This window comes from Asterias rubens, chromosome 1, assembly GCF_902459465.1.
Source record: "Asterias rubens chromosome 1, eAstRub1.3, whole genome shotgun sequence".
Classification (NCBI taxonomy): domain Eukaryota; kingdom Metazoa; phylum Echinodermata; class Asteroidea; order Forcipulatida; family Asteriidae; genus Asterias; species Asterias rubens.
In genome coordinates, this window is record NC_047062.1 from 25,178,993 (window position 1) to 25,400,351 (window position 221,359).

General features: G+C 40.0%; 7 protein-coding genes across 11 annotated transcripts in view; 4 read left to right on the plus strand and 3 right to left on the minus strand.

The window, feature by feature from the left end:
• LOC117289789 (protein transport protein Sec23A-like) overlaps positions 1-28,167 on the minus strand; it is a 30,045-nt gene extending 1,878 nt beyond the window's left edge. Inside the window, exons 1-12 of the mRNA XM_033771044.1 lie at positions 27,925-28,167; positions 26,450-26,705; positions 25,916-25,973; positions 25,288-25,374; positions 24,729-24,965; positions 23,933-24,015; positions 20,288-20,432; positions 19,356-19,514; positions 17,770-17,885; positions 17,208-17,331; positions 16,693-16,863; positions 48-190 (exon numbers count right to left, since the gene is read on the minus strand). Of these exons, the coding sequence (XP_033626935.1) occupies positions 48-190; positions 16,693-16,863; positions 17,208-17,331; positions 17,770-17,885; positions 19,356-19,514; positions 20,288-20,432; positions 23,933-24,015; positions 24,729-24,965; positions 25,288-25,374; positions 25,916-25,973; positions 26,450-26,673 (1,547 nt within the window). The 5' untranslated portion in view covers positions 26,674-26,705; positions 27,925-28,167. The remainder of the gene's footprint in view (positions 1-47; positions 191-16,692; positions 16,864-17,207; positions 17,332-17,769; positions 17,886-19,355; positions 19,515-20,287; positions 20,433-23,932; positions 24,016-24,728; positions 24,966-25,287; positions 25,375-25,915; positions 25,974-26,449; positions 26,706-27,924) is intronic.
• Positions 28,168-30,143: 1,976 nt separating this feature from the next.
• Positions 30,144-97,663, minus strand: LOC117291804 (baculoviral IAP repeat-containing protein 6-like). Of its 4 annotated transcripts, none has more exons than XM_033773729.1 (62): positions 97,363-97,663; positions 94,217-94,398; positions 92,740-92,889; positions 91,965-92,215; positions 90,489-90,534; positions 90,039-90,121; positions 88,577-88,700; positions 87,373-87,635; positions 86,192-86,298; positions 85,779-85,892; positions 83,695-85,323; positions 82,659-82,887; positions 81,810-81,964; positions 80,404-80,784; positions 79,639-79,807; positions 78,652-78,822; positions 77,556-77,684; positions 76,332-76,586; positions 75,413-75,747; positions 73,828-73,985; positions 73,159-73,431; positions 72,248-72,359; positions 71,326-71,540; positions 70,336-70,683; positions 69,587-69,823; positions 68,666-68,847; positions 67,737-67,870; positions 66,909-67,076; positions 66,430-66,590; positions 65,541-65,645; positions 64,871-65,083; positions 64,173-64,356; positions 63,037-63,189; positions 61,201-61,435; positions 60,613-60,742; positions 59,858-60,085; positions 57,750-58,106; positions 57,184-57,320; positions 55,823-56,730; positions 55,127-55,345; positions 54,384-54,584; positions 52,965-53,259; positions 51,498-51,745; positions 50,708-50,813; positions 50,070-50,288; positions 49,144-49,316; positions 47,504-48,430; positions 46,777-46,941; positions 45,998-46,384; positions 45,329-45,660; positions 44,151-44,388; positions 42,760-42,974; positions 41,643-41,825; positions 40,514-40,697; positions 39,414-39,597; positions 37,844-38,007; positions 37,157-37,267; positions 36,600-36,817; positions 35,836-35,997; positions 35,057-35,323; positions 34,034-34,168; positions 30,144-33,480 (listed from the first exon to the last, which is right to left on the minus strand). In XM_033773729.1, exons 1-62 carry the CDS (start codon positions 97,544-97,546, stop codon positions 33,094-33,096), a joined length of 15,315 nt encoding a protein of 5,104 aa, XP_033629620.1. In that variant the 5' UTR covers positions 97,547-97,663; the 3' UTR covers positions 30,144-33,093. The 4 variants fall into 4 exon arrangements, with proteins under 4 accessions (XP_033629620.1, XP_033629637.1, XP_033629629.1 ...); XM_033773746.1 differs by having other exon boundaries at positions 82,659-82,884; positions 86,192-86,301; XM_033773738.1 differs by having other exon boundaries at positions 73,159-73,428; positions 86,192-86,301.
• A 3,172-nt stretch (positions 97,664-100,835) lies between these two features.
• Positions 100,836-110,024, plus strand: LOC117289017 (heat shock protein 83-like). The gene is made up of 13 exons (XM_033769922.1): positions 100,836-100,971; positions 102,599-102,751; positions 102,853-103,062; positions 103,531-103,690; positions 104,019-104,152; positions 104,593-104,775; positions 105,341-105,478; positions 106,043-106,208; positions 106,554-106,744; positions 107,049-107,196; positions 107,581-107,849; positions 108,221-108,554; positions 108,857-110,024. Exons 2-13 carry the CDS (start codon positions 102,599-102,601, stop codon positions 108,961-108,963), a joined length of 2,193 nt encoding a protein of 730 aa, XP_033625813.1. The 5' UTR covers positions 100,836-100,971; the 3' UTR covers positions 108,964-110,024.
• A 940-nt stretch (positions 110,025-110,964) lies between these two features.
• LOC117289654 (zinc finger protein 91-like) lies at positions 110,965-121,976 on the plus strand. The gene is made up of 5 exons (XM_033770876.1): positions 110,965-111,046; positions 113,592-113,746; positions 115,535-115,696; positions 116,818-116,964; positions 117,995-121,976. The coding sequence occupies exons 2-5, from the start codon at positions 113,641-113,643 to the stop codon at positions 121,597-121,599; spliced, it is 4,020 nt and encodes a 1,339-aa protein (XP_033626767.1). The 5' UTR covers positions 110,965-111,046; positions 113,592-113,640; the 3' UTR covers positions 121,600-121,976.
• Positions 121,977-128,586: 6,610 nt separating this feature from the next.
• LOC117289907 (testis-specific serine/threonine-protein kinase 1-like) lies at positions 128,587-132,446 on the plus strand. Its single transcript, XM_033771144.1, has 4 exons — positions 128,587-128,748; positions 129,254-129,406; positions 130,397-130,691; positions 131,926-132,446. The coding sequence occupies exons 1-4, from the start codon at positions 128,587-128,589 to the stop codon at positions 132,444-132,446; spliced, it is 1,131 nt and encodes a 376-aa protein (XP_033627035.1).
• A 1,097-nt stretch (positions 132,447-133,543) lies between these two features.
• Positions 133,544-163,069, plus strand: LOC117289663 (RNA-binding protein 25-like). Of its 2 annotated transcripts, XM_033770889.1 has the most exons (20): positions 133,544-133,662; positions 135,290-135,424; positions 136,833-136,885; positions 138,927-138,992; positions 140,771-140,821; positions 142,232-142,411; positions 143,115-143,264; positions 143,973-144,032; positions 144,786-144,891; positions 145,827-145,915; positions 147,566-147,652; positions 153,938-154,179; positions 154,918-155,140; positions 155,394-155,557; positions 156,252-156,402; positions 156,917-157,045; positions 158,402-158,555; positions 159,485-159,768; positions 160,330-160,476; positions 162,001-163,069. In XM_033770889.1, the coding sequence occupies exons 2-20, from the start codon at positions 135,325-135,327 to the stop codon at positions 162,091-162,093; spliced, it is 2,529 nt and encodes an 842-aa protein (XP_033626780.1). In that variant the 5' UTR covers positions 133,544-133,662; positions 135,290-135,324; the 3' UTR covers positions 162,094-163,069. The 2 variants fall into 2 exon arrangements, with proteins under 2 accessions (XP_033626780.1, XP_033626788.1); XM_033770897.1 differs by lacking the exon at positions 140,771-140,821.
• A 20,889-nt stretch (positions 163,070-183,958) lies between these two features.
• LOC117306997 (DNA-directed RNA polymerase I subunit RPA12-like) lies at positions 183,959-189,720 on the minus strand (the record flags this gene model as incomplete). Its single annotated transcript, XM_033791617.1, has 4 exons — positions 189,590-189,720; positions 188,508-188,611; positions 186,436-186,542; positions 183,959-183,974 (listed from the first exon to the last, which is right to left on the minus strand). Coding segments are annotated over exons 1-4 (267 nt in total), but the record flags the coding sequence as incomplete, so codon positions are not given.
• Positions 189,721-221,359: the final 31,639 nt, after the last annotated feature.

Genomic DNA, 221,359 nt, shown 5'->3' on the forward strand with positions numbered 1-221,359 from the left:
GCAAGACGTTTCTCGCTTCCCTTTCACGCACAGCGCGGCTAACTCACCAACAGCGCCCGCATCGACTCGCCGGACTAAGCCCATTCACCGCCCCCATTGGTTGGCTTTGTTTCTCGCGGGGCGGTGAGTGGGCCAAGTCAGGTGAGTGTGTGGCGCGGTCGATACGGGCACTGTTGGTGAGCTGGCCGCGCTGTGCGTGAAAGGAAAACAAGAAACCTCTTGCACCAAGACTAGGCAACCAACTGCAGTGTAGGTTACAATACAAGACCACTTCAGATGTTCAGTAGCAAAAGAGTAAATTTCCAAACAATCCCCAATTGAGAACATGTTTGGCAAAGGAGTTTGATCAGTCATTAGGTGCTCCTGCTGCTCACACTCTGGAAGCAGTAAAAAATATCTGAGTTCAGATCGGGAACAACAGTCAAGAACACAGTGTGTGCGTAAAAACTGGATCAGAAACTGCTATTCAGTACATGCATCACGTTTAGTCTATCCTCAGTATTGAGTGGACGGATGCCTACTACTATCACGCATGATATTAAGAACTTGGGAAAAAAACTTGGCAAATTTGATTGCCTACAATCTACAAATGCTGACCTATATATAGTGTACGCTTTGATAGGCTTTTTAGGTCGTTTCAATAACAATTCCACTAATTTTTCTGAGAAAAACTAAACTGGAAATCAATTTTAACCAGATCGCTTTGGGATTACAAAATCCCGTTCCCACTAACAGTGAGTGATTATTTTACTGCCTAAATGCAATTTGCTTTTTGTAGTAAATATGTTTTGTCCATGAAATGTCCTCGTATGAATACCCATTTTAAGATGTCTTCGCCTTGACATTTGCAGTTTTCAACAGCTTATACTTCTTTTACGGTTGTATTTCTGAATCACTTTCAGGGATCCTGGCCTGATAAACAGGGAGACAATGAAGGCGATTGCCTCCATGCCCCCTGGGGAAATTTACAATTTCTTCACAGGGTGCCCAATTGCCCTTTCAAAATACAGGCCTGAGACGTTGGAAAGCTGTTACATAAGGGCCAATCATCAACCCATGCAAAGATTAATAGTCATTATATCGGAAGAATTGAAAGGCTTAACAATGTTGCAGCATACATTAATAAAGCCATTTAAAAGAACTGCATGCTTCCATTTCGGAAAGGTGCAGGGGCACCAAGGCATTTTCTCCTCGGTAAAGGGCACCTTATTATCAGGCAATTGTAAATTTCTACTGGAGCACTTCAAGGGCACCAAGGCAATGACCAGGCGGCATGCAGTGATCGCCTTTGTTGTCCCTTAAGTATCAAGCCTGCATTATAAGGCACAAATCCATCCGTAGATTTAGCATGTTTGCATCGTCTTTTGACCAGTGCACAAGAACTCAATAAAACTGTTGTCAGTGTACGGGCAACCCTGCAAAATGGCGCATTGACAAGACCATCAACAAGCATGCAGCATGCACAGAAACTTACATGTAAATACCCGTTTATCAGATCACCGCTGCAAGTTGCATCAAGAGTTTTGGCCTAAATAGTGTGCAGGCCTGAGACTTCATGACGGCAACGAAGGAAATTGCCTCCACACCCCCTGGTCATTGCCTTGGTGCCCTTGAACATGACATGTCATAAGCTGCCCTTTATGCCTCTATGGTGCCCTTGCCCCTTCCAAAAATGAAGCATGCAGGCCTGATTGTGTGCTCCAAAATGAACCGGTTGAGAATGAAGAATACCATGCCTGATTTATTTTAACTAAAAAGGGTCAGTTTAACCATGGTTTAACAGAGCCACTGCAATCTGGTACATCAATTCTTTTCCATCGACCCACTAATGGCAAAGACGAGGGATATTGGTACAAAAATGTCACTCAAATGCGCTCGATTGACCATTAGAAGAGTGCATTATTAACAAACCATTACATTAGAGCAATATGATGAGCACTAGGGCGAAGTGCAGGTTCTATAAAAAGATTGCTTGTACAATTTGTTACCGGTAGAAAACGGCATCACAAGCTCCTTAATTGTTCCATTTGATTTCAAGCAACCTTCACTAAATTCAACCCCGTAGGAGACTTCGGTCATGAAGGTATACCCACAACCTCTATATCTGTGCAATTTGTTCTGGAGAATTGTAGGTCGAAACGTGCAAACTGTGGCCAAAACGCGGGGAGAAATATATATTTTATTTTGTTGATTTATTTATTTGTTTCTTTTACTTTAGATCAAATTCACAAAAATTGTCAACTTAAAACAATTTAGAAAGGCCCAGATTGCACAGAGGGCTTTTAAAAAACACCAGGAAAAGAAAAAAAAAAGGTTAAACGACCCGTTTCAATTCAGAGTGCTTTGGCCAAACTTCCAAATTCAGTCAATATTTTGTTAGAATCTTTTGAGAGATACATGTAACAACTTTTAGATGCCAAGTCAATGAAAACAGAATGATTTTTCTTTCAACCTTGGCCATAAAATTCCATCATCAATTTCAAACAAATAAAATGAATATAAAAAGAAGTATTTTTTAGTGATTTGTGCACGGAAGTATCGCTTAGTATTTCTATATTTTTGATTAAATTAAATCTGGGACAACTTCCAATTTGGATTTTATTAGAAACAGCACAAAAAAGAATAATGATAAAACATGTCTGGAACTTCTTTGTGTCTCAATTTGTAGAAAAAAGGTCCATGAAATCCCATCATCAATTTTGACATATAGTAACTTGTGCAGAAAGTATCGCTTAGTATTTCTATATTTTTGATTAAATTAAATCTGGGACAACTTCCAATTTGGATATTATTAGAAACCGCACAAAAAAGAATAATGATAAAACATGTCTGGAACTTCTTTGTGTCTCAATTTGTAGAAAAAAGGTCCATGAAATCCCATCATCAATTCTGACATATAGTAACTTGTGCAGAAAGTATCGCTTAGTATTTCTCTATTTTTGATTAAATTAAATCTGGGACAACTTCCAATTTGGATTTTATTAGAAACCGCACAAAAAAGAATAATGATAAAACATGTCTGGAACTTCTTTGTGTCTCAATTTGTAGAAAAAAGGTCCATGAAATCCCATCATCAATTTTGACATATAGTAACTTGTGCAGAAAATATCGCTTAGTATTTCTCTATTTTTGATTAAATTAAATCTGGGACAACTTCCAATTTGGATATTATTAGAAACTGCACAAAAAAGAATAATGATAAAACATGTCTGGGAGTTATTTGTGTCTCAATTTGTAAAAAAAGGTCCATGAAATCACATCGTCAATTTTGACATGTAGAAACTTGTGCAGAAAGTATCGCTTCAGAATTCTCTATTTTGATAAAATTATGTCTGGGACAACTTCCATTACTTGATAATATTAGAAATCGCACATAAATAAATAGTAGTATTTTAAGTAACTTCTGCAAAAAGTACCACTTAGTATTTCTCTATTTTTGATAAAAACTATATCTGGAACAACTTCCATTACTGGATAAGATTATAAACCGCGCAAAAAAAAAAAAATTATCAAAACATGACTGGGTCTTATTTGTGTCTCAGTTTGTAAGAAAAGGTCTCATAGAATCATTGCTTTCAAAACAACTGGTTAATGTGGAGGCCAGAGACTGTGCCAGCTCTTGTTTTTCATTTCAACAAAATGTAATTTATCGATCTAGTTCATCCTGCGAAGGGAAATTAAAGAACATTTCTGTAAAGGCCACCCATAGAGCTATATATATTGACTAGAGCGCAAACATCCCATACACGCACTAAGGTTCTGAAGCCGTGTGGGCGCATCCATGTTTATGTACAAACCAATACAAAAGCTTGAAATTTTGTACGGCAATTGTACGGCTATTTGCATGATAGTGCGTTTGTTCTTTTTTATGTGTCATCGAAGCAAAAAATGCACCAAATGTGAACGCACAATCTGCTGATCAGCGTCACAAACTGCGAGCGTCATGTGCGTCATGTTAAAAAGGCGCGTATATTTTGTTTAGAATATAGAATTAGCTGTTGCAAACAACTTACCAACCAAATGGACCGAGAGTATAAATGCAAAAAATAGTTAATGGCCTGACGTTTCGACCCTAGCAGAGTCTTTCTCGATATATTTTGTTTAGTACGTCAATCAGGTCGTAGTTACGGTTTTCGCTGCAATGTGTGTTCTCTTACAATTAAAATCAATCCGAATTCCACAACACACCAAACATGTCTGCGCCTAGGGTGGCTTCAAAACGCAGAGCAAGTTAGCGCTCTAGTCAATATATTTAGCTCTATGAGACCACCTCATAAGAAATGACGTCACAGGGTCGCGCTTTTATTTCTGGCAAACAAAAGAATGATGGATTTATTCTGATTGGAAAACGGTGAAGTGCCCTCGGAATTTAATTACAATTGGTATTATTAGTAACAAGATGATGGATTGGTTATGAAAGAAGTATAACAAAGACGGAGGAATAAAACTCTTATTTATAGAATGTAATGGTCACCAACGCTTATTTCTGTGAATGATAAACTTATCTTGTTAAGAAACAGGTAATAATACCAGGGTGGCAACTGCACGCCTGTATGCTTCGTTTTTGAAGAGGCAAGGGCACCAAGGCATTTTCTCCTAGTTATAGGGCAACCTATCTAGGAAACTGTAAATTTCTACTGGAGCATTTCAAGGGCACCAAGGCAACGATCAAGGGCCATGGATGCAATCACCTTCTTTGCCTCCAAGAAGTATCAGGCCTGCAACTGGATTTCATTAGGATTTGTGACTGTATAAAACTGGAGATAGAAAACAAAACCACCAAAGAACGTCAGTGTTTGTGACCTATTATACAACATTGAGGTTCTTGCTACATCCACATGAATTACATGTGATATTTCATGCTTCAAATTTATCTAGCAAACCTTTATTGATGGTAACCAACTCCTGTATAATTTGGCAACAATTGGTTAGGGATATTTTGAGTTTCAAAAATTACATAATTTAAAAAATTGTTGTTAATTTAAATTTATGTTTTTGGCGTTTGGTAACATTTCTTTTTCATTCACTTATATTTAAAAGTTTTCTAAAGATATAAGATAGATAAACAAGTCCATCGTTTACATAATTCAGTTTTGATAAATAATAAACTTTGACTGATTGTCCAAAATATGATGATGTCATCATGTCTGTTTACATTGACCTCATTGTTTGATTATTCTACTTCTGATTTTTGATTTGTTCCATTATTTTCTCTTGTACAAAAAGACGGAAATAAATGTTTTCTTGCATTGAATTATTCAGGTACAGTCTTGGTTTTTTAAACTCTCTCAAGTTTCAAGGTTCAATGGGCCAGACTTTTGACCGCGTGAGGGCACTCTCAATAGACCTTATGCATTGATGTCATCCTGCCGCCATCTTGAAGATAAAACTGTGACGAAACAATCCAAAACGCACTGATTTGTACGCACGGCGCACAGGATTGGCCAATGAACAACCTCCTTTTGACTTCTAGGTGAGGGCACCCTACTAAAAAGACGCCATGTGCATAAGGCCTATAGTATTTTCATCACTTCTGGGGTATACGCGATTCCTCCTGCACAGTTCCGTCACTTTTGTTGTGCCATAGTTTTAAGTTGCTTAAAAGGTAATGGAGCTTTTGTTCGTGATGGATTAGATGTCTGTGTTGGTAGTGTGTTCCAGTCTTTAATAACACCAGCAAACATGTAAGACAGGAAAGAACAGTTTTTCCCGATGATTGTACCGTCTGTTCACGTACTTAAGACCACCCCCCAAAAGGTACTTGAAAACATCCAAAAGTGTTTCAGGTACTTGAATAAAACATTACCACAGTATGTGTGTATGTTAACTGATGACACGAAACGCAATCCATTTTGTAAATCCGGAATTGTGAAATCAGCCTGTGGCGTACAAACACTCCAACCAGTGAGCTGTACTCAGCATTAATCGAACCATCTCACTGCAGCAGACCAGCTTGGGTTTTAACACAGCAACTAAGAAATGCCGCTAGCGTAAACAAAATGCTTAGTGGGTCCCTCAGGATTGTCAGCACAGTAAGTAGTTTGAGTTTATCAGAAGTGAGGAGAGTGCCAGCTTTATTATGTGTGCAGTCGGAAGGAAGTGGAAATATGGATTATTATGGGGGTACCGATAGGACGTGTGCAACATGATTACTTTTTATTGTATTCGTCTTCAGACTTTAAAAGCAGTGGACACTGTTGGTAATTACTCAAAATAATTATTAGCATAAAACCTTACTTGGTGGCGAGTAATGGGGAGAGGTTGATGGTATAAAACATTGTGAGAAATGGCTCCCTCTGAAGTGCCATAGTTTTTGAGAAAGAAGTAATTTTCCGCGAACTTGATTTCAAGACCTCAAGTTTAGAACTTGAGGTCTCGAAATCAACTGTCTAAACGCACACAACTTCGTGTGACAAGGGTATTTATTCTTTCATTATTATCTTGCAAGTTCGATGACCGATTGAGCTCAAATTTTCACAGGTTTGTAATTTTATGCATATGTTAAGATACACCAACTGTGAAGGCTAGTCTTTGACAATTACCAATAGTGTACACTGCCTTTAAGATCAAACACTTATAGAGCTAACCTATATCCCTAACATTTCTTTGGTGGTTGGATTGAACTATGTATTCTTTTTGATTCCATTAAAGTCTGCTCCGAGATGGTGCACAGTGTCTTAGCCAGGAATTTGGAAAGTGGGAGTGCAAACTGAAAAAGTGGGAGTGCAACCTAAAATCACTACAAAAAATAGAAACGTGTGCGTAGCACACAACACGAACGTGCAGCGCCAAGTCTGTCTCTCCCCCACCCCCCTCTCTTAAGGGCCCTGGAAGCTCTGGCTACTGTATGTGCTCTCTGGTGGTTTCTGATGCATTTCTGGTACCTATTTCTGTTACATGTAAACTATTTTGATTTAATTTTTTTTTTTTTCAACTCGAAAATGAGAGGCTTTAAAGCACAGATATTGTAAAGGTGATCGATGTCCACTATTAAACTCTATAAAATGTTTCTGGGTCAATATTAGGCCAGTTCAAAGCAGTTACTTGGACCATGGAGCTGTGCTTGGACCCATTTAGCCTGAAATGATTCAAAAGCGATCAAATAATGCAGAACAAGTTTGCTGTCAACAAAATATTTTTTGGCATGTGTTACTCTTGATACAAATTTTTGCTTAAAGACTAAACAAAAAAATGAAGAAGAAATTAAGAGTTATCATTTACTAATGTTAATTTTCTTTCCATTCTTGTCCATTCGATTTCAAAACTATAGGCCTAAGGTCAAGAAGCTGATAACAGTTTTTGTATTTATTTTAAACAAATCATTTAGTTAATGTAAAATAATGATTCACACAAGTATTTGCAACCATCAAAATGCCAAGAGTGATTTACATGTACCATAATTGATTGCTTAATTTAAACTGACTGATCATGGTAATTAATATTTTCCTTAGTATGTGTTTAGGTTTCATAACGTTTAAGTCTTACAGGTTCCAGTCTGCGGAGAATAAAGAACAAACAGTTACGAAAGACAGTGCCATTTAAATAGTTCCACTGGGCAAAAAAAACGTACCATGCATTGAAAAATAAATTTGGGAGGTCTACAGCAAAACCAACTTGAGATTTGAAAAGAAACATGAACCAGTTTTTGAACCTTTCGAGCGGAAAACAAACATTGTTTTGTCAACTGCATTAACACACAAGAGATGCAAACATTGAAATCCAAAAAAGTCTCGATGTTTCAACCAAACTCTACAACGAACAAACGATGTGCCCTTGAATTTCTAGAAGGAAAAAAGATCGTCATGTTTGCCGCCGTCGAGTTGGGAAAAACTGCGGAACCAATCTACAAAGCAACTGCAGAATGTATGCGGTAAAAGGTGCACTGCGCCGCGTGTCACTCAGTTACCGATACTGACGTCATAGTAGAAAAATCCAGAGCGCGATGGTTTGTAGGATCGTGGAGATGAGATTGGTACCTTAATAATCTGAACGAAAACGCGTGTGAATTCGCCTCTATCATACCACAAAGGCATGGAGTTCATGCTGCCTGCTGATGACGACGACTGACTGTTAAAACGAAGTCTGCGTGTCTCGCTTGCGTTGTGTAATTTGCACGTGCGTTGTGTAATATGTGGTTTGTGCGTTGTGTTTTGTGTAGTCGCAATGTGGTTAGCGTTTTCGAGGCAACTTGGAGTGATTGAAATTTTGATTCAAAAAGAAGAAGGAAATCTGGTAAAACCAAATCTAATTTCACTCACTGCTGTTTTTAAACTGTTCATCAACAACAAAATAATAAAAGAAGTTCAGTAATTTTCACTGAAATTATTAAACAGCACGGCTTCACCCAAGCCGTGCATCAAATTTTTGCCCGTGTTTTCAGCCCAACTGGCCGTGCTAACACGGCGTGCACGGCTCGCTAGCTAACACGTTGATGGTGCAATAAACCGGTAGTTGACTAATGTGTGGGACTGACTACTAAGAAGCGCCCCTTTAACCTCTTCAATTTCAGAATTCCCGACAAAACACAATTTATATTTCTGTCCTTACAAATTGTGCCACTTATTTGATTAAATTTGACAGGTCTTTTGCACAAGTATTTATTGATAACTAGAAGGTCAGAATTAATGTATTCTTGAGTTAATTCACTGCTTCTATAAATGTTACGCTCACATAGTTACCTGTTCATGTTTGTTGTGTGGTCATTTAGCCATCGAGAAAGACTGTTAGGGTCGAAACGTCAAGCCCTTCACTATTTTTTAATTGTGTTTTTACACTTGTCCGAATTGTGTAATATGCACCATACTTTCCCCAAGTCCTATGGGAGAATAAACAAAATTCACACAGGCATACAAATCTAGAGCAGATGTCTTACAACTAGTCCACAAAGCGTACTCGTTGACAAGAAAATCAGTTCAAATTACTGTACGGTAGCAGCGGGTGTAATATAACAAAAAAATTCTTGGAAAACAAATTGAGTAACTTCCAGTGTTCGTGCAGACTGTCGGCACAAGAATCCTGAGCTTTCTACAATTAATCAGTAACAGATTCGACGAGTTGCCAAGGAGAAGTAGGCAACTTCAAGATTTCTAAGTGTAGATAAACGCAGAGACATGTTTTGTGATTCTCGGCCCGAGGAGACTGATTGCCTGGTGTTTTACGATTGATAGGTAGGTGCCTCAACAAGGCACCTTCGTTAACTAACAGCTTAGTTCGGTAAACGAATCCAAATCGCGGAATAATGAAAAGAGGAAATGAACCAGAGTCTGATTACGGTATGTTTCACGGAAGTGGCGATTTGTTGTGGACTTTCTGCGTCCACGTTAAGGCAGACAAACAACTGATTATGTGCCTTTTAAAGGAAAATATATCAATGGGTTTTAAAGGCAGTGGACACTATTGGTAATTACTCAAAATCATTATTAGAATCCAAATCGCGGAATAATGAAAAGAGGAAATGAACCAGAGTCTGATTACGGTATGTTTCACGGAAGTGGCGATTTGTTGTGGACTTTCTGCGTCCACGTTAAGGCAGACAAACAACTGATTATGTGCCTTTTAAAGGAAAATATATCAATGGGTTTTAAAGGCAGTGGACACTATTGGTAATTACTCAAAATCATTATTAGAATAAAACCTTACTTAGTAACTAGTAATGGAGAGAGGTTGATAGTATAAAACATTGTAAGAAACGGCTCCCTCTGAAGTGAAGTAGTTTTCAAGAAAGAAGTAATTTTCCGCGAATTTGATTTCGAGACCTCAGAATTAGAAGTTGAGGTCTCGAAATCAAGCATCTAAAAGCACACAACTTTGTGTGATAATGGTGTTTTTTCTTTCATAGTTATCTCACAACTGCGATGACCAATTGATCTCAAATTTCCACAGGTTTGTTATTTTAGGCATATGTTGAGGTACACCTAGTTAGAAGACTGGTCTTTGACAATTACCAATAGTGTTCAGTGTCTTTAAGGCAGTGCATTTCAAAGGGAAATATGTCATTGGGTTTCTTTGGGAGAAGTATGAATTCAAATCCTTTAGTCTTCAAGAAACAGCCCAAGCCTGATTATGGTACATTTCGTTTCACGGAAGTGGCAATTTGTTGTGGACTATTTGTACAACCACGTTAAAGGAACACGTTGCCTTGGATCGGTCGAGTTGGTCTTTGAAAAGCGTTTAAAACCGTTTTTTTTTAAAATGCATATGGGTAAAAAGATGTTGTAAAAGTAGAATACAATGATCCACACAAACATGCCTCAAAATTGCACGGTTCTCCTTTTACCTCGTCAAATTTTTGACTCCCATAAATGGCCGACCGTGTTAGTTCGCACAGTAAAAGGAAAACCACGCAATTTCGAGGCAAACTTGTGTGGATCATTGTATTCTACTTTTAAAACATCTCTCCAACCATATGCATTTTATAAAAAACGGTTACAAACGCTTTTTATAGACCAACTCGTCCGATCCAAGGCAACGTGTTCCTTTAAGGCAGTCAAATCACTGATGATGTGCCTTTTAAAGGGAAATTATATCATTGGCTTTGGGACAAGTACATGAATTTTAATCCTTTAATCTCCAAGACGTGACCCAGAGTCTGGATATGGTTGTAGACTTTATGCATCCTCCTTTAGGCCGTCAATTTACTAATGTTTTGCCTTAAAGGGAAGTTAACCATTGGGTTGGGAGAGGTACATCAATTACAATAATTTAGTCTTCAAGAAATACGTTTCTGAAGAGATGATACATCATTGGTGTTTGGTTGAGTATGTTTATTCTAGTCCTCTTGTTTGAAGACATGTTCATGCATATTTACTTAAATGAATGGTGCCTCATCGGCAGAGTTGAGGGGCAAGAATTGTGAGCCAATACGTGCAAATTGCGACTCATTTATGCAAACAAATCAAAGATCAAAACAAATTTAGGGAGGGGGAGGCTTGAGATCAAGTTCACAAAACGCACCAAGATAACACCATTTATAATGCCCCCAAATTGAACAGTGGGGCTTTGAAAACCAAAGACAAATGGATTATAAAAACCTCGCTTCAACTCAACATGCTACGCCAAACATGTGGGTCCAAAATACCTCCCAGTTTTACAAATAGATGGGGAACACCATGATTGGGTTTTGGACGAGTACATTTCAAACCTCAAAGTCTGTCTTCAAGAAATATGTAACTATGGAAATGGTACAATATTTACTTATTTATTGGTAAAGAGGGCAATTCAACCTGTTTCAAGGACTGCACATTATCAAAGTGTTGGTAAATCAATGAGATTTAGAAGAGTACATTCACACTTAATCATATTACGTAGGTTAAAATATCTACATGGATGGACTGGTACATTAATCACACATGCTCACACTGCGTTGACGGCAGCTTCAGGGGAAAGCTTGATGATCATTTCTTTGATGAACACTTTTCAAAACAGGTGTGTAGTACCACAAGTCTTTGTAAAAAAGATCAACACATACTTCGTTGACTAGAATACTCGTTTGGCTTTGTTGATGGCTACTTAATTTGTAATTTAAAGCAAGAAATTGTAAACTTCACCCCACTCAATAAATAAGTCAATCTGGACATCAGGAACACTTCATGGTCGCACTTAATTAATTTCCAAAATGTTCTCAACAGTACCAGTAACCACTCAAGTCTCTGTGCCAGACAGAAAGGTAAGCCCAAACACACAGAGACCAAACCATCTCTTTTCAGAGCCAACACTTCCTTCAAAAGAGAATATTACATGAAGTTCTGGAAGTCTACTATTATCTGTAGTTTATTCTTATCCTTCACACCATGCAAAGCTTCAAACAATAACATCACTTTTAAACAAACAAATATAAACACAACTCTTGCTTCTCTTTCTGTTTCAGTTCATAATCATATTCAACTCATATTTTTCTTAGCAGTTCTCCTTCCCTCCTAAACTCAATCATCAGTCATTCGTATCCTTTAATTAAAACCGACTATCTGCATTTATCTGAGCAGGATTCAGGCTACTCATCTCCATCGATCAGCCGGACATAAAATGCCAAGCTCTAATCCTTAAAAAAGCAAAAACCTCCGCATGAAATATAATTTCCATTAGGATAGGTGAGGATTAATAGCTTATTACTCGTTCAGTAGCCCCAGGGTTCATTCAATGTTAGATGGATGGGTGGGTAATACTCCTTAGGAATTGGGGCGAGAGGAATCCTTTTACCCTGTCACATCTTATCAAGACATAATTAAAAACAGGACTCTGGACTTCACCAGCCTTAAAGGCTGTGGACACTACTGGTTATTGTCAAAGACTAGCCTTCACAGTTGGTGTATCTCAACATATGCATCAAATATAGTACCACCAACCTCTCCCCATTACTCGTCACCAAGAAAGGTTTTATGCCAATAATTATTTTGAGTAATTACCAATAGTGTCCACTGCCTTTAAAGGCACTAAACACTATTGTTTATTACTGAAAATAATTGTTAGCATGAAAACAACGTACTTGGTAACAAGCAGTGGAGACCTGTTGATAATATAAAACAGTGTACGAAACAGCTCCCTCTAAAGTAACAAAGTTTTTTTTGAAAAAAAGGTAATTTCTTACTCAAACATTAAAAGGATTTAGGCCTTAAGCCTTTTAGTAGGCATCTGAAAGCATACAAATTTGGGCAACAAGGGTGCTTTTTCTTTTAATATTCTCTTGCAACTTTGATGACCAAATGAGTCCAAATTTTCACAGTTGGTATTTAAGACATATGTTAAGATACACTAAAGGGAGAATACTAATCTTTGACAATTACCAAAGGTGTCCAATGCCTTTAAGGAGAGACGGAAATGCTGGCAATGGGGATCCAAATGAAACGAGTCAACAAAACATGGTTGCCAATTAAGTCCCTTTTCATACTGAAGAGCTTCGTTACAAAATGTCGAGGCCACTTGCCTTGATTAATTCAGACCTAACACGATTCTTTTCCTACATACTCAGGGTCAAAGCAGTGGGGAAAGGGTTTTGGAAACGTGTCAAAACAAACGTGGGGAAGTTGGAAGAGTGTAAAGTTTACCACATGAAGCGAGAATTACAGAAACGTTAATTTGACTTTAATGGACATTTTTTAACTACTGATCAATCAGGTTTAAGCTTTGTTGAAGCCATTGAATGATGGTAACGCGATGGTACTGCATACAATTACCTTTCCTTTTAGTCATATTTTATCGAGATCAAAATTACAACAACAGGGCACGGCATTAACATATACTGATTACTAGGCCTGGGGGACTAGTGAAATTTACTACTCAACTAATCGTGCCTCAAAGTATCAAGACTTTGACACTAGTCGGGACAAATTTTTTATTTCCGAAATACATTCTGGCATATGCAGGCCCAATATACACACTGGAAGGATGAAGGATTGTATCACTTATGTCTGATTGTGTTTCAGAAGTAAATTATGTTGTTGTGAATAGTCGTGAACGACACAATTGGTTCACCAAGAAAAGCATTGCGATTATTTAGTAGACGGGCAGCACGATTAACCGAGTAGTTGAAAAACGGTAGTCGCATCTTGACTAAGCAATCAAAAGTCGCGACTACGACACTAGTCGCACAAGTCGCCAAGGCTTAAGGCCGAGTCACACTGCAGCGATAACGAAAACGATAACGATCTTGACACAAAGAGAACGTATTCTATTGGTTGAATTGCTCCACGCAGAATACGCACCCGCTCATTCAACCAATAGAATGTGTTCTCTTTGCTTCGTGATTGTTATCGTTTTCGTTATCGCTGCAGTGGTACTCGGCCTTTAACATAGCTTTCTTGTCAGTCATATTGGGACAAACATTACAACAACAGGGCTTGGCATTATTACACACTGCAGTGCACTGATCACATGACTCATCAATGGCCTCCCTACAAAGGAACCTGCTGATTAATCTCATCAGGTACTCAAGTTATACTGGTATATTTGGTTGTGCATGACTGGGCACACCAATAGTACAAAGGTCAAAGGTAATATTTGTTAGCGCCACTCAAATTCCATTTGGTTTTTGCTTTTTATGTGTTGCTGAGAATCTATATAATCATAAAACGCAGACAACTTAATGGGATCATATGGGCGTGTGGACAACGCAAAATCGCCCGAAATAGGCAGTAGTGTAGTTTCATATGACCTTTGTTATATTGGTGGGCCAACATGATCCCAATGATTTTTCAATTGAAATCTGTTTAGGAACACTCAACTTAACCAAATACAAGAAAACATTGATGGGATCTTGTTGGCATAGATACTTACAGTGATGAAAAAGTGAATGTTGTGCCAATTTAGGCCAAAATGTGTGGAATGACAATACTTTACCAAAATAATTTTCAAAAAATCTTTTGACATGCAAGTTGCAGAGATCCCAAGCTTCTTTTTTCATTTGTCATTAGATGAAAACTGTTCCAATACCCAGTTGCCATAAAAACAATTTTTTTTTTGTTGGAGCGCGAAGTTACGGAGGTGCGAAAACGCAATATATTGGTAAAATTTGAACTTTGACCTCTATTATCTCTCTGCGCCAACGAGATCCCACGCACTTTGCACTTAAATTTGTTTTAGGGAAGCAAGCTCTTTCATTTGAACTTGTTCAATTCATGGGATCCTTAAGGCGCGTTGAGTTATGAGGCATTGAAAATGGCACGAGGGCACTGTTCGTCAAAGGTTCAGGTGCGCGTAACATGACGCACCAACGAGATCCCAAATTTGTTTTTTTTACTTTTGTTATAAGCCCAACTGGAGGTTTCAAATTTTTTTTTACTTTTTTGGGATGACCTTGGCGCACGTTTTTGTGTTTACAGGGAATGTACTATTCGTTTCTTGAGGGCTTTTTGGCCCAAACTTTGATAACTGGTAACTCCAAAACCGAAATCGTCAGCAAACTAAAATTTTGGATTTATTCGTTTGGTATGATGGTGTATCACTCTAATTTTTTGGAAGAAGATCTGCGAACCCATGAATCACACCCTCCTAATTTGGTACATTCTTACCGGCAGGGACTCTTAACGTGTACTTAAGGAATAGTATGGCAACTCGGCACCGAAAATGAGGAGTCATCCGCTCGCAACAAATTTTAAAACATCTATAAAACAGGTAAGAATGACACAACGGTGACGTCAAGTATTGGAATAACTAAGTTAAGTTATAAGCTACAATTTGGAGTGTAATGTGTAACAATGGGACATTATTTAGTACAAGATTATTTCATAACCAAATTTGTGTACAAACCTTATGGGAATAGGGCCATAAAGGAAAATAATAATAAGAATAATAAAAATTTAAAAAAACTCTCTACGATTACAATAGGCGTTTCGGCTGTTAGGCCGAAACCCCTAAAAATGATATTATACAAGTATTATACAAACTTTCAGAAAGATAGGTTTTTACAGCACTTGATGGATTCTGAGACCCAATTATGTAGCACTAATAAGGGTTTACAAGGTGCTACGGCGCATGAAGCAGCCACAACCAGGAACACCGGGGCCAACCCCTTCTCTTATCTATAAGTGTGCTGGGTTCTTTTACATGTGTTACACAACACATGGGACCAACGGCTTTACGTCCCATCCAAAGGACGAAGCAATGGTAAAGTGTCTTTCTTAAGGACACATGAGTCATGGCTGGGGAATCGAACCCACACTCTGCTGATTAGAAACACCAGAGTTTGAATTCAATGTTCTTAACCACTCGGCCATGACACTTCCACAATGTACATGACGAAGAATAAAAGTGAAAGTTATGTAGTAAATTCCATGCTTGATTTCATAATTCTGGAGGGCGACCTAAATCACTGTACCAGCCAAGAACCCCATGGAGAGAAGACAAAGAAGCAAGATTCAGTTTTAGGAGGGAAAACCCCAGAGACATCTTCCAGGGAAAACCCACACACTTGGGTAGGGACTTAAAACCCAATCCACAAAGTGCCCCCGGCGAAATTTAAAACCAGTGTCCCAGAGGTAGAAGGCGAGGACAGACACCACTATGCAAACCCGACCACTTGACCATGTTTATTATAAACTTTGGTCTGCATGTGTTTAGATAAATGTTATGTAATAATTTCCAGGGTTCATTTCAACTACTAATTCTGGTTGTGAGGCAAGCAGTCTCTGAAAAGCGAAGTTAATCACTGTACAAGCCAAGAATCATGGAGGGAAAACCCACACTATTGGGTGGGGACTGAAAACCCAATCCACAAAGTGCCCCCGGCGAAAATTAAAACCAGCGTCTGAGAGGTGGAAGGCGAGGAAAGATACCACTATGCAAACCCAACCACCATATCAAATATAATGTGTGATACATAAGACACTGATACAATTTAAAAAAAGTTAAAAACAAGCTCTTTCCATTTATAGTTGACTTTATGGTTATAGTTGACTTTGCTCATTTCCAGCTTTCCCGGGACCCCGCAACATGACACGCTATGGCGATCGCGCCCTTCCAGTCATAGCTCCTACACTTTGAAACAAGCTACCCACCCACATGCAAGCACTCCTTCATTAGACATTTTCAAATCTCTTCTTAAAGCCCATCTGTTCTGTCAATCTGGTTATAGCGCTTAGAAACCTCCGTATTTAAAGCTCTATAAATGTTGTAATTATTATTGTTATTTATAAAATAAAATAAAAAAATTAAAAAAAAATTACGATTTCAGAAGAAAGCAAACTCAGGAGGGTGACTTACCTGATTGACGACTTCGAAGAACAGCGCCACCGATGACTGGGGTGACAAGCCGCAGAATCTCCACTGTGTGGTACCTCCCATGCCGATCTCAGTGTCCGATACGCAAGGTCCCTTCACGTTGGTGGATATGCAGGGCCCGATGGCGCCAGATACCTTCAGCTCACGCGATGTCTAAAAAAAAACGGAGGGAAAAAAAAAAGTTCATTAAAATAAAAGTGCTTAAGAAAATTAGACAGCCTGACATGTACATGTACCATGAACAATGAAGGCTAGATCATTTGACCACAGGTATCAGCAATTTGACATTTGATCATTTGTAAAAAATAAATCTACCATTCAAAACTAAAGTGGATGATATTAATTGGTCAGAGAGTGAGAGGGTTAACTGTGTAGATACATACATTCCTCGCATAGTTAATCTGTTGTTCAAAATCGCAGTGGGCGATTTTAATTGGACAAAAAGTGTGAGGGTTAGGGGGCACTACGTGACTTTCAACGAGAGATTTCCACCATACCTTGACTTCCATGACAGCACCGAATGCCATCTGAAACTCCCCCTTCTGATCTCGAGCAAAGACTCGCTGGAATGTCTGCTTGAACAACGACGTGTTGAAGGAATCAGCCATGACCATGTGACCACTGGAAAAACAAGAGTAATTTCACAAATAAACAAACAGTCACTATACGACCACTGGGAAAAAAAACAATAGTATTTTAACAAATAAACAAATAAACAAATAGTCAGCCACTGCTATCAAGTGTGGTATCAAATAGTAAGGCTCTAAATAATCAATGCTGTTAGGATTAGAGGGAGGCATCCACATCAGCCTTGTTCCCATAAGCAACATGTGCTATCAATCCCACGTTTTCGCAAAGGTCTCGAAAATTTTACAATAAAAACTTGTTTCACCAAAACACACCCCAAGATTCTTACCAAGTAAAGTTACCCAGTGAAGCTACAGCATGTCTGGTTATTGCCAAGTTTTTGCGAAGCTCTCAGAAATGTTTACAGTCAATAAGTTTATCAGAAACTTGTTTCTTTTCGAGGTCGCCCAAACACACTCCTTGAATTCTTACCCAGTGTAGTTACAGCATGGCTTCATCTCATGCAGCCCAGTCTGATCCAGTGCACATGAGTACACATCGATTGTGTGACCGTTATTACTCGCTCTTGTAGCTAGTCCTTCATAGTGCTAGTGGTGTACAAATAGAAAGGTGTCATGTCATTGATTGAAGGTACCGTATAGACCTTATAATTTGATGTTATCAAGCCGCCATCTTAGAGGAACATTGATGATGATGCAGAGATTTGGTACACCCTGCCTTCACTGCACTGCCTTAATCGAAACTGCAGTTTAACTGCTAATCTTAGATAACTTAAGTTGGGCAATTCCTTACATCCTTAAGTTGTATTGACCACAGCTATCACAAATCTGTCTGCATGAAAAAGTGCTGAAAATTAGTAACTGTCAAACCAATCCACCAAGTTCTAAAAGTTGTGATCAATAATGACATAAGTAACCTTGGAGTTGCCCTTGTACTGAGGTCCCCAACTCAACTCTGAATGTCAATTGCTAACCGGAACCCTTCTTACTGTCCAACATTCAAAATCATCCACAGTCAAGCCTGATACCTCACAGAAGCATTAGAGGTAATTGCGTTCGTGCCCCTGGTCATTGCCCCAGGAGCCTTTTGCAATGTACAGCCGGATCGTTAACTTTCAAGCCGGCCTCAGGTCGTTTTCTTGCGCCCGCAACAAACCGTCAGCAACGCGCGGACAAAATATGCTCATGTCACAACAACTGAGAAATCGTGCGCCTGCAATTAGTTCCCGAACCGTCGGGATAAGGTCTTACAAGTTGAAATTGTTCTACTCTTGCTGTTAATTTTTTTCGAGCGACGACTGTTTCAGATTGTCTTAAAACCATCGAAGTTACGCTCAGGTCGTAAATAACCGCTGACTGAAAAGTTCCCGATGGTCTTAGCTCAGGCGCAGTGTGATCCTGAAAAGTCAGTCGCCGACTGTTTTTTTTTACGCAAGGTCGACCTGAGGCCAGCTTAAGATGATGGTTTAAAATCATTCCGATTGTAAGGGTATTATTCCTCATCCCCAGAGCAAATTTAACTGATCTATTATATCGTTGCGGTACCTGCTGCTCAAACATACGATTCCAACTGACTCTAGCTGCCGGGAAATCTCGGTAGTCTAGTTGGTAAAACACTGCTCTAGAATTGCAAGGGTCGTGGGTTCGAATCCCACCCGAGTAACATGCCTACTGATATTTTTTTCACAGGACTCTGGAAAGTACTGAGTATACAGTGCCAACACACATCGGTGTATGGGTAAAACACCAAAATTTATATTCTTTATCCCCGATGCAAATTTAACATCTATTATATCGTTGCGGTACTTGCTGCTAAAACAAATCATTCCAACTGCCTCTAGCTGCCGGGCAACCTCGGTAGTCTAATTGGTAAGACACTGCTCTAGAATTGCAAGGGTCGTAGGTTCGAATCCCACATGAGTAAAACCCCTGTGATTTTGTTCACAGAAATCAGGAAAGTATACACATCAGTGTAAGGGTAAAACCAAACATTTATGTATTCCTTATCCCCCCCCCCAGGTAAATTTAACATCTATTAAATTCTGATTGTATATTTACCTTCATTGCTTTCCTCATGTACTTGGCGTTGTCTTTCTCGATGTCATGATGAGACCTGATGGGTAACTTCAACTCATCTCCAACGACCATACCGGGACCCTGTGTGCCTGGACCCCCGATGAACAACATGATACGTCCGCCGGTGTTAGGGAAGGAACACTGAAATTAAGGAAACCAGAAAGGATAAGTTTGAAACATCTACAGCTTCTTTCATGTTTTTAATAAATAATAAGAATAGTGGCTTCAACAATCAGTATTTTCCTGCAATGTATGCAGGGGCTCTGTTTAAAGTATGAGTGGCTTTAGGTCCATCCGAATGCCAAAGGGCCATGACAAACCAGTAATGGTTAAGCAAGACTGCATATTGGAACACGCTGCCTTGGATCTGAAAAAAATTTGACTCCCATAAATGGCCGACCGTGATAGTCGACGAGGTAAAATGAAAACAGTGCAATTTCGAGGCGTGTTTGTGTGGATCATTGTATACTACTTTTAAAACATCTTTCCAACCATATGCATTTTATAACAAATGGTTACAAATGCTTTTTAAAGACCAACGTGTTCCTTTAAGGATACAAGTGTCACAACCAAGATTCCAAAACCACACTCTGCTGATCAGAAACACCACAGCTTGAGTCTGGTGATTTTTTACGCTCGGCCACAACACACCACGCTTTTCTCTCACTAGAGTGTCTCTTTATACAAAATATATGAAGCTTTACCCGAAAGCTTTACCCAAAGGATATAAACCCTACCCAAATGTTAGGAATATTATTTCAGAATTAAAACTCTACTTTAGGTTTTTACTCAACAGCAATGTTCAACGAAAGCAGTGCTTACACAGTATTTCCCAAACCCAATGTTTTCTGAGAGGATAAACAAGCACCATTCTTGACGAGAAATAAATTTGAGAAATTCAAGGATTTCATTACCTCGAGTAGGCCAACAGCGATGGAAAGTGCGACTCCTGTGGAGCGTAGAGGGCGCTTTCCGGAACTGACTGGCCATGGATCCCGTTGGAGCTCCCCGAGGAGGTCAGTCAGGTTCATGTCGCATTTATGGACGGGTTGCAGAAACCTGTAACCGAGGTATGACACAGTGTTAGTCTTTGCTCAAGATGTTTGTGGAAATTTAACGCAAATATTTATCTTCATTCAAAGGATAGATAGAATTCACAAAATTGTACCTCACATCTCATTTTACATTTAACTAATAAAACAAGATAAAATTACAAGAATTAAAAACAGAATGAATGCCAAAGTCATTTACGAATGGTACGAAGCAAAAGAAATTTAACTTGAATGACCATACTGTGAAAATACTGACAAATTGAGAAAACAAAATTTTTAAATACACCTGAACCAAGAAATCTTTGGATAAAAATGGATAAAAAAGCTTGTTAAAAATAAAATAAATAAAAGCTTCAGCTTGGGCCTTCTGCTTGGGCATCCTCTGCCCTGCCTTAAGCCCCTAACCAAAATCACATAGGCCAGAAGTATGGTTTCATAAATATACACAGTAATAGTCTAGGATCATTCCATTGCGCACGTGTGGAGGAGAGAAAACATGATGCAGTGACCTTGGGTACCAGGGAAAACTGTAATGGGTGTACCACGGAAAACTGTGATGGGGGGGGGGGGGTATCAGGAAAAACTGTGATAGGGGGTATCATGGAAAACTGTGATGGGGGCACCAGGGAAAACTGTGATGGGGGCACCAGGGAAAACTGTGATGGGGGGGGGGGGAGGGGGGTATCAGGGAAAACTGTGATGGGGGAACAAAGGAAAACTGTGATGCAGGTACCAAGGGTCAATTTCAATGAGACATTAGGTAAAGAGATTTTCTAAAAAACATAGCAAGTCATGCTTAACATCCAACACAACATATGATAATGCAACACACAGTTGCTTTGGCTTTGACGGAAACGGGTGGTTTTTACTGTGAAATACCGCTGTACCGAAGCCCATCAAATTGATACAAACCACAGTTTTTTTAAACGGATTTTAGGAATGGGTCTTGAAGAATGGGATCAAGCAGTATGCCATAAAAATAGAGCCAAATAGGCTTTAAAAAAAAATGAGAACCCGTCACCAAAATGGCGTCGCTACTCACGATCCAGTGATATCAATGGTCATCAAGGGGGGTTGTGTACTATGGCAGAAAGGTGACGCAAGAAAAATTAATAGTCAGGCATCTATGTGAACCAACGGAACTGAAGTTTTCTTCAAAAGTCTTCCACACTCACAGTTTCAAGTCAGTATATGCACCACTCTAAAGACAATTGTGCAATGGAATGACTTAACGCCCAATCTGATGGCTAGGCTTACACTCAGCTATTGCACTCGACTAACTTTACAAAAATTGCATGTGGTGCTGAGCCAAGCCTGATGGGTACATCACAGAGGCAATTTCCCCCTTGCCCCTGGCCTTGGTGCCCCTTGAACTTTCAATTGAAAATGCAATATGCCTTGCCCTTGCAACAAAGTACATTGTTACGGGCCTGCTGATCCATTCCTTTTGTGAAGAGACATTTACATTAAAATAAAAAAAAACAATACACAATAATGATCCGCATGCAAATCAAGTTTTCATTGAAATCACAACAAGCACAGTTATAAAGAGAGCAATTGAAAAATGAAAGGACATTTTTACAGGCAAATATGAACATCACTTTACAAAACATCTTCAATATTAAAAGCATATAATGTGCAAATCAGGTTTACATTGAAATCACAGCAAGAGATGAATAATAAAGAGGCCTGCTGAAAATGTACATGACAAGAAAACAATTCAGAAATGAAAAGGCAAGTTCACAGGCAAATATTGAACATGGTGAACAACACATTCCAAATCACTTCAATACGAAAAGATGTGCAAATCAGCTATACATTTAAATCACATTTAAAACAACAAGAGACGAGTAATCGCATTTTGCTGAAAATACACAAACAATTTAAAAATGAAAAGGCATTCTCAAAGGCAAACATGAAAATCAAATTTGTCAAATCACTTCTGTATAAAAAATACTTAAAGACACTGGACACTATTGGTAATTGTCGAAGACCAGTCTTCTCACTTGGTGTATCTCAACATATGCATCAAATAACAAACCTGTGAAAATTTTAGCTCAATCGGTCGTCGAAGTTGCGAGATATTAATGAAAGAAAAAAACACCCTTGTCGCACCATGGTCACAAGATGTTGTGTGCTTTCAGATGCTTGATTTTGAGACCTCAAATTCTAAATCCGAGGTTACGAATTTCGTGGAAAATTACTTCTTTCTCGAAAACTACGTCACTTCACGTTTATCACAGTGATTTATACTATCAATCTCTACCAATTACTCGTCACCAAGTAAGTTTTTATGCTAATAATTATTTTGAGTAATTACCAATAGTGTCCAATGCCTTTAAGCAATACATGTACATCAGGCCTGTTAAAAACATGCACCAAAAAACAACTTTCAAATGCAATTTTTAAATTCACACAGGCAAATATAAATGGTGAATTTCAAATCACTTCAATATGGCACTCTGATCAATAAGTATAAAGCCGTGTTCGCACTGGATTAATATTTTGGGTAACTTAACCATGACGCTGGGTAACACATTCCGACGGGTTAACTTTCCCACCGTCCGCACTTGGATTGATTTGACTCGGGTAAACTTACCAAGACCGTGGGTAAACTAACCGAGCTGGCTCCCTGCGTAACCTTTGACCGCACGCTTTGGTTTTCGGCTCGATCTTTCGCAAATATTGTTAATCTAAACGATTTGATATCAAATTCACCGCTCCTCTTTTGTTTTTTTACAACTTGGAAAGACGAATGACTTGCTAGGCAAAAGAGCATGCACAACGCCGCCACGCCTGCCAATGAGGCCTGCTCCGACACAAAGGGCCCATTACGCGGCTAGGAATACCTTCTACACTATTTTCCGTTGTGTTTGTGTTGTGCATAGAGACATATAGGGACCAATACTCGGCTAGCTTTAGTACACGCGTTCTAGCGGTTGTTGACTGCATTTGCCTATTTCTGCTGTATAAATCACCGCAAGTTTTTTTGAAACTTTTGATCGCAACTTCTGAATGGGTAATTTCTCGAACTTATAAATCCGTGTACGGGAAAATTATTCCGCGTTTTTCAGCTTACGAGTTGCATTCCTGATTTGTGCTACAATGAATAGTTCGATTATCACGAAAATCTTATTCTTCCATGACAAAACATGTCAGCTTCCTCGGGTCAGTAAGATTTAACCGAGACGTGGCGTCCGCACTGGACTTTCTGGCTCGGTTAAACTGACTCGGTCAATCTTCCTGGGCACTCAGTCAATCTTCCTGGGCACCTTTGGTTCGGTTAAACTAACCGCGAGGCGTGGGTAACTTACCTGTCAGGAAAACTACCCAGGCTGTTCGCACTGGACTTAAAATGGGTAAGTTACCCATTGGCTCGGTTAGTTTGCCCAAATTAATCCAGTGCGAACACGGCTTAAGAAGCAAATATAAAGTTGAAGCACATCAATGTTAGGGTAAGATAAAAATTAGTGTACTTGGAAGTGTTGTAGGATATTATAAACTAACCTGTTCATTGGCTGCTGTGGTTGCTGTTGCTGTTGACCCCTCATCTGGGGCTGTGCTGTGGATCGACCGATTCCCAACATGTCCTAAAAAAAATTGTATTCAAAAAAACAACATGATACTTGTTCTGCTTATTCAGCATTCCACCATTGATGGAAGTCCCATATGCCAGTTCAACTAAACGTTCTCCGTTAACAGTGGTCCCCTGATTAAATAACCAGTCGGAATGATCTCCAAGAGGTCCAGCTGGCTAAGTTAGTGTAGAAAAGCACCACTGAAACCTCTTCAAATACAAATCATGCACTAGTGAAAAAGCCTGCAACACTCTCGACTAGTGTCACCCCTTTATTTATTGTATTAAATCAAGCCCCGTACTTTGGTGCATTTTACCGGTAGTAACCAAAAACTGTTTCAGTTAGTAACCCAAAACTGTTTCAGTTAGTAACCAAAAACTGTTTCAGTTAGTAACCAAAAACTGTTTCAGTTAGTAACCAAAAACTGTTTCAGTTAGTAACCAAAAACTGTTTCAGTTAGTAACCAAAAACTGTTTCAGTTAGTAGCCAAAAACTGTTTCAGTTAGTAACCAAAAACTGTTTCAGTTAGTAACCAAAAACTGTTTCAGTTAGTAACCAAAAACTGTTTCAGTTAGTAACCCAAAAACTGTTTCAGTTAGTAACCAAAAACTGTTTCAGTTAGTAACCCAAAACTGTTTCAGTTAAATTGAGCTTTGGTTAATCACTGGCCGATGCCTGAAACAGTTTCGAACACCAAAGCGCATCTCTAAATGCTGCTCTCATACCTGGATCTGTTTAGCATTGAGATCTTTGGTGCCGCGGAACACGTAGCTCTTTGAGCACCCTTCGCATCCCAGCTCGTGCACTTGAACCATACGGCCGAACGTGATCAGTCCGATGAGGGCATTCGGGGGCAGGAGGCTGAGGGACATCTGGAGAGATTCCTTGAGGGCTTGCAGATCCTCATCGTCCATACAGGTGTCGATGACTAGGAGGAAGATCAGGGGGCAAGTTGGGGCACGCTACAAGGGGAGCAAATGAGGCGGAAAAAAAGACGGTTTATCGACATGTTTTGGTTTTGCTCCCATCCAACAATGAGTGAGGGGACGAAGGTGAGAATGTTAACAGTCACGTTGTGAATGGGTGGCCCAAGCATTTTGGGCGGGATTGAAGTCCTTATGTTGACATCTCCCTATTTTGAAGGTCTAATAAACAGATACAATGATGATGAACACGAATTATACACCAACTAAACAGTTCCAAGTTTTATAGGAAGATATCTTGATTCAGTAAGAAGTCTACAAAAAGTCTACATCAAAGAAAAACTTTGGGGGGAATACTTACATTGAGAGTGTATTCAATGGTCGAGAAGGCAGGGATCAGCTCGGCTGGTTGATGCTGCTCAGAGATGCCTTTGTACTGAGGTGGGAACTGAAATGCAACCAAACTACGTTTTCATTCAACAAGTCTTTGATAACCTTTAAAATCCTTTCAAAATACTGTTTATAGGAAGAATCTATCAGTCACAGCACCAATGCACAATGCTCCACAGCCAAATATAAGTCTTTGGAGAAAATTATAGTCGACTTTGAACCATATAAACTGCTGTTTCAGGGACTGCTATTCCTTTTTTGTTTCATATTTCCTTCATTTGCATCTTGCAATTGGGCGGGGGGGGGGGGACGGACTTTGTACCACAATCATGGAGATATAGAATTTCTTTCAACAGAAAAGGGGAAAACAATTCCGTAAATCAGGGAGATATTAAATTTGTTCTACAGTAAGGTTGGTTTATTTTCAGGGAACTGTAGGCAGCTCTGCTACTCTCAATATGCCCAATAAGGAGTAAACAATTTTACCAAAGGAGTGTTCCCTGGAGTAGTAATTAAAGTGTGAAAAAGGTCTAGATACAGTTTTAGTTAGAGTTGAGTGAAGATAAAATTATTATTGTTAGACTCAGAATCCAACTAACCTGATTTCTCTGAAAACAGAAGTTACAAGTCCATAGTTTGGCATTGTAGTCCACTTGGCTGTGGGATAACAAACAATTTAATGAAAATAATTAAAATTTAACTAAAAATACTGATTACATTCTCACTGCTGCAGGGGGCTCCACAAAATCAACCCTGATACTTCACAGAGGCAACAAAAGTGATTGCCTCCATGCCCCGTGGTCAGCGCCTTGGTGCCCTTGAAATAACCGAACAGAAAGTTCCTCATCAGAGGGTGCCTTTTTACCAAGGAGAAAAGGCCTAAGCGCCCTTGCCCTTTCAAAAAACGAAGCACACAGGCCTGCAAAAATACACTTACACTTACAAAAACATATTACTTGAATATTCATTAAACACGAATCATTCGTAGAATACATTAAGTAAAATACATGCAGTGTAAAACAAAATGATATTCAACCATACATGTAGCTTAGTAAAAACCAAGCTGACTAAGTAAAACCAAGAATTGAGGATACAAATTTTACAACTCCAATATACTCTTTTACATGACTCACCAGAATGGATTGAGTACAGCTCTACACGTCGATCTTGTGCACAGGACCGGCTCATACTGCACAGGGGGCAGGTCTGGTCTCTCCTTCAGTGGTGTGTACATTGCGGCAAGGGGAACAACCATCCGTGTGGCTTCCAAGCGACTAGACGGCCACACATTCCAGCTAAATCGAACGCCATCTCGATCCTCATTCTGCTGTATGTACTCTTGGTACGTCTGCGCCATCCTCTGTTATGTCTTTAATGAAGAACAAAAGACTACTGTACATCACAATTGTTGTCTTACTCCTAAAATCATTACAAAATTCAGTTGCATTGAAAAAAACAAACACAGGATGTTTTCTCATTGTGTCCTGTGGTCTTCTAATGTGCATTGATAGACTTGAAAATAACACCAGAATTAAGTCCCGTCCGAAGGACCAGCAAAAGTTTTGGTGTCTTGCTTTTAGGACAAAAGTGTCATGACTGGGACTTGAACCCACACTCTGCTGATCAGATACAGCAGAGCTTGAGTTCAGTGCTCTTAACCACTCGACCACGACACTCTCAAGTTTCACTTTTTCACCCAAGACCATTTAAATCTGAACAATAATTCATTCATGCATGAAACAACTGTCTTTTTCCCCCCATAAATGATTCAACAAGAAAACAGAGAAAAGGGATGATAAGTTTACGCATTACCATGAATTCTTGAAAAATGAGTTCTTCATGTCACTGAATTTCTTTTTTGTTGTGGGGGGGGGGGGCAAGATTTCTGTATTTCTGACTTTTTATTAAAATTAAAGCCATTATACACTTTCGGTATCGGTAAACAGTATTGTTCAAGTCCCACACTTCGTGTATCACAACTTATATATAAAATAACAAACCTGTGAAAATTCGGGAGTCGGGAGAAATTAATGGGAAAACCCACTCTTGTTTTCGCGCGTTTCGCCGTGTCATGACATGTAAATCCGTAATTCTCGCTAATGAGAATTTATATTGTTTTAATGCTTTCTCAAAAAGTAAAGCATTTCATGGAACAATATTTCAGAGAAGTCTTTCACATTACCTTGTAAATTATTTGGGAAAGGTTTCCGTATGGCGCCACCACTTTTTCATTCGAAATAAAATAATATAGTATCTAATTTACCTAGATATATCCCTTTTTGTAAAAATGAGTGAAAAAGTGGTGGCGCCATACGGAAAGTTATCCATTATTTGTAAATCTGTGAACTTTTTTTTTTTTCTGTACCGAAAGTGTATAATGGCTTTATTAAACAAACTAAAATAGTATGTTACTTAAACAATATTGAGATATTGTTTCTGGTAATAATGAGTAAACATGTGGCAGTCGGATAACACATCCCCCCTACACACTACAGTACTTTCCCGATAACTTCACACAAGAACATAGTTGCCCAGTTTACGGACATTACATTTTTCTATTTCATGTCACAATTTATTCAAATAGTCAACCAAAACACATTGAACTTACGTTTTGTCCAAGTTCTAATAACTCTAAAAGCCTCCTTTTCCACTCTTTACATCAAACCACTTCAATTGTGAAAATACAGTGCATAAATTGGTTTATTTGGGGTGGTTTTCAGAAGACTACCGCCGGCCAGATGACGACACAGAGTGCTACCATCCACACAATATGATGTAATGTACACAGTACACGAGTGTACGAGAGTATGACATAGATAAAGTGTACAAGGTATGTGTGTATGTACATACGTAGCGCAATGCCACGTCGAGTAAAAGAGTTCAGACACACGCCCTCTATAGTACAAACATGTCATAGGTTCCCCTTTCATGAAAACAAAACCCAATGGGCGTGTACCCCACTAAATAAACCACGATAGAATACAGCGCAAAATGCTACTGATTTTTTGGTGAACTTTTATCATCTGCTCAATTTGATAATATGGGGAGTCCCAGGGTTCGTCAAGTAATTTTCTCTCTAAATAAAAACACTGGCTGAGTTGTGAGACAGTCCCAGCACCATAGCCCACTGCGCTAGAATAGAAGTGTTGGTCTTTTTATGGTATTCAACATTTAAACAGCAACATCAATATTTTGTAGTTCCTCCAAATATTCTAGGTACATCGATAAAATAAATATGTAATGTTTAAAAAAAATAAAGAAAATAAATAATTAATTTAAAAAAATTACCACCACCCCCCCCCCCCCCTTATAAAACCCCCACAAATAAATAAAAAGATAAACAACAATTCACAACTTAATTTGTACAATGTTTTATTGTTTTTTTCTGTAACAAAAGCACATTTAAGACTCCTGTTTACAATTTACATATTTTAAATTGATAACACTGTATACATATCAACGTCAGCACAATAATAAATGTTACACTAACCTTTTTTTTATAAGTTAGAATTTTTTAAAGCAACTGAACTGAAATATCTTAAATGATACTTGGCATTTAAACATTTTTAAGACCAACAAAATTGGCATAAAAATTAAACTAGTGTTTTAAAAAGGAAAGAAGTAGTTACAGTTTATGTTAACTCTTAAAGTGTTTCACATTGAAGTTGGAAAATGTTCCACATGCCATTAAACAATTAAACACTAAGTTGAAAAATACTACCAGAATCGTTAGGATTTAGTAAAGACGTTATAATTTCGCGCTATTTCTGTATATCCTAATTTGTTGATACTATTTTCCAAACACAAGCCTTATTATACACAAAGGGAAAAAACAAAAACAAAAACATAAAAATCAACTGAATGGCCAGCATGGGTTACTCGCTGATGAAAGAATTATACCAATTTGTTTTACTGTACATCACAATATTGCTCAAAATATTAAAATAAACTTCCATTTAGTACTAAATCTAAGCCCCCTGAATAAACCGATCCTTACGCTTTCCAATCACCGTTAAATGCACATTAAGTTTTTTCAAGTGTATTTTACATATATAAGATTTACACTAATCCATTTTATTAATAACATCAAGTGCTCAACTGGTTTTCCTTCCCCATCATTCACACAACAAAGTTAACTTTGACTTCACACCATTTCTATAAACATCTAAGTAGGTTATAAATCATGGAATAGCAACTACCGATGGATAACTAAAGATTTAGACACTCTATCTGGACTGCATGGGTAACACTTGGCGTAAAAACCAGACACTACCTGCTAAACCTCAAAACTGGGTTTAGTTAAACAGATGAGAATAGGAGCTGTCAAATAGCACATTATCAGGAGTTACAAGGTATGTATTTTTAAAGAGATTTTCCCAAAATCACATCACATAGCAGGGTCCTATTTCATAGAGTTGCTTAAGCACAGAAATAAGCTCAGCAAACATTTTTTATACCAGCCAAAATAATATATCACAGGTACAATTTGTGACTGGTATCCTGCTCATTATTGCTAAGCAGGGATTTTTTAAGCAGTATTTTCTACCTAATCAGCTCTATGAAACTGGGCCCTGTTATGGTTGGTGTTTCAGTCATCTTCACCAAAAGTGCCTGATTTGGGCGAAGTTGTCACACAAAATTCCTTGAGGAATACCAAAAGTTTCCCTCTCGCCAAAGCATCAGCATAAGCCTTTTTGAGGTATGGCGGACACAATGCTACAACACTGTAAAGTTGTGGTGAATTTGTGCGTATTGACCATAGAAATAGAACGTATGTTATTCAGTGAAGTGCACATTTTAGGCGACGTGGCATTTACACGTAAACCTAATGACCACACCAACATGGTGAGCGTGGCATCGGTCGCGGCGTGTGACGCGCGCGTATCACGTCCGCCATACCTAAAAAAGGCTTATAGACCCCAAAGTGTTTCTCGAGAAGCAGCCTGGCATAGTCCTATGGGACTGTATCATTTTCGGAGCATAAAGTTCCATAAAGTATTTGAATATAACTCTCTGGTTCATACAGTATTATAATATCAAAGCCACTGGTACACATCTTAAACATTCTTACAAACAATCTTAGTGCATAGGGTCAAAGACTCCCATTGTCAGCATTGAGATACACATTGGATAGCAATGACTCTGTATGTCTTGCTGTACTAAAACAATTCTCTCACAAAAGAAATGTTCATAACATTTTGTTCACACTGTTAAAGCTACTACTTCAAAATTCACATCTCATCACACAATCTGTCAGAATCAGAACAGAACCCGGTTGCATTCATTGTTAGTACACGAGTCTCATACAAATACTACCCAGGTAAAATAGAATCTATAATTAAACAACGGTTGTATCCGAATTGAAAGCTACAGATAAGGGAGTTGCTAAGGTGTTCTATAGGACCCCTTGCATTGGCCACAATCTTTGATGAATCTTGCACGCGTGAAAGACTATCTTTGGTTGAGAGTCGTGCGCAGCGCTTACACTATGCACTGTTCCATGGTTCTACATCAGAGATGGTGGTCAATGACGTCATGTGCAACCCATCTTAACATCAGCGTGAGTGGCCTGTGTATCATCGCGCTTGTTTCAAGTAGCCACGTGGGTCGACAGAGTGAGCGAGTGAGTGAATGATATGGCAATCTTCCTCTCGTACTTGATGCCGTTTAGCGGAACGTTCTGGTTGTCCAATGGATTGCAGGCGTGTGCCCAGAGGAACGCTCTTTTGCACCTTCCAACATGCCGACTCTTTTTAGACACTCCCTAAGCAATCCTCACTTTACACACCTCTAGCTCAGTAGCTTACAGCTAACCCGGTTAGTGGGGATTAGTGACTGTAAACTCAGAATTATTTGGTAAGCAGAGCTAGAAATTAGGTCTAAGCGTTTCATATACAGCAAGCTAAAAATGCAAAATGGTAATACACTCCAGCAACACACATCCTACAATTCATAACTTCTGCATCTTTTTGCAATTTAGCATGTTATAATACTGCAGAAAGAAAAATCCTGCTTGAATGTGTCAAATTCAATACCGCATAGCCCAATCAAACAAGCTAGATATGACCTCAGGAGTACAAATCTAAATTAAAAATCACTATTGATTTTGGTCTACCATTGATTTTTTGGTCTATCATCTCAACAGTCATTGCTTTTTACTAGTAGAGCTTCTTCCATTTTTTATGGCCACAGATCTTTTTTCTTACGCGGCACCGTTTCCTTGGAATAGTCTTCCTGTGTATATTCGCCTAGCTAAGCCCCTGTTGAAAACTCATTTGTTTAAAGCTGCTTTTTTGTAATTTGCTTATTTGTATCTTGTATCTTTCTCTCATTGTTTATTTTATGGTTCTCTTTATGCGCTTAGAGGCTTTTTGCATTAGCCGCTTGCTTCATCAGTACAACCCTTTCCTAAACTACTTTTTACAAAAATAATTCTACCTTCAATCAGAGAAGGCAACTAAAATATTTGACTTAGTGCAAGAGCTGAACGAAAACACCTGTATATATATCAAATTAAAAAAAAACCTTAAAGTCTTCTAGAATGTCTTTGCTTTTCTATGTATATCGCTTGAAGATAGACATTGGCATACTTTACTTGACTGGTATTCCCTTTATTTGCACCTCAAACAATTTGTACAATCTTAATTCACAACTTCCCTTTTTCACATACAGCATCTTCGAGTTAGATTTGAAATATCTGGTACAATGCCTTGATTGATCACAAGGTGAACACTCAATTTGAAATCCTCAGACTACCAACCTTCCATTGTTGCTTTGGTTTGAGGTAAACTTTTTCTTGTTGACATAAGGGATGACAAACACCCATACATAAATCTCAATGAAATGTGCGGCATAAGGACATAGCTGTGGGGCATAGCTGTGCTTAATTTTAGTCTGGGGAATTCAAATTCAGCATTCTCTTGTGGCAGAAGAAGGCAATGCACCAGACATCAAAGTCACAAATGACTAATCAAATCAATCCCTTTCACTTACTAAATTTACAAACACTTCTTAAACTAACAACTTTTCAAGCAGATGTCAAAGTGTATACATTTGTTTGTTATTATATTCTGCATATTTAATAAATTCTCAGTAGATGTTCATTCAGATCTTTGCAAAATTGTACAGGGAGAGTGCATTCTTCGAAAACACTTAAGATCCATCTTCAACAACAAACCTTCAATCAGTCTATTTACCCCCCTGACAGTTTTTTGCGACTGCCTTTGATTAAAGATTTTACCTACGGTGATGGCGATGTTCTTTTATAATGTATTAAGCAAGCTGCAGAATGTCTTGTTTAGATTATAGAAAACACAGTCAACTGATTTTCTCTCGCATTCCATTTAACATGATGGTAAAACTGAAGATCTTCTTGTGGAGCGTGGATCGTGGATCGATGCTCGTACTAGAGACTTAGTCATCAGGTTGGATTCCGTCTCACCCATTATCCTTACTGGACAGCACTTGGTGACAAAGATCAAAGGATGTAATCTCTGCCTCTCATACGAGGGCATGAATGAGTAGAGTCTACTCTACCCTCAGTCCTGCCTCATCTCGGAGAGCTACCCCAAGAGTTGTCAGTTCCAGTCTCTCTCAATCCTGTCGCTGGATCATCACAACACCTAGCCGCATTGATTGTCTCATTGCCACTTAATAACATGTGGATACAACCAAGCACACTGCTCCACCATCCAGCCTCGTCTCCACCAGCTTCCTTAGAACCAACGATGACAAAGTAAAGATGTTTTTTTTCTCGCCATCTGTAACAGATTCTCCATCAGTACATTCCCGCCTCATCTCCGCCAGACAGATCCCCTAGAATCGACGACGATGACGCAGACGAGGTACTCTCTCCCTCGATCACGATCGTATCAATCAAACTGTCACTTCCCATGAGGTCTGCCTTGACCAGAGCCTTAGAGATGCTCTCGTTCACAGACGCCTTGGCTATACTCTCCAAGTCCTTGTCTTCTTCTTCGTCCTTAGGCGAGGACGACCCCTTCCTGGATACCTTAGGCGTGCTCTGGCTCGCCCCTTGGGAGGACGTGGATGGCTTGGTATCGTCCTGGAACTCTGGAAGCGACTCCCAGTCGGGGAACTCTTCTAGGACGCATGCGGGTGGCTTCAACTTACCAAGTTCCTCACGAAGCTGTGCCGTGTGTCGCTGCAAAAGACAAAATAGAGTCATTTTATATCTGCAATACATGAAACTACAGTAAAGATTTGCAAGTCTCTTTTTTTTTTATAGTAAACACAAAATAATAACAGTGGCTTCTTACACTCAGTGACGCTCAAGGTGCTTCAACATGTATTCAGTATTTTCCTGAAAGGTATGTGGGACTATGTTTGAATTATGAGACATACTCCTTTTACATAGCACCATGTAATGGTTTACAAGGTGCTGTGGCGCAATATGCTGCTAATAAAACCAGGAACACCGGGGCGAACCCCTTCTCTTGTTTTCGAAAAGTGCACTGGGTTCTTTTACGTTACACAACACACGGGACCAACAGCTTTACGCCCCATACGGAGGACGAAGCATCATGGTTAAATATCTTGCTTATAACACACAAGTGTCACGACCGGGACTCGAACCCACACTATGCTGATCAGAAACACTAGAGCTTGAATCTGGTGCTCTCAACCACTAGGCCGTGACATGCCATCCACTATCCTCGGCCCCACCTCCCGGACCCTTATGGGTCTCCTCTCCTTACCTTGAGTGCGACCCAATGGTGAGCAACGGTGCGTCCTACCCTCTTGTCATTACAGAGTAACTCTAGCTGGTTGATCCAATCCTCGCATTGACTCATGATCTCAGCTCGCTTCAGTAAGAAATGGGCGTGGATAACCTGCAACGAATAACGAGAAGGAAAGATTAGTCACAAGGGAGACATTTATTGGATTCCATTTTATAGTAAGGTTTGCGGTAACAAATGATAATCTGTAATTGAGTCGGGTGGTTCTTAAAAGAACTGTAGGACAACCTCAACTTAATTACAGATTATCATTACATGGCGTTACCGCAACCCTCACTTTATTGTACTTCCACCATGCAAAGTTTCAAATCCTACTGATTCCATTTTAATAACATTCATGTTCAAGTTACGTATACAGAGAAAAACTTAAATGTGAAGAGGTGGGGGTAAAACAACAAATGCTTTAAACCACTTGACACTTTATCTTGGTGTCAGTTCGTGGACAAGAAAATTGTCACCATTACGGGAAAGCTCCATTCAAGATAGAGGCCAGAATAACACAATCTTTTTGTCTATACCAACTCACACCTGCTATCTACATGTAATTGCTATTCCAATGGACCCTCATCTTTTAGAAAGATCATAGGCAAGCGAGTAGTGCTGCTGACTGCCCGAGGCACATTAACTGCCCATCCATTAAGTTTAATGACTTATTTAATGACAACGGTAAACACACTGACCCAAAAGGATGTATAGTTTTCAAACTTTGGTGACCAAACTCAGAAATTCTTCAATTGTTTTTTTCCCATAATAACTTCCGGTGCAAAAGTTGCACCATGTAATTATAACAATTAAAAAAGTAAAGTGCTTAAACCACTGAAAATATGAAAATGTAGGACTCGATGAACATTGTTAATACACGTAGATAACTGAACCCCCCCCCCCCCTCCAAAAAAAAAACAAAACACACAAATGGTTTGTACACTGCGTGTCAGTTTGTGGTGACGAAACCTCCATCATAGTCTAATTGCCCACAGTTACCTCTTTGAAGCTTGGAGACGGGTTCCTCAACACCTCCAACATTCCCCACTTGACAGTCGCCTGCATGATGTTAGCATCATACTCCTTGGAGCTCTGGGTACCAGACGGGGTGCCACGTGACCTCTCATAGCCCGGCTCATTAAAGTACGGCTCCGAGACTAAGATGAGTGACTGAATAGAGACTAGCACTTGCAGAAAGCTAGATGTCTGGGCGTTCCACTTCTCTTCCGGTCTGCCGTGCCATGTGTTTAGGACACTTAAACAAACCTAAAACCAAATCAAAATCATGCACGAACTGGTTATAAGTACATGTAAGCAAAGTTCTCTCTAAATAGCTTCATATTTAAAACAGTGAGGAGCTAAGCTAAATATTATAAAATAAACAGCACGAAAACCGTGTTCCCATATTTCGCGACGTTTGTATAGCATTTTACAGCATGGTCACGGTAGGTTTACAGCTCGGAGCTGTTCCCATTTGACTTTTTAGTTCCCTGTTAAGTTTATCTGACTGCATGTGTCTTTCTTGGAATATTTCTCTAAGGTTTTTCCTCCCACATCTAAAACTGAAACTTACTTCCTTGTCTTCTTTCCGTGGGAGTATTGGCTTGTATAGAGACTCAAGCCCGGTTCATACTTCATGCGAATGCGATACAAATTTTGACGTCACAAAATCACAACAGGCTTTAATCTCTACAAGCCAAAACTCCCAAGGAGAGAAGACAAAGAAGCATCCTTTTCTTCACAAACAGAATAAATAAATGAAACGAAATGAAACCTACCTTGCCGTCATTATAAAGATTGGGGTTGAACCTAACGCTGTGCTGTCCTGTAGTCTCCAGATTGACTAACATCGGCGAGCTTGGATAGTCACCAGGGAAGTACACATCAAACTCAAAGCAACCATTACCGTATGGGGTACCGGACGGCCCCGTTATGAGAACCTTCAGAGGAAAGAAAAATAACAAAACTTGAATACCCTTTGCATTCCAGTCTATTTTTTGCTTTGTTTTCTTGTTACCTGTTTTTCTTGTCTCCTTGTTTGTAGTTTGTCTGTCTAGGCTGTCTTCTACAAGCCTTGGTTTATTGTTGTTCATTACCTGCTTGTCCATTTTCTCCATGTTTGTAGTTTGTCCAGGCTGTCTTCTACAAGCCTCAGCTTCATCTGACAGCCTCATACTCTCTTTATTTTGGTCTACACTCTTTGACCCTCCATCTACTGTGCTTACTATGTAATATTTTGTAAATATGTTATATTTTGAGAAAAGTAGTATGAAATAAATGTTGACTTGAATTGAATTGAAGGATTCTTATGAAGATTCATCATTCTTGTTCCTTACTCAGTACTTCCTTAAACCTGCTACATGAATATTGGGGGTCTCCACCCCACAAGCTTGCTTTTACATGTAGGAGCAATAATTCAATACTCAATAATTACATTGCATATAATGTACCAAAGTGTTTATCATTTGGGGAGCCAACTGATTGAGTGGAAATAAACTGGACTGAACTGAAACAGGAAGAATGAACGAGTGAATCCTCTCACCTTCATGACATCCAATCTCTCGTCGTCACATCGTACAAACACACTGGAACACGCCGAGAGTGGTAGCGACGTGGACAGAGTTACCGCCTCCTGAGCCAAGCGTCTTGCTCTGGAGGCGTTACTCACATTACCGTAGGACTTGATGTTGGATGCATAGTGGTGAGACACCTTGAGGAAGATCTTACCATCTTCGTCATCTCCGACCATTGGGAACGTGTCTGTAAAGTCAAGACAAGAGTCATAAGAGCGAGCAATGAGCACAAGCGCAGAAAGTTTTGGCTGAGGGGATTTAAGCACTTGACTTAAGCTCTGGTGTTTCTGATCAGCAGAGTGTGGGTTTGAGTCAGGGTCATGTCCTGAAGCAAAACACTTAACCATGATTGCTCCATCCTTTGGATGGGGGTCCTTTGGATGGGACGTAAAGCCGTTGGTCTTGCTATCGTGATCCAGAAATAAACTAGTTCAGGTTTATCTTTGAATATCTTCTCAATCTTGTGAGTACGTTCCAGTTATCCCGAATTCTATTATAAAGTAACCTTGGCTCGTGGCTCACTTACCAAATTGAAGTTTCTTCATGAGATTGCAGTATCGCTCCTCAAAGCTTAGCTTGGATGCCTCTCCAGCGTTCCTTCCAGACAGTCCATGTCTATCACCAAGGTTACTCACACCTGAAAACACAAACTGGAATATCTCAGCCTCAAAATCTGACTAATCACAGACTTGTGCTCAACAAAACCAACATAATCAGACACGATATTTGTTCCTCGGAAAAAAAGTAGGAACACTTTATTGAGTGAAAGGGCTGACCAACATTTTCATGTGCTTAAGTACACGTGAATACTCACGCGCGCTTGGCAGACAGCAAATATAGCAACTGGCACGTGATGTTGAATGGACCAGTGAGAATTTGACTCTCAATCATGAATATGTATGAGGTATAGTATTACTATCACGTTCCCACTTCTCCTCATTGAACCCAAGTCTCGATCCTCCTGGGGTGACAAGTCTTTTTTATTAGCTGCTCCACCCATCTGGAACTCTCTACCACTTTATCTTAGATCTTGTATTTAAACCACAAAATTCAAATCTCTTCTCAAAACTTATCTTAAGTCACAGGTTTTCAAGACTAATTTTGTTGTGTCTGTTTTCTTCCGTTTTGTTTTGGGTTTTACTGCGCCTGAACACCCAGCAGGGTGGATATGTGCGCATTACAAGTCTTTACTAGTGTTACTATACTATCTTACCCATGGTTTCAGCAATGAGCTTGCTCGTTCCTTGTCTGACTATGTCCACAGTATGTTGTATTTGTGGCACCAGTAGAGTCAATCCCTCAGCCTCTAGATCTTCCTCTGTGGTGGGTCCTGCTGAATGCCTGGTATGGTGAGCCGGCTTAGCATCCTTGTTTAGTCTGTACAACAAGATAGCAAGGAGAAAGTCAAGTTTAGTAATAGATGACAATTTTTTAGCAGCGGAGATAAAGATTTTAATTTGATTCTGACCATTTCACTGATGTGTATTAAAGGGCAGCTGAAAAACTTGATAGAAGTAAAGCAGCTTTCGAAAGTATAAAGCATTTTCAGAATTATTTCACTTTAACAAGGTGATGGAAAAAGATATAAGTTTTTATTCCCCCAAATTTGAATCTAAGGAGCGTTACTGTCAGACACGTCTTTAGATTGTATATTCCAATTACAGAATTTTTTTCCTGCGTAGACATAACCAATCCAGATTTCTGCGATATCTCAAAAAAAACTACCACCTTTTGAAATTAAATTTGTATACGTTAGTTTTATTGTCTAAATTTACATTTATATAGGATTAAAACAACTAAATGGTTCCAAACCCAAAGGTATACGTTCCCTATAGGCACTGCAGACTCGGTACTTACTTTGCGCTCAGTTTGAGTACTTTTTTGTGTGCTATCCTGGGCGACTTAAAGGCAGTGGACACTATTGGTAATTACTCAAAATAATTATTAGCATAAAACTTTACTTGGTAATGATTAATAGGGAGAGGTTGATGGTATAAAACATTGAGAGAAACTGCTCCCTCTGAAGTGACATAGTTTTCGAGAGAGAAGTATTTTTCCACAAATTTGATTTCGAGACCTCAAGTTTAGAATTTGAGGTCTCGAAATCACCCATCTAATAAAAGCACACAACTTCGTGTGACAAGGTTTTTTCTTCTTTCATTATTATCTCTCAACTTCGACGACCGATTGAGCTCAAATTTTCACAGGTTTGTTATTTCATGCATATGTTGATATACACCAAGTGAGAAGACTGGTCTTTGACAATTACCAATAGTGTCCACTGTCTTTAAGTCGTCATGGGGGCTGAAGCACGGTTAAAGTGCATTGTTACCTTAAGTCATAATTGGGGCTGAAAGGGTTAAAGGATTCGGGTACTTTTTCAAAATGTCCACAGATTTACATTAAACTTACAGGGTTTGAAGATAAAGATGGTGGAAGGCTTCCCTTCAAATATTACTTACTGAGGTTGTGTAGTTTTTGAGAAATGAGTAAAACAAGTCGCAAAATTATTTTAGCATATAAAATCCCATTAACCAGTTATGATGTTATACCAAAACCATGGCATAACTGGTTAATACGTTTTTACATGCTAAAACTGAGACAAAAATTATTTGGTTTACTAATTTCTCAAAAACTACAGCACCCCAGTAAGTAAAATTTGAAGGGAAGCTTTCTATTATCACAATCTTCAAACTGTGTTAGTTTAATAAAAATCTGTGGACATTGTGTTTTGTGTTAGGAAAAAGTACATAGACCCTTTAATCAAAAGGATAAAGTCTTACTTGAGTTTGGAGGTGTAGGTATCTACGCACGACTTCATATTCTCCAGGAGGGCTACCAGGGACATGTCTGACTGGTCCCCTTCCTGGGGTAGTAGTAGAGGGGCTAGGAGGGGGTTCTGGGAGAGCGCTCGTAGTACCTCCAGCACAGCGCAGTAAAGGGGAACGTGTCTGGCCATGTCTAGCACTACAATCAAGAAGATGGGGTAAAACAAATTTGAGAGGATTGTGTTGAATAAATAACAAAGTATTGCAAACTTTAAGTGATGCAAAATGTAGAAAATAGAATGAGCTGTTGCAAACAACTTTAATAACCAACCAAAAGGACCGATGGTATAAATGCACAAAAATAGTTAATGGTTTGACGTTTTGAGTCAATCTCGAATGCTAAATGACGACACAACAAACATGATCAGGTACCTAAGTGCAACAAACGCAGTAAAAACATAAGATGTAAAAACTGCATTGGGATAAAGAAAATTATTTATAAGCACTGCATGCTCTGTACTTTTCCAGAGTACTGTGAAATGAAATACCCAGGCATACTACAGTTTTGTACGAAAACCAACTTGTTATCAAGATGATAATGGTAGTAATAACAGTAATAATAACAACCATTATATAGTGCTTCACACTGAACCCCTTCCCTGAGCGATAAGTGCACTGGGTTCTTTTACAAGCGGGACCTACGGCTTTACGTCCCATCTAGGGCAAGGCTGTGGTTAAGTGTCTTGCTTAAGGACACAAGTGTCATGACTAGAACTCAAATCTACACTCTGCTGATCACAAACACGAGTGCCCAATTTCATGGTGCTCTGCTTATCGAAAGCAAAGCATCGGCACTTGCGGAGGCAGGGAATTCTGCGCTTACGTCAAGAGGATTTCACGGGTTAGCAGGGAACTTCTGCTTGTGCGCGTGTGTACTCCTAGTTACTAGGCAATCTTTGCATACACAGCTAGTGCAGAAATTCCGCAATTGCACGTGGAGAATGATGATCCTAAGTGGTGAATTCGGCAGTTAGCAGAGTCATGAACTTGAGCAACGAGCTTGAGTTTTGTTACTCTTCTCCACTCAGTCACGACACGCCACATTCTCTTTTTACCTGAATCATTCCTGAGATAAGATGAGATAGCAGGGATGAGGCAGGAGTTGCTCAACAGCTCCCTGAAGACCTCTGGGAAGATGCTCTGAAGATGCTCAGTGCTGACATCGCCAGACGCGTCCTTGACTGCAGTAAGCGGGTCGCCAGATCGCTGTGGATTGGGACTGATGTAGCTCGACAGGACCTTAGAAAAGAAAGGAGAAAGTACAAACTTTGTCATGCCTTGAATACATCGAACCAGTACAAACCAGAATGAATGGATTGTTGGCGCATGCTTATGGAATGGTCTTTTGCACATAGAACGGGCTCAACTTTTGAGGTGCCCCTTAAGCCTGCCGCTGCGTGTTTGCTTAAAGACACTAGACACTATTGGTAATTGTCTTCTCACTTGGTGTATCTCAACATATACATTTAATAACAAACCTGTGAAAATTTGAGCTCGATTGGTCGTCGAAGTTGCAAGATAATAATGAAAGAAAAAAACACCCTTGTCACACGAAGTTGTGTGCTTTCAGATGCTTGATTTCGAGACCTCACATTCTAAATCTGAGGTCTCGAAATCAAATTCGTGGAAAATTACTTCTTTCATGAAAACTACGTTACTTCATTTCTCACAATGTTTTATACTATCAACCTCTCCCCATTACTCATTACCAAATAAGTACTGGTCAAAGGCAGGAAACTACCTCAATCTTTGAACCAGTGATTGTTTATTGATATAAAAGGGCCTTGTCATACATGGACAGTTTTTTATTGCCAATTCTAAGGCAACCAATTTACCAGCCTTCAAAAGTAACACTAAGGTAGAACGAGAGAGGTAGAACATGAATGGATAACGTTATCAGGGCCCAATTTTATAGAGCTGCTAAGCACACAAATTTGCTAAGCATGAAATTTCTTCCTTGATAAAAACAGGATTACCAACCAAATTTCCATTTGTTGCATATTGCTTGTTACTGGTATTCAGCTGTTGTTTGCTTACATTGAAAATCAAGTGGAGATTTTGGTTGGTAAACCTTATTTTTTTTATCAAAAGGCAAAAGTTTCATGCTCAGCAAATTTGTGTGCTAAGCAGCTCTATGAAACTGGGCCCTGATCTGTTTACCGTATCCAACGCTGTAATAATTACCAGCAGTAAGCAGGTGGCATGTTCCTCCTCGGCTTTCTGTTTATTGAGAGCCTGCTCCACGTTCCATCCTGAGGTGGTTGAACCAGTCCCGAAGCCCGTACCCTTGGCCCAATAAGACTGATTCTTCTGCTCTGTGGTTGGGGCTGCGGGGCCTGACCGTTGGCTACTTGGCGTTGAATTACCCTGTACGTCAAAAGTAATAAGAAAATTAAAAGGAATGTTACAGAGATGGTAAGGAAACAAAAACAAGAAGATCACAGATTTACATAAGACTTACACGGTCTAATGATGATGACAGTAGAAAACATCCCTTGAAATATTTCTCTCTGAAGTTTCATATTTGATGAGAAATAAATGGAGTTTATGGAGTTTATTGCTCAGTGAGCGTTTTATTAATTTTTGTTTTGGCATCGATGCAATTGCAAAACTTGTAATCGGTTTTTCACTGTTCTCTCGCGACCCAGATGGTCAATCAATCTCGAACTTCTACAGGTTTGTCAGTGTATGTATATGGTGGATTACATTAAGTGCTTACACTGCTAGCAACTTTGTTGCTAGCAAAACCAATTATGTCATGTTCATTAAAGTGAATACAATGTCTTTTTGAAGAGTTTTGATACCTTTTGCAGATTAAGTTTTGTGGCCATGACATGAATCCCTACTCACAGTGAATGGAAGATGTATGTAATATAATTTACCTGTAGAAAGTTCTGCTTCAAGTTTTTGAGAAAAAAAAATTGAAAATCACAGAGCGATGTTTTCAGGAGAGTCGCCTAAATACCAGTACCGGTAAATAGGTTGTACATGCAAAAATAATGTTCATCTCCTGAGACAACAATTATTTTTGTGACATTGTTTTAATAATTTCTTTAAAATTACAGCACCTCATCAAGTAATATTTCAAGGGAAGCGTTCTGCCATCATTATCTTCAAATCAAGTAAGTTTAATACAACTCTGTGGACATTGTGTTTTGTGTCATACAAAAAGTACCCAAACACTTTAATACATTGGTGTGAGGGTTAAAAAGACAAATTATATTCTTTATCCCCGATGCAAAATATTAACATCTTTTAAATATTATCACTGGGTTTTTTTCTTCTTCTTATTTCTACCTACCTCTGGTGCAGCTGGCTTGTTTGTAACTCTTGGCCCGTGATGGCTCAATATGGCCAAGAATGCAAGCAAGAGATGAACCGCGCCGATCTCTAGGGTCCGTCTCCTCAGTAGCACCCCATCGTCGGTCGTCAGGGGTGTGCTGTCAAACAGGGTGACCAGAACGGTGAAGGGGAGGGTCGGGAGCGAGGGAGCCACCGGTGACGACAGGATATGACCTAGTAGAAAGACAAACAAGAGGTGTTAACGTGATTTGGGGTTGAGCAAAGACAAATTGACTAGATTGGGATTTGAACCTCCTGACTAGTGTGCAGGCGCTCTACCAACTGAGAGCAAGTTCTAGTGTGCACCATGGTTAACTAAAGGTTCTCCAGAAGACAATGCATACTGATCGAAACGTCTTGTTGAAACCACAACCACCCCAACTCATTAGAGATAGTCATTACATGGTGTTACCATAAACCTTTCCATAACTAAAGGTTGACTACTTTTGACTCGAACCCAGGTTGGTCGACCATATGTTGACTACTATGGGCGTCCATTTGGAACCAGCGTCGGGACCAGGGTTTCTTCAGTGGTCCTGACAGCCTGTTCTATGCTGCTATGTGTAAAGTGCAGAAGGGAACCAGAGACAGAGGCAGAAGGCAATGGAAGTGTTGAATACCCTGGTATCGATGGTTGACTAAGCTTCCAAACGAGACGTTCGAGTGAGTGCACCACTGCGCATGTATGTTACTAGTCAGTGGTCAATCAAGGGGCGACTAAATGTGTGCATTACACAACACACGTGACTTAGGGCTTACGAGTATTAATATCAATTATACAAGAAAGTGAACAGAAAGTTAATAATGCAGGCATAGTATTTGGTCCTTGGAAAAAAGTAGGAGTAGGAGTACAAGGGCTGACTTACGGTACATGGTGAAGGCTCTAATAGACATATCATAATTTGTAAAGTTTTTTCCATGGTAAAAAATAGTGGACACTATTGGTAATTACTCAAAATAATGTTCAGCATAAAAACTTACTTGGTAACACCAAGCAATGGAGAGCTGTTGATAGTATAAAACATTGTGAGAAACGGCTCCCTCTGAAGTAACGTAGTTTTCGAGAAAGAGGTAATTTTCCACGAATTTGATTTCGAGACCTCAGCATTAGATTTTGAGGTCCCGAAAGCAAGCATCTGAAAGCACACAACTTCGTGTGACAAGGGTGTTTTTTCTTCCATTATTATCTCGCAACTTCGACGCCCAACTGAGTTAAAATTTTCACAGGTTTGTTATTTTGTGCATACGTTGAGATACACAAAGTGAGAAGACTGGTCTTTGACAATAACCAAAAGTGTCCAGTGTCTTTAAGTAAGAAGAATATCATGCCTGATAATGGCAGAAGCTTACCTCCATCTCCGTCATCCGTAACACCCAACACCAATCGGAGAAGAAACTGTGCCTTCTTGTGCTCTCTCAGTAGGACCTCAGCGTACCCGGGTAGCCTCAAGAAGAGACCGAAGGCAGCCAGGGAGTGCGGAGGGATGACGGCAGTGCTGTTGACAGGACCGTGGGACGCCGCTGGTGCAACCGCGTTGGTGAGTCCACTCGGAGCTGTGGTCTCCAACCCGGAGTGCTGGAATGCAGGCTGCACATGAGGTGTGGGGGAAATAATGAGAAGTTTATTAGAATATACCGGCTAAAAGAGGTTTGCGGATAATCACCATTTTAATATCTCTTTTGAGTAGCGTTAGTTCTGAAAAGAACTAGTGAACGACACAACGTTTCGATCAGTATGCTCTGATCATCTTCAGGAGAAGCGGTGAGTTGTTAACCACTGGTTCTTTTCAGAACCAACGCTACTCAAAAGACATGTTCACATGGTGTTTACCGCAAACCTCTCTTAGTTATACTTCCACCATGCAAAGTTTCAAATCCTCAGCATTTACAGGGTCAAAACATTACGGGAAAGCTCCATTAAAGGACTTCTGAGTTTGACAACAAAAATTGGAAAAGTATACATTCTTTTCACAGAGCGGGTGTGTTTACATTGAGTTACTTGGGTCATTAAACCTATTGGATGAGCAGCAGTAAATCTGCCTACGGCAGTCGGCAGCACTACTGGTTTGTGCATAAACCATCTTAAATGGTAGCTAGAGCTACGGCTATGGCTGAATCACCGCATCATCATGTATTGAAGTATAGGTTGTCAATAGCAACAGTCTTAGCCACAGCCACCAATTCGGATACAGCCTTAAGCCCGGTTCATACTTCCTGCGAATGCGAATGCGATACGAATGTTGACGTCACAAATTTGCAACGAAACTCGCAACGAAATTCGCAGTGGGTTGAGTTGTGCTCAACTCTCTTGAAACTATCGCAGCGAAAGGGGAGTTGTGACGTCAAATTCGCATCGCATTCCCATTCGCAGGAAGTATGAACTGAGCTTTGCGTCTACAGCTACGGCTACGACTATTGCTAGGGGTGTTGCTAAGGATGCCCTATACAATACTTCAACGTATGATGATGCGGAAATCTAGCCATAGCCATAGCTGTAGCCGCTACTTCGGACATGGCCATAGACTTACATCTTCATCCTCTATGCCTTGAGAGGCAACTCCCCACTGCTCCGTACTAGACTGCCACGAGAAGACCCCGCCCTCTCCGTTCTTCTCCGAGTGTCCGTTTCCCGCCCCGACCACGTGCCGCGGGATGTCGTGATACACTATCGGGAGGTGCTCGGCAATCAGCGCCAGACCCCCTAGGCTTGCAAAGACGTGCAGGAAGGATGGCATGGGTGTGGAGTCCAGTAGCAGTGACTTGTCAGGTGTGGTGCCATTTTCCGACATGCTGGGGAGTCCAGTCGATGTTGAAGTTGATGCGGATGATGTCGTTGCACATGCTCCGTTTGTTGTCGCTGCTGTAAGAAATTACATAAAAAGTTTCTCTTTCAGAGCCAATATCGTATGAAGATATATTTTATGTACTCAAAAAGTGCCATCAAATGTACATGTATGACCCATATCCTAGATGTTGTTGAACGATTTTGTACATGTACAACCTTTTTCTCTAGATTTTACGCAGATTCTTGCTGGGTAAAGAGAAACAATTATAGTAAAGTATCTCGCTCAAGAGTCACGACCGGAACCAAAACCCACACTCAAATGACTTAACAACCAGAACTTGAACTTGATGATCTAAACCACTCGGCCATGACACCCTAAAAGAAAGACAAAAACCATCAAATATTTCAGTACCTTCTTTGGCCTCTCTGCTCTTCGAGCTGTCGGTCTTTGACGAGGCGCCAATCTCTTGTGTTCCCAGGTTCAATTTCATCTCTAAGAAGGGCGACCCAAGAGGGAGCCCTTTGCTCTGCAAGACAGCGACGAGCTGACCTAGGGTCAACGCGTCCGGTAGACTGACCTCTGGTAGGAGGTCATGACCTAGGGTCACCACAGACACCTGCATTGGATCTTTGGTATTCGTTGCGGGACCCTGCTGGGTGGACGTGGATTGAGACTTTGTCGACGGAGTTTGGCTTGAGATGGGGAGGAGCTTGAAGGAGGATGAGAAAGCGGAGAACGCTGAGGAGTTGGGCTCCTTGTCCATGTGGGATGCGGTCATCGGCTTCTTAGGCTTAGTTTCTAAAAGGATTACATGGAAACAAATATATATTTGTGATTACATTCATTTCATTTATTCTAGGTGTGAAGCCATAGACTCTTGCAAACTAAGACACTACACTAGCTACATGATGTAAGAACCCAATGGAGAGAGGACAAGGAAGGAAGTTTCAAATTCGGACAATGGAGAAAAACCCCAAAGAATTATTTCAGACTAGGTCACACTAAACAACAAAAGGGCCTCTATGGGAAAACTGCACATCCCTGTGCCAAAGACCACCATATCTGGTGTCTTTACTTCGCCTAGACGATTATATTCCACCTCCGGAATGTTTCTCAACAGAAAACACCAAGGATGGTACGGTGAAAATGCTGGCATCAAGTGCTTTCACCTTCCACATAACGAAACTTACCAAGGTGTGAGTAGTTGATGTAGTGTTCCGACTCCAGAAGTTCCTTCTTCCCTGGGAGGTAGTCCACAAGAACAAACGGCTGGTCCTTGCTGGCTTTCTCTGCCTTGGACTGCTTGACCTTCACGTCCTTAGGGAAAGGCACTGACTTCATTAAGGACAGAGAATCTACCACAAATTAAATGAGAAGATAGAATTAATAAGAGAGGTTTGTGCAAACACCATATGAATATCTCTTTTGAGTAGTGTTGGTTCTGAGAAGAACCGGTGGTTAAAGACTCAACGATTCGATCAGTATGCTCTGATCGTCTTCAGGAGAATGCTGAACAGTGTTGCTGGTCGCTGCTTAAGTTCTTGACTCAGTGGTGCATTAAGGCAGGAACTTGATAAGATAGAATTAGCTGCTGCAAACTGTTAACCAACCAAAAGGAACTATGGTAGTGCCAAAAAAATAGCTTATGGCCTGGACCCAATCTCATAGAGCTGCTTAAGCATAAAAGGTACCAAAGCACAACAACATTAGGCTTACCAGAATAGGGTTACCAGCCAAAATACTATGTCACATGTACAATTTGTGACTAGTAATCCTGCTCATTTCTGCTCAGCAGAAAACTGTTAAGCAGTTTTGAATGTGTTATGATCCATCAAGGTATTCCAAGAAGGGAAAATGGGATGGCAAGATCTTACACCCTACAATGTAGAAACAAGGTTGGCATGATGTTTGACTTACCACAGACTTCCGAGACCAGTGAACCTACAGATGTAGTCATCTTTGTTTCCATCACTCTGTATTTATGGCCGACCCCAAACTGGGGATGGCATGAGCCCCTCCCGGCTGCCGTGCCACGCCCCTTGTGCAGGCAACACGCCCCTTGGATGTACACCAGCGCCTTCTCGTCCTCCAGCATGAGCTGCAAGATCAGGCGTCGGGTGAAGCCCGAGATGGCCAGTCGCATCCCAGCCTGGTTGCTGCAGCTGCACGCCACTTCGCACACCACCTGGGCCAGGAGTCTCTGGTTGTTCGGATGACACGAGATGACCTGTGTGAAGAAGGCGATCGTTGACGATTCGATGGCCGCACGCTGCTGCGACGTCATCACTGAGACTTTCTTGGCATTGGGGGCCGGCACGTTCAGCTGCACTATATTGGAGCTGACGCTGCACAGCAACATCAGCAGCGACGACCAGAAGGTGCTGCCTTCCGGACCGCCAAGCCAGTTCTTCATCACTAGCTCACTGCTTAGCTTGGTGAAAAGATCCAGGACGGGGGCTATCTTATCCGACGTGATGTGGATCAAAGACACCGTACTGCCGTCCCAGCTTTCGGTGCGATAAGTCCGTGGGGACGAAAGCCCCTGGCCCTCGATCAGTTTATAGGAGTCAGTCTGCCATGCGGGACTGTCGTCCATTCCACCTTGCCTGTTGCGGTAGATCTCATAGTTACAGAAATCCATGAGCGCGTTGGCCAGCATGGTCGGAAAGTTTGATTCTAGGAGTATCTGGATTGCGGCTGGCGACTGGGAGGCTGATGCCAATGTCGCTAGGTGAAGCTGGTCTAACATGTTGATGTGTACGGGTCGGCTTGGCGATTGCTGACTCGCTCCTTTGGTATCGTCTGTTAGACTAGTCCCATGCTCCTGGGCATCTTTGCTGTCGTCTGAAGAAGAAAATGAAAATGAAAATAAGATTCGTCTGGAACCTCAGTATTAAAAGCAGGAAATTATGTGAAGTTAATGAATTTAAATTGTTACTTGTTGCAAAACTATTGTAACTGTCTACCAACTGCACCCATGTGGGTATCCTGTATGACACATCTGGCTCTGCCCTGCGCCACACACACAAAAAGAAATGACACAGCGATCCAAGTGGCAGAAACTTGCTTAGATTTTTTGTCATGGGACTTAAACATTTTGTTCAACTTATGAGTGCAAATTCATAACTAGGGTTTCTAAATGCATTAAAGCACTGGAAACTATTGGTAATAACTCATGTTAATTGTTAGTATAAAAAGTAGTAGAGCTGTTGATAGTATTAATCACTGTGAGAAACGGTGCCCTCTGAAGTAACGTAGTTTTTGAGAAAGAGGTAATTTCTCACTCAAATATCAAAATACTTGAAGCCTTTTTTTAGGCATCTGAAAGCCCACATATTTGTGCAGAAAGGGTGTTTTTTCTTTCATTACTTTCTTCAATGATCAATCGAGTCAAAATTTTCACAGGTTTGTTATTCTATGCATGTTGGTGAGAAGACTGGTCTTTGACAATTACCAAAGGTGTCCAGTGCCTTTAAGTAGGAGGAGCCTCATGGATTGATCTACAGTTTTTGACAAATTCTGTGATTCCAGAATGACCTTTGACCCTGAGCACTGACCTGTGAGTAGTTCATCCATCTCCATCTCCTCTTCCTTGTTGATGATGCCCATCCAGGACAGCATGGTGATGTAGAGTGCTGGGTGGACGTGGCATATGGCACACAGGACGTACCCTGCAGCCTGCTTGAGTGGGGAGCTCAACGGCATGACGACAGACCACTCATACAACGAGCTGCAAGCCCAAAATAATAATAATAATGTAAGGGAATTTAGGATGTATATTGAAATGAGGTAGAGTGTCATGGACGGGTGGTTAAGAGGGTGGGTTCGAATCCCGGTCATGACATATGTGTCCTTGAGCAAGATGTTTTACTGTAATTGCTTCTCTTCACCCAGGGGTATAAATGGGTACCTGCGAGGGTACAGGTTGATACTGTGTTTAAAAAGGACTTCTGAGCGCCCCGGCAACCCGGGCTGTATACTCCCCAGGGAGCTGAGAAAGATTCAAGGAATGTTACTGACCCAATGACCAGGGCACTAATGTAAAGCGCATTGGTACAGTTATTGTAAAATGCGCTTACTACTATTATTATTAAATGACGGCAATTCTACCTTTTGATAACCCCTTGAGTTATAGATTTCACAGAGCTTTTAGGAACAGTTTCTTCAGCAATAGATAAGTAGATCAAAGCAGGTTTGTATAAATGTGTACTAAATAACATGCACTAAATAAAAGTACACTTCAGGTGGGCATATGTAATCGCTCTAATTATTAAGCCTGGCCACTCAACCGTCTTTCTGGATGGTTGTATAGGGGAAAATAAAACACAGGTTCGGTTTTCTTCTTCAAATTCATAAGTGGAAGTTATTGAACATTTTGCATAATGGTGTGTATAATAACTAGAGTTTAAAAAAAAAAGATTTAAAAAAAGAGATATATAAAAAAAAAAGGTTTTGGCTGTGAACATAGAGAAGTAGATCTCACCTGAATAAGTCTTTAGTAATCAGACTTCCTACGTTGTACGGCGCTCTTAATTCATGACTAGCCCAGATGACCGACGCAACGCACATGATGTGGGAAGGGGCGGGGCTTAGCAGGCTGACCTCAGTGGGGGAGAAGGTCAGGGGGCTCCGATGGAAACTGCTGTTCTTGTGGAGATGGACTCTGGCGGTGTCTCCCAACCAGTCGAGTAAAGCTTGGACCCTGGACGGGGGTTGGGGTGGGGGGAGATACTTGTTATTATTACATAAGGAGGGAATAATAAAACAACAATCGCAGGACCTCAAAATCCCGACCTGCAAAGCCCGAATGCGTAGCAAATTGTGACGTCACATGGCTGTTTTGGCAGCAAATGTTTTGCCGGAGTTGAACGCAGTTCAAATGTTGCAAATTATTCGTTGGGAGTTTGTAACGTCAAAATTTGATCGCATTTGCATTCGCAGGCAGTGTGTACAGGGCTTACGGCTGTGTTTTAATGCTTCATATGAAGTGTGTACCAGACAACAAAGTGGTCCACACAAGGCAGGGTTTTGAAACACAATGTGGACTTCGACACATCCACACAGTGTTTTGTTTTTTACAGTGTTAAACAAAAAATCAGGTTTTTCATAAGTGTACATTACCTTTCCTTGGTCCCCTGGTCCGAAGTGGTTCCCAGTTGATATATGATGTCTACCGTGGACTCAGTCGAGGCATCCACATTTCGGCCCATCAGCGGTGCGCCAGAATCTAGAAGTGTATGAAAACATTTTGTTTACTGAAAATTGAAATGAATTTTCTGAGCCTTATTAATTTGGATTTAGGTCAACCCAATTTTTTAAAGAGGATAGGTCACAGGGCATTCATTAAAGAGGGGCTCTACAGTCAAATTCAGTTTTGTGATGCACTCATTTTTCAATAAATGGTGTCCTTATTAAAGTATGACTTGAAGTTCTGGTGGTTAAGTCATCGGGGTGTTGGTTTGAGTCCTGGTCGTGACACTTGGGACATGACACTTGAACAAGATTGCTTCTCTTCACCCAGGGGTATAAATGAGTACCTGCGAGAGTAGAGGTTGATATTGTATTTGAAATTAAGCCTTCAGAGGCGCCATGGCAGCTCTGGCTGTATACTCCCCAGGGAGATGAGAAAGATAAGGGAATGTTATTGACCAAATGGCCAGGGCACTAAGACTTTATACTCTCCAACAACAACAAAATGTTGCTCACACAAGTTTAAAAAGCATCCCAAATATCAATAAACTAAAAAGTAAAGGCAGTGATACGATATTGAAAAATGCGCTTTATAAGAACTAGTTTATTACACACTAGTATAAAAAAAAAAAAACTGAAGTTAAAGCCAGAACATAACCACACTATGAATGTTTGGCAAAAAAAACAATAATCTCAAACCAATATATAAAAAAAAACCTACCGTTTTCACCACCGTAGATATTCCTGAGTATGATATCAAAGAGGGTGAGCCCCACGTCAGTAGAGCACAGCCCAAGCTTGAGGAGTACTGCCTCGATGTTGACAGCAAGCTCCTGGCAATGTGGGGACAGTAGCAAGGAGGTACAGGTGGTCAGGAGAGAGGGCATGCTGGAAGCCGTTGTGGCTATGGGAGCTGCCATCAACGGGTCCTGGATCAGGCAGTGGTGTAGGAAACGCAGCCATCTCATGCTGGAACAGTGGGGGGGAAAAAGACTTTAAAGGCACTGGACCCCCTTTTAACAATAACTGAAAATAATTGTTAGCATAAACACTAGCCCATTGAAGAACTCTTCCGCTCTGTGCTGTACACAGGTACAGAGTTCTAAATATTAGGGTCCATTTCTGGGGCGGAAAATTTTCAAAGCTTCGCAACTCAAATCTTACCTGCGAGAAGCCACTAATTTCAACAGATTCACATTCCATGGCAGAATACATTTTTCTGCGGTGGGTTTTGGCCGTCACATATTCCTCACAAATCCGTCTTTTTCGTGAAATAATGCAGCTCCCAGTGTTAAGAAATTTCAGTTTTGATCTTATTCTCACAGTAACGTGCAAGACGCATGACTAAACAAATTTATGCACTTCTTGGTCACTGTTTCTTGACTGCACAATGTTAACATGCAAACGCAACGCAATATATGCGTGTCGTGCGTCTTGCGTACGCAGGGCAGACAAATGTGAGAATACGATCAAAACGGGAAATTCTTAACGTTGGGAGCTGCATTATGTCACAAAAATTACGGATATTTGAGGAATATATGACGACCAAACCCACCACAGAAAAATGTGTCTTACCATGGAATGTGAATCTGTAGAAATTAGTGGCTTCTTGCAGGTAAGATTTTAGTTATGAAGCTTTGAAAAATTTTCACCCCAGAAATGTACCGTGATATCCAGAACATCACTGTAGTATAATATGAAAGTGTAAGGCCGCCAGGGCTAGCATAAAAAACTTTGTAACGAGCGATGGAGAGCTGTTGATTGTGAGAAACAGTTCCCGCTGAAGTAACAAAGTTATTGAGAAAGAGGTAATTTCTCACCATAATATTAAAAGACTTTAGGCCTAAAACCTTTTGTTAGACATCTGAAAGTCAACAAAATTTACGCAACAAGGGTGTTCTTTCATTATTCTCTTGCAACTGAATTCGGTGACCAATTCAGTCAAAATTTTCACAGATTGGTTATTTGTTGGGATAAACCAAGGGAGAGGTTTTCGGTAACACCATGTGAATATCTCTTTTTGAGTAGTGTTGTTTCTGAAAAGAACCAGTGGTTAATGACTTATTGCTTCAATCAGTATGCTCTGAACGTCTTCAGGACAATGGTATAGTATAGTGGAGTATGACTATTGGTAAAGTATGGTATAGTATGACTATTTGAATTGTTAAAGATCATGTAAGTCTAGTACCTTGTTTTTGTGGCGTGATCCTCAGCTGGTGCCAGTAAACTCTGCTGCGACGTCCCCGATCCGTTCCAGCCTCCTCCGCTGAATGCAGCCAGACCGAGCAGCATGACCTGAGACAGGCCGATGGTGCTCGAGTCAAGCGGCCGGTGGAGACGCAGACAGACCGAGGTGACCACCTCCGGTCTCGGCAGCTGGAGCTTGATGTAGGTCAGACCAGTTGTGGATATCGGGGGACTGACGGGGGTCGGGGATGAGCCGAGGGCGTTGCTGATCTCGAAGGATACTGAGGATGGGCAGGCTGCATGAAAAAAAAAACATGAAAATAGTCATCACCAAATGATATCATATCGCAGACTGGCATGGTTTATCTTTCATTCAAATCAAAGTGGATAATACTCAGTGTTCACACAGTAGGAGGGTTGACTGTGTACTATGTTGATCACATGTTAAGATAGGCATGACAAAATGTTACCAATCCTGAAAAGATTTATGCAGTTGGCAGTATTTGACACTGAAGAAATTGATGTGTCAAAATTCGGTTAATAGTCAACTGACTGCTTTAAAGGGTTTTTTGTAGGACACGAAACACAATGTCCACAGACTTACATTAAACTTACACGGTTTGAAGATAATGATGGTAGAAGGAGTCCCTTAAAATTTTACTTACTGAAGTGCTTTTTTTTTTTTTGAGAAAGGAATAATTAATATCCCCAGACAAAAATAGCATGGTACATGTACAACTTATTTACCAGAACTGGTATTATGCAACTCTCCTGAAAACAATGCTCTATGGTTCTCAAAAACATGACTACTAAGTAGGATTTGAAACTTTGCATGGTGGAAATACAATATGGAAAGGTTTGCGGTAACACCATGTAATGACTATCTCTAATGAGTTGGGGTGGTTCTGAAAAGAACCATTGGTTTCAACTCGACGTTTCGATCAGTATGCTCTGATCGTCTTCTGGAGACCACTAATAAAGCTGAAACTTCTACAAGTAACTTATACATGTACCACATACACGTACATCTTCATTAACCACGAGAAGTGATTTATGTCATGGCCAAAAGTTTTTCAACAAAAGGTACCAAACCATTTAAAACCACAATGGATGCTATCAAATGTTCTCATAGTAGGAAGATTGACTGTGTCAAGACAATTTTAACTACTCACTAGCTAAGGATGTAAGGTGTGGCTGGATGTGAACCTCCTTCAGCAGACTGGCATGGTTTATATACAGTGATTGGTATTGAATGGTCAGACAGTAGGAGGGTTGGCTGTGTACTGTACGAATGCAGCAACAACATGATATCATGTTGTCGGCTGGCATAGTTTATCTAACACTCGAAACCACAGTGAATGGCATTGAATGGTCTAATAGTAGGAGGGTTGGCTGTTTCAAGATAATCTTAACTACTCACTAGCTAGGGATGTAAGGTGTGGCTGGATGTGAACCTCCTTCAGCAGGATAGCACTGGGCAAGCTGATGGTCAGATTACACCAGGTCTCCTCCGGGTAGAAATGATAGGACCAGGCTGCTGAGCGGGCCCTACGATGGGGTGCTGTGGGCTGGAGTAGAACCTCGGCCGGCTGGGCTGTGGGACTGCTGGAACTTATCACACCTGTGAAAAAATCCAAAAGCCATGGTTAGAAAAAACATGAAGATCCTGATGACAACAATGATGAAAGCATGCAAAAGGGGTTTTGGTCAAGAATGTTTTTAAGTCCTTGTGCTTGACTGGAGGGACAACTTCAAAGTGCACAGAGCTTAGGCTGTAAGGTGTCATGGCCGAGTGGTTTAGTGCATAAAATTCAAGTTCTGGTGGTTGAGTCACCAAAGTGTGGGTTTGAATCCCGCAAGATGCTTTACTACAATTGCTTCTCTTCACCCAGGGATATAAATGTGAGGATAGAGTTTGATAATGTGTATGAAAAAGCCTCTTGAGCGCCACTGCAGCTTAGGTCTGTGAGTTCTTCATTGGTCTAAACTTTTAAACCGACTTGCTCTAGTCATCGTCAGGAGACTGAAAAGTGTGAGACATATTGGACTATATATATATATAGGGGTTCAGAGGTTTCAGTGTTGAGTCAGTCACTGCTCTGATTGGTTCTCTTTGCCAAAGGCCTTATCTTCTATTAAGAGATTGAATCATGGCGGGCTTACCGAACGGCGCAAAGTTTGTCAGTCCCTCCGAGTTCTCCACTTCAGCCGTCGAGGCCGAGGATGAGGAGGAACTGTTGGTCTTGCTCCATCGTGTTGAAGATGTAGAGTTCCTTAGGGAGGTGCCTAGATGCTGCATGATGGAGGAAATGCTACTGGGTGAACTGTCTATAAAGCAACGATTGCTGGCAACCAGATTACGGCAGACAAGCTGTACACCACCTGTAAGGTTGATACAATCCAAAACAAGTCTTAAGCATCATAATATTTTCTACGTTTTTAGTCATTATCTATAAACAGTAATATATGTGATGCGATCAAGCATATGAAAATGCTCTTAATTGCTCGCTACCAAGTAAGTTTTATGCTAAAAATTGTCTTGAGCAGTTACCAATAGTGTCCAGTGCCTATAAATGAAAATGTGTATCAATCTGAAAGAAAAAATCAATATCTTTTTGCCAAACGAAGGCTTTAAAGACCAATCACAACTCCATTTACAAGGAGCTCCAGAATATGTAAAAGCGATTTGATAAAATCCATAAAAATAGCACTAATGACCGCTCAGTCCTGAGCAGACGGGTTGTTTTGCTAGTGTAAAGTGTAATCAAATAGGCTAGTCATCCTTACTCGCAGCCAAGAAGATGACTTGCGAAGACAACACCAACAACATTGTCGTTGTCCTAGAATACTACTACTCACCCATCTCATGGAACGACTGCAGTCCGCCGTCCGAGTAAAGAACCTTCATGATAAACCACAACAGTGGCTCGGACAGGACACACGAGGGCCCGTTCAGGCCTCCACCATTACCGAGACCTCCCCCCAAGTAGGTCAACAGAGGGCGCAGCATCAGATCCACGGAGGTGACCTTGGCGGCGATGGTGCAGAGCACCTGGAAGATGTTGTCGCCGACCGACACAGGATCCATTGTAGAGGTATTGAGATTGAGGAAGGATGCCATCTTGTTGCTGTTACAGTGACTTAAGGATGAGAGTAAGAGAGGGATGGAGTCCCCCATGGTTAGGACAGCGTCTGCTATACATGGTGGCGGGGGCTCTACAACCGGGGGCGTCGCGGACCCAGAGGAGCGTTCTTTATCGTCGTCGCTGAGTGAGCTCGACCTTGGTTGTTGGGAGGACGTCGACGCCGAGCTTATCTTACTGGAGTCTGTCTCGAGGGGTGTATCAACAGGCTGTTGAGGAGACGGCATACCTAATGTCCGCCCCGGGAGGCCTTGCTGGAACCTCGCCGCGGCGTCCCGGTCAAGGGGGATCTTGACCAGCTGGTTGACCAGCTGCATCAGGTGACACATCAGGAGGTCGCGATTGGCCTCGCTGGTGTTGGAGCGCACCTCGCCCGGCCGCAGCATGCTGGCGAAGACGCCGCTGAAGCAGGAGTGGGCATTGATGCTGCTGCTGGAGGCCGTCGTGCTGGTGCCGCGCCGGCTGAGGCTGATGTGGTTGTGGACCAGGAGACTGATGGCGTCTATGGTGTAGGTGATGTTGCTGACGTCGGCGTGGTTGTACGTCTGCTCGATGACAAACTCCATCATCCTGACCTGAGCATCCAGGGGACCTGTGCCAGTATGGAATGCTCCTCTATACATACTGCAAACAAACAAGACAATATCAAACAACATTGTCATTTCCTTCTTTCAAAGTCTGTCTTCTACCCATAATCCATTTGCCGTTTATTGACATCTGAACCACCCTCTACCTGAAATCTATCTGCCGGCAAGCAAAATTTTCCAATTCTCCAGCTAAGATTTGAGTACATACAAAAAGCCTGGTTCACACTTCCTGAGAATACGAATGCCTTACAAATTTTCATGTCACAAATTTGCAGAGAATAATTCGCAACAGTTGAACTGTGTTTAAATCCTGTGAAACATGCGCTGCAAATTCACAATGACTAGAATAAGAATTGTCGTCTAGTTACTTGATCACAATTTTTTTATTTTGTGCAACACATAATCCTATGTGCAGCCAAATTTGCTTTGCATTCGAAAGAAGTATGAACCGGGTTTAACACGGTTTAATAAAATTTCCAGTCACACTTACTGTGGCTCAGCCAGAATCTGTACCACTCTGAGTAGAAGGCTGTTCAAGTCAGGTGCATTGGTGGCTGGAGCGGAGGCTAGTCTCAGCTTTAGTCTGACTAGGAATTCATACATTGCCTGAGTGACAGTTGGGCCAACCTAGAGAAGAACAAAAAACAGTCAATGTCAATTTTAATAAAAGGTAAGTTACAAAATGTAACAGCGTTGGTGTGTTCTACTGGAAATCATGAAGTAAGGCAGGTTACCGTGTTCCAGTGGTTAGCCTGCAGGACTTGCAATCAAAATGTTGTGGGTTCGAATCCTACCAAGCTAACCGCTGAATTCACAATGACTAGAATAAGTATTGTCGTCTAGTTACTGAATAACTGAATAACAATTTCTTGATTTGTGCAACTCGTAATCACAGCGATAATTCAATCTTAGTATGAGAGAGATTGGCTGTTGCAAGCTTGGCGTTTATATCCCCTTGTAGGAGTTTGCCGAGTTCCCTTGAAGAGAAGATCATTAAGATAGACGGACATACAGGTTAAAACTATCCACAAGGAAACTTTTTTCTCTCAAATTTACCTGTTGATAGTGCAGACTTCCTACTGGCCCATGCATGGTGCTACCGGACAAGAAATGAACCAGAACGGCGATCAGCGACCCATGGCTCAGGATGACCCCGGCGGCGCTCTGCGACTTCCCGTCGACCTCCGTCTTGCTGTTGACCAGCGCCAGCAGGCAGTGGAACGCAAGACACCACGTGTGGACGGGCAGGTTGACGTTCCAGGCGAGGGCGTGCAGGAGGCAGCCGATGGAGTCCGCGCTGAGGGTGACTACGGGTACCAGACTGGTGTCGAAGGCGCCGTCCTGTTTGGACTCGTTCTCCTGGCCGACCTCGTTCAGAGTTAGCCAGAGTTTCAACAAAGCATCCAAGTGTACCTACCAAAAAATAATCAATGGTTAGTTACATTTTGGTCGTATTGTACTCTCTCCAAATAAAGTGGACTAGGGTTCAAATCCCAACAGAATCTGGAATAGGGTTCAAATCGAATAGGGTTCAAATCCCAACAGAACCTGGAATAGGGTTCAAATCCCAACAGAACCTGGAATAGGGTTCAAATCCCAACAGAACCTGGAATAGGGTTCAAATCCCAACAGAACCTGGAATAGGGTTCAAATCCCAACAGAACCTGGAATAGGGTTCAAATCCCAACAGAACCTGGAATAGGGTTCAAATCCCAACAGAACCTGGAATAGGGTTCAAATCCCAACAGAACCTGGAATAGGGTTCAAATCCCAACAGAACCTGGAATAGGGTTCAAATCCCAACAGAACCTGGAATAGGGTTCAAATCCCAACAGAACCTGGAACAACATTATTGGTGATTTCAGTCAGACTGCATTCAAATAAAGTGGAATAGGGTTCAAATCCCAACAGAACCTGGAACAACATTTTTGGTGATTTCAGTCAGACTGCATTCAAATAAAGTGGAATAGGGTTCAAATCCCAACAGAACCTGGAACAACATTATTGGTGATTTCAGTCAGACTGCATTCAAATAAAGTGGAATAGGGTTCAAATCCCAACAGAACCTGGAACAACATTATTGGTGATTTCAGTCAGACTGCATTCAAATAAAGTGGAATAGGGTTCAAATCCCAACAGAACCTGGAACAACATTATTGGTGATTTCAGTCAGACTGCATTCAAATAAAGTGGAATAGGGTTCAAATCCCAACAGAACCTGGAACAACATTATTGGTGATTTCAGTCAGACTGCATTCAAATAAAGTGGCATAGGGTTCAAATCCCAACAGAACCTGGAACAACATTATTGGTGATTTCAGTCAGACTGCATTCAAATAAAGAGGAATAGGGCTCAAATCCCAACAGAACCTGGAACAACATTATTGGTGATTTCAGTCAGACTGCATTCAAATAAAGTGGAATAGGGTTCAAATCCCAACAGAACCTGGAACAACATTATTGGTGATTTCAGTCAGACTGCATTCATACCCCCTTTTCGTTACCATTGGCTACTAAAGTAAACCAAAATTACACAAACAAAACAATCAGGTCTGAGCATAAAGACCTTTTTTGTACAAAAAGAAATAGATCTGATCTTTTCGGTGGTGATATATAAAATTAAGATTGCTTTCATGCAATCCTTTCAACATTTTCAAAATGGAGTGTAAAGATTGCATATGCCAAAACACCTATAGAGTACTGTATGCTTACTTATCTTCCAGTGCGCGCTTATCCTCCAATCAGATGCTTGAACCGGAGTGTGACAGTAAGCCATAACCTACTCCCAGTTCTAATATAGTTCTCTCCGTTTTGTGAGTGTCAATGCGTCACACTCTGCATACGGTCAGTGCCAAAATTACATTCTAAACTATGCCCGTGCATGCTGTTTTCGTCTTTATGAGGTTGACTTAAGGAGGCTGGAAGATAAACGTGTTATCACACGGGCCCGTGGAATACGGAAAAATATAGCGCGTCTGCGTCCCATATCAAACTCGGCATTTGGCCTCATTGGATATTGGACGCAGAAGCGCTATATTTTTTCCGTATTTCACTCACGCTAGTGTGATAACTTATAATGTACAGATGGGTGCTTCTACTATTAATAGGCAAATTAGATCAAAGATAGTGGACCTAGCTGTGTATTAACGGATCTCTCTGGTTACCTGATTAGTCGGGAGTCTGGTAAACAGCTGATCAAAGCAGCTACTAAGCATCTTGCTGGATGTCATTGAGCCACGCCGAGGCAGGGCACTAGACGCCTCCATGGTGGGGCCCATCTCAGGTGTGAATGTCTCCTCTGATTTGGAGGGTGCAGCTTGTGGGGTGAGAGGGAGGGGTACTGTACCCATGAGGGTCTGGCTGACATGGTTGGCCTCCATTAGAGATGTGACCTGCAAAGGGAATCGTGAAATGACAGTTAGATATCCCTTAGTATGAGGTCTAGTGTACTGGGCCTAATTTCATAAAGTTGTTAAGCAGAAAATGCTGCAAAGCAATTTTCTTTGCTGAGCAAAACCTAGGTAAAATTTACAACAATGCAAACTTTATGGAATTTTGGCTTGTAACCTTTTTTTGCTAAGTAAGATTTGGCTGTGCTTAGCAAGTTTTTATGCTTACAGGCTTTATGAAATTGGGCCCTGGACTCAAGGTCTGGGACCCATTTCATTGAGCTGCTTAAGCAGAAAATATCGCAAAATAATTTCCCTATGCAGAAATTAGCAGGATACCAGTCATTAAGTGTACCTGTGGCATGGAAGTTTGGCTGGTAACCTTATTTTAGTAAGCATAATTTTGTTGTGCTAATAGTAACTTTTGTGTGATTCAGCAAGTCTATGAAAATTGGCTCTGGTGTTGTTGAAATGTGTAGATTCAGGTTCTGGTCATGATCTTGAGCAAGACACTTAGCCTTTGACCTTACCTTCAAATACCACTCTACTTGCATTTCCAGACCTTGCTCTAGCCTGGCGTCCATTGCCATGGACACGTTCGGCATACAGGTTAGGGCTACTTTGGATGGATCTCCATTGTTGTTTCCAGCTTTGGTGAACCTGTTGGGAGTAACAAAAGTTATAACTGCTTAGAAGTTTGAAAGAAGAACAAGTTTGTATGAAACTTTATATCATTCATTTCATTTGTGTGTTAGATTTGAATTTTGTCTGGTACAAGTTACCACTTAAATTTGAATTTCTCAGACTATCTGAACAGTTGCTATGTCACATGATTAGGGGCAAGCTTTTGCGTAGTTACGTAAGAGACGACCTCTTTCGACCTGTTAGTTTTACATCACGGTCGCTGTAAGTTGACAAAGATGTCTTATGTGCATCCCCATTGGATTTTATTTCTACAGACAAGGTACTCCTACAAAAACACGTCTAATTGGAACACAGCTTAAGAGACAATTGCCGATTCAAACATACAGTGTAAATCTAGGCAGTAAAACTGCCGACAGGAGCCTCCTATTGAAGACGAAACCCAAAGACTTTTCTGAATTCAACATATTGTTTACCTGCCGCCTTTCCGAAGCATACCGCTACCGGTGCTGCCAAACGGAATCATGGACTGGATGCCGCCAAACTTACAGGCTACCTTATTGAAATCTTGTAGCTTCTCATGCCATATGTCGATATCGTCGTACTTGGTTGAGCCGTAGATCACATCCATGAACTGGAGGTCATAAGGGTCAGAGGCCGTCCCCGAAGAAAAGTCTGAGAGCTCAGGGTCACCCAATGGGTTCATGGGCTCTACAAAGGACAAACAACAAAGTACAAATGAAATGTAGCACTTATTATAATGCCTAACATTAACAAAAGGAGGGCAACATAAGAAAAGAAAAAAAACCCAGACCAACGACAGGCAATAGAGAAACAAAAGGAGGAGCAAATTAGGATGGTTCTGGAAATAAAAATGTATTGAGGAGGCATTTAAACACAGCCAACGACGCAGCTTCTCTCAGACTTGGTGGTAGTGCGAAGGCTGTGTCCCGGCTTTCCTTTTGGATCTAGGAATGGAGAGCCGGGTCAAGTCTGATGAGGAGCGGAGTCGATGGCTGTGTGCATCAGAAATACCATATTGTAAGTGAACCAAATTAACAAGATACGAGGGAGCTTGAGCATGGAGAATTTTGTAAATCAGAGTGAACATTTTGAAACAGATTCTTTCCTTAACAGGTAGCCAATGTAGATCTGTCAGCAGGCTACCAGAAGGCTGGTCCCGTCCACATCCAAAGACTAGCCGAGCAGCTTTATTTTGCAAGCGTTGTAGGCGTTTTAGATCAACTATGCGTGCTCCATACAACATGAAATTAGCATAGTCAAGGCGGGAAAGGACCAGACTTCTGACAGCATGGTTTGTTCTCGAGAGGTGTCACCTTGGATGGAAATTCGAGTCACACGGTCCCTGAGGTATGTGCAGAACCAAGAATTAACACTACCTATAATTCCAAATTGACTGCAAAGTCTCTGCAGGAGGATGTCATGATCGACGGTGTCGAAAGCGGCCGACATGTCAAGTAAAACCATGAGAACAGCTTTGTTGTTGTCAAGAGACAAGAGAATATCATGGCTTTTCAAATACATCTACATTTGGTTCCTTCTGGTTGATTTGATTGAGTTGAATAAAAACATGGCTGCTCTAAAGAATTATTGCACTCATCGGCACTCTAGGGTGTTAAATATCCTCTCTGGGATTGTTTAGTTACATATAAGTAGGATTTGAAACTTTGCATGGTGGAAATTCGCCTCCACAGTACTTAAGCAGCATGCAGCATCAGAGCCCAGCTTTCTGCAGAAGACAATCAGAGCATACTGATCGAAATGTAGAGTGGAAACCAACGGTTCTTTTCAGAACCACCCCAACGTATTAGAGATCGTCATTACATGGTGTTACCGCAAACCTTTCCATATAGTTACATATAACTTAATAACTTGTACCCAAAAGGGGGGAGGAATGAACAACAACAGTTAAACTGGCACTATTATTACCATGCATTTGTCGCTGAAAATAACTTTTCTTTCCTTTTTTTTAATTTGAAACTAAAAATTCAAGATGCAATGACATACAAATGCAAGAATTTCCGCATGTTAGTTTGATTGTATACAGCTACGTTTATATAGAATTAAAACAATCGAGTGGTTCCAAAAAAAAACAAAGGTGTACTTTGCCAGAATATAAAAGAGGAAATCACATGAGTGTTTGAAAATTTGCATGCCTGTAGACACTGTTGATTTTGTTGGATGCTTTTCTGTGCATTGTCTTCTTTGTTTGTTCTTTGTTGCTTACGGAATAAAACATAAAATAAAAAAATGTGTTACGTTGGAAAAACCAAAATGATAGAAATGGCTACCTTCAAATCCGTCATCTGTAGGTCCACTAGCTCCGGCCACAGCCTCCAGGTCCTCCTGGGTGGCATCTGTGTCGAGCTCCTCCTCGATATCTGGCTCTTCTTGCCCCCCTACGGCTCCCAGAGACTCCAGCGTGAAAGGAAACAGCTTCTCTCCTAATGGTGTAAGAAGAAAAAACTAAGTGGTCAAGTCTTAGAATTCTAGTCGTACATACAGTCAATAAGGAGAAAAAATGTGTCTTTTCAAATATGGTTGTCTGATTTTTTTATAAGACCGGAAACAACTAAAATTTCTTTCTATTGGGGAAGGAATTATCGAGTAAATGGGTTTTAACAGGACGCCTTAAGGGCAGAATTCCGCAATAAGCAGAGCCATAAAATAGTACTCTGCTTCATAAGAACAACCTGGGGAGCTAGGTAATCGATCAAGGCTTTCGCTAAGTGGATCAAGGAGACTTCTCGTTATTCACTTCACTGCCACCGAGTTAGTTATTTATTGGTCTCAACGTTTCGACTTGCTTGATCTGGTCATAATCAGGAGACTGAAATTTGTTAAAGCCATTATACACTTTCGGTACAGAAAAAAAAAAAAAAATCCACAGATTTACAAATAACTCACAGGGTTTACAGAAGGTAATGGTGAAAGACTTCTCTTGAAATATTATTCCATGAAATGCTTTACTTTTTGAGAAAACATTAAAACAATACCAATTCTCGATATCAAGAATTACGGGTTTAATTTAAACACATGTCATGACATGGTGAAACGTGCGGAAACAAGGATGGGTTTTCCCGTTATTTTCTCCTGACTCTGATGACCTATTGAGCCTAAATTTTCACAGGTTTGTTATTTTATATATAAGTTGTGATACACGAAGTGTGGGCCATGGACAATACTGTTTACCGAAAGTGTCTAATGGCTTTAAGATGCCTTTCAGATGAATGAACAAATGTGAACACAGTTCTTGCATAACAATGGGAAAACTCTAAATCAGCCCACATAGGGTTCGAACTTGAGGGAGAGTCCACAATACCACAGGACATGAATGACTAGACTTAAGAAAACCGTCATGTACACAGTTTAAGATTTGAACTGTCAAAACTTGAAGAAAAAAAAAAATTTCAAGCCCCGCTGTTACCTTCCAATGTATCTTGTAAGAAGTACGTGATCACCATGATGGCCCAGGGACCGCCCCACGATGACGTGCCCCTGTTGTACTCGGTGCCCACACACGGAGTGAGGAGTTGTATCAGCTGCTCGCTGGTCGCAATCTCTGAGAGTGAGATGGCTGGTCGCGTTGAGTTGGCAACTCTCGCCAAAACCTGTAGATAGAAAATTTATGCAAGAATTTAAAGAACAAAGCAAAGCTCAACTAAAGCAGACTTCCTGCGAAAGCAAATACCATATGAATTTTGCAGTCACATGCTGTTTATGCTGTGAATGTCTTGCATAAGTTGAGCACATTTCAGCTGACGCGAATCATTCGTTGCGAGTTTGCGACGTCAAAATTTGTATGGCATTCACAGGAAGTATGAACCGGGCTTCAGACAGACTTTTAAATTCACAAATGTTATTTCCATTTTTTTCTGTTTAAAGAGAAGGCCAAAACAAAATTTAATTGAGTTGTGTGAGTTTTTGAGTTTGGCTTGTCGTGGTTGGGCAGATTATGTCAACTGCAATTTGTGTAGTTCAAACATTGGTGTTACCCATTCCCAGGGTTACGGGTATGTTCCATTTTGGAATAAAACAAGAAATCAAATCAAATCAATAATTATGATAACAGCTAGAGCAGCGAAGCTGCCATGGCACTGCTGATCACCCAAAAGGATTTCTAACCTTGCAGGCGAAGAGGAATAGGTCTGCATGGCAAGTAGAGTCCATGACCAGGAGTAGCTGCATCAGTCCCTGCACCACCGGGATGCACTTATCCCTGGGTAGGTTCACCTCGGGAAGGCGGATATCAGGCACCTCGGGAGCGTCTGTCAGCGTGCCTCGCGAGCGAATGTTGCGCTCGGTGTAACGCCGGATGTGAAGAATGTCACGTAGATGCTGAGGACAAGGAAAGTAAAGAAACGAAAGTTGAAACTTTGTGGGGATGCAATCTAGTAGGGTTTGAGTAGGAGTACATGTAGGAGTTGATACTCTGCATGGTGGAGATACAATCTAGTAGTTTTCCATAACACCATGTACATGAGATTCACAAAACACAATGAATACACAATAGGAGGGGGGTACACCACGCCCCATAATGAGCACCAAATGTTACAAAATACTCAAAAAATACTTTGCTATTGCCATGTTGGAAAGATTCTCTATTGCCGCACTAAAGCCAGGTTCATACTTCCTGCAAATGCAAAGTTGACTTGGGCTCAACTCCTGCAAAACATTCGCTGCGAAAACAGCCCTTTGTCGTCAAAATTTGTATCACATTCGCTTCGCAGGAAGTATGAACCAGGCTTTTGGACCACTAAAACTCTCGAGATTGACCCGGCATTTCATGTCTTACCTTGGATACATGCAGCTGTAATTTCTTCTTTAGATGTGCCTCGACTGCCGAGTCTGAATCCTTGCCTCCTTCAGCCATCTTGACTTGAATTGCTTTCTTCATACTCTGTAAAGACACAAAGCACCAGGCTAGTGAAAATCTGCGCATCAGTGCAAAAATGTTCTATCTCCATTTGGCACAAATTTCAAATCTCGCACAACTTGTTTGGTTTTACATTTTTTTGTATATTAATACTGTAATATTGTATGTTTTTAGTGGTTCAACTGGACATCAGTGGAAAACAGCTTTCATGCTCTGTGAACAAAATGTTGTATTTTTGTATATAGTTCTGGCAATGCAACCAAGGCATGCCTCATATGTGAACTTAATCACTGCAGCTCACAAGCCTGAGGAAACCTGTAAACAAGTGTGCTTGATTTGTGAACCAAAAGCACTGGGGTTAAAGCCATTGGACCCTTTCAGTAAACAGTATTGTCCAAGGCCCACACTTCGTGTATCACAATTTATATATAAAATAACAAACCTGTGAAACTTTAGGCTCAATCGGTCATCGGAGTCGGGAGAAAATAACGGGAAAACCCACTCTTGTATCCGCAGGTTTCGCCGTGTCATGACATGTGTTTAAAATAATTCCATAATTCTCGATATCGAGAATTGATATTGTTTTACTGTTTTCTCAAAAAGTAAAGCATTTCATGGAATAATATTTCAAGAGAAGTCTTCACCACTACCTTCTGTAAACCCTGTAAGTGATTTGTCATTCTGTGAACTTTTTTTTTCTCTTCTGTACGGAAAGGGTCCAATTACTTTAACCCCCTACTCTTCCATGACAAGTGTTCTGGCAATCTTTCATAAAAAAAAAAATAATACAAGAATAAAAAATTGCTACCTGGAGTTTAGCAAGTTGCTCCTTGTGCAGCAGCAGCTGTCGTTTCAACTTGTTGTGAATGCGGATCTGTGTGCTGGCCCGGTTACCATGGGCGATAGGATTGTTTGCTACCTGAGGGGTGCTTGCCATGAAGTTCCAATGAGCGCTGGCCGAGGACGAACCTGAAATCAATGACGATGTTTTTTTAAAATCAACTCATGTTGGGGATCAGGTTGGGTCAGGGGAGGTTCTTTTCCTGCCTTTCACCCTTTGTGGACCCCGGTTCGAATCCCACCTGACTGACTGAGTTTCCCCATTTGGGGTTTTCCTCCAACATCTAAAACTTAGCATTTCCTCTTGTTTCCTGACCATCTTGTTATTGGTGCTAATTGTGCTATTGGAAGTGCAATAAATACGTGTTGACAATTTAAAGTGGCAATAGACTGTGTAAGTCTCGCGCTTATCGTAAAAAACTCCCTTCATGAAGGGAGTGTACTTACTTCGCTCTCTTTCCTTTGTCGAAGCCTTGGGGGTGGCACTGGTGGCAGCAGCTGCAGCCCCTGCCACATCCTCCTGATCGTCACTGGAGTTACTCGCTGCCGTGGTATGGTCCAGGGTACGAGACAGGAACAATAGCACCCATCCAATCAAGGCCATATCGAGGGAACCTTCAAGATAAAAACCATAAAAACTAATCATCCATTGGCAAGTTGGACAATCACTTTAAACTTACAGAATATACCAAGTTTATTCTAACAATATGTCAGAAGTGTGGAACTAGCCGATATACAAACAGTTCAATCTCTTATTTGGTTACAAACTATCAACAAAAAACTTCCCTAAAAAGTATTTGCCTTGAACTAGCCCATAAAATATTTTTACCTGACCTGAATGTTTCCTCTTTAAAAATTTTTTTTTTTAAAGTTTTAGGAGGAATTGGATTTGAAAAAGTTAAATTATATGCAAATAAATATTTATTACAATCTCGTTTTTTTACTCTTACACTAATGTGTATTGAGCACTGAAAACTCAGCACTTTCCCGAGGTCTGTGGGAAAAAAAAGATCCACAGGCAAATCTTGCATTGCTTACCACTAATGACTAAGACCACCAAGCTAGCGCAGCGATAAGAGACAAATCAAATCCTATGTTTTAGCAGCGGGTACTACAACGTTGCTTTTTTAGCTACAAGGTCTTGTAGATTTTCACCCATAAGTCGAGCCAAGGAGTGTTTATTACAAGGGTACCCAACCTTCCCACCCCCCCACAAAAAAAACAAAAACAACAACAACATCAAAAACAACAACAGCAAACCTAAATTAAACTTACCCCCTGCATGGACTGCGTCATTGATGAGAGGGGCCAGCAGTTTGGCTAGTAGGATAATGAGACTTTCCAGAACACTGGCGGAATTGTTGGATGCCAGTGACTTCTGGCCCAAGTAAGCCAGCAAGATGAACACTCTGAGAAGAAAATAAAGATAAAGAATCAGGAAATTTGCATCAGGGCCCACTTTCATAAAGACTGTAAGCACAAAAATTTGCTTAGCATGAAATTTATTCCTTGATAAAAACAGGAATACCAACCCAATTTTCATTTGATGCATATTGCTTTATACTGGTATTCAAATGTTGTTTGCTAAATCCTGAAAATCAGTTGGAAATTTGGTTAGTAATCTTGTTTTTATCAAGGAAGAAATTTCATGCTAAGCAAATTTTTGTGCCTACAGGCTTTATGAAATTGGGCCCAGATAATGTTTTTTTAATTTGTTATCAACACTACAGTATAGCTAGGGATCACACCCAAGTTTACGAAACAACCTGGGAAGGAGCAGGAGAGAGACCACCTAAAATGGATGTGACTTCTTATTTCAAAGGCACTGGACACCATCGGTAATTAATCAAAATAATTGTTTGCATAACAACTTTCTTGGTAACGAGCAATGGAGAGCTAATGATAGTATACAACATTGTGAGAAATGTCTCCCTCTGAAGTAACGTAGTTTTTGAGAAAGAGGTAATTTCTCACTCAAATAATAAAAGACTTCATGCATCTGAAAGCACACAAATTTGTGCAACAATGATGGTTTTTCTTTCATTATTCTCTTGCAACTTCGACGACCAATTGAGTCCAAACATTCACAGGTTTGTTATTTTATGCATATGTTGGCATACACCAAGTGAGAATACTGGTCTTTGAAAATTGCCAAAGTGCCTTTAAATATCAAGGAATAAACCAACAAAACAAATAAACATTACCTGTCTTGAGGAAACACAGCCGTCTGCTCTGAGGAGAAGAACTCCTGCAGTGAAGATGCCAAGAATCCACCCCACCATGGCTGGTTGCTGCATACTCTGACCAACAGTGTGCCTGTACGTAGTCTTAGCGATGGCGTTCCCATCACGCACAGATTCTTAAAGAGTGCCTTGCATGCTTTCTCCTGCAAAGATAAAAGTAGGTGTCATTTAGTATAGCTAGCTCTTTCAGCGCCCACTCTTTTTTGATTTGCTGATTTGTGTTGCCTTGGTAAAGTCATTAGTATTTCTTGAGTGATAATGCCTTCTTGAGATGACATTTATTTCGTTGGTCGTACATGTACGATTTTATGACACTTTTAGAGTACATACATGTGTCTACGATAATGGCGCTTTCTGAATACATAAAATAAATCATACATGTGTGACTTTGGCACTGAAAAAGTTAACAGGTCCTATGAAGTGGTATTTTTCTACATCACATTTTGGGGTGCTTAAAGGTATTGTAGTCCACTGGCGAGTTAGACAAAATTGCTCCTTTTCACAATAAATGAGGGGTACAGGTTGGGTCAGGGTATGGGACTAAGTTTAATGGATTTTGTTTCATTGTGTGTGGTCAACCGATCGCCGAACACATAGATTTTATCGCAAAAGAAGTTCGACAAAACCAAAATATTAATAAGTTCAGAAATTAGGGGATAAGATCAAAAAACGCACTTCTGCAAACTTCCACGCTTTTTTTTCTTGACACTTTGAAAATTGTGTGCATTAATACATGCTGGCTAGTGAAGAAAACTTGTGTGCAACCCAAAATTTGTGTTGACTCGTCCAGCGGGCGAAAGAAAAGAAAAAAGTTAAGGGAAACCCCTGAATAAACACTATGCGATCTTCTTAGTGTAAAATTATAATCTCACGGGCATTTACCTTTAATACATTCTGCAGACTCGGGGGCAGCATCCCTGTGGTGTTGGTCAAACTCAACAGTGTATCCAGTAAATATTCACAGAGCAGACGTAGCTGATCGGTCGGAGCCTCTTTGATGTCCGACGAGGCGGCTTCGTTGGAGTTCACCTTCTGTCGTTCCGCGGTCTCGCTGCCCTGCTGGAGGCGGAAGATGGTACGCTGGACTGCATTCAGTTGGGTTTGTAGCTGGACACATTCCTGATTTGGTAAAAACACAAAATGATAGCCGCTAAAATAGAGAATTAAAATTGCTCCAATATGGACCCAATATGGACCCCTGCTGCAACTAACACTAGCACCTTTGGTATGTTATTTTCATAGTGTAAGATGGACATTTGTAAAATAATGAGGACCCAACATGGACCACTGCGGCAACTAACAAAGACTTTGCTCGAGTTGATATGTCAGGCCATTAACTATTGGTTGCACTGGTTAGTAAAACAGTCCGCAACAGCTAAAGCCTGGTTCATACTCCCAGCGTATGCAAAGCGCATTTGACGTCACAATACTATTTTAGCAAGAGAGTTGAGCACAGTTCAACTGCTGCAAATTAATTGCAGTGAATTTGTGACATCAATATTCCTATCGCATTCACATTTGCAGGAAGTATGAGCTTAGTTCTATTTTCCTATTTTAAAGGAGATACATTTTGAGTGAATAATGGGAGATCGTGTTTTCATTGACTCGATGAAACAAAATATCTGACGTACCTCATATGCATGCCGGACCTCCTGACTACTGTCACTTCTGTCTTCTTTAAACTGTGAGGAGAACGAGCTCCCCTGGGGGAACCAGGAGCCCACAGACTGCAGCAGTTGCTGCAGCCTGCTGCAGGCCAGGCTGTAGCGGCACTGTATGTCTTCCTGCACGGCCAGCGCCATGTTCAGGTACTGCTTCTGCTGCAGCGCCTGGAGCCGGGATGCTGCTGCGATGTCGTCGCTGTCTGGCATCCGCTGCTGGCTGTTCTCAAACGGATAGATGTAGGTGTGACCATAGAAGACGCCCAGTGGAATCTTGGAGCGGACAGTGTTGCCACCGTAGCGACCGACAACAGTGAGCTACAAAATAAAAAAAGTAATGTCTCAGTGGTAAAGATACAGCTAGATTTCAACTGACATATTATCAGGATAATCATTCTAGTGCAAGAGGCTCGAGCACACATTCATGTTTATAAAACATGGTTCACATAACCCTTAGTGATTGGGTTAGTCTAGTTACTGAATCCCAACTTCTAGATTTGTGCAATTCATAATCATAAACATTAAACTAATGTTTGTATGAAAGAGATTGGCTGTTGCCAGCTTGGTGTTTATATCCCCATGTGGGAGTTTGCCAAGATCCCTTGACAGGGAGATGGTCATCTAACACCCGTTTCAAACAGGTGCGCCAGAGTCGCGCTGAACCAAATAGATTAGAGCGACTCTAGGTCCATCCAAAGAAATTCGTTTTCAGACAGGCAAACTTAACAACAGATTTACATTGGCTCGGCTCATGACAAGATTGACGTCTGAAACCAAGGCGCTCCAGAGAAGTTCCAAACGACTGCAACAGTCGATCTTTCAACTTTGATTGGCTATGTTTTAGATGGTGAACTTTTCATGTACTTCCGTCAGAATTTGGTTCGGCGTGACTCTGTACGCCTGTCTGAAACAGGTGTACACCAACAAACAAACAATCAAACAGACTGAGGCTAGGCTTACTTTCAGAAAGCGACAAGTTGCAGGAGGCAGAAGGTCATTCATGACCAGGTCCCGAGAGCCGATGTCCAGGGCAACGGCCAGCCTCCGGCCGTCCACTTCCTCACTCTTTGTCCACACATCAACGGAAAGCGAGGCCAGGTCGCCGCAAGCTGGTATGAAGATGTCGGTCAGCAGCACTGGGTGACCAAAATCCAGCACTGCAAATCTCCTGGCACCTATGACGGATATTAAAAAATATTCAATTCAATATACATTTATTTCCCCAAAACATTTCCACAATATTATAGTAATACATACAGGTATATATGTTAAGATACACTAAAGTGAGAATACTGGTCTTAACCAATCTTGTCCAGTGCCTTTAACTATTTAAATGATTTAGTGGATGGAAATTTGCATGGGCAATACAGAATATTGATTTTGGTTTTACCCATACACCGATGTGTGTTAGCACTGTATACTCAGTACTTACCCAAGCTCTGTGAAAAAAATCACAGGCATATTACTCGGGTGGGATTCGACCCACGACCCTTGCAATAGACCGATCCATTAAGCTCCGCCCCATTGCGTATTGACCAATCACAACGCAATGAAGGCCCGACACTAAGGTCCGACATGCGTGCGCGTATCTTGGCGCGCGTCAGTGTTGTGCAGAAAGGCATTGGAGAGCCCCCACGTGTTCTTGCTCACACTTGCGTCGTGGGCGGAGTCTACTGGATCGGTCTATTCTAGAGCAGTGTCTTACCAACTAGACCACAGAGATTGCCCAGTAACTAGAGGCTACAGAGCTTGGGAAAGTACTAAGTATACAGTGCTAACACACATCGGTGTACATGTGTATGGGTAAAACCAAAATTATAATTATTTAAATGATTGTTTGAATGTTTGTTTACCAACTGAAGGAAAGAAAGAGAGGCTTTACCTGAGTGCATTCTGTCCACGATCAGCACATGAGATGGCGGGGGGTTGAGCAAGTTACGCACCAGCAGTGGATTACTGGGTGTCACTTCTGGGTTCAGTTTGGAGTTGTCCCCCTGGAATAAGAATGGCAAAACATTAATTTGATAAAGCTGCCTATAGCACAAACTAGCTTGTTCCTTACAAGTACATGTACTAGAACAAGGTTACCAACCAAAATAACGTCTCACGTGTACCATCTGTGACTGGTATCCTGCTTAATTTAGCTCAAGCTCGTAAGTAAAATTAGTGCTTTGTCGCAGAAAATAATCGCTTGGTGTAATCTGGCAGTGAAACGCACTCATATGCATAAAATATTTGGGTAGGTTTATCATTTTGGCGTGTCGTGGCCGAGTGATCTACAATCCCGGCAAAAATGCTTGGGCCACCCATTCCCAACTTTACAATAAACATTCCCTGTCCACTTCCCCCAGACAATTAACATTATGTCCCCCGTCCCCCCGCTCAATGTTGATTGGAACGCAAAAGACTGTGCAATAACAGCCAACATTGAAAGGGGGTGGGGGGGGGGCCAGCAAGATGTGGCCGAGATTGTAGTTTACTGGACCCAAGCTCTGGTGTTGTCAGCAGCAGAAGTTGGGTTCGAATTCTGGTCATGACAACTTGCGCCCTTGAGCAGAGCACTTAGCCGTAAATGTTTCGAAAAAGATGAGAAGGTAGTTCATTCTGCTCTACCAGCCAGGCTCCTAGTGGATGATACTCATGCCTACTTCCTAAACGACTGTGAAGGGGTCTAACCCTGTTTCAGCCCCAGGAGTAGGTGGCAACGTGCCTCTGGCACCGTTGAGAGCAAACATCAGAAGATGAGAGTATCAATGCTGCAAATGGACTGTATAAAAAACCACCAAGCCGTACCTTTGTTTTTCCTTTCGGCGTCGAGCCCTTGCCTTTTTCCAATCCCTGGAGCACTCCGTACCCAAACATATCCCCGTAGTCCCAACCACCCGGAGGCGGGGGCATTGACAAGAACCCCATGCTCTCATTGGGCGGAGTCAGGGGCGGGGTCATGAAGAAGGGCGTGTTCTTGGGCGTGGCCGGAAGGAACTCCCCATACAGGTGGTTGCTGGGCATACTGTTTGCCGTTGCTGAGGCGCTGGTCTCTTGCAGCTTCTGCTCGAGTTTCTGCTTCTGAGTCAACACGTTCGAGAAACAAACAGAACAAATAAAATCAAACATCGCTTAGAAGTCCAAGGTCCCAAATACTTTTGTGACTTGACTTTATCAACAAGTAATATAACTTGTTTTTATCCTGACACAGATTTGTACAAAGGACTGTATACTCACTAAGTACTTTCCCAGAGTTCTGTGAAAAAAAATCCACAGGGAAATGTTCCATATGATTTTATCCTCATGTTTTTATGAATTAGACTTTAGTTTAAAAATGTATATAAAAATAAAAAAATTTAATAAACACAAAATTTAACAAATCTATTTTTTAAAGTTTTTGTAGTTATTCTTTTTTTCTAAAAAAAGAAGAAAAGGATTTCCACTTAAAAATGGAGAAAACACATCACTGTGACTAACCTGTTGGCTGAGTTTGATGAGAGTCTGTGTCTTGTGTTGCAGCAGCTGTAGTTGTTGCTCTGCTGAGGCCATGGTTGCTGACAGCGAGGAGGTTATGGACTCCGGCATAGTAGGGTTGCTGGTGTTGATTACCACAGAGCCCTGTACGCTGTCTGCGCCTAGAGACGTTGCAACACAAACATAGATAAAAATGGGATAGTTTTCTCCGCAAAAAAATCCTACAAAAACCTGCAAAATCCTATTAATGGCTTTCTCTAACGCTCCAAAAACCTGCAAAATCCTATTCATAAATACCTAAGACAGTTTATCCGTTCTGATTGGTCGAGAGGGCATCACGAGGGGTTGTTTGAACGGATGATATAACACCAGTAAAAAGTGTTATAAACATGGGCGTGACACACGAGCTTGCACCAGCGCTTATAAAACAGTTTCTTCATTCCTACTGGTCGAGAGCAACGGCTGAAACAGCTGTGCCACATAACGCAATACGCGCGACGCGCACATCATCTCCTTTATAAGGAGTTGTTTACCTGAGGGCCTTACCATTTCATAGCTGGAGGGGTGTTGTGTTGAAAAAAATCATTGAAGAATTATGATTTTTGCATTTATTTTACCTTTTGACCAAGAAGTGTTGATGTTTTTTGACCGAAAAGGTATTTATGAATGGGAATCAAAGTGTGTTGAATCGGTTTTCAACTAGTTGTTTAAAACCTGCCGAGGCCTGGTTCTTGATAATTTACCTCGACTTCGTCTCAGTAAAATTATCAAGTCCAGGCCTCGGCGCGACTTTAAACCACCAGTTGAAAACCTCTTCACCACACATTGATTCCCTTATTAATGGCTTTCTCTAACCCTCCAAAAACCTGCAAAATCCTATTCAAAAAGTTATCTAATTGCAGAGGACTGAGGCATGTAAGCCCCAAAACACTTCCTTATCACTGGGCGGTACCCACTTCATGAGGGGCCTCCTGGAGGTGGAACCGCTTCATTTCATGTGCTGTAGTACCAGCCCCTCATATCAGTCTTAAAGGCAGTGAACACTATTGGTAATTACTCAAAATAACGTTTAGCATAAAACCTTACTTGGTAACGAGTAATGGGGAGGGGTCGATGGTATAAAACACTGTGAGAAACGGCTCCTCTAAATTTCTCGTAGTTTTCGAGAAAGAAGTAATGTTCATCAAACTTGATTTTGAGACCTCCTAATTAGATTTTGAGGGACTTCTGGTAACACCATTCAAAGGCGTCGGTCAAGATGGAAAAAAGGGAATTCTCAAGTGGTAGGGAAAGCAAGTGTTAACAGGTGTGTCTTAAGTTGCTGCTGAGAGATGGAGATGTTGCCAAGTGCATATATAATTTAATATTTGTTCATGCTAACCTCTCCTTCTTTGTGATACTGTAAGTTAAACATTTTGTTATTGTTATAACCCTTCCCCAGGGTATGGTGTTTGTTCTGCTTCTGCGCCTGGAGTGTCACCCGTGACAGACACAGCGCATTATAAGTCTCCTTTATTTTTATTTTTATTAAAATTAACACAATACAATACAAGACACATATTATTATCATATTGGTTAATGAACTGACCTGATCCAACCCTCTCCACGTGGGTTCCATCGCTGGTACTACAGCACATGAAATGAAGCGGTTCCACCTCCAGGAGGCCCCTCATGAAGTGGGTACCGCTCAGTGGGCTGCTGGCGGGGTCACTGCTGAGCTTGCTACCCCCCTGGGAGCTGCCCTGCATGTCGGGTATGTCGTAGCTGAACCCGGAGGCCGGGATCCCCGGCGGATTGGGGAACGTGGGCGGAACGGCGTTGGATGTCGACGAGGCAGAGGAGCTGGATTTGGGGGCAGGGCTGACGACGGGGGGCTCCATGTCGAAGAGGATTGGATCCAGTGGGGTACCATAGAGTCCAAATCTATGAGTGTTAAAATAGACATTTGTTCCAATATTGGTTCCAACAAATAAATGTACCAAATATAGTTTAAGCATTGCATACATACAAACAGCGACTGAAACATCATCATTACAAATTTAACATACTTAGACTTTTAACGTTATTACCATAATGCAGGGGAAAATGTGAAGCATTGTGCTTTTAAGATTTTCCCTGTGACAGAAAAAGACTTGGACTGGACAAGGACATGAAACTCTTGACAGTTAGACAAACTGATGGATGAGACCACCCAGATAAGTAAATTGTTACATTGTATCAAGTAAAATTTTAAGTTTCTGGAGTAAACGGAATAATCTTAATTTGCAAAGGAATAACCAGACTGTCAAATTAATGTAACATTATTTCAGCACAAACAAAACTTGATTCATTTGATCCTATTTACTGATATTAATCGTTTTCAGAAAATCACAAGTTTTTGTAATCTAAAATCAAATCAGATTTCCTGGCAAAAAAAAAAATCACATCCCTGGAATATAACATCCTCACCTATGGATACTGTCTAGTTACCAACGTAAAAAAATATCTTGCTAAGGAGACTGACTGACCTTGATCTCAAGAGAGAATGCTCTGGCAGGGTCCTATCAGCCAGCTGCTGGGCGGACGCCATGAGTAGACTGGTGCACGCCTTGCCGGTCCTCTTGGGATCTTGCTGCTTGACCATCCCCAACATCAGGAAGAACCAGTGCATGGAACCAGACGAGATGGAGGCTAGGAGAGAGGGTAGGATGCGCAGAAGACTGTACAGGAGAGCCTGCTTGAAGCCCTGGTAGGGTCGCGGGTCTTGGCCACGCTTTGCGCATCTAGAAAATGGATTCGTATAAAAATTAACTACAACTCCATAATAATAATAATAAGTTTTTATATAGCGCTTTTACAGGAAGATCGAAGCGCTAAACAAGAATAGACAGATAACTATGAAGGCGTGAATAAGAAGTGGTTTCAGCACTTCCTAAATATAGAAATAGATTGGGAATTCCTGATGCTGATTGAAATGCTATTCTAACTTTTGGGGCCAGCTATTAAGAAAGACTTATCGTTGAGGGATTTGGAACTTAAAGGATTGTTAAGAAGAAGTTTGCTGTAGACGATCTGAGTCCTGCCATTCTTAAAGGAACGGTATATGTTTTGTAATCACTCATTAATGGCAATAAAAATATACTTGGTTAGACGTACAGCACCTTTGGATAGTATAAAGCATTTTAGGAATCATTTCACTTTGAAGTAATGTGGTTGAGGAAAAATACATATCAGTTTTTATGCCCTAAACAGCCGGTTTTAAGCAGCCAATTAAAGCCATTATACACTTTTGGTAAACAGTATTGTCCAAGTCCCACACTTCGTGTATCACAACTTATATAAAAAATAACAAACATGTGAAAATTTAGGTTCAATCGGTCATCGCTAACAAGAATTTATATTGTTTTAATTTTTTCTCAAAAAGTAAAACATTTCATGGAACAATAATTCAAGAGAAGTCTTTCACCATTACCTTCTGTAAACCCTGTAAATAATTTGTAAATCTGTGAACTTTTTTTTTTTTTCTGTACCGAAAGTGTATAATGGCTTTAAGACCTTGTCGCCACTCTTTTATTCCCTTACTGAATATCCAAGAATAGTGTCAAGGATTTAAATTGTTCTCTTTTGTTCCACTACCTTATCTGTCCTTTAAGCCACACATAGTAACAACCACCAACTGACCAATGCATTCTGTAAACTGAAATCAGAAGTTCCTCAAAAAAGCCACCAACGAATTGCTTGATAACACTCACCCCATGCATAGAGCTAGCAACTGACTGCATTTATGAGCGATACTCCTGTTGGCCGAGATGTAGCACGCCTGCACCAGATCGGCTAGGTGTGTCAATGTCGTCCCAACCATATTGGTACATTTAGCAACACTAAAATATCAATCACATAATTACTGCATTATAACAACAGAAGTCATAAACATTGTGCTTTGTATGTGAAGTTTGAAGCTTAGGATGGTGTTGATAATTGGAGGTCACTAATTACTAGCAATTTATGCAACATTTTTTTTCGCCCAGTCAATTTCCCTTGTGGTTTGTTACTTGATATTTGAAATCAAGAAGTTGCACCCCCTTAAAGTGATCGCTACCCAGACTGACGCTTCCGAAATTGAATCGTAAACTTGCTTGTGATCCCTGGCTTCATGGCAGTTAAAAGTTGCAGCGACACACCCAAACAAAGATATTGACAGAATAAGGGGATCGCCAAAATACGGCTAGATAGCTCAATTGGTAAAGCGCCGGGACATTAATCCAGATGTCGTTGTTTCAAATCCAGCACAAGTAAAATTATCATTGTTCAACCCCAAATTACTTCTCAAACAAAAACCGTTTATATACTAAAAACTGTGTTGTCATTTTTAAATCTTGTCTTTTCATGTCTTGTCCATTTTGACTCTGGTCTTGTGAGAAAGAAAACATTAAACTTAAAGACATTGGACACTATTGGTAATTGTCAAAGACCAGTCTTCTCACTTACTGTATCTCAACATAATGTAATGCATCAAATAACAAACCTGTGAAAATTTCAGCTCAATCAGTCATCAAAGTTGCGAGATAATAATCAAAGAAAAAACACCCTTGTCACACGAAGTTGTGTTCTTTCAGATGCTTGATTTCAAGACCTCAAGTTCTAAATCTGAGGTCTCGAAACCAAATTCGTGGAAAATTACTTCTTTCTCGAAAACTACTCCACTTCAGAGAGAGCCGTTTTCTTAATGTTTTATACTATCAACCTCTCCCCATTACTCATTACCAAGTAAGGTTTTTTGCTAATAATTATTTTGAGTAATTACCAATAGTTTCCACTGCCTTTAAACTGAAGCGTCGATATATTTACCTGACTGGCTCACATATATGCACGCTGGCAATCCAGCACAGAACATCCAGACCCACTTGCTGGAAATGCTGCCACGTTGTAACATCGGATGGCGGGGGTAGAAGACCCATGATACCAAGCATCAAGTTCTCCTGGAACTCAACTGACTCTAGCATTGCCACACGCTGCAATCTGTAATAGTCATACCAAACATAATCAGACCGTTACCATATACGTGACAAAACAATTAAAGGAAAGTTACAGAATTGGTAAGAAACAAACATCGTGAAGATCACAGATTTACATAAAACTTAAAATGAATGTATTCCATTATCGGTAGCAAATGGCGTTCCCCAAGTGATTGGGTAATACATGTATGTTCTCTCAAGGGTGTGGAACATATTTAACGAGCTGCACTATTTTGTCATCTAATCTTTGAACTCTGTCTAATTTCATAGAGCTGCTAAGCTCTAAAACCATATTCCTTTGTTGGGAATGGTTTCTCATTATCCATAAGGGTTTCTCATTTATCAACAGCTGCAGTGGTTCTTACAAAAGTTTTATAATAATTTTTGTTTTTACCCATACACCGATGTGTGTTAGCACTGTATACTCAGTACTTTCCCCCGAGTCCTGTGAAAAAAAATATCACAGGCACATTACCCGGGTGTGATTCGCACCCACAACCCTTGCAATTCTAGAGCAGTGTCTTACCAACTAGACTACCTGAGGTTGCTAGAGGCAGTTGGAATCCTATGTTTTGGCAGCGGGTACCGCAACGATATATAATAGATGTTAAATTTGCATCGGGATAAAGAATATTAATTTTGGTTTTTACCCATAAACCGATGTGTGTTGGCACTGTATACTCAGTACTTAAAAATTTTATAGTCATTAATATTTGGAGTAATTACAATAGGTATACCTTCCCTTAAGTCAAATCCCACATGGTACCTGCCCTTTCACATAGAGAGAGGACATGGACAAAAGGTGATAGTGGGCACTAACCTGTCTTTAGTGAGGTTGACTTTCTTGGTTCTACGTATTGTGATGGACAGCTCCTGAATCCAGTCACAGCCCTTGTATTTATCGGTCTCTTTCCTCAGGGCCGTTGCAGCTAGCCGCTCTGTAGCGCTGGCTGGATGGGTGTTTTGTAGCAGTGAGATCAGACAGGAACCTGGGGGAGCAAAGGCCACAGACATAAATTATCTGACACCAAGCTCTCTAACATTCAACAGCTGCAGTGATTTCTTACCAAGTTTGTATAACTATCAATAACTATCAATAGGTATTTAAATCAAATCCTTAAACGATTAGTTTTGCAAAGTTTCAACAATGTAAATATCAGATCGAGACAAATAATTAAAATTAAATAATAAATAATAAACTACATATTCATTTACCAAAAAAAAACAAGCTTCAGGTTTGAACACAATTTTGACTATTTCTTTCTCCCTTGGGTGACTGCTGTACTTCTGTCTAGAAAACTTGAAGGCTCAAGGAGACTTTGAGAATGGTGAAAATCTTGAAATCAACGAAGATCCTCACAGGTGAGCAAGGGCTTTTAAATTTGTAAATGTTCGTGTTTCACATTGCTAGCATTCTTCCCTTTACAAAGCTGGCTCAGAATTTCCGCACTTGCCCTGTAAGCGCGGGAATGGTGACAATAAACACAGAAATCTACCATCACCAGAGCCTTGAGGATCGGCCAAGTTTCTTAAAGAGATTTATTATAAACCATGCCAAACCATTTTCTACACAAACCTAACATACCTTTTTCCTTCTCTGAATCTTTGCTCTTTGCATTAGTCTTCCCGTCGCCGTTTTCAAGCGCGAATATATGCAGCAAGAAAGACCTGCTCTTGCACAGCATGAGCTGTCGGCTCGTCAGCGTCACCATGCCAGTGTGGCTCGGCATGTCGATGAAACACTCCATGTTGCATGGACCGCACAGGATGTCGTCCCGGTGATTCATCAAGTACGTGGAGTGCATCAAGGCGTCTCCGTTCATGCCGTACGGGGGCGGCGTTTGGGGCGGTGCTGGGCCGTCGGGCATGTCGATGTTCTGCACCTTGGGTTCCGACGCCGACGCGCTCATGTTGAAGTCGATTTTGGCGTCAACGGGTGTGGACTTGATGTTCATGGAATCTTTTTCTGTATTTGAATACCGAAATAACCCAAACAAACTAAGTAATTTGTAAACAAAAATCTCTAAGGAAAAGTTGTTTTTCTATGGATACAGAATTAACCCAAATAAATTACGTGAACGGTAAACAAAAAACTACAGGGAAGAGTTATTTCAAATGTACAAAAATTTACCATAAATTGGACACGGAGCTCTCAAGCCAAAAGCTTGCAAAGCACAGACAAGATACAAAACCAGGAGTCAAACAATAATAGCCATATCTGGGTGAATCTTGATGATTATGAATTTATATATTTTTTTATTTAGTTAGTTAGTTATTTATTCTGGTTGTGAAGTAAAGGTTCCTCAGAAAAGCAAAATGGAATGGAGACAAAGGAAGGAAGTTTCAGTTTTAGAAGTGGGAGGAAAACCCCAGATAAATTTTAAAATAATAATAATAATAATAATAATAATAATAATAATAATAATAATAATAATAATAATAATAATAATAATAATAATAATAATAATAATAATAATGGAAATTTATATAGTGCCCATCCATGACAAACATGCTCCTAGGCGCTGAATAATTAAAAAGAAAACCTATACAATCCATACAGCTATAATACCCTAGAGAAAATACAGTAAAAATGTAATTCAATGCAGGACCTGTTAACAACAATCTTCCTGGACAAAATTTTCTGGGGAAACCCACTTAATCAGGTAGGGACTGAGAACTCAATCCACTCGGTACACCAGCAGGATTTGAACCCCGGTCCTAGAGGTGGAAGGCGACCAACCACCCTGTGAAAAGAAGCACCCTGCCAAGAAGGCCAGCAATAAACAACATCATTATCATACTTCCACCATCTAGTTCATGTTATATAGATAAGTTGCAATAGACGCCATCTTTACGGGCAAATTGCATTTTGGCTTGCAGGGAGCTGCACTCCGTTCTCGCGCAAAACACATGGCTGTGTGTTCCAAATTGCCCGTAAAGATGGCCCATAAAGATGTGGGAACTATTTATTGCACCGTCACCAGTGTTTACCTTTCTTGCACTGAGTTCCACTCTGTTTGAGCAATGTCAGCTGGATCTTGGGTGCCGAGGGACAGTTGACGTGCAGGCTGAACTTCAAGTCAACATGGCCGACACAACAGGATTTGGGTAGAACCAATTCAAACAGGTGTTCTTTCCAGCTGGAGCTGTAAGGAATCAGTTCAAAGGATGATTAGCTCTACATTTTAAGTTTTTCAAAAAATATACTTCTTTTGAATGTTTTTTGTTTTGGTTAATGAAGTTTACTCTGAAGCCCGGTTCATACTTCCTGCCAATGCGAATAAGAAGCGAATGTTGACGACTCAAATTCGCAACGAATAATACGCAGCAGTTCTACTCTGCTCAACTCACTTGCGAATATCGTTGCGAGAGTAGGTTGTGACGGCAATTTTTCGCCAAATTTGCTTCGCATTCGCATTAAGTCTCACCGGGCTTTAGCCAGTTGCTGTCAAGGCTCTTCCATTTTCTCGCTTTTAACCTTGACAGGATCATTTTGCTCCTACTTGCCAGAATCAGTTTTCTTTGAGAGTACTGCTCGGACAAAGACTTAACCATGACTGAACAAAGTCAAGAGGACAAATATTCTGCTTGAAGATCAGGATTTTTTTCTTCTTATGAGAATATACCATATTCACACACTGTGACTAGCACAACATGCTCCATAGTGAAAACTACATGTATGGGCAAACTTTGTTCTGGTTCTCCAAGGTAACACAAAAATACAAAAGTCACATCCCCAAGCTCGCATCCATGGGAAAACTGGTGTGTTAACATGTCATTCGGCATTAACTTCTTAAAGCTCAATGATTTTTTAAGTTGACTACATCCTAAGACACTAACCTGTCAGGCTGCAGCTTCCATGTGCGAGTGTGCTGCGTGGCGTCGCCCTGCTGCCGCTGGTGTAGATGCTGCGGGTGGCGTCGCTGCTGCTGCTCTTGTTGTATCTCCACCCAGCACGGCGGCACGGTGGCGGAGAAACGCGGCACCAGGGTCTCGAACTGCGTCAGTTGCCACATCGTACTCAGGTTCTTCATCGTTAATGGCTGGTTGGCTAGAAACTCATCAGCTGCTGTAGAACATCAAAATTAACATTTTATTTCACCGTAAATGAGCAAACTTAGTTATGGTTTATGCCTACAACCCTCTTACTGTCTAACCATTCAATATCATCCACTGTGGTCTTGAATGATAGATATATTGAATAGACCCCTTATACAAATATGCAGAAAAGAGAGTTGACACCCAAAACTACGCGCAATTGTTCAGAGGCGCAGAGAACAGAGAACAGCTATTGTCCAATGATTTGCCTCCTTTTTAAGAGTGTGAAGTCATCTGCAATTGGTCTATAAGCCTGCAATTGAGCAACTACAGCTACAGCTACCTAAGATTTCAGCATCATGGTACGTTAAAGTATAGGCAACCTTAGCAACCCTTGTAGCTACAGTTGTAGCAATAGCTGGACATAGCTGACAATTCAGATTTTGTCCATTATTCACAAGGCACCAGAGTTCAAATGTTACACTGCACCACAGGCCCGAAGCCAGTGGTTTTAGTACTGGCAAGTAAACTTATGACCAGAGAAGTCCAGTAGTCTTGTGTTTTACAATTGAACAACATTACCTCACTGAGTCAGAAAAATACCTTCCCTACCTATGTTTAGAGTAATGAAGTATACTTAATACCCACAAAGACAGATGAAATAAATCTTCTCTTAAAAATATCTATGTAAGGATTTTTTTTCTGATTTTTTTTTTGATCTTGTACAAACATTTCTGGTCCAGTGAACATTTTAGGACACAAACACTGCAGTCTTGTGGCTTTTTCTCCTAAATTCAAGCCCTAGACACATCATGGAGTACAACATTTTGACACTTACGTTTCTTTTCCTCGCCAGCATCAGTCTCTTCCTCGACATTCATCTCCTGCTCTGAGGAGACCGTCTTGGTAGCCTTCCCTCGCTTGCTCACTCCTGGAGAGTTGGAGGCTTGTAGCTGGAGGAACAGTATATCACCTGTCTCCGTGCAAACGCACAGCCTTTCCATTCCGGTGCAGTAGGACATCGCCACAAACTTTTCTGTCCTTGCCGATGACAGGTGTTGCTGCTGCGAAGGAAAGGTCCCTAGCGTGGACCAAGACCCGATGTCCACTATTTTTACGGCACCACTCCGTGTGAGAACGGCACACTTCCCAAGTTGTTTGTCCAGGGGTTTAGAGTCTGGCTCATCGATGCTAAGAGCTTCCAAGGCAGCCGTTATGGATCCCGAATCCATCTTGGATAGTGAGTCTAATAAAGAAGGCGCCCTTTGGGAGGAGTCCCCTTCTTCGTCACTTGCTACATCAGAGAGTTCTGGAGGCAACAGAACCAGGGATTCGACAGTTTCCTCCGCGGAAGTTAATTTGTGGATAGCCACAGGTTTATCATGAAGTACAGTTGAACCGTCGCGAGATAGGATTCTGTATATAAGGGCGAAGCCGGTGTTCACATCACTGCACTCCATAGGAGCACTTGCAGCTTCTGTTGATGGTCCAATGTCTTGATCAAAAGACGAGGCACTGTTGACCCTCAAGCCCGTCCCAGCTTCGTCCGAGCCACCATCCTTGCAATCCTTGTTCAGATCGTTCTGTTCGTTACATAGGCTTTCCTTTGTGGGAGTATTGCACTGCGATTTGACCATTTCATTGTCCTCTAATTGTCCTTCATGCGGCCCGACGACGACCAACAAGTGTTTCTTGTCGGGGCACGGAGTGATGCACTTCACCCACAGCTTGTCGCACTGGGCGCATGGGGGTAATTCTATACACTGCAGGGCACCTTCGCTTATTTGAAATGGTTTGATATCTATTCCGTCCAGTAGATTTATGCCCGCCTGATCGGCGCCAATTGCGTCCGCATTAATCGACCCGTCCATCAGGGCCTGCTCTTCTTCAATTTCAAGAATCTGCGACATATACAACTTGGGTCCTGCTTGCACGTTGAACATACTCCCTTTAGCCTTGTCCAAACTTTTCTTTTGAGCGGCAGTGTTTGTTACAACCGTGGAGGCCGAGTAGATGATCAAACACTTCCTGTGGAGGGACTCCGAGTCTTTCTCCTCGATGATTCCCGGTCCCTTTGAGTCGACTTCGTCTCCTAGATAAGCATCAGCAAACTCTAGCTGCCTGTTGGAGATGTCAACACCCAACCCCGCTTCGTCCTCGGGGCCGGAATCATCAGCAATGCGCATCTTATCAAACGCCGCCGTGAACGGGTTACCGGCATCAGAGGCCCCGGCAGCTGGCGTGATATCGTCTTTCAAGTCTTCATCTGACATGGCTGTTAGTATACCGGCGTTTCTATCTGTCTTGTTGGGCCTTCGTATACTGACAGCTGCAATGAGTGAGGGGTCACAAGCGTGCTCCTCACTATTTGATGGGTTCATGTCCGAGGAGGCAGAGGATGCCTCGTGGGAGGTACCTTGCACAATGCTCAACGACGACACAATGATGTCCTTCGAATGCTGGCATTCTGTAAGATAATCATATATATTTATTTTTATTAAAACAATAAATTGTGCCCCGAGGGCCAAATTGCATGTGACTGTACAACGATTAACGTAATTTTAAATTTTAAATAAACATCAATACATCAATTATTAAAGGCAGTGGACACTATTGGTAATTATTCAAAATAATTATTAGCGTTAAACCTTACATGGTAGCGAGTAGGCTAATGGGGAGAGGTTCGATAGTATAAAACAGAGAGAGAAGTAATTTTCCACGAATTTGATTTGAGACCTCAGAATTAAATTTGAGGTCTCGAAATTAAGCATCTGAAAGCACACAACTTCGTGTAACAACAGTTTCTAGAGCGCCGCAAGTTAAACCGGAGCTCCTTGGTATAAAACCTGCTCCCCATCAATTCATGCAGATTGGTTGTAGAGAGAACTCAAACATAAAGCGCAGCCATCGATTGCCTCTTACCTTTGGGTTTCGAAGCTACATTCACCTCACTGCTACTGACATCTGACAATGAGTCACCTTGAAGCCGCCACGCCCCGCCCACTTCGATCACTTCAATAGTTCCGTAACTTTTCTCTGCAAAATCACAAGAATTCTCGCATTATTTTCCATTTCAGAAATCATACCATGTAATTTGAAGATTTTTTTTTATGGATTACAAGATAGTATGTGATACCTTTGTGTTAGTGTAATGATATACACTATTATTATTATTAAACAGTTCTTTTATATTCCAGATCTGGGTTTATATCAAGTTATTAACCACAACGAAAACTGACTGTGTAAATTTGTACACATCTAACATTTATAAAGGAATAAAACAATCGACGGTTCCAAAACCAAAGGTGTCCTTCGCCTTTAAACAGTAAGCTTACCCTTGTTGGTAATTTCTTCATGGAGTGAATTTGCCGAGGGCTCCTCCTTGTCTTGTTGCCCATCTTCTCCAATCACATCCTGGCTGCACTCATTACTTAGATTGGCACTACTTAAAGATCACAAAGAGTCATGTCAAATTCAAAACGCTGCAGAAACCCCCAAAAGGTGAAATACAATAATAAGTATAATGCATCAATCAACCCTTCCTACTGTTTGACCATTCAATGTCCTCCACTGTGGTTTTAAACGACTGTTGCTCTATGCCAGCCTACGATATGATATAATGTGGTGAATGCATCCACACAGTCCAATCAATCCTTCCTACTGTTTGACCATTCAATGTCCTCCACTGTGGTTTTGAACGACTGTTGCTCTATGCCAGCCTACGATATATCATGTGATAAATCATTCCAGATAATCCACAATCAACCATCCTACTATCTGATAATTTAATGTCCTCCACTGTAGTCTTGAATGACCGTTGCAACATGCCAGCCTGCGATATGGTATCATGTGTGGCACGGTTGGCTTGTGTGTAAAGCGCTCGCCTCTCACCAAGATGACCCCGGTTCGATTCCCGGTCGGGGCCATATGTGAGTTGAGTTGTGCGTTGGTCCTCTGCTGTGCCACGAGGGTTTTCCAGACCATCTGGTTTTCTTCCCTCAGGAAAAAATCAAACACTTTCGATCTTGGCTGCGCTCCATGGTCATAATGGGTTGATGTGGCTGGCAGCTGAATGCGCCCTTGCATGCCTGCTTCTCGAACACGTTGTAGCCGCGTCCTTCGCAATTCAGCTCTAGCTGCGAGTAAGGACGATTAGCCCCCCAAATGATTATTATGTGGTGAATGCATCCACACAGTCCACAGTCAACCCTCCTACTGTCTGACCATTCATAATCATCCATCCCTGCACTACCGCCAAGCCAAGCTACATCAGTTCATTTCAGAAAAAAAACAACATTTTCAAAAGCCTAAAAGACAAAACATCAAGTTAATATCATGTTCGTCTGACATTGAATCTTGCTTATGGCTTTATACCATATGAAGCCCAAAACACAGTAAATCAGCACTCTCAATTACAAGGCTTCAAATGTAGCCTAAGTTGGGGTCAGAGCCATAACAGTGTTTAAAAAGGGCTCAAGACTCCTTACAAGTCTGGCATCTTGACTTCTTAACTTACTTCTCATCCTCCTTTGTATTCCCTTTGATCTCTGTAAGGGTGGTCTCCTCCACCCAGGCCTCGGGTATTTTGGCATCAGGCCCTCTTGTGGCGACAGCATCCTCTTGGTCCACTACCTTGCCAGTCAGGACGGGGTCTTGGGGACTGATCTGGAAGTTGGAGACGAGCTTCAACTGATCGGCCACATCCCAGATGCTGATGTTGCCATGGTGACTGGAGGTTGCCATGAGGTTGGGACAGGCGGAGGTGCTTACACATGTAATCTGTTGAACCAGAAGTAGGATAAGTGACACATTAAGTTACTAAAGTCCCTGAAAATTTGTTGGGCCTATAATTCCCACATGGACTCTGTTATTTTCTGTACAAAACAAAATTGCTCACTAGAATGTTCAAATATGCGTGAGACTTGCACATTTAAAGGGTTTGGGTACTTTTTGTATGACACAAAACACAATTGTCCACAAATTTCCATTAAACATTTACGGTTTAAAGATAATGATGGTAGAAAGATTCCCTTTAAATACTACTCGCTGAGGTGCTGTAGTTTTTGAGAATTGAGGTAAAAAAAATCATTTTCGTCTTAATAGTGAGACAAAAATTATGTTAGCATGTACAACAGATTTTATGCGGCTCTCCTGAAAACATTGCTCTGTGTGTTTTCATTTCTTTTTCTCCAAACTTGACGACTAATAAAGCTGAACCTTTACAGGTAAATTATATAACATAAATCTTCATTCACAGTGAGTAGGGATTTATGTCATGGTCAAAAGCTTGATCTATAAAAGGTATCAAAACCCTTTAAAGGGAAGGTACAACGTTTGGTAATTACTCAAAACAAATATTAACTTAAAAACTGACTTGGTAACGAGCATTGGAGAGCTGTTGATAGTATAACACATTGTGAGAAACGGCTCCCTCTGAAGTAGCATAGATTTTGAGAAAGAGCTAATTTCTCACTAAAATAATAAAAGACTTCTAACCAGATCGTTTATTCCTATCTGAAAGCACACGAATTCGACCAACAAGGGTGTTTTTTTCTCTCATCATTTTCTCACAACTTCGATGACCAATTTAGCTCAAATTTTCAGAGGCTTGTTATTTTAATGCTTAAGTTGGGATACACCAAGTGAGAAGACTGGTCTTTGACAATTACTAAACGTGTACCTTCCCTTTAAGTATACAGCTTCTAGTTATGGGATTTTACCTTTTGGTTGCCATCCCCATGTAGCTGTGCAGGACCCGTAGCTAATGTAAAAGACAACGGTACATTCTCTGTTGGCTCTCCACGGACAAACGGACAATTTGGTGAGTGCCTCTCATGCTCCGACCTATGGAGGGCGCCAAACAAAACAAAAAGTTAACAATCCTGCGCAATTTCTTACATTACCCCCCGATCAGGGGTGGATTTCCCAAAGAGCTTAGACTGGTCTTAAAACATGAGCCCAGTTACATAGAGCTGCTTTAGCACAATAATTGGCCAAGCATAATAAAATTACGCTTACCGGAATAAGGTTACCAGCCAAACTACTATGTCACAATGGCAATTTGTGACTGGTATTTCTACAGGAAATTGATAAGCAATATCTTCTGCTTAAGCAGCTCTATAAAATTGGGCCCAATTTCACGGCTCTGCTTACCATAAGCAAAGAATTAACGCTTACGGATGCAGGCAATCACACGGTTATTTTAAGCGTCAGCAGGGAATTTGTAATTTTAATGTAATGGTATTTTGGCTTGTAACCTTATTATTGTAAGCAAACTTGTTTTGTGCTAAGCTACTTTGTGTGTGTAAGCAGTTCCATGAAATTGCTCCAAAGGTGGTATATGTTTATGTACAATTTTACAACAAAGTCACTGATTTCCTAATTCAAAGGCATGTTCACTTATTATGCATAAGCAGCTCCACAAAATTGGGCCTGCTCAAAAGCTGGCACATGTTCGTGTATAATTTTACCAAAAAGTCACTGATTTCCACATGCAAAGGCATGTAGCTTCATATGACATAAACTGATCATTCTGAGATGACCTTTACAAAACAAATGTGAAAGGCAAGTTCAGACATGTTTTTTGCTTGGACATAAATCCTCAGGGAAATGTAGCTTGTGGTTCCAATGTATTTCGCTGGAGCCGGTTTGAGTAAAGTGAGCGTGGCTTGCAGTGTGCAACGGCCCTTCACATTATGCTAATTACATTCACGCATGGGTACAGACTTAATTGGTTAGCTTCGCACTAGGAAGACGCACTAATGTGTATGCACCCCACCACCATGAGCCCCATACAAAATGGAGCAATGTTCCCCCATTTTGCCAATACGCCTCCCTTGACGTCATAATTCTCACCCAAAATGAGGCTATGGGCGCACGTCCGCCACCACTTGCAGTGTACCTCATGCATAAATATTAATAGGGACGTATGAGTAGATCAAGTCCGCATGTGCAATTTGCATATTCCATCATAGTAGCTTAGCGCAATAAAAATATGCTTACCAGAAAGAGGTTCCCAGCCAATATACTATTGTGACTGGTATCCTGCTTTATTTTTGCTAAGCATAAAGCTTCTAAGCAGCATTTGCTGCTCAAGCAGCTCTATGAAATTCGACCTACATGTACCATTACTGACTGGTATCCTGCTTATTGTTGTGTAGATGATGATAGATTAAGTCTTACCATGGCTCATCGGTTGGTTCCCAGCATACTAGGCACACGCTGCATGTAAAACACATGGCACGGTCATCGCCCGCTGCACTTGGCTGTAAACATTTCAAACAATGAAACGGTCAAATGAAATGATTTTGAACAAAAACAATCCTTTATACAAATCTACACAATGACTTGCCGTATAGTTCATAGTGTTAGAGGGGCAGAAAAATTTAAACAAAAACTTTTCTCCCATTGAACTTAATCATATGCTGCTGTTTCAAACAAACAAAAAAGAATAGAAAAAAATAGAAAAAAACATTAACATTTTCCATGTAGTATGCAAAGTTGTTTGTTGTACATAACTGATGGACACGATAAAATGGCAGGATCCCGACAATAGTTCATTTTTAGTTTTTGTGACTGGCATCCTGCTTATTTTTGCTTAGGACCTGAACTAGTTAGGTAGTAAGTACGAACCTGATGGTAGAAGCCTGCTTGTGCCATCGGTTCTGGAAGAGCCCATCTGAAGAAAGAAATCAAAAGCTGCAGTGTAATTATCAAATTTATACGAAGAAAAACAGTTGTCAGTCAGTCATCCAGTTTTGCAACAATGCATATAAATAATTTTCTTTAGCTAGGACTGTGGAACCATCTTCCCATCACCATACACAACTCAAATTCACTGCCTATTTTCAAGATAGCACTTAGAAAACATCTATTTTCTTAGTTTCTGTGTATTGCTTTTTTGGTCATTTGTTGTACTACTTGCATTGCTATTGTATGTCTAAAGCGTTGTGATCTAAATGAAATGGCGCTATATAAAAGCCCATTGTGTTGTATTGTATATTGTATTGTATCTGCAGTCCATTAGAACTCTAGGCTACATGTTTTAGACTTAAATATTCATATCATTTCCTCCTATGTTTAAACACGGTCAGTAAGTCTAGGTAACCTTTCATGACTACAGACAAACGAATGCAGCAACCTCGTAAAGGGTTACACAACACAAAGGACAAACGGCTCAATGTCCAATCCCAAGGGGCTTTGCTAGTAAATGCTTTCCCGAATCTGTCAGACCACAACTGCATATAAAACTGATATTGAAAAACAGTGGCAAATCCACTGTGCAATTCTTGCGAATATTTACACTTCCGGGATCAAGATGGTCCTGACCATATCAAGTTCAACGTGTGCACTATAAGCCTTTTTGAGGTATGGCGGACACAATGCTACAACACTGTAAAGTTGTGGTAAATTTGTGCGTATTGACCATAGAAATAGAACATGGTCATGTTATTCAGTGAAGTGCGCATTTTAGGCGACGCAGCGTTTACACGTAAACCTAAAGACCACCAACATGGTGAACGTGGCATCAGTCTCGGCATGTGACGCGCGCGTATCATGTCCGCCATACCTCAAAAAGGCTTATTCTGTTTCTTCAAATAGTGTAGTTTATCATGCTTATGGCTAAACAAATTATACTGCTGTAAAGGTGGAGTTTAGCGATACAAAATAATAATACATAACAGGATGTCTATGGCGCCATTCCATCTAGATCATGGCACTTGGTAACAAGAGGCAATGAAAAACAAATACATATAAAGGGCAACCTGAAACAGGTGAATGTTTAAGTTGTTTTTGAATGACGAAATATTGTCCAGTGATCTGATGCGAGATAGTATTATGGTTCAAAAGTTTTGGGCCAGTAGTTGTATATATTAAAGTAAACAATATTTAACAAACCAACGAAGAAAACCAGAGAACAAGACTGGACCTTAGTTTCTGGTTACTTGTAAACGTTTGCACAACCAACATTCATGTTATCATTAAACCAAAATCATGTTCAAATTTGGGCGTGTTTCATAGATGGGGTTCCTAAAAAAAATACATTAGTTTCAAACAACTGAACAGTTCCAAAACCAAAGGTATACTTTGCCATTAAGGAAAACTTACTTGTAGTCCATATGGGGCCACATAAGGAAGGTCTCTCTACGTGCAGCTTCGCTGTACATCTGCGCCCTATCCACAGTCTGCGTACCCACACTACGATTAGCCTCGGGGAAGAGCGCCTGTAGACGGTCCGAGATGGCAGCAGCGATGGATAGACCGGACACATGTAGGTTGGAACGTCTCAACTCATCCAAGAGACTGCGGCACACCGACCGGAGGGCACAGAGGGAGACACGGAGCTGGATGGTAGCCCACTGTAGGAGTAAAGTATAATACGAGATTGGAAAAGCTGACAAGTAGTCGCAGACAGTGTTCATGTTTTGTGTGACCAGGGTTCAATTGCCCGAGGCCAGGCCCAATGTCACAGCACTGCTTGAAGGCAGTGGACACTCTTGGTAATTACTCAAAATAATTATTAGCAAAAAACCTTACTTGGTAACGAGTAATGGGGAGCTGATGATAGTGTGAGAAACGGCTCCCTCTGAAGTAACAGAGTTTTCGAGAAAGAAGTAATCAGGTTTCCATCAATTTGATTTCGAGACCTAAGAATTACGATTTTGAGGTCTCGAAATCAAGCATCTGAAAGCAAACAACTTCGTGTGACAAGGGTGTTTTTTCTCGCAACTTAGACGACCAATTAAGCTCAAATGTTCACAGTTTTGTTATTTTATGCACATGATGAGATACACCAAGTGAGAAGACTGGTCTTTGACAATCACCACTAGTGTTTAGTGTCTTTAGACACTATCTATGATGGAAGCAATAATAGGAAACTAACTTTTGTGGCTTTGTGGTAAGACTGATCTTGGTCGAAGCATCCGATGAGGCTCAGCTCTGTTTCCAGTCTTGACTGGACCTCCTCCACATACTCCTGCTGGCTGGAGGCTGGTTTGATGGACTTCTTAAGACACTCCAACAGATGAGAAGCCTATTTGAAAGAAAAGGAGACATAAGGGTCATCACTGTTGTATTTTCAGTTTGCATTAACAGCCAACGATTAGGCTCAAATTTTACACTAGATCGCAGGCCACAGGCCAATGGTTTTAGTGTTGGGCCAGTAGTCTTATGACCCGACAAGTCCGAGGGATTGCGTTTTCCAATTGCATAACTTGACTCTGTGTGGTATCTTGAACAAAAACAGATTTGTTGAAATGTTGCGTTTGAGTGTAATTAATACCGCGCAATTCTAAAGAAGTGTACTAAAACTACGCAAAAAGACAGATGAAATAAATAAGGGAATCAATGTGTGGTGAAGAGGTTTTCAACTAGTGGTTTAATCCCAACGTGGCCTGGTTCTTGACAATTTTACCGAGACGAAGTTGAGGTAAATTATCAAGAACCAGGCCTCGGCGGGTTTAAACCACTAGTTGAAAACCGATTCAACACACTTTGATTCCCATTCATAAATACCTTTTCGGTCAAAAACATCAATACCTTTTGGTCAAAAAGTAAAATAAATGCAAAAATTGTAATTGTTCAATGATTTCTTTCAACACAACACCCTCCAGCTATGAAATGTAAAGCCCTCCGCCGCCCTCCGGTAAACAACTCCTCATAAGGGAATACTGTACGCGTCGCGCGTATCGCGTGATGTGGCACAACTGTTTCAGCCGTTGCTCTCGACCAATAGGAATGAAGAAACTGTCTCGTAAGAACAGGTGCAAGCTCGCGTGTCACGCCCATGTTTCAACACTTTTTCCTAGTCATAAACAAAGGTTTATACACACCCACGTGACGCGCTCTCCACCAATAGGAATAGCGAAACTGTCCGAGGTATTTATGAATATTTGTTCTTGGTGCTGCATTGTTCAAATTAGCACAGTTATTACATGTTGCCCGGACCTCGGGAGTTTTTATCTCAATTTGACTTGTAAGAAAATGTAAGAAAATTTCTGGTCCAGTAAACATTTTGAGCTACAAGCCCTGTTGTGGGTTGTTCTCCCAAATTCTCTATATACATGTATACCCGCAATAGATGGACTGCAATAGGCGTCATCGGCCGCCATACTTAATGAATTGTGCACGCGTGAAGAGTTACCATTGGCTGAGAGTCACGCGCAGCACTTCAAAGCATGCACTGTTCCATTGTTTCAAAGATGGCAGTCGATGACAAGATTTGCAACCCATCTATAATAATAATAATAATAAAGACTTGTAATGCCCACATATTCACCCTGCTGGGTGTTCAACTGCGTAGTAGCCAAAGTTGCTTGTTTCAGACACAGCCTTCGTTATGAATTTCTCCAACAACTCACCTCCAAGTATGGTAGTTCAATGACAATGATCTCCTCAGTGTTGGTGACAGGAGTTTGCAGGGCTGAGTCTAGGAGTAAGACACCATTCAGATCTTTTCTTAGGCCCACAGCTTGACCATCAGTCAGAAACACTTGGTCTACCTCACTAAGATACTGACAATGAATTGGGTGGCCGGGTTGGGCTGCAATGAAATAAAGACAGAAAAAAAACAATAAGAGTAAAGTTAAAGAGTAAGATATGGGGCCAATTTCATAAAAGCAGTCAGAGATAATGTAGTCATGTGTAAACATGCGAATAAACAATGATTTAAAACACAACCTGACCTTATCGAGTCAAAATGGGGCATTATCAGGTGATTGCGCAGAGCACGCAAATATTACAGTTCTAAGGTGGTATATTTGACTTAAGAAAGTCTTAAACTTGCGTGCGATGGTTTAAAACTTAAGCAAAAAACTTTTACTCTTGCACAAGGAGCTAAGTACTGAACAATCAACAGAAACATAGAAATTCAATGTAGAGTTGAGGAAAGCTGAGAATAAACTGTCAGATTTTTACTCAACTTTGACCAGGGGCTTTCGAATGTGCTGATGAATCAGTGAAGTGTGTTGAATCAGTTTTAAACTAAATGCTTGAACAACATGGTGAGGCCTGGTTCTTAATAATTTTACCCAGATGACTTTGTCTCAACACTAATCAAGAATCTTGCCTCAGCGTGTTCAAACAACTAGTTTAAAACCACTTCACCGCAGTTTAATTCCCTTAATAGCGTACTAGTAATGCCCTTAGAGCAGATATAACAGAATGTAACCTTGTTGTACACTTTCTTCACAAATCAAATGACAAGATGTACATGGATGTTTAACAACAAACATTTTGTTTTGTGTTTGTGCGATGTCCTGAGATTATATTTCGTTCGGTTTTCATGACCATAAGTCTGGTGTATAGGCAAAATGATCCAATATGATACAAAATTATCAGTGAAAGTTTCAGTTGAATTGAATACAACAAAGACTATCATGGTATTTTCATCAAGAATGTCAAATCCTTCAACATTTAGCAAGGCACCATCTGCACCTCTGGCTATTTTTAGGGCAGCATTTAAACGAACACAACAGAAGTTTCCAAAAGTCACAGGTGATCTTTAGAGATTGAAATTTGTTGACATACTTTTATTTATTTCTAATCAACAGGGTAACTCAGATAAAATAATTTTGCAGTGTAATGCTTTTATAATACTAAAGTCTAACCCTGATACTGATTAATTGTTCTTTGGCATTCACTTTTTTTCATGGAACATATTAATCTTTCCACCCATGGAAACAATCTCACCATTGAACTCATCATAAACATTCAGTATTTGTATGTTACGAACAATCACATTTTTTTACGGTAAGCTGGTGAGACGATGGGTTAAACCGTTGCTCTCTTTTAGGCATATCCACTCCTCCTAAAGATTTCCTCAATCCTCACAAATAAAAACAAAGTTACTGTGATTATGCAGGACCTTCCTCCATTAAATTATAATTCATAATTACCTCAGACACTTTCGCTTTTCCTATTGGTGGAGAGCGCCTCACGTGGGTGTTTATAAACCTTTACTTATGACCAGTAAAAAGTGTCGAAGTGTATTATTATTATTATTATTATTATTGAAACATGGGCGTGACACGCAAGCTTGCACCTGTGCTTTTAAGACAGTTTCTTCATTCCTATTGGTCGAGAGCAACAACTGAAACAGTTGTGCCACATCACGCGATACGCGCGACGCGCACAGCATTCCCTTATAAGGAGGGCCTTGACTGGGCCTTATTATTTCATAGCTGGAGGGGTGTTGTGTTGAAAGAAACCATCGAAAAATTATAATGTTTGCATTTATTTTACTTTTTGACCATAAGTGTTGATGTTTTTCATGAATGGGAATCAAAGTGTGTTGAATCGGTGTTCACTATTATAGTGGTTTAAACCCGCCGAGGCCTGGTTCTTAATAATTTACCTCAACTTCGTCTCGTTGGGTTTAAACCACTGCACTAGTTGAAAACCTCTTCACCACACACTGATTCCCACTTACTCAGACAGAAAATCTACACACAAAGTGGGACGCTTATTGAACTTGGTGTTTCTGATCAGCAGAGTGTGGGTTGGTGTTTCTGATCAGCAGAGTGTGGGTTCGAATCCCCAGCCGTGACGCTGGTGTCCTTAAGCAAGACACATAACCATTGCTTCGTCCTTCGGATGGGACGTAAAGCCGTTGGTCCCATGTGTTGTGTAAACGCATGTAAAAGAACCCAGTGCACTTATCGAAAAGAGAAGGGGTTCGCCCCGGTGTTCCTGGCTGGATTGCCAGCATATTGCGCCACAGCACCTTGTAAACCATTACATGGTGCTTAAGGATTAGGTCTTATATCTCAAAATTCGCCCCACCCCTTGCAGTAATAATACCTGGCGCTTTGTATCCTTTGGCAAAAGGCGCAGTATAAATATAAATACGGTTATTATTATTATTAACTTGAAAACCATTCCAATTGAAGCCAACTCAAGAAGATAAATTAAAAAAGTTATGGACTGAAAAAGGCAAATGTCCCTATCCTAACACCACTTTTTTATTTGTGATGAAATAAATTTTAGTTTTAGGCTTATCTAGTAGGGGTAGGATAGTTGCGATAACTTCACTTACGTTATCAGACATAACTATTTCTACGATTCTAATCTAATTAACTCAAACGAGATATTCCTTTTGGTAAAGATGAGTGAATTGGTGTTGGTACAGGATAAGGCAATCTCTCCAGGAGAGGGCTAGCTGCGACTGAGGAGAGATTTGAAGGATTCGACGGTCTGACATGACTGACTCAGCTTGGATGACATTTTTCTTCCAATCCAAGTGGTTCCAGCCAACTTACTAATTGTGGTTTTTTTTTCCTTTCTATTCTTTAGAAAATTGTACTTCAAAGTCTTGCCAACCACACCAATCAATGTGAAACATCTTATCTCAGACAACTGAGGGCAGAGAACACATTCCAGAGTCATCCCCATTTTATTTAAATCAACAACTCCGGCAAGCGGAAACTCAACTGGACAAAATGTTTTGAAGAGTCATGGGGAGTTCGACCCCTTTTTTTCTTGACAATCCTGGGTCCCCGTTCCTTACCTGAAAGTGTTGATTTTTGCAGGGAAACACCTGAGTTAACGTCCACGACACGAACATTGGACCCTCCGGTAACGGCCAAGATGGTATTTAACTTCGGGTGGTAGGTCAGAGCCGTAGTTTTCTCCCCCAAATGTAAACTTCCATCCTTTACCACGGACCATTCCGCCATGTCCATGGCAGCCATATTTGTGTGACGTCACGATAAGGGCTCTCCCTAAAGTTGGTCTCGTTATTCAACGTGTAGGTAGTGTCGCGTTATCGAAGCGCAACATTTCCGAATTTTACATTCAAATGGAGCATTCATGACGACCTAACTAGCTGTCAATGATCTCAGTTCATTCATGTTCATTAAATTCTACTTGTTCATTTTGATTGATACTTTCAAGTCAGTTTACCAAAACATATCAGCGATCACAATATACTCGTTGGAAAAGCTTTTTGACACAAGTCCATGACGTAATTACTATTCCCGCTATCGTTCAAGGTCATAATAATAGAATGCTGCCGGTTGTGGGAGTTTCATTGGAAAAAAAAGTATTGTTTCAGCATGAAGGGACGCAAATAATAATGTCTTATTTGATTTATTCTTGTGTCTCTTTTCATTATCAAGATTTGTAATTACATATTCGAGACAACTAGAATGCGTTGTACGGCCGTACGGTCATCAAGTTTGTGTGCCTACTGACCCCCCCCCCCCCCCAATCCCCCGGTTTTGTGATTGAGCAAGAAAACCAAGCTATTTTTGTTGCGTCATGGTCGCAGATTGCATCAACTGTTTCAAAGCAAACTGTGTGCAGACAATTCCAGAAAATTCGGAAAATTACTATCATCCGAAATGAGCAAACCGGTTCAAACCGGCCGGATAGCAAAATTCGATTTAAACATGCACACTAAAAAGAGTCATTTGTGACGGTTTTTGGACTCGCGTTGGATCTACTATACAGAAAATGATATGCTAAGCAAGGGGCACCAGTCACAACAGAGGAAAACTTTATAGACTTTTCGCTGATAAAACCAGTTTCTGCTAAGCAATATTTTTCTGTGCTTATCCGTCACCTACCAGAGCCCAATTTCATAGCGCTGCTAAGCAAAACAATTTGCTTAGCACGAAATTTCTCCCTTGATAAAAACAGGATTACCAACCAATTTTCAACGTGATTTTTAGGATAAGCAAACAACAGCTGAAGACCAGTACAAGCAACATGAAACAAATGGAAATTTTGTTGGTAATCCCATTTTTTTAAAGGATGAAATTTCATGCTAAGCAAATTTTTGTGCTTAGCAGCTCTATGAAATTGGTGTACACAGGCTTTATTTGGCACTGATGGTAATTGACTTTTTCCTGGTCGTATACGTTCTCACATGGTTTATAGTGTTCTTGTTTATTTTTTAATTAAAGGAACGTCTTCTGTAGGCGATTGATTACATACATTACGTATTAAAGGCAGTGGACACTATTGGTAATTGTCAAAGACTAGCCTTTACAGTTGGTGTATCTCAACATACGCATAAAATAACAAACCTGTGAAAATTTGAGTTCAATCGGTCATCAAAGTTGCGAGATAATAATGAAAGAAAAATAACCCTTGTCACACGAAGTTGTGTGCGTTTAGATGGTTGATTTCGAGACCTCAAGTTCTAAATCTGAGGTCTCGAAATCAAATTCGTGGAAAATTACTTCTTTCTCAAAAACTATGGCACTTTAGAGGATGCCGTTTCTCACAATGTTTTATACCATCAACCTCTCCCCATTACTCGTATTCAAGTAAGGTTTTATGCCAATGAATATTTTGAGTAATTACCAATAGTGTCCACTGCCTTTAATTTACTCGTACGTCAGCTCTAATCATAACACAAAGGACTGCCTGCAGGCCTACATCAAAGTTAAATCCTAACTGTCTTTGTGTTAAGTCCTTTCCTGCTCTGCTGGGAACCGATGGGTCTTTTAAACAAAATGTCTAGGCCTATTTTGTTTATACTCTAAAAAGTTATTATGGTTCGTCGTTCCTCTTTTGTCAAAGAAATTGGTGTCCAACTAATAATAACGGTGACCGCCCCCTCCTTGTGTGGATGACGAGCAGAAACGCAAGAGGGCGTCCTTCTTCTTAGAAGAGGGACCACCCAACAGCAGATAATACAGAGGAAAAACATGTACATGTACGATCATAGAGTAAGGACAGAGAACGATGCATGGGTGCGGGCCGGGTGCGGCACCCTCCTTCTACCTCCATGATGAACAATAACACAATAATACTGGACGCTATTAACAATTCCCAACTAGTAGTTATGACCTATCTCTCAATAATGTGTAATTTTACATAAAAGAGTTTTTTTCCGGGTCTGTATATTTTATTTGTAGGGGCAGATAATTTTATTGTTGTGTGAACATCCACATGAAATAACTACATTTTTCTCCACATGAAGTTGCAATTTATTCTTTTATTTTTGCAGTTTTATTATTTTCTATTAATGGTTTTGTGTTATAATATATATAATATAATATAATATGATGATATAATAATGGTTGTGTGTTTTGTGTAGCCTTCGAGAAGACTCTGTGTGCTAGTGCTACTGTATGCGGACTACAGCTATTTCTTCCTCCGTGAGCCTGGAAATTCGTGAGCCTAAAGGGTCACGTCACGAAACGTCAGGCCAGGAACTTTGTATGAACTAATTAATTCCAAAGCCCCCAAACCAATCTCCAAAGTGATAAAAAAAGGTTTATTTAATAACCCAATTAATTGCATACGGCCGTTATGTTAGCTATTGAAGTCTGAAGTCTCCGTATGGCTAGCCAGGGGACGCACTCTCTGTCGTTTCTCTATGATCAGACAATGGGGCACCGACTACTTTGGGTACAGGGGTGCAACTGGGGTACACGGCCGGTGAATGGTTGCTGGTTGCATCTAGTTACACAGCGCGGGGATTTTTTCAATGAGTCATGGACAAACCCATTCTTGCACACGGGTGACGGTTTTTATTTCTTTGTATTACATTTTGAGTTTATTCACTGCTCTATAATTTATCTTAGCTTCCATTGCAAAAAATCTGCCAGTTGAAAATTAGCATGTTTTTTCACCTTTTAAAAGTACTTTTGAAAGAGCTTTGAATTGTAGTTTGTAAAAATTTTTGTCGACGTCTAGTAATTTCCAGAAACTCACCCCTATGTAATGTAACGTAAAAACGCCAAGTGAACATCCGGTAAAGAATTTTCGAGAAGCCTCATTACATTTTGTCCCTACATCTTCCTGAAATAAAATAATCCGTACTTAGCTAATAATATTAAGGATTACAATCAATTTTTAATCATAATTTATTTTAAGAAACTACCCTTTATATATTTTAATGTTAAGAGCAAGTTGAATTGCGTTGATTTGTGTAGCTAATTCTCTTTTTAAAAATAAAGTGGCGGATGGATATTAGATTTAAAGGGCAATTTGTTTAACTACATGTGCGCCTATAAAAGTACACGTGCGTTTTCTTGAACAAGAGCATTCTACAGAACAGAGACCGGCGGAAGCTCCGAAGGAAATACCCTCAGCAGGATAATATTATTTCCTTGAAATTCAAACTCCTTATTTTGTAACAAATTAAACTCAGTATCAAACGGTAAGTTAGTTGATATTTTACACTTTTTTGTTTACTATGTTGTTTATGATGTCATGATTTTTCTTTTGTCATATTTTTGCATTTTGTAGGCCTACCATTCCAACATGACCAAAAAATTCTCCCTTCGATTCCTAATTCCCTTCGTCATGTTCACGCTCGTGGTTTTCCTTAATAGTTAATTTCTGATTTCCTTCCTCCATGTTTTTTTTTTACAAACTAACCTGCCAGAATATCTGTATCGCATGATAGAATAAATTTTGGGAAAATGCCGTATTCTGCCACCTCATTTTTATTCATTTATGATAAAGTCAAACTCAATGGTAGTGAGGAGATTGAGATAATCCTTTTGTTTGGATAAGTTAAAAAAGTGGTAGGCCATAACACTAGCAGGAAACGGGTATCTTTCCAAATTTTTGTTAAGAGATCTTTTATAAATACTTTATCACCTCATCACACATAAAAAAATTATGACCATGACATAATATAGGCCTAACACAAATCCATATAAGGTTTATCGCGATTCAGAACCGCAATGCGTTGTGGGAAGAAATATGGGGCGGTTTCTATGCAGTTTCTATGACTCGCGCACGGAACGCCTATACCTTTGTGTGGGTTCAACAGCGCCCTCTCTTGATATGTTGCTATTCGCGATTAACCTTGTGCATTAACTAGACCCAGTAACTGGGGAGCTGTATACCTACTCCTTTTTTGCGAAATTTTGACATTCTCTGTCGTACTAAATTTCGAAAAAGGAGTAGGGCCTACTGTGCCCCATTTACTGGGTCTAGCATGTCTAGTGCATTATGCCATTAAATACAATGTAAATAATAGGCCTAGGCCCTAGCCTATCTTATTGTTTTTGGAAAAGTTTCCGTATGGCGCCATCACTTTTTCATTCGCAATAAAATAATATAGTATCTAATTTACCTGATTGATATATCCCTTTTTGTAAAAATGAGTGAAAAAGTGGTGGCGCCATACGGAAAGTTATCCTTGTTTTTTGTTACTAAGCTTGCATTTTATTTCAAATTATATTTATTACTTTTAAAGAGCTTGATTATAAAATTTGCAGAGGAGGGAACTTTCAATTTGTGGCTCAATATGAAACAAAACTTCTTTTCAAATAAATGAGCTGGTGTAACAACATCATTCGTTGTAGCCCTTTCCGATCCTTTTGAATCTGACCATTGACTCAAACAAAGACTGGGGGGGGGGGTTACTTACAAACTAGAGAAGGAAATCACTAGCAATCTTTCCAAGTTACCAGGTAACATGTACAAAAATCGCTGGCAATATATTGGCATGGAGTTAAATCCGAAGTTATCACTCACTGGCTGTAGTGTTCACACTTAATGTTAGTATTCAACTTCTTCAAGTCCTCCCCTCACATTGAGGTTTATGTCGGGCCATAAATCCATTATTGTGCATAAATAATGTTTTTTTTTCTTAGGGGTAGGCTTTTTTATGCAATGCGCACAAATGATACTGCAATTTCAAGTTGTGGGTAAAAGAAAAATTTGTAGCTTATGTCTGATTTGAGCTTCACTGCAACGAATGTCAACAAAAAGGTTAATTTGCTAAAAATTAAAATACTTTTTGAAATTAAAACTTTTCTGTTCTACTCTAGATGGCTGACGAGAACCAGCAACCCATGGAGGAAGGAGAGGTTGAGACCTTTGCCTTCCAGGCTGAGATTGCCCAGCTTATGAGTCTCATCATCAACACTTTCTACTCCAACAAGGAGATCTTCCTTAGAGAACTTATCTCAAACGCATCTGATGTAAGTAGATGGAGTTACTGTACTTGGAGCTTTACCTTGTTAGTCTTGACACATGCTAAATTTAATGACTTATGCTTGAATGACTTTTTATTCTCCACTAGGCCCTTGATAAGATCCGATATGAGAGCCTTACTGATCCAGCCAGGGTAGAGGCCGGTGGTAAAGATTTCAACATCAAAATCATCCCCAACCCTGAGGAGAAGACCATCAGCCTCATCGATACTGGTATCGGAATGACCAAAGCTGACTTGGTCAACAATCTTGGAACCATCGCTAGGAGTGGCACCAAGGCATTCATGCAAGCCCTTGAGGTAAGATTCCTTTGTGGTTTGCCTTTTGTATAAATGTAACACGATTCTTTCATGGTCACCGTACGACCACTGTTGTACCACAGAACTGGGTCCTATTGCAGGGCTTGGCTTGCAGTCGAATTCCGTGCTAGCTACCCATAGAATTGCATGCTTTGAAGGGCGCTGTAAGCTCAGAATGCCGTGGTAAGTAGAGCTATGAAATTGGACCCACTTTATTTGCATCAGAAGGATATGAAGGAAGTAGTGTTGGTAAAATTTATACTTTGGAATTAATTGGCGATGAAGAATTGTAGATTTTTGTCATGTTTACAAATGCCTGGAATTTATCTTTCAGTTTGCAAAGGGCACTTCATTTCATTTGAAAATTTTGAAGTCTTGAAGGTTGTATGAGGCTAAAAGCTTCTTAGAGCATAGTTGCCAAAGATCTTTTTTAAGTGTTTGAGTATTTTCAATTCTTTATCCAAATAGGCTGGAGCTGATATTTCCATGATTGGTCAGTTTGGTGTGGGCTTCTACTCTGCCTACCTAGTGGCCGACAGGGTTTCAGTGTATTCAAAACACTCAGACGACGATGGTTACATCTGGGAGTCTTCAGCTGGTGGATCTTTCACTGTCAGAGCTGCTCCAAGTGAGTTTTTCATTCATCTGGTTTATGTTTCGTATTGTTCTTTTAATGATTATTAAGTTTATTAAGTTATTACTTTGAGTTTTTTGGATGACATCTTGTTTTTTTCTCCCTTGTTGAAATATCAGCTGACTTCACTCTATTTAATGTTGATGGCCACTCAAACCCAGCATTAACATAACATGTTTTTCCATCACCTTGCTCAAACATGATGATTCAGTGAAAATAATTTGTGCATGTTTGGAAAGGCAAGCAGACATCCTTTATTCTCTCATTTGTTATTCAATGCTAATGATTACTAATGATATTTAATTTGTATCTACCTTCACAGATGATGAGCTCAAGCGTGGTACAAGAATCACTTTGTTCATGAAGGAGGACCAGGTGGAATACACTGAGGAAAAGAGAATCCGTGAGATTGTCAAGAAACACAGTCAGTTCATTGGCTATCCCATCTCCCTTCAGGTAAGTTATGTGTTCTCTTTTTAACAATGGTCTGCAGGCCAAATGTTAGGTAAACACACTAAGAAGCCTGGAGGTTCATCTTTGAAAGGGCAAGGCCCTGTTCATTTTACAAAGGGCACTTCCATTGCAAAATCTTTAAGTCTAGGGGAACATTTTCAAGGGACACGAAGGCCAAGATAAGGGCAACAAAGGCTGTGGCCTTTGTGTACTTCAAGGCCTGACAACAGGCTTGTGATTTCTGAGGAATGTTCTTGATTTAGGATTTTGTCAAAATCTCCTTTAGCCTAGAATTTGCCTGGCCAGAAGTAAATCAATCACCATACGGAGAAATGGTTGGTTCAATTACGCAGCAAAATTTGACCTGCAATCAATGGAGGGTGATTGTTAAAGGGTGAATTCAAGAAATTAATTTTATAATGTATCTCTTATTGACTCTGTAGGTCAACAAGGAAAGAGACAAGGAAGTGAGTGACGATGAGGAGGAGGAAGAGGAGAAGAAAGTGGAGGAAGAAGAAGAGAAGAAAGAGGATGAAAACGAGGACAAGGACAAGCCCAAGATTGAAGATCTTGATGAAGATGAAGACAAAGAAAAAGAGGCGGAGAAGAAGAAGAAGACCATCAAGGTAAGCGTGCTGATGACAACTAAAGTTTTTTGTACATTTGGTTATGGTTTGAAGGACTTGGCTTCTCAAACAGGGTATTGCAGTTTTTTTCTACCAATGATTTTTACCATCATTATTATTGGTATACACTTTCCTGCCCAACTGACCCTTGCCACAAAGTTCACAGTACCCAAGACATTCTAGAAGATGCACCCTATGCTAGCCTATTAGGTTGTGTATTTTGTATCAGTCTTTGGAACCAATGTAAAGCCCGGTTCATACTTCCTGTGTATCTGAATGGGAAGTGAGTTTAATGTCACAACTTTTGTTATGGTTGTGAATTTGTGACGTCATATTCGCTTCGCATTTGCAGGAAGTACGACCCGAATGTGGAACTCCAGTTTTGGTGTTGGTCGATGGTGATATCTTTGTTAAATACAACAAGATTTATCTTGTACATTCATATTTCTTATTTACTCAAGTTAGACTTCAGATGCCAACCCATGCCACACAAGAAACTTTATTTTTGTAAATTTGTAGTGCTCCTGAAATCTCATATTCTAGTATTTTGTTTTTTAACTTTCAGGAGAAGTACATTGAGGATGAGATCTTGAACAAGACGAAGCCCCTGTGGACAAGAAACCCCGATGACATCAGCCAAGAGGAGTACGGAGAGTTCTACAAGAGTTTGACCAACGACTGGGAGGAACATCTCGCTGTCAAGGTAAAATACTTTCGTTCAAGACTGAGGAAAGTCTTGCATATTTTTTTGCAACATCGAGCTCTCAAATGAAGGAAACAAAATCTTCAAATCATTTGAACATGCCCAATGCTTAGTGTGATGTCACCAGCAAAAAACGGGGCCCTCACTGATGCCAATTAAGACCTATGATTCTGTTCGGCGTAACCTCAATCAAACCTTCCAGCACAACATGCGCTAGGCCATAGTTGCTTGCATCGTTACCAACCGCCCTCTGGGGCTGGTTGGTTCTGGTGTCAAATAACCCTGATGGCTTCTGGTAGTGCACATGGAAGAAGAGTAACCCTTGCTGTCTGTGGTTAGTAGCCTTCTGGATGCCTGCCGAGCAGTAAGGAGCAATGTGGAGGGGTATAGCACAGGAGGACCTCTTTCTTAATGTCCATGGACTGTGCTTCTTTTCACGAAGCTACAGAATGTACAACCCCCCCCCCCCCCCCCCTCCCTAACAAACCATCTCCCCAACAAACAAGCAAAACAACACTAAGGCCACGTTTAATATTGATAAATTTCTTTGTCCATATTTTGCAGCACTTCTCAGTTGAGGGGCAGCTTGAGTTCCGCGCTCTTCTCTTTGTACCGAAGAGGGCACCCTTCGACCTGTTCGAGAACAAGAAGAAGAAGAACAACATCAAGTTGTACGTCCGAAGGGTCTTCATCATGGACAGCTGTGAAGACATCATTCCAGAGTACCTTAGTAAGTATTTGTCTTCACATCATTGTTTGTCTTCGCGTCGGAGGTGTGAATTTTCAGTTGCCTCCTGATTTGTTTGCTCATGAAGAATTTCCAGCTTTTGATCAAAAATCAGTATGAAAATAAGCTTGTTAAAGAAATTCAGCTGTTACTTTATTTTTTCTTTGTATAAATAAATTCTTTATGCAGTCATGACCTTTTTAAAAGTGATGATCCTAGTGTCAGACTTTTTGTCAGCAATGAATCTCGCCCTTGAGAAAGCCATTTCGAAATAATAAAATATAAAAAAACTGTCTGGGATTTGCATGATTATTATTTTATTTTTGTCTTTACTCTTTACCTTTGTAGACTTCGTCAAGGGTGTAGTCGACTCTGAAGATCTTCCCCTCAACATCTCTCGTGAGATGCTTCAACAGAGCAAGATCCTCAAGGTCATCCGCAAGAACATCGTCAAGAAGTGCATGGAGCTCTTCATCGAGATCGCCGAAGACAAGGACGACTACAAGAAGCTATACGAGCAGTTCAGCAAGAACCTCAAGGTATGAAAGAAGAAGGCAATCGATTAAGGGATGGCTTGTTGGGGTGGCGTAGTGCATAAATCACTCGCCTCTCACCGATGTGGCTCTGGTTCGATTCCCATTGAAAACCAGATATGAGTAGAGAGATGTGTTGGTTCTCTCCTTTACAACACAGGTTTTACTCTGGTGTTCGTCCCTCTGGAAAAATCAAGCACTTTCAATCTCTGGCTGTGCTCTTTGTTTCTTGGGAAAAGTCACTAATAAAATGTTGTTTTAGATGAATTAGAATTCAAACCATTTGTTTTCTTTTCCTTTCCCTCTTTAGCTCGGTATCCATGAAGACTCGCAGAACCGATCCAAGTTGGCCAATTTGCTGCGCTACCACACTTCCCACTCTGGCGATGAGATGTGTTCACTCAAGGAATACGTCTCGCGCATGAAGGAGAACCAGACTCAAATCTACTACATCACAGGTAAAGTCTTTATAAACCAAAAGGTTTTAACGATCATTACGGCTGGGAAGTAAAAGTATTATTTGTGATTCAGGAAACAAATTATTTTTGTCAAGAAATAAACTCAAAGTCAAAGTGTAAATGTTGGGCTACGACATGGCAATGATGCAAAAAAATCTGTTTTAATTGCTGATTAGTGATGCACCCAATTTTACTGAGCAATGTCGAACCCACATTGGATTTAATATGCAACTGGAATATTAGCGAATAAAACCTGAATATTTCCTGGTTTTTGTGAGCTGAAATATAGGTTGCTTTTGATAAGTTTCCACAAGCTTTCAGTCAGATTAAAAATCAGTGTGCTTAAGAAGAGTGATTAAGTAATGAACTTTAAATTTGCTTCAGGTGAATCCAGGGACCAGGTTGCCAACTCGTCATTTGTTGAGGGTGTCAAGAAGCGAGGGTTCGAGGTCTTGTACATGACAGAGCCCATCGATGAGTACTGTGTGCAACAGCTGAAGGAGTTTGAAGGCAAAACTCTTGTCTCCATCACCAAGGAGGGTCTGGAGCTGCCCGAGGACGACGACGAGAAGAAGAAAAACGAGGAGTTGAAGGCCAAGTTTGAGAATCTGTGCAAGGTCATGAAGGACATCCTGGACAAGAAGGTTGAAAAGGTATGTCTCAAAATCTTTACTTATAGATTTTCTTGATCAGCTTGAATCTAAATAAGAAATTGGGTCAAGCCTGTAACTTCCATAGGGAGTTTTGGGGAAATCTTTTGCCCAGAGTGATTTGACTAAAGAATATTGGGACATGCGAAGTTGAATAATAGAGGATTTCACTTTAAGATTGCCCAACTTCATAGAGCTGCGAAAGCATAAAATTTAGCAAGCACCAAAACTATGCTTAAATACAAGAATAACGGCTTCGGTACCATTTTGGTGTACTGTTTGGTTTTGATCGTCTTTTTTATTTGTCTTGTACATATTTAAAGCTTGAAGAAATGGAAGAATATACTAAATGAATGCCTTTTTTTCTTCTTCAGGTTGTCGTGTCAAACAGACTGGTAGTGTCCCCCTGCTGCATCGTGACAAGCCAGTACGGCTGGACGGCAAACATGGAGCGTATCATGAAGGCGCAGGCTCTCCGCGACACCAGCACCATGGGCTACATGGCTGCCAAGAAGCACCTGGAGATCAACCCCGACCACTCCATCATGGAAACGCTCAGGCAGAAGGCCGACGCTGACAAGAACGACAAGTCCGTCAAAGATTTGGTTATGCTGCTGTTTGAAACATCTCTGCTGTCATCTGGATTCTCGCTGGAGGAGCCACAGACACATGCCGGACGTATCCACAGAATGATCAAGCTTGGTTTAGGTACGTCTTGATTTGTGTAACTCTATGGACGTTATTTGTTAGGGAGACATGGGGCTATGACATGGCAATGATGCTAAAAAATCTGTTTTAATTGCTGATTGGTGATGCACCCAATTTTTACTGAGCAATGTCAAACGCCATTTGACTCGAAATGCAACTGAATTATTGGCAAATAAATCCACTTGGGTGGTTTTATAAGCAAAAAAGATAAAGGTTGCTTTTAATTATTTTCCACAAACTCTTCAGTTAAAAAGCTGAGCTTTGCATGGTGTCTTATTTTACTTTTCTTTCTTTGTCTCCAGGTATTGATGAGGATGATGCAGCACCAGTTGAAGAGGCCCAGCCAGAAGAGATGCCACCATTGGAAGGAGATGACGACGATGCATCACGCATGGAGGAAGTAGATTAAGGAGTGAAATGAACAGAACATTAGAACCTTAATCACTGTAATCAACACACTCCATCAAAACCAACAGCCTGACCTAATGACCACCAAACGGATTCTGACTAAAAAAGGAGGTTGGTCCTGCCTGTGGACATCGGCTGGGCAGCATTCTTCAGATTGCCCGCAATGATGACTTGTGTTTATTGACGCCCACATCCAAATAAAAAACCCATTCACAATCGATTGGTATCTTATAGCAACTGGATGTAGCAGAAAGCACTCCAACTTCACAAAGGAACTATAAAACGACTTGTCTTTGTCTTGGTGTAAGCAACTTGCAACACTTGACTGGAAATGGAATTATGTATCTTCATCATAAGTCACATGCAAGAACTATGACAGAAACATATTCAATTCTTTCTGAAACAAAATCTAGACTAAAAAAGTATGCCTATACTCTGGTATCCACAAGCCTTTCAACATAACTCAAATCTGAAATGTGAGAGTGTTGATGCTTATCAATCAATGGGTTCATCAAATGAGTAATTACAATGTACATGTATTAAAATGTGCATCAGTATCGGTGAGTTTAACCAAAACTTGAAACTGCTCATATTTGACGCAACTTCAATCATAGTGCCATGTGGCTTTCTACATAACTGACTAGTTTAAGCTGCTCATTCTTTTTAACGCCATATGTTTATAACGATCTACATGTATAATAAATGTTGAAAATATTCCCATCTTAAAGTGTGATTGTACATACGGTTCAAAAGATGTGTAGTTTAATAAAGGTTACATGTGAAATAAATGGTTGAGTAGATTCAGGCACTTTGACTGCTTGCTAGTCTATCCCAAGATTTTAAAATTTTCCAGTGGAAGTGCCCTTTTGCAAAATGTAAATGCCCTTGCCCTCTCACAAGCCTTCTTCAAAGACTTGCATTCATAAATCATACTGGATTAAGTTGATATTAATTCCTTTATTGGTCGAGTATTTTTGCTTCCCGCTGAGTTTTTGAAACATATTGCCAAGTTAAAATATCTCATACCCTAATAATACACCATGTAATGTATTGCTTTAACATTGTAAAGATCAATGTGTGTACTACTGTAGTTAATATATCAGATCTCTCTGAAGTTAACACATGTATCATACTTCATGGAGGCATGCACCTCAGCCTTGGTTATCCATTGGGAAAAGTTCTGTAAGAGTAGAATTGTGTACCAGTGGGACTAAACATAATTGTGTGCATCTGTTTGGATAATATAAAAATAATATTTTACAATGTGAAAGTATTTGTCAAGTGCATGGTGTTAGGAAAATTAAAAAGACTACATTTGTTTTTCTGTTTTGTTACCTTTGCAATAAGTGTTATGACACTGTTGGAAACAATAAATGTTCAAATTTTGTTATAAAAAAATCTAATGAGTGAGATTTGTTTTAAATTCTTTTGTTATTGTATTTATCTTGTTCGGGAAATAGATTTAGAATGAGTTGACAAAATTCAAGTACATAAAAAACAAAATCAGCCTAAAAGGAGCACTTGGAATGCCTTGCAAGCACAATTAATGTTTAATGCCGAGTATTGAACTTCAAACTATCTGGGCCCAATTTCATAAAGCCTGCTGCACGAAAACTTGCTAAGCAACAGAAATTGGTTATACCAGCCAAAATTACATTGTTGTTACTTGTGCCCTACTCTAAGAAATGAATTGTCTTAATTATCAAACATGTTGATCATTTATGCATATTTGAAGTGCTGGGCTGAAATATTCGGCGCCCCTTATTCTGCAGCCTCTGCTTTCCTTTTTTAAATGAGTTTTTTATCATGTTGGCGTTTGTTTTGGGGTTTTTTTCGGGGGGGGGGGGTCTTTCATCTGCTATAAAGAATAAACCACATTCCCCTTTAAAACGGGTTGATTTGGACTGCTACCAATAGAGGGCGTTCTAAAAAATAGTGCAACCGAAAAATTAAGAGGATACTAGTACAAGTCTACTTCTGCGCCATTGTTATTCTATGTGATTCCGTGCATAATGCAATGTAATGGATTTGCTTTATAGCCGAGGGCTTGCTGTGGAAAAATCTACTGAAAAGGATGTGGTTTGGTGAGTTGTTAATTGCTTTAAAGTGAACTTAAATTGAATATTGAATGATAGCACTTTTTGTATAAATATATTGGTGTATATGGTATCTGATTCTGACTGCTTTCAAACTTTAAAATCAGAACAATTTATTTGTACTTTCTTTAGTTTCATTTCCAAGACTAAGAACTGAATGAAAGTGAAATGATTAATGAAGAAGCAAATAACTCTGGCAGTGGCAAACTCAAAACCCTGGAGCTTCCTTCCTCGCCATCATGTCAAAACGGCACCATCCATAGACTTAGTCTGTAGTACTCGGATAGTCTCCTCACAACCAACCATCAGAAACCATAATTTAGAAAGTTGAAGTTGAACTTGATATTAACGTTGAATGACAGTAACACTGCAGCAGGGAAATGTTTCCGTATCCTGCATGCTGACTAGTGCTGACACAACTTTTTTGTTTGTAATGATTGAAATAATTACCTAATTAAAAAAACAAAAACGGAAACTTTTCCACGTTCCTCGCTTTGTGCCGAGCATTGGTCATTGGGGAATGATCCTAATCATGCCAGTCAACTCATGATGTCATTGGCCGGCTGGACTGTTGGTCGCAGCGTACTCTACTGAACTTTTCATGAAGACGATAGCAGAACGAACCTCATGGTTCTAGGGTAGCCTGAGCATACTTCTAGAAACTTTATATTAAGGCTCCCCTGTGAGCCTTATAGGGGTCTAGTATTTTGGGCCTCCTTAACGCTACACGCTTTTCAAATCAGCGTTGATAGGTGAAAGTTTTACGACCGTTAGCCAGCAATAACTGAAGTTTCTTTTGTACTACACTACCAAAACTTTCCCCAAATACTCAATAAAATACATTCATAATGCTTGTATTTCCTTATTGTTGAGTGAAATTAAAAAACATCGTCAAAAAATGCAATTTTCTGCTCGGTACTCACTGTGGGTCGCACTAAATACCGACAACTCACGACCCCTCACAACAACTCACAACAACAATTTTTAAATGCACTTTAACAGAACATTTGAACATAAGTCAACCGTTAAATATATGCACAAAAGTCATATGCACCCAAATCATTTTCAAACTGTTGAAAAAATTGTATTTTTAATTGTTTTTTACCCGAATTTAGTAACGAACAGTAATATCCGCCATCTTGTCGTTCGACGCACCTGGACGATTCTATTATACCGCAGGGGTGATACAATATGCAAGATGATTATTTACCTTTTTTTAAATGTATTTCATGGAGTTTAAAACAATATTATATTTAAGTTTCCCCTTTTAACTTCGAATTCCAGAGTGGCGGCTTAGTTACTAACAAGAAAGAAAAAATCAGCAGCTAAAACCAAAACGAAAAAAATAAAACTCAGCCCTCAGAAATTACGCGCCCCCTGCGGTGTAATAGAATCGTCCAAGTATGTCGAAAGACAACATGGCAAATATTTTCGTTCGTTACTAAATTTGGGGTAAAAAACACCTTTTTTACAGTTAAAAATACAATTTTGTACACAGTTTGAAAGTGATTTAGATGCATACGACTCTTTGGCACATATTTAACGGTTGAATTACGTTCAAATGTTTTGTTACAGTGCATTTCAAAATTGTTGTCGTGAGTTGTCGTGAGGGGTTGTGAGTTGTCGGTATTTAGTGCGACCGCTCACTGTTGTTTTTCTGCCACATCGCACGTTTTTTTACTTCTCCATATGCTCAATGCTTTATCTTTTGGTCACTTAGGTTTAGACCTTTTTGTCAGCAATGACTCTCACCCTTGATTTAGGTAAACAAATTTTGAATAACAATTACAGTCTGTTTTGTTGGTTTTGTTCAGATGATCTTCCCGTCAATGGAACTCTGCAAACTCCCACAAAGGGATATAAACGCGAAGCTGGCAACAGCCAATCCCTCTGAAACAAACATTGGTGTAATGTCTTTGATTATGTATTTTGAGTTGCACTGATCAAGAAATTGTGATTCAGTAACTAGACAACAATACTTATTCTAGATTCATTGTGAAATCAGCAATTAGTTAGATGGTAGGATTTGAGCCCACAACCTCGTGAATGCAAGTCACCGTGCAAGTCACTAGTGGTTAGAACAGCAGGACTTGCAATCACAAAGTTATGGGTTCAAATCCCCCGAGCTAACGGCTAATTTCAAAATGACTAGAATAAAGGTCCCACTGCAGCGTTAACGATAACGATAACGATCAAGATGCAAAGAGAACGCATTCTATTGGTTGAATTGCTCCACGCAGAATACGCACACGCTCATTTAACCAATGGACTGCGTTCTCTTTGCGTCGTTATCGTTATCGTTCTCGTTATCGCTGCAGTGGGACCGGGCCTTAAGTATTGTCGTCTAGTTATACTGAATCACAATTACTTGATTTGTGCGATTCATAATCATAGATGTTAAAACAATGTTTATATGAGAGAGATCGGCTGTTACCGGCTTGGTGTTACAGTATGTTCCCTTGATGGGAAGATCATCTAACAACACCAAACAACAACAAACAATATCCACTGAAGACCATGCTTTTCTTTGCAGATGTGACTTTCCTTTGATGTAGAGAGGGGCACCCACAGACGACCCAGAGATGATGTCTATTCTGGAAACAGTGATTTCCCCATCACCAGTTGTAGATGATGATGCACTTACAGCAGGCATCCATCCGATTGAAGGGAACACACAAGGGGTATCAGGTGAATATAGAGCCATGCAACATTTCTACCTCCACGCTGTGATCAGGGATCACACCGGGCCTGGAATTACAAAGGCTGTGGCCTCTGTTGCCCAGTAGGGCCCTATTTCATGACTCTGCTCACCGTAAGCAAAGAATCAGCGCTTATGGACATGACGGAAGCAGGGAATTCTGTACTCTGTCAAACTTATTTCACGGGTTAGCGGGGAACTTTGGCCTGTGCTCGTGTGTACTCTAAGTTGCTAGGCATTCCACGCTTACACAGCTTGCGCAGAAATTAGGCGCTTGTTGTGCAAACGGAGAATGATGATAGTAAGCACAGAACTCGGCGGAAAGCAGAGCCATGAAATTTTGCCCTGTTCTTGGCCGTGGTGCCCCTTAAAAAAGTTTCCTATATAGATTTTAAGGTTTTCTAATAGAAGTGCTCTGTGCAAAATGGAAATGGCCTTGCCCTCTCTAAATGAAACTTTGTATGCTGAAATTGGACCCTGATCTTGGCCTTGGTGCTCTTCAAAAATTTCCTATAGACTTTAAGATTTTCTAGTGGAAGATTTTAAGGTTTTCTAATAGAAGTGCTCTGTGCAAAATGAAAATGGCCTTGCCCTCTCTAAGATGAAACTTTAGGCCTGCCCACCTTAAGTTTTTGACACAACCTGGGAAGCTGCAGGAGAGGGTTCACCTTATTTAGGGGATGTGACTTTTTATTTCAAATGTCAAGTAATAAACTGCAAGGGAAACTTACTGTTTAAAATGTTATTAATTTAGGGACAAAGAAAAATTAACTCTTCAAAAGGTCTGGGTACTTTTTGTAACACAAAACACAATGTTCACAGATTTACATAAAAGGAACACGTTGCCTTGGATCGGTCAAGTTGGTCTTTGAAAAGGGTTTGTAACCGTTTGTTATAAAATGCATATGAGTAGAGAGATATTTTAAAAGTATTTTAAATGATCCACACAAGTATCACTCGAATTGCGTGGTTTTTCCTTTCACCTCTTCGACTAACACGGTCAGCCATTTATGTTGACTCCCATAAATGGGCGACCGTGTTAGTTCGCAAAATAAAAGGAAAACCACGCAATTTCGAGACAAATTTGTGTGGATCGTTGTATTCTACTTTTAAAATATCTTTCTAATCATATGCACTTTATAACAAACGGTTCCAAACGCTTTTTAAGACCAACTCGACTGGTCCAAGGCAACGTGTTCCTTTGTACACAGTTTGAAGATATTGATGGTAGAAAGCTTCCCTTAAAATATTACTTGCTGAGGTGCTGTAGTTTTTTAGAAATGAGTAAAAACAATGTCATGAAAATAATTTTAGTCTTCATGACTTGTTTGAGTACCCAAATCCTTTAAAGGCAGTGGACACTATTGGTAATTACGCAAAATAATGATTATCATAAAAGCTTACTTGTTAACGAGTAATGGGGAGAGATTATGATGTGAATCCCCCAAAACGCCCAAGCTTAGGTGTAACATCAACGCAAGAAGTAACTATAACTAGTAAACTTGTGGGTACAACCAAGTGTAAATCTATTTTGGTAGGAGTGTTGGCTCTAAAAAAAAGCCAGTGTGTGTGTATGCTTTGAATAGCATACTTTGTTCGTCTTCAGCATTCTCCTGACACTGCTCTTTTCAGAGCCAACACTTCTACCAAAAGAGATTACACATGGTTGTACCCGCAAGTTTGCATTTACTTCATATTATCCACACAATGCAAAGCTTCAAAAATCAATTAATGACTATGGGTTATTTATTTTAATTTAATTTTTTTGTGTGGTGCAGATGGAGTATTTTCTGAGACATTTGATGACAAGAATCCTTCGGAGGAGAGTGACGTAGCATTTATCTCCTCTAGTGAAGTGACCGAATCTGAAGAAGGAAGCAATCATGTAGAACTAGAAGCCCTGGTCGAGACTAGCAAACCAAAGGAAGACTTTACACCAAGTAAGGAAATATCCTTTCCTTTAAAGGAACATTACAGAATTGGTCTTTGCTTACAAAACAGTTGCTGACAGTGTAAGCACTTTATGTAATCCACCATATACATAAACTGACAAACCTGTAGAAGTTTTAGATTGATTGGCCGTCTTGGTCACGAGAGAATAGTGAAAAACCGATTACAAATTTTGCATTGCATCGATGCCAAAATAAAAATGAATACAACGCTCACTGAGCAATAAACTCCAAACGCGAAGTTGGATTCTTGATTTCTCATCAAATATGACATTGCAGACAGAAATATTTCAAGGGATGTTTTCAACTATCATCATCATTAGACCGTGTTAGTTTTATGTAAACCTGTGATCTTCACGATTTTTGTTTCTTACCAATTCTGTAACGTTCCTTTAATCAGGACTTTGACCACAGGATTTTCCAAACTGTTACTGTCGTACCCAGATAACTATGACCCTTAAACATATTTTATTGAGTTGTTCTCTTTTGTATTTCTTTTTCAGACAATTCCAAAAAAAATTATATCAAATATCTTTCTTACCATATTTATTTTATTATAAATGATTGTTACCCTGAGCACTCAATACGAAAGCACCATGTCGCGATAACAAGCTCCTGCTTGAAGTGGTTAAAAATAATACAAAGGTATTGGTCTTGAGTGTATGAAAGACCTTCTCACTGCTAAGCTTCTTGGCATGTTGGGGCCGAGTATTCTAGTGCATTAGACTCAAGTTCAGATTGGGGATGAGTGGCATGTCGTGGCCGAGTGTCCGAGTGCACTCTGGTGTTTCCGATCAGAAGAGTTTTGGTTCAACTCTGGATCTTGGCACTTGTGTCCTTAAGCAAGGCACTAAAATAATCATTATTTCTTCATGCTTTGATCTCTTCTTTATTTGTGGGTATTAATTGGCAGGATAGAAAGATATTTGTGAGACTCTAACTCGACATGTGAACATCATTCTTTTGAAACCAAGATGTTGAACTTAGGGGGAAAAAGACCTCCGGACTTGTCCTATCTTGGGTTTACTGACCTGACACTGAAATCATTGTAAAATTGGAGCCCTGCCTGAAATGAGGCAAATATGCTGACTTCACATTCTTATTTTCATCAGGTACACTATGTGTCAACCCATCCATCTTGCAAAATGGTGAAGAGTCTTTGATCACCCTTGAAGGTGCCCCTCCTCTCAGCCCCTCACATGGTGATGATGAAGTCAGCAAGACGAGGGATACTACACAAACTGGGGTCAATGATAATGGTGAGATTTGTTGTATTCTCACAGGGGTATCAATGTCTGAATCCGTAATTAAAAGCACTAGGCACGTTTGGTAATTGTCAAAGACCAGTCTTCTCACTTGGTGTATCTCAACATATGCATAAAATAACAAACCTGTGAAAATTTGAGCTCAATTGGTCGTCAAAGTTGGGAGAGAAAAATGAAAGAAAAAACAACCTTGTCGTACAAGTTGTGTGCTTTCAGATGCGCGAATTCGAGACCTCAGCTTAGGTCTCGAGTTCAATTCTAATATTTTAATGAGAAATTGCTTCATTTTCATAAACTACGTTACTTCAGAGGGAGCCGTTTCTCACAATGTTTTATACTATCAACAGCTCTCCTTTGCTTGTTACCAAGTAAGTTGTTATGCTAACCATTATTTTGAGTAATTACCAATAGTGTCCATTGCTTTCAAGAGGGGCTCTAAGGGTAAATTCAGTTTTGTGATTCATTCATTTTTTAATAGTCTCTAACCTCATGTTAAAATGGTTTCAAATAACACTGTGTTTGATACCCTTAAAGTGTAATTTTGTCAAAAACCCAAAACATTCAGTGTGGTCACATTTCAAATACATGGGTCTGTAATTTTTGCTCCGATTTTTTTAATAATGCCAGAATGTTGATGAATTTTAGTCAAAATGGCATTGCACAAAAAACAACTCTTTGGATTGTACAGACCCATTTGTTTTTGGTGTTGATGGGGCCATGTTTTAAATTTCATTCTACAGTGAGGTTAGAGACTTGAATTTTGTTCCTGTTGTTAACATGAAGCAGACAGTTCTCTTAGAACTAAGTATTCCCTTGAATTTCAAAGACTGAATATATGTTGATACCTCACGATGCAATGCCTCAAAACCCCCAGATAATTGCAAAATGTTCAAGCTGTAGAATGCTAGAGGTTTTTGGTTGAATAGTGCAGGACAAATTAAACATGTAAACAAAATTTGCTCTCGCCTCAACTTCAATGTTTGCAATTTATTTGATTTTTTTTGTTTTGATTTTTTTTCTTCAGATGAATCCATTCCAAGCCGCTCAGAATCTTCAGTCGGGCAGACTAGCCTTGTTAAATGCCCAGACATCTCTAGCGCTTCATCAACAGAAGCACAGATGGGTACTACAGTCGAAGTACAGGCTACCCTGTTACAAGATGGACCTCCTGCACAAGGCCCTCATCCCAATCAGGAATCGACCAAGGTAGAGGAGCATTCCCTGAAATGCCCCGAGTGTGACTTAACGTTCGCCAATGCTATATCCTTGAATGCACATCAGCTGACGCATAAAGCCGACAGCCAGTTTGTGTGTGGTATATGCGGCAAGGGCTTCAACACCGAGAGCTTATTGAGCCGTCACTTCATAACGCATTCCGAGAGCCGTCGTTACACCTGTACGCACTGCGGTAGGATTTTCAGAAACATCCTGAGTTTCCAGAAACATGAGAAGCTCCACACTGTAGGGAAGGTCTTCACATGTAAAGACTGTGGAAAGGCCTTCCGACATAAGCATATCCTACAGAAGCATCGGTATAGTCACCGGAAAAAAGTCCGCATCGAGTACGCGTGCGAACATTGCAGTGAATGCTTCTCAACCATTAAGGAACTACAGCGACATGAACGCTTTGACCATGTTAGGAAAGACAAGGGCAACCAGTTCAAACGTCTCCACAATTGTAAGGAATGTGGTGAGAGCTTCCAGAGAAGCAGCCAGCTCAAAGAGCACCTCAAGATTCACGCCGTCCAGAAGCAGAACTTCTGTAATGATTGCGGAAGGGGTTACGCTTCGTCAACAGCTCTTCTGAATCATCGCTGCTTCCGTGCCAGGAAGACCTCGTTTGCATGTAAAGAGTGCGGGAGGCGGTTCACGAGTAAACAAGATGTGTTGGACCATGAGAGGATGCACGAGAACGAGAGAGAGTTTGACTGCGAGTTGTGCCCCAAGAGCTTCAACTCTGAGTCTGAGCTCGACGACCACACAGCTGTCCACAGACAACCAAATAGCTTCAAATGTAGACATTGTGATAAGTGCTTCAAGAAGAAGGGATTCCTGACCAATCATGAGAAGTCACACAAAACAAAAAAGCTCAGAACACAAAAAGTAGGCAAATCAAAACCGCGGGAACCAGCTCATAATCACATCATCAGAGATTTGGATAAGAAAACGTCGGAGCAACAACATGAATCGGTTTTTATCGAATCGGAGGGAGTCTACAAATGCAAAGACTGTGGGAAGACATTTAAGCAGAAGGGTCAAACGATTAACCACCAAAGAAAAGAGACCAACCAGCGGACGTTTGTCTGCACCCAGTGCCCCAATACCTACATCACCAGTGCTCATCTGAAGGCTCACGTGCTCACTCATTCTAAGAATGCAGAGAAGAAATGCGAAGGATGCGGGAGGGAGTTCAACTACAAGAGCAACCTGACAAGCCATCAGAGACAATGTCCCCAAATGGCCGGCAAGAGGAGTGCTGTAACGAACCATCGTAGGAGGTACAATCACCAAGCCAAATCAACAACGTCTGATGGGATCGACAATGGATCAAAGACGCCACATAATGGAGATACGGAAGAGGAGACAACCCAGGATGATACTTTAAGAAACTCACATGATGAGATGAAACATGTGAGTTATTATAATAAGGAAATGAGAATGTACGAATGCAAGGACTGCGGACAGACTTTCAAGCAAAAGGGCCAAACTGTATACCACCAGAGGAAGGTCAGTAACGAGCGCCTCTTTGTTTGCAAAGTATGCAAGAAGGCCTTCCTAACAAGCCCCCATCTCAAGGCCCATGAGCTTGTGCACACCACAGAGAAACCACTCTGCTGCGCTGGCTGCGGGAAACGATTCAACTACAAGTGCAATCTGAAGACCCATCAGAGGAACGGATGCGTCGGCTTGAACCCCGAAGGTGAGCCGGCACTCTCCAAGATGAAACTGTTTAAGTGCGAGGAGTGCGGGAAGGAGTTCAAGCTGAAATTGTACTTTGATAAGCACCAGAAGATGCACGAACACAAAAGACTCCAGCAAGAGGCCGGGGAAGTTGTGTCTGACCTTGACGAAATGGGTAGACGCAAAGAGCACCTGTCCGATTACAATGAAGAAGACGGAACGTACAAGTGTCGGGACTGTGGGTTACTTTTCAAGCAGTCTGGACAGGCACTGTATCATGTCAGGAAGTATAGCAACGAGAGGAGATTTGTCTGCAAGGTTTGCCCCAAGAGCTTCCTGACCAGTGCTCATCTGAAGAGTCACATCATGTCCCACACTAAAGAGAAACCATACAAATGCTGGTACTGCGGCAAAGGTTTTAATCACAACTCTAACCGGAAGTACCACCAGAGGATATCGTGCAATGAGAGACCAGCCCCGGGAGAAGGCAGCCGACCTGAAGAGGAGAGCTCCCCTGAGAGCAGTAAGGGTCAGGACGAGGTTAAGAAGCCAATCGAGTGTGTCGTTTGTAACAAGCAGTTTAAGTTATCCCATAGCTGGAAGGTCCACATGAGGGTCCATACACGGGAGCAGCCCTTCCTCTGTGAGTACTGTGGTAAGGCTTTCCGCTGTCGGAGCAACCTCTATGTCCATCGAAACAGCCACACCAAAGAGAGGCCGTTCTTGTGCAACTACTGCGGTAAAAACTTTGCGCAGTTATCACATGTCCGAGTCCACGAAGCAATCCACAGTACAGAGAAGCCCTACAAGTGTGAGATATGTGACAAGAGTTTCAACCAGGAGTTTTATCTGAAGCGGCATAAAGTCATGCACACGGATGATCGGCCGTTTTCATGCTCCTGCGGGAAATCCTTTAAGTACAGAGGAAGTTTAGTATCACATAAGGCAACACACAGCCCAAAGAGACCTTACAGCTGTCACCTGTGTGAGAAAGCCTTCAAGCAGAGCTGCCACCTCAAAGTCCACATCCTGACGCACGGCGAAACGAAACCGTACAAGTGTGACAAATGCCAGAAGGCGTTCATTCGTAAGAATCAGCTAAGCCGCCACCAGAGAAGCCACAGCGACGAGCGGTGTTACGCCTGCCCAGTGTGCGGGAAGGACTTCAAGCACAGCTCCAGTATGAAACGACACCAGGAACGCAAACACAAGGAGAACGTGGAGATGAGCGTCGACACCGCAACACAAGAAGCGCAGCCCGTGTATGATAGCTTACCATTCCCGCAAACCCCAACAGAGAAGGACGACATGCCTGTTGCGAAACCCAAGACACAGTGGCCTGCTCCCGTGCTTGATGGCAGAGCGAACCTAGATCAGGGTAGTCAGATGAACATAGGCGGGCAGATCGAGGCAAGTAATGTGTCAGCCCAGCGTGTAGATAACAGGGTACTAACTCAGATGGATGGAACAAGGATGACCAGTCAGCCGGTCGACTGCAGAATGACCAACCAACCAATAGACTACAGGGTGTCCCCACAGATGCCTGACGGTCGGATCCAGGCATCCCAATCCCTTGTCTCGGGTCATTTGGGACTATCTGGTCATCCGGTTTACTCTGAGGCTCAATATATACAAGGTCCAGAGTTTGCGTCAGTCCACCTGCCACATATCGGTACGTTTGACTTCAGGACTAACACAACCGGTAATGTAGATTACACTGTACTGTAAATGTTTACACGTATGTTTTAAGGCTAAGGTCTCATCCAGCGCAATTACCCAGGGCGGTTTAGCAGGACTAGAAAGAAATTGGGAAATAACTGGACTTTTTTACTGAACCAGATTATTTATTGAAAAGACCAGAGTCAACATGTACATGCGAACTGTTTTATTAAAAAAAACAGCAAGACTATGAGAACATTTATCTCATAATTTTGTCATTTATGGGCAAGTATTCTCTGATACTCAGCAGAATTGAAAGGTAATACTTGAGCATCTTTTTGTTATGGCCTTGCTCAAGTGTAAATTTTAAGCCTTGGTTTAAAGGCAGTGGACACTATTGGTAATTACGTAGTGGGGAGAGGTTGATAGTATAAAACATTGTGAGAAACAGCTCCCTCTGAAGTAACTTAGTTTTCAAGAAAGAAGTCATTTTCCACGAAGTTGATTTCGAGACCTCATATATTTAGAACTTGAGGTCTCAAAATCAAGCATTAGAAAGCACACAACTTTGTGTGACAAGGGTGTTTTTTCTTTCATTATTATTTTGCAAGTTCGATGACCGATTGAGCTTAAAAGACTGATTGAGGTTTGTTATTTCATGCATAATGTTGAGATACATCAAGTGAGAAGACTGGTCTTTGACAGTTACCAAAAGTGTTCACTGTCTTTAAGTACATGGTGTCCTCGCAGTTAAACCACACTGGTGATTAATAGCGATATATAAACATAAGTTCTGGGCCCAAACTCACAGAGACTGTGTGCAAGAAGCCTTCTCAGACCTCTGAGAGCACCATATGTGAAAATGAGTCAGATGTTGACAATTTCAAGAATTGAGATGTATCAGCAGCAGTAATTTGGTATATGACTAAGCTTTGGGGTGTGTCACTTTGCTGAGTTACTCCCGTTAGCCAATACATCCATTTTTCTGAAAAAAAAGAATTACAAGTAAAGTGATGTTTTAAACTACCATTTCGCGCGAAAGGATACAAATTAGACAAAAGTATGATCACAAAATTGTTGTATTCATAGCTTAATAGTTAAAGGTAAGTGTTCTCAAGGTTAACCATGCAAATAACGATCTTAAACATTAAACTGTCCATAACTTAATAATGCATTGGGCGACATCTGACTCATTTTCACGTAGCGGGTTACATATTCTGTGCAACACGGGTTGGGTTTGTTTGCAAATTTTCACAGGGTTGTTCTTGTATGCATGTCGGGATACACCAAGTGAGGGTAAAGGTCTGTGACAATATTATCAAAAGTTCACTAGGCCTTGAAACAGGTCAAAAGTTGGATGTGTAAATTTTGTTCTATTAGAAGCATGCGATGATACAACTATAGCATCTTCAGAGAGGGAAGGGATATTATTAAAAATGTTCTAATGGTAGTGATTTATAGGATTTGAGGCATTGCATGGTGAGGTATCAATGTATATTTGGTTTGCGGTAACACCATGTGTGTATCTACTTGCCAGGTAGAGTTGTTCTCAGAGAACTGTCTTGCTTTATTCTACTGCCGCAAAGTAGGTAATCGGAGGTTCGGGAGACTTCTCAGTTCTGAAAAGAACTGTCCTGCTTTTTAACTATTACCAGGGCGGATGGTATAGAAACTAGACTGGACTAGTGATTTAATCATCACATCAGGGTAATTATTGAGATCAGTGTCAGAAGTGTTGGTCACACTTTAAAAAAAATCTCAGACTCGCTGTAATAGTTGCAGTCTAAGGTTTTTTCCTTCATTTTATTGGTTGATTTTTTATTTTGTAAAATTTTTCTTCTGGAATTACACATGTACTTATTCTGAAGTCAGACTGGAATAATATATCAAATTTTATTCTTTGAGAATTATTGTATTAAATCCTTGATTTTTTTATCACAGCGCCTATAAATATTCTAAAAGAATAGAAATAGTTCTAATGGTTTTTTTTATCATTGGCAAAAAATTGTGCATGTGTTTCATTGATTTTATCGAGAATTATTGGATTAAATCCTGGAATTTTTATCAGAGCGCCTATGAATATTCTAAAAGAATGGAAATAGTTCTAATGTTTTTTTTTTATCATTGGCAAAAAGTCGTGTATGTGTTTCATTGATTTTATCAAGAATTATTGAATTAAATCCTGGATTTTTTATTGGAGCACTTAATCTGAAAGAATAGAAATGGTTCTATCGTATTTTATCATCGGCAACAAAGGTGTAACTGTTGCTTGGATTTTGATTTTTGATTACCAAAGTTATTTGATGGTCAGTGTTGAACAATGCAAACAGAGAACATATTGGACATTTTGAAATATTGGACATAGATGAAATATGTACCAGCATAAACAATGCATATACTAGGGTAGGGAGGATAGTGTTATATTTGTTAGAATATTATAGTTTTTATGTACAGTGAAACGTTTAGAAATGTATTTTTTTATCCCAAAGCTTTGGGAGCATGATATCTCAGTCCAATACTCTGCTCTGAAAATATTAACAACATCCATAGAGTTATATATAAGAACTAGAGGGCGCACTGGTGATGCTGCTTGCACAAACGCGAGGGGACTGCAAGGAGACACTCGCGCCATTCTGTACGCGTGTTGAATATGAAGTACATGTTGGAGTTTGTGTTTATGAACACTACGCGATGCTGTTTTGTCAACTTACATGTACAAAATGGCCGCACGAACACACGCTATGATGTGGGATACTGTTTTTGTCAACTTAGAAAATGGCGGCATCCGCGCATGCCGGGCCGCGTATATAGGCCAGTGCGCCCTCTATTTCTTATATATAACTCTATGACAAAATCAGATCATGGTATGCATCCAGGGCCCACTTTTATGAAGCTGCTTTTCAAGAAAAAACAATATGAGAGTTACCAGCCAAATACCACGTTACATGTAACATGTTTGATTACAATGAAGTTTGATTGGTCGAGATCACGTGACGTGCAACAAAAACGCATGTTACATGGCTCGGTCGGGTAACATGAAAAGTGATGTACACCGGTGATCGTTCCCAGTGTTGGTCGATTTCCAGCGCTGTGTACGAAACACCCGCGGGTTCGAGGGAACAGTCGGGTTTCTTGTTCGTCTGCTTATTAAACAATGAATACTCCGTCGTAAGAGAAGAGAAATATTAATGTGACCATGGTATAACAAAACAATTGTTGAATGCTGTGATTGGGATCCATGGGTTTTGTACACCATCGGTGGCAAATGGCACCCTCGGCTTTGCCTCCGGTGCCATTTTCCCCCATGGGTGTACAAAACGCCATGGACCCCGTCACAGCGTGCAACAATTGTATACTGGTATCCTGCTAATTTTTTTAAAGCAAAAACTTGCTAAGTTATGTTTTCTGCTTTAAAAGCAGCTCTTTAAAAGTTGGCCCAGGGGCCAATTTCACAAAGCAAAAAAATTTATCGCAAGACAATTTTTCAGTATCACCATAGTAGTTTGTATTGTAACATCACCATTTCCATAGCAACTACGATTGATTTGCAGTTACGATCAATCTTGGATCTTTGTGAAATCGGCCCCTGGTAGCATGTGTGCATCATGTTGTGCCTAAAGTTGTTTCGAGGGATGTCAATAATGTGAAGATGCGCTCATGGTATAATTTAAAGTTCTGAGCCCATGTACTGTGTGTGGCTTGTAACCTTAGCCTGGTAAGCTTGATTTTGTTATGCTAAGCTACTTTTTGTGCTTTGATAGCTCTTTGAAAATGATCTATGTAACATTACAAAATTGAATTAGCCCTTGAAGCCCCCTGTTGAACAGAATTCTTATTTGGAAATGATGAATTTAATTGTACATAAATGTAGACTTATGTGTAGAGTAATATTTTATACTAATGCAAGAAAATAGCCTTGCAGCTTATTTTTCGCAGCGAGTCAACAGTATATTTATGGCATGTGTAAAAATGTGAAGTTTTGAAAGAAAATGTCACGATGGCCGTGTGTTTTAGCCAAGCAGGGTTCCATGCTATCGCGCTGCTTAGTGCAGAATTCTGCAATTTCCAGTGACCTGTCAAATTATTTCTGTAGGTGGTAAGGCCCTCAAGGGTGTTTGTCAATTTGCTAATTTATGTATTTAGAACTTTAAAAAGTGGAAGGAAAATGGCCAATTCAGTTGTGTGTTTCAACTCATTTTCTAGTAGATAAAGTCCTCATGTCAGTGGGGACAAATTACGCCGTCTCCAACTTCACGATAAAATGGTGCAAACTACCATTGTGTTTTATACGTTTCCAGTACAAATTTTGTCAACATCCAAATATCTGACTTGTCTGATGTCATTTGGGGAAAAATGGGTCACAACATTTTTGTTGGGGGAAGTTTTGGTTTATAACTTACTTTTTCAGAGGGAAATTTAAAACATGTGATTTCAACAACTGATGGGTCTTTACATTCAAAGGTTGAGTTCAAGTCAGGAATGAACCAAAACAACCCCGTACAAAAATGTAGACCAATCTACTCAGAAAAATGTCAGATATTTTGGATGTTGAAAAATGTTGCATTTTTTGTCTATAAAAATTGTAACCCCAAGTGATTCCAAGGTGCTGCTTTAGGATTGTGATACGTGATGATAGATTGCTTGGCAGACATTTCCTGAAGTGTATGTTTGTATAGTTTAGTAATGCCATAGAACTATATTGACTAGAGTGCTAACTTGCTGTTTAAAGGGACAGTCTACTTTTAATAATCACTCTTAAAATTAATGGCAATGAAAACTATTGGTTAGAACCTTACAACAGCTTTCAATATTATAACGGCATTTTTATATTTTACTTTGAAGTAATGTGGTTTTATAAAACGATAAGAGTTGTTGTGCCCCAAAATTTGAATCTGAGAAGCATTACTGCAGTAATGCTTCTCAGATTGTGTATTTCACACAGTTATTTTTTTTTTACTGTGTTGACAAATATACCTTTTACCAAATAATGTTATTAACCGACCGGTTCCGAAACTAAAAGTTTTAGTTTCGGAACCGGTCGGTTAATAACATTATTTGGTAATTTGGCTGATAACCTATCTGTGCTAAGCACTGTTTAGTTCTTGACAGCTTTATGGAATTCGGCGATCAAGACTCAACGCTCAAGTCATAACTTAGCTCTATGGCTCAGTATTAAATTAAAAGCAAAAAGGCAATACTGTAAAATTTATGGCAATACTAATTAAATAACTCAATGTTACTCAAAAGTAACACCTCTAATTTCAGCATAGAAGTGCTAGTTTATGACTTGTACCTTTTCAAATGTTGTCATTGGGTGTCTATATTTCAAACTAGAATGCAGTGGCCCATGACCATGAATGTGGGGGTAATCAAGTCTGCATTATATTCCATCCACTATAGACATATTATGTAAAATATTGTATAGGTTAGCAATGGGAGACTTTCTGGGACGATAGAGGGCAGCAGACTTACCGGGTAAATCCATTGTTCTCAGAATTATGCGCATGTTCAGAACTACTTAAACAATGGAAATTTACCCGGTATGTCTGCTGCCACCTAGCGTTGGAAAGTCTCCTATTAGAACTAAAGGTTATAGAGTGCCAAAGGTGCAAGGTGGGGAGCTGGAGCTCTGTTGATGTAACATGAAGTGGGCATGTGTGAAATTTTAGCAAGCAAATGTTTTCACTTGGGTGCCATTTTGTTTGATAGCAATGGTTATTGTTTGCAAAAAGCTTGTGTATGCACACAAATTTGCTAAGCAAAAAAAACATTGCTTACCGAAAAAGGTTACAGTCCAAAATATAATACAGGTTCCATTGCTGTGACTGGTTTTCAGTATAACTTCTTGCTTAGATTTTGCTAAGAAAAATGTTCTGCTTAACAGCCTTATGAAATTGGGCCCTTATTTATTGTTGCATCAGATGAGTTGCTTGCTAAAATGGCGTCCAGTGGCCGTTTCACAATTCAGCCAGAGCTCCACTACATGCTCTGGATAGGCTTTGTTTAGAACCGACCTAAAACGCATTTCTAGACATCCATAGTGTTCTGCTAATAACAAACTCAGATGTACTTTTGTGTAATATGCAGCCAGTGTTCTGTTTTGTGTATGATGTGCCCAGCTGAAATAAACAAACTCAGTAACAGATGTACATGTATCATTTTTTTGTCTCTCTCTTGACTGTACCGTGTGTAATGTATTAGGGAACATCATTGCCAGAGATAGAGACCACTCCCCGATCAGAACCCCCCCCACAAGTGAGATCGAAAGAATACACAGTATGGTTTAACACATTAGATAGCCCCTCCATCACACAAAAAAACAAAAAAACAAAAAAAACACCCCAGTAAATAAACGAACAATTATGCCACCCCCCCCCCACAAAAAAAAGAGTATCTGCTGACAACCTCCCCATTTCAAGCCCGTGTTCTAATCTGTTGTTGTTTTTTATTTTATTTTTTATGTAGTCACGCCCTCTTTACAAAACCCATTACATAATTATAGGAGTTGTATTGAGTAAAGCTTTTCTTTGTTGGTCAGTGAAAGAAAAAATGATAACCTGATATCGATTTACCCATCTGTCATAAGAAATGCTTGTTTTGGGGGTATATTTTCACGGAAACGAGTGACAGCTTTCAACCGAAAAAGTAGCGAAAACAGAAGATACTAGATGCGCGCGCGCGTGACGCAATGATACGTCACGAAAAGTTTTTGTACGTCACAAGCCATTGTTAGTCCAACCAACCGCTGCCCATTGTTCCGCAACGCGCGTTGTCAGGCTAGGATTCGCGCAGCCGAGTTGTGGGTTGGTGTTGCACAAGCGCGCAAAAATTGCATTCTGCAAATAATTATTTGACATGGGGTTGAAACCGTATAGGGCCTACTGCGATCTAAAATACAGTGCTTTCCTGTTGATTTAACTTCGCAATATACTCCACTTATTAGTATCAGTGTTGGTCCTTAGTTTTCTTTTCTGTTGGACAGTTTGGAAGGTAATACTATTACATCACTGTGGTCGAACGGAATACCAAGTCCCCGGTCTCGACACCGGAGCCGAGATGGCGTCGGGCAACCCTTCTCACAACCCCGCCTCCTTCCATCCAACCTCGCTCCGGAAGGCAATCAACGAGGAACACGTACTCCTGAAGCGAGGCATCGTCGTCGGTGACCTACTGGGCGAGGGGTCCTACGCCTGCGTCTATTCGGGCTTCCTCGAGAAGGTTTTTAGTTTTTGTTTTCTATTTACAGTGTACGATTGCCTTTGCTTGTAAATGTTTGTTTATTGTATATTAACATTGCATAATATTACACGAGTTGCTGGCTTAAAAATCTTCAAAAAAATCAGTGCGTTCTTCTACCCCATCCACTAACTTGACAGTCTCAAACGTCTCCAGCAAACAGCACGCCGCTCTAGGCAGTCATGTACACAACATCAATACTGTCATCATCCCCGAATCACGCACTTCTCAACATACAGAACTCCTTTATAATCGCCCAGTCTGTGCTTTGGATCTCATTACCTGCATCTGTCGTTGTAGCAGAATCAAACCCAGAATTCATAAAATTGTTATGAAAATGCCCCTCCTCACAATTTATGAACTCTAGCTGTAGTTTATTACTGGCATAGCTTCTTGTTCACTTGAGTAAGGTCAACAATTGAAAACCTTAATGGACTGGAAATAAAGTGAACTGATATGAATTGAATTGAATTAAATTGAATTGAAGGAGAGGATCAAATGCGCCATCAAAGTCATCAACAAGAGGAAAGCTCCAAAGGATTTCCTGCAGAGGTTCCTCCCGCGAGAGCTGGAGATTCTTAAGACCATAAAACACCCGAACGTCATCCGGTGTCACGAGATCGTAGATGTTGGTCCCAAGGTATGGGTTATCTGGGGGGGGGGGGTAAAATATTGTAGCCTTTTTTTCTCCATGTGTTTTTGTTTCGTTTTAAAATAATAATTTTATTCTATGTTTTTTTTTCATAATAATAATTGTACTTTTTGTATTATTGGTTGCTTTTTACGTAATGTATTTTTATTTCACCAAAGGGCTTTGAGGCCTAGCAGCGGCGATTTACCCTTTTTTTAATTTTCATCTTATCACAGCATGCAAAAGAAAGATCCAATTTTCCTTTGTGCGTGTAACTCCTCGAGTCGGACTACGTCCCATAGCCTTAGATCTCAAGGGTTTTTCTCTAGGATCCTTGCTGTTCAACCCAATAGGAGACTTTCCAACACTAGGTGGCAGCAGACATACCGGGTAAATTTCCATTGTTTACGTAGTTCTGAGCATGCGCATAATTCTGAGAACAATGGATTTACCCGGTAAGTCTGCTGCCCTCTATCGTCCCAGAAAGTCTCCCATTCGTTTAGATGTTTCTAGGGTGGTGCCAAGCGCTCCAACCACCATGGGTACTACTTTATACTTTCACCTGCCAAATGTTACGAAGTTCCCTGGCCAGGTCTTGGTATGAATCTTTTCCATCTCCTTCGAAGCTACCCTTATATCTCCCGGCACAGATGTCAATGAGATGGCACATGTTCTTTACCTCCAGTGGACGATTTCCCTTGTATAGCAGAGCAAAATATTTTGCAAAATGTGTCTGTTGCTATTCAACAATCTTTTTTTTTTGTGCTATACTCAAATTAGCATTCACTGCACAAAATCTGTTTAGTCGATCAGTCTAAAAATAATGTTAAAGTCCAAGGGGTCGATTTCACTAAGAGTCCTAATAAGACTAGGCCAAGTCCTAGGAGATGTAACAAACTTAAGGCTAGTCCTAAGTTGATAGGACGAGTAACTCGTCATTAAACTCGATATAGGATTCAGTCCAAACTCTTTGTGAAATATATTATTGTTATTTCTAAGGTTTACATTACGATGGAACTTGCCGGCCACGGGGACCTGCTAGAGTACATCAAGCTACGTGGGGCACTGGCTGAGGGCAAGGCGAGGGACTTCTTCGGGCAAGTCGTCTCCGGGATGACTTATCTTCACAATAAGAACATCGTCCATCGTGACCTCAAGTGTGAAAACCTCCTTCTGGACGGGAGCAATAAGATTAAGATTACCGACTTTGGCTTCTCTCGTAAGATTCTCAAGAGTGATCTCAGCAAGACGTTCTGTGGGAGTGCTGCCTACGCGGCACCAGAAATCCTTCAAGGTATGGGGTTATTGATTTCATGGAATATTTGTATGGGGAAGAGGAGCAGTTAGTTTCAAAGTAGGATAGAGTTTTCTATATAGTTTCCAGCGATTGACTAGCCAGCGGAACAGTAAGCTTGTCATTAGACAAGTTCGCCAGCTGCTTTTACACACAAGTCCATGTTTTCAAATTCAGTGTCGTGATGCACCCATATTAGAGTCCTTCATGGGGAAAAGTTGCACTAATTGACGCAAGTGCAAGTGCAATATTATTAGCAAATCCAACTGTTTTCGTTTACGATATTGACAAAGAACTTGTGCTCAGTTCATGCCTGAATTTAGCCTTTAGTCAAGGCGCACGCGGTACCCCCAGAATGTCAAGCACGACCGCAAATATCACGCACGAAAAAAAGACCCGCGCGAGCGGCGGAGCCGCGACCTTCGCCGCTCGCACTGTTTTTTTTTCGTGCGTGATGTCTGGGGGTACGTACGTGCCGCCGCCGCGTGCGCCTTGATTAAATGCTAGCCTGAATTCGGATGATGTTCAATCAAAACGGCTTTAGATTGAGCTTATGCAAAACGTCCTTATTGGAGTGTACAGAATCCTTGTTTTTGCTGTTCGATCTCATCGTGTTTCAAACTTCGCCTTTAAACAAATAGTGAGGTTTAGGTTTAGAGCTAACGTTATATAGGGCCTATACTTTCATGAGGACTCTGTCTATCTCTTTGAACTTGAGTGCATCATTTTACACAACTCGATTGACCGGAGACTCTCCTTGAATGATTGTCGACAACACTGGACTCGCCAGCTGGGGCCAATTTCATAGAGCTGCTGAAGCACGAAAATAGCTCGCTTATTTTTCACAAGTTACTGGCCAAAATTTCAAGCCATACACATTGCTTGTGACTGGTATTTAGCTGTTGTTTACTTAGCATAACAATTGAGTGGAGTCTTAGCCGGTAATCTGATTTTACAAAGTAAAGATTTGTTTGCTTGAGCAAATTTTTTTGCTTAAGCAGCTCTATGAAATTGGGCCCTGGACCACTTGGATACATTTTTGTATTGGTGGTCCTATGGCAAGCGGACCCACCGTTGGTCCCAATTTCAAAGAGCTACTTAGCTGCCGAGTTTGGGCTTACTGCGAGAGCTTCCATTCGATATGTGGCATTATTCGAACTTGGGATTCTGATATACTAAATTGAAATTTCAAAAGATTTCTTTTCAAGCCGGTGTACATTTTTCTCAATTTTAGGAAAGCCATACCAAGCCTTCCTGTACGACATCTGGAGCATGGGAATAATCCTATACATCATGGTGTGTGGCTCAATGCCTTACGACGACTCCAACGTCAAACGCATGGTCAGGGACCAGACGGAGAAGAAGCTGGGATTCTCCCGCTCAAAGCAGCTCACCCTCGATTGCAAAGATCTCATCCTGAAGATGCTGACCCCTGACCCCATGAGGCGAGCCACAATGCACTACATTCACCGTCACCTATGGATGACGGGACATGACGAAATCAAACAGAGACCTGCTGATGAGGCGGGGGCAAAACTTGACTCTGAACCGGTGGAGTCCCCACCCGAGGGCAGACCCATCGTGGATGAGGAACATCCGTCCGTCGGTTTCAATAAGGTGTCCTCATCAGAAATGGAAATACCAGGTTTTAGCAAGTACCCAAGAGAAAACCATGACGACACTGAAAAACAGCCGAAGCCCCATCCGCAGAAAAACGTGCGTCGCCCTTACAGCCCTAATTTCGTCCCTATCTAAACAAAAATACTGCTCGCCTCCTCATTAAACTAATTAGCCGGACAATCCGGTCCAATGTATATAATATTTCTGGTATTATTTATGGTCATAACATTCAAATTAAAACAGTTAGCCCAAAGGCCCAAATCGATTCATTGTACAAAGTTTAAAGATAAAGTGAACGAGCATTCCTGAATGGAAATGCTCATTTTCGGCTGAGCCACTTTTTAGTATAGATGAAAATTTCATCTTTGTACAGTACTTTATTACTCAGTTATGACACTTATTTATTAACTTAATTGATTATCGTCGGCTCGATCAACTGCACTACACAATAAATTTTTACTTTTGTATCAAGTAATAAATTAATTTTTTCGGTATTTCTTTTTTAGCCTACATTTCTTCGATTTATACAAATAATGTTCATTGTTATTAATGACCCAAAACGGATGATACCTTGTTTGAATGGGTCTAAAAGGCCGCGAGTGTAGGCCCATGCCATTAGAATTGTGCTAATTATGATAACTCGAGAAATAGTCGAGAAATAAAAATCTTTTAATGATCGAAGTCATTTTCCCTTTTGATGGAAAACATTGTTTGTTGTAATATTTTTGGGTGGAGGTATTTACAAGTTTTGGGTGAATATTTTAATATGCAATTGCCTCACTTTTTTATCTTGTATTCAAAATGGAGGAGTCACAACTGGTCATTAATTAGATTTTTGTGAGATGTGACCTTCTTGAAACGAGGCAGAAATCCAGAAGTGATACATCATAAATCCCGAACTGGTAGGTACGAAGAAGGTACGAAGTGTCTTTCAAGAAGGTACGAAGTGTCCAAGGTACGAAGTGTCCAAAGACACTTCGTACCTTTCAAAAGGTACGAAGTGCCAAGGGTACATTTCATTCTAATAAAAGGCACTGGACACTCTTAGAAATTATTAAAAACAATTGTTACCGATCTCCGGGGGACAATCTCCTGCACCGTGTGATCATTATTTTAGAGTCCGTGTGCCGCATGCGTCCGCCGCCGAACGTGCGATCGACTCGGCATTACTTTAAAGTAAAATAACCACAAGAGGGCGCTCTGTTGGAGTGTCGTTAAATTACACACAGCGCCATCTTTGCAATTTCTGTGAGGATTCTACCCTCGCTTTCCCTTGTTATTTAACGTTTAAATGGAACGAATTTCACCAATTGCTGAGATGTAAAATGTCACCTTTGTAGCCGTACACAAGGTAAGTTTCATAAGTTTTGAATAAATATGTCTTATATCTTTATTATTATTGGGTTTTTACAACTGCACACAGATTGCAGAAGTTGCAACGTTGAATTGAACTACACACCGTCCACAACAGTGCAGCATGCATGGGCTGCCTGATGTGCAGCGGCACAGTCTATCATCAGACAGTGCATTCTGGCAATGCAATGTGCAGTGTACTGCTGTTGTGAATTTTGGATATAACTTTCCGTGTCACGCCACCACTTTTTCACTAATTTTACAAAAAAGGATACTCTCGTTCGTTGAATTAGATATATTAATTAGTAATTATTTCATTTTGAATTAAAAAGTGGTGGCTTGATACAGAAACCTTTCTGTAAACAATGCCAGAAAATTTAATTAAAGAATTAAAAAGACACATGCTTTCCGTTTGATCGGTGCCTGACATTTTGAAACTCGGGTAGTATTTCATGGACAACTTGCTTGGTGAGTTTTGCAAGAGAGGATTTTGATCTAGGTGCAGCTATTGTTTTTTTTTACCACTTGAATTAAAGTTGATTTATCTGTGTTCTCATTTGTGTTTGTTTTCATCTGAGAGTTGGTGTATGTTACTATAACAATTTTATTTAGTTTTTAATTTTAAGATTTGGACAGAGATTGAACTTAGTATTTCACTTTCAGTGGGGTCGCACTAAATACCAACAACTCACGACCCCTCACGACAACTCACGACAAAAATTTTTAAATGCACTTTAAAAGAACATTTGAACATAAGTCAACCGTTAAATATATGCACAAGAGTCATATGCACCTAAATCACTTTCAGACTTAAAAAAATTGTATTTTTAATTGTAAAAAATGTGTTTTTTTACCATGAGTTTAGTAACTAACGGAAAAATCTGCCTTGTTGTCTCTCAACGTAATTGGACGATTCCATTACACCGCAGGGGTGGTACAAATGCAAGATGATTATTTACCATTTTATGTGCCTTTCATGGAGTTGAAAAAAATATTATACTTAAATCTCCCCTTGTGTAGTAACTTTCATTTCCAGAGTGGCAACTTAGTTACTTACAAGAAAGAAAAAACAGCAGCTAATACCAAAAATACAATAAATACAACTGAGCCCTCAGAAATTACCCCTGTGTTGTAGTGGAGTGGTCCAAGTATGTCGAAAGACAACATGGCGGATATTTCCGTTTGTTACTAAACTCGGTGAAAGTGATTCATGTTAATATGACTCTTGTGCATATATTTAACGGTTGACTTATATTGTACAAATGATCTGTTAAAGTGCATTTAAAAATTGTTGTCGTGAGTTGTCGTGAGGGGTCGTGAGTTGACGGTATTTAGTGCGACAGTATTTTGAAAAAAAATGTTGCATTTTTTGTTTTTGTGCATGGAAATAAGAAATTGGCCGTCAATGATTGTCATGCAAAGAATTATTTCCCCCCCTGTAAAAGCGTGAGGCTTTTTTAAAGAAAAATCCGTCAAAAATTTTGTAAAAATGAGCTGCTGATATTGAATTTTAAGGAACTTTGAAGTTTGTGATGATTTTTCATATAAAAACCTTTGCTAAAGCAATAAAGGAAATAAATTTGAAAAATCGATTTGTTTCAATAGAAATGATTGATTTCTTGCAGGTTTAATTGACAGAACTTGATTGTGCATCGTCAGTATGTCGTACCCACCGCCGGGGAATCCCTTCATGCCGAGGCCAGGAATGCCCCGTGGCGTCAACCAAAATCAATTCCAACAGTTTGGAGGCATGCAACCTGGTGAGCAAAGGACTCCCAAAAGTCTAATTCATTGTATTTTTTTTACTTTATGTTGCTTGCTTGTGGTTTCATCTGCCCTGCTGAAACATTTAGTTGTAGAACTTACAAAGTCTCAGATTGGTTGTTATACACTTTAGTTTGAACTCAGAATTTGTTTATATATTTATATTTATGAGCCGCCAATTACAGGAAAGGATAAAAAACAATTAGAAATATTCATATAGTCTATATCAAAACAATCTGATATGTACAAAGTTAACAATTAAAATAGAATCATCTTAGGAAAGAAAATTAAAGCATACATTGAAGATTAAATAAAACAAAACAAAATAGGGAACAGAAACAGACCACCATGAACGACTGTGAAAATATATTTAAAATATATTTGTAATTTGTGTGATTAAATAGCTTGAAAAGTCCATTAAAGGGTTTGGGTACTTGATGTACGACACAAAACACAATGTCCTCAGATTTAGATTAAGATTAAATTTACACAGTTTGAAGATAATGATGGTAGAAAGCTTCCCTAAAAATATTACTTGCTGAGGTGCTGTAGTTTCACAAAATAGTTTTCGTCTCAGGGGAGGATTTTATTTTAGCATGTACAGCATATTTCTGCGACTCTCCTAAAAACATGGCACTGTGATTTCATTTTTTCCCCTCAAAAACTTGAAGACTAATGAAGCTGAAACTTCTACAAGTAAGTAAATTGTATTACATACATCGTCATTCACAGTGAGTTGCGATTCATGTCATGGCAAAAAGCTTGATAAGATATCAAAACCCTTTAAAGATTGGTTAATTTATACTTTCAATTCTTCCTACTTTAGTTGACTTCAGAAAAGTGTGATTAAAAAGCCTTAAAGGCAGTGGACACTATTGGTAATTACTTAAAATAATTATTAGCAAAAAATCTTACTTGGTTACGAGTAATGGGGAGAGGTTGATAGTATAAAACTGTGTGAGAAACGGCTCTCTCTGAAGTAACATAGTTTTCAAGAAAGAAGTAATTTTCCACGAATTTGATTTTGAGACCTCAGATTTAGAATTTGAGGTCTCGAAATCAAGCATCTGAAAGCACACAATTTCGTGTGACAAGGGTGTTTTTTTCTTTCATTATTATCTCGCAACTTCGACGACCGATTGAGCTCAAACTGTCACAGGTTTGTTATTTTAGGCATTTGTTGAGATACACCAAGTGAGAAGACTGGTCTTTGACAATTACTAATATAGTGTCCAGTGTCTTTAAAAGTCAACTAAAGCCTACCTAAACCGTGGTCAGCTCTTGTACTCTGATACTGAAAATGTTGACAATTTATTTTGTGTTTCTTACACGTATGCATTTTTGCTTCATTAAATGTACACGTTTGTAAGTTAAATTGTAACATATAATTTGTTTTTCTTGTAGGAATGGCAATGAATATGCAGATGGGCCTCTTGCCACAGCCCCCAATCTCCAAGGTAAGTCTCACCTAGATTTATGGTGCTGTAACCACTCGGGGTCACTCGGGGTTGTTGTTTGGAAAATATTTTTTACCTTCCCGCGGTATTATTTTTTAGAACCTTTTGGAGCGTCTGAATCATTTTCCACTGAAAATATAATTACTATAATGAAATTCTGACTAGACAAAGGAAGGGCAACAAAGGTTTTTATACTAAGCACTGGGAATTGATGTTGTCTTGTGAGAAAATTTGAGTAGGCGTTCACCGTGATTTGCAGAACCTTCGCCTTAAGCTACCGTCAGTGAGTGTGTTCAATAAGCTTCCCTGGGTCGACCCTGCAGTGCTCACTCGGGTGAGCCCCTAAAAAGAACTAATCGAACGATCACACTCGCCCTCTCATGGTGCCGGCATGCACCTCAGGTCACCCCCAAGTGACCCACTCCATGAGCAGGGCACTGGGGGCTGACCTGGGTGAGCCCCGTCAAAGCTATTCGAACGTACTGGGGCAACGAACAAACCCAGTAATCTGCCATGGTATACTGGAATCCCGAAATGCTCATAGTGGCAGCCGGTTCATTCTTGAATGCCACATTTGTAAAATGATGGGTAAAATGTTTTGTATCGAGCACTTCACAATAACCCCTAAAAAAGGGATATTAGGAGGCATAAATGCCAGTACCTTGTGTCCCTCTATGTCAAACTTCTGACGTAGGCCAGTCTAGACAAGTTTGGCACTAGGAAATAACTTGGGGCATGGAGGCAATTGCCTCAATTTACGATATGAAGTATTGGGGTGTTATAACCAGGGCCCAATTTCATGGCTCTGCTTACTGCCGAATTTTGTGCTTACGATCACGATTCCCCGCTTATGTGCAAGCGCCAAATTTCTGCGCTAGCCTTGTAAGCGTAGAATGCCTAGTAACGCGAAGTACGCACGCGCAGAAGCCAAAATTCGCCGCTTACCTGTGAAATACGCTTGTCGTCAGCACATAATTCCCTGCTTCCGTAAGCGTTGGTTCTGTGCTTACGGTAAGCAGAGCCATAAAATTGGGCCCTGTAGGATTGCAGATACGTTTTACACCAGGCCAGTGATTTGTGAGAATTTGTAATTTTTTCCAGCATTTTTCATTGATAGGCTTATGCCTGCTCTTTGAAATTTCTTGAAAGCAGTGCAATTACCCTGTTCTTATGCCGCTGGTTCCAAGCAGTACTCAATCCTACCACAAATGTAAATGCCAAGTCATCCCAGCGCGTCTCCAGCTCTACAAGTATATCGTTTTCCCCACGAACAGTCTTATGGTGGAATGCCGTCCCCAGCCAGATTCTCACCCAGGAGTGTCATGGCCGGGTGGTTTAGAGCATCGAATTCAAGTTCTGGTGCTGATTCACCGGAGTGTGGGTCGAATCCCGGTCGTGACACTTGTGTCCTTGAGCAAGATACTTTACTATAATTGCTTCTCTTCACCCAGGGGTATAAATGGGTACCTGCGAGGGTAGAGGTTGATATTGTGTATGAAAAGCCACAAGCGCCTTACAGGCAGCTCAGGGCTGTATACTCCCTAACTAGAGGGTTGAGAAACATTACAGGAATGTTATTGGCCCTATGACCAGGGCGCTAATGTAAAGCGCAATTATACGGTTATTGTGAAATGCACTATATAAGAGTTTGTTGTTATTATTATTATTATTATCCATCGGGTTGTTTAAGGGGACGGTTAGAGCAAATGTCTACATTGTGTAGCTACCTCCCAATTTTATACTTGCACCTTGTACTGTAATAAAATGCACTTGCAATACTTGGCACCGCACACAAGCAGCTATCCTTGGCGTTTACGTCCTGACTGAAGGACGATGCTAAGTACCGAAGTAGAAGTAGAAGTATGATCAAAGTCTATATTTCTATTTGAAAATGAAGTGGAGAGTCTGTAAACATCAAGGATTAATTACCTGTAAATATGAGCCCTGCTTCATCTCCTCATCAAGAGGAACCTGTTTTCAAACTGTCAGGATTTGGTTTTCTTCATACGCTCGAAACAATTTTCTTTGATTGTACCAACAGATGCAGATGCATCCGGGCATGAGACCCAACATGCAAAGACCTCCAATGGCAGGACACAGATTCCAGGTAGGTGGCAACATTTGATGTTCAAAGCTGTGACTAATGTCATGCTTAGTTTTGCTTAGCAGAAAGGTGCTAAGCATAATTCTCTGCTTAAGCAGTGGAATTGGGCCCAGTCCATGTGACAGGCTGGAATACTTATCCGATCCAATGAGAACGTTCCTACCTTTCTGCTTTGTGAGACGCTTCCTGAAACAGTTTGAATGACCTGCAACGCTATCATCTAGGCTAGTGTTTGCATGATGGGCTTGTCCAAGTTTAGCTTTTTCCCAAGTGTGACCATAAAGTCATCAGTCTTCCTCAAAGTGTCATCTATGTGTTTGACCAAGGCCCAATTTCATAGCGCTGCTTAACGGTTAGCATATTTTTTGTGCTTACTGTAGCAGAACAACTTGCTTAAGCATTAAGCGTATTTCACAGGTTGGCAAGAAAATGTTGTAGCCATCTTGCGCGTTCACCGTGGACTTGCATTGTGACGTCATTCATTTTTGTGTAGTAAGCATGTTAGCAGCACTATGAAATGGAAATCATACTGGGAGCCCAACATAAGCAGCTCTTTGAAAATATGGGCCCAGGCCAACAGAGCTAGTTGACCAAAGGCACAAAGTTGAAAACAATTTAATACACCTAATCATTGTGTGCTGGTGGCTGCTCTTATCTACTGCAAACCTTACCAAGTGCTGTTTAGTTTTGTTTCCCCCCCTTCACCCACTGGCACCTGTGTTTCTCATTTCATTTAGTAGACCCAACTTCAGGAAGCATGCTTCATTCTTTTTTTTTTAATAACAAATTTTCTTTGTAATAAAGTTCAACCGCAAACAGTGAAACAAAGTGTTTTGGCTAGAGACCCTCCCATACCCTCTGAAAACCCCAAAATATTTGGACTTTTGTAAGAATGCCCTGCCTGTTCCAATGCAAAAGACATCACAGTTTAAAACACCGCCTGGATTTTGGAAGACTAGAACCATTAGAGTTGATGAAACGGTCTTTTACTCTCCTCGCGGACAACTTTCTTTGTTTAGCATGCACTGTAGATACTCAACTTTCAAAATCTAACTGCCCTACAAGTTTCTAAATTGACAAAAGTCTGCTAGCACCAGGCTAAACAATGTGCCATCGTAAAACACTCTAGCAGTAAGATTTTTGGTAGTATAAGGGGCTAGTTGAAAAAAAAAAATCAACAAGAAATCAACACAATACATTTGATCCAAACTCGATCTTGTCAGTACCTAGTTGCACACAGACAGCACACTAGCTGTGAAAAAATAGCAATCATATTGTTAAAATATAAGCAATTAGTTAAAAATTTAATGTGAAAAACCTGGCATTTAGAATGAAATGAATTAATTCTTATTGCGGGGCGAATTTCCAAGACTATTTGCAATTGGGGAAGTCCCACACTCTGGGGTTAAACCCTACATTTTAACAATAAGCGTTCTGGGTTCTTTTACATGCAATATCAATCATAGTACACGAAAGCTACAGCGTAATGTCCCACCTGAAGGATAATTATGATAGTAAACTGCTTGCAAAGGCCACAAGTGCCTTCACCGGAACTCAAACCTACATTCTACTGATCAGAAACACAAGAGTTTGCATCCGATGCTTTAAAACGCTTGGCAATGCAGGTTACTCAATCCTGTGGGATACAATGAAGAATCATGTTAATTTTGAGCCCTGCACCCCCAACTCCCTTTCCCCTCACATTCCACCCTTTTGATAAAAACCTTGTGTTCAACATTGTATGAATGGTTGTTTGTGATTCCGCTATGTGTCATTCACAGGGCTTTATGCAACCCAACCCACGCCAAGGCTTCAATCCGAACGACATGACAGTGAGTTTAGGGAAATCCAAACCCCTCAAAATGACAAAAAAAACCACCCAAAATTCAGCAGAACATGTTTACCAGGTCATTGAATCCCTTCAATCTTGTCCCAAGATCGGACAGTTAAAACGCCACACAGAAACTAAAATGACAAGCAGAGAAGTGCAGCTAAAGAAAGATTTGACCAAGGGTCTTTTCCAGACACACGCTAGGGCTATGGCTCCAGCATGTATTTTGCACACTGCTTCAACATCAAATAGTGTCATTGACCCACTTTCAATCGTTTATAAAGCTTTTTACCAGTAGGCAAAATTTTGTAACTAAAGCAGAGAAATATGAATAGGCCAAAGTGAATTTTCATATCGATAGAGAAGATTTGACGATGCGTTTGTGCGTTCACAATAGACTTGCATCATTGCATCATGCGTCTGCTTTAAAACTTGTACGTCTGGGTAAGCCAGCATGCTACTTGCTTCGCTCGCAGTAAGCAGTGTTTATGAAATAGAAACTGTACTGAGGGTTTTTCCATAAGCAGAAAACAGCTGCTTACAGGCTTGATGAAATTATCCGCAGGCTTGATGAGATTAGACGCTGCACATGAATTTCCTTGGATGCCATGAACAATCTACTTTCCCTTCGACCTTCTTTGTCCACTTGGTGTTCTGTATTCTCATGTCTGCTAATGTACTCATAAACTTCATGTGTTCATTACTGTGTGGTTGTAACGCCTGCATGGAATGATTTTAACAATTCCTTCACTAAACCGGGTTATCTATATATATATTTGTTTTGTGGTAACACCATGTGTGTATCTTGCCAGGTTGATTATGTTCTTTTGAGAACTTGTCTTGCTCTACATTCTACTACCGCGGAGTAGATTTTTTGGAACTCGGGAGACTTCTCAGTTCCGAAAAGAACTGTCCTGCATTTTAACTACTACCTGGGTGGAAGGTAGAAAATTGGCTGGAACTATTACTTTAGCTTTAGTGGATCAAGGGGACTTGTTGTTATAAACTTCACCACCGCGGAATGAGTTGTTAATAGGAGACTTTCCAACGCTAGGCGGCAGCAGACATACCGGGTAAATTTCTATTGTTTACGTAGTTCTGAACATGCGCATAATTCTGAGAACAATGGATTTACCCGGTAAGTCTGCTGCCCTCTATCGTCCCAGAAAGTCTCCCATTGGTCTCAACGTTTCGACTAGCTTGCTCTAGTCATAAAGAGAATAGTAATAGTAGAATATAAAAGCAAGATACCTCACCATGCAATGCCTCAAATCCCATGTGGTAATTCATTTGCTGAAGTTTTTCGTAATCTTTTAAGTGAGCCAGCTTAAGTCCAATAACCCATGTTATTGCTCCGGGAGTAATGTTTAATCTTGTAATTTTCCTTAAACAACAACAACAACAACAACAGCAGCAACAGCAGCAGCAGCAGCAACAACAACCACAGCAGCAGCAACAGCAGCAGCAGCAGCAGGATGATTCGACACCTGGGGGTGACCCTGAGGCCAACGGCGACAAACCTAAAACAACTGTGTTTGTTGGGAACATTTCAGACAGGGCTCCAGATGCTCTCATCCGTTCCATGCTATCGGTGAGTTCTAAGCTTTCTTTTATTACAATCCTTGGGTAAAAATACCTTGTGTTGATGAGAGACCATCCCGTTTCCTCCAAAATACTCGAAAATACTCCAAAATATAAATGTAGTCCCACATACCTTGCAGGAAAACTTCTGTATGTTAAAACACTTTGAGCGTCACTGACGGATATGCGCACTTTATAAGAAGCGACTTTTATTATAACTTCACTCTATCAAATTAAACAGTGTCATATCTCATGGTGGCTGGCGGGTAATTCTGGGTGGGGGAGCTCTGGCCCGTATGAAGGGAAGGACAAAAAGTAGCGAGTGTATTTGAGAAGAGCTGGGCCTAATTATTTCATCTACAACTTATATAGTCTGCTGGAGTGAGAGCTGGAGGCCCTATCGCTGACTGCCGTTTGGCTCTGCAAAATTCTGGCCTCCTATGAAGGGAAGGACAAAAAGCGTCCAAACCAGGGAACAAAGGCAGACTGGTGGAGGGGCTTTGAGTGGGCAATGGCCTAGGCTAGGACTTAGCCCAGGAAACCCAGGTGTTCAAGTTTTTGTATATTTAGTTTCCAAGGTGTTTCTAAAAGCAGATTCACCCTTATTCAAAACCCATAATCCATTTAATACTTACTAATACAAGAATTCAAATTAAAGGACATGGACTTGTCAGAAACAGTAAGCGTCTTAAACATTCTCCCTTTTTCCCCAGAAATGTGGCTCCTTTTCAAGTTGGAAGAGAGTTCAGGGTGCGTCTGGCAAGCTGCAGGCTTTTGGGTTCTGTGAGTATGTAGCACCTGAGGCTAGCCTTAGAGCCATCAGACTGTTACACGACTTGGAATTAGGAGACAAGAAATTACTGGTGAGTAGCTTTGATTATTTGTTTAGACTTACTTCCCAGCAAGGGCATGCCTGATACTTCACCTCCATGCCCCCTGGTCATTGCCTTGGTGCCCTTGAAATGTTCCCGTAGAAATTTACAAATATTCTCATAGGGTGCCTTTTACCAAGAAGAAAATGCCTTGGTGCCCCTGCCCTTTTAAAAGCGAAGCACACAGGCCTGCAAGGGAACTCGGCAAAATCCATCAAGGGGATATAAACACCAAGCTGGCAACAGCCAATCTCTCTCATATAAACATTGGTTTAAATTCTTTGATTAGGAATTGCACAACTCAATCAAGTGTGATTCGGCAACTAGACGACAACACATGTTCTAGACATTGTGAAGTCACAACCTTGTGATTGGGAGTCCTTTAGTTTATAACCACTTGACCAGATGACTGATGGTCTGCCAACTGAGGCACCTAGACCGTGTTGGCAGTGCAATCTCCCCATTTTGTTTAGCAAATACATAAAAAAGACACTTCATAAAGTTGTTTGTCGGACCATTCGATGCCTGTGGGGAACAAGTCGTACCCAGTTGACTTTTGGATTTTTCTGTTTTGAAAAAACCAAAAGATTACAAATCTTCAAGATAATCTCGAAGGATCCAAGATGACCGGTTAATTATTAAGGAGAAGTGAATATAAACTTGTATATGTGTTTTTTTCCCCCCTTTTTTCATGCTCAGGTAAAAGTAGACGCTAAAACACGAGTGTTACTGGACGAGTATCTAGCAGACAAAGGACAGGTAACTTTAGGAACTCTTGAAAAGTTGTTTTAATCTGAATTAAATTTTGGTTTTGGAGGCCATTAGCCTTTTTGAGCTATGGTGGACACTATAGGAGTGCCCTGGTTAGTTTGGGTGTATACAATAGAAATAGAACCCGGAGAACGCTGAGTGTCTCATTGTGCGTGCGGTTTCGTTGTGAGACCATTTTTATGGACACACATACGCCATTTTTGTTACGTGTGTATGGCAAAATTTTTTGCCATACAATTTTGCCATACAATGACATCATTATTGACCAATGAACACACTAGAACGTTCTATGTGCGCTGACATCTTGCCATTTTGCCATACGCGTGTCTCACGCGATGATCATTTTGCCATACGCGCGTGTTGAGCGGTATCAATACGCTTCGTCCACAGACGACACAGAGGGTGGCCGAGCTCAGCGTTCTCCGGGTTCTATTTCTATGGTGTATACAGACAAATTTACCCAAACCAAGTGTCCACTATACCTCAAAATGGCCTATTGTGTTATAATGTTTAAAGCGCAATGATTATTATTTTGGAATTGCGCTATTTGAGAGGCGGTATTATATTTATTTTTTGATATTATTATTGACTGTTTATCATTGCTTCAGCTTTAACACCACGGTAGTGGCCTTTTCCGCACAAAACTCGGGCACCTGTAAGAGCCAAACTTGGTACTAGGTACGAATGTATTGTTCCAGTTGAAGTTATTGGATTTTATTTTTTCTTTCTTCTTTTATGAAGAGCTCTGAGGATCTAGATGACGAGACCCAAGGCGAAGACTCCAATGTCAAAGGTCAAGTTGATCGACTCATCATCGACTACAAACATGCACTCACCAAGCCACAAGGTATGCTTTAAAAACTCTCAGAGCATCAACATTCTTTTTATAAGAGTTGTGAGAAAACCCAACAAAATTTAACATTGATCTTTTGTGAAGCTCTTGCTCAGGTCCTTCGTTTTGTGCTAGAACTAACAAAATACTGGAGGTGGGTCAAAGATCATGTCCCATAAATTATGATCTCCCTTAACTCTTAAATTTGTGTTTTTTTAAAGGCAGTGGACACTATTGGTAATTACTCAAAATAATTATTAGCATAAAACTTTTCTTGGTAACGAGTAATGGGGAGAGGTTGATAGTATAAAACATTGTGAGGAACAGCTCCCTCTAAAGTGATGAAGTTTTCGAGAATGAAGTATTTTTCCACAAATTTGATTTCAAGACCTCAGATTTAGAATTTGGGGTCTCGAAATCAAGCATCTGAAAGCGCACAACTTCGTGTGACAGGGTGTTTTTTTCTTTCATTATTATCTCGCAACTTCGACGACCGATTGAGCTCAAATTTTCACAGGTTTGTTATTTTATGCATATGTTGAGACACACCAACTGTGAAGGCCAGTCTTTGACAATTACCGGTAGTGTCCACCGCTTTAAGTGTATATGTTGATCCCAGTTTCAGCCTTTTTTGTCAGTAGTGACTCTCACCCCTGGTGTACTTAGGCCGTGTCCGAAACGACGACTTCGGCTACAGCTACGTCTAGATCAGCGCGTCTACCAGTGTTGAAGAATAGCAGACGCGCGCGATCTAGCCGTAGCTGTAGCCGAAGTTGCCAATTCGGACACGGCCTTATCATCAAGATTAACTTTGTCTGGTTGTGGGGTTATTGGCTCTGTGCTAACACATGTAACACGACATGTCTAAGGGCCGGTGTTTCATTTGGAGTAGTATTTGTTGGTATCACTGAGACTACTAATAATTGAGTAATATCTGTTCGTTGTTTTAGATGAATCGTCCCAGTCACAGCAGCAGCAGCAGTCGCGAAGAGACACCGATCAAAGGGACTCAAAGGAACCTAAGAAGACTAGTAAGAAGGTACGGTAATAAAAATGGAGATCTCGGCACAATTTCATAAAGCTGCTTGAACAGAAAATGTTGCTCAACAGTTCTCAGCTAAGCAGAAAAGAGACAAGTCACAAATCGTATATGTGACATTGTGGTTCAGCTGGTAACCTAATTCCGGTAAGCTTGAATTTGTTATGCTCAGCTTCCTTTTTGTGCTTAAAGGCAGCTCTATGAAATTGGGCTCTACATCAAGAGGCAGACAAATTTGCTTACACATTTTTTGCTGATCAAGATCCAGCAGGATTCCAATGCAGCAATGGCGCATTTGACATGGTATTGCAAAAAAAGGAGCTAAAATCTAAGCACAATAAAATGGTGCTGACCAGAATAAGGACAAACATGCATGTCACATATACACTTTGTGACTGGCTGACTTGTATCCTGGACAAACTACCATGTCACACATACATTTTGTGACTGGCTGACTTGTATCCTGGACAAACTACCATGTCACATATACACTTTGTGAGTGGCTGACTTGTATCCTGGACAAACTACCATGTCACATATACACTTTGTGACTGGCTGACTTGTATCCTGGACAAACTACCATGTCACATATACATTTTGTGACTGGCTGACTTGTATCCTGGACAAACTACCATGTCACATATACACTTTGTGACTGGCTGACTTGTATCCTGGACAAACTACCATGTCACATATACACTTTGTGACTGGCTGACTTGTATCCTGGACAAACTACCATGTCACATATACACTTTGTGACTGGCTGACTTGTATCCTGGACAAACTACCATGTCACATATACACTTTGTGACTGGCTGACTTGTGTCCTGGACAAACTACCATGTCACATATACACTTTGTGACTGGCTGACTTGTATCCTGGACAAACTACCATGTCACATATACACTTTGTGACTGGCTGACTTGTATCCTGGACAAACTACCATGTTACATATACACTTTGTGACTGGCTGACTTGTATCCTGGACAAACTACCATGTCACATACACTTTGTGACTGGCTGACTTGTATCCTGGACAAACTACCATGTCACATATACACTTTGTGACTGGCTGACTTGTATCCTGGACAAACTACCATGTCACATATACACTTTGTGACTGGCTGACTTGTATCCTGCTCATTTCTTCTTTCGGCTGATGCAGCTCTAGGAAATTGAGTGTGAAGCGTTAAACCGCCCGGCCTTAAAGGGAAGGTACACATTTGGTAATTACTCAAAACAAATATTAACTTGAAAACTGACTTGGTTACGAGCATTGGAGAGCTGTTGATAGTATAAAACATTGTGAGAAACGGCTCCCACTGATGTAGCATAGATTTTGAGAAAGAGGTAGTTTCTCACTAAATAATAAAAAATTTCTAGCCAGAAGTCTTTTATTCCTATCTGAAATCACACAAATTCGTGTTTTTTTCTCTAATAATTTTCTCGCAACTTCGATGACCAATTTAGCTCAAATTTTCACAGGCTAGTTATTGTTGAGATACACTAAGTGAGAAGACTGGTCTTTGAACAATTACCAAACGTGTACCTTCCCTTTAACCCCCACTGCATTCTCTTGGTTTGGTCTATCTGTCCCGTTTGTACTAATTCTTGAATTTGTTTGCCCCCTTTTCCCCCATGCTTTGTAGGAGAATATTCAGGATCTGAATAACATTGAGGAAGACAAACGTCACATCATCAGTCGTGAGATCGATCGCTTCAGAGATACTTACAAGGTAGGTTCATCTTCCCACTCACTTTACCTCCTCTCAAAAATAATGAACCCTGTCAATTTTATCAACATTTGTACTGAATTCTATTTTTTTCCCTTCTTTTTTCCCTCCCAATTTTAAAATACAAACCCCCTTTTAAATGATCTATTTGATTCTATGGTGTTGAAAAAAAAAGGAAAGATGACAATGTTAATGTTGTTTAATGTTTTCAATACTGTCTGTATTCATTTATATAAAATCTCCACAAATTAATAATGAGCTCAATAATGTCATCCTAAGCTTTTTCATTGAGGCTTCACTTCCTGGTGTTTTATTTATCACCAAACATTTGAGTGCAAAATAAAGTCATTATTGACATTTCCTTTCCCATATCTACCTGACTGGACACAAAATGTAGTGCTTATTACTGCATTACATAAACATTAATGTTTTACTGCCATGCGAAAAAAAATACCCACTCCTTAAAAATTTCCAATGGCCCCCATAGCAATTGCCGTGGTGTCCTGTGCTGTTGCTGTGGTGCCCTCTGCAAGGTTCCGATACAAATTTACATTTTCCTCATGGAAGTGCCCCGTACCAAAGGAAAATTGCAGTGCCCTTGCTGTGGTGCCCTCTGCAAGGTTCTGATACAAATTTACATTTTCCTCATGGAAGTGCCCCGTACGTTTTTCCTACTTTGGCGTTGTCCGAAACGGCGACTTCGGCTACAGCTACGGCTAGATCGCGCGCGTCTGCCTATTCTTCAACACTGGTAGACGGCTGATCTAGACGTAGCTGTAGCTGAAGTCGTCGTTTCGGACACGGCCATAGTCTGATTTCTGATTTTCTTGCACTTAGAAAAGTTAAGCAAAATGGTTGTTAAAACAGCAGGAAAAGTATTATAAGTTTTCACACAAGCGCAAGTGGAATACTGAAAAATGTAGCGCTTCTGCGTCCCATATCCAATGAGGCTGAAGGCCGAGTTGGAGATGGGATGCAGACGCGCTATGTTTTTCCGTATTTCCACGAGCGCGCGTGTGATAACGTATTTATCTTCAAGCCAACTTGGCGCGTGACAAAAAACACACAAGATGCAGGAAGTGATATAAGCCGTGCAATATAGGTTTATATCACCACTCCATTCTGCAATTCTGATGAGAGGATTAGCACGTATTTGTTTCAAAGGACCAAATATCATGCCTGTGTAGGTCGGTAGATATGGGTAAAAGTTGATTTTCACATTTTTTGTTTACCCAACACGCAATAGAAAAAAAAAAAAATTCTATTCAATTATTTGACTACTTCCACCCCCCCCCCATATAGTAACAAGATCCATTGGTTTAGATGGGAAATGTATCATATTTGGCCAGCCTAGTGTGAAGTGTGCCCGGCATATAGTAGACATAAACAATGAGCTGCAATTACAAATAATTTGGATTAAATCCTAAACACTCATAATTCTTTTTTTGATTGGCTGTGTCGTGTTACATTGGTTAAAAACAAGGCCTGTAATATTTGATCGTGGTTTTAGTATAAGATGGCAATATCCATGATATAGGCAGGAGATAACTGTGGTCTGTGATGAAAATATAATTGTTCATGGTTGTTTTTTAATTTGGGGTCAATGTGACTGCAAGGATTCTGAATCATGTCTCAGGTGAGGTAAAGATTCGATTGCGAACTCATTTTGTTTGTAAAAAATGTTTTCTTGTTACCGCTATTGTTGCAATGTTTACTATTTGTCAAGCTGTCTTCCAGGCATTTCAAACATGAAACATTTCCTGTAATTCTTTAGCCAAATACACTCCCTATTTAAGATTTAAACAATACTTTTTGTGAGTAAAGCCTCATCTGGTGAATAATAATTTTGATAATAATTCATTTGGCAAATTTCATTTGGGATGAGCGATTTTTTTGTTTCTTGTAATTATATACAACAACATTTAGCTAGTAGCAAGAGCCACATGTGGCATTCACATTGTTAACGGCCCATTGTAATGTACCCCCACTGTGCATAGAATGCTCTAGAATACCTCGCCATAGAAGCCATACACAGCAGAGTGGCGTTCTTTGCTGTTCATTTTCCGTAGGAACAATCTGCAAGGGCTGGTGAGTATTGCATACAAACAAAAACTAGGCAGTGCCAGTGCACTGCTGATAATGGTAGTGTCGGACTCTGTAAGACTTGACGTTGGTCTTCGTCCACCAAGTAAGTTCTTCTGATTTTTCATTTGTCTGTGTTTATGACCTGAAAATAGCTTCAATGCGTTCTTAGTCTCTGCAGGCTTTATATCCTTTCCTACTCTAATCTGTGTGTTTTTTTGCCCTTGGAAAGTTCAGAGAAATACTTATTAATAAGGCCTGAAAAGTCTATTCGAGCCTACACCATGTATACATTTAGGTCAGCCCTTGTACTCCATCAAATGTTCCTACTTTTTTACCTGCGGACCAACTATCATGCCCGTCTCTGCAGTGGAACTTTTATAGTTGAAACTCTTCGTGTGTTGAGTTCCAATAATCAAATTTAAAATGCATTTTGTGCTAATGGCTCGATAAATTGTCTTGTGCACAAATTGTGTAAACATGTGCGCAGCAATTTTGCTAAGACTTGCGTAGGCCATTGTCTTTGTTGCCCCTGTCTAAGCCTAGGTGCCCCTTCAGAAGTTTCTTGTAGACTTAAAGGATTTTTCAAAGGCAGTTTCTAAAATAAAAAATGGCCTTGCCCTTTCAAAGATGAAATTGCAGGCCGGTGTGCTTGAAGCAGCCTTTTTGTGTAGTTGTGTGTTTTGTTTGTTGTTGAACAGAGCATCTTGACAGTCAATGAGGTATGTAAACCATTAACTCTTTTGTAGCTGTAAGCGTTAACAAACACAAGATTTATTATTTTCAGCCGCGTAAACAAGGACTCATCATAGATCGACCAATGACGGATCGACCGTGCCACATTAGGCCATGAGTCCTAAGGTCTTGTTTGCTTTAAAGAACAAAACAAAACCTACTTATTACAGAGGAAATCATTCCAAGATATACCATAAATTTCAGCAAGGATAAAAAGTTGTCTTGTGATTGGTGAGTTTGTGTCCTCTGTCTCTCTTTTGAATGAGTTTGTCCTATAGGCCTTTACCACAGTGCCGCCATCTGCGTTTTCACTGTGTACGCAGCGCGCGGAGCCGGAGCCAAAGCCGATGTTTGTGAAAGGCCCTTGGTATTCAAAACTTCCATTGCCTTCCGCAACTTTTCCTTTACATGCAAATCTAGGCAACCATGAGCAAGTTGGAGTGTGCACATTTTAGTCGACCCGTGGTTGACCACTGACCAACAACGGACATGCAAAGTGATATACTTGTTGGGAAGTCTAGTCAACCATCGAAATGGGCCTTTCTCAACCCTGGGTTTGGGCTTCAGCTTTGGTTCCAGGCTTCGTCGAACCACTGCATGCAATAAGCCCTGCTAAAAAAAAATGCAGGTAAAAGGCAGAGCTGCGTTTTCACTGTGTACGCAGAGTGCGGAGATGGAGCCCAAGCCGATGTTTGTGAAAGGCCCTTGGTATTCAAAACTTCCATTGCCTTCCGCCATTTTACTATAGTGTCACTGGTCCCCATCTGCGCTTTACTTGCTTTAGCATGAACTAAGGATACCAAGACCAGGGAAGAAACCAGCCTCTGGTCCAGGGTTCGAGTTAAAATAATCGACCTTTTGTTTACCATGGTGCACACCCGAACTTGCTTGATACTGAGGTTAAAAGTGAGACAAAGTCTGGCCCTTTTTTGTGTGTTTAGTGCAATTACCAATACAATTATAAATACAGGATGATAACCCAGTTCACCTGATGTCATAACACTCAATAAATCTTGGTCCAAGTTGAAGAAGTAATCCCTTTGATTTAACAATTCAAGAAGCATTTTACATGTATTTTTATAGACGATGTGACCTCTGACGTCTTACGAAAACCATAACATGGTTCGCGCACATACCGCCGGGCAAAACCTTTGTGTTTTGGCAGCCAGCTAGAAAGTGTATGCAATCTTACCATGACTACGTGTCTTTTTGCCCGGCGAAACATGACGTATACAGTGTTTTTTCAACAGAGGGGGGTTTGAATGTAAACATAGGTCACATCGTCTATAGGGAGACCACCAATATAGGGCTAGATATGATAGCTCAGTTGGTAGAGCGCAGGCATGTTAAACCGGAGGTCGTTGGTTCAAATACCAGTCTAGTCAATTTGTCTTCTTTCAACCCTAGGTCATTTTTTAAGAATCATGTTCCCATGTGGTTGATAACTTGATTATGTTTTTTTTTCACACACTAATATAGAGATTTTAATTGTTTAATCTGGATTGGTTTTTTGAAAACTGTGACATAAAAAAATGTTGGTCTTCTGATATTATCTGATAATAATGCAAGTAAAAATGTGACTGATTTCAACTGTATAAAATGTAAGTGAATTCAAGAAATGTAGAGTTCTTTATGTTTGAGCTAACTTGTTAATTTTAAAGCCATTGCTTTGTGAGCTTTCAGACTATCAGACAAATTTAACAGGGCCCCTTGAGGCCATGCCTTGGCCTGTGTTTTTCTAGGCCTGATGCCCTTTGTCAAGTTGTGAAATAATGTTGGCATCGTTTGTAGTTAAAGAAGCTCTACATTTTTTGCCAGAAAACAGTCTCATTTATGAATTAATTTCACACTAACAAGAGCTGCCAACTCTGCTGAGAGTAAACAAATCTTTCCCTGTTCTGATGAACATATTTGGAAAGTCTCCCTGATTATGGAAACTATTTCTCTGTGGAATGTTGAATGTTATGAATGTAATTCTAAAAAGCTCCCTGATTGTTGTCCAAAGTCTCCCTACTTGCAAGATGCAAATGTTGGCATCTCTGCAATAAATTTGTCTTTGAAAGTTACAAAAACATTTTTCCCACAGTCATAAAAGTAGTAGCTATTTTTGTTGATTTACACATTCGTCATTCATTTATCAATCAAGTCAAAGAGTCATCTCAGATGCCATGTTTATGTCAAAGGTCATGGCCCCTGACCTGACCTTTGCTGGTTGATGATGTATGGTGTTGGTTTTGATGATTCAGTCAAAATCCCTTCCAAAACGGAGGAAGATGGACACTAGCACCGGCTGCGGTAACCCAATTTTGTAGCTCCAAATTATCCGAGCTGAACATTTCTGAGATGTATCGGCCCCGATCGACGGGCTGCCAGTGTTGCTAGCCTTTGGGACTAGGCTGCAGTTTTTTCCTGTGCACAACGTGAGCGAGCAACCCTGGGTTTGTGAATTGGCAGAGACCTCAGGAAAAGCTGTCTCTCAAAGAGTTTGGTACGGCGAGCCTTTCAGCGCAGAAGGGGAAGTCAAGCTTGTGAGGCATTATGACTTAACAATACCTGTAGTTTTGTGATTGTTTAATGATTTCATGTTGATTTCTTGCATTGTATCAACGACCCCTATGTTTGCAGCATGCTGTGTGATCTGTCCGTGGGACATGTTACATTTAAACTGTAACCCTCAAAACAGAAACTTTAAAAAACAAATCTGATAAATATATATTTATTGCATTATGTACCACATTTCTTTTCTTTTCCCCTGCTCGTTTTTATGACGGATCCAACAAATGTCACGGTTTGTTACTGGTATTCTGCTGATTGTTTCTTAGCAGAAATCGTTTGAGCAATTTTTTCTGCTAAAGCAGCTTCATGAAATTGGGCCCAGATCTCCTTGGTTCAACTCTGTACTCTTTTTCGATAATGTGCAGTTGTATGCCTGTGTATACACAGAGTTCTGAACACAAGAAGCTGGTGGTGAAAGAAAACAATCCACAAGTTATTCTCCCGTTTTTGTAGTCCTATTCACAGAGCACACCGAGTGCTGTAAACGGAGGGGTCTATTGTTGAAGTTTTTGCATGGTTTTGTGTGAAACCATATTTAGTATCAGACAATTTCATTTTTGTGGACTTAAATCCCATTTTTAAAATGGTGTATCATTCAAGGAAGTGTTCTTCCGACAATTGTATGCCCGGCTCAGAAACCAATTTTGAACATATTCAAATTATCATTTGACTTTTTGTGTTAATTTCCACTTGGCCAAAATGGGCTTTCCGTTGCAAAATATGTGTTGTTAATCTCAAAACATGAATTATATTTAAATCTCTTTTTCTATTGAATCATTTAATGATAATGCTGTATTCAGTGTACTTTTATACCTTTTTCTGAAAAAAGTAAATCCATGGATTTAATTTAAGTGAAAACTCAAACAAGACCTAATCCAAGGACAAACTTTTCTTGTTTCTTGTGTGTTTCTCCAGGCTGCTGAAGACAGAGAGAAAGAGCGACTGGCAAAGGAGCAGCGACAGAAAGACCGTGAGTCCAGACGCGATAAAGACAAAGACAGGGTCCGCGACAAGTCCCGCGATAAGTCCAGGGAACGTGATAAGGAGCGGGAGAGAGAGCGCGATAAGGAGCGGGAACGGGAACGAGAGCGACGGGATCGCGACAGGAGGGACGCCCTCAAGGAGAAGGAGAGGGAGGAAAAACGAGATAGGGATCGGTGAGTTTTGAAGAAAACATTTTTGAGGTTTGGTGGTTCAGTGTGTTAGTACGAATCCCGGTCATGAGACGTGTGTCCTTGAGCAAGATACTTTAATAATTGCTTCTCTTCACCGAGGGATATAAATGGGAACCTCCGATGGTAGAGGTTCATATCGTGTAGAAAAAACCTTCGGAGCGCCATGGCAGGTCAGGGCTGTATACTCCCAGGGAGCTGAGAAAGATTAAAGGGATGTTATTGACCCAATGACCAGAGCACTATACATGTAACGTAAGGCGAATTTGGGTAAAAAATCCACAAGACCAAAGGGCTTGTTGCTCAAATGTTTTCTAAGCCCGGTTTTATTTCAACAAGCAATATGACAATAAGATGAATTTGTTATCTCTTTTTTGTCATTATGGGTATACATGGGGTGCATACTGAATTACTCAATAGAATTGAAAGGTGTTTGTCATAATCAAAGGTCAACATTTGACATTTGAACATAATTTGATTTTGTTTAAGATATTACACAGTGAGGTTTGATTATTTAACTGAAAAACACAAGACTGCTGGACTTGTCCAGTCATGAGTTTACTGGCCCGACACTTAACTTACTGGCCTTGGGCCTGTGGTCCAGTGTCAAATCCGAGCCCTGTTGATACGGTTATTGTAAAGTATGCAATATGAGAACAAGTTATTACGATGATTATTATTATGATGGTGATTATTATTATTATTCCCCGTTTTATTATCCAGGAGACAAGAACGAGATAGGGAACGCGAAAAGGAGAGAGACCGGGAAAAGGAGCGCGAGAGGGAGCGTGACAGAGGTCGATCCCGCGAACGAGAGAGTCGGGGAGACCGCGACCGGAGTGACCGCGACCGGGAACATGACAGGGACAGGTTCGATGAAGAGGAGGAGTTCGAGAGAAGAAAGCTGGAGAGGAAGCTTCGAGAGAAGGAAGAAGCCTATCAGCAGGTCAGTTAAAAAATCTTTGATCAATGGAGGATCAGGCCTTAAATTACATGGGGGCCATGGCCTGAGTTGTCCCATGTCTTGGCCTTGGTGGTGTTTCATGTACATGGTTAATCCCACAAAACACTGTCTACGAGCATTTTTTCTGCTCTACCAATCCTTTATAATCCATTTGAAATTTACCCAGTCACTTCCCCTGTGGTTTTATTTCTTGGTATTTTAACCGTTGTTGCATCTCCTGTTAAAACCTCACCAGAGACTGAAAGCACGCGAAGCGCGTGAACGCAAACGCAGCCGGGAGTACGAGAAGCTGCGAGAGAAACAGGACATGGAAAGGTCCGAGATGGAGAGGGAAGCCAAGAGGTTGCGAGAGTTCCTTGAGGACTATGATGATGAGAGAGATGACCCCAAATACTATATGTAAGTCAGAAAATGATTCTTCTTCACTTAAAGCCATTGGACCCTTTCGGTACAGAAAAAAAAAAAAGTTCACAGGTTTACAAATTACTTACAGGGTTTACAGAAGGTAGTGGTGAAAGACTTCTCTTGAAAAATTATTCCATGAAATGCTTTACTTTTTGAGAAAACTGTAAAACAATATCAGTTCTCGATAGCGAGAATTACGGATTTATTTTAAACACATTTCATGATACGGCGAAACGCGGGGATACAAGGGTGGGTTTTTCCGTTATTTTCTCCCGACTCCGATGACCGATTGAGCCTAAATTTTCACAGGTTTGTTATTTGATATAGAAGTTGTGATACACAAAGTGTGGGCCTTGGACAATACTGTTTGCCGAATAGGGTCCAATGGCTTTAATACTAATCAATATTGCTGTGTCGGTGCAAAATGGTTGTATCCTAAAACAGCACTTGCGTTCTGCGTGAGTTTGAGATTGAGGGAACCTCTGCTGCGACTTGTAATTGTAACTTGTGATTCACAGAGTCTGTAAACCCTCTGAATTGTAACACCTTGGGTGTTTCGGGTCTAGCATAGCTGCCAATTCACTCTTCATGTCTCACATAAGCGCATCACTTCCCCTTTCGCTTTAACGCCTCATCGCTTGTAAGACTGAGTCATCAAATCTTATTCCTACATTCTTTGTACTTTCAGGGGGAGTGCCTTGGAGAGAAGGCGCAAAGAGAGGGAAAAGGAGATCGATGGCGATAATCGAGACCGGAGACGGGAACGAGAGGAATTGGAAGAAATCAAACGTAAACTTCTGGAGGAGGGACACGACAATGTGGAAGAAGAAATGGAAAAGGTAATGAATTGGACGAGATGTGAAAAGACATCGTTATGTGTCCTTAAGTTGAAGTGAAGTAGAATACTTTGCTGTTGTTTCTTTCATTTTGAATTGTCTAACAATACAAAAAGGCCTAACATTTCAAAACATGCTTTTCTGGCTTCTGTAAATGCCCCCATATTGGTTTGCACTGTATCCATTACATTACGTTATTTTCATTTCATATTTATATTTTATTTTTCCAGTTCTTGACTGTCTTTGACTTAAATTATTGTACTTAATTTGTTTTATTGTTTATTGTTGTTCATCAATATGGAAATAAATGTGGATTGAATTGAATTGAAAGCTGAGCCCATTTTTCATCTGTCCTCAAAGGTGGTGGGTTCGAATCCCACGAGAGTATGCCTATGATTTTTTCACAGAGCCCGGGAAAGGACTGAGTGTACAGTGCTCTTCACACATCGGTGTATTTGGGTTATCCAAATTTATACAAATTTCCATCTATTCAATTTTGTTTTTTTGTTTTGATTAGCTTGAGCAAGAGAGAGAGAAGCACAGGTTACCCCAGCTGGCACTGATTCCAATCAAGGAGGATAAACCCAAACTAGAGCCAACGATGAAGCCATTGGATGGTGTGGAAGAAGCTCACCAAGAACCCATTGTAAGTGTCTGCAGTAATTAGTACACACACTGTTGTTAATACCATGGTAATAGATTGGGATTTTGTATTGGCTGAGACCAATCATGTGATTTGATTCAAAGAATGTACATGGCTATGGGGAACATGAGTGATGTACTAAGCTTGGTACATTACATTCGCACTGTATTTTACTAGCTTAAAGGGCATGTTGAGATTTGCTATTTACTAGCCCGTATCAGGTTGTACTAGCAAAGGTCTGCCAGGCTTGTTTTGTAACCCTTTCATGCACCATTTATTTCAGTAAGAAATTGATCATATGGACACATAATTTCAAATTTGTTTCAAGTTTTTCCAAACAGCAATCCCCCCCCCCCCAAAAAAACAGGTCATAATAGCGTCCACAATTGAGTCTTCTTTCCTGTTCTAAGAAACTCTGTGATCTTTATTTTTTGAAAGCCTTGATCTTCGCTCCAGTAAGGGGCACTTCTATGGGGAAAATGTAAGATTGTTTCGGAACCTTGCGAAGGGCACTTCAGCAAAAGCGCAGTGCACTACAGCGATTGCTCTAGGTGATGTGGGTTATTTTGAGTCCTGAGATTTATACTGGTGTGGCGGCCTCAGCGCTCCGGCGGTCTCAGAGCTCCGGGTGACGTCACCGGAGATTTCGGCACGCAGTAATCACGGTCTCAGATCTCTGGCGTGCCAAGCTCTCCGGGATGACGTAGCATGCTGTCGTTGCGGGCGTGAGTCCTTGTCCCCCCCCCCCCTACCGCCACAAATAAATCTTCGAGACCTGTACGAGTGCTTTTCCGAAGGGCAACCCAAAACCCTTTTCTGGCTTTCAGAAGAACCTTCTTTGTAATTCCCACTCCTCAAATACTTATTATAAACGTGATTACTTTTTTCACATTACTGTCGCATACGCTCCACTCGTTCACCACACGATATGGGCGCCGCCATGACAGCTACGAGAGTAGACTTGTGGACAAGTCGTTTATGGTCCCACGCGGTGAGATAGTCGAGTTGCAGCGAACTGCTGGTTGCGCGACTACTACGAGCTGCCTAGAGTCGGGCGGCGCAGTAGTTGCGCAACCAGCAGTTCGCGCGCGGAAAGCACCGCTGCAACTCTACTATCTCACTGCGTGGGACAATAAACGACTTGTCCCTAAGTCTACTACGAGAGTGTACTCTGCACGGCGCTAAAATCAACTACTTTCGCTTGGTGTGTGCAGGCACGGCATGACGTAATACTACCGTATTTGTTAATCTGGAGCTCTGAGACCGCCGGAGCTCCGAGACTGCCACACCGGTCTCAAGCTACCGGTCTGTACGTGAAAGAGTTAAGGGTGAACCATGTTTTTTTTTCTTAATCTACAGGTGCAGCAAGCAGCAGCAATCAGACAAGGTCCCCGCACCCCAGAGTCATCTTCAGATGGTAGCCCTGAACCTCTATCAATGAACTCTGCAGAAGAAGGGGAGTCTCAGAAGGAGCAACACAAGCCCAGGATTAGCTTCGGCGGTCTCAAGCTAGGTCAGTGTCAACTCTTTGAAACCCTCTGGATTAACCCCCCTACTATTGGTTTGTTTATAATAATAATAATAATAATAATAATAATAATAATAATATTAATAATAATAATAATAATAATAATAATAATAATAATAATAATAATAATAATAATAATAATAATAATAATAATAATAATAAGACATTTGTAAAGCGCCTAATGCAAAAGCCTCTAAGCGCATTAGAGAAACAATAAAATAAACAATTAGAGAAAGATACAAGATACAAATAGGCAAATTACAAAAAAGAAGCTTTAAACAAATTAGTTTTCAACAAGGACTTAAAACATTGTAAAGTATTAGCTTGGCGAATATGCACAGGAAGACTATTCCAAAGAAACGGTGCGGCGTAAGAAAAAGATCTGTGGCCATAAAAAATGGAAGAAGCTCTAGCAGCAGAAAGACAACCAACCCCATACCTCACAATACCACAACAGTATAGTAGCATTTTGAGGCATACACATGCTGATGTAGAGAGTAGAGCCATAGCCAAATGAGAGTGATAAACTGCAGAAGCAACCTGGGCCAAATTATGTGCTTACAATCACCATTCTCTGCTTACTTTGCAAACACCAAATTTTTGTGCTAGCTGAGCAAGCAAAGAATGCCTAGTAACATAAAGTAGGCACACACACAAACAAAAGTTTCCTGCTAACTTGTGAAATATGCTTGGCGTAAGCACGTAATTTCCTGCTTATGTCAGCGCCGATTCTTTGTTAACAATAAGTAGAGCCATGAAATTTGGCCAAGCTTTGCTCAATTGTAATAGAATTAAGGCCACTATTTGAAGAGATAAGGTTCTCAACCCTAGTAATTTTTCGCAGTGGCTATCTGTAGCTTCAGCATTCAATTATACGTGGTTGAAACATTACTGTTGACTTGACTTTGTTTCAGTGGGGGCCAACGACCCGCAGCTCTCCGCTGCCGCTAAACGCAAGAAGCTGAGTATCGTCGAAGCCTTCAACCAGGACGAGGACCCGACAGACCTCGACAAGAAGAGACGGAAACTTGTCCCTATCGACTACTCGGAGGAAGAGATGAAGGCCGTCGGTCAGTCTCAGGCCATCGCCTCGGCCGCCGAGGAGAAGAGGAAGACCATCAAGAATCTGATTGAGAAGATCCCAACGGCGAAGGAGGAGCTTTTCAGATATAAAGTGGACTGGCCGGTCGTTGATGAGGTGGGTTGCAAGGATCCTTCAGGAAGTCTTCTTTTCATTTCATTTGTTTAGGTTGTGAAGCCAAGGGCCCTCAGAAAAAGTGATGTTTTAGATGTGGGAGGAACCTCTAGCGAATTAGTTTCCAGGAAACCCCGTGCAAATGGGTAAAGACTAGAGGTGGAAGGTGAAGAAAGATACCACTTTGCCAGCCCGACCACCCTAACTTCAGCTAGAAGGAACTATTGGTTGACTTATCGTTTTCATGCAATATGCATTATTTGATACCGTTTTTGCAAATATAATTTCGGTGTATCTTATTTTTATTTTATTTTTTTTTTTGGGGGGGGGGGGTCGCAATAATGATATCTTTAATGTGCAAATTTCTGGATAGTTGGAACCCCTAAAAAGCCGAGTGGTCCTGTTCTCTAAGCCCAAGTCAGAAGCTTCATCAAAAGTTGGGAAGGTAGTGCATTCTGACACAGTTTGACAAAGAAAATGAGTGCGTACCCTGAGGAGATGGTGCTTTTAAACGCATCAGTGTATGAGTAAAACCAAAAAACATATATGTTTTACTCCCTGCAGTCATTAATGGAGAGACGAATCAAGCCTTGGATTAACAAGAAGATAGTAGAGTACATCGGTGAGGAGGAGGCGACACTGACGGAATTCATCTGCTCCAAGCTCCTGGCTCACAGCTCAGCAGAGAGCATCTTAAGTGACATCACTATGGTCAGTACCTTCAGATTATTATGTTACAGGCACTTGACACCTTTGGTAGTCGTCAAAGACCAGTATTCTCACTTGGTGTATCCCAACGTATGCATAGTATAACAAACCTGTGAAAATATTGATTCAATTGGTCATCGAAGTTGCAAGAGAATAATGAAAGAAAAAACACCCTTGTGGCATTACTTTGTTAAAAGACACATTAGTCAAAAGGCTTTAGCTGAAGTCTTTTATTACTTGAGTGAGAAATTACCTCTTTCGCAAAAACATTGGTATTTCATAGGGAGCCGTTTACCAAGTAAGCTTTAATGCTCAAATTTATTTTGAGTAATAACCAAAAGTTGGTTTTCACGAAATGCTAGGACTAATCCTATCTCGAGTTAGGACAGGTAACTTGTCCTTAGAGTTAGGACGGGTAACTTGTCCTTACTTAGGATGGGTTCAATGCGTCCTTACGTCTTTGGAGACGGAACTCAACTCGTCCTAACTCCTAAGATGAATCCTAATGTAGGAAGAGTTTGGTGAAATCGACGGTAGTGCCTTAGACATAAGAAGAAGACATAAGAAAACTTTAATGATCTTCAAAAGAAGAAATTGCATTGCTCACACAAGTTTTAAAAAACACACCAAATGTGAAAATGAAACAACAGGCAGATACAAAAATAGCCGAGATACACGCACACTGAATTAAGAATAACAAACATATATACGCCGACAGGCCATATGTCTATACAACAATATAAAAATATAGAGAATAATTTACGTTAAAAATATGCAAAAATTGTGATCCAGCACTTATCTTTTATACAAAGCGTTAAAAAAAAAAGCAAAAAAAAAAAAAAAGCTTTTGTATTTTTTTTTTATGTTGGACTACTTTACATGGTTGTTATAAAACAAAAATTCTGTTTCCACCCACAATATTATTTTGGGGAACTTTTTGGAGCTCGTTTGTTTAGCTTTTGAAATATCGTTGTGACAATGACAGGCATGCTATTATTCCTACTTTGGTCTGTTTTTCTAATTTCCAAGAACCAAATACCATGCGTGGCCAGACTGGGGCGACTAAATGCAAATGCCCAAAAACCTTGTGTTCTGTGATGATTAGATAAACAACACCATCTTTCGGCTGATTCGTCCTTGATTATTAACTTATCCTTTCTGAGAACACTAGGATTTTTTGTTTATTAAGGTTTGTTTGATGTAAAGAAAGCTGTGGATTTCATGGTCACATGATTCACAGCATGACTGATAAATTATAAATTTGACTCAAAGAGTTTGGTACTATTCTCATTATTGTGAACTTCTTTCATTTGTAAACATTTTTTTTTCTTCAAAATGTACAACTTGTAAGCTTGTAAAGTTTAAATACAGTCAACTTTGATATAAGATCGCTGGGACTTTTTCAAACGTCATTTGAGAAGTAGTCGGATTTGCCGTCAACAACTTGGGCACTACAAGAAATACAAGACTTGGGATAAACACATTTCCAAGACATAATCTTTAAATTTGTACTTTTTTCTATCATAGGTTCTTGACGAAGAAGCAGAAGTTTTCGTTGTCAAGATGTGGCGGTTGCTCATCTATGAAGTCGAGGCCAAGAAGCACGGCTTGGTCAAATGACAACCAACCAGCTCCGATTAGTACCTATACAATTAAGCCACAACAAAAATGGCTAACTGGTGGCGACATCGGAGCTATCAATTTTTAACACGTGGGTACAATATGAAGGATACACAGCCTTGTAGGTGACCGCCTTGAACCTTAAACATTGAGAGATTGCTGTACATTTCATACAAGTACATAATGAATTTGAGGCTGGTCACATTATGAAGGTTGGTTGCCACGGCAAGAGGTCGGACTGAGATTTTTATTGGTGAGATGCAGTCTCGAAAGAAACTCCTTGAACTTTTAGATAAACCATATAAATTGTTACCTGTAGTGCACAGCCACAATCATGGTACACTTTTTGTTACAAAGACACTGAATGAGCAACAGATAAATACTGAGTAACTCTATGCAGATCTTGTATTCGAAAAACTCAATCACTTTTTGTTCATCATTGACACAGCGATCGTTGATTGATATATGAATAACAATGTGATAACTGCTACATGAGTGGTTTTCAAACTGTTCGTAAAATCAACAAAAAATCAATGTGCACCCATTATTGTGGCTGCCCACTGTAGGATAAGAGCACATTGGCCAACAGAGAGTGCAACTCTCACATCACTTTTTTGTCCTTATTCATGAAAAAACTTTTGTGACAATTCTATCATGGTTTTTAAGTCGTAGCTTAGAAGATCTTTCAACAGCCAAAGATTGAAATGTAAAAGTGTTTAATTATGGTTTTCTGAAGACCCCCCCCTCTCCCCCACCACCCGGACTCAAATTTAGGGGGTTAACCCACAAGACTGCCAGGTTTCTAGTGTAAAATGTTTACTTGAACGGAATTTATTTTACAAGGCAAGAATTAATGATAAAAAACCTCGAACGCAGTTTAGCATATGTCAACTTTCTCTATAGTAAATAATAATAATAATAATAAGACTTGTAATGCGCACATATCCACCCTGCTGGGTGTTCAAGGCGCAGAATATTGAAGTTGTACGGAGATTCGAACTCGCAGGTATCAGACATGTAATCGCGACTGATGACCACTAGGCTACAAGGGCCAATGTGAAGGACTAAGAGGAGTGTTTTTCATGTTAGGTTTCAATTGAACCCTTGCATATAACGCCACAAGACCCAAACAGCGCCCTCAGTGAGGTCAACGAAGACCTGATTGAGAGTTGTGCGCGGCGTGTACATGCATGCATGGTTTAAACTTATTGATGGCAGCCAATGCAAGTGGTCTGTGTGAACACTTCAATGTGCACGCTGTAGTAATTTTATAAACATGCTCTCTTTTTTTTGTGACCTCGACTTCCTATACAAGCCCCCTTTACAGTCACCTAAATTTCCTGGGAGATTCCCATGGAACTTTATTGGACCCTTTCATATTAATCCTGGCAGACTCCTGGGAAAAAGTCATTGCTCAGGAAACAGCCTCCCCCGTTGTTTCATGGAGGCCATTGCCTCACTGCCCTGGTCATTGCCTTGGTGCTCCTTGAAATGTTCCATTAGAAGAAAAAAAAAATCCTCATTAGAAACGCACCTTGGTGCCCTTTCCCATTCAAAAGCAAAGCATCAGGCCTAGGTTTAGCAACTTGGGTGTGCATTTTCCCCTGGGAAAATTGCATCAAGTGTGAAACTAACATATGGCATCTTTGCATGAATTTCCTGAGGTACTATTTTCCGGGCATTGACTCGGGAGTCTGTAAAGGGATTTAAATGGCTGCAGAATGTCCTTCTCGTACTGTATCAGGAATGTTGTCCACTGCTTTGTGTTTTAAAAACTAAAAAACATTCCTTACATTTTACAAAATAGCAGTTGGTCAAAGACAATCTAATATGGCTGCATTTGGTATTATAAATGCTTTTAACATTCTTGTTTGTCTTTGGGAAAGGGATTTCTGAATTAAAATAGTGTGTTTTTCTCCTCGCCCTCACAATGTAAAGTTTAGTTAAGGTAGGGTTTCTGAATAAATTACCAAATGTATAAAATCTTGGATAAATTTGGCCTGGTAGTGTGAGTTCTTACTGTTATTTTGTTGGTTTAAAGGATTTGGGCACCGTTTGAAACACAAAACATAATGTGCACAGATTTGAGTAGAAATCTTACCTTAAAATATATGTTGCTGAGGTGCTGTGGTTTTTGAGAAATGAGTAAAACAATGTTACGAAAATATGTTTTAGACGCTGAAATAATTTTGGTCTCATGAGAGGACAATTATTTTCGTGACATTGTTTTACTATTTTATTCAATTCTCAAAAATTACAGCACCTCAGCAAGTAATATTTTAAGGGAAGCTTTCTACCATCATCATATTAAACGGTGCGAGTTTAACGTAGATCTGTGGACATTGTGTTTGTGTCCTACAAAAATTATCCATCGAGGGACGGTATGTTTCCTGTTAAAAACCAATGCAATTTTGTTTAAAAATGACTGCACCGTTGTATCAGCACTCGGCAATCAAAAGAAATAAATTGATTTTAACAGTTAAGCATTCACTGGTCAAATAAGATCATCCAAATTATTATATTGTTTTTTGTTTTGTTTTTAGGGGGGGGTAGAGGTAGGCCGCCTGCGATTCACACAATGAGCTGATGAGACAAATTAATAGAAAATTCATAATTAAATAAATTACCTGGGGGTGGATTTCACAAAGGTAGTCCTAACTTAGGACTAGTCCTAGGCAATGCTAAGAGATAGGACTGGTCCTAAGTTAGGATGAGTTACTGGTCCTAACTTGGGACCAGTCCTATCTCTCTCTTAGCATTGCTTAGGACTAGTCCTAAGTTAGGACTACCTTTGTGAAATCCACCCCTGATGTCATAAAGGCAAAAAAGTCCTTAAATTGTTTCTATTGTAGCCAATACTTTCCCAGGGACATAAAGGATTGGTGATGATTAAAAATATTGATTTATCAAGTCATTGGAAGTTCAATGCACATTTAAGTGTTGATTACCAGTAATCAGTGGTGTGGTGTATCAACCCAAACACAAATGTGTTTGTACACATTCATTAGGCCTACTGTATTAATTTGTTGTTGTTTTTCTCGCAAAACCACATTACTAATACAATAATGTTCTTGTAAAGAGCTTCTGCATCTTTGTGATTGGCTTTTTATGTAAAAACAGCACATTGTAGACTTCTTTTTTTTCTTTTTTATTATTCTCACTACTTCTGGTACTTTTAAAGGGAAGGTACACTATTGGTTATTGTCAAAAACCAGTGTTCTCACTTGGTTTATCTCATTATGTGCATAAAATAACAAACCTGTGAAAATTTGAGCTCAATTGGTCATCGGAGTTGGGAGAAAATGAAGAAAGAAAAAAACACCCTTGTTGAACGCATTTGTGTGCTTTCAGATAGGAATAAAAGACTTCTAGCTAGAAGTCTTTTATTATTTAGTGAGGAATTACCTCTATTTCAAAATCTATGCTACTTCAGAGCATGGAGGAATCCATGTTCAGAGGGAGCCGTCTCTCACAATGTTTTTTTTGCTATCAACAGCTCTCCATTGCTCATTAATAAGTAAGTTTTTTAAGTTAATATTTGTTTCGAGTAATTACCAAACGTGTACCTCCCCTTTAATATAAACAATTAGGATGCAATATGGTTTCACTGTAGTAAAATATATTACAAGGTGAAATCTAGCCTGACTATAAAACACTCCTATGAAGATTGATTTTTATTATTAGGCTATTCTACTCCTAGCAAGTTTTAATTGAGACAGCACTATCTATTGTCACTGATTTCTGGTAGGCCTACTCATCTTTACTGCTGTTTCAATGAGCTTCTAATGACTTGAAAAATCAATAGTTTTAATTATTGTCAATTCTATACTGTCCCTGTGGAGATATTGGCTACAGGCAACCACCGTCAAAAAGAAGCATTATAAGGATTGAGGACTCCTTTGCCTTAATTATAACATCAGGTAATTTATTGAATAATGGATTTGCCTCATCAGCCCATTGTTGCTTGATCAGATGGTATGTACACACTGAGCAAACGAACATCACCAGTTTACATGAAACAGTGACATCAGAAGTAGCAACTTAAAGTAGCTTCCAAAGTAGCAATGTGTGATAGTGTACAAGAAAGAGCAATATCTTTTCAAGTTGGCAAGATAACAGAGCAATAAATCGCCTAGGCAGAATTTGCTCCAAACTTGAGACTTCTCGAACACTATAAGTCAGACCAGTTCAGCAAGTATGGCAACATCAATAATCAGGTTGAGTATTTTTGCAGCTCTACTTCAGTCACAAGTCCAGATTGTATCTCCCTGCATGCCTTGCGTCAGTCCATGGACAAGCTTTGGGAATCATTGCTACCTTCTCGTGACGGATACCAAGACATTTGATGAAGCTGAACAGTACTGTCAAGGTTTGTCACGCCTTGGCAGACCATCTCATCTGGCGTCCATTATGAGCCAAGAGGAAAGTAACTTCCTCGTCCTGCTTGCCACACCGAAGAAAGGTCAGCTCACATGGCTGGGCTACCGACGTGACTCAACCACGGGTTCCTTCGCCTGGATCGACGGTAGCCCTTCCGGGAGCTACACCAACTGGGCCCCGCATGAGCCCAATCATGAAGCTGGCTCGGAGGAATGCGTCGAGATGTACGCAAACTCCATGTGGAATGACCGGTCTTGCACTCATTTGGGGTCGAGCTTCATTTGTAAAACACCAGAAAGATTCTAAGCTGAAAGTTGATGATGGAGTTCACCTCGCTCAAACGTCAACCAAAGACCTTTTCAGATGAGGGAAATAAGCAGTGGTCCGTCCATGGACCTCAGAAGAACACAACGTTTTTAAGACCACACCATGTGACTGCACAGGTCTTTTTATGACATCAATCGAGAGTCTAGATTCGAGACGAGCGACAAAAAAAACAACACCATTGTACAATTTCTTCTTTAACTGTGTCAGACACAGAACATCCCATGCACACGTGCACAGCTACCAAGAACGCATACTCCATGGTTTCTCCATCTTCAGTTAGTTCAAACGGTTTTTCGATAATGAAATGCACTGGCAATAATATAGCAACCAATATTGGTTTATTAAAACATTCCTTCTACGTACACACGCCTTTAATGTATAAATTTGTTCCATCCTGGCGACGTTTGGTTATGAATTTTATTTCATCCCCATCATAATTATAAATGTTCGGGGGAAAGGGGTCGAATCCCCCTTTCCAAACCCTCCCATACCCCGGCCTAACTAATTGAGTTGCTGCCGAGATTGAACAAATCAGGGTTTTGCAGATGAACTGAGTTTCTGACTTACTTAGCTGAGAGGGTATGGAGAATTTAAAAAGCGCTGGTTGGTTTCATACATGCATTTAAAACAAAATGTACACGTATTCTCCTTACCTTGTTTGTGGCAGACTCTTGTGGCCGATATGATATTCCATTATTTTTCATTTTCATTTATACATTTATTTCATGTCAATATCAATCAATACAGTGTAATAACATTGTTCAGGATACATATAACTTGTACTAAGGAAAACTTCATCCAGTTAATGAACTATAAATAGAAAATAGTTTTACGTTAACATGTAGGAAAAAGAAGAAGCAAAAGCTTTTATTTCCTCTTATCTAAAGACAAAAAAAACGAACACTAACAAACAAAAGGGACATGGACATTATGCATGAGTGATACTGGGCAATGTAAAAAATATTAACTAAAATATAAAGGAGGATCATCATCATTTTGTTGGACAGTAAATTCAATGTTCCCCTCATGTTTTCTTGATAATTGTAACTTATCATAAGAAATGTTCACGTCGTATGCGGAAATACTTATTTAAATAACTCGCTCATTTTCAATAAATTGTGTTTCTTTGTTTTGTAATATCCCTACTTTGAAAGATTCACCCATATCAAGTACGGAAATTCTCGTTATGCAAATCAGCCCCAGTGCCGCTTCCTGCGCACGCACCTCACATGGGACAAAATGGCTGACATGTAGTTTTACGAGACTCCATTTTTATCTTCAGTTTTACACATTTTGTCGTAAATTCAGTGGACGAAAAAAACGGAAAGTGAGTGAGGTGAGTTGAAAATTATTTATAGTATGACTTGAAGGTATCATTCGGTGGTTATGGGATTTTAAATGAGGCAAACTTTGGCCGTGGGGCTGGCGGCACGTTTGAAAACGGTGATTCTTGAACGAAAACACGTGAAAAGAAATAAAATCTCATCAGTTTGTGGTTGTTTTAAGACAAGGCATTCAACGTAAAAAAATAATATACTTTTCGAATATAATTATTGTTCTATTGGCTCCCTATTTTTTACCTTATTAATTAAGTTATATATATTTTTTTAATGAAGTTGCCCCATGATGCATTGCAACGGCTATCGACGGCTGTTGGGTAAAGTCAATCATTGAAATAGTGTAACCAAAAAACAAAACTTTTTACAACAGCCATATGATTTTGGCTAACTGAGTGCGCCATAAAGTATTTTGACGGACGGACCGAAGGCTTACTTCCCCTTGTGATTTTATTAAATTTCAGCCCATTTTGACACAGATGCAAGGCTAACTCCTTGGTTTTTGGGGGCAAGTAACTGGTCAGAGTAGTTGTTTTTTTCAATGAGAGAGAAATAATTTTGAATTTTAGCCAAATCCGGCTCTTCATTTTACTGTGGTCTCACATTAGAGATTTTCAGGGTGTACAAGGCAAAATGACATTTGACCCCCCCCCCTAAATTGTTTTGGGGTTTAATTTCATATTTTCTTATTTCACTCATAGATGTAAAACATTTTTCGTCTCAGTATTTTAATGCCTGGCATAAATGGACCATTGCCTGCAAGCTCTACAGTGCCTTATTTCATCTAGTTTTGATATCTGCAAAGTTGCGGTTCAAGTGAATTATACTGATTTATTTTGAGTGATTAATGTCTATTTTCTTTAGGTACTGTGGGAAGATAAATGAACCTTGAACCTTATTCTCTTTTCTGATCTACAGATGAAGTGATCCAATTGGAGGTTGTCAGATCATCATTCATAGTGCCGTCTATATTGTCGGATCATCAGTCATTGTGGCTGTCTGTCACACAGAGCAGAAGCGATGTCTCAAGCTGTCGTAATTGAACCCCTGTTTCCAGCAATCTGCAATATAACAACTCATTCGACTTCATGTTTACAGGTACGATACTAAAGTGATAATACAAAACTGGTGGTCCAGTCTTGTAGTAATGAATTTTGCTTTTCGTAAAGATACTTAAGCTTCACAACCAGAATAAATGAAATGAGGTGAATCACATTTCTGATATTGTCACCGCTTACAAAAATGTGAACCCATGCCCCCACTGCTCACAAAACGGCAAGGCTTCCCCCTCGTAATTTTTATAAATTTTTTTGCTCATTTTTGGCAAAAATACAAGGCTTTACCTTTATCAAATTTTTACCTTGAATATTTTTGACAAACATTCAAGGCTTCCTTCGTGATTATATCAAATTTTAGCTCATTTTTAGCAAAACTTAAAAATTGTTCTTCTCAGTCTCAATGTAAAAGCCTGGCATAAATGGACCCGTGCCTGCAAGCTCCGCAGTGCCATACATTATCTATAGTTGATATCTGTACTGTAAAGTTGCATTCTTTATACTGACTCATTTGGTGTGATATTATCTATTTTCTGTTGATACTTTGCTAGGGAAAATGAATGAACCTTAATACTTATTCTCTTTTTTCATCTACAGATGAATTGATCCAAACAGAGATTGTCAGCTCATCAGTCATAGCGGCTGTCTGTCTCACAGAGCAGAAGTGATGTCTCAAGCTGTCGTTATTGAAGCCTAGTGTCCAGCCATCTGCGATATAACAACTCTTTCAACTTCATGTTGACAGGTACGATATGAAAGCGATTGAAAATAAAAAATTGGTGGTCTAGTTGGCATAGTGGTACATGTACATCTTATTACCAACATCGCCTTCCACCTCTGACTCCTGGTTGAATCACGCCGGGGGCACTACGTGGATTTGGTTATCACTCTGACTGCATGTGTTTTCCCCTGGAATAGTTTACTGGGGTGTTTCTCCCACATCTAAAACTAAAACTTCACTCCTCATTGACTTCTTTCCATTGAATCCATGCCCCCTAAAATACAAGGCTTGCCCTCTTGTTATTTTATCCAAACTTATTAAATTTTCATCAAAAATTCAATGATTTTATAAAATAATTGTTTTTAAGCAAATTCTGAGCAAAAACAAGACTTATCTTTATAAAACTTTAGCCCATTTTTGACAACTTGTAAAGTTATTATTTTTTTTTGTATTTCCTGTACAAACGAAGGTGTTAAATCATTATCTCTTCCCTTTTGTTCATGTTCTACGGATCAAGTAATCGAGACAGAGAGTGTCATATCTTCACAAGGAGTTCCTGCCATCCCCAGCACAGATGTTGCAACCTTTATGGAGTTTGTATTTAGTTGTAGGCCTATATTATAGGGATGGATCCTAAAGTTTATGATTGTGTGGTGAATTGCTCACACTTTCCCTCGTGTTTGGGAATTTCTTGCACTTCCCCTTGTGTAGGATTTCTGGCACGTCCACTTGTCTGTGGTAGTAAATTGCTCACACTTTCCTGTGATGAATTATCAAGTTTACTAACTAAAACGTTGTCTAAGGCTTAGTTCGAAGAATGTTTCTTATCTTAGTGTCTTGAGTCACTGGTACTTCATTTGGTGTCGTGGGTTATTGGCACTTCATTTGGTGTCGTGGGTTATCGACACTTCCCTTGGTGTCGTGAGTGACATAACATGAGTTTTTTTAATAAAAAAACTGAACATGACTCTCCTTGTATCTTGCTTTTCATTTGCCTTAACCCCCCCCCCCCCCCATTTATATTGAGGGCCCATCATCCTGGTTGAACCCTCCCCCACCCTGTAGGGACCAATAGGTAAGTCCCCAGAGGGTGGGGGAGGGTTCCACCAGGATAAGATGGACCCTCGGGCAGTCATTTTTGCCCACAATACGAGTAGGTGTGTAGATAAGTCGCTTTTAGCAAGTAATTATGCGCAAGGAAACTATCATAAAAAAAATACACACCCAATTTGTTGCATTGTGGAAAAAGATGGCTGCCAAGTAGACCAGTCAAATAATGAGACAAACACAATTAAATAGAATCAGCCTTTATTCTTGTACACATAAAATAACACTCACAATTTGTTAAATACACATGCCAAAATTTGGCCTAAAATCTACAAGGCTATAAATGAAACTAGTCAAAATCTAACCTAAAATCTAGCCTTATGAAACTAGTCAAAATTTTGGCCTAAAATTTAGCCTTATGAAACTAGTCAAAACTTGCTCTTCAATCTACGAGGCTATAATAGCCTTATGAAACTAGTCAAAATTTTGGCCTAAAATCTACAAGGCTATAAGCCTTGTAGATTTTAGGCCAAAATGATGAACTTTACGCCAAAATTATGAACTTTACGCTCAACAAAAAATCACAAGTATATAAGCCTTGTGAATTGCCCGAAATAAGCCTTGTGAACTTTTCGCTCGAAAAAATAGCCTTGTGAACCTTTCGCTCGAAAAAATAGCCTTGTGAACCTTCCGCTCGAAAAAATTGGCTGGTGAACTTTGCGCTCGAAAAAATCACAAGGCTATATTTGATAAAAATGCTAAATTTTACCCCTGATATTTTTTCAAGTTTCGCCCCAATTCTGTCAAGTAAAAAAACACAACAACTTCCTAAATAATTGCTTGAAATATTATTATTGGCTTCTGTTCAATAAAAAAGGGTTCAGAAAAGCCTACTGCATCGCGAAGAGCACAACATCGCACCTTAACAAAAAATAGGCAAAAATTGATAAAAGTGCTGGCCTCACCCCCTATGATTCTTTCAAATTAATTTCGGCCAATAAAAGTATGCCGTTCGTACTACGGTCACGCGCATGCACATCGAGCAAGGCAAGTTGGGAAGGCGCGGCGAGATCAATCACCCCCCTGGAAACGGTTGGTGCACCCCTTTACTCCCGCGGCCATTTTGTTTCTGAGCGCGGGCATCGTGTGTTCAAAGGCGACGTGTGTTCAAAGCAGATTTTCTGCAACATTTTACATCGAAAACCGACATCAAAGTTTAGCAACTTCCACGATGATAACTGCTCGGATGTTCATAGAATATTCTTAATCAGGTAAGTGATTCATGTGTTGATGCAAAAGATGACATTTGAGGAGGTTTCTAACACAACATTGTCTTGCCAATACCCCATACAGTCAAATTATTGTCAGCTAATGTCTAGTATACTAGTAATGATACATAACCCAAGACAAATCGAAGAAACATAGATTGTGTTAAAATTGAATAAACCACTGAATCCTCGCTCGATACAAGTAAGGAAAATATTGTTAGGGACGGATATTTTTGTTGAAACATTGACCCACATCGATTTTGCTGATGAATTCTAACACTTTGCACTACACGTTTTTTGTTTCTCCAATTCCTTCAATGCAAGTGTTTAGAGTAAACTCACAGGGCGCACATATTTTTCTTTGAATTGGTTTCTTGTGTGTTGGGAATTACATTTGACGACATGAAGTACTGTACATGTCATGTATGTGGAGACAATTTAAAGGCCCCCCCCTGAACACGCTGTCCTGAATTCCCAATCCCTTATACTTTACTTTCTATATCCCCTCATTATGTATGATTAAACACCAATTTACATCCATACTCTAAATATAATTTTGTTCTTTTTCAGAGTTCGTGGAATCTGAATGTTTTCCTTTCATCAGAAGTGTATGCTGCCTCTCCCTACATCTCAGCAGTCTTTCCAGCCACAACAGCAGTCACTGAGGTACGAGCCTTAACCGTTCTGTAAGGCAACCAAAATGTATATTTCTATTACTAGCTGTAGGGCCATAATAATTTATACCAACACATTTGCCAAAATTTCTCTCATACTTTTTTTTTTCTCTTAAGACCCACATTATTTATGACTTCTTCTTTTTTGTGGGGCCTCCGAAGAATTCAATAAATTTCTATTAAAAACTTTCATTTAGGTGAGCCCTTTTTCTTGATGAAATGTTCATACTTTTCCCTCAAGAGCCAAACATCATGCCTGTATTACAGGCTAAGCATCTTCAATTCGATACTAAACTACCCTTGAGGTCATTACCTAAAACTGTGAATGAGCATTTTTGGAGTTTTGCAACTGATTCTAATTCACCAAAAGGAACGATTACACTGTATTTCTGTACTTGCAAACATGGAATTACTGTTCATGAATAATATGTCACTCTACCCCCCCCCCCCAAAGGATGTTTAAAAAAAAATTCGCTTTATAATTTTGAATGCATCCTATTAAAGATGCTATGTCAGATTTTTGGCCCCAAACATCAAAAAATAGATTGTTTGGAGTGAGTGGTATTTCAAAGAGTATCACCCGCTCTAACGAAACAAAAGTTAAACTTTTACTTTTAATGGTCAGGAACCATAACAAAAACGTTTCTAATAAAACACATAAGAATTGGTCACGTGATATATTGTCAGGATCCCGAAAAAAACTAATTTTGAGCACTTTATTTCACTGCTACTAATAATTGGCGGACTTTTTCGAGCAATGGCTCAAATGAAAGCTTGTAACTTTCTCAAACCCCATCAAAATACCTATCAAAATGTTTGGGTTAAAAATCTGATATAGCATCTTTAAATAGGTGTACTTGGTAGTTACTACACAAATTAATTACCCTGAAAACGTTAGAGCACTGGTCATGTTGATGTAAAAACAATGTTGTTGGAAAAACACCCTTTAAAGTAAAATGTAGTTTTAGGGAAAGTGGTAATTTTGTTTTCACCCCCAAAAATTGAATCTGAGAAAGGCTTCACTGGTTTGTTATTTATGCATTTATTGAGGCACACCAAGTGAGGAGACTGGTGTTTGATAATTACCATTATTTTCTAAAAGTTACTTTTAATTAGTTCATCAACACCTAGAAGGGGAATAGGGGATCATCAAAGACGTTCATAGAACCAATAATTGTCCAAATATTATGATTCATCAGAAAATAATAAGCAAACAGACTAGATTGTTTATTTGAATTTTCAAGACTTTATTTGAACAAACTCATGTTTTCCAAAGAAAGAAAACAATAACACCACTTAGTGCATCCACACTGTTAGACATTAACCCCCACCCACCCCTACCTCAAGAACTTGATTATGACTAAGTTGTATGTTATGTTTCCGGAATGTTTTAATTAAAACAAATTTTGTTTTTGGGGTGCTTTGGCACTCCTATTGCTTCCTTACTATTCATTTTGATAGTTGCTTAAATTGATGGTTAGAAATGTGTCAGTTGATGTAAAATTACTTAAACCTCATTGAAATTATTTCAAAATGTCTTTTTTTTATGCACTTGTCAAGTGCCACGATTCAAAAATTGTATTTGTAAAATCAAATACAGCTTTCAATTCATACTTGAATTTATTAAACGTATTGAAAATGGGTATAGTTTCAAAATTCAACTTAAACCCCCAAACCAGTTAAGAATTTATCCGAGAAGAAACATCAGCTGGCAAATGACAACCATAGCTAAGAAATATAAATGATCAACCAAGGAAGAAATGTAACCTGTTTTTTCCAAAAGGAGTCCACATGGCTACAAAAAAAAACTAGTCTCATGAAAACATAAATTAACTATTTGGTTTCCACAAACTTGTAAAATAATTGTTTGTGCTTTTTCAGAATATTTACAGAATCAAAGCGTTTTTTGGGTTTCTTTTCAAACAAATCTAATTAAATTTGACTCCTTTATGGTTTACAGGTTGCATTTCTTACTTATAAAGAAGGTACAACATTGGTATTCATGTACTGCATATAGAGTGCACAAATTTGGACACAAAAAACATTATCTAAAACATGCAGCGTTTCAAAACAAATTTCTTTATTTATTGTTTATCTCAAAACAGTTTTTACACCAAGTGGACATTTAGATGAATGTTTACTTGCATGCTTACCAAAATTTAAGGTAATGCATGTTCACTAAATTCCCGCATTAAACTTATAAGTTAAATTCACAATAGCGTAACTACCAATGTTGTATCTTCTATAAAGGCCGCATCTTATAGCTTGTTCTGTGACTTTATAAACTCAATCTTGGAAAGTCCACAAAGGGACACAGAGAGTCAAAAATTACTAAGTGTTTTTGTCAAAAAATTACTAAGTACAAACATTGACTATGAGTTTCTGCTCAAAAAATTACTAAGTACAAACAATGGCTAGTGTTTTTGGTCAAAAAATGACTAAGTCCACAAAAGGACACAGAAAGTCGATAATTACTAAGTGTTTTGTCAAAAAATGACCAAGTCCAAAAAAAGACTAAGTACAAACATTGACTATGAGTTTCTGCTACTAAGTACAAACAATGGCTAAGTCCACAAAAGGACACAGAAAGTCGATAATTACTAAGTGTTTTGTCAAAAAATGACCAAGTCCAAAAAAAGACTAAGTACAAACATTGACTATGAGTTTCTGCTCAAAAAATTACTAAGTACAAACAATGGCTAGTGTTTTGGTCAAAAAATGACTAAGTCCACAATGGGACTCCATTTTATTGTTATTAAAGTCACAACAAGCTATAAGACGATACCTTTAATAAGGGGCTGCATTCCATTTTGATGTACCTAGCAATATAATCTTATGGTAATTTGAATTTGACGCCTTGTATAAGTGTCATGTGCAAATTTCTAGTTGATTAAATTGTTGGTGTACATTACTATGGGATACAGTCTCTTCTGCACCCCTATAGGGGGTGCACTTGGTTGATCATGATTTTAATAATAGGGGGGGTAGGGCCAAACTTTTTACGCAGTTAATTTCGAACCGTACAACGGCACGAGAAATATTTTTGGCTGACTTAGTCTATATAAAAAAGGCAATTTTTAAGGGATTTTTTAGATTTTTTAAGCACCACTGAACTGTAGAAGCAGCAGAGTTGCGCAAACGTGTGTGCCAGTTGGTGTGGCCAACTACTATCTAGAAAGTGAAGCGACTTAATGATCTAAGTATTAATGGAAGGAAAGCATTTTATTAAGTTAAATCAAGTTAATGTTTCATTGATAGTCTGTTTTACCAATGTCCTGCCTTACATGATTGACAAACTAAAAAGATTGTTTTTTTTTTAAAGTCCAAAGCCAAAAACAAACTAAAGATTTTTTTTTAAAGTCCAAAACATAAGTCGAAAGGATTCTGTTGCTCGTTAAAATGTTTGATGAATCTGTATCAAGTGTACCATCGGACGTCTCCCCCTGTTCGGGCAAACACGTCGCTAAGTTCTTGGAGTCAAGTTTGAATTTTGGTTGAAGTGTAAAAAGGACGTTTCCTCTCCGTCACTGATTGAGTCCTGTACCATCAGAATAACAAAGATTTCAACCCAGATGATGATGCGCTGATCAGAGAAACAAGATTCCAACATGGCGGCTGAACTTGAACAATTTTGTTAATTTTTGTGACGAGCACAAAAACAGAACTAAAATACGCAGGTTCTTTTCAATATTAACAGCATACTCAGGAATGTATTGGTTTCACTTGCATTAGAAGTACTACACTTCTTCATAAATTTTGTATCAAATCAATCATAAGTTTTGGTTTGTTAAAACATCGCAACATTTTAACAGTGTGTGTGATTTAATGTTCAAACAAAGTCATATTTCAAAGTCAAATTTCAAAGTCAAAAGTGAGGTTGTACGAAACATCAGATTAGCATCTTCATTGCATTTGAGTATCATAACAGGAGATATTGTAGATGACATTGGGTTTATGGAGGATAACTAGACTGATAAAAAAAAACTCTTAAAAAAAACCTAACCTATCTCTAAACAAATTCTAAACTTAAGTACAACAAAGTTTCAAATCCTACGGAACTACAAACTGCTGATGAAGTCCCAATTAAGTATTGAAAATCTAGGATCAACAACTACTCCTACTGATTAACTTCATGTAAATCTGTGATTCTGCAAACAGTGCATCACTAAAGTAACACAGCGACATCTTATTTAGAATACCTATTCCTGCTGTTTCTTTTTGGCATAATATTCATAACAAAATCAATTTAACAAGCGAATTGAGAAATAACTAATATAGTTTTGAAGTTATTTATTTAATAGTTCTACACTAATAATGGACTAGTGTGTATGCACCCTTTTCCTTAAACTACCTAGCCATGTGACAAATTACTATGTTTGTTCTGAGGTTATTTAACTGAATAAGTCTACACTAATACTGCTAATACGCTAATAAACACCTACTTTGATCCATTGTACACTTTGCTGTTGTACATGTTGAGACATTCTCATGTTTACCATAGAAGAATTAAAATAATTGATGGATATCGCACAAAATTTGTTTTGTTTCAAAGAGATCTTAAACAAAATACAATTGTTATACTGACAAATACTAGTAGCTTGCATTTGTTCCCAACAATTCTACGGGTTTAATATCATAAACTTATCAAAATAATTAACGACCAAGTGTTTTGTCACTTTAACAGCCTGAATAACTAAGACCTCAACCCAGATGATGATGTGCTGATCAGAGAAACAAGATTACAACATTGCGGCTGAACTTTACAAATTGTGTGAGTTTTTGTAAAAAAAAAACGCCTGAGTGTCGTCACCATGTTCAGCTGGAAAAGGTTTAACTAGTTGTAAAAATTGTTCACAATTATCAATAATTAATACCCTAAAGGATTGAAAACACCTAATGCAGCTAAATTACTACGTTTATGAAAAATGTATTAAAAAAGCAATGTCTATTGGTCAACATCATTTGTAAATCATTTCCTCAACTGATTGTCGTTAACATACCAACTGTAGAATCTGTCATAGAGCTGACCACTCAAAACCTACAATGAACAACCTAGTTAATTGGTCACTGAAATAGACCAATAGTTAACGTCATAGACTGAATAACTAACGTCAACCAGTTCAACAGAGGTTTTAACTAACTCGGAAATCTTAACACTATTCTAACTTACGAAGGAGTGTAAGTAAAACCTACTGTGGCTGAGAACTAAGCGACGATGTTTCTTCTACAATAAAGCACCCTGTTTACTTCCTACACAATCCCAATGTCATCTTTGATATCTCCTTTTGATATAGTCAAAACTTCTTAACACAAGTGAAACCAATGTAAAAGCCTGAGTACCTGATTGAAATGTGAATAGCCATGTTCAGAATCTCGTTTCTCCGACCCTCGCACCAACATCTGGGTAGAAGTCTCCGTCATCCGTCAGGTCCAGAGTCTCCCTCAGATCAGAAGAGGATGTCCGGTTGTAGAAAAGGTTGATCAAAAAGTAGACCTGTTTACACAGGAACAGTATAGAGAGACGGGTACCAACTTAGGATAACAAAATGATCAGGTAAAAAATGTGAAAAAAAGTGCTATGGTCCTCAGTCCTTGACACTTTCGATACAGGCCCCCAAAGACTTCAACAGGCAACCAAATCCTTTCTTTCTTAGGTTTCATTTGTTTTGTCGGAGATCGAGAAAGTTGAAATAGTTTGTCAATCATGTAAGGTAGGACACCGATAAGACAGACTACCAGCGCCACATTAACAAGATTTCACTTAATAAAATGCTTACCCAACCATTAACTCTTGGATCATTAGGTCGCCACACATTCCAGATAGTAGTTAGCCACACCAACCGGCACACACGTTTGCACAACTCTGCTGCTTCTACAGTTCAGTGGTGCTTTCTACAGCATTTAATGAATGGTAACCAATTAATTTAAGACAACATTTTTCAAATTATAAAAACAGCCAAGTACAACATTTACCACCCTTGAGTTGAAATAAAAGTTATATCTGAAATTAGATTTTTTTTTCATCAGCTGATGTCAAAAAAACCTCAATGAAATTTAGAACTGTTAATTATTACTGTCACAGCAATGCAAAGAAGAAAAAAAAAAAAAATTCAAAAATTCGAAGTTTGTGACTGTTTCGTTAAAGATATTGTACTTTTAATCAATTTCATTTTGAGTTTGGACAGGTGTGCATCACACTTGTCCAAACATGTCGTGCCTAAAATGAGTAAATTTGGTTAAATTGATGACGTACTTGTATGTCATGAAGATTGGTCAAAAGAAGAATACAACTTTAGGATGTGTTTTGGTTGCATTAATTGTCTTGAGTGCGTGCAAGTTGTACTTGGCTTCACAATTATCAAAGTATCAATATATAGAACCAGAAGCACTCCCACAATTTGAGTCACAAGCAAATTTTACAGAATTTTTTGGTTTCCTAAACCGATTTAAGATATTCCAACTCTGGGAAAATCTAGAAAAGAAGAGTTTTTAAAGCAAGCAAAGTTTTAAAAGTATGAGGGAAAAAAAACATTTGCCAAGTGAATTTTGAAAAAAAAAAAAAAAAAAATTAAAATTACGTAGTTTGGAAAGTTAAGTCAAACGTTCTATATAAAAAATGTATGCATTTTGTACGAAGTATTGTGAACTCGTTTCGTGGGAATGTCTCGATAAAATGTATCAAAGACACTGAACACTATTGGTACGTGTCACAGACTAGTCTTCACAGTTGATGTATCTCAACATATGCCTAAAATAACAAACCTGTGAAAATTTGAGCTCAATCGATTGTCGGAATTGTGGGATATTAATAACAGAATAAAAAAACCCTTGTCGCACCATGGTCACACGAAGTTGTGTGCTTTCAGATGCTTGATTTGGAGACCTCAAATTCTAGAGGAGGTCTCGAAATCAAATACGTGGAAAATTACTTCTTTCTCAAAAACTACGTCACTTCAGAGAGAGCTGTTTCTCAAAATGTTTCATACTATCAACCTCTCCCCATAACTCGTTATTACCAAGAAAGGTTTTATGATAATAATTAATTTGAGTAAGTACCAAAAGTGTCCACTGCCTTTAAGACAATTTATGTAAAATACACAAATAATATGCCTCGTTCGTTCTTTCAATCAATCAACCCACCCCAGGGGTAAGGGGAGGATCGATCAATAACAACAATTCATGAAGGTAAACAATTAAATTTTAGATACTCGTTTTTTGAAACTAGCTATACAGCACGAGTTATTGTACAAATAAAGAATGTTTATGAGTGCAATGGTGCGAATATGTTCATGAGTTGAAAGATGGAATGTTCTATTCAATAAAGTGTAGTCGGGTTGATTGGAACATTTCATCTTTCAACGAATGAACATATTTGCACCCTTGCACGAACGAAAAACATTCATTTTGTTTTATATATTATCCAAGTAGATCTTTGTCATTTTGATTGGAAGATACAACTTTCATAAACAAAGCGTAGGCCAACAATTTCTAATTGTGAAATTACACCCGTTTCTTTTGGGCGGCCTGTTTGACAATATGCGTTCTGTACAGCTGCTTTGGGACACGCAGAAGCCGAATGCTAGTAATGTGCCTTGCAGTAACACTGCTGCGTTACCAAAGACACGCGCACGTGGTGATGTTTTTTGCTCCTCAGCACACAATAGTACTTTTCAGATGGAACGAAAAATGCACGCTAAGTGTTGTTAAGGTGCAATGGTACTTTTATTTGCAAACACATGACGGACACTCCTCCAATCAAATGGCAAGGATCTGCTTGGGTGTTATATAACACAAACTAATGTAAGCAAACACCGACAGTTTAAAAACACCTTTACCACAGTTCCGCCATTTCGTCTGGTTCCCGTGTACCGATCAAAACTCGCTCGAAACTCTCAAAGTTTGAAAAAAGGAACCAGACTAAATTTGGATGTCAAGCCTCATTTTGTTTCTTGAGACAATCCTGATGGCACTGTCATTGATAAAGGATCCTGATCTTATTTAAGTACCAATGCTGGGATGGATGCTCGGCCTCCTCATCAGTAAGACATCTCTCTGGCATCAGGTGGTCGTCGTTGTCGTTGTCGGTGGTGATTTCATCTCCTTGTTCCAGTGAGCTCTTGCCTTGAGTTCCTCTCAGTGTAGACCAATCCGAAGATGTTGATTCTCATCAGGAGTACTCAATCTCTTGATGCCTGTAAATCAAAAAAATAAATAAAAATTTACTTTTACATTAAAAATGAAACTTTGACCCTAACCATTCTGGGGTCGATTTCACAAAGAGTTAAAAAGATAAAATAAAACAGTGAAAGTTTCAGCAAAATAGTTCAGCAAAATAGGTCTACTGGTTCTACTTGCCGAGAAAACAGAAAGAAGCAAACCCTGCCACAGTATATATGAATCCATCCATGGTAAAGGTTTCCATACATCAACAAATTACGTTTGGTTTTTTCCAAACATTAAAAAAAAATTGGCCAGGGGTTTCCTTACGGGTGGCGAACCCTCTGTCACTGATTTTTGCTCCTCTGTTCTCACAGAAATATAAAACCTCTGAAATAAAAAGAACCTATTTGTATATCAAAATATTTGGGGGCGTACGTTCATTTTCCAAATTTACCAAATATCAACTTTTAATTTGAAGTGGCGCAATTTTCAATCGAACACGGTTCAAAAATTGGCTAGGGTTTCCTTCCGGGTGGCGAACTCTTTGTCACTGAATTTTTCCTCTTCTGTTTTTAGAGTTAAAAATATAAAACCAAATATTTGGGGGCTTGTTGTTCAAAACTTACCAAGTGATAAATCACCCAATATGAAGTGGCGCATTTTTCAATTAATAAACAAAGTTGAAAAATCAGCCTCCTCATCAGTAAGACATCTCTCTGGCATCAGTTGGTCGTCGTTGTCGTTGTCGGTGGTGATTTCATCTCCTTGTTCCGTTGAGCTCGCCTGGAGTTCCTCTCAGTGTAGACCAATCCGAAGATGTTGATTCTCTTCAGGAGTACTCAATCTCTGGATTCCTGTCAATAAAATAAATAAATAAAAATTTACTTTTACATTTAAAATTAACCTTTGACCCTAACCATACTGGGGTCGATTTCACAAAGAGTTAGAAAGATGAAATAAAACAGTGAAAGTTTCAGCAAAATAGGTCTAATGGTTCTACTTGCTGATAAAACAGAAAGAACAAACCATGGCACAGTAGCAATAAAATCCATCCGAGGTAAAGATTTTGATACACAAATTATGTTGTTTTTTCCCCTAACATTTAAAAAAAATTGGCCAGGGGTTTCCTTACGGGTGGCGAACCCTTTGTCACTGATTTTTGCTCCTCTGTTGTCACAGGTAAAATATAAAACCTCTGAAATAAAACAAACCTATTTGTATATCAAAATATTTGAGGGGCGTCCGTCATTTTTCAAAATTTACCAAATGTCAACTCTTAATTTGAAGTGGCGCAATTTTCAATCGAACACAGTTGAAAAATTGGCTAGGGTTCCTTCCGGGTGGCGAACTCTTTGTCACTGAATTTTTCCTCTCTGTTTTCAGAGTTAAAAATATAAAACCAAATATTTGGGGGCTTGTTGTTCAAAACTTACCAAGTGATAAATCACCCAATATCAAGTGGTGCATTGTTCAATTAATAAACAAAGTTGAAAAATCAGCCTCCTCATCAGTGAGACATCTCTCTGGCATCAGTTGGTCGTCGTTGTCGTTTTCGGTGGTGATTTCATCTCTTTGTTCCGGTGAGCTCTTGCCTGGAGTTCCTCTCAGTGTAGACCAATCCGAAGATGTTGATTCTCTTCAGGAGTACTCAATCTCTTGATTCCTGTCAATCAAAAAAATAAATAAAAATTTACTTTTACATTTAAAATTAACCTTTGACCCTAACCATTCTGAGGTTGATTTCACAAAGAGTTGGAAAGATGAAATAAACAGTGAAAGTTTCAGCAAAATAGGTCTACTGGTTCTACTTGCTGAGAAAACAGAAAGAAGCAAACCCTGGCACAGTAGCAATAAAATCCATCCGAGGTAAAGATTTTGATACATCAACTGTGTCCAGTTTTTCCCTAACATTTAAATAAAAAAATTGGCCAGGGGTTTCCTTACGGGTGGCGAACCCTTTGTCACTGATTTTTGCTCCTCTGTTGTCACAGGTAAAATATAAAACCTCTGAAATAAAACGAACCTATTTGTATATCAAAATATTTGAGGGGCGTCCGTCATTTTTTAAAATTTACCAAATTTCAACTCTTAATTTGAAGTGGCGCAATTTTCAATCGAACACAGTTGAAAAATTGGCTAGGGTTCCTTCCGGGTGGCGGACTCTTTGTCACTGAATTTTTCCTCTCTGTTTTCAGAGTTAAAAATATAAAACCAAATATTTGGGGGCTTGTTGTTCAAAACTTACCAAGTGATAAATCACCCAATATCAAGTGGCGCATTGTTCAATTAATAAACAAAGTTGAAAAATCAGCCTCCTCATCAGTGAGAGATCTCTCTGGCATCAGTTGGTCGTCGTTGTCGTTTTCGGTGGTGATTTCATCTCCTTGTTCCGGTGAGCTCTTGCCTGGAGTTCCTCTCAGTGTAGACCAATCCGAAGATGTTGATTCTCATCAGGAGTACTCAATCTCTTGATTCCTGTCAATCAAAAAAATATCAAAATATTTGAGGGGCGTCCGTCATTTTTCAAAATTTACCCAATGTCTGCTTTTTAATTTGAAGTAGCGCAATTTTCAATAAAACACAGTTAAAAAATTGGCCAGGGGGTTTCCTTACGGGTGGCGAACTCTTTGTCACTGAACTTTTGCTCTTCTGTTTTCAGAGCTTAAAATATAAAACCAAATATTTGGGGGCTTGTTTTTCAAAACTTACCAAATGATAAATCACCCAATATGAAGTGGCGCATTTTTCAATTAATAAACACAGTTGAAAAATCAGCCTCCTCATCAGTAAGACATCTCTTTGGCATCAGGTGGTCGTCTTTGTTGTCGTGGTCGTCGATTTCATCTCCTTGTTCCAGTGTAGACCGATCCAAAGATGTTGATTCTCTTCAGGAGTACTCAATCTCTTGATGCCTGTTAATAAAAAATTAAAAAATTACTTTTACATAAAAAAAGAACCTTTGACCCTAACCATCCTGGGGTTGATTTCACAATGAGTTAGGACTGGTCCTAACTTAGGACTAGTCCCAGGAGATATTCAAAACTTAAGGCTAGTCCTAAGTTAGACAAGTAACTTGTCCTAACTCGAGACAAGACTAGTGTTAACTCTTTGAAGTCCACCGCAGATCCTTCAAGATCCAATTGCATGTTTTGTTTGTTTCTGTTTTGCTGAATGCTACACTGGTAACCATATTGTGCTTTACACACATGTCATGTAAACAGTGAATTTCTGCTTGTACTAATCCTCATGTAGCACTGAAATCTGTAATTCAGTGATGCTCGTGGCTCTTCAACAGTGTTACCCCTGATCACTAGGCCATTTATTTTAACCAACTGAGCTCCCTTGGGAATAAACTGCCTGTGCAGCCAAATATGTTGTGACCAAGCTAAATAAATCACAAGAACCATCTCTGCCCTCACAGGTACCTACTAACCCCTGTGCAATCTATGGAAATTGTATGATAAACCTAAAAGGGTCTTCAAGCCTAAAGCCCGGTTCATACTTCCTGTGAATGCCAAGCAAACTTTGTTGTCACGAACTCGCAATGAATAACTTGCAACAGGTGAACTGTGTCACAACCCCTTCGAAACATTCCCTAAGAAAACAGGGCTGTGTCGCCAAAATTCACTTTGCATTTGCAGGAAAAAGGAACCAGGCTTAAGTAGTGATTAACTTACTTGCATGATGGGCAGAAATAGAAGACGGTTTGTCCTTCATCAGCTGATCGTGTTTGCCTGGTGTGGAAATGAAGTCCATCGTGACCGCACTTGGCACATGCCCTGTCAATCTGAAACCAGACCAGATACAAAAATGAAATTAAGAAGTGGTGAAAAATAACCAAGCACTGAAAAAGAAATTGTTGTGATAATACGCCTAAAAGGTAGGGCCATAACTTTGTTGTTTTTTATCAATGATTAATGGACAAAATATAGAAAGATGAAATAAAACTGCGAAAGTTTCAGCAAAAAAAAGGTGTACTGGATACATCAACAAATTACGTTTGTTTTTTTTTTCCCAAAAATTTACAAAACATTTGCCAGGGGTTTCCTTACTGGTGGCGAACCCTTTGTCACTGATTTTTGCTCCTGTTTTTTCACAGGTAAAATATAAAACCTCTGAAATAAAACGAACCTATTTGTATATCAAAATATTTGGAGGGGTTTATGTTATTTTTCAAAATTTACCAAATGTCAACTTTTAATTTGAAGTGGCGCAATTTTCATTCAAACACAGTTAAAAAATTGCCCATGGGTTTCCTTACGGGTGGCGAACCCTTTGTCACTTAATTTTTGCTCTTCTGTTTTCAGAGTTTAAAATATAAAACCAAATATTTGGGGGCTTGTTCAAAACTTACCAAATGATAAATCACCTAATATGAAGTGGCGCATTTTTCAATTAGTAAACACAGTTAAAACATCAGCCTCCTTATCAGTAAGACATCTCTCTGGCATCAGGTGGTCGGCTTTGTTGTCGTCGTCGTCGATTTCATCTCCGTGTTCCAGTGAGCTATTGCCTTGAGTTCCTCTCAGTGTAGACCGATCCAAAGATGTTGATTCTCTTCAGGAGAATCAATCTCTTGATGCCTGTAAAAAAAATATAAAAAATGTAAAAAAAATTAGTTTTACATAAAAAATGAACCTTTGACCCTAATCATCCTGGGGTCAATTTCACAATGAGTTAGGACTGGTCCACACTTAGGACTAGTCCCAGGAGATATTAAAAATTTAAGGCTAGTCCTAAGTTAGACGAGTAACTTGTCCTAACTCGAGACAAGACTAGTGTTTACTCTATGTGAAGTCCAACGCAGATCCTTCAAGATCCAAAAATTTTGCATGTTTTGTTTGTTTCTGTTTTGCTGAATGCTACACTTGTAACCATATTGTGCTTTACACACATGTCATGTAAACAGTGAATTTCTGCTTGTACTAATCCTCATGTAGCACTGAAATCCGTAATTCAGTGACGCTCGTGGCTCTTCAACAGTGTTACCCCTGATCACTAGGCCATTTATTTCATTCATCAAACCAACTCAGCTCCCTTGGGAATAAACTGCCTGTGCAGCCAAATATGTAGTGACCAAGCTAAATAAATCACAAGAACCATCTCTGCCCTCACAGGTACCTACTAACCCCTGTGCAATCTATGGAAACTGTATGATAAACCTAAAAGGGTCTACAAGCCTAAAGCCCGGTTCATACTTCCTGTGAATGCGAAGCAAATTTTGTTGTCACGAACTCGCAATGAATAACTCGCAACAGGTGAACTGTGTCACAACCCCTTCGAAACATTCCCTAAGAAAACAGGGCTGTGTCGCCAAAATTCACTTTGCATTTGCAGGAAAAAGGAACCAGGCTTAAGTAGTGATTAACTTACTTGCATGATGGGCAGAAATAGAAGACGGTTTGTCCATCAGCTGATCGTGTTCGTCTGGTGTAGAAATGAAGTCCATCGTGACCGCACCTGGCACATGCACTGTCAATCTGAATTAAGACGAAATACAAAAATGAAATTAAGAAGTGATGAAAAATAACCAAGCATTGAAAAAACAAATTTGTGATAAAGCGCCTAAGATTAAATAAACTGTGAACGTTTCAGCAAAATAGGTCTACTGGTTCTACTTGCTGAGAAATAAGAAAGAAGGAAATAAATCCATCCAAGGTAAAGATTTCGATACATCAACAAATTATGTTTGTATTTTTTTCCCAAACATTTAAAAAAAACTTGGCCAGGGGTTTCCTCACGGGTGGCGAACCCTTTGTCACTGATTTTTGCTCCTGTGTTTTCACAGGTAAAATATAAAACCTCTGAAATAAAACGAACCTATTTCTATATCAAAATATTTTGAGGGGTTTACGTTATTTTTTTAAATTTTCCAAATGTCAACTTTTAATTTGAAGTGGCGATATTTTCAATCAAACACAGTTAAAAAATTGGCCAGGGGTTTCCTTGCGGGTGGCGAACCCTTTGTCACTGAATTTTTGCTTTTCTGTTTTCATAGTTAAAAAATATAAAACCAAACATTTGGGGGCTGGTTTTTCCAAACTTACCAAATGATAAATCACCTAACAAATAATGAATTAACACAGTTTAAAAATTGGCCAGAAGTTTCCATACGGGTGGCGAACCCATATCACTGAATTTGGCTCTTCTTAAGAGTTAAATATAAAACCTCTGAAATAAAACAAAAATATTACTAACCAAATATTTGTGGAGGGGGGAGGGAATTTTCAAAAATTACGAAATTATAAAAAAATTGCCTTTTAAAATGGAAGTGGTACATTTTTCAATTAAACACTGTTTTGAGTTAAAAAAAATTGGCCAGAGGTTTCCCTACGGGTGGCGAACCCATATCACTGAATTTGGCTCTTCTTAAGAGTTAAATATAAAACCTATGAAATAAAACAAAAATATTACTAACCAAATATTTGTGGAGGGGGAGGGAATTTTCAAAAATTGCGAAGTTATGAAAAAAAATCACCTTTTAAAATGAAGTGCTGGTACATTTTTCAATTAAACACAGTTAAAACACTGGCCAGAGGTTTCCCTATGGTTGGCGAACCTTTATCACTGATTTTTGCTGTTTTCAGAGGGATGAAACCTCTGAAATAAACTAAGCAAGTACAAACAAAGAAATTTGGGGGTTGCTTTTTTTTCCAAATTTACCAAATGATAAGGCACCTTTTATTCAAACCAAAATTGTGCATTTATCTTTCAAACAATTTCATAATTGACCAGAGGTTCCCCTACAGGTGGCAAACCCTTTACACTGATTTGTTTTTGTTTCTTTCCTGAAACTATTTTAGGGGGTTATATTCTTCAAAAGAAACCATATGAAATAAATCACCTAAGAAATTTCATCTATTGTGCATCTTTTTCATAAACCAATTTTAAAAATTGCCAGAGGTTTCCCTGTGGGTGGTGAACCCTTTTCACAGATTTTAATTGTACACATTTTTTATAATTCAGAGTTAAATATAAATAATGAAACCTCTGAAAGAAAAAAATGCAAACAAAATGTTTTGGTGGTTATAGCATAGACAAATAAACAACAATAAAGTACAAACATTTCTGTATGTAAACATCAAGATATAAACCTAAACAATTTGGACATTTCCTAAGATAAGGCCGGTTTCTCAAAAAAAAGGAAGGAGGGGCTTTTTATTTTAAGATGGCCACCATTCTTTTTAAAATGTCAAATATCCATTGTTTTTCTACTGCTCAAACACACAATACATAAATAAAACGTTTTGATCCAGCCATTCAGATTGTTTTAGCTGAGAACATTTAAAAATACTCTTTAAAAAAAATTTGCGCGATTTGTTTTTTTTAAATGTGCATAAAAAAATTAAATAAAAAATGAGGCGGCCTGTAAAAAGGAAGCGGGCGGGGACGCTAAAAACAAGTTCCTTTTTTTACTTGGCCTAAAACTCCAGTGTTTCACTCACCAGTTGTCCTAGGTCTTTCTGGCTGACGACCTCCTGACGACCTTCAGCATTCTTGCGAGAGTTGAGACCCAGGTATGAATGATAGACCACACCATGTAATGCAGCTGTAATGTGAAGGAAGACAAAAAGTGACTTTTCATTCATTCAAAAATATGCTGTCTATGGTTATGATAGTGATATATGCGGTCACAGCTGAGTGATACAAAGAACAAAAAAATCACTGATAATGATAATAAACACAACTTTACACAAGTGTTACATTTTGTTGAAAATCTGTGAATGAAAGGAATGTAATTTTAACTTGTGTTGGTCGATTTTGAAATCATGAGTGCCCGGCACTGGCAGGTTGCACAGCACAGACCATGCCTCATCATAAGATTTGAAAATCTGAAACATTCATTTCCAAAAAATGACAAGTCAGACAGTCAATATGGGGATAACTTTCCGTACGGCGCCATCACTTTTTCACTCATTTTTACAAACAAAGTAATATCTCATTGAGGTAAATTAGATACTATAATATTTCATATCGAATTGAAAAAGTGGTTGTACCAAACAAGGGTATTTCTTTTAGTTTTTTTAACCACAACTAAAAAAGATTATTTTATTTATATAATATATATATTTATAACAGCGGATGAGCCACCAGGATGAAATCATTACAAAGGATGACATAAAAGGCAATCATTAATCCTACAGACAGGCCTAGTAGTAGTAGGCCAGTTATAATAATGTAAATTACAAAATTAATATTGAAAACTTAGTCTATTTTATTTATAAATATTATTTTTTTTACTAAAAAAATTATTCATTTTTTTTTGTAAACTACAAATTTTCAGTCACATGTCATGGAACATTTACATCATCAGAGTCAAAGTCATTGAGCTGAATTTGCATCAATGTATTGAATATAATATTCAAAGTATGTTGCGATCATGCATCAGCCTCCTCCCCCACCGCCTCCTTGGTCACGTCCCGGCCCGCCAACCCATTTTATAAATCACGCACAAGTCCAGGGGGGCCATCACACACAACTTTACAAGCTCCGGTTTCTACAAGAAATACATATATTCCATACTTACTTTTTGCATTTACTTTGTAAGGACATGTCTTGCGTTTCATAACTACTGTTCCTTTTTCAGGAAATGGTAAAATGGAGCCAAATTGCGGGCAAAATTCTCTCGAAGAAGCAACTGACTCCTATCCCTCCATGTTTTCGAGAAATTCTGATCCAGCATGCGTTTTTGAATGGGACGCACGTGATTTATCAAGCTGGACTTCATCCGTAAATTCAGCGTTGAATTTGGTTTAGGGTATCTGACTAAGTATTAAAATAGGAATCGCGCCCTCTGTTGGCGGATTGTAGAGTCTCCCGCGCAAAGTTAATGAGTTGTACTAGTTGATGCACCTGCTGTATGATTTTGATAAATTCTGGTTACAAATACCAAGTGCAACAGGATAAAAAATGAAATAAAACAAACATTATCACCAATATGAACCACACCACATCACTATCTAAGAGAGAAATCTCTTCCCACTATTAAATAAAAATCGCTTTAAATTTGTTTGAAAGTCACTCACAAGATGCAAAACAACAAAGACATAATAATATTATTATATGATTTTGTTTAACCATGATAATGCTGGAAAATAGTTTTTGCCCCCTGCTATTTTATGTTTAAATTGTCTTGTCATGTGTGTCCTCAAATGCATTTTGTTATTTTTAACCACGGGTAAGTTTACATAATAATAAAAAAACAAGAGGGGAGTAAAAAGTTATGTTTTAGTTGCTGCTGGGGATAAGCGGGCACTGTGGCGACACGGTGTACTGGTAGGTCCATTGTGCGTGTAATCCAGAGATGGGACACCGGTTCGAATCCTACCCGTACCAAGAGGGCCATGACTTTTACTGCTTGCACCAGTAAGGAATTGCGGTCCGTCATCTATTCCCAAATTAGGTGTGGATGATTAACAAAACAATACCAAAACATTATAACCAATTCGAGCTACGAACTGAAAACAAAATTTGACAATTAGGCCTACACTGAAGGCCTTGTAGACTTTTTCAAGCAGAATTTGACAAGTTCACAAGGCTAGCTTTATAGATTTTTCCAAACAAAATTTGACAAGTTCACAAAGTATAGCCTTGTAGACTTTTTCAAGCAAAATTTCACAAGTTCACAAGGCTAGCTTTATAGATTTTTCCAAACAAAATTTGACAAGTTCACAAAGTATAGCCTTGTAGACTTTTTCAAGCAAAATTTCACAAGTTCACAAGGCATTAGCTTGTAGACTTTTTCAAGCAAAATTTGACAAGTTCACAAGGGTATACCTTATAGATTTTTTTCAAGCAAAATTTCACAAGTTCACAAGGCCTTAAAGGCCTTATATATTTTTTCAAAGCAAAATTTGACAAGTTCACATTAGGAGGACTGCTCTCTGCTCTTAAGCATTTCGGTTATTAATAGCAGTAGGCGTGTGGGTCACGATCACTGGTCTGGGGTCAAAAACACTGGTCTTGGGGAAGTGGGTTCCAAAAAATGCAAAACAAATCTCCACGGGGAAGTCCAGCATTTTTATCCAATTTGGGGCAACAAAATGGAGACATTTCAACCAGTGGCGTCCACACATTCTATCAAAATTACGCATAATTTAGAAAGAAAAAAAAATCACAAGGGGGGGCACTGCAGGCTCAAAGTTCAGAGTTTTAATCAAAATTTTTTCTAAAATTTCAGAATTTATGCTGCAGTCTGAAGACAACACCCACACATGGGTACAATCAGATGAAAATAAACAAAACATGCACTTCCTTTTGTAAACATTCACACTGAAATTATCTTTAATACAATGCACAGTCGAATCATCATATCACTTTGATACCCATACAGGCAAATAACGGTACAGAAACATTTGTCTTAAAGCCACTGGACACTATTGGTAATTACTCAAAATAATCATTAGCATAAAACTTTACTCGGTTACGAGTAATGGGGAGAGGTTGATAAAACGTTGTTAGAAACGGCTCCCTCTAAAGTAATATAGTTTTCAAGAAAGAAGTAATTTTCCACAAATTTGAATTCGAGACCTCAGAATAAGGTTTTGAGGTCTCGAAGTCAAGCATCTGAAAGCACACAACTTCGTGTGACGAGGGTGTTTTTTCTTTCATTATTATCTCGCAACTTCGACGACCAATTGAGCTCAAATTTTCACAGGTTTGTTATTTTAAGTACATGTTGAGATACACCCATAGTGACAATTACCAATAGTGTCCAGTGTCTTTAAGTGAGGTTTTAATCATCACAGGAATTTCAAAACAAGTCTCACCCTAGTGTCGTTTAGAGGCAAAGAGCAGGGCTCAATTTCATGGCTCTGCTTACTGTCCAATTCTGCGCTTATGATCCTGATTGTCCGCTTGTGCAAGCGCCAAATTTCTGCGCTAGCCTTTTAAGCGTAGAATGCCTAGTAACACGGACTATGCACACGCAGAAGCCAAAATTCGCCGCTAACCTGTGAAATACGCTTGCCGTACGTAGAGAATTCCCTGCTTCCTTAAGCACTGATTCTGTGCTTACGGTAAGCAGAGCCATGAAATTGGGCCCAGTTTACGTGTACAGTTATTAAGCAGGATTTGAAACTTTGCATGGTGGAAATACGATATGGAAAGGTTTGCGGTAACACCATGTAATGACTATCTCTAATGAGTTGGGGTGGTCCTGAAAAGAACCGTTGGTTTAACCCGACACTTTTGATCATTATGCTCTGATCGTCTTCTGGAAAAAGCTGGACTCTGATGCTGCATGCTGCTTAAGTACTGTGGAGGCGGATTAGCTTGGTGTTGCACGAAGGCGGGAAATAGAGGCAGGAAGTTGAGTTCGATGATGCGTGGTGAAACCTGTTGTGGAGCCTTGGGTAGTGTGTAGGGGGTGTGAGCTCACTGAACTGTGTGAGTAGGATCAAGCACAGGGGATAGTGAGGGTGTGGGGCCTAGGTGACTGAGGGTATAGATGACCCAAAGCAGTCTAATGGTTAAGGGGTTGGGGGCCTAGGGGGTGGCCGTGGATATAGAAGATCCATTGGTCGGGAGGAGGGGAGCCAGATGTCGCTGATGTGGAAGCCGAGTCTTGGGGTACGGTGTCATGCTTGTGGATCTCAATGGCCTCTCGATGGTCTCTCGTCTTGGGTGCCACGCCTGGATTGGAGCAATGATTTCTGCTGCTTCCCAGTCAACTTGCTGGTCAGTGATGTGGGAATGCTTGACGATGGCGGATTTATCGAAGTCTCCCCTCCTTCCGTGTGCTCGATGTTGGGAAGGTTACATCTGGTTTCCCCGACGTAAACCTTACCACATTCGCATGGAATGCGGTAGACTCCGGCACAGGTGGAGGGGTCCGTCTTGTCCTTGTGTGATTGGAGAGAGTGATGGAGTTTCTTAGGAGCGGTTTGATACTTAAGCAGCATGCAGCATCAGAGTCAGTCCACCTTTCTCCAGAAGACGATCAGAGCATACTGATCGAAACGTCGAGTTATGCCGACGGATCTTATCAGAACCACCCCAACTCATTTCCTGGCAAAATTTAATTCTTATATTTCAAGGACACTGGGCACTGTTGGTAATTGTCAAAGACTAGCCTTCAAAGTTGGTGTTTCTCAACATATGCAAAAAATAACAAACCTGTGAAAATTTGAGCTCAATCGGTCGTCGAAAATGCGAGATATTAATTAAAGAAAAAAAAAACACCCTTGTCGCACAACGGTAACACGAATTTATGTGCTTTCAGATGCTTTATTTTAAGACCTCAAATTCTAATCTGAGGTCTCGAAATCAAATTCGTCGAAAATTACTTCTTCTTCCAAAACTCTGTCACTTCAGAGGGAGCTGTTTATCCAATGTTTTATACTATCAACCCCTCCCCATTACTCGTTATCAAGAAAGGTTTTACGATAATAATTATTTTGAGTAATTACCCGTAGTGTCCACTGCCTTTAACAGAAATGTTATTAGATATGTATTGCTCTGGCGTGATTGTTTTAGCTTGGTGCGCTACATTTTTGGCAAAACAGGCTGTATAATCCCGAAGGAACGGAGATGTTTAAAAGCACTGGACACTTTTGGTAATTTTACAAGATATTTGTTAGCATAAAAACTTGGTTGGTAACAAGCAAAGGAGGGCTGTTGATAGTATAAAACTATGTAAGGAATGGCTAACTCTGAAGTAACACAGTTTTTGAGAAAAGGGGGTAATTTCAAACCCAAATATTTGAATGTGATATTAAAGACTTTTAGTAGGCATCTGAAAGCACACAAATTTGTGCATCGAGGTGTTTTTTCTTTATTTATTGCCTTATAACTCTCGTTGACCAATTACAAATTTGCACAGATTTATTCTTTTATTGATATGTTGGGATACACCAAGTGAGAATACTGGTCTTTGACAACTACCATAGGTGTCCAGTGCCTTTAATGAATGGAATAAATGGCCCTGTGATGTTGAAATGCCATTAGCCTCACTGCTGAGTGACAGATTTGAGTGACACATTTCAGGCCATAATTGATAATAATATTTATATCAATTTTCATCCTCATATGTAGAAGAACAAAATGGGCAATAAATATTTGGTTAAATAAAATAACAAAATGGGCAATAAATGTTTGGTTAAATAAAAGAACAAAATGGGCACTAAATGTTCGGTTAAATAAAAGAACAAAATGGGCAATAAATTTTCGGTTAAATAAAAGGTGTGGGAATCAGTTAGAGCTACTGGACACCTTCGGTAATTGTCATAGACCAGTATTCTCACCTGGTATATCCCAAGATATGCATGAAATAACAAATTTGTGAATATTTGGACTCAATTGGTCATCGCAGTTGCAAGAAAACAATGAAAGAAAAAAAACACTTGCTGCACAAATTTGTGTGCTTTCAGAGTGAGAAATTATCTCCTTCTCAAAAACTACGTACCTTCAGAGGGAGCCGTTTCTGACAATGTTTTATACTATCAACAGCTCTCCATTGCTCATTACAAAGTAAGCTTTTATGCGAACAATTGTTTTGTAATTACCAATAGTGTCCACTGCCTTTAAGTCTGTCATTGTGATAATATCCGTTGAGTTATTATGATGAAAACTCATCACTGCTACAGGTAGTCCAAGAATCCAATAAGCTTGTATCCCAGCACCTGTAGCTTGGCATCTTCTTGGCTGATGATGCGTTCTTTGACTCAAACAGGAGATCAGAGTTCTCAAACAGCGATGACTGCGTGTGATGCCATACTCGAGGAAAGCGCCCTCACATGGGCTATTGCAAGCACTGCTTGGATTTCATCTTTGCGTGGATTCCCAAATGGTCTATATGGAATGAAAAACATTAATGTTTGTTACATAATAATAAAATATAAAATACATAAAGCCTGAGCCATACACGAGTTGCGGAAGTGAAAGCGATTCTTCTCTGCATCACAATTGAAAATCAGAGCATACAAGACGTGAATCACTTAATTTACTTTGCATTCCCTGGCTGAAAACAAACTTTTTCTTTTTTTTCTTTTTAAAATTGGATGATATTGTAGTGTTGACCAGGGATTGTGATGCACACAGCTTTAAATGACACAAGAATGCTATTGACTGGATTTACTGTATCTTGTTCCGGAGCTTTATTTACACTTAACAAGTCATGACTTTTACACGAAGAAGAAGCTAAACCAGAGGACTCTCTCTGGCGAGCAGGTTGTTTGATTGGTCTGCAGGGGCAGCCAGCAAGGCTCTCCGACAGGAGTAGTGCTGGTGCCCCCTACTGGTCGATCGGCACAACCGCTACACTGCCTCCTCCTAGGACACTGCTTGTCCCAGAAGCGGGCAGCGAGTGTCATCGCTTGCCAGTGAAGCAACCCCTTTACAATGGCAATAAACAAAACAAATATGGGAGAGACTGTCGTGGTGGTGGTCCCGATTGCGTCGCGGTCCTGTGGAGTAGCTGTTGCTTGCTCCCAACACTGCCGAGAACTCCTTTGGGAAATCGTGGTGGCGGGAGTTTGCAGGGGTCCTCGATGAATGTCCCAACATACCTGGGTGCAGTAATCTGTAGGGGAGGCCGGTCCGGCGGCGCTGTCTGGGTGCTGTTATCTGTAGGGGAGGCGAGTCGGGAGCCCTGTCTAGGTGCTGTTATCTGTAGAGGAGGCAGGTCAGTTGGCGCTCACTGTCCGGGTGATGTTATCTGTAGGGGAGGCGGGTCGGGCGGCGCTCACTGTCTGGGTGCTGTTATCTGTAGGGGAGGCGGTCGGGCGGCGCTCACTGTCTGGTTGTTGTTATCTGTAGAGGAGGCGGTCGGGCGGCGCTCACTGTCTGGTTGTTGTTATATGTAGGGGAGGCGGGTCGGGCGGCGCTCACTGTATGGTTGTTGGTATCTGTAGAGGAGGCGGTCGGGCGGCGCTCACTGTCGGGGTGCTGTTATCCACCTGACATATTGGCACGGTGAAGACGTGTTGAAGGTTGCCTCACTGTTTGGCCAGGTGTCCAGAGTGTGGGTGTCCTCCGCTCCACTGGAAGGGGTCCTGGTCAGAGCTACCCTCTGCCCCTGGGGGAGGTGGTGTCATGCCCAAGACTCGAACCAACACTCTGCTGATCTTAAAAACTATATCGGTGTTCTGATTCACTACGGGCCATTACATGCCACAAATAAATGGTCTTTAATTGGTTTACGAGTCAGTCAGAGGGGATAGTATAAGGCTGCTGCACTGCAGCCCAACCATGAGCCAGTTACGTGTAGACGCCCAACAAGCGTGCTGTGTGACCTATACCTGACGCACTTCAGCTACTAGAGGTACGTTTTTTCAGATCAACACAGTGTTGGGTCGAGGCTCAGGCATGACACTTGTGTATGTACATACAAACCTACATATATATTTGCATTAGCCATGCGGGTCCACTTTCGAGCGCGTCCCGCAGCAGACCTTCAGAGTCCCTTTAAAGCTGAGGCTGTCTACATACGACCAAGTAACTGATAAAAGGGCAGGCTACGTAAACAGATAATTACCTCTATAGTATTGTCAGTGTTTTCTCTGTCTTGTTTTGTGGGTGTCGAGCTTTCTATCTTGCTGAAGATCTCTTGGCTTAGCTCCGGTTTAATGTGTTGCATTTCAATCCTGTCAGTAAGAACACAAATATAGAAAAGTAAGAATTTTTTTTGAAACAAACAGACAGGAATCACAATAAAGGGTATCACTTTGCATTCTTCACGTCAGCAGTTTTTTCAAAGGTTGTAATTGTTGCTTAAAGACACTGGACACTATTGGTAATTGTCAAACACCAGTCTTCTCACTTGGTGTACTAACATATATGCATACAATAACCAACCTGTGAAAATTTGAGCACAATCAGTCGTTGAAGTTGCGATATAACAATAAAAGAAAAATCACCCTTGTCACACGTAGTTGTGTGCTTTCAGATGCTTGATTTCGAGACCTCAAATTCTAAAGTTTAGGTCTCGAAATCAGGTTCGTGGAAAATGACCTCTTTCTCGAAAAGTACATTACTTCAGAGGGAGCCGTTTCTCACAATGTTTTATACTATCAACCTCTCCGCATTACCATGATTACTCGTTACCAAGAAAGGTTTTATGCTAATAACTATTTTGAGTAATTACCAATAGTGTCCACTACCAAAGTACCTGAGACCTCTCAAACAAATTTTTAGCATGTGAATGGACATGTGAGCTAGAACTGAAAATAGTACATTCATTTGCTTTTTTCTTCCTCAGAGTATGGGTTTGTGTCCCAGTCTTGACACATGTGTCATTGTGTATTGTGTAGCGAAACTGTCTGAGGTATTTATGAATGCATGTTAAAGAACAGAGTACATTTATCGTAAAGAGAAGTGTATCTGGCATAGGCTGCATTTAAAGGACACATTGCCTTGAAACAGGCGAGTTGGTCCATGAAAAGCTTTTAACACCGTTTGTTACGAAACTCAGATAGTGGTTAGAAAGATGATTTAAAAGTATAATATATTGATCCACACAAATATGCCTCGAATTGCTTGGTTTTCTATTTACGTTGTGAACCAACACTGCAAATTATTTTGTAGAGTCAAACTTTTGACTCCTTTTAAGCTCACCCCACATCATATGCAATTGGTCTTATAATTCTAAACTATTAGCTCGGTCTACTTGTAGAAAAAATAAGGAGCTTTTTGAGACACCCTTCAGGTGCGAAAAGTGATACATATTAGAAGCAAGTATTAAAGTCGAGAAAATAGAATGCTGTTGCAAACTGCTTACCAACCAAAAGGACCGATGGTATAAATGCAAAAAATAGTTAATGGCCTGAGGTTTGACCCTAGCAGAGTCTTTCTCAAAGGCTGAATGACAACACCACAACTTTATTGTTAAAGTCCAAACAATATGCAAAGTGCACTCAGAATGATTTGAACCAAGCTTCTTTTCCGGGGTTACAAACAAGGAATAATTTCTATCCTCAAAGTAACTGACTAGTTTATAGAGTTAAGGAGTGAGGGTATAGACGACCAAAAACAGTCTCAATAATGGGTGACAGGAGGAAACTAAAGGGGGGGGGGTAACTAGGGAGGGACCAAGGATATAGGAGATCCATTGGTCGGGAGGAGGGGAAGCGAGATGTCACTGATGTGAAAGCCGATGCCTCGAGGTACAGTGTCCTGTTTGTGGATCGCGATGGCCTCTCTGATGGGCCTTGGGTGCCATGCCTGGATAGGAGTAATGAGTTCTGCTGCTTTCCAGTCATCTTGGTGGTCGGTGATGTGCGAGTGTTTGACGATGGCTGATTTCTCGAAATCTCCCCTCCTTTCGTGTGCTTGGTGGTCTCCAAGTCTAGTGGGAAGCAACCTCGTCCCCAGAGTGTGTCGAGCGGTTACAAGGTTGACCACTCTCTCGCCCTGGTATTGGATAAATTGCATATCTAAAATGTTTGGATACGTATGCAAACTAAAATAGTCTGGCTACTTTTCGAAATTTACATCTTCGTCATATAATCTAGTAGTACGGTACCAGATTAAATAGCTTGTTTGTACTCTGTTGGTTGCCGGCATAAAAATGGAACATATTCTAATATTTAAAAGTCGTTGTCCAATCAGGGTCCAAGTAAGGAGTTTCCATTCCAGGATTTACTATTGTAAACATGGTTGAAAATAAAGTAAACGTGGGGACGAGGTTGAGTGGGAAGGTCTGTGATGTGCGAGTGTTTAACGATGGCTGATATCTTGAAGTCTCCCTTCTGTCCCTGTGCTCGGTGATTAAGTCCAGTGGGAAGAATAAGTCCGGTTTCCTCCGACGTAAACCTAACCACATTCACATGAAATACGATAGACTCCTGCACGGGTGGTGGGACACTTCTCATCCTTGGTGTGATTGGAGAGAGCTAAGTAATTTTTTTGGGGGAGCTGAGTCATACACCTTGGTTCCTGCCTGCTTGAATATGCATTCAAGGCGATGAGAGGGGGGCCCTACATGTGGGTATGGTAAACTAAATGCAGGTGTGTGTGTGTTTGTCCATGGGTACAGGAGACTCTTGGGTCGGTGGACGAGCTTGCTTGTCTTGACTTGCTTGGCATTGTATCCGTTCCGCTGTCGAGAAGTAGTGGTGATGGCAACTCGTGCTGGAGGCTGTCCAGGTTACAGATGGTACTATGTATAAGCACGCTGAACCAGCGCATAACGCGGTTGACTGACAACTTGATAGCTGGGTGATGGAAGGACCGCTGATGGAGGTAACTGTCGGTGTGGGTGGGTTTCCGGTAAATGCTGTGGTGAAATGTGCCGTCTGGGCTTCTGGTGATGAGAACATCCAGAAAGGGTATTTTTCCAGACTGTTCCTGATTGGGAACCTGATGCTTGGGTGTTGTTGGTTGAGGTACTGCAGAAATTCACGAAGAGAGTCGTAGACTGGGTCAGAGGTCAGCGGTGAGGAGTGACGACTCAGAGGTCAGCGTTGAGGAGTGATGACTCCTCAAACTCTTCCATGAATATGTCAGCTAGGACTGGAGGTATAGGAGATCCCATGGAGGTCCACGCCGTCTGCTCGTAGTACTTGCCCTGATATTGAAGAAACTAGAAGTAAAAGACCAGGGTCATGTGACAGTTTCTTCTTCGCTATGAGGCAAGCCTCACCTGTCGGGACGTTGGTGGTCTGAAGAGAGATTCCAAAACTTACCAAGATGTCAGTGAGATGTAAGTTCAAACTGCGGGTTATGTCAACAAACTGAGTGGAGTTGGAACATGGTGATCTGTGAGACCCACCAGGGGTCAAAGTACCTTCCCTAGGTACTAGGTAGTTTTGCAGTTGGGGCAACCTCTAGAGGCAACTATGGGGCGGTGGGGAACTTCCAGCTTGTTGATCTTGGGATTGCCAAAGAATCGGGGCAGGTGGAGCTGGATGGGTGGAGCCTACGGTAGAGTGGGACAGAGAGAGCTCCAGAGAGAGGAGTGTTTGCTGGCAGCTCTTTGGGAGGGGGCGGTATGAACCAGATGAAAGAATATAGCTTACCTCCTTGGTGTACTCCGTGCGGTCCATGACGACAGTGGTGTTCTTCTTGTCACAGACAGGATGTGGATGGATACGTCCAGATGAAGAATTAGGACGGCTGCCTGCTCTAACTTGGAAAGTTGGACTTTGCTGGTTTTGCCTTCCGTATAGAACCTCGTTGATCTTGATCCGGTCATCATCCTTTTCTGTCTTGCTGAGGTGCTTGCTCGGTGGACTGGATGATTTCCTTAATGGGGATAGACTGGGGAGAAATTCATACTACATTTAATACCAACATTGTTACAACCAAGTGTTAAAGGCACTGATGGACACTATTGGTAATTACTCAAAATAATTTTTAGCATAATAACTTACTTGGTGCACTATTTTCTCCTGATGTTTCAACCCTAGCAGAGTCTTTTTCAAAGGTTAAATGACAACACAACATTGAGCCTGTTTACAAGTTTGCGTTGTCATTTAGCTTTTGAGAAAGAATCTGCTAGGGTTCGAAACGTCAGGCCATTAACTTTTTTTCCCATTTATACCGCAGGTCCTTTTGGCAGTTTACAACAGATTATTATATTTTCTTATTTTTTATAGATAAGCCCAAAATTTCACATGTTTTTTATTTCATATGTGCGGTTGATTACAAACTATGGTGGGTCACTCAAACACAAACACTGTCTGCGACTTTTTTGTTACCTAATCCTGTATAATACCTTCAACTGCACAAGATCTATACATATTCATGAAGAAGTTCTAACCTCTGTAACCTGATTGGCCAGTTAATTCCTCTCCTCTTCCAGTCACACGAGGGCGCTGTCTGAAGCTGCAATCTGCTTCCTTAATTTCTTCCCAAGTACGGTGTGCCTAGAGAGGGCGGAGTTGAGGCCGTCTTGTAGAGTCTCCAGTTCTTCTTCAAGTTGTTATTTCTGAGCAGTCACTTCTTTCAAGGGTGACTGAGACTCTGAAAGCTCACTCTGGTCAACAAAAAATGAAATTAATGCACACAGTGTTAGGCACTGGACACTATTGGTAATTACTCAAAATATTTGTTAGCATAATAACTTACTTGGTAATGAGCAATGGAGAGCTATTGATACAGTGTAGCATAAAACATTGAGAGAAACGGCTCCCTCTGAATTAAAGTAGTTTTTGAGAAAGAGGACACAGAAGCATTACATGGTGCTATGTAAAGGCGCAGCCGTCGATTTCACCAAACACTTCCTAACTTAGGATTAATCATAGGACTTAGGACGAGTCCCAACCCTACATTGTAGCATGCAGACCTTAAGATTAATCCTAAGTTAGGACGAGTTACTCATCCTAACTCGAGATAGTATCCTAGCGTTTCGTGAAATCGGCTGCAGGTCTCATAATTCAAAAACATAGCCCCACATATCTTGCAGGATCTATTGAATGTTGTAGCGCCTTGAGCGTCACTATATAAGAAACCACTATTGTTATTATATACCATGATTGCTTTGTCCTTCGGATTGGACATTGATCATGAGACGTAGGTCCAATGTACTAGGATTGGAAAAAGACCGAGGAACACTTCAAGTTGCAGAAGAAGAGTACAGCTAACCCTGGTATTTGTTTCACATAGCAAGCACCCTTGTTAACAGGTTTCCTCAGGCTTGCAAGCTAGAGTGTTTAAGTTCACATTAAGAGGCATCATTGGTTTCATTACCACAAACACATAAAAAGACTTACAAAAAACAATAACAAAAATGAAAATAGTGACACAATTTTGAGTCTGAACTATTTCAGTCAAATTTTGTGATTCACTTTTTACCTTTTGGCTGTCCTGTAGATCCAAACTTTTCTGATCGTAATCCAGTTGTCGAGCCTCCAGACCTCTGATTCTATCATTGTGTTCCCTCCGCTTGGTTGTCACTGCATCCAGTGTTCACTCCAAATCTAGCGCCAAGATGGCGCCCTCCTTCAGCTTAGCAGAGGAATCAATCTATTAAGTAGCCATGGTAATAGTAGCCCTGTTCTGCAAAGGTGGCTCTGGCTAGTTTGTAGTGGAAAGAAAAAGGGGGATTGAAATAGGAGTCCAGTGCTGATTTATGTTTTCAGTAATCAAACACAAGATAAAGTGACTATAATAATTTTGGTGGAACAAAGAAAACTAAGTTTTTATATAGCGCTTTTCACACCAGAAGGGTCATTTAATTCATTCCTTAAACCATCTCAGCTCCCTGGGGAGTTACACAGCTTGTGCACGTATATGCGCTACTAAGCTAAATCAATCACAAGAACCATGTCTGCCCTCACAGGTACCCATTTACCCCTGGGTGGAGAGAAGCAATTATAGTGAAGTGTCTTGCTCAGGAAAACAAGTGTCATGGCCGGGATTCGAACCCACACTCTGCTGAACAGAAACACTAGAGCTTGAGTCTGGTGCTCTTATCTGCTCGGCCACGACACCCCACAATTTGCCGGCGCACCAACAACCAGACGGTCTTCCTATTTTGTCAATATCTTAGTTCAGGGGTGCCAGTCAGAAGCCATACAACAAACTGCCGTATAGCCAGAGATCCCAAGTTAACAGAAAAACCTGGGAAGCAGCCGCTGTTTTGAACACCAACATATAAACAGGAAGCAAGAATTTTAACAAAAATTTGTATGTGGCAGTGTATTTAACTAGAGGCCTTTTTACTCAATAAAGCCTTGGTCCACTTTGGAACCTACACAGTTACAATCATGTTGTTTTTTATAGAAAATTTCAACTTGGTTCAACTATGCTCTGCTTTCACACTGCCCAGCACAAAATATTTTTTTGATGAATGTGTAACCTCACAGATGTCAGGAAGTTTACAGACTTTGTTTGTTCAGATGATCTTCCCATCAAGGGAACTCGGCAAACTCACACAAGGGAAAATAAACACCACGCTGGAAAGAGGCACTCTCTCTCATCACCAGAAATACAAAACTACAGATTTTCAAACAATGCATACTGTTCCTGTATCTCGTAAATGATAGCTTTACTTCTTTTACAAAAGGCCAAAAGGGGTTTGAGAAAAATCCTGAAATCAGGAAAATTCCTGGGAAATCACACGCCTCAATCACAAAACAATATTTGCACACTGCACTCTCATAAAGTTTGGTCCGACTCTAACGACAACAGCAGACAAAACAAACTCTCACCTTCTCTACATTTATTGAGTTCCTCAGTAAGCTTGGGCGATATCTATTTATTTTATTCACGATATATCGCCGACAATATATCGCGATATTCGATATAATCGCGATTAATGAAATTTGACATCATCAGTCTTCAAACTCCAAGTGAAAGTTGTAGAAGAGACAGTCATAGCTTAAGAGAGGTGTTCTAATGACCTATTCTTCTGCTTTTACTCCAAACCTATGGGGTGCAAGATGTCTCAGCTAGCAAATACATCGCAATATTTAATCGATATTGCGATATATCGCGATTATCGTGATTATTGCATTAAATAAAAAATCTCTGAAAATTGGGACTTAATTGATCATCAAAGTTACAAGAGAAAAATGAAAGAAAAAACACTCTTGTTGCACAAATTTGTGTGCTTCCAGATTCATAAAAAAAGGCTTCAGGCCTGAAGTCTTTTAGTATTTGAGTGAGAAATTACCTCTTTCTCAAAAAAACTATGTTATTTGAGGGAGCCGTTCCTCAAAATGTTTTATAATATCACAAGCTCTCCATGTTTTAATGCTAACAATTATTTTGAGTAAATACCAATCGTGTCCAATGTATTTAAAGGAACACGTTGCATTGGATCGGTCGACTTGGTCTTCGAAAAGCATTTGCAACCGTTTGTTATAAAATGCATATGGTTAGAACAATAATTTAAAAGTATATTACAATGATCCACACAAATTTGCCTCAAAATTGCGTGGTTTTCCTTGTACTTTGCGAATTAACACAGTTGGCCATTTATGGGAGTCAAAAGTTTGACTCCCATAAACAGTCGACCGTGTTAGTCGACAAGGTAAAAGAAAAACCACGCAAATTCGAGTGATACTTGTGTGGATTATTATATTCTACTTTTAAAATATCTTTCTAATCATATGCACTTCATAACAAACGGTTACAAACGCTTTTCAAAGACCAACTCGACCGATCCAAGGCAACGTGTTCCTTTAATGCTAACAATTATTTTAAGTATATACCAATAGTGTCCACTGCCTTTAAGCAGCTATTCTAAATTGGGCACTGATAATCAGATAGAGAATGAAAGCAGTATATAAATACCTCTCCATCAGCCAGTCTAACATCTTGTAGATGATGTGCCTTGTGCCGTTCTGTTTCTAGATCCTAAACTAGGCTCATGTGTCTGTCATCCGCGAACTGTTGATGGATGCATACTGCTGACCAGTGAGTCCAAATCACTCAGGGTTAACTTGTCAGAACAACCTGACTGAACATAAAATAGGAAAAAAACAAATTATAAATAGTGTTCATTTAGGGCTACATAGTGTCTACTGCAAACCTTGCTAGATTGTATTCCCATCATGCACACTTAGGGCTACATAGTGTCTACTGCAAACCTTGCTAGATTGTATTCCCATCATGCACACTTAGGGCTACATAGTGTCTACTGCAAACCTTGCTAGATTGTATTCCCATCATGCACACTTAGGGCTACATAGTGTCTACTGCAAACCTTGCTAGATTGTATTCCCATCATGCACACTTAGGGCTACATAGTGTCTACTGCAAACCTTGCTAGATTGTATTCCCATCATGCACACTTAGGGCTACATAGTGTCTACTGCAAACCTTGCTAGATTGTATTCCCATCATGCACACTTAGGGCTACATAGTGTCTACTGCAAACCTTGCTAGATTGTATTCCCATCATGCACACTTAGGGCTACATAGTGTCTACTGCAAACCTTGCTAGATTGTATTCCCATCATGCACACTTAGGGCTACATAGTGTCTACTGCAAACCTTGCTAGATTGTATTCCCATCATGCACACTTAGGGCTACATAGTGTCTACTGCAAACCTTGCTAGATTGTATTCCCATCATGCACACTTTAAATTCAGGGCTCAACATTTGTGCTGCAAAAATGTGTTTGTTCAAATAAAGTCAATAAGATGATTAAACTGTGTTCTCATTTTGATTACAGTCTCTTCCCATTTCAATTCTTGTTTTGTAAATAAAATCCAGTTCCAGCCAAGAATCTTGTGTATTTTCCCCTCCAAATTCGAGCCCTAAAGTCCTACTTAATGAAATAATGGCAAAAGCAAAGAATGATAAAAATGAATTCAAACAAGCAGTGTTGTAGCCCAGAGCAAGTTCGAGTGTGCACAATGGTTAACTAAAGGTTGACCATTTTGACTCGAACCCAGGCTGGTCGACTGTGGTCAACCATTTGGAACCAGCCTCGCGCCCAGATGGTTTCTTCACTGGTCCCAACAGCATGTTCCATTCTAACATGTGTTAAGCGCAGAGGGGAACCAGTGACACTTTAGTGAAAAGGTGGAAGGTTGACTAGACTACCAAACGAGTCGTTTGGGCGAGTACGTCACTGCGCATGTGCGTTGCTAGTCTGTGGTCAACCACTGGTGGACTAAATGTGCACACTCGAACTTGCTCCAAGTGGGCTGTGCTGGGCGAGCCTGCCCAGTGCTCTGAGCAAAATACATTGTCCCACATTGCACAGATTTCCCTTATAAATCATAATACTGTCCACTGTGCATTGGTCTGAGACTCATCAAGTGATAATGAGTATCAAAGAGAGAGACCACAGTCAAAATGCAGTTGCATGGCCCCATCGGTTGAACAGTTTGGAAACCGGGTATCATTGTTCTTTGTTCCTCGGACCAGCTTAGCCAGCTACGGGGACAAGGCCTATTCCTGTATTGCCCCATGGCTCTTGAACAAGCCTATCTATTAAATTTGGCAAGTGGCTTTAATTAAAATGAGTCCTCTACGTGCTCCCTACTGCTGGACATCTGCAACGAGCAGCTTTTTGATTAGTGTGTCAAAGAAATTACAAGAATAGCAGATGCCACACAAAACATCCTTGATTTGGTTTTGACATCCTATTCAAACTTCATCGACACTTGCAACGTCACCAACGGTATGAGTGATCTATCTTATGGTCCTAATGCTTTACACTCTCAAGCGAAAAATCCAACAAGAAACAACCAAGAAGAGTCTTCCTTTACAGTAGGGGTGACATAAAAAGTCTGCATTCAGATCAGCCTTTCAAAACACTTTCTTCAATGCAAACCCAGACCAGTATTCCCTCTCAGGAAAATTGGAACTTGTTTAAATCCAAACTCTCTGAACTGACGAACAAGCACATTCCCTCTAACCCAAGCAAACCCTGTATCACCAGAGAAATAAAGAGACAATCCAGGGAGAAGCAGAAGCTATTTAACACAGCGAGAACCTATCAAAAAGCAAGTGACTGGTCAGCCTTCTTCATGTACCAAAAACAACTGCAGAAGAAGAAGTGCAAGAAAAACTAGTAGGAATTCCAAAATAACATGTTCAGCAACTCCTCTGACAGCTCTCACAAGTCATTCTGGAAGTTTATCAACTAAAAAAAAAACCAGGAGCTTGTCAACATTTCCTCTTTACAGTCTGGTAACAAAGTCATCTATGACAGCAGAGGTAAAGGTGCCGGGTACCGGACACTTCAGCACCTTGCAAACTCGGCACCAGCAAACTCGGCACTTCGCAAACTCGGCACCCACTCGGCACCAAGAATGTCGGCACCAAACAAACTCTTGAACTTTCTAAAAATTGGCATCAGAGATTTTTTTTCCCCGGAAACTTAATATGTCCGCACGTTCAGTTTTTTTTTTTTTTTTTTTTTTTTCATGTTGGTGAAAGTGCATCGCTATTTGTTGATGTATTTGGCTTTGAAAATGTTAGCGTTTGGATGACAATGACTTTTTGATTTTGAAGAGAGTGTGATTTGGGAGCGTGTTTTGCCTACATGTACATGGCGGGCATCGGCCGTGTGGGACTTTTGCCCTACCACACGGCGGCGGCAGTGACAGTTCAGCGTGCTCACCCGGTGTTTAGTGGAATTGTGCAAAGTCTCAGCAGCCTTAAAGGGTCTATGTAACTTTTGTAGGACAAAAAACACAATGTCCACAGATTTACACTAAACTTACACAGTTTAAAGATAATGATAGTAGAAAGCTTCCCTGAAAATATTATGTGCTGAGGTGCAGTTTTTAGGAAATGAGTAAAACAATGTCATGAAAATAATTTTCGTCTCATGAGACGAAAATTATTTTAAGCATTTACAAACGTATTTTCATGACATTGTTTTACTCATTTCTCAAAAACTACAGCACCTCAGTAAGTAATATTTGAAGGAAAGCTTTCCATTATCATTATCTTCAAACCCTGTAAATTTAATGTAAATCCATGGACATTTTGAAAAGGTATCCAAATCCTTTAAGGCTGCTACTAAAGTGGGTTACGATCATCTTGTAATAAAACACAGTGCATGACAGTCTGTTACAGATTTCATTTATTTACACGTACCCTTCATTTTGAATTTAATGTTTTATTGGATCAAAGTTTTGTGTAAATGTTCCCAAAAAATACTTGGACATCGAAATTACGTATTTTGACTCAAAAACGTCTTGAAAAAGGCGCGCGCATTATGTCAGTTTACACAAAATAAATATTAATTATTTGATACAGATCTTTGAAAAGGGCGACCTCACTATGACAGTGAAAAATACATATTAATTATTAGGTACGTATCGTCGATACGACATCGAACCCGTCATACACACGACAAGGATCGGGATTTATTTCAATTTCCAACTGGGTGTCGAGTTTGCAACCGTGGCAGATTCAGCGTTTTCAACCAGGTGCCGAGTTTGTAGTTGTGCATGTGCCGAGTTTGTGGGTGCCGAGTTTGCAGGGTGCCGAGTTTGCAAGGTGCCGAGGCTGTGGGTGCCGAGGTTGAGAGGTGCCGAGTTTGCTGGTGCCGAGTTTGCAAGGTGCCGAAGTGGCCGGTTTTCAAGGTGCCGCATTCAATCAACAGTTCAGCTCTGTTTTTACATCTAACCATCTCAAATATCCAAGACCTTGGTAATGAGATGTTTCCTGAAATGAATCACATCAATGTTTCATGTGATGGCGTTCCCAAACTGTTATCAGGTCTTAATATCAAGAAAACTACTGGGCCAGACACTCGTCCAGCTCAGGCCCTAAAGGAAGTCACATTGGAGATCGCACAAATCCTCACATTTTTAAAAAGTCTCTAGACACTGGCTTTGTTCCATCTGATTGGCGTACTACCAATATTTCACAAGTCTTCAAGTAGGGAGACAGAAGTCAGCCATCTAACTATTGCCCAGTTTTGATCACATCAATTTGCAGTAAACTCTTGAAACACATCATCTAGGCCTATAAAAACATAATAGATCACTATAACATCACAATATTCTTACTGACGCCCAGCACGGTTTCCGTACGGGTCACTCATGCGAGTCCCACTGATAATAACAGTTGAAGATCTTGCCAAAGCCATCGATGACCGTTAGCAGGAAGACCAGAATGGATTGGAAGTCACTTGAATGGAGAAGACAGGCCGCCAATGCTCTAGATACAGCAAAACCTTGTCGCCATCAATGCCTCCCATTACCTGTCTCCAATGATTCCCTCCGACAACAGATCATACCACCCTTGCAAACTCCTGACCATCGATCACTAGCCACACTCTGCTAATGGAAGTTCCTTCTTTCCCAGCACTGTCAAACTTTGGAAGTTGCTCCCAAATGTGGTGGATGGCCACCCCAACCTTAAGTTAGAGGCCTTCAGCAGGGGAGGAGTTGCATCAAGCCTATAATAAGTAGCAGCCCAGTTTTTACTTCTACTTCTACTTAGATACTCGGTAAGGTCCATAAGACAGGACGTAAAGCCGAGGGACCACTTGTCCATCAGTGCAGGGGTGCATTTGTACAAGGTGCTTGCACTATGTCTAGTACTTCTACAAATAACATTTTGGGACTCCTTTACCGCTAAAAGTTTTCAAAATCATCGTAGATAGGTGAACATTTTATGATCATTTGTCATCTACATTTAGCTACATATCCAGCTACTGTCAAAAGCCTATTCAGCATCAATAACTTCAGTTTCATTTGCACTACACAACCAAAACTTTCCCTACACTCAATATACATTCATATGCTTGCATTGCCTTTTTGTTGAGTTAAACATAGAGTAAAACACATCTTCAAATTTAAAACTGCTCGGTACTCACTCACTCAATAAGCCTCCTTACAGAGTCCTATATTATTATTATATGCACCAATTGAGTTTCAGTTGTCTTGTCTTCAGCACCTTCAGTTCCTTAAAGGCAGTGGACACTATTGGAATTACTCAAAATAATTGTTAGCATAAAACCTTTCTTGGTGACGAGTAATGGGGAGAGGTTGATGGTATAAAACATTGTGAGAAACGGCTCCCTCTGAAGTGCCATAGTTTTCGAGAAAGAAGTAATTTTCCACAAATTTGATTTTGAGACCTCAGATTTAGAACTTGAGGTCTCGAAATCAACCATCTAATCGCAAACAACTTCGTGTGACAAGGGTGTTTTTTCTTTCATTATTATCTCCCAAGTTCAATGACCGATTGAGCTCAAATTTTCACAGGTTTGTTATTTTATGCATTTGTTGAGATACACCAACTGTGAAGGCTAGTCTTGGACAATTACCAACAGTGTCCACTGCCTTTAAGTTTGGTTTTTCTGCACTTTTGTGTGTCCGCTCTGGCTCTGCACTCCACCAACAATCAAGCACCTGGCCTTGGCTCATTAAATAAAAGTCCTCACTTGCAAGTTACATGACTTAAGGATCCTGCCGAGTTATCAACGTAAACGTCAACATGACGACACAAAAAAATGCAATCATTTTTTACTGCTTCAATTTCAAAAGTTCGAAATGCTCGGTCTTTTTTTAATGTCAGTCCAAAACGCCCTCACTATGCCACAGCCCTATACTACATACCCCGTCGTGTTCGATCTGCTTCAATTCACATTTACGACAATTCTTGTATTATTTGTAAATAAAATACTTTACCTACCGACTTTGCAGTTGAATTTTGATACAAAATCCCATGACGTGTGTCTCTGTGTACAAGTGTGGTTCTGTTGGTTCTGTGTATACTGACAACGTGCGTTTTGGTTGTTGTTGCTTAAGCGCCCTCAAGAGGCAAGTATAGCTCTATAAATGACGACAACGATTGGGCGGGGGCGGGGGGCGGGGTCGAACCGATGATTGGTTGCAACCGATGATTGGTTGCATGAGGGACGAAAGCATAATAATTATTCAAGGATTATTGAAACATAAAATTTGCACTATTTCTCAATAAATATAATATTATTTCTTCATGGCTGTCCTAGCTCTTCCTAGCTAGAAGTGGGATGATCGTAAACTCCCACATCAAGGTGCATGCTCCGCATGGATGGCCCTCCTCTCAAAAGGCTTTCGATAGCCAAGCCCACGGTGTGGCCCGGCTTCTGAGCCCGGTGGTTACAGTTTCTACCACAAGCGGTTCACTGACCCTAACTAATTGCTTCTGGCAGATTAAAACAATGGCGTAGAGGAATGCCTGCTGTACAGAGCAAGACGGTGTGGCACGGAGATCTGTTCCCCGGAGATTCTGCCACCACCCCCATACGGCGAAATTCAAACTACCTCTGAAAGCGCCCTCCTCCGAAGTATCCTCCTTCAGCCCATGTTAATTTCCCATATGTGACAGAATCTCAGCGGCGGACAGATTTCCCTGGGACACACCGGCACCCGTCATCCTCCAGCGGAGAAGTTTACCGACAAGGCAAGAAGAACGAGCGAGTGCGTAGACACTATAGGCATGTTCTGAGCTCTCCAGAGAAAACACTGTTTTATACTCGGCTATCAATGCCTGCTAAAGTTATCGTGTACAAATGTATAGGCGAAGGCCTATCCGGAAAGATCTCAGCAAGGCCATTGACAGCCTGACTTGTGAAAAAAAAAACCTCAGGATGCCAATGGGAGACTTTCTGGGACAATAGAGGGCAGCAGACTTACCGGGTAAATCCATTGTTCTCAGAATTATGCGCATGTTCAGAACTACGTAAACAATGGAAATTTACCCGGTATGTCTGCTGCCACCTAGCGTTGGAAAGTCTCCTAATGACCTGACCCGAGCGGGACCCTCTGCACGAAGTCCTCTACCGTTGGAGAGAAGGACCACTCAGTAGGCCTACCACAATACATGCGCATTATTGACCCTCCTCGGGTGAGCATTCTCAGCAGTGATTTCCACCATGCTGTTAGCTGCAACAGTACATAGGCCCTTGTCGGCTTCGGCTCAGGTTAGGTATAGACAGTTCAGTACTGTTGTTTGACTTAGCGCGTGATTTGCGTTCAGGGATGGGATCAGTCCAAAGACCGGAGCCTGAAGCTCAGAATCGAAAGCCAAAGCCTTGAATTCGAACTGAGGACCATAAGTTTAATAGCTGAGTGAGTCTACATACAGTGAGTCAAATTGCGGCGTCCGTGCTGAAGAAATACAGTCGACGTAATCTTCTCTCTTTGACAGCTTCAGGAGAGAAGTGCAAAGATAAGTCTCGGTCTATAGTGATACAGATTTTGGGTCAGACTGACCCATAAACGGTTCAGCCCCTCACCCGGACTTAGAACAGGGTCAATTTTGGCCCCGATTGAGTGTTTTCGAAAACTTGGTTGCAATTGTTAACCAACAACAGTGGGGACATTCAAAGGTTGACATTCAACACTGAATTTAGGCGATGCTGGCACAAACCTCGAAGCTTTGGTTAAAAAAAATGTTGTCACTGGGGCATGGGAAAAAGTGACGAGGACGGAGATTCTGTATGTCCCCCGATGGAAAATTAACGTGGGTTGAAGAAGGATGATTCAAAAGAGGGAGCTATGGAGGAGGGGAGGGAGGGGGTGGGGGTGGGGGGGGGGTCGCACCAGAGTCTCCGGGGGCCAGAATCTTGCGCAATGCTTCTAGTGAGGCCAGGTTTTGAGTAAAATGATTAAGTATAGACCTTTATCACGCTATCTCCATCTTGGTCATGTTCCTTGTGTCGAACAACAACAACAACAACAATGAATGCTAATATTCATTTTGCAAATAGGAACCAGACTTTTTTGTTTTTCAGCCTCAGTTTGGTTACCTTGATATCAATGGACAACAATTCAAGATGGCTGCACCATGATGGAGGTCTTAATGCCGACGGGTCATGTTGTTCCGACTAGGAACTGTTACACAAGTTACCTTTTTAGTCAAGAGTGTGAGGCATATCTTACGGAAACTAAGTATTTGCACCTGCGTATAGTCACCCCTCCCCCAATTCCATTGCGAAACAAAGTTCTAAAATTGTCAAGGCAAAACAATACGTCATTGTAATGAAGGCTTGTTACCCAAACAATGAGGTTTATGCAAGGTAAGCAGTCATCATTGTGAAACATTTACGACTTCATTCCGAACTTGTTTTAATTGGATCATCATTAGTATTGTGACATAATGGTGCTCATTACCATTTGAGGAGGCATGTTCCAAGGAAATCGGTCAAAGACCTATGAGACATCCGCTGATTGTGAAACAGACGGCAGGGTATGCATTCTATTGAAGCTGACATAGTTTTGTTTATGTTATTCAATTAACAGATGATTAGAAAACACATACCACAGTTTGTTAATGATGCAGATTCCACGAGCACGGCTTCCTGGACTGTATTATTTGTCAAAATTGTCTGAATAGCCCACCCAAATCACAAGTCAACTTTGTTGTTAATACAAGACTCAATAAATTGCAAGGGTTTTTCCTCGAATTGTTACTGTCCCTGGTTTATCTGACGTGCACTCATGGACTTTGGGAGTATATTGGTAAACAAAATAAAAAAATCTCCTTTGTCATAGAAACTGTTCATGATAACCTACGAGATACAGTTCATCCTAGGAAATACTGTCTCGGGGGACGTTGTCTCCCTAGAAAAAAACAGGTGAAGTTTTCCAGGGTGACTTTCTGTCCACATAGGATTTCATATCCCTTAAACGTCAATCGATCTTTGGGAAAATTTAATTATTTATTGTTCATCAGCTAGGGTCTATTAAACATTACTACACCTTGACATCTTTTGTTATAATATGTGAACACAAACAAAGAAGTAAAATTATTCATATCACGAATTTAACCATTAATTACTACACTTGCAGAATACGCGTCAGGCGAAAACCCTCGGGGATATTATTACCATAGCTCCAAATTTTACGGCAGCGTGGTGACAATGACTTAGTTGAAGTAATTAGTGCGCTCATTGTAGAATATTATTCACAGGGTAATTCCAGACAAGCTTGCAATAATTAATATAGCAGTCTTTCAGGCAAAATGGACGTCGTACACAGTCTAGAGCATCAGACTCAAATTCTGATGGTTTACAGGGTGAATAAAAAGAAGTTGACCGAGATATATGATTTAAAGACAGTGTACAGTATTGGTAATTATGAAAGACCAGTCTTCTCACTTGGTGTATCTCAACATATGCATTAATTAACACACCTGTGAAAACTTGAGCTCAAATTGGTCGTTGAAGTTGCGAGACAATAGTAAAAGAAAAAAACATCCTTGTCACACGAAGTTGTGTGCTTTTAGATGCGGCTTGATTTCGAGACCTCAAATTCTAAATCTGAGGTCTCGAAATCAAATTCATGGAAAATTACATTTTTCTCGAAAGCTACGTCACTTCAGAGGGAGCCGTTCTTCCACAGTGTGTTATACTATTGACAGCTCCCCAGTACTCATTACCAAGTAAGGTTTTATGGTAATAATTATTTCGAGTAATATTACCAATAGTGTCCACTGCCTTTAAAAACAAAGCAACAGCTGGCACACAAAACCTCGGGGTATAGCACATAACAAATGATATTAAACAATCATTCGGTCCTTCTTATCTGAAAATAAAATATAAAGATTATTGATATTTTTTGAGAGAAGTTATGCCTGTTTTACTGAAAGCACTAATGTTTGTAGCTGTCCATGGAATGTATGTTTGACTGAAAACTGCACAGCTAAAATGCTTGTTTTACATAATTATTTTGTCTCGTCAAGTATTCCATGGACAGCTTGCAAAATGAGTACCTTTAATAAAATAAACATAACTCCTTTTAGGAATAGTCCATTTCTGTTATTGTTCTTCCTGTAGCAGGGGAGAGTGGTTAATAAATATTATGCTTTACTGAACTGTTGAGTGTCGTTTGTTTGTTTTGAAAAAAAAAAATCACAAATCCCAGTCAAGTTCTTTTCGACTCAAACTGTAGACCTTTTCACTATTGATAAACAAACCGAGCTGGTTGACAGTGGACGGCCGAATGTTAGCAAAACACTCGGTTGTTTAAACAGATATTTTAACAAAATTCAACATTTTCTGCAAGTTTTTCTCCAATGGTTGGTTGTTTTATAATAGATGTTAAATTTGCATCGGGGATAAAGATTTACCCATACACCGATGTATGTTAGCACTGTATAGTCCTGCTCTAGAATTACAAGGGTCTTGGGTTCGAATCCCACCCGAGTAATATACCTGTGATACTTTTTTTTACAGGACTCGGGAAAGTACTGAATATACAGTGCTAACACACATCGGTTGTTTTGTTTCCAACAAATTCAAGACTATGTTTGAATATTTTGTTTGGCATCATTACAGACAGTAGCTGTCTGTTTTTGCCTTGCATTTATGGCTTGCCATAGCTGTTTTCCAACATCGGTTGACAAAAACTTGGGCTGTGACGCGCCAAAAGAAAGGTACGTCATCGGAGGTTTGATTGTAAATTCGGTCACAACGCTTCTCATTGAGCAGACACATAACCATATATTGCTTCTCTCAACCCGGTGTATAAAAAGCGCATTGACGTTGTTATTCTACTGGTTTAATCCCTCCGCGAACATAAGCAGCTTAGTAGAATATTGTCCTGCGTTGAAACGAGAAAATGTGAACATTGGTCTTAATTCTAATACCTTTTCTGCGTTTTTGCATTGTTTTGTCTGAGTCAGTGATTTCCTGTAAACTTTTAATTACAAAATGTGTCAACTAATTTTAGTACACAATAAAACGATGATTTTTGTCGCCATTAGGCTTAGGAAATCTTCAACAGTAGAGTTTGCAGTCATTGTGATGGCCTGAATCTGTATGTGTCATTCGTTTGAGCGAGTCTTTCGAATTAATAATAATTGGTGCTTAGAAAAACTTCCAGTTTAAAATCTTGATACAAAACACTTTCAAAGTAATTTATTATTACCCGCCAAATTGTGTGACGTTTCATAGTTACAGTTTTTTTCCCCCAACTGGAAATAATAAATGATTTTAACGTGGGCGACACGTTGGCGACAGTTTTCGGACCTTTTATCAATAATTTATTTTGCTTGTCGACGTTTAACGAAGAAACAACATTCACGATTTTTGATAATATTGCAAACAATAAAAGTAGGGTCAAAGATTGGTGATTACTTCACAACCTCTGGCAATAAATCCAGACTAGGTGAGAAGTGCGTGGATAAAGAATGGTACTGCCGCAGCTACAGATTATTGACGAAATTGAAAACGCGTGACTTTGTCGATTACGAGCCAATTCTTTTGCTAAGGCGAATATCGTTCTGAAAGTAGAACCCGGGAATAAGTTATACGTTTTTGTGAGTCAGACATTGTTTGTCAGTAGCAAATTCTTATTTTTGTTTTGCAATATTTATGTTTCTCTTTTATCTCATTCCTTTCCTTAATAAAGTGATAAGATTAATTACTGGGAAATTATTTGTTTTGTAATCACTATTGAAATGAATGGCAATAAAAACTTACTTGGTTTAGAAGTACTTCATCTTTAAATGGTATAAAGCATTTTGAGAATCATTGACACTTCGAAGTAACAGATAGAAGTTTCCCCCAAACTTGGATCTGAGAAACGTTACTGTCATAAACGTGTATCAGATTGTGTATATTATAACGTTATTGGTTTTTTCATAACCCCTACGGATTTTTGTGATACTCTCAAAAATGTTACACCTTGTGACATTTTCTCAAGTTTTTTTTTATCCTACTTTTACATAGGATTAAAGCCAGTGGACACTATTGGTAATTGTCAAAGACCAGTCTTCTCGCTTGATGTATCTCAACATATACATAAAATAACAAACCTGTGAAAATTTGAGCTCAATTGGTCGTCGGAGTTGCGAGATAACTATAAAAGAAAAAAAAACATCTTTGTCACGCGAAGGTGTGTGCTTTCAGATGCTTGATTTCGGGACCTCAAATTCTAAAATTGAGGTCTCGAAATCAAATTCGTGGAAAATTACTTCTTTCCCGAAAACTACTACATTTTAGAGAGAGCAGTTTCTCACGATGTTTTATACTACTAACCTCTCCCCATCAGTCGTTACCAAGTAAGGTTTTATGCTAATAATTATTTTGAGTAATTACCAATAGTGTCCACTGCCTTCAAACCAATCGAACGGTTCCAAAGTCTATAAAGGCTAATGACAACAACATGGTAGGATTGAAAACCTTGTTCACAGATTAGCATCACATCAATATTTTTTAGGAGGGAAACTCCCCTTGAATTGTGTTTCACATGAACTGCTGTCTTAAAGGGAAGGTACAGGTTTGGTAATTGTCAAAGACCAGTCTTCTCACTTGGTGTATCCCAACATAAGCATACAATAACAAGCCTGTGAACATTTGAGATAAATTGGTCATCGAAGTTGCGAGAAAATGATGAGAGAAAAAAACACCCTTGTTGGACGAATTTGTGTGCTTTCAGATAAGAATAATAAAAATCTATGCTACTTCAGAGGGAGCCGTTTCCCACAATGTTTTATATTATCAACAGCTCTCCAATGCTCGTTACCAAGTCAGTTTTTAAGTTAATATTGTTTACAATAATTATCAAACGTGTACCTTCCCTTTAAAGCCTTTAAGAGATATGTTGGGCACATCGCAACTGCACTAATTAGTTTCGATGATATAAATGTTCAAATACACACAAAGCAAACATCTCACACCTGTAAGTATTCCGGGGTATCTCAAAAAGGGAAAGGCCCCATAGTTTTCGAGGATTGAGGAAAACAAATAGGCGTAATAGTTTTAATCTATCAGTCACACTCAAGTTTAAAAACATTGAAATCATAGTTTAGCCTATAATGGTAGTTTCCCTATCGTCTCATAATGACTCTCAAGACCGATTTAGTTTACCGTTTCACAGAATTTGTATTTAATAAATGTTTCAAAAAAGGTTTCGACCCTATAACAAAGTCAATCTGATGCTATTTGCAAAATTACAATTACAAACCGATTACTATCATCATCATCATCATCATCATCATCATCATCAGTAAAGTGGAATTATAACATGAATACAGAGAGTAAAAAAGCACCAGCAAAAAGGGGGAAGAAAGGGGGGGGGGGGCTTTTGGAGAGAAGGGGTGGTTTGACCACAAGAAGATGGAAACACAAATAACAATAACTAGGAAAAAAAATAGTGAACGAGGCAGGCTAAAAAGGGGGGAAAATTCTGTGCGGAAAAGGAGAATGCCTGATGATTGTATTTATGAAGTTTGACAGAGTCTAGCTATGCATGACTTGAGCGGTGTCCAGGTGAACGGCTCTATTATTAAAGCAATTTATGATAGATACATCTTCATTGTTTGCAAGGTTGATGTATTGGTCTGTAATTAACGAGTGACCTTACAACAGACAGATTAGTCCATAATAATACAACCAGAATAATGAATTAACTTGAAGGATATGCAATTGCTTGGTCTGGGTTTAAAGGCACTGGCCCTTATTAGCAATTACTCAATATAATTGTTAGCATAAAAACTTACTTGGTAACGAGCAATAATTGACAGTGTAAAACATTGTGAGAAACGGCTCCCTCTGAAGTAACATAGTTTTGATAAAGAAGCAATTTCTCAGTAATACATTTGAACTGATTTCGAGACTTCACGCGTAAGGTCTCGAAATCACGCATGAAAGCACACACCTTGTGTGACAAGGGTAATATTTCTACCATTATTTTCTCGCAACTTCATCAACGACCAATTAGGTTCAAACTTTCACAGGTTTGTCATTTGGTGCATATGTTGAGCTACACCAAGTGAGAAGACTTGTCTTTGACATATACCAAAGCTGTCCAGTGTCTTTAACCCAAGCATATGATCACGATCTTTACTCCCGACAAAACCCCACCTATATAGATTGTGTTTCCGACCCCGTTACGGAAATTAACTTTCCTCCGTCGACACCTGTCTCCCAATTCATTAGTTGAAATACAAACAGGGAAGGGATTACTACACTTCCATCTCTGATAAAATAATAAAGAACCCTGAACGAGTATAGGTGTTCTCTACAAACACGCAGCCAGAGGCATGTTTTCGTAAGGATGGGTTAGTATAAATACGAGCGTATAGAACTACGTCCTCCAAAAAATATTGAGGTGAAAGCGATTTTGAGTATGGCGGGCTTGTTTCTTTATTGGAAGTTGTTACACACGTGTACGTGCGTATCGTGTTTTCTTATTACTTGTTCAATCTTTTTTTGAATAAAGCATGTGGATCCACAAGTTTTGTATTAGTAGCACAGGGAGAAGGATAATGATTGAAAGTAGGCCCTGAAGAAACTTGCGACCAGACGAAGATCAAAATGAAGTTTTATTTTTTTGTGATTGAAAGAAGCGCCATTCAATAAATTCAAGGACATTGAAGTTATGGAACAGCATGGCGGCCGTGTCTGAATTGGCGCCTACAGCTATGGCTACGGTTAGATTTCCGCATCACCATGCGGTGTGGGTATAGGAAGCCCTTAGAAACACCCTTAGCAACAGCCGTAGTCGTAGCCGCCAATTCGGATACGGCATTATAGCAAAGAGTTCGTCTATAACGCAAACAAGTTGGGGAAACTGACTCTAAAACAACTTCCGTGTCACCATTAACACAGCCTCCATGTGCGATCGGGGCCTTGATCAGGCTGACCCAGCAACAAGTTTAAAAATGGGATTGTAACTGGGAATCTGCTACAGGTTGACCCATTTGGGTTATTTTGACACTGAGTTCGGGCCACAGATAGCCAGAAATGGGTCAGGTTGCACGGGACTCTGGATCCGCGTCAAAATCTGAATCTGAATCTGGAGTTTTTATTGTGTGCATCCTCAAGTTTTGAGAGTAAATTACTATTTTTCGAAAACTACCATAGCACCAAATATACAACTCACCAAAAGGTCACGTTAAAAAAATCAAGAGCAACGAGTAGGCTTCTATTTCGTCAGAGAAAGTGTGAAGTTCCATAAAGCTATTATAGCCTCGAATATATAGGATTTGAGGCATTGCATGGTGAGGTATCAATGTATATTTGGTTTGCGGTGACAGGTAGAGTTTTTTTCTTAGAGAACTGTCTTGCTTTATTCTACTGCCGCGGAGTAGATAATCGGAGGTTCGGGAGACTTCTCAGTTCTGAAAAGAACTGTCCTGCTTTTTAACTAATTTATTACCAGGGTGGATGGTATAGAAAATAGGCTGGGACTGCTACTTTAGCTTATAAGATCGTAATTAACTGTACTTCCGCGGAGTCGGTTCTAAATTGGTCTCAACGTTTCGACTAGCTTGCTCTAGTCATCGTCAGGACTGTTGGTTTTCGGGTGTGAACTTCCATCCATAAGCTTTTAAGCTGAAGCTATTAAATATTTTTCTACTCGATCATACATAACAAAATTTAACTTGGGCATTGAACGGACCAGGAAAATATATCTACTTCACAATGAAATGCTTATCTGAAAAACAAGGTACCAGCTTGTAAAACTAAATAATCAGGCATAATGACATGTTTGTTGTGACACTGTTTAAACTTGTATGGACCGGTAAATCCTAGCTAACTTATTTGTTGCATTATTTATGCTGGTTGGACTTCTTTGGAACACTGTTGAAATAGGTTAAATTTGGTACAAGAGTTGTAATTTGGGTACAAGTTTCTCCTTTTGAGAAATTTCTTATTGGCCTTTCTTCCGGGTCAGCGTTGATCCGGATCGGTTCAGAGTTAGAGTTGACCCGGATCGGGTCAGAGTTGACCAAGATCGGATCAGAGTTTACCCGGATCTGGATCCCGTATAGGACCTGATCCACGTTGGGTCAATATCTACCGGAATCTGTGTTAAAAATACCCCGCGAATAGTTCAAATTTTAATTGTTGTTCAATTTTAATGTTAAAGACACGTTTGGTAATTGTCAAAGACCAGTCTTATAACTTATGCATATTAAAATAACAAACCTGTGAAAATTTGAGCTCAATTGGTCTTCGAAGTTGCGAGATAATAATGAAAGAAAAAACACCCTCTTTTCGAGACCTCAAAATCGAATTCTGAGGTCTCGTTATCAAATTCCTGGAAAATTAATTCTTTCTCGAAAACTATGTTACTTCAGAGGGAGCCCTTTCTCACAATGTTTTATACTATCAATCTCTCCCCATTACTCGTTACCAAGTAAGGTTTTATGCTAATAACTATTTTGAGTAACTACCAATAGTGTCCACTGCCTTTAACAGATTATTTTTATATAAATTGAGAAATGATTGTGTAACATATTGCCATGGGTATTTTTGTGTCCAAGAATTTTGTGCAAAATAAATATAATTTGGTTGAAAGCAACAAAAATTTACACCCATCGGCAAATGGGACCATTTTACCTCAAAATAGAGGTCAAACTCAAAAGTTACATACAATTACCAAAACTGTAGGCCTATCCCTTTCGCTTGGCTCTCAAGTCTGTCTATAGAATATTTTGAGGACATACACAACAATAATGACGCCGATGCTCCGTTTTCTCCTTATTTAATGGGGTGCAACGCACCCACAGAGGAGAGGCATCAGTTTTCTTTGGTCACGTGGTTGCTGGACGCCATTTTTTTCTAAGTGCAGAAAATCTCAAGAGTCGGGCACCCTATGTTCGCCCATGCGTCTGATGACAAAAATGGCTTCTAATACACACCTCTAGCGTAAACGGGACACACATTGTTGAAACAACACAGTCACTACAAATTCAGTTAGTTTGTTAACTCTGCTGCTTTTTCTGTCGCTTATGGGAAGTCATCATTACTTTTCTCTGCTAAAAGATAGATTTATAGTGTAACAAAAGGCAAAATTGTATTTTTCAAGCATTTCACTTCTAATATGGACAGGTTTATTATGTGCCATCGGTGTGCCATCGGCAGTTGAAGTCTTAAATATAGCTAAGATTGAAGTCTCCAACAAAAGGTTAATCCGCAAAAAAAGTTAATCAGGATTTGATCATCCCAAGAGATACTTAGGTCCTGCTTGGTTTAAAGACACCGGACACCGG

Bases quoted from the DNA above. Each gene is read 5' to 3' on its own strand.
- LOC117291804 (XM_033773721.1), bottom strand. From the start codon at position 97,546: ATGGCTGCCATGGACATGGCGGAATGGTCCGTGGTAAAGGATGGAAGT. The intron at 81,965-82,658 runs GTTAGTGTCTTA...GATTCCTTACAG, and splicing joins TGGAAGCTGCAGCCTGACAG to CTCCAGCTGGAAAGAACACC. The intron at 46,942-47,503 runs GTAAGTCAAACA...AATTTGTGGTAG, and splicing joins ACTGGTCTCGGAAGTCTGTG to ATTCTCTGTCCTTAATGAAG.
- LOC117289017 (XM_033769922.1), top strand. From the start codon at position 102,599: ATGGCTGACGAGAACCAGCAACCCATGGAGGAAGGAGAGGTTGAGACC. The intron at 107,850-108,220 runs GTATGTCTCAAA...TTTCTTCTTCAG, and splicing joins TGGACAAGAAGGTTGAAAAG to GTTGTCGTGTCAAACAGACT. The intron at 108,555-108,856 runs GTACGTCTTGAT...CTTTGTCTCCAG, and splicing joins AATGATCAAGCTTGGTTTAG to GTATTGATGAGGATGATGCA.
- LOC117289907 (XM_033771144.1), top strand. From the start codon at position 128,587: ATGGCGTCGGGCAACCCTTCTCACAACCCCGCCTCCTTCCATCCAACC. The intron at 128,749-129,253 runs GTTTTTAGTTTT...ATTGAATTGAAG, and splicing joins ATTCGGGCTTCCTCGAGAAG to GAGAGGATCAAATGCGCCAT. The intron at 130,692-131,925 runs GTATGGGGTTAT...TCTCAATTTTAG, and splicing joins GGCACCAGAAATCCTTCAAG to GAAAGCCATACCAAGCCTTC.
- LOC117289654 (XM_033770876.1), top strand. From the start codon at position 113,641: ATGATGTCTATTCTGGAAACAGTGATTTCCCCATCACCAGTTGTAGAT. The intron at 113,747-115,534 runs GTGAATATAGAG...TGTGTGGTGCAG, and splicing joins GAACACACAAGGGGTATCAG to ATGGAGTATTTTCTGAGACA. The intron at 115,697-116,817 runs GTAAGGAAATAT...TATTTTCATCAG, and splicing joins AAAGGAAGACTTTACACCAA to GTACACTATGTGTCAACCCA.
- LOC117289663 (XM_033770889.1), top strand. From the start codon at position 135,325: ATGTCGTACCCACCGCCGGGGAATCCCTTCATGCCGAGGCCAGGAATG. The intron at 135,425-136,832 runs GTGAGCAAAGGA...TTTTTCTTGTAG, and splicing joins GTTTGGAGGCATGCAACCTG to GAATGGCAATGAATATGCAG. The intron at 140,822-142,231 runs GTGAGTTTAGGG...CAACAACAACAG, and splicing joins TCAATCCGAACGACATGACA to CAGCAACAGCAGCAGCAGCA.